The following is a 280,995-nucleotide window of genomic DNA, read 5'->3' on the forward strand; positions in this document are numbered from 1 at the left end:
CTTTCTAAGAGAAAGACCCCTAAAACTTTAGCACATTTCTCTCCATGAGTTGAAATAGAAGGAGAAATAGGTCGGGGTAATAAATATAAATAGTGCAGTAGTCAGAAATGCCAATTGGAGAATTATGATGCATCGACAAGGAGTGGGTCCGTTTGGATAAGTTCAGTATCAGTGATTCACATTGCTTTAGTTCAGAGTCAGGGACCAAGCTTGGAGAAAAGCAGCCCGATGGGGGAAAAGGTCTCTGAAAGATTGAGGGATGGACATTAAATGTCGGTCACAGTTTCAACCATCAGCTACATTCCAGTCTAGATTTCCAGACAAAATAACTTCCATATGACGTTTTTAGTCCTGCTTGTGTCCTCAATCACAAATGTTGTGTCTGCTGCAATATCGAGATAGTTAAGACTTTGGTATTTCTATAAAAAAAAATACATTTTAAACCGTAGTAAGTGTCATCAGATGAACCTTACCATTTTTTACACATCACTGGGAGACATTAGAGAAGCAAATGGTTACCACTGTGACTTGATGAAGCATGAACTGTGGCTTAAGAAATTCCAGACAAGCTCAGAGGAAGGCAGTGCATGAGCAGGGAAGTTGTCGTCATGGCACCCAGCACATGGCAGAGCTTAGAGGCTAACACCTGTGAAGGTGGTGCAGCTACCAACAGGTCATCTGTTCGTTTGGTATGACTTGTTAGAAGAGGCAGGTTTTAAGACTGTGCCTATTGTGACTATGAAGCTATTGGGGAAAGATTGATCCATCTTCTAATCATTCTTTGGAGTGTGATCTGCATAATCCCAGCTGCAAATGAGCCACCTGAATGCAAAGAAAAAAGAAAACTAGTGGACCAAGTACAAAGCCATGTGGGACGCCATGCCTTACAGAGGGGAGAAATGACAGTGCTAGGTAGGGGATAGGCCTGTGGTTTAGACCCACCTGGCTTCCTTGATCCCCGCTCTGTACATAGAAACTACCAAAAACTTGTATTCGACTGTTGATTTTTGCTTGTGTTTTCACAGCACCACAGAGCTTCCCTCAGTCTACCAAAAGTATTAAATGTGTCGGACAAGTCTGATTTTTACCAATTAGGACAGCTGTGCAGTACTGTGTATGCCGTAAGGCTTGACGAAATGATAATGATGAGCCTTTACCAGGAGACAAAAGGGACAAAACTAAATGTTTATGCAAAGCTCATGTCTGGTGTCGTAACTGTGTTCGCACAAGGCCTGCATGATGAAGCGATTTCGTCAGGTTTTCCTCAAAGAGCTACAGGGCTATTTTAACGCTGTCGTCCGTGTGGAGTTCGGCTATTCTGCGTGTCCGTTTGACGGAGCGCCGTCAACAAGCTGGAGCAAACAGCAACACATAACCACGATCATCTCATTCTTTCTGGTGTCATTTGCAAATTGTTTGACTACCTGTGTCCTCCCCCCCCCCCATTACCCCTCAAGTCTGCTTGGCAAAACTGAAATAAACTAGATTAAAAAATGCAACTGTGTTGGTATCTGTTACACTTCGCTGGTTCCTTCTCTTAAGAGTTATAGGATTTTTTTTTTTTTCAACTCACAAATTTCAGACAGAAAGCGTGCTTTACAAACACATGGTGTTCACTTTGTTTTTCCAACTTGGGCACACCTTTAAACCACTGCAAATTACAGAATACATGATTGTATGTTTCTCTTTTTCGACCACCTGCCAGCTCTCATCTTCTTCAAACCTGACTCGCACAGTTAGAAAGCTATCTGGCTCTTAAACGTACTGGCAATCACAGCCACTGAATCGATCATAATGCAGTCACGTGGCACACATTTTCTTTAAAGTGCAATGATAGGCGTGGGCTATATCAATTATGCTGCTGAAAAACTTCTTAAACTTCTTAACAGTAAACACGAGATATCTGATGGTCTGAATGTGTCCCACAAGGATGAGGAAGCTCTGAGGAGTCGACACGTTTGATGTTCGCTGAGGAGCAGCTACTCATAAGCGGCGTTCTCAGCCAGTAAAGGAGTCTGGTGGTTGTTCAGATTGTTCATCTGGTTGTGTAGCTGCACATCCTGGAACAGATTCAGTTAAGTCTGTTAGGTATTTCACACAGAGAGCTGGGTTCTTTCTGTCTTGAGCAGAAATACCACTGATGGGGGACAGAGTGGCTCACCTCTCTGGGCCTGTAGACTCCGAGTTTCAAGCGACAGCAGATGACATCAAAGCAGAAGCCGACAAGGCTGTGAAGCATGCCTTTAAAGAAGAAAACGCTGAATGAACACGCTTTGTTTGGAGAAAAAGTGCACCTAAAGTCAAACAAAATTACAACACGTTGTTTTTCCTCATGGAACATGGAAAAGCGTGTCATGAAAAAAAGTGACATGAAGCATGTTTAAACCCCTGACATCCAAACACATCAAGAGTTTTGTGATTGAGGTGAGTGTCGTATCATCATCCCAAGATCTAAAGACATTTAGGAGACAACTGGTAGTAGTCTTTGATTATACCACCTTTATCTGCAGGCAACATTATGAAGAGGGCAGTTTAACAGTATTTAGCTGTAAAGGCCCTGTTGATAGAAAAGAATACTTAAGATTGCAGGTTAAGGTGGACTCGCCTGTTGTGGAAAATATGCCTCCGACGATGCCGCAGAGTCGCACCAGGAACTGCCACAGCGGCATGTGCTGCTCGATGACCGTCACCATCAGAGAGCTGGTGTCGTACTTGACAAAGATGCCGGAAACGCCGTGACTGCCTGCTGTGTGGTTTATGACCCGCTCCTTTATAACACGCAGAACAGAAGATAGTATCATCTCAGGCTTTGCCGACATCCTCCACCCATCCTTCAATGTGCTCCTTGGTTCTTAAAGTCTTTCTTTTTTTCATTGAATACTCACTCGCTCGGTCACAGAGAACTGGTGCGTGTCGGCAGATATCTTGTATGTGCTCAGTCTGGTGGGCACCACTGTAATGAAGTACTGGAACATCTGGTTATCTGCGGTGTATTAATGTGGAAAAAACAAAGACTCAGCAGTGACCACGCAAGACCATCCAAAATGCTCACTGGTCGGAAATGTTTTTACCGCTGGGTTGCAGTAACTTACTGTTAAAAGTGATTTTCTCTGTGCTGTCCAGAGGATTGATGATGCCTGGGATCACCTCACCGAAAGATAAATGGTCTATTCGGTGGGAAAAGTTGTACGCTGCAAAGCGAAAATGGGAGGAAAGCTCTCTTCATCAGCTTGATTTCATATATCTAGAAATAATTTCCTCAACTCTTATATATATATATATATATTCTAATTGAGTAAAAATACAAGCACTTTAGTGCAACCATAACATGACAATATCTTTGGATTTGTGTTTTTTCCTTCCTAAAAGATGGCAGCAAAGATTTATCCCCAAATAACACTGAAGCTCTACATGCAGAGTATGAAACAGCACAGTATATAAGAACCATTACGAAAGCAAACTTTAACTCACACTCATGGCTCACAAATGCTGCAATGTGTGCATGGCCTTGAGGATGGTGAATAGGCCTGAAAAAGACAAAGTATTAGCATTAGAAAATGAGTGTCTCTGCTCTATGATACGATGGCATTTCACACAGTCTGACGCTGGATCTCGAGAGGGAACTCTACAACCTCTTGCTGTATCTGTTTGCTTCTTTTTAACTGCTCAAATCGTGTCTTACTTTCCCACAGTGATGTGTAGGTTTCCTGCCACTTTATTGACATAGACATGTCCGTGAATCCTGCAAGCACTGAGCGGCTCCGTAAGCGCATCCTCCCTGCGAAAAGCCATCAGCATTGCATATTAGAGGCTACCCAACATGCGCGAGCATGGCTTAATTCTTCACCTGTCGTTTTATCACTGACCGTGGTGGCAGAGCGGTGGGAGCTCCTTTCAGTAGAGTTTTATACAGGACTTCCTGTAGAGCATGTTCCTCTCTCAGCCTGCCCTGTATGAGATGCAAAGTCCTGTAGGAGAAAGAGCAGATGGTCAAATTAGCACTTCGGGAATGTAGTTGTGCAGGAATTTGTCACTGCAACCACCTGTCGTGTGTCGCCACATGGTTTTAAAAACCAAGGGGCCAACTTTCCATGGTCACAGACTTTTTTTTATTGGCTTACCTTTGCCAAACTCTCTGTTGTGGGGTCAGCTCAAAAATAACCTGATCAAGCACAAGCGGAGATGAGATGCAGAAAACATGAGCAACACCTTAGTAAACTGGCTTTTTAACAGCTCAGCCCAGATCTCGTGTTTGTAGACGTGCTTCACTCACAGGCTCGTACTGCAAGCCACTGGATGTGATCATAGTCTCAGCCAGGTCCAGTATATCTGCTCCCACATCTGCAGTTAGAGAAATGAAATCCACGCGTTAACCGACTCCTTTCTGCATAAAAGATGCACATTAATGAGTGACAGAGCAGGTGGGATACTCACGCTGGCATTTCATGGCGACCGTGATGTCGACATTTATTCTTAGTTTGCTAAAATCAAAGATAAAGGACCATTCTTTTTACTTTACACTGTAACTATAAGCAATGCAAGCATGTGTGATGAATTCAAATTGAATCACTGAACAACGAGAACTCACCTTGAGAAATCCTTGTCAACCGCATACTCATACTTCATCCACGTGTCTTGATAAACAAAGAACTCAAAGACAGCCAGAAGTGCCATGGCACTGAAAGCTATGAGTGACACTGTGGATGAGACAGATGATCAGAGCCGGTTAGTCCTCTGTCGTGTTGCTGTTGTCCCGTCGTTTGTTTTTCAGCGGGATGTCCCACCTGTTCCTCCGGATGCCGACGTCTCCACGTAGCTCTCCGACACTTTGGGGAAGGCGTCCAGCTCCTTCACCAGGCTCAGTGCTTTCTTCCTGGACAGGCGCCTCATCTTTAGGTTGATGACTGCTCTCCACCGCCTCCAAAGCGAATAAAACACAGGTTATAGGCGTTGCTTGCAGGGATAATATCTATATTACTTGGCTCTATACTAGTCTTACCAAGGATACAAATATAACCAAAGGAGCACACACTATAGTAAGATGATTATCACGTCGAGAGGATTTTTGTGCTTTGCATAGTGCTGTGTAAACATCTTAAACCACTCTTTGTTTATGCTTCGGATTGTGTTATCTTTGGCATTTTTTGTGGATGCAGCTAAAATAATGGGAACATATGACGTCCCTGTGACAGACTGCTGATGATAAAGTGTCTTTCAAGCAGGTTCTTTGCTTTGTTGTCTGCCAGTGTCCAAAGAAAAACTTTAAAAACCTTTAAAGGAACAATGTGAGAGATCTCCGTTCGTCTAGAGGGCCGAGCTTGAGAAGGCGACGACTCATAGGAAGGACAAGTGTGCAGTTTGTGTTAAAATATATAAACACATTATATAAGACTTAAAACGTCACTGTTTCCAAGGGCAACTTCTCAAAGGTGCTTAAAACATGCCCTATCTATTTTTTTGACATGATCATTCCAAGTATTTTCATTTGTTGTATGAATCAAATTTATCTTTTGGTTCAAACATCTCACAGAAATATTTTGAAATTGTTATTATTGACTTATAACTTAAGTTTATTTTACATTTTTCTGGACGAGTGAACGTTTATACAAATCACTGCATATGAAATACCTAAAAGAAAAAAAGGACTGTACTGTACTAATATATCACATTAATAATTTCTATAATGATCCTTATTTTGTGTTAACGATGCGTGATCATATATGTGCAATCCGTGTTCACCAAATATCACAAATATTCACTTGTATGCAAATATAAAAACACACCAGCTGACACTTTCTCATCTCTAGACACCACTAAAACGGAGATACGACGGGGAATAGAAATAGAAATAAATAAGAAGAACAACTACTGGTACCCAGTCCTTGTTGAGCGAGACAGATGCACCACAAACTGCAGATGAGTATTAACGAGACGTTTTCAATAAATATCAAGAATTTTCCCTCCACAGACAATTAACCGTCTGCCTAAAGATGAATAGCTTTCACAGGTTTAACACCAACATTTATTATTCATCTCACCTTTATTTGTCACCTGGTTGGACGTTAAACTGAGCTACAGCGTTGTCTGAAGCCTTGTTGAAGCCATTCTTAAGCAGCTGGCCGCTGTTTGAATGACATCTGGATTTTGACAGAACATCATCAGTGGTACTGACGCGCAGGAGACGGGGCGCTTCCTTCTCCTTTGGTTACGTCATCGCGTCCACGTGTGCGTAGTCTGTATGGGCTTAAATTTGTCTAAAAAATAACTGCAAACGCACAGAGGGTCATCTACAAATATGCCTTGAGTTGAACACGTGTTTTGCTATCCACAAATACAAATTTCCAATTTAAAACTGTGTGTGGATTTTTTGTTTTTTTTTTACAAATATATGTGTATTTGTAAATATCCCATTTTCCATTTGTAAAACTGGAAATTCTGTTTGTGAATTGTGACTCAGCATTTGTGAGACATTTTTGAGACATTCTTTCCGCAAATCCGCACAGATCCACAAACAAATAGCTCGTGGTCCACAAAGCACCCAGCAGATGGCGCTGTTGTTCACTGTATGTATCTATGGCTCCGATTAAGAAAGAAAGAATATGTTGATTAGCAGTAACCATAACCATAACGACATGGAGGCGTCATTTGGATGGGTATGTATGTGATAACATTTATGGATGGTGTTTGTTGCTTGTCTGTAGTTTTAAAGTTTTAGTTTAATTTCAGCCACCTTTGAGTTGTTTTCATTCAGTCAGCCTAAAAGGTGCAACTTACCTCTGCACATCAGAGAGATGGAGCCAAAAGGAGGAACAAGGACTGGGCTGAGAGGGAAGGCTAGCACCCTGCCCTGTGGTTTTTCCAGGGACAACTTGCCCTTTCTACATGGGAATACATAAGTTGTGGTCATTTGTGTGTGGTCACCCAAATGGTTTCCACAGACTCTGTTTAAAGCCTGTGTGATCGCCTCTCATGGGACACTTTAACCCCGAGGAACAGAAAGATAAAGCCGAGTCAGCTAAGGAGAAGAACTGGGATTTGGAATAAATAAAGTCTCTCAGAATCAGACGCCTTTTGTGTCTTGTATGAATGTAACAATGTACATCCTTACATTGTTACTCCTTTAGTGACGCCACCTTCATGAAAGACAGATGCTGGGGTGGCTGAGTGCGCCTCAACATCACATTTCTCTCAGAGTCCCAAGAGTAACTGCTTAGATGTTGTCCATGAGCTGAACCGTCAGATTGAAAAAATGTCTTCTGGAAGGCGAGCTGTCTTTGTGGATCTGAGCGTGTCTGGAGTGTGGGACATGAGCTGAGGCAGCAAAAGGAAAACTAGATTCAAGATTCATGTCTTCTAAATGATAACAAAACAGCCAGCATAGAATATGTGAACTGGGAATATCTTATATACAAAAAATAATAAATTTCTTAAGAAAAGTATGTTATAATATACATTAAAATAAATATTGCAATATCTAATCTTTATAAAATTAGGTTTTATAATGGAAGAGAGCAGTCATATTAATATTTTAACAACACTGTCCTATTTAGTTAAGATTATGAATAGATAGATAGATAGATAGATAGATAGATAGATAGATAGATAGATCGATCGATCGATAGATAGATAGATAGATAGATAGATAGATAGATAGATAGATAGATAGATAGATAGATAGATAGATAGATAGATAGATAGATAGATAGATAGATAGATAGATAGATAGATAGATAGATAGATAGATAGATAGATAGATAGATAGATAGATAGATAGATAGATAGATAGATAGATAGATAGATAGATAGATAGATAGATAGGTAGATAGATAGATAGATGTGCTTTCTGTCAGAGAGGGAACAGAGCTTACTACAATGAAACTCACTGCGTGAACGTGTGATTAGTGATCCACAAATGCTGAGTCACGATTTACAAGCAGAATTTTCAGTTTTACAAATGGAAAATGACATATGTACAAATACACATGTATTTGTAAAAAAACAACAGACAAGTTACAAATAGGAAATTTGTATTTGTGGATAGCAAAACACGTGTGCAACTCAAGGCATATTTGTAGATCGCTCTCTGTGCATTTGTAGTTATTTTTGAGATAAATTTAAGCCCATAAATCTGCGGGTAGGACGCGCAGAGAACGCCCAGCCTGCAATTTTGCTTTTCTGTCAGGAGATGGCGCCTTTACACTAAATTGTTCTCCAATTTGGATTCAGGATAATGCTTAAATGAACAATTATTCGTGGGTATTGATTTAAAACGTGACACATCTTTGATAAATGTTCCAACTTTATTTGATCAAATAAAAACACTACTCAAAACTACCCATACATACTTTATGGCCAATTTAATTGCAAAAAAAAAATTAGCCATGTATATGCAGAAATAAGTAATTAAGCATGGATACGTTGTTTCAGTGTTGTTAAAACTTTATGTATTCCTTTTTAACATTGTGAGGCTTTTTTTTCTTTTAATTTAATTAAGAATACAGCAAACAACGTGAGGAACTGTAAGCTTTTCAGTTTGCTGATTTTCGACTATTTACGTTTTAAATTTAAATCACTGACCCGGAAGTTTACATTTCATCAACAGGTGTGAGATGAGATCAGTCTGAACCAGAGTAACTGGAGGAAACATCTCTGGAGCACGCTGAAAGTGGCGCATGATCTGAGGCACGCAACAGCGTGATGGCAAGAGCATGCGTGGCTGCCAATGGCACCGGGTTGCAAGCATTTATTGATGATGTTTTAAAAGAGAGAGGCAGGTGGGTGAGCTCTGAAGAGTGCAGTGATATGCTGTCAGATTCAGCCAAATGCAGCAAAGCTGATTGATCCCTGCTCATAATACTCACAATGCAGAGGGAGGATGATCCAGAACGTAATGAGAAAGCAAGCATGGAATTTTTGAAGGTAAATAAGTGGAATACTCTACAATTAACAAATTAGTCAGCTGGCCTCAGCCTTATCAAGCTTAATTTCATTTGCTATGGACAAAACTAAAGGCTGTATCATAAAGGAGGAATTGTATTCGCTGGTGCCATCTAAGAGAAATCATTACCAGCGAGGAAATCTACACAAAGTGTCCACAAATGAGCATTTTATTCATGGCCATGTGAATTTATCCAATTACATCTGAGCCACTGAAAAGAATATTTGCTGGTTTAAAGAGCTGCAATCAATAAATTCTTGGCTCAATTTCAATGCGAGTATCTTCAGACTAAAGCTGAGACGTGCCATTTCAAGCCTAAATTCCTAGTCTAACTTTGGTATGTTCTGATAAACAGCTATTAAAAAAACACCAATTTTCAAAGTTTGTGACGTTTGTAATGTTTGTTTTCATCTTTTCATCTGAAAGTTGTGCATCTTTCCTTGAAACTTTTGCAAGGTAAACCTAGACACGTTGTTCTCTACAGAGGTTGACTGCGGCCGTCCATCAGCTGTCACATTAACTCATCCTGAGAGGCACTAACCTTCAGTCACAAGTGATAATTGACTTCCAGGAGGAGTGTTTATAGAGTGCTTTGGAACTGTGCAGCACACATGAAGTTGCACTGCTCACACTGGGCCGATGACAGAAAACCTAATGTGAAGATGATATAATGAGCCACTACATCCAAGTTGTGCAGGCTGCTATTATCATCCCAAGGACAAAGGACATATTTACATTTAATTGCAGGCTAAAAATGCAGCAATATGTAAGAAAGAGGCGGTGAAACCTAGATCTGCAGATGAATCACATGTGTCTTCTGTGCAGAGAGCGCTCAGGAGTCTCTGCATGCACCAAAGCTGCTTGTCTATGCAGAGCAGCACAGATGGGCGTGCGGGGGGATGGGTGCTGTCAGCTCACAGATCAAGCCGTGGGTCGTTGGTCCCATTGCTATTCACCACGATGGCACGTAGGGCATGTCAGACATCCTCCGTGGAGACATACATTGATATTGCATTTTGCTTTTTATGCTTCTCTGAGCTACTCAGGTTGAAAGTGGTTGACAATAATTGTGCAACTGTGGCAGTACGCTGTGTTGTGCATGTCTTTTTTCATTTTTTTTTCATTTCATCATTTAGGTTACTTTTAAGTTAGTGCTGATGCTGTACAAATTGATGCAGGCATCTAATGCAATGTGCAATTAGCCAAAACACTTTGCAAATAATTTGAGAAAATGCTGTTATTTTCTGCATTTTAGCTACTTAATTGAATCTGCAACCCAATAATTTTCCCCATAATTTTTGCCAAAAAATATCTTTACATGCCATTTCAGTGCCCGTGGGTTTCAGACGCATGCATTGATTTGAGTAAAATTTGGATATTCTGTGAAGATTTAGCAATCAATGGCTAGAAATTGAAGTATCTTTAAGACATTATGACAATGAATGATGTCCTTCTCTTAAATCACATAATGGTGGCTGAAACATGTGCTCGAGGATAGAAAACTGAATGGGCCAAATGGGCACAGGCCCAAGGACCAAGGGTGAGCCATGAAGAGATGGAAAATGACCACAACGTGACGATAATCCAAAATGTCACCAATATTTGGCTAATACAAAATACAGATGGAAAACTACCAAAATGTGACACAAAGCAACCACTAAGACACTTCAGAGAGATGAAAAATTATACAAAGAAAAAAACGTGCAAAACTGTCAAAATGAGGGGTAAAATCAAAAACCAAAAACCTACGTAAGCAAATGTGAAACAAAACAACCACAAAGATGAGGATACTGATTCAACATACCTGTAAAAACAAATTATAATAATACGCCAACAACAGAAAAATATCTGGATGTTGTGTCCTCAGTGTGTATCTTGGCTTTGATAAGATGAATGTGAGGCCTTTTACTTGCTTAAGTGTTCATTGTATTTTCAGCCCATCTTTAAATGTACAAATACACAATGTACAGTATAATATTGTTTAGTTCTTAGAGCCCAAGATTTCCTTTTATTTATTCTACAAATCATCAGTTTCTTGAATATAACTCCAAGATTGCAATATTGACAAAATTACATAAACAGTACCATTATGTAATTTGCTTTTCGAAAAAAAAAAGTTGTGTCTATTGTTGGTGCCCCCACACAACCAGATGGAAATGAATCATTTGGAAACTGACGTCAGAGGTGGGATTGCCTAGAATGGCGGAACTCGTGAGCGCTCGGCTGCCCCCTCGGGTATTTCCGTATGGTGGGTTAAATCCCCGCCTGCTTCATTCCTGCGTTGTTTGGGGACAGTAGGAAGATGGCGGCGGCCCCGCTGTACTGTGTCTGCCGGCAGCCCTACGATGTGAGCCGGTTTATGATCGAGTGCGACATCTGTAAAGACTGGTTTCATGGCAGGTATGTAGGTTAGAATGTCCTAAACAGATGTACTGAAGGGAAGGCGATGAACACCGGTTGTTTATAATAGAAAAGCGACGATTCTGTGAGCGTTGGTGACTGGTAGCTAAGTTAGCCTGCTAACGCTAGCGGTGGGAGACGGGGGTTTTAAACCGTCTATTGACACGACTTAACGGGCGAAAGTGGGGTTTCTATTTCTTATAATTCGTCTGAAATTTAGTACATTGCTCCGCCGGTTAGCTTAAAATACAGAACTTATAGTTGGTCTTTTGAAATGAGCTGGTAGTTGCCGGTACTGACTCAAATAGTAAATAGTTTTATAGAGCTACTCATATGCGGATCTCTTAGGGAGGCAGAGCTGTGTCAGTCAGCCCGAGAGATCAAAAGCTTAGTTGGGTCTTCGCGATATAGAAAGCTCGCATGTTTACCCGTCCTAATAATGATCTATTGGATTAAGAGCCAGGTATAAAAGTCGCCTGTTTGTCAGTGTGAGTCCAAGCTTGCAATCTATTTCACCAGGTCAGGTTATTCAAGGTAAGAGTTAACGCAACTTACGTTTGCGTTGTTCTTTGAACTCAATTACATAAGCTGCATTTCATATATAACTGGTGCATTTGGCCACAATCCGTGTTTTGTTTTGTTTTTTCCTTTTCTTCTTTTTTTGGGATAGTTGTCTCTTTAGTTTATTTGAATTCAATAAGATTCATTGTTGCGTTTGTAACTTTTGTTGCTTTTTTAAAAATCGATATTATTTCAACTTTTGTTACTTTATTGGAACGCGAGTGGTGGAGAACTTGTGCTTGTCATGGTGAGGCTTTTGATTGACAGCTTGAGAAATTTAAATCCCTCTTTCAAGCAAAGGAGGCACATGGCAATGGGACCCCTAGTGGTTGACAGGAGGACTATTTAAAGGTACCAGGCAGCCACATGTCCAGAGATCACTTGAGGACTTTTTGTCCTACTTTCTCTTTTGTTGATTTCACATCCTCATAACTGATTTCTTAGTTGGCTGTTGTTGACAGATATGCTTTTATGATTCATTATAGGTGTGGGCCTTGGCTGTTGAAACCATAACTGGAATTTATTGTGTAACGTAACCATGTGGCGTGTCTTCACACTTACTTCCCGAAATGTCTCACTCTAGTCATATGTGCACGTCTGTCATTGTGACGAACACCGGGAACTTTTAAATCAAGGCCATCCTGTAAAGATTTAGCGTGGCCGGGTGACCTAGTTAACTGTGCTGTGTACTTTGAATAAGAAGATCAGGTTAACTCTCTTAGACAGTCTTCAGAAGTAGCTCTGGAGGCTGTGTAGCTAGATAATTTTGCCCATGGGGATCGTGAAAATGCATTATACATAGCGTGAGACATTTGACTTTGTTAAATGATCACTTTTTATCTTTCTGGCCCCAAAGCTGACCTTGACAATCCATTGATTCAACCTGCGTGGGTGTATCTCCCCGGCAACTGTTTATGAATACAATAATCTGTTTCTGCTCATGTCGAAATGACGGAAGCCATTGCGTAACCACATTAAGCCTACTGCCAAAAATCTTGGCAGCCAGGATTTGTGGCGTATCGGAGCCAGAAAAGACTAGCTGCGTGTCATGTGCCAGCAAGAAAACGAACGAACGAGCGGACGAACGTTGGAGCTTCTCTCACTGATGACTAATAAGCAGAAACACACAGTGAACCCCCCAAAACAGCCACATTTTCAGTCTCTTTCCCACGAGGCTGGCCAGAAGGAAAGGGATATTCTCTGGCTGTGAGTGATGGCACGCAGATGGAGTGGAAAGGAGAGGAACTCAACCTCCTGATGCCTGTTTGTCAGTGCACTGGCTGAGTTTGTGTTTGTGTGGGAGACTTTTGTCTTGCTGCCTCACTTTCTGGAGAGTGTCCTGTTTTCCATCACTTTGTATCTCTCAGAATCTCAGAGCACAATACAGCCCAGGACTGTGAGGTGGTGACTATCAGAACTCTGTGGTTTATCAGTGTTCACCAGTGAACAGTGAGGTAATTGTGGAGCAGAAAGTGTGTATTTGACTCGATAGGCTCTTCTTGTTTCTACCCCCCCTCCTATTTTAATCACTGTACCAACAATACTCTTCCTCTCAGGGACCAAAATGGTTTTACAGACACTGATCTGAAACGCAGTCTGGGGGTTGCAACATTTGTAATTCTTGTTGTAAAATATATATATATATATATTGGATATTAATAAGCAGTGTATTGACAAGCCTCATTTGTCATTGTTTTGTCTCCAATTGATTGGGGGGGTAAAACACTAGACAAGTCACAGAGAAACGGAAATAATTTTTTGTAGAAGAAATGTTTTTCACTCTCTGCTATCCAGTTACTCACCTTTTGACCCCTTTGGTTTATTTTGTTCTCCCGTTTGGGGTGTTCTGGCTGTCAGGTTTTGTAACATTGCCCTGAAGGGCTCCACGAAGCAGTAAAACCCACCATTAGACCGCATGGTTAAGACTGCGAATGTTAATTTGAACTCTGTTTACCATCTAGACCCTCAACTAACTGCAATGCCTGCCTGCCTGTCTGTCTGAATGGATTATTTCCAGTGTTTCTTGGATGCCAAGTTACATCCACACTGGGGCCGTGCAAGCGCTGCAAATCCTCAGTAGGTCAAGTCGGATCACAGTGATGATGTCAGGCACTCCAGTCTGTCCCATTGTCTGATTTAGGTATGGACAGTGGGGGTGATGATAGACCAGTGGTGCATGATGGGACATGAGAAGTGATTGATGGGAGCTCCAGCAAGCCAAGTTCAATGCGTGATCCGTCACTGTCGCACAGAGTGTGAGCACACTAAAGAGAGATTGATGGCCTCTACAAAATGCTTTCTTAGTGTTTACGTTAAGTCGATGGATGGATGATCCTTTTTTTTTTTTTCTTGTGCCGGTGTTGTCCATGATAGAGATGTTTTAGATCACAGACGTCTGATAAGTTAATTGACCAAACTAAAGAGCAGTCTCAGAGTTCTTGTTAAGAGTTGTGTTTACATTCATTAGCAAGGCTGTCTCCCGGGGGCAGGGAAACAGTTACCTCTGCCTTGATCAATGCTGATTAGGGGTCGAGAGCCCATGTATTGATTAACAGTCAGTTTGAATTGTGAGACTGATGACTTAACTCTGTAGAAGAATTTAAAGTTGGTTTAGATATAATGCTCCATGTTCTATAAAATCCATCTTAATGGCAAACTAGCTAGATTATTAAACAGACTGTTGAGAATCACTGAGAGATTTTACAGTTAACTTCTTTGGCTATTTTATGTTCAGTAAAATAATCCCCTTGTAAATTGACAATTCTCTATAAATCACACATCGGCACACACAGAGAGAGGATTTTATGCACAAGCCGCTCAGTCTTTAGGTGAGTTCAGTCTGAGTTTGTGGGCTGATATATTTCAGAGCAGACAGTCACAAGACTGATGACTTTGTGGGTTTTACTGGGGCACTGGGGGACAGCCATGTTGAAGACATGTGTGAAAACAGAGCTGCTGCACTCGAAGCCTCAAGGCAGCTAAACCCGCTCCAGAAACAATTAAGTTGTTAAAACTCCCCACGGCTCCCTGACGCCCTATAAACAACAAAGTGATCCTCTTTTGTTGTTCACCAGCTGACTACAGAGAGGCCCACTGTCTCTGTCAAGCTGTAACCACTGCAGGGAGGTTATGTTGCTTTCATGGCTAGCTAGCGAAAATTATTCAACCAGTCAGGCCAAATTGACAGATCCTTATCTATCTTTCAGGCCTTAGTGGCTCTTATTGTTCTATTTATGTAAGCATGCTCTGAGTGCAAGAGGACTGGAGGAGTCAGGTGCTCCTCTGGGGTAGATAAAGATAGCCAGGTGTGTTTAACTGCCCTCATATCCCCTCTATCTCTACCTCTGCCACCCATCCATTAGGGATCTGCCAGTTCCCTAATGTAGGCGTGTCACCGCCCCATGCAGAGCGGTTATTTAGAGCTTAAAATAATGGTGACGCCCGCCTCCAGCCTTTGTGTTTCTGCACTGATCACTGAGGACAATGAACCTCTCACAGTGCATGAACTAATGAATAAGCCCTCTCAGTCACACAGGAAGGAGGCCCTTGATGAGAGGAAGTGGAGGGAGAGGGGCTGTTGATGGCCAGGGGTTTAGCCAAGTACACACATCTCGTCTGATTCAGGAAGGGATGTTTGGCTTGGTAATCTGCTGTGCTGCCATCAGAGAGCAAAACAGCAGTCGGGATAAGACATGGTGTGGTTTTGTATCTATATTGGACACACTGGCTGTACATTGTGCAAATTTGTCTCGAACACACGATAACTCGACTTCATTTAGTGTTTCAATGATTTATAGCTAGTTGTGTCATTTAATCCTGGCACTGATAGCCGTCCATGTAAACAAGGCTCTTACAGGTTGAAGATCTGCTTCCACACTCACCAACAGGAAATACTTGGCTGTCTGTCTTGTAGCTGAGTGGACACCCCCCCCCAACAACACACAGACACACACTCTCTTTGTCCCAGCTCAACTTAGTTCTAAAGCTTGGGTGTCTTGCTGGATAAGAGTCATTACAGGTGACACAAACGCTGAGTCAGGCCGACATTTGTGGCACAGTGGCCTTATTTCCCACTGTGGTATTGCATAAAGGAAAGTACCAAATGAGATGAGGACAAGAGGGTGACCTCGGCTGAGCACTCGCTTCCATCGCACTTCTCAGCAAACCAGGTGGCAGAGAGCTGTGAGTCATGCTTTCCCCCTGCAAACAGCCACATGTTTGAACAAAGATTCCTTACACATGAGCAAGGCCTGGTATTACAGCCAAGCACTGCACAGTGTTATTGTTTGTCATCCGCTCACTCACGTGCAGGAGGGCTTCTTTTGGCCTTTCCTTTTCTATGAATGTTTGGGGGCAAAAAAAGTAGCTTGTGAAATGGATACGTCTGACATAAACTGGACTTCTTTATGGCCAAACAATTACTCTGTAAATCTGCTAATTACATGTTTTGTTTAGTTGGCCTCTCGGAATTGTCATTGCAGCTAAATACATGATATGGCCCTTTCACCCGATCTCAGTACAAAACAATGGCAGGTGTCTTCGTGCAGGTCTACTTTACGTTGCCACTTTGCGGTGCAGCTAACAGCATAACAGCTTTTATGTGAAGGGGAGCTACTGTTGATGCAGTTGATGCATCCTGTTAGTGCAGCAAAGTGAGTTGGCCCAGCATTCACACAAGCCCACCACTTCCTGATGAGTTAATGGCCCTTGGTTTTTATTTCCTTCACTGTTTCCTGTAATTCCTTGCAGATCAAAGCTGATGGCAAGCTGCGGTCAGCTTCACTCCTGCAGGCATTGGCCTTTTTAAAAATGGAGGTCATACCAGCAAAAACACCACTTTTTATTATCCTGTTGCCAGCAGCTGACTTTAACCCAATCACCACTAGTACTACTAGTAAGGAATGCAAGTGATTTTAGCTTGGAAAGGGTAAGGTTTAAAATATCTGTGCTTACAGTTATATTATGGATTCTTTGTGTAATAACTGGGCTGGCCCCACGATGCTGTGGTGCTTTGTGGTTTGTTTCTTAATTAGTTGAATTGGCTGCAGTTGTGTGAGAAGCAGTGGCGTCCTCACATGTTGCCTAAGTTGTCCACAATCCAAACTCAGTTGCTGTTCAGCCCATGCTGCTCTGGAATGGGTCTCTGGTATGCAACAGAGGAATGCTTGTGCATGTGGTTTTGGCTGCTGCAGGACAATCAGGGATAGCTTTGTGGGTGGCACGATTGCTGATTCATCAGTAGTATTAGTGTTAATCTGCCTGATTTGTTTTCTCTGGTTGTGGTTCTGAGTCGATCGCACGTTTTGGTTTTTTTTGTGTGTGCTTGCGAACATGTTCTTAATTATATAAAGAGAATGAACCATTGGTGTGCTTTAGATTCCTAAATATACGTAGACTGCTTGTTGAACATCTGTTTAAAAAAGTGGAAAAGATCATTTTCTTCACATTGTTCATTTCTTTTTATTTTAAACCTGCAACACACAACATTTGACAATATTTCAGCTGTGATTATTTTATTTTAACCAGATTATCTTAGTTTATTTTTACTTTTTATTTTCTCATTTGCAAACTTTGTTCCAGTTAGAACAGAAATATGGTTCACTCCCATTTTATCAGGACTTCTGCCCAGGATGTTTTCACTAAAAAGCTTTGGTGCAGCTGATAATGTTATGTGAATGCACTCACAATGCAGTAATTGGATTTGATGTAAATAACTGCTGTTATTCCGGGTTCTCTGCATCTCTTACTGGTATCGCACATCCCCTTGGTGTTGGTGTTTAACTGCTGGCCAGCTGTTCTAACTCTGTCCCTCTTCAGCTGTGTACAGGTAGAGGAGCATCATGCTGTGGATATTGATGTTTACCACTGTCCCAACTGTGATGTCAAACACGGACCCTCCCTGAGTGAGTAATGCTCCTAATGATTGCAGGTTTCCTTTGCTATTGTCTCCTATCAGTCTCCTTTCCTCAGTCCTGATGTTACTTACAGCTGTATTTGGTCTGTCTTTACTGGCTACCACCTCAGTGTCTATATGTTGGACTGCTCCAGAGGGAGAAAACTGCCCTGTTTTTTTTCGAAGAGGTTTGGGGGGTGGTTTAACCTTCAAGAGCCCCCAGGGCAGACATTAACAGGCTAATTGAATGGTGTTGTAAACCCTCCAATTTGATTGGACAAGCCCCCCTGTCTCCTGGCACAGGGGTTAAGTAGTGAATTATGGTCCTTGTGAAAAGTGACCGTAATCTGCATAATTGACCACTTTTTTTTTTTTTCTCTGGGAAAGTGTGCTTCAAGTGTGCAGTGACCATATGAAATTTGAAACATCTCTGTTTTGTGTTTCAGTGAAAAAGCGCAACAATTGGCACAGGCATGATTACACAGAGTCAGACGACGGATCGAAACCGGTGCAAGCGGGCACCACAGTGTTTGTCAAGGAGCTCCAGAACAGGACCTTCGCCAGGTAGACCCGCAGTGGTAAAGTATATAAAACTAAACCCGAGATGCAGATGGCTTAACGTATTTCCCAATTTTGCTATGTGGTTTGCAGTGCAGAGGAGATTATCATACGGATGAAAGGTGAGCAGGTGACCACCAGGTTCTTGGAGAGACATGGCTTCAACTACCCATTAGCAATCACCGAGATGGAGGGCCTGGGCTTGAAACTACCCCCTCCTACTTTCTCCGTCAAAGACGTGGTGCAGTATGTGGGTAAGGATGCTTGATGATAAACAGACTTGAATCGGGGGTGAAAAACAGTTGTCGTCATCTGTATCAAGTTTACAACAATACATTAGTGTTTATCCTCTGGGAATAATGTGGACGCTGAGTGCACAGTAGTCTTAGTCTGCTTAAAAGCTAATGAAACAACCCAACACCAGCCAGCTAAGTGGTCATTGCTGAGCAGGCACCATCTGTGTGTCAATATGAACATATTCCAGGTTCATGGGGTTTTAACCTACTTATCAGGCATTGGGCGATGGCTGAATGAGTTCTAAATGAGTGAGGGCTAAGTTTTCACTGCCCTTTCTATGACCACTATGCTCTCTTTACTGAAACAGCCTGCAACTTCCCAGCTCCTGTTACAAGCCCATTACCGAGCCCACTGGTGTTTTTTATCATTAAATTCAGATTACAGACTCCCTTCCTCATTTTTATCTCTTACTCCCATGCCCTACTGAGCATTAATCCAAGGCACAGGTGTTATGACCAGGGACTGAGTGTCTGGTTGCATTTCTTACAGTAATGACAATGGGACAACTGGAGTTAATGCTATCTTCTGCTGCTAGCAAGGGTATCTAAGTATTGGTGCAGGAGACTTGGTGTGTGGTCAAAGAGTGATCCCAGTGTTGTGAAAGTCCCATGAAGGAGGTTCTGTAAAGGCATCGCTGAACATTGCTTTAAGTCATGGCAATCGTGACACTTCAGTACAGCATTGTGTAATTGCAGTATTGATATGTATGATAAGTGATGCTTTATTGCCTGCACTGCAGAGGGGATTTGCATCTTTTAAAGTTAATTTTACAAACTGCCGGGTGGCTTCTTTTTGCTTGGGACTGGTCAAATGTTTGTACAATGCAAAACCAACACTTAAATCCAATGTGTCCTCTGTTTGCTAATCTCTGAATTTGCCTGCAGCACGCTTAACATATGACTGATATATGCATCTCACCTGTGGAAATGTTGGATTTTCTCTGGGCACAGATCGTAATATTAGACAAGTGTAGATTTTTATTGCACAGTAACTGTCTGTTGCTAATATTCACCTTAATAAATGGGCTCGGTACGGTCATCTATCACTGGGCTTATGATAGGACGCCATGAAGCTGGAGAGCTTTTGAGTTGGCTTAGTCAGGCAGCAGATTGTGGACATTTCTAAAAGGTTTTTGTTTTGGTGTCGGGGTTGTGGAGCTGGTGTTTGAGCTTTGCGTTTTGGAGTGTCCCGGCAGCTTTGTCTCACTGTGCGACAGACTGCTTTTACTCCAGCTGTTCTCTGTCATCAGACCCTGTCCAGCTGGGCCTTCAGATGTGTGTTTGTGTGTGCACGTGTATGTTTGTGTGTGAGAAATGCAGAGGGGTAATAAAAAAAAAATTGAAAAAAAAAGGTGTGTGGGAGGGGTGTGGGGAAAATACAACAACCAGCTGTCTTGTTATACACACACACACACACACACACACACTGCACCTCGGTCTTGCTTCCGGCCCCATGTGTCACTCGAGTGTGATTTGTGGCGTCCCAACTGTTTTAAATAAGCCTCTGTTTCGGTTTCTTTTTTTCTTTTTTTCTGTCTCATATGGGTAAACATACATGCAGCCACTGTTCACTGTTTTTCTCACATCTATACGGCTATTTCTCTATATGCTGGAGATCTCCCACGCGCGTATTGGCAGTAAATGCAGCAGCCGCCTCACCTCCGCCCACTCCCTCCGCAGAGACTGGTGGTCTGGACAGATTGACAGATTGTCTCACTTGCATCCCCTGTAACCCCTCCCCACATTGCCATATTGATGCCAGTTTCCCTCAGGGCTTGATCTCTAAAAGCACAGGGAGATGCCAGCAAGCTGCTGACCCCTTTGAACCCCTCGCCCACTCAGCAGCCAATTAATGGGTTGTTTTTTTGTTTTGTTTTTTTCATTCAAGACACAGTCGATGCAGAACTTCTCTTTGAATGTTGCACAAACTAAAGAGTACTTCACTTCTAGGTGGTGACAAAGTTATCGACGTGATAGATGTGGCGCGGCAGGCGGACAGCAAGATGAAGCTCAGCGAGTTTATCAAGTATTTCACCAAGCCACATCGACCCAAGGTCCTCAACCTCATCAGCCTGGAGTTCTCTGACACCAAGTAAGAAATGCTGCAGTTTATCCACTCTGTTGGCAAATCAATAAGCTAATTCAGACTAATTTCACATCATTTTCAGTTTTTAATGCAGTGGGGAAGAATTGCAAGTGGATTTGAGGGGTCGATACATTTCAGATGTCAAGCTGACGCTTGTGTATCTTGGAGAGACTTGTTGTGTGATTTGCACGCTTGTGTGGAATCTAAATGTGGGATGCTGAAGTGGTTTTTCAAAATGTGACAACAATGCTGTTGGTAATTACTGTGCACTGTAACCTCATAAGCTCTGTGAAGCTTCACTTGACTCTGACTCACTCTGACTCCGCCTCACTGACTCTGCCACCCGTAGGATGGCGGAACTGGTAGAGGTTCCTGACGTGGCTCGGAAGATGTCCTGGGTAGAAAACTACTGGCCGGACGACTCATTCTTCCCCAAGCCCTTTGTCCAAAAGTACTGCCTTATGGGGGTTAAAGACAGCTACACAGATTTCCACATAGACTTCGGAGGCACTTCTGTCTGGTATCATGTTCTCTGGGTAAGTTTGTGCGTTTAAAAAGAAATGAAACCAGGAAAATGTCTCACAAAACCTGACAAGGATTTGATTAACTGTTTTATACACGATTACGCTCGCCTGACACTTGATCACAATCAAGCGCAGTGAGTTTCTGGCTCATTGGCTAACACTTCCTGAAAGGTCACCCTGTATCTCACGTCACATTTCATCACCAGCATCTCTCAGGGCAGCACTGCAGCGTTATAGTGATAATCTCACCCTCTCACATTTCCAAACTGTACCTGACATTAATATCCGATTGGAGGCAGGGTCGGCGGCTCTTTATGTGAGCAGCATCATCACAACTGCCACACTTAGAAGTGGAGCAACACTCACCTTCAACACCTTTTTGTCTGGTTTACAGGGTGAGAAGATCTTCTACTTGATCAAGCCCACTCCCACCAACCTTGCACTATATGAGGCATGGAGCTCCTCGCCCAATCAGAGTGAAGTGTTCTTTGGGGAGAAAGTGGATAAGTGCTACAAGTGTGTTGTACCCCAAGGAACCACCCTGCTCATCCCTACAGGTCTGTTTTCTCCGAATATTGAACGTCAGATGTGTACTTTGAAGTGGCCGCTCCTTTTTTTTGTGTACAAAAGGCATGCTATGATGTAAAACTATGTAGCCTCAGAAGGGTGCTAGTGATGGGAATAAAATGCTGTTTTTGCACTGATATCAATGCTAGATATTTCTGTTCAATGACAGAGTGGAAAGTAACATTCAGGCAAACAAAAAACATGATGAAGCCAACTTTTATCAGCATGCACACGGCCTCAAAGTGACATCTCCGGACATTACCTGCTCCGTTTACACATGGACTCATTCAGACAGTTTCTGGACTATATACAGAAGCTGACAGGATAAACTGAAGGAAGTTTGGTCCATCTGATACCGATGTTGATCTGATGTAGCCCCTCTTGTTAACATCCTTAAAGCATGTGTGAAAACAGTTTGAGGGCACAAGCTGTTGGATCACTGTCATGCCCTTTTTATTGATTAAGGTAACAAAGTGCACATAATATGACAAGCATGCAAAATGAACTGACCTGCTGCAGAACATCTTGAAAGTTTTCATATCTGTTTCAGACTTTCTTCAGCTAACAGGTCAACTCCCCTCTTGCACATGTCTGAACTGTTTTTAACGACTCATGAAATTATCGGCCGATGCAGATGATCTCAGAATGGTGTTAATGTTAAAATCCCACAGGCTATCCTTAGACTTGTTCTTTTCTCTTCAGCAGCTAACTAGGGAAAACTCATACAGAGCTAATTACAACCAAACCAAACAAATTGAGTGTAGTAGCTCCCAATGAGCTCTGGATGATGGGTTGTGGTGTCCGAGCACAATAAATTCCACATGCGCAGACATGCAGCTACTTGTGTTGCTAATGTTATGTAACTGTAGCTGGTGTCTGACTAACTGTTTTGCACGAACTTTGCTGACGTGTTTTTGTTTTTTTTAAGATGCCTTCAGAAGTTAAAATAATCATGCTTCCAGTAGCTGCTGCTAGGAAAATACAGGCTTCTTGGAGGTCCTCTATTATTACCAGAGAAAAATAAGAGGGAATTCCTTCCTGAAAAACAACTCGAACGCATTGTAATGAACATAATTAGAATGGGGGGGGGAAATGAGGAGAAACACAGCTCTCATGTAACTTGAAGTCTTTTCCTAATTACAACTTTACGTTTGTTTAAAGGTCAACAGTATTGTAGTTGACGAGAAGTTGTGTTAAAATGGTAAAAAGATGTTTCTGCGTCACATCGCTAACCGAATATTACATGCTCCTCGTTCAGTCAAGTGTAGCTAATGTGTCCAGTCTTGGGATTCTTCATCCATCAGTTTCTCAATGGACTTCTTAAGCTGATAGAATTCCTTTGCCTCCAACCACTCCCAGACAGACAAAGCTCATTTCAGCCCGTCAACCGCTGGACATCTTCAATCAGTCTCCCAGCCATGCTTTCTCAGCAGGCTCAAGCAGCATTGTGAAAGGGTGCTTTCTGGCAGAAAGGGTGTAGAGAGGTGGGAATTAAGTGGGGGTCAGAGAGCACAGCAGGTCAGTCATCCAGAGCATATCAGGCTTGTCCATCAGCCTTACCCCCCACCCCCCAAAACTCTGCTTTCTCTCACTATGTCTTCTATCAGGAGTCTTGTTTTTCTGTGCTGGGTTCCATTATTTTAAAAGACAGCCTTATCTCCCCTAAGACCAACAGTGGGAGGATAACAAGTTTGTTTTTGTAAGAAAATGTTAATCTTTTGTGTATGTCGATTTTTACATTTCCCTATAAATGTACAAAGTCTAAAATCTACTCATGCAGAGCAGTTTTACTTGAAGGTATTTTTTTTAGTTGGGACTTTGCTGTACTGCTTTAGAGATTTTACTGTTGTAGGTTAGTGAACCAGGTTGAGTAAACCTCTGTGCTCTGCTGCCCTCTGCAGGCTGGATCCATGCCGTTCTCACCTCTCAGGATTGCATGGCATTTGGAGGGAATTTCCTTCACAACCTCAATATTGGCATGCAGCTCAGGTAAACGGCTCAGTCGTATGTCTCTGATTCTATCCAACAGAATTGATTTCAGGATTTCTTTTCTGTTTTCGAATCATCAAACCATTTCGTATTTCATGCTTTTGGTTTTTCACTGAAGGTGTTACGAAATGGAGCGCCGTCTGAAAACCCCAGATCTCTTTAAGTTTCCCTATTTTGAGGCCATCTGCTGGTATGTGGCCAAGAACCTCCTGGAAATGCTAAAAGGTGAGAATGTAACAGATATAAGAACTCCCAACACTGAATATGATGAAATAATGGGATAAGAGGGCACAATTAAATGCTTTTTTTAAAATGTTTTGTAGCATTTCCCTGTTTTTCATTGACTGGCTTCAACCATGGCTAACTATTGTTTATTCTTTTCTTCTCTCAGAGCTACGTGAAGACAGCTGTCCACCACCAACCTACATAGTTGATGGAGTCAAGGCTTTAATCGGCGCTCTAAGGACGTGGTTGAAAAGAGAGGTGAGAGTTGTTCCCAGTAGACTTCGTCACCATTTGTCCTCATCCGGTGGAGATAGGTCAGCAGCAGATAGAGCTCTCGTTCACCTTTGCTCTGTTGTGGCTTTGCAGGTGACTGAGCCCACCAGTGAGGTACCAGACCATATCAGACCCAACCATCTTATTAAAGAGCTGACCAAGGAAATCCGCTGCCTGGAGGTAAGGAGTGACTTGGAGTAAAGGAAGGAATCTGTAGCGAGCCATTTTTAGTTTAAACTTTATTCAACTGTGGGAAAAGTTGACAGCTTGTGCAGGTACTGGCTTTAACTACAAGTGACTGCAGCTGGTTTGTCAAGAAATAGTTTTCATTTTTTATTTGCAATATTAGACACAACTCTTCCCTCATATTCAAACGAACTACAGCTTCACATGTTATGTCATGAGACCCAGCTGTTGGTTTCTGTCTTTAGCTTCATATCTTGATCCTTACATTTTCTGTACAGGAGGAACCGGGGAGTGGTAGCAAGCCAGTGAAATCTCAGGGATGTGGAATACCATCTGGAATTAATAGCTGCCCGGCCACTCGCTCCGCATTGGAGAGGCTGTGCCAGGCGCGGCGGGCGAGACGGGCCGCCAGGCGGCTGAGGGAGCAGCAGCGGCAGGAACCCAAGCTGCCCTCCAACCTGGACATCTTGGAGCAGCACACCAGGGAGGTGCTGAAGAGGCTGGAGGTGGGACCTCTGGAGGAGGTGAGCATCAAGGAGCAAACAAGAAGTATATGTTTAAATGGAGATACTGTTTAGTCAGCATTTACTGGCTTACTGTCGACTGGAAGTGCAGCGTTTATAGACTTATCATTCCAGCGGTGTAGCTGCTGTCTTTGTATGTGCATGTGGACGAAAACTTTGATTTAATGACTGACTCTGATCCTGTACCACCAGGATCCGGCGTTTTGTGCCAAGGTTCATGGGAAGCTCAACAAAGTGTCAACAGCATCTGCAGCAGCTGCAGCAGCTGCAGCAGAGTCCTTGGAGGACAACCACCTACGACTCATGCTGGTCAATGGAAGAATAATTAGGTGAGTTGAGCCTCTTTTTACGTAAAGCACAGCAGTGTTTTACCACAGGAAAATAACATGAAAAGTGATCAAACTAAAGCATTTATCTACATAAGATATGACCTTAGTTTAGTTAGACTTCTGTTCACACTTTTTTAAGAGATGCAGTATGATGGTGATGCAAATCTTTTTCTTACGCCTTTTATATTTTCCTGTGTAGAGATTTGAGGCGGCTGGGCAGCAGCCCGGTAAAGACGGAGGGGGAACGGTCACCTGTTGGCCACAGCCCACCAAAGAGTTATGTGGACATAAAGTCGGAGAGGACGGAGGACAGTGAAGAGCAGCACAGCACGGTTGAGAAATCAACGCTCCTCAGTAAGTCTGAAGTGACTTGGGTTATAATGACGCCCCCGATTATTGGAAAGGTCTTTAGTTGATGATGTGTTCCTCTGTGTTGAAGGGGGTCTGGAGAGGGTGAAGATTGAACTCAGGGAAGAAGTCTCAGGAAACTCCAGTGCGTCGGACATGGAGTCAGACAGCGATTCTTCCACAGAGGTAAATGATGAGCAGGATTTCCATATGATTTAAATAGAACGCCATCAGTTATCACTGGGTTGAATGAAACCATACTCTAAAGTTGTGATTACAACTCCTTAAAGATGGGCCTGTGAGTCAGTGCTGCTACTGAAGTTGAATGCAAGTTAAATAATTTGTTCATCGCGAGTTTGATTATGCCTTTCACTCATTCAAATATTGATTTATTCTATTAATACTTTCTCCAACTGTGTGAAGTTGAGACAGAATAATAATCACATTTAAACAGTATAGGACCAAGCCGAGCTGTAATATTTGGAGAAAGGATGATTTATTATTTGTGCTGCGTGTACTGATGCATTCGTTTTGAATATTTCTGTCAATCTAGAGTAAAGCATCATCTTCGTCATCCTCTTCTGACGAGGACTCGGAGAGTTCGGAGGAGGAAGAGGAGGAGAGGGGCTCATCTCAGCAGACAGGCTCAGGGCACACCATAGAGCTGGACCAGTCTGGTCAAAAACTCAGGCACAAACACAAACCACTCAAACGGTAAGAGATGCATGCAAAGATGATGAAAGTGGTCCCATCAGGGCAGCTTTATAAAATATGTATTAAGGGGGTGAGTGGTTGTCTTTTCTGGCTCTTGCAGAGAACGTCCTACCTCACCCAGCACAGAAGAGGCCATTCAGGGGATGCTGACGATGGCTGGTCTGCTGTGCCCCTCCAAGCCAGAGAAGGCAGCGTCGCCCCAGGAGCCCTGGTGGTCCAACCAGTGCTCGCCACAGGAAGCGGCGCAGCACCAGCACCGACTGCAGGGGGGCAAGAGCCCGATCGACAGCCAGGGCAACAGCAGCAGCGAGGCATGGGACAATCAGGGGCTCCCCAGCCCAGAGACAGAGTACCAGTACTGTGACCCATCAATGTCCCCACCGCTGCACCCTTCCAAGAGACACGCTCCCAACCCCCCACCTATCAGCAATCAGGCCACAAAAGGTTTGGAAATCAGAATACTGCTGCAGTGTCTTCAGTTTAACACATAGATGTAAGAGGTTTTGTGATTAAGATGGACGTGGTTAATTTCATTAGAGCTTTTGAAGGACTTTTGAAAGGAAGCATATTTGCATACTCGCAGATTTTGGATTTTTCCAAAAAATGCCATATTTTTAGGCTTGTCTGATAGGTATCTTAAGAGATTAGGCTGCTAATAGGAAGACTGGCAGCTGTAGTGGATGTGACCTTTAAAATATTCATAATGTGTTGTGTTTTTAAATTCTTAAAGTCATGATTGACTTTCATCTATATCTACATATTTGTTTTTTCTACTTAGGCAAGCGGCCCAAAAAAGGAATGGCCACAGCCAAGCAAAGACTGGGGAAGATCCTGAAACTCAACAGACACAATCGTGTCTTTGTGTAACACTCTCCAAACATTACAGGAGAAGTGAGGATTTGGGGTGTTTACTTGAAGAAGTTTGGGGGGGAAACATTTGTGTATTTGGACGCTTTTGCTGAAAAGTGTTTTATCGGACACTGTTGTGCTGTAAAGATGGGGAAGGGGCTGGGGGGGGGCGGGCACACTGCCCGGAGACGACCGTAAGTGAACAAATTCCGTCAAACGCACTCACTGTGCATGCTTAGGAGACAGGGTATTGGATTTGAAATAAGCAAGTGCACGACTTCACCACAAGCACACTAAGAGCAAATTAGAAAAGGAGCCACAGGGTGCGGCGGGAATGAGCCTGTTGCCAGTCGAATGTGGGCGGAGCTCCTGCGGGCATTCAAATGGACAAAGGCGAGACGAGAGATTGGCAAGCTGTCAGCTGCTCCTGATTCCAGGATCATCTGCATCACACATGCTAATATTTCTTCTGCTGAACGCACCCCTTCCTGCAACCTCCACTTCTTTCATCTGCAAACTAAACGGGGCGGAGGAGCGGCGAAACCGAGCTGCATCTCCAGCAGGGGTCTTGCTTCTGTGGCCCTGGGGGCTTAGAGGGGAAACGCGGTGCTAAAAAACAAAAAAAAAAAGGAAGCGTTGAACTGATATTTCAAATGGTGCTTATTGTTTTGTGTTTTTCTCCACTCATGCTTCTCCCTCCCTGACTTCCCCCATTCTTTTTTTTTTTTTCTTTTCTTTTTTTTTTTTTTATCTCAATCACACCAGCAATAATGACTTGGAGGAGAAAGGAAAGAGTGAGAGGCAGCACTTGGGTGCATCCTTCAGTTGTGAATGGGTGCACCGCAGAATCTGCTCTCACGTCTGCGCTGTGTTGCGTTTTTAGCTAAAAGGAAGTCGCTCAAAGTGCTGCCTCTTTGTGAATTTTTCAATAGGAAATGTGAGTCGTTGACTCTGAAATGACTCGCATCCTGTTTAATTTATTTCTCATATTATCTGTTTTTTTTTTTCTTTTTAAATGTTTTTTTTATGGATTCTGAATGATGTATTTATTAATTGAAAGAGGTGATGATTTTATTATATTTTGACCATAAAACCTCGGCTATTCTGGGAGTTTTTTCCTTTTATAGGGGGTTTCTTTTTTTGTTTTTATCTTTTGACACATACTTTTTTTTTTTGTAAATGTGGATGTTTTAGAGTTCATGTGATCCTCTGTTGAGTAGCAGTTTACCTACAAACCTTTTTATTACCTTCTATTGTCACAAATCTTTTACCCCTTCCAGGTTGAGTAGAGCCTGTGTTAATTCTCGTCTGTTCTGGTTTCCTCTTCTTGCTGTAGCCAGAGATATTGGGCTATGTTTGAGTAGAGACTAGGTTAGGTTTAAAAAAAAGGAAGAAAAAAAAAATCGACACCTGAGCGTTCTCAACTCGTGCCGCTTATCATTTAGCAAAAAAAAAACAACAAAACCCACAAGTATTCTGAGCCACTGTGGTTGATCCAAAGTAGTTAATTTGTTCACGAGTCAGTGATGAGGAACTTCAATGGGATGAGTGAGTTTTCTTCTTTTTTTTTTTTTCTGTTTTAATATATATTCCAGTGCTGATGTGAAATGTGTTTAACTCCGGACGCGCAGTTCTTCACTCTCAGGGAATGATGCCATGGACAAAACCTCCGATCAACCACCAGCCGCCACATGGATGCAGACAGGATGCTCTCAGCACTCACTCAAGACTTTTAAGAATCTCCTCCTGCTTTGGAGATGCTGAGGCTTGTTTTCATAGGTTTAACAAAAAACAAAAAAAACAACACATTTTGTGATTATTTTTCCAAGTTGTATGGATGTGCTCTGCTTTAGCTTCTATCGGTCAGTCATTGTATCTTTAGGCTAAAGGGTATCATCCCCTTCCCAAATCAACATCAGTGTTACTCATGAAACGCCCATTAAGTTGACTCTAACCATGTAAATGACACCCAGATAAGCTGCTTGCCATGTAGCTTTAAGACCACTTCTTGAACAGCGTGAGACTTTTGGAAAGCTTTGCTCAGGTTGACCTGCAAGTAACTGTGCGATTATCGAGGTGGTGAGAATAATGCTAACAAAGAACCGACCTGAAAAAAATTGTTAATCACAGACTTATTTCCCTCTTCTTCTTACACTACACTTTAACCTTTGAACTCTGCATGTCAAGTTATGAAAAGAGAAGAAATGAAAAAAAAAAAAAACACGAGCTGGCCCGCAGGCAGGGTTTGTTATAAGCTGTAGTTTTCACCGCACAGGATTTATCCCCCTTTTTGCTTTCATAAGCAGCTCTCTTGGCGTTTGTGTTGTGTGTTGGTTCCTGCAATGTTTTCCCCAGTTTTAAATGGCTTATGATTTGAAATATACAAACACTGGCTAACTGTGACACTGTTAATGCATTGCATTTTTGTTTCTGCATTTCAAAGAATTGCGTGTAAATAAAACTAATGTAATAATAAACCTGCCTTGTCGATCTCGAATCTTCACAATCGGAACAGTAATAATAACAGACTCCTGTTAATGAGACCGTTTTGCAGCTTGCATGAATACATTTTGAATACATTTAAGGTGAGAGAGAATTTTAAAGGAAGACGTGGGTTTAACTTAAAGATAATTTTATTAGTCTATGTACAACAATGACTTTCTGAAAAATCGTGAGGATCTTCACAAAGACTTGCCAAACAGTTGGAATCTCTCATGGTGATCTGCGAAAAGAAAAACAGATTTTCAACAGTGGATTAAAGAAAACATGTAATGCTCTGTCACTTTTTCAAACTGTGAATCAAAAACATCTGCTGTGACAGGACTATTTCTCAAATTAACTCTGTAAAGCTACAATGGAAATGTTTTGAAATAATTAAATGTATTGGAGGCACTTTTATAATTTGCACAAAATCTACTTCTCTAAAATTGTTTTTTCTTCAGATGAGATTAAACAATAATGCATCAAAATTTGAAGAAAAAAAAAAGAACATGCTTAACACTTTAATCACATGTAACATGAGTAAAACTGCTTGTAAATGTACCAGGATTAATTTATGCAAAGCAAATTTAAGAGATCACCTTATTCTTCATCATCTGGAGGGATGCCAAGCTCCTCATCTGTCCATTGAGAGGCATCTGGCCAGGGGAAATGACCCTACAGAAGAGGTATGAATAAAGTCAGTCAAATAATATCTTAAGTTTAGTTCTTCTATCCACACACAGAAAAAACTCCATATAGACTCTGTAATAATCTTCCTGCCCAAGATTCAACACATTGGAAACATTCCTTCGATACTGTTCTCTGTGCTATGATTCCGTTGTTGTTTTGATGAAATTCTGCAGGCTTAGAACCACAAACAGCTTACATCAGTGTAGTATTGTTGTTGCTGGTTGGACATGTTGTGCAGATGTTTTTGTTGTCTTTTTCTGGTTCGCCACAGTTGCAAAGAGTGAAGCTCCTAACCTACTTGCCCTGTATAAAGGGTTAGTATCAAGACCAAAGACATGCGGGTATGTGATTGAATGTATAAAGTTAGTCTGGAGCCATCTGGACATGGACAGAACTGTTATTTTAGTTATACAAAATAAAAATAAAAATAAAAAAATAAAAATTCTATGCTCTCAAACATATAGAATTTTATTTTTCAGGAGCTCAAGTGTTATTTAAAAAGTGTATGGGTTTTCAAAGTGAAAAACAAGAAAAATCAGACGACTGCTCGACCACTGCTGAACATTCCACCTTTTCACTGTTAAAAAAAATCTCACGGTTGCTTTCTTTGGGTCATTATCAACACACAGTAAAGCTCTTTCCAATCAGATTTGCTGCATGTGGGTCAATCTTAGGAGAAAATATACCCACGAGCTCTTCAAAATACATCTGACTCCCTCATACTGCCTACACTTGTTTCATAGTTTGAGTTTTCCATGCGTCTGAACAATGGAGAGTCTAATTATAAAACAGAGAATCTCCACTTAAAACCCATACTCTCCCAAAACATTTTCAAGTAGCATTAACAGATTCTATGACGTAACTGATAGTTATTGTCTCGCGCAACTGCCGGTGGAACAGACTCAACACTACGTTTACTTACCAACACTGCATCTGGATCATGCCAGCAGTGCCAAAGGATCCAAAACCACATAGCACCACTGATTAACTCGGACTCGAAATTCTGTTTCTTCGTCAGCTGCGGGTATTGTCTGTACTGCGGCTCAATGTGCGGTCCGCCGCTAGCCCTAAAACATTAAGGCGTGTTGAAGTTAGACTAAATCAATCCATATAAAATTCATAGCAAGTGTACATTTGATAATGTAATTTAAGTTCCAACACTCCATAGCTTTTCGTTTTCTCATGTGCTTAAGTATAATTGCTAAAGCTAGTGTAGCAGCTAAGATACTAGCCGACTTACTTTCTGCTAGTTATCCTTCCTGGACGGGTCCTAAGCAGCTGTGACCCCGCCCGAAAGACTCCTAACACCCTTCCAAAGGAAGACATGGTGGCTTGTTTTTGGAAAAAAGTAAATTCTGAGATGTTACAGTGAAAAATCTGTACGTAGTTCTACTCCCCTACTCGAGAAGTCACCTTCTCTCCTTGTCAATAAACGACCTCCAAACAACGTTGGCTGTGATTGGACAGGATGCCACGGCTTCGTTTATTCCGCTTTATTAATTGGTTGAACGGAAAATGCACGCATCTGTTAGAGCGCCCCCTCTCTTCTCTTGGGGGAATTACTTCTAGAGATGGACAGAGAAACACTGCTTGATGATTTTCATTTAGTATTTTTCTTTGTGGTTTCAGGGAAACTGTGGTTAAACCCACTGCCAAGCTGGACAATCTATATATTGCATGTTACACATGTCCAGTTTTTATTACTAGGTCATTTAGGTCAAAATGAATACTACAGTATGTATATGTATATTTATGAACTTCATATATATATATATATATATATAGCTGTTTAAAGTTACCATACATTAAGAATAGCACAATACGAAAGAAAAATGTGGAACTAAAAATTTTCAATTTCTTCATCATAAGTTCTACAAAGTTTACAGGGTTGGATAAGTTCTGTTATGTTGTGCTACCCATTGTTTTAATATCACTGTCAGTGTTTTGGAACCTGTCAGGCCTATTGTTACCACTTATGAAGCAAAACGTTTTAACGTTTTTCACTGTCTTGCTTGATACAGAATTTAGGTTCCTTAACCACTTTGGTCTTTATGCAGACATGTCTGAGTTCCTCTGGAGCCACGCTGTTGTAATATTCACAGAAAGTGGTTTGATATTGCCTCTCTGTGGTAAGATTACAAATAAATACACTCATTCAGATAAATGCTTATGTTGCTCTACATGTTGATGTAACTCTGCGTCAGTGTAGCCTTTTCAGCTGCAAGTCTAACGCACTTCCACACTGTCACTGATGCTGGCTTTAAAATTGCAAGCTGATAAAAATCCAGATGATCCCTGTCCTTTGTAGCCTTGAGAATTCATAATTTTTTTGTGGGTAGACCACAGAATGGGTTTCTACTTGAGCTTGTGTCCGAAGAGGTTGGCAGTGTTTCAGAATCTTGTTTGGTCTGCTGTGTTCATTAATGATGATTTTTCAGAAGTATTTCTGAGACCAAGCAGTGATCTCCCATACAGAACACCTTGTGTTTAAAGCAGTAATTCAAGTATTCAACGATAATCATATTTACACTTTTTTTTTGTCAAGTTGTCCGTTCTTTAGAGGTTGCATTGCAAATCATTTACCTTAATTTAGATAAATGCTTTAAATCATTTCAAAAGTACTGCATTGCTCTCATTAACATTTCACACTGCCCCCAGTTTTTTAGTCTTTTAAGGTAGTTACCTTCCTGGCCCACTAGATGGTGTCAAAACTAAAGGTACCTATGTTCAAACCAGTGATCTTTTTGTGATGTACATGTACTCTTCTAAACGTTGATCATTAGTGTGAAACGTGGACATGGGGTGCTTGTGTAACATTAAATTACACCGTTTTTTAAGAATGCTAAAGTAAATAGTTATTGTTTCGCGTCAGTTTGTGTCATATTTCAATGGGAAAATTTGCTTTTGACGTCTTTCACTACCATAGATTCAATTAAAATTAGCAATGCACGGGTCACCTTTCGGTTTGTGGTAGTGGTTGAGTCAAAGCAGAACCATCCAGGATGCGAAAACAGGAAATAATAACAATGTGGCGAGAACGCGCACGGCGCCGCCGCCCAGTGAGAGAAAAAAAAAAAAACCTCGACGCCATCTTGTTCTCAGTCGTCGACCAATTTCACTCAGTCAAAATAAGCTGCTTTTTAAGAGTTTGCAAACACCATTCGCATTCCGCAAAATGCACAAAGCATACTCAGTCGCTACAGTCAAGTTAACTTTTAACCGTTTGTATGCTTCCTAACATAACACGCACACTAATTTTACATTGTTAGCTAATGGCGCCTGACCGTTGCTTCTCTCCGGTTGCGCCCCTCTCCCCTCATAGCTCAGAGCCCGCCCACAAATACTAACTACATGATGTCATCATAAAACGGCCATTTCTCAAAAATGACCATTTTCACAAACTGAGTTTGGACAACCACTAAGCCCCCCACAGTAACTGTGTGCCACAGTCTTAATATAAAGGAGATCAGTTCATCTTCAGACCGAAATCACGATGGGCTCAACGGTCATGGATAAATCATTTCCTTTCCCAAAATTCGACAGTGATCGCAGCATCCTCCACAGCCGTGCATTTCCGTTTTTATAGCAGATATAGTAGATATAGTGTCTCGATCGACCAAACTGTTACATCTCCGTCGTTCCTCAAGTTAAAAGCAAACACCTTGGCTGCTCGTGCACCAGCAGTTGCAGCGGTCTTGCAAGAGTGCGCATGCGCGAGAGGATGCGGTTTAGGGTGGGGGAGGGTCAATACATGGAAACGATGAGAACATCCTCCCTCAACATATGATGTCAAAGGGATTTCTACGGACATATTTCTAGAGACGTGATTTACCTCAATTACCATGTTAGAAAAAGGCTCAAATGAAATGATTAATAAATTGGGGTGAAAATCGCAACCACACAAGTTCCTGACAGTATGGGCTGACACCTCCATCCAATACGAAACAGAACAGTTTACAGATTTTTAAAAAAACTTTGACGGTTATACGTGCACTTCATCCGAACTTGAGTTCAGTTAATTTATTGGTCCCTCGTTATTTTGACTCTTATTACTAAAATTAAGTCGCCTTTAAGCCCAAAATTATGCATCTTTAGCAACAGGTACATCTGGTTTTACTCATTGTTTTCCTGAGTTATCAATACTTTCTGTCCACGATTTATACACGTTGATCAGTGTTTTATATACTATTCCTTCTCATATCGCCTCAATATGTAAAATGCTATGCTTGTGTAAGGGGTTACATAACAGCTACTACATATGAACTGGCTGATTTGGATGATCTCTTACAGCCATGCCAGTGCCAGTAAAGGGTTTTAATGAACGTGTAAATCATTCCTGTGGCAGTGTAATTATGATTTGGCATACATGTTTCTGAGTGTAAAATTGTTGTTTGGTGTGTTTATGGATAAATCTCAAGTATTGTCCATGCTGTGGTTAAATTCCCACGTATTGACTGAGATTAAATCCTGCTCCTTTTCACCCTGACAGGAAGAGGGGGAAACAGGAGGGGAAACGGTAATTGATTTAAACAAAACCTCCTGATAAAGACATGCCCACAGCTGACTTCACTTTCAGGAGATGATCGCTCAGATAACTTGACTGTTGCAGTAACCCGCAGAAAATATTTTGCAGGCAGCGAAATGCACAAAGTTTGACAAGCAATGCTAAACATCCTGGGCTTACTTACCACTGTAAATATGTGTTTGTTTATTTGGATATATCTTGGATTTTACTGCGACTCGTGAACATAAATCTCGAAAATAATATTCTACAAACACAAAATAAAAAATGAATGAAAAATATGCGCTCGAAAAACCCGAGTTTTCGCTGAGTAGTTTGCAATTAAAAAATGAATTAAATAAAGGCATCCTCCTGGTTGGTAATTCCAGCTTTTCTGTTTTTGTGTTGAAGCTCATGGTTGATTCCAAAAAGCAGGAACCTAAAACTTGTGCGGACATCCACGTTAATTTTGCACTTACTGTAACAGAAATGCCCCGTTTGTTACAGTGGACACGTAGTTGATGTACAGGTTTAGTGATTGAGCAATATCTTTGATAAACAGCGTTTAAAATAATATTGTTAGTTATTGTCATTTTAATGTAATTTTTTCTATTATCGTTTGACAGGCAATGAGTCGATGGCGTCAAAACCTGTGCGTTACAGACAGAAATAGCAAGCCCGTCGAGGGCTGGTGTAGACGTGCGCGCGGAACACGGCCACACCGCCCCTGTCAAACGGGGAATGTAGCCCCGCAGTATGTGGAGGCGGAGCTCGGGTTTGGAGATGGTGCGGGAGGGGGGCTCGTGGGGGAGGCGGAGTCTCGGCAGTCCTGGCAGGGCCGCCATTTTTGCAAAGGGAAAAGAGACTGGTTTGAGGGGATCTAATTTCTAAAAGTCGCCGTTGACTGGGGCTCAGTTTTAACGGTTTCGAATTGATTTCTTGCCACATTCCGGTCCCAGCGTATAACAAGGGGCAAGGGATTTTTCACAAGAAAGTAGACTTTAGAGGACAAGTTTAAATACAAACATTTTAAACCTTGGCTAGGAATCCGCAGTGTGTGGACTGAAGTATTGTTTTGGTTGTGGAAGCTGCGACAGGGGTCTTACCCAGGTCCCCTTTTTTGCCATTCAGATCCTCCAGAGTGGACTTAAAACGGTAAGTAAGCTGCATTAAGTGGTAGTCAAAGAGTGAGCACAAATCCGACCTAGAAGGGTATTGTTGGCTTTAGTTTAGCTGGCTAGGCACATCATGCTGATGCTTGCTAACGTAGTATCAGCTGAGTTTAGCTTGCTAACTTGCTGATGAACGCCGTTAGATCAGGGTATGAATGTGCCAAGTCCTTTTCGTTCTCATTTGTGTTATTCACAATTTGAAACCGCTAACTGAACGACACACGTTCACAGTGTGAGTATCAACTTGGCAAGCCAATATACCACTTGCTAACTAGCGCATGCTACTAGCTCAAATTAGCTTGACACAAACCGAATAGGGCTCTGACTTTTCGTTGATACTGTAGCAAAACACGAAACGTCACGCAAAGTTAGGGTAGTATTATGTAGAAATCGTAATAATCAAAGTGAGTGTTAGCTACAAAGTTGAAGTAGCCTCCACAGCAGTTTCCCGTTATGGGTAGCGTAACAAAAAAACGTTACATTATATGGATCTGCCCTATAGCATAAGGTCTTCATTCAGACAACAACAGTTAACACTGAGCTAGAGATATGATTCTCTGAAAAGAAATACGAAATGTTATATTTTCTGTACGTCGACTACACATAAGCAGATGTAAAGGGGGAGTTATTTGATGTTTAGTTTGACACACTGACACTGCGGGCCATATTGCGCACAGTTTTATTCGCTTTTGTGTACATAACGTTAAATATTGTCACAGTCTCCCTGTGCCTAACCCTATTTTAATGTTATTTGTTTGGGTCTTCACTACACTAGCATACAAACTTGGAAAACGTGCCATGAGTGCTAGTATATTCCGTATTTAGATTATAGATTGTATTTGTAAATAAAACCTCTCCCCTTGTTCTTCTCACCTCCATTCAATGTTTAATCTTCATCTATTTTTTCCTGCTGGAGTATCTGAACCTCACCACAAACATTTCTTTGTCCAGTTTTCACCGACTTTTTGTGCACATGACTAAGTTGAGACCATATTGCGATCTCCTACACTACAAACCGCTACTCCCTTTATTTCCAGACAGTTACATTACTGTAGATTAGATCAAATCTATCTAACAGTGGTTGTCATAAAAGGCGCCAGATAGCCTATGTTGCTCAGATGTTGTGTTTGCAGTACTTTCACCTTGCCTTACAGTATTATTAAGATCTGTAACGAACTTGAATCTGCCATACGGTCTTCTTAAGATTCTGCCTCACCTCACTGTATTATTTCCGTTCAGAGAAACGTTACACAATGCCACATTTCAACGCCAGAGAACAATGAGCTTCTTACATACATGTAAACAGATACGGGAATATGTTTAGTTTTATGTCCCAGGCAACTTGAGAGTTGTTTAAAAAAAAAAAAAGCTAAAATGCCTGGTTGCAGTGGTCTTAAAGACTCCTTATGGAATCACAACTATGACAAGATGAAGTCAAGATTAGGCCCAATGTCAAACAAGAAACGGATGACCGCTATTTTGCCACAACCCTGCTTGAAAGTACAATTTACAGTCTCTTAATTTAGTCAGTGTGTATTGGGATCAAATGCTGCAACCGTGGGGGAGGGGATGTTCCATTTGGGCATCTCGCCCCTCTCATACAGTTTGCAACTCCAGTGGCAATCATAGCCATATTGAACTATACTGTTTTACTCGGCCTGGCACAAATTACCGTAAGAGTGTGCAGTTGGCTTTGGTTTGCCCCGAGCTGCTAGCTCTCAACGCCGTTGTCGTCGCTCTTTCCTGTCTGTGACGACCCAAGCATTAATCCACTTCTGTCGTGTAACCATCTACGCATTATGCTGTTAGCTTCCGTTAGCTCGGTCGTAACATACCTGGGTTATTTTTGGCCTTTATCAACGACAGAAAATGACGATAATCTCAGCATAGAGAAGAAAAAGGCCAATTTTTAAGACAATGGGTGCTTCGGTTGTCTCACTCCTTCCGAATGCCATTACATGTAGCCCGCTAACATTACATTTTCAGGAGGCTAATGCTGGCCTTGCGTTTCGACGAATTCACACAACCCTAGTGGTAACAACACAGGAACTGTACCGACAGATTGATACTTGGAGTAGATTGTGTGAAAGAGTTGATTGAATGCATTCTTGGGGATTTTCTTCCCATGGCGAGGCTCCCTTGGCTACACGCCGTCCTGAGAAAAACGCTCTGAAAATGGCGACAGCACCAGGGTGTTGTGGTAACATAATAGCAGCGTTGTACCCTCCACACCCCTACCGGCAGGACTGACTGCAGCGCCGACACACTCGCCGAGAAGCAACTACACAACACATGATTTTTATTTTTGTGGAGGTTACAGCAACGTCAAACGATTTCTATCATTCAGTTGCACTCGCTTTTTTGGCTCGTTTTAATACGACTCTCTGGGGATGTAGCTGTTTTTACTCTTAAAATGCTATTTAAAAAGCACCTCTGAAACATGCGTCATGGTTTATGCTGCTGCTTGTGGCTTAATGGCAGAGCACTGGAGTATTTGTCATAGGAATTAGAAAGTGATGTTGTTAAGCTGCTTTAAGTTTTTTATTAAGATACACAAACACATCTGTTTATGTCACTGAATCCGTAGAGTTTTTGCTACATATTACCTGCCGAGAGTCATTTATACCAGTTGATTTTTTTTTCACAGTATTGAGTGTTTTGGGTCTTAATCTCGTGTAGAATAATCATACTCAATGTTTTAGTTAAATGCTGAAGTTAGTAGGTTTATTACTTTTGATGGGTAATGATTACTTAGACGAATTTGAATATCAAAGCATGGATTGCTGGAGGCTTTTAATGAGTTTGTAGAGTCCATTCAAAACTCCAGTCCAAGAGATATGAGATATGTTTTTTTTTTCTCTTTGAGTTGATGCCAAGTCAGTTTTATAGGTTGCAATATAATGCTAAGTATGACCCAGTCACTGACAGGTATGTTACGATCTATTGTTTATGTTTATCTTCACCTTGAAAGTAGTAATTCGTCTGGATCATATAAGATGGTGGTCTTGCAGAAAAAGGATTGTTTGATCAAAAGATACAAATCGGTTTGTTTGACTAAAGCTGATCATGATATGTGTGTGATGACATAAAACTTCCAAACCCTTTGAACCAAGCAGTGTAAAATAAGCAGGCTAAGCATTTTATGTTTGAAGTAACCGTATATGTACTCATTATAAAGATATCATAAAGCATTTGGCTTAGATATATTCTGCCCATTACCACCATCACATAAAGTTAAGTTGTTACTACTGGATTAGTACGAAAGCCCTATTGTGTCTTGTTTCTGCCTCTTAATACACAAAATCCCAAGCCATCTCTTATCCTTGTAAAAGAGCAGGGGCCTCTGTTTGAATCCTCATTAATTTTTTTTTCTCTGTCCGTATGATACCAGAGCAGGCAGTGTTACATACCCTATTGGCTTAATATGTGCCTGATGGCCGTGTGCAGGAAAGTGAGTGTTTTGTTTGCTGTGTTAACACAGATGGGGTGAAGGTGTGGTGCCTGTCTTCCTCTGCCACAGGGACAGAGCCCTCTGGCTGGGAGCATAGATTCATGGCATCCTCAGACGAGAAAAGTCCTCCAACCTTCACTCCAAAGCACACTTTTAGACGCACATAGAATCAAATAGCTGCAACCTGAGTTCAAAACTGTTTCTTCTTCAAATAAAAAGCCACATCAGGAAGCCAGAGGACATGAAAACTACAGTCTCTTCAGCTTTCTCATTGACCCTCTTTCTTTACTCCTTGTTTTTTGTGCTCTCCTGACAATAAACTCTCATCCTGAAACGGTGGCAGTTCTGTGCAGCGGAAGTCTCATCTTGTATAGATACATCTCACCGTGTGGGACTGAGCTGTGTAGCTGTGGCCTGGTCTCTAGTGATCTCACATGTGTGGTGCCCATACCCCGAGAGACCCACAGACAAAGCTGAATGGCTAAGGAGCCCAACTTGGTCACATGGCATCCCAGCTGGGAAGAGAAGCAAGGGCTCAGGTGACCTGTTTTTGTGCTGCTAGCTGGGCCGTAACAGATCCCTCTTTAAACTAGCAAGCTGTCTTCCTGGCAGGTGGCTTTAGTGCTGTAGCTGCAGCCTCACTACACCTCCATAGCTTTCCTGTTGCTCCACCTATGTTACAATAGCGTCCGTGCATTGTAGCACAAGGCTGGATGGTCTGAATAAAGCAGGGGATGTGCTATTGATGTTGGTGATGTAACAACACTGCAGTCCAGGCGTGAAATTGATAATCAAACACTGTTTGAATGTTGTCTGAGTGGCTATTAAAGTTCTTTTTGCTCTAGATGCTGAGTAGCCTCTCCCTATGTTCTCTGCACACACATGGACACATAGCTCACATTTTAATTTAGCTGGACTGCGCATTCTCCAAATGCTGTAATTAGTTACCAGCTCCATATGTTCCTGCTTGTCAGCGTCTGATCACAATGGCCCTCCTAGTCCAGTGAACCGAATTACATCGGACCTCAAATGTGCATTCATGCTGATAAAGCCTCAGTTAGAGATTTGATGTAATGTATGACAGTCTACATTTCAAATGTTAAAAGGAATTCACCTATGACCAAATATAGCTCGATTGTGACTCTTGAAGCAGCGGGGAGAATGAAAGATAGTCTCCTGAGTATTCCCTAACAGGCAGAGCACAGAAGGCTGCCCTAGCTTTACCCTGTGCAGAGAGAACATTGTTATGATTCCAATATTTATAGTATTTTGTAGCATTGTTCATCTTAGACCTGTTCCTTGCATGTTGGTTTAAAGCTCAAAGCAGCGAGGCAAGTGACCGACGCAGACAGTGTCGTGAGTGTGTGACCACTTGTTTGTTTTTCTGTCAGCCTGCAGTTCTGCGACCCTTACACCTGATTTATGCTATTATTCAAATCCCTTGTTGTTTGTCATTAGGCAGGCTGGTCTTTGGAGTCTGATATAACAACAAAACATCTCCTACTGTGGCATCAAAAAATTGCTTGCATCCGTATCCTCTGCTGTATTCATGTATGACTTCACCTTCACTGCTTTAGTACAGGGGGAGTACTGGCAGCCATGGGCACACTGATTGATGAAGGGTAAGGCAAACGCAGTGTCCCACGGTGGGCACATAACTGAACAAAAGGGCCAAGGATGCGTTCCATCTGGGTCAGGCTTCCTGTGTATATGACTGTATTGGTATGATTGTGCTAACAGTTTAGAAGCTGACTCATTGCAGCCAGCTATGGTGATAGTGTGATGTTGCGTTAGCTTGGCAGGGGGGCTGTGGGATTCATTTGGAATTCCTCATTTTGCCTTGATCCTCCTACTAATCTAAAATCATAAACTGCTCAGACTTGGCTGTGAAAACAAGAATGAAAACGCTGTTACACCTCAAGCCGTGGTAATAAACTGAGGAGAGAAAGAAACAGTTTACTGTCGTGATTTGAATTTGATGGCTTGGGTTTTCCCTCTGACTTCAGTGCAGTTCTGTCTTTAAAGGATAGCTACCCCACACACAATGACGTGACTGTGTCCCCTCAGTAAGGGAGGGAGGGAGGGAAGAAAGGAGAGACTGGGCTATGCTATGCGCTCCACTCTGCCACCCAGAGTCCATCCAGGTCTCGGCTGTGTAGCATCACTGTCAGACGGTCCCCGTGTACACCTCCCCCACCCCATTGCCCTCTCAAATGGAGGAGCTTGGGTGATTTGTAAAGCTCCCTGTAGCGCAAGGAAATCTATTTAGTGAGCAAATGAAAGGTAAACCGATTCACTGAAACCGTCAGAGAAAATCTAAACCACTTCCATCTTGTGGCTTGTTTTACAATTACCCAATCTTGCTTTATTTCTTTTCACATGTGATTCTCTGCTCTACTCACCCTCCCCTGTGCATGTTCCCTATTTTCATCACCACTCACTCCTCTCACGTGTTTCCATAACAGCAGTGGATTTAGCCAAAGGTGGCTTTAAATGGTCTCTCATGGCCCCCTCGTAATTAGGAACTGCGTCTGCGACACTCCCCTTCCTCTCGGCTCTGCCTTACTGTCTCAGGTTTATTTAGGAAGTGCACAGAGGAGGGAGAGAAATCCGCTTGGGCGGGGTGACTGGGCACAAGAAGGAGGGGGGGGGGGGTTCTTTTTTCACCCCTTTCTCTGGCTGCGTTTCTCCAGAGTGATGGGCAGCCCTCCTGGAGGAAGTAGGAGGAGCAGGCCGAGGCAGTCACGGCACAGCTCAGATTTAGTCAGGAATGTTGCTGTTCTGTACTTGTTTTTCTTTTTTCTGCCTGACTTTTGTCAGTCTTGCCTGTGTCTGCTGCAGCGCATGTTTACACACTGCTCTGAAAGCTTCACTTAGTGAAGAATGTTTGAAAGGACAGGGCGAGGGGTTATCTGTCCTTTTTTTATGCATGGAGGGTGGGTTGTATGTGTGAACTTGAACTTGTGTGTGTTTCTTACTGGTGAAAACTAACACAGTGGACAAGAAGAAAACATCTGGCAGCTTTAGAGGAAAGTAGTTTTTTTTTTTTTTTTTTTAATCGGTGCATAAATATACTAGGCCGCTCAGACAATCAAAAGAGGAGTGGTCTCTCATTTCACTGTTTTTTGGCAAACTTCCCTGCTCATGTTGAAATAAAGTGTTCTGGTTACATCAGCTTCCATCATAAGATGCCCCTATTGCCACCATGTTCTTTAACACAGCCCCTGCACTCAGAATTAGAGGGGATGTTGGAAAGGTGATCCTATCAGTAGCCATGGCTCACATACGGAGTCACCAGGGTCTTCTTTCTCCTTATTAATTAGGCCTGTAACTGACAGCTGTCATGCCTGTGGGTCTCACTAGTCTTGCTCGCACAAAGAGAGCATTTTGGTGAACTAGTACCTGTAATTAACTCGTCACTGCTGAACTTGTTGAAGAAGTCTCCCATAGTTTGTTTTCCTCTCTGCGTGAGCTGTGGATTTTCTTGACAGAAGCTTTGCAGTCAGTATTTGGAGCGAACCTGGCCATGAATTACAGCTTTCCTTGAAAGACACGCCGCATATTTGTTAACATGTATTTTATGTGAGTCTTTCAGGGGGCGTGTTTGGCTGCATTCCTTCCTCACAGATCCCCTATGGGCATGCATAGACAAGTTTTACTGGGAGTCGTGCTCTTGTTTGCAGCGTGTGCCCCTACTCAATACATGACATATTACTGCTTTGTAACACTTCTTCCCTCTACACCCTGAGCCATGATCTGAGCTTTTGTTTGACCATAGTTTGTATGAGCAGGCGGAGGTGTGACCTCCAGCCTATTTTGTCTCAGCATCTGTCCCTCCCACTAATCCCGCTTATCAACAGAGCTCTCTGTATCAGGGGCAGCCACAACGACACATATGCTCCCGTCTGGATTCACATCGGATACAAAGTACATGGCTTAATATTGCCATACATTCAGCTTTAAGAGTTTGATTTATTACTCATGCTATACAGAGACCTAATTTACATTATATATGTTTCCTCACACCGAAAGTAATCAATTATTAATGTCTTGGCTTCACAGCTGTTTTTTTCCATGTGCAGTGCTGGAGATGCTAACATCAGTCATGAAAAAAACACAAGCTTTCCGATTGAATATACACATAGACATGCAAATACAATACAGTTACTAGATTGTGTGTGTCTCTCATGTGTTTAAGTGCCTCGAACAGAGCAGACCTCTTCAGTTAAAGGTGGAAAAAATGGCCTCTGCGTTGCATTTTTCTCCCTCCTTTCATGGAGGATGTCTGTCGTGTGTTCTCTTGCGCCCCTTTGTGGGAGTTCTCTCGCAGTGCAGCCTTATGCATTCCTGGCAGATAGTGTGTAGAGGTCGCCTTAGCGCAGTTTACAGCCGCAGCTCAGACCTCACCTTGCTACATCGTATCCTCCCGCTTTTCGTCACTCAATAACCTCAGTTTGGTAGCTTAGTCGGGAGGGGAATTCCTGGCAAACACTTCTCTGTCAAAAACTGTGTGTGATCTGAAAATGTGAATCATTCATTTGCATGTGCTGGAAAAACCCCATTTTCACAATGAGTAGTAATTCCAGGCTTGAGAGAACCTGTAGCCTAGTTTTATTTGTTCATAATATGAAAGAAATAACGTTAACGCAAACATCTTTATGATCTTGTGTTATTAAAATTGTGCTATCAGACAGTATTAACAGCCTTTCTTTGTTTCCTTTCTTTTGTCTACCCTTTCCTCCCATCTTCTCTGTATTTTCAGGCCTTGTGGATGCACTTAGATGTCTGCAATGAGTGCTGTGGCTGGTATGCCTCAGTGTTTTGGACTCCCTTTCTCTGGACTCAGTTGGACAAGAACTGATCAGCAGAGAACGTCATGAACATAGTCATCCCAGTAGGGGTGGACACATCAGACACCTCATACCTGGAAATGGCTGCAGGCTCAGAGTGAGTAATGTCAGGTCTTCACTGTTCACATCCTTTTAAGCCCCCTCACTTCCTCCTATATACCATCTATAATCTTTGCCCCCATCTCAACGTCACTCTCAATTTTACTCCTTTCCCCACCTTTCACCTGTTTGCCTCTGTTCTCATATTCCACCTCTCTTTGGTGTCATTCACATGTGTGAGACACCATTCGTGTAATATAAGTTTTCTTTTCTTTCCTCCACTGTCCTCTTCTGTCTTCGTATGCCTCAACATACCCTCTATAATGACTGTAGCAACTGTGTTTTTTATCGGTTTTGAGTCTCTTCTGTATTTCAAGTCAGATCTCTTCTCGTGTGTTTAATAAGTTCTTACGTTTACTGTTAATGAAGCAAGGACCTTATACTGTTGGTCTAATGATCTGTTCAGTTTTGGCATTAGACCTGCCCTCTGCCATTGTCCATGATGTAGACCTTGAGCGTTTAGCTATTATCTAAATCTGCTGATTTGTATATTGGCCCAAAATGTGTTCTGTATACTAAAACTTGGTGTGTGAATTATACAGAATTACCAAACATCTCTTTCATTGATCCTTGTCTGAGGCTATAGCTTGATGTTTGCACATGTATCCACTGCATTCAGCCAGTGGAGCAGAAATGGTGCATGGAGCCATGGCAACAAGCTTCCTGTTGCCCCTCCTCTTAGTTTCCTATAGTCTTGTCAAGGACGTTGCCGTGGCGTTATCTGGTCAAATAAATGAAGCAAGACGTTCGTGTATGACTAAAGAATAACTCACGTCATCTACTTACAGAGAGGGTCCTGTCTCTTTAAAAGAGGGATAGCCCTCCCCTTTGCCTTCATCGAAGCTTTTGCTGTGACAGCTTGAGTTGCCATGGTATCTGCCCCTCACCCCCCTCCCTCTTCTCTGCACTGCGCAGGGCTTGTTGCCATAGTTACTGGCCTGAGTGACAGGTGGTCCTCATACAGATATGGCGTCCTAAACAGTCCCTACGCGTCCCCCTACCCCCCTCTTCATCTCGACAGAGCTCTGCTGCCACTGGGGGTAGGAGTAAGCCCCTTCCTTGACTCCCTTGACGGTCTTTGTCCGTCTACACTCTTTTTGATGGCCTGCTGCAGATTTATTCAAAAGCAGATAACAAGCTGTAAAGGGGCTTCTACCTGCTGCTGCGCAGGTCCGTTCCAGATCGGCGAGAAAGAGCCTTTCTGGACACGCAAAAGCATATACAGCTTCATGAGAATTTAGAGTGCCAGCTGAGTCTGGAACAGCGGAGCTGGCTACTCACCAGAGAAACAACCTTACGTCCTTTCTACGTCCCCCTGAAGTCTGCAGCAGTATGAACAGCTGTTGGCTAATGCAGTGTGTGTGTCCACAGTTAAAATCGGGAGCCTTGCGTGCGCGCACTCGTTGCCAGAATACGTAGTGTTTCCATAGCAGCAAGTAGGAGCTCTTCAGGAGTCAGAGCGTAGCCTCTGGCTGTTTTGGGGCTGCTCTTTCTCTACTGCTGTTGATCCCTCCATCCTTGTCCACTCTGTCTCTTCACCTTCTCTCAACAGCTGTTTGTCTTTTGAGAAGACATCTGTCACCTTTTAAATACTCTGGGAATTCACAAGCTCTAGATCGAGCGTGCCCAGCTGCCACCTTAAAATTAAATTTAAGTCTCAAAAATGTTTTTCTCACTTGGCTGCGTTTCTTTCACTCATGTTTTCATATACATGATACAGGAAGTAGCTGTTAGTAGTGGAGCCTGATTGTAACTGATCTTTTGTCCAACTCTTGTCCCTTTCTAATTCATGAGAGTGAAAACATGAAATGACACAAACCTTTCACCTACTATAATATGCACACATATATGAAAGCATCTTGGTTTCCTTTTTTTACTGAGCAAGTTGACTTAATGTGTGTCGTTATTTCTCTCCCCGTCTCCCCTGTCAATGATTCATGACACCTGAAGAGAGGAAAAAGTCCCAATTTCAACTAGTAATTTTCATAGTCAAGCTGCTGAATGATTAAAAAAAGCTGACCAGATTTTAAACTCCTGGTTCATAAACTGTAGAATTTGGTCCGATTAATTATTAAAAAGAAAAAGTTAGTGTTTTGTTCTGTAGACCTCGGCAGGACTTTTAATTCTCCCTCTGGTTAATAAACTTCTTTGTGCACACTTTGACAAATTAAGCTGTGTGACAGTTGTGTGTGCACACACCCCTTATCCTGGTACTGCCTCCAGACCTCATGCATGCAGTTACATTTTCAGTTTGACAGTGAAGAATCGAGTGGTAATACACACAGGAAGCGTTGCACAGTGCTCTTTCGGCGTGCAAGCAGAGCAGTAGGGTTGAGAAGGGCTCAAGAAGGTACTGTGGCACCAACTTACCTTGGAACTCAATTTAGATGGTTTAGTTTAGGAGGGAAAGAAGGAATGAAAAGACAGAACACATGTTGAAATGTTTTTTTACCTTCTATTTAAACTGTAACTTGTGATTTATACTTATTTATACTTATTTTCTGTTCCTTGAATGGCTTGGTTTTTTTTAAGAGTACCTCTTTCCTAAATGTGAACTACAAAATGTTTCAGTCATCGAGTCACAGCCTCACAAAGGCATGCGTGGCCTGTTCAGAGCCAAATCCTATTCGATATACATGAGAGGAGGGCTTTTTTCCTTGGATTTTGCCTTGTTTTTTTTAGAAAACCTGCTGACAGTGGCTCTCATATAGTTGGTATATCTTTTAGAGGCATGAGACAGAGCAGAGAAGATAATATGCACATCAGTTGATGCACATACCCATAATCTGTGGTAGTTTTTGCATATCTCTGACCGTGGAGCAATTTTCTGCACCACACTCTTAAAAACACTTCTAAATTGTGTTTTTACATGATTGGACAATCTACTGTGTGGATGTCCTTACATTAAGTGGGAGGCGCTCCTCTTGTTGCCTTCTCTTCTTCTTCCCACTTTTTACCTGATCATCATGTCTCACATTGTCTGTTTAGTCAGTTCCACTTCCCTCTTTCGCTAGAACCACCCCATTCAGCAACTGAAAACGAGTTTAATCGTATCAAAATGCGGGAGCGTTTGTCTCAGACAGCTAAACAGGTTCTGCACTGTGATCCCGCGGAAAGTGGATCTACTGGTTTGGTGTGAACAGGCTTTTAGAAAAGCCATTGCTCGTTTGTTTTTTGTGTGAATGAGAGGCAGCACATGTTTCTGATAATTATCTGAGTAGTAGATGTGGGTTGAGGGATGAAAATGTCGGTAATCTTGCCGTTATTTGGCTGGCTGTCAAGTTGTGCTAAGGTAACGTGACAGAGGACAATGTTGCTGGATTTGCTGTGGTGCGCTTATAATTGCCATCAAGCCCACCCCTGCATTCCTTCTCTGCCTGCTCTACCTCTGTATCACAACCAGTAGTTAAACAGCATCCCTGCTAAGCATTCTTCATGCCTGTACGTCCTCTTGGAACTGTTGGAGGAACAAGATGCATGAGTAACTCTGAGTAATCTTGTTATCTGTGTTTTTCAGTCAACAGTAATGTGTTTTTCTTTTGTGTGTGTGTGTTGCTGCCAAACAGACCAGAATCGGTGGAGGCCAGCCCTGTGGTGGTGGAGAAGTCCAGCTACCCGCACCAGATTTACAGCAGCAGTTCTCATCATTCCCACAGTTACATTGGCCTCCCTTACGCTGTGAGTACAAATAATCTCGCCTGACTAGAAATACTTGCCTACCTCGAGCTGGAGCTTCATATTACATTGAATTACATTGTTTCTTTTTTTCCTGCACAGTGTGGACAATTTAAATATATGCTTTATTAACCTCCATTTAAAAAAACAAAACACTATTGTTTGACTAATTTCAAACAGAAGCAAAAGCTGGTGCTGTTTGCTGTTGCTGGAGTTTTGCTCGTCTCCAACTCAACGACTAGCACCAATTAAATTAGACCCAGGAAAGTTTTCATAATACTAATATGATATATAAACGGTTCCATCAACCAAAGTGCCTAAACGATCCGTTCGATTTAAAAGCGGCAGCCCAAGAAATCTGTGTCTGCACCCCAGACTAAAGCGTGCTCTGGAGTGGGAGCCATGTGTGTCCCAGTATGCCAGTTCCTATTCTGTTTTTGAAGAGCAGTCTAAAAGGCAGTTTATATATTATAATAATATAATAATCCTGTCCTCTGATGCAGTGTCACCTGCATGACCAGACGAAAAGGCCGACATAGAATATTGACCTGTCCTGCATAGACTTTTTCAATCTTATTTTGTTATAAAAAGTTGACTCAGTCATTGCTTTGTGTTTATGGCTGCAAATAGTAAGTGTGTAGAGTCGCTCACAATACACTGTGATTTATGCCTGACCAGCGTAATTTACATCCATAACATAACCTCTACACCTTCCATGTCTCCATCAGGACCATAATTATGGGGCGCGGCCCCCACCTACGCCGCCAGCCTCCCCTCCACCCTCCATGTTGATCCGACAAGGAGAGGGGGGGCTGTTTGTTCCAGGTGGGCAGGACGAGGCATCCAGGGGCACCACACTCAGCACGTCGGAAGATGGCAGCTACGGGGCTGACATCACCCGTTGCATCTGTGGCTTCACCCACGACGACGGATACATGATCTGTTGTGACAAGTGCAGGTAAGATACAAGTGTTGACTTGTGTTGGTTTTTTGTGTGGCGCAAATGGCCGATGACTCAGACCACCGTGTTACAGATTTATGGTTCCCGACTTCAAACGGTGAGCTAAAAGTTTCTAAAAAACCTTGTCATTGGTTTTCTTAGTGCCTGGCAGCACATCGACTGCATGGGCATTGACAGGCAGAACATTCCTGAGACCTACCTGTGCGAACGCTGCCAACCACGACATCTAGATAGAGAGAGGGCCATCCTGCTGCAGACCAGGAAAAGAGAATGCTTATCTGGTAAGCAAGGCAACACATGTGCATATATATATATATATATATATATATACGCTTTTGAGTTTATTGTTAGAATGATCAACAGCATTGCAATACAATGACACAAAGCTGGGTAGAATGCAGACATGTTACAGAGTTGTAACGTTGAGAACTGCATTCCTCGTAGTAGTTATGAGGAGGTACATGTTTCCTTTGAGAACCCACAGATGAATTCTCAGTTCTGCTTTCTTGGCTTCCTTGCTGCAGTAAATGGCCATCTTGTTGGTATATACTGCAGGTTGTAGGCCGTGTCAGGGTGCAGCTTCCTCCTCTTGCTACATTTTCTATCAGTCTGAGCTGGGGTGACAGTGCCACCTGCTGGACAAGTAGCAAACTAAAGTTTCCTCATTTGTGCTGTAACATTCCTCATGTTTCATTGTTATAATTTGGCTTCTTTGTGTTTTGCCAGCAGCTGCTGGAGCTTTTAATAGCTTGGTATGCCGATGTCTTTGTTCAGTACTCTCTCCTAATAAATTAGTTGCTTGTTCAGATGGGGACACCAGTGCTACAGAGAGTGGAGATGAGGTTCCGCTAGAGCTCTACTCCACCTTCCAACACACGCCTACCACCATCACCCTGACAACTGGGCGCCTTGGCAATAAGCAGGCTGATAAAAAGCGTAAAAAGAGTGGTGATAAAGAGCCTCCAGCATCTTCTGCCCGAGCTAAGAAGGTCAACTTTGAATCTCTCAATTATAAAAACGCAAAATTTCCATCATTATGCTTGAACTGCCTTTTTTAATGTTATTTTCAATTTCATTGTGTCTCCTGCAGGCCTTCAGAGAGGGATCCAGGAAGTCCTCGAGAGTAAAGGTAAATTCACAGAAGCAACAAACCTCTACCTCACAGAGCTCCTTTAAAAATGTTGTTGAGCCATACGTTACAACTGTACTGTGTTTCCCAGGGTGCCGCTCCAGAGCAGGAGCCAACAGAGCACCCGTCTCTGTGGGAGAGTAAGATCAAGACGTGGATGGAGCGTTACGAGGAGGCCAGCAGCAATCAGTATAGCGAGGACGTTCAGGTCCTGTTGCGTGTTAAAGAGCAAGGCGACGGAAAGAGCCTGGCGTACAACACGCATCCAGCCTCTTTCAAACCCCCAGTGGAGGTATAAACCACAAACTCAAATGTAAACTCATCCAAAAAGATATAACGCAAACATCCCCAAAGTCTTTTCTCATCCACTAGTATACAGCTATAGTCTTCCTTCAGGGGTTTTGGTGTAATTTAATAAGTTCCTGTCCAGTGTTTTTTTGCTTATGTCAGGCTGTTTCTGTTGTCCAGAGTCAAGTTCAGAAAAACAAGAAAATCCTCAAGGCGGTGCGAGACTTGGCCCCAGACTCCCTCATCATCGAGTACAGGGGAAAGTTCATGCTTCGACAGCAGTTTGAGGCCAACGGATACTTCTTTAAGAGGTCAGGATGCTTATCAGAAGGACTTCTCCTTGGATTTGAATTGATTACCTTTGCCCTTATTTATTTATTTTGTGTTGATTTTTAACCCAGGTAGATTACAGGCATGCAGTGTGCATTATGGTGTTTTGTGAGTTATTGAACTTCTTTTCCTTTTCAGGCCATACCCCTTTGTGTTATTTTATTCTAAATTTGATGGAGTGGAGATGTGTGTGGACGCCCGCAGCTTTGGTAATGAAGCGCGTTTCATTCGCCGTTCCTGCACCCCCAATTCGGAAGTATGTCGACATCAGTTTTATTTCAGCTTCCTCGTTTTTTTAATTCAGCTCTATAAAGTTCCCGTCTGTTGGTTTTTACGAATTGTTTGCTGAACCTCTGTCAGGTGCGACACGTTATTGAGGATGGAATGCTGCATTTATACATCTACTCTTTGAGGCCAATCTCCAAGGGCACAGAAATCACCATTGGTTTTGATTTCGACTATGGCAGCTGGTGAGTTACTTAGCTGTAAACATTGGAAGCAATATGTACAAGAAGAGCAAGGTAACGTTGTTTCACTTCTCCCGTCACTCTTCTCTCACTATGTAGTAAATACAAGGTGGACTGTGCCTGTGTGAAGGGGAACCAGGAGTGTCCGGTGCTGAAGCACAACCAAGAGCCAACTGAGAACTCGGGTTCTGGAGGCAGGCGCAGAGGGAGCCGAAAGGACAAGGAGACGGCCCGAGATGACCAAGGCCAGAACCAGAATATGGCTTTAGATGGCGAGGGGAAGGGCAAAAACATTGGTGACGGCAAACAGAGGAAACTCTCTCCTCTCCGCCTCTCCATCTCAAATAACCAGGCAAGTTTGAATAGTTCTGAACATTGCACAACATGCACCCAGTCTACACTTTTCTTTGACACTTGACTCATGGTATAAATTTCTTTTTTTTTTTTAATCAATGTAAGATTACCTTTGCATGTGTTTTCCATTGTTTTTCACTTTGTCGATACACATCCTGTCTAGTTCTCTCTTATCCCCATCCTCCCTTTATGCATTCACATCCATTACTCCCAAATACTAATTCTGACCAGTTTAAGTTTACATTGCACAAGACATCGTCTTATGTGTGGTAGCGTAGAACCTAAAGCGTACAGTTGGAGCTCAGTATGTCTTTTGATATGTCAACTGCAACACAAGTTTTATCTGTAATCTATTCCAGAACAACCATTTGAACTTGCCTCAGACAGATTATTAGAAATGGGATTAATTTAGCTGGTTGAATTCACTTCAGTTGTAAGAGGAACAACTGGTTGATAATCAGGGAATCCCCGGTCACTGTGTCACAGTTGTTGGGAAGAAGAAAGCACATAGAAGACAGCATTATAACCCCGTAGAAATACTCTATTAGAGAACGCAATAAATCAGTTTCAACAACAGGCCCCAAAATCGGAGCAGGTGTGTTTTGTGCACAGACTGACCAATAAAGATGAATTTATGCCCCCTTGAATCTTTGAAGAATTCTCCTCCAGCCTCTCCCCTCCCCACCTCCCCTCTCCTCAGTTCTTCCCTGTCTCCCTCTAGTCTGTAGTCAGACTGAATGATCAGCCATGATAAAAGCGCCATACCCCACTCTTCCCTCCTCTTACAGGATCCTGAGTTATTTGAGGATCTAGAAGACAAAACCTCCGTTAGCAATGAAGTAGAGATGGAGTCAGAGGAGCAGATTGCAGAGAGGAGGAGGAAGATGGTAAGTGTGCCAAGCTAGGGGCTAAAGCTTTTTATTTGCTATGCTGCCATCCAGCAGAAAGAGCAAAAATGAATAATAAATATTAAAAAAAAACTTATCCCCTGTTGCTCTGGGTGTGGACTTAACTATGTGTCTGCTGAGGGCTTTGGGTAGGAGCAGCTGTCCTCTGTCTCTCTTCCAACAAACTATCCTCCTCTTCATCATTTACCACTGCTAGCAATCCCAGCACTGTCAATGCCCCTGTTGCTGCTTTGTTTATTTGCACGGTTTCATTTTTTTCTACCTCCCTCAGCTTTAATTCCTTTCATCTCACAGAGCACCAATGCATCGTGCTTGTCTGTCATTAAACCGTGACATTTACTTTCCTTATTTGTGCCCTTTTTCCTTTACCAATGACAAAAAGAACTGCAGTATAACATGCTCGTAAACAACACCTCCTCCTTTCAGTGGGAATAAAACTCATTTATTGTCTCAATGCAAGCTGAAACCATCCCCCAGTCTGCATTCTAGTTGGAGTACAGCTCTTCCCTAACCTTCATTGCAGCCATGAGTTTGAAATGGCCTATCATGGTATCAACCGCTCTCCTCTCCCACTGCTAAATGGCCTCATGTCCCTGAGAGGCGATCACGGTACACTGACACACACACACACACACACTCTCTCTGGAAATTACCCTGCAGTCAGCTTCATTTCACATGGTGGACCCAAGGTGTAAACTGCTGACTCATCTTTTGGCAAAGGACAGTTCTGCTAAACAGTTAGAGAGATGGATAGTTAAAGGGAGAGAGTAGGAAGCGAAGAGGGAGAGGCAGGAGGGGTTGCAGAGGGTAGAGCCTGGTCGCCAGGGCCATGTCGACTTTGGGCCTTTTATCAAGTGTGGCTCAGGAGAGAGCTCTGGTACCAGAATACAGAAGATTGCATGCACACACTGACCATAACTAGCATAGCAGATGCTTGTAGATGTTGTAAATCCAAGGTGCAGGGCAGCTAACAGGGGTATGTGTTGGTTTAGTATCTTGTCCACTTAAGTTCTTAAAAACATTCCTATTGGTTAAAAAAATCATTCTTTCTTCCCTTTCTGTGTTTGGTCCTCCTTCTGCAACATTTGGACACGTAGTCTAAATTTGAGTTTATTCGTGGCGTAGTACTTAAGATTGACTTCATGAGAATATATCTTGACTTATCAAGTAAGTGCACCTCACATTGCTTCATGTCAGTTAATTTTTGGTTGTCGACACCGGAGGCAGCATCATTCTCAGAGGGAAAAATGTGGGCTATTTAGACATTGTCATGCTGTCTTTGTCAATTTCAAAAGTGGCTATCAATTAAAAAAGAAGACAAAAAATGTTACTATGTTTTACTATCTACTGATAACTTTGGTCTGAAGCAAACACAGTAAAAGGGCCTTTAAGGGTTGTTGTATTGATTGACATTTAGCCATTATCAGGCTTATGTAGTTGGACATCACAGCCAACTCTGCCAAATACCTGCAGTGTCTGAATTTAGTATTTTTCCGCCACCAGAAGGTTGGTCTTTAGTGCAGACCTCACCAGTGTCTGTGAAGCCTTGTTTAGGGGGGACATGTCTCTTCTAAACTGGGCTGTCTCTTTATTAAACATTCAGGCCAACCCAGCAGAGCAGTCCCATCTTCCTGTCGGGGCGGCTTCAAGCTGGAGGGGACTGAAACTCAAGGAGGTAAACTTGACCCATACATAGCCAACCTCACCCATATACCAGCTCAACAACCACCAAATCTGATAGTGGTGACTGGCTTGTAAGCATACTAACTGTCCTGAAAAAAATGTCTCAGTATGTTTGGTGGTATGAGTCTGTTTTTAAAGGGGTGTTATGACTGATGGTGGAGGTAGCCATGGTTTTCATGTAAGAAATACAGGAAATTCTGTGGCCCAGAGTCCTGCAGGAACACATTAGACTAAATTAAAACCTCCTGGTGACCTGGTCACTCTTTGAATCATCCTTACTATGTTTTCCTGTTGCTCCTATCTCTTTTCAGTTGCTCTATTGTGAAAGCGAGGGGGGTCACTGTTTTCTACCTGTCTCTGTGTTAACATCTTTGCACTACATTAGAGTTGCTTTTGCTGTGTAGCCCCCCGTTAACCCATTGCACTGCCACCCCCAGAACTCTGTGGGAATTAATGATTTTTCTCTTCTCCTCACCCCTCCTCTCAACCCCTCATTATAACCCTCTGCAGACTCGAGAGGAGAGGAAGATGGAGGCCATCCTGCAAGCCTTTGCTCGAATGGAGAAGAGAGAGAAACGCAGGGAGCAGGCTCTGGAAAGAATTGGTAGCATAAAGACAGAGGTTGGGGGCCGCAGTGACATTAAGGAGGAGCCTCCTGCCACACCAGAAATGGTAGATTCTCCAGCTGTAATCCAGGTGAGACCACAGCAGCTCAAAATTATTCTTCTACCTTTCTGCTATGCAAGTTCATGTTAAATAGTGAAAGGAACACTGACTGAATATCTAAATGTTGCCCTCCAGCACTTTACATACTCTACTTTCTTTTTTATAGCCCCTTCTGGAGGTAAAGGAGGAGCCAGGGTTAAAACCAGCCAGGGTGAAACCCTCAAGAAACAGGAAAAGTTTCTCAAGGAACCGTACTCACATTGGCCAGCAGCGTCGGCGAGCTCGCACCATCAGCACCTGTTCGGACCTGCCTCCTGGCTCTCCTGTGGAGACCGTGGAGCCTCTGACCAATGAAGCCCCGGAAGGAGAGACACCCACTGTACCAGAGCCAGAGGCTGTCGCTATTCAACCCCCAGACAGCAGCCCTCCACAGAGCAGCTCACCTGCACCTGACAGAAACCGCACGGGGAGCAAAAACTTCAAAACTAAAAAGGTTCAAGCACATTTCTAATTCTATGTCGGCAACAGGCTCCTGCACTTCTCCTCTTTTGCTTTATCATCTGAAAATGTGGTTTGAAAGAAATTTAGCTACTTGGAAACAAAAAAAAAAAATCAATAGTTAATTTATTTTGACATATATATAGACTGTCAGATGATTTACTCTGTCTTTTGAAACTCCTTTCCACAGCACTTTGTGAGTGAGTGGGTGGGAGAAAAACAGCAGGACCGCGGTGCAGTACGAACACCAGAGCCAGCCCCAGAGAGGCCACTGAGAATAAGCAGTGACCCCGAAGTGCTTGCCACACAGCTCAATGCCTTACCAGGCATGACCTGCTCTCCCCAGGTCTACAGCACGCCCAAACACTACGTCCGCTTCTCATCCCCATTCCTGGCAAACCGCAGCCCCACCACTCCTGGAGTCCCCACTGGAAGACGGCGCTCCCGAGAACTGCCAGAAACGCCGCCAACCACGGGCTCCTGCAAGAAGGTACACATTCCCTTGAAGCTAGGTTTACAAAGTCCTTTGGGAAGTTACCACTTTGACAAAGGAAATTTGAATTGTCATCAGTATTTTAACAGCTTTGGTACGTCTCTTGCAGCGATGGTTGAAGCAGGCTCTAGAGGAGGAGGGTTCAACCAGCCCAGGCAGACGTCCAAGCCTTCTCATGGCTGGTGACGGCCCCCTCAGCCCCTCCATTAATGGGGACTCTGACAGCCCTCTACCCTACAATGGCACCTGCTCACTGCCAGGTAGGTCTTTGAGTGAGGAGCCATGTCGGATGCCCAACTGATCTGTCTGAAAACTGAAAATACAAATATGAGACACAAAGACACTTAGTAGATATAGTTCAGAAGTGCAGAATCTGGAGTGGCTCAGCTGGTTGAGTTGGGAGTCCCATGTACAGAGGCTGACTTTCCTCAATGCATCTGCCCCAGGTTCTGATCAAAGATGGGGTGTATTTAACTTTTACAAAAGTTACAAAAAGACCCCTTTAAAGTAATCCCTTCAACACATATTAAGCTACAACACGCTCTTTTTTTTTTTTCCCTTTCAGAGTTGCCCACTCCTTTGAAAAAGCGCCGATTGAGCCCTTTAGATGCCTGTATGTCTGAGAGCTCAACACCCTACGGTTCACCTTGTGCCACACCCACCCGAGCAGACCAATCGGAGACACCCATGACACCCATCTTACTGACGACTCCACCCCGCCCCCGAACAGAGGAGCCAAGTACGGAGCCTGTGCCCAGTACCCCAACACACACACTTAATGCCCCTCACGAGGTAAGGTCGTCTGCATTGAAAACACTTCCGAAAGTGTTGATGTGTGAAAAGGGAATGATTAAGTGTGCGTGTCTGCCATCACACAGAGTGAATCTTCAATGGAGAACTCACCAGAGGTCAGCCGGAAATCCTGTGTGCAAGAGGTAAGATAGTCACTAGTGAATACCTCCTCGTAGATTTCAATTTCAATATTGTTAAAGTATGATTTCTACGTTAAACCTAAATTAATCATTATAGTATGCACAAAAGTTAGCTTTAAAGCTTGGTTTTTGGAACATATAAAGGGCCAGTTCTATATTTGGAGGTGATGATAACTGAACTGTGTGTTTAAGACATACAGTAACCTGACGTTGATCCTTTTCCTTCTTTCATAGGCTGAGCGTCCTCCTTCGTTGGTGTCTTCTCCCTGCATCAGAGCTCCCAGTTCAGATGTCGTTGTAACAGAAGTGAAGTTGCTAGTTCCAGAGAGTCCGCAGCCTCCAGCTGTTGAGTCAGTGGACTGTGGAGAGGACCGGACAGATAGTGGCATCATAGAAGGCACAAGTGAGGCTTCCTCATCTGCAGAGACATGCGCTTCCTCTTATTCTGGCTGGATAAAAAGCCCAGAGAGAGGCCCGACTGGACCAGCTGGCCTGAACTTCTCCCCAGTCAACTCTAATTTAAGGGACCTCACCCCTTCTCATACTCTGGAGCCACTTGCAGCTCCCTTTAGGCCTGAGACTGCAGCTGGGGCTGCAGCAGGGACTGGGTCACTGGCTGGCTCTCAGCCCCCCTTTAGTGAAGCCCAGGGACAGCTCTTTTACCCCGGCTCTGAAGAGGGAGGTTCACTCGGCTTCTCACGCTCACTGAATGGGGATGGAACCAACGAAGGAGGAGGGTCGGCACAGAACCCTCCACAGAAGAAAAAGGTGAGGTTGCAGCTGCTTTCAAGCTGTGTCATTCTGTATATGAGTGAATAAAAAATGTGTGGGCAAAGAAAAAGGATTATAAAACAAAGCTAAGATTAGCCTCACAGATGCAGGAAATTTTGGGTTAGCATCTTGGTTAGCGTTGCTCTTTTGTCTCATTTGATTATTTTTTTTTCAGTTTGAAGTAATATTATTTAAGCATACATTTATTTTACATACCCATAATGTGGATGCCATTGAATAGAAAGGATAACTGTCCTAATGCTGCCCTCCACTGGTATGACATAAGACTGACTTACATTGCGGCTGCGCGTCTTGGCAGGTTTCTCTGCTTGAATACCGGAAGCGTCAGCGCGAAGCTCGACGCAGTGGCTCCAAGACCGAGTGCAGCTCCCCCGTTTCCACCTTGCCACCTTTGACTGTGGATGCCTTCCCCGTGGCTCTGGAGCCCACCAGCGAGCCTCCTCTACCTCCTGCTCCCACAGCTTCCTGTAACACCACCATCACTGTAAAGGAGTCTCAGACGAGTGAGGAGCCAGAGGTCGTTGGAGATAAAGGAGAGAAGGAAGGAGGAGAGGGACAATGGTATGGGATCTGACCAAAAACTCATTTTCAGTATCATCTGTTTGGGGAAAGATTCAAACAAGCTCTGCAATTGTTGTATTTTTAATTGTTTATCTAGTGTAAATAAAGTGTATTCAGCAAATAGATTACTTAAATCTTCCTGTCCACGTTTCTCTTTAGGACTTCATCGACTTCTGTTGAGCAGGCCAGAGAGCGCAGCTACCACAGAGCACTGCTGCTCAGCAAAGATAAAGACACGGGTGAGGGGGCAAAAAGACCTGAAAGAGGGGACGTTTTTACCTGGTAATCATTTGTACTCGCTTCTAATATTGTTCCGTTGTTTTAGATGGTGAGACAGAAGGTGGAGACACGCCTTCACTGAGAGAGTGTGCATCTCCAAGTCTTCAAAAAACCCCAACCCACACCGTAAGTCTGCTTCTAAAAGTCCTGTTGCCATTTTATTTATTTGACATTAAATATGTCCAATGCAGTTTCACTGAAACCCAAGTTGCTTTTCTTTGTCCGTACTACACTGAACAAAAAAATGAAGATATTAGTTTACTATTGTAGGACTAATAAAAACATTGCAATTTTTTTCATTTTACGACTGAAAAGGCTGTAAATGGATGAAACGGTTGTTGAAGAGGAACTGATTCTAACTGATTCTATGATCTTTGTTTCCTGTACAGCCCTGCTCTCCTGGCTCTCTTGCTCAGCCTTCCAGTCGGCCATCGAAGGAAGAAGATGGTGATGGTCAGCCTTGGACGCCAAATCCGACCAACCAGCTGCCAAGCAAGCCCGCAGGCCCCAAGCAGGCCCCGCTGACCCCCACAAAGCTGCATCCCACCCCGTTGCCCTCGTCTCCTGTGCACTACCCCGGATCTTCTCTCCTCCATTCTCCCAAGCCTCAGCCTCAGGGCTCACCGTACCGCAGTCAGAGGGCACTGTTCTCTGGCCAACCACAAAACCAACCACAGCCTCAGACTGGCCCTGCGCCTTTCCCCCAGTATAACACACAGAGTGCTCCACCCCCACCTCCCCCTCCACCACCAGCACCACCTGTTTCCTCAGCTTATTTTCCCAGTCAGAGCCCCTCACCTGCTGGACCTTTCCCTGGGTTTAAGCCCTCCGTTACACCACCCTATCCCCCCGGTTCTCAGCCCCTGATGCAAACTATTCCCCACAGTGTGCACTATCAAAGCTCAGCTGCTCCACCCCCACCTCCGCCTCCTCCTCCACACCCAATATCTGGTCCTACCCTCCTGCATGTCAACCTGCAGCCTTCTCCCATTCAACAGCTGATGCTGACCACAGCCCCTCCTCCACCACCTCCACCGCAGGGCCAGACCTCCCAGCAGCAGCAGCAGACTCCCTCTAGCAGCACTCTCCTGTCACTCACCCCTCCACCTCCACCTCCTCCACCTCCCCCTGCCCCTTCTTCCAATGCCCCAATGCAGCCGCATCACTATCAGAACTTGGGAGGCTTTCAGCCAGCGTTGATGCACCCTGGTGCTGGGGCAAACCCTTCAGTACCCCCATCCACGTACCCCCCACCTCTCCAGCAGACAGGACTGCCCCCACCTCCCCCTCCTCCTCTCCAACAGACTCAACAAGGCCAGGCCCAGGCCACTGCCTCCCAGATGCCTTCTGGGACTCGTGGAGCTCCTGCGTCCTCGACCCCTTTCCACAGCTCGGGGTACCTGAGCACAGGGTGGCACTGACCACCTTCCATGCTGTTGGCACGCAACAGCCCCTGAGAACTCAGCCTGAGAGGGGCGTGTACCATAAGCTGTAGATACATTTTCTATGTACCTGAACACATGGCCAGTGGAAAAACAGCTGATTGTGGGAGAAAAGGGTACTTTAAAGAAAACATGAAAAATAAAAACAAGGACAGAAAATTTTAGGAAAAAGGACATTGAAATAATCTTCAAGACAAACTGTATGGAAATGAAGATGGACTATCGCCCTGGTGCTCAAAGCCCCCTCTCTGGCTTCTATTTGTTTGTTTTTTATAATATCCTTTCTGACAGAGAGGAAAGCTCTGTTCTGTCTTGTTTGGAATCCCGTTGTAAGACCCTGCACTTTGTTTATCAATGGACATTCCAGCCTATACCCTCCTCCTCCCCTTTATCCTCCCCTGTCAGTTATTCCTTATATTTCCTCTTCTCTCTCGTCTGTTGTCGGCTCCGTTTATCGTTTAATGTTTTAATCTAGTGGCTCATTATAGCAAAGAGAAAGCTTTTGTATAGAGAAAAAAAAACACACAATTATTTTTTTTATTCCTCTGTCTAACAACAAATATCTGTTCACCGCTGCAGATTCAGGAACGACCCATTTTGGGGAGCCTGCCTCACTGCCACAGAAGGCTGCACTCATGTGTCTGTGTGTGTGTGTGTGTGTGTGTGCGCGCGTTACAGTGTGTATGGCTGCTTTGAGGAGCAAAGTGTGTGTGAGATTTTGTCTAAGGAGTGCATGTAGTCTTCTGAGGTAGGCAGAGTGGTCTCACCTACAAGTAGGATGTTAGCGGTTTATTTTTGAATATCAATGGTTATTTGTAGAAAGTGTAATTTAATGTATAGGTGGTTACTTCAGCTTTCACCAGAAACAGGTTGTAAATATTCGCTTCTTTTCTTTTCTATGCTTGTACAATTCGCTCCCATCCCATTTGAAATATGGTTGTAAATATGAACGCTCTTCTTGGCTAAGCTGAATGTTTCTGTGACTGTAGCATTATTTTCATTTATTTTATTTTTTTCCCCCTTATCGACTCTTCAACTTTGTCCTTTTTTTTTTTTTCTTTTCTTTTTTTTATTTGTGTGTGTGAGTGTATGTTTGTGTAGAGGGGAGAGACTCACAGACACTGCACTGGTTGGCTATTTTCATGGTTCATTATAATAAATCACTGTAATGACAGTTTTATACCACTTGTCATGACATTTGTCCCTTTGGGGGGGGGTGCTGCTGAGACTTACCTATGAGAGAAAAGGTTATGGTTCCTACCACATGTCAGTAGATCACAAGCTGAATTTAAAAACAAAGTAACGATGTGCAGAGTTTTTCAGAACTGTTAGAATCACCCCTGGAGAGGTGTTGGATTCTATAGAAAGGCCAAAGCAGGAAAAACACTTCCCAAAACATGGTCACGTTTGTTGTCAGTTGCTGATGAGACAGAAGACATTTTACTAGAGTAAGGTTATCTTTGTTTATCTAATTCATATTGGCTTTATATCTTCTGTCTTGTTCAATCTTATCTGCTAATAATGGCTTCATCTGCCAAAAAGACGACACGGTTATCCCCTCCTAACAGGTGTGCAGCCCTCATTAAGGTTGTAAAGATTCATGTGAGCAGATGGTCCTCCTCATGTCTTGTATTTTAACACATTAAGACCTTGTGTAACATAGAGGGTGCCATGACGACGTGTCAGCCTTTGACAGCAGTGGCGAGTCCTCTCCATTATGATGCCGTTACTAACCTCCATAGTGTTAAAAGTCAGTTTGATGTCAATGTCAGCTTTCCTTATGCTTTATTGATGAGTGACAGTTGATGAGAAAGTAGAAAGCAGGGGTGATGTGCATTTAAGGAGCCAGTCTGGAGTCAATTCCAGGTTAATGAAGGTAAGGACTCAGCCTCTGGCGCAATTGGGCATGTGTTTAACCTGGTGAGCTGCAGGATGTCCCGCATATTATCCTCAATAATTCACTGTGTGGAGCAGAAATGTCAAAAGCACTGAAACAAATTATTATTTTTTTAAAGCCAAGTGCTTTTTGTGTTTCCTTTTTAGCTCTCTGACAGAAAGTCTGATAAGATTGACATCACTTTATCACGTTCCAGTTCATATTGCTGCATGCTTTCGTTTGATAGCTGTGACTAAATTCATACTAACGTCAGCATTTTAGTATTTAGCTCAACATCGGATGGCTTTGAGGACAAGTTAATATAAGGTGTCAAAGCTCTCTATGAATAAGGTACCAATGATGATATCAAAGTACATAAGTATAGGTATTTTTGTGAGTACTGGGCAACTTTGAGGCACAGTAATGGGTGAACTGGTGTCCTTTAACGTTTTTTTTTTTTTTTTAGGTGTGTACAAACAAAAATACATTTTTGTTGCAACAATTTTGGGGAAGTCCTTACTCACAGGTAAATCTAGCTAATATTTATGTTTACTGATGATCTAAATCATCATTCTGATGACTTGGTACTACTTGAAAGTCCTCACCAATTCATTCTGTTACATGTTCACTACCCTATAAAAGGCTGGTTTTAACCAAAAGTGGGTACCACGAGCTATGTTAGCTGTTGATGTCCATGTGAAGTAAAGTAGTGACAGGAGAGATGTTGGTGGTTAATAGCCATTACAATGAAAGAAAATAGGGGAATTTTACAGGGATTTACTCCATTCCGATTCACCAAACCCTCACGTTCATGTCATGGAGTTTATGACTTTACAAAAAAACTAAAGCTCAATTCCAAATCTGTTATTCTGTTACAATTTGAAATAATTTGATACTTTAATAAACTCCTCTCACTGAACTGGGTTGAAGTTTGCACTAAAGAACCACAAAACCCTGCAAATAAACACCTTTCTCTAAATGTTTTATACTAATCAATTTTCTAATGAGAACTCATTTTCCACCAGAATAAAGGTTCATGAATTCTCAGCAGTTTATATCCCTGTAGTGTTAAAATAATCCCATCATATCTAAAAGTGATTTACATTTAAAATATTACTGCTGTAAAGTATCTTTAGCTGAATATTATCATTGTAAGTTAATTGGTGACATGGGAATGTTGAAGGATGTTTTACAAATCACTTTTTTTTTTTTTTAAATATTCGTACTTTCATTAACCTGTCACTTAATTGGGCACACCTGTGAAATGGCACGGAATTATTCTCAGGTAATATTAACCCGGTTCAGGGCCCATGGGTAAAAGACAACTGTGAAACAACAGCTTACGGAAGCCGAGAAAGGCCTTGAATCTTTTTTCATTTTATTTTATGCACTGTTATCTCGTGATAACAACTTATTTTTACGTTATCTCGAGGTAACAAAGATCGTTTTCTCGTGATAACGAAACCATTTATAATGTGTTCGTCATGATTTCAACCTACAAGAGCTGCCACGAACGGCTTCCGCAGCCACTGGCTGTAGCTGTCATGGACACATAAAGATGTCATATGAAGATTATCTCTTTATATGTCTAAATAGCTGTCGATAAATTACACTTCTCGTTAATTTGTTTACTTGAGTAGGTTTGTTTGGGGGCAACCGGTTAATAGATGAGAGGCTGACAAACTCCTATCTAACAATTAATTCGTTATCACGAGAAAACGATCTATGTTTTAGCGAGATAACGAGATAATAAGTCGTTATCACGAGATAACAGTGCATAAAAATAATATTAATCCACAGCCGTCTCGGCTTCCGTAACAGCTGACTTAATTCAGGGTAAAAAAAAAAATAAAATAAAAAATTTAAAAATAGGTACTCCCCATCGTTTCTAAATTTACAGCATTAACTCACCAAAATGTTTTAGTAGATTAGAAATTGGTTGCCTGGCAACGCAGTACGACCTAAACATACCAACTGAATCTATTAACTTTTTACGATTAAAAGTATTTAAAAAAAATTTTTTTAACTGTTCTATTGTTGTGCAATTGAACCAAAATAGTTATGGTGAGCTTTTACATGCTAGCAGTTAGATATATATTTTTTAAATATATATATTTATTATATATATATTCTTATTTATTTCTTACCAAGACTACGCTTGCAGTTCCCACGTCTTTAAGACACAGTGCTAGCTTTAGCTAAGCTTACAAACTACTCTCACTCGCCAATCTTAATTCAATTCAATTAAATGTTTATCAGAAAAGCAAAGAAACCTATTTTCCAAAGTGCCTCACCCTCTAATTTATCAACACTTTAAATGCTCGAATCAGATCCTAGTGTGTGGTGTGTTTTTAGTTTTTCAATGACTATGATGGTGAAGAATCACAGCATTAAAGGATGAGTCAAACTTAATCATAGTTCTTTTCTTGCACCCTTTTAGTGTTCCACAATATTACTCCCAGATCACAAGATACTCTGTGGTACAGACTAATAATCAACCAGTAGCTTGACATTTCATAGTATACCTTTTAAAGTCAAGACAGAGACACGATCAACATGTAGCTTTACACACATTATAGATCCTATTTAGTGCACTTTTATTTTTACTTGTTTCTGCAGTCCACACATAGAAAAAAACAACTCTCTACCACTTTATTCAGTCACAACAAAGATTTAGATATAACAAAGCTGTTTGATTGGTTGTTTCAACCTGGGGATTTCTTCAGTCCTCCCATCCTTGCACTCGCCACTCTTTTGTAAACAGGAGGGAGTTTGTTGACTTGATTGAAGAGAAGACCTGACAGCTTTGACCTGAAGTCTTTTAAATCCTTATTTGTGTCTGTCAAAGTCTGGTTAATTTGTTCTGATTTAATTCGATTTGAGCTGTTGCCACTCTGCAATGCTTGTCTGGTCAGTGTCCTGAAGTCTCCTTTTTTTCTTTTTTCTTTTTTTTTTAAAGATGGACCTTTGTACGGCAGCATTCCTTACATTTTAGTATGAACAGCACAAGTAAGATGATACATTAACAAAACAGTACAACTCTTGAAAAAGCCTTTAAAGAGAACCAATCCCGCAAAAACGAGCAGTTTGATGTGAATATGAACACTATTTTACAAAGGGAGCTTTCAGAGAGGACTTGAAGGATCCTGGTTTCCAACACGAGGTTCTGTGACCTCTTCCAGACTTCCTCTTCCTTTTTTTCTACTCCAATCTGATAATTCTCAACACATCAGCTCTGCATCACAGCAACCGACTGAGCAAGAGGCTGTATCCTGAAGTTACATTACATCTGGGCTGTAAGACCTGCAGACATTAAGAAAAATAGCAAAAATGAATGAGCACAGATCAGTTATTAAGTTTTTTTGATCAAGCATGACAAATTGCAGAAAACTTCCTTACTTTACTTGACTATGACTTTATTTGACAGACTTAAACTTAAACAGAATTAAACAGACTCAGAAATATGGAGACGGTTTCATAGTAAAATATGAGATAATTGTGTAGAACAAAGATAAATGCATGAATGTGAAAACAACCTAAAGATAATAGGTAAGAAAAGAAAGAATGATCAGATTTAGTTTCCAAGTTAAGAAGAAAACAGGGTTTCCCCTTATGGTCATTTGACATTAGAATTAGCAGCATGCATGGATGATTTCTTGATAACCTAAGCAGCTGATTTAAGCTGAAAATGTCAAATAGAAAACATGAATGACCTGGTGTCTTTAGCAGCTACATTGGCCATCGGGTTCATTTGAGCAGCTGCTGATGAAGCAGAAAAGTGGTTTGTCCTAATTCTTGCCCTACTATAAGAGAGCATTGTCTGCTCTAATAACTTTAATGTAACAAACAAAGCTACATATTTATGTCTTAATTAATTCATCTAATTTTAAAGAAAACAAAAGGGAAGAATTCTTGAATAATCTCAAAATGGCAAAGCTCATTTTCTTATAACATTGGGTTAATTCTTCTCATGATGAAAAAAAGAAAAGATATGAGCGGGTAGATTTTGGACTGATAATTTGTGTATTTTTAAAAATTCTGGCTGTGGGCCTTTTTGGAACAAAGTAATACAGAATATACAGTATATTTGGCACATAAAATCCCACTGTGTAATAAGATGTCTTTTTCTTCTTTAAAGCCTTCTTCAAAGAGATATAAAAGTCCAAAAACAGCATGTTGAAGGGCTGTAGTGGGGGGAAAAATGGCTATAAAATGATGATACATTTGATTGTTGTAATAGCAGCAAAAGCCAGACATTTTTGTGATTTTACCTTTAAATGAAGGTCAGAAAATGTCGCCTATAATGATGGTAAAATTGTGTAACTTGAATATTACTACAATTAATTTCCTCTACCTGAACCTACAGGGTGCACGTAGTTGTCTGTGAACATAAGTAATTCAACTGAGCAAGAATATGATAGTGCCTCTTTTTTTAGATTGCATAGTCTTGTGTTTTATATATTTATTTTTTTATTCAATCACCAAATGTGTTTTTTAGTTCCATTGCTTATTTTGTCCTGCACATCTAATCTTATGTGGGAAGACTGTGTCATAATTGTATCTTCATTAACAGTATACCTACCCATGCGTGTGACTGCTTTACCATTTCCTGGGGTTATATCGCATTATTTCCAGTCTCTGAAGGGGGGAAAAAACACAGAAGTCAGGTCAGGATGGAGAGAAAGAATAAATGTATAACCAGCAGGTGGCAGTATTGCATAGAATTTCAGCGCTGATGCACAGAAATGAACCCCAGCCCCCCCACCCATCCTCATATTCAAGGCTTCGACCTTGGACAGGTATCACTCTCACTCCTGAATGACAAGTTAAGAAAAACAGTCAACTTAAACTTCATCTACTGTTGAATGAAGCCCCCATTTTAACTTTTTAGCGTACATCTGCCTCTCTTTTCTGGCTCATCCTCTTCCATGGCTCATTATCCCTCTCTCTTCCCCTCTGTCCTCTCCCTCTGCAGTCTTTTGGTTGATAATGGGTTTTTCCTCTCAGTCACTTTGGTCATACAAGCTAACAGGCAGATGTGTCCTGGCTGATAGGGTAGCTGTGATTCATTTAGACAGGCTGGCAGCAAGCTGTGTAAACAGCCATTAGTAATTCATGACTCTGTCCAGCATCCTCAGGCTTCAATTAACCCTTGCTATTCATGCGTTTTCCTCATGGACACTCGTCTTTCTCTCTCTTCTTCTCCTTCATCTGCATTCTACTCTTCATCCTCCCTCCACGTTGTTTTCAATCATTCTCTTTGGGTGCGAGTGCGGTTGTCATCTCGCCCCAATCAAAAAAAGACAAATCTCATTGGCAACAGAAGCAAACAAAGGCAGGAGAGCGGGTGATGTTTAACAGACGGTCTAATCTATGCAAATAAAAACCATTTGCATGTGGAATCATGCAAGGAAATAAAATATTTTAATTACAAAGCTGCTGGTTGGATGTGAGGTACGGAAGGAGGAAAAACTCAATGTCTTTGATGTGCAGTGTCTCATAGATATATTGAGTTTAAATGAAAAAGCTAGCTGAATTTAAACTATATCAGAGGTGTGTTGTCAAGTCATATGGTTAACGTCTTTAGGATTAAGCCTCATGACTTTGAATTCTTACACATCCTCAGATACGGCAGACTTGTCGCTGAGACCTCTAATTGGATTTACTTGTAAGTTCAGTTCTCCTATAAAAATACACTGGAACCCTTTTCAGGTGTGTTGCGACTTGTCTTTATATGTTAATATTATGCAAATTACAGTGTGCAAGTGCCAAGCTCCGATTGGCTAACACTTCAAGAGCTCGTAGAGGATTGGCTACCGGGGAGTGGACTTCTTAATAAAGACCTGGGATGATGACAGCAGGTGGACTCATGGCCCTCTCCGACCAAACAGGCCTCTTTAGGTGTAAACAAAATTGTATTTTGGAGTTTGTCGGGGTGGGCTGCCATATTATTTTCTTGAGTTTCTCCTGTTTTATTAATCTAGGGAGGTAAGTGGTTGTCTTTTGTTTTGAAGTAGCTTTGTGTAGGTCAGCTTCCCTCTTGATGACAGGCTTGGCATCCTGAAGCCTATTAATTTATCTCCAAGTGGATATTATATTTCTTATATGAATTATGAATAAACTGTTAAATTCTAAATATCTCCGTGGCTGGTTGAGGGAAATGGGTCACATTTATGTTGTGCTTTGGTTACCCCTAGATGGGGCATGACAGGTAAAAATGTAGTGCATACCATTGGAAATGGGTTTGGAAAAGTCATACACAAGTTTAGTGTTTCTCTGTATCAGGAACTCATCTGGAGAAGAATGTGTCATGCAGGACTTGGTGTGTACAGAAGCGAACAAGAGTACAATTGATTAGTTGCTAACCTTTTAACTTGCAACTCTCTAAAGAAAAGGAGTGTTGAACCATTTCGGCAATGGCTGCATAGCAAGCATTTATTTTAGTTTGATCTTTTATTCATTTGTTCATCTCAAATGCAGTACATGCGGTTGTTTTCTTTCTTTTTTTTTGCATGGACACATTTACATGAGGCTTTGGCCCACATTATCAACATGGGGTGCACACTAATTTTAAGAAATGCCATTGTGTGATCCGGCTGTATATTTCTGTTATTCTATTTGTTTTCTTACTGTCTCCCAGCAGCTCCTCAGACATCAGACTGTCCTGACGGTTGCCCAGGACGAAGGCCAGGAAGGAGAGGATGAGGGCGTCCATGATGCCCATGATGGCCAGGATGTAGGCCCAGCGCACCGAGCAGGCACCCAGTGTGTACTTATCTGTCTTTTCACCACACATCCGCTTCACCTCGTCACTATCCCAGCCATCAGGGAAGATCATGCAGCCCAGAATCAGACATGTACCTGGAACAGGAGGAAAGACGGGTTGGTGAGTGCTCTTAATAAACTGGTTGTTTATAGAAATGCAGAAGGTTTAGAGGGTACACTTTACTAAGTGTGGTTTTATTTCTATTTCAGGCATGAAGTGTGATTAATATCAAACTATTAAGTAAATGTTTTGATTTCTAAACTCAAACTCTTGAGAAACTATTCAGATTGTTTGTCACGATGTATATGCAGTTCACTCAGCCTCCAGATGTGCTCAGATTGTCACAGAGGTGTGTGTGTAGGGTGTAACAAGATGTAAAATGATAGTTCAAATAATTAACTGTACATAGGTCAAGATATACTGAGGAGAAAAATAAAAATTGGAGAAAAAAATTGTCATATGCTGCAGCGCCACATAGTGAGTCAGCCCACCACCATTATCCTTCGGTCACTTGACTGACATTAAGGGACCGAACGGCTAAGAAGCACAGTCATCTAATAACATTCCTGCTGTCAGTCGGAAGCTGTTCTCACACTCGCTGACAGTCAGTTAGACAAGTCATTAGTATGTGAGCACTATAAAGTTGTTTTTTTGCCATTGCTGTCAAAAGCTGCTTCAAAGTCAGAGGCTTTGTGTGTGTGTGTGTGTTCTTGTCTTTAGTTTTACACTAAGTCAGGATATCTTTGGAAAAGAACAGTGTATTGGGTGTTAAGAATTTAAGTTAAAACTTTAGGGTTAATATGTGATAACACTAGCACATCATAGATTTTACAAATAGTTAAGTGGCTTTTTAGGAACATATTTGTTGCTATAAATAACCTGATCTGATTTGAGAGTTAAGTGGAAAAATTTAGAATCTGTCATTTTTAGGGAAATGGAGTCATGTTTGGAAATAAGAGAATTTTCGCAGAAGATTCACTAAAGTGTGTTGTGTTTTAGTGCTGACTAATTTTTTTATCTTGGAGAAATAAAACGTTCTTCAGACCCACATTCGTTTGAATTCTGAACGTTTGAGGAAATTCAATTCAATTCAATTTTATTTATATAGCGCCAGATTACAACAATTGTCATCTCAAGGCACTTAAGTAATATAGTCCAATTCAAGCCAATTGGAATTCAATTCATTGTAATCATGATCCAATTCATTCTTATAGAGCCAATTCAAAAAATTTATATCCTAGCTAAGGAAACCAACAGATTGCACCGAAACGTGTCTTCAGTCCAATCTCCCGTCCTGAGCGTGCCTGTATAAAAAGAATTCCGCTATTTATTTTGAATAGTGCTAGAGCAAGAAAAACATGAAGACTTTAAACTTGAAGGGAAAAATTGGAGCTTGCAGAACAAGCGGATAGATTCTGTGTCACAATTTTAGGAATGTTAATGACAAAAACGGATGCAACTGACGATGTTACAAAAACCTCCATCTAACGCAACAGAGACATGAGAAGTCAGAAATCCAGTATTTGATGATTTCACATGACACCATGAAGGGAACTGCTTGACAGGAGCCCAAAAACACGACAGTGAGCCCGAGCAGTCGCTGAAGAGGGCTGCTCTCAAAGGTGTTGTAATGTAAAGGTAAGCTGATGTGCTGGCTTTTTATAAAAAGTGGAATTGAACAGTGATCCTTCATATTAGGCTGTGTCTAAAACAGGTGAAAAGAACTGAATAATTCAGATTAAATGTCCTGGCAGCACTTTTATGTGGGGGCTCAAGTTGTTCAAGTCATTTCATTACTGCAGCATACTTTGACTAAAGGCTTTATCCACCATATTGCTCACCTTTAGAAGTTAGGTCATAACCTTTTATATTTAATATCATGAACAAGACCTGGCAAAATATTGGATCGCCACCCACACCTGGAGGATGTTTGTTTAGCTGTTCTTACTTTAGAGGGAAAGAAAAACAAGTCGGGTATGATACAGAACTCTCATTTAACAGCTGAACATTCGGGCTTTGTACACCATACATCAAAATTGGATCCAGTTCTTAAAATGAATGCCTGTTTTTCTCCCCAGATGAAGTAGAGCGAAAAAAGGCGGAATTATGAACCGAAGAACAAAAAAATCGCAGTGCTTTGTTTCTGCTCCTCTAGCTTCTGTGACTGCTTGCACTCTTCACTTCCTAATGGGAAAACAATATTCTTCATCCATCAGGTTACAACTTTCTTGTGTAGCGGTTGACAGATCAGCTTCACAGCATTAAGTCTTATCATATTTACTTCCAACATACATTTTCAGACCAGGACTGCTGGCCATGTAACTGTCTTTCCTAAATAAAGGTTTTAATGCTCTCTGCTCTGTGGCAACATACATTATCATCCTGACAAATGACCTCGGCATCACCAAACCTCATTTTGATTGATAGAACAAGAGAAGTGTCCAAAATTTAAAAGCTCACCTGTACTGTAGAAGTAATGACAACCACCCAACAACACCTTTTGTCATATTCTTTTTCCACCCCCTGTAGATCTGCAAAATGTGTGATTTCAGGCTGGGTTTTTTGTGCTGCTATCAATGACGTTAATTCATGTTCAGCTATTATATAGATGTGTGTTTATGTTGGGTTAGGATCCTAATGTGAGCTGCAAGTGGTTTAAGGTGATTGATAATCTCCGGAAATGTCTGAGGCTCACGCCCGCCCAACCCCCCACCCCCCCCCGCTCTCCATCCAGACACCATTGTCACAAAAGGAAGCAGTGAGAGAAAGACTGACTCACAGTCTACAGTGGAGACAAAGGCTGAGCAAAGACTGCTGTTCCTGGCCTCAACCCATCGTCTTTTATTCAGGAGCTAAACTATAACTAGCCGTTTCTCTCAAATTTATAACAGCAGCTGCAAGCTACTGCAATAACCACCATTTATGTAAAAACACTCCTCTATATCTTGTGCCTACGTTTCCCAGGAGATATTGAGAGTACTGACTTCCAATCTGCTTTTGAGTTCTTAGATCAATTTTCTCAATGGGGAAAAAAACATTTACAGCAGAAGTGTGTGATTTTTGTTACATATACAAAATGGAGAGTGCTTATTAGATGTTTTGTTTTTTTTCTTCTCCATTTTCATGTCGTGTCAGCGTATCCTCGTTCTAGTACAACTTTCAGCGCATCATCAAAACAATGAGTGAAAGCAAATAAGGATGTATTATGTGGAATTCATAACAAAGTGTGAAAACTTTTTTTTTTTTTCAACATGAGAACTTACAGATATAACTGATTTCTACCATGTGGATGATGCATTATATATTATAGGCTTTGGTACGGTACACAAACGACTCTCCTGAGTAAACAACCCGTTCCTGCTGTCTTTCACCTGTAATATTAATAGAATGAGTTGAAGTGAATGCTGTGTCGATGGCACAACTTCTATCTCCCGCAGCCTCCGAGTCGAGAATACAGAGAATCAAAGAGACAACACGTTTGTCTTTCTCTCATCTGAATGCCTCGAGATGCACCGTGATGGTTCAAGCTTCAGCTTCCCGTAGTTTTTAGTTTGATGCTACAAAAACCTCTAAAGCCAAACATGATGGGACAAAAGAAGTGCATTGTAAATCCCACTTCTTTTCACTGACTGATTCCACCATTATCCCTTTTCTCTGAACAATTGTGACAAAAATACTTAATGTTTCCCTTTTTTTTTCCCAGAAATGTTGGGAATCTTGTCTTTTAGCTTTAGTATATGTGCCTTCCTATCCCCCCTGTTATCTGCAAAGGCTCAAACTAAAATGGTTTCCATCACCAAAACTGTCTCTAAAGTGGGCTGAGAGCAGTCTTTTATCTTTAGCAAAACTGCTCTATTCTTAGGCTTGCACAGAAATCTTTAGTGGTTACAATTGTCATGCAGCAATAGTATATCATGCGCTCGCAACAGGGTCAGCACTTTGTCTCCTGACGGATAAATTCGCCTCTTCTCAGCCATCTGCAGCCTTCCTCACCACAGAGGAAGAGCAGCTGCACACGATCCCCATCATAAATAATGAAAGATAATATGAAATCCAATTGCACAAACTCAAAGCTGAAGGTAATATTTGTATTAGGAGAAACCAGCTGAGTGGTCTGAGTTGTAATACTTCAGAGGCTTGAGGTTGACTGAACAATGTAGGACATGAGCTATTCAGACATGTTCTTAATGGGCTTCTCAACTGAAGGCTTCACTCAGTATGGTGGTACTCTTAACACTGCAGGAGATGAGTAGTAATGAGCTAAATTTCACACTGAAGTCCTGAGAACGGCTGTCTGCCAAAAAGGGACGCGAAGGTCACTTACTGTGCAGCACTACATCTTAATATTTCATCTCTGGTTGACATGGAGACTGAGTCAGGCACTTTTTGGATAAGTTGGAACCGATAATGGGAATATTTTGGATTCCGAGAAATGTACATTTTTGTAGCTCTTACATATTTCTTATCTGTGACTTTGGTTGTTGTGTTGTCTCTGCAGAGATAAGCTGAATTCAAGGGGGAAAGAATGTTGGAATGGTTAATGGATTAAGTTTATGCCCTTTTCCAAATAATTTTTCCTTGTCAGTGTCATTTACACTGGATTTGTTCTTTATTCACATCTTTAACGTAAAGCTTTTTGTGCCTTTGAGAGCATCTACACAAACAAACCTGACTTTCCTGAATTAAGATATTACTTTAAGAGACCCTGCCAGGTTGTATTTGCCTGTCTGTCTGCTTAGCTTTTCATGCAAGATGTGTCTGAGTTGAAAGCTGCAGGGGGACCATATCCAAAGATTTCATGTCACCTGCGGGTGCTTGCTCTTTGTGACGCTCCTGACTCTAAACGTCTTCAGTGGAGGTCAGGGATTGTGAGGAAATATCTTAAACATCCCTTTTCATGAGAACAAATGCCCTTGAATTCTTGCAAACGCATACATCCTCCGATCTTGACATCTTTGTAGCTGGCAGCTGTTGGAAGCAATACTGGGACAGTCGAAGATATGTTACAATCTAGACCTGTGTGAATTTGCCACATGTCTTTACACACACACATGCATATAAGCGCATGTCAAGCCACTAATTCTGGTGCATTTCACAGGCTCAGCTGTAACTGAGATTCGTGTTCCTTTTAACGTAATGGATATTCAGGGGCTGTATGTGCCAGGATGCGTTTTTTTGTGCTGGACGTGTGTGATGCTCATGTTGTATGTAGTGTGCATCCACTTCAAGGTGGAGCTTGACAAATGAAATTATTGGGAGTTAATTGGGGCAGAAACTGCAGATGCAGTAAGGTTTGAGGACAAAACACCGCCCCACTCTTTCTCTCCCCCCGGCCTGAACCCAGAGCAGCTACAGAGCAGCGTGTGCGTTTGTGTGTGAGAAAGAGCTGCGAGATAAGGCAGCGGGAAAAGATACATAGTTTGCAGGATGAATCCCGCTGCATACCCCGTTCTCATTAATACCTCATGCATCAGGTCCACTAATTCAGTTTGTCTGTGCTTTCGATCGCTGGCATTCCACGTTAACGGGCTGCTCTGAAGTCTATGCACTTCCAGCCTTTGTGTTATAGTATTGCATGTGTTGTGATATGTTACTCGAGAGAATATGGGGAAGCTGATGTGAGGACATATGATTATCAGCTACGGCAAAAAAAACTGCAGTTTGCTCCTATATCTTTTCATAGGGGGAACTTACCCCTGTAACAGTTGATGTAGCACAAAGACAGAATATATACTAGAATAATTGATCACCTCAAGGAGGGTGATTTTGCAACTGATTTATTAATGATTAAGTAATTGTACATGTAAGTATAACGTACTTCACTGCATATTTTAACAGAAAAAAAAGATGGCAACTTGGAGGACATACAGAGCGCTGAGGCCCATTTGTGTTTGGTTCAGCGTATACATCCAAAGTGATTTGATTTGACTCTGAGTGCTTGATTTTTAAACAATTTCTGTCAGTTAGATGTGGTCGTGCTAACACTATTGGTTTGTTATACCTGTGTTAAAGAAATGTGCCTACAGTCATGAAATTGTTGACTCAACTAAGTCCCTTAACTGTAAATTGAAGCTGAAAAAGTTTGCAGAATTTAATAAAGAATTAAAATAATCCAGGATAAGCTGCTGAAAGCACAACAAAACATATTGAATGACATTAAACAACTATTGAGTTTTGGGAAAAAGTAAAACTGCTGCAATCCTCACTGGGAGCTGTCCATTTCCTCTGGTGCTGAAATCTCATGTGACGGCTGTTTTCAGCTACTCTGTTATGCACTACACAGCCTCAACAATTCTCTGTGATTCAGATACTGAGTGGGGTCATTGAGCAGATCCGCATGCACTCCAGCATTCAGCCTGAGACAAAAAAGCATTTGCATACCCTCATTTTCTCCTTCTCCACCTCCTACAATGCTGTTGTCACTGTCAGGTGATAAGAAAGGAGGAGAGATGAGGAAGAAATTGCAGAAAGAGAAACAAGTCAGTGAAAGACTGACAGAAGGCAAGACATAATGGAAAAAGTGGTTGGATGCAGCTCAGACTTTGAGTAACAGATGTTTTAGATGCTGTTAGATGTTTGCAGAGATCACAGTTTAAGATTAGTGATGAAGGAAGGAAAACACGGGAATTACATTATCGGGATTATAAGGTATCAGGACAGGACAGTAAAATATTAATGCCATATGTGTATATTTGTGTAAATCTTAGGTGTTGACTAAAATGACAAGGCAGAGCGAGGAGGAAGGTAAAGCTGGAGGGATAAAGTATGAACAAGGGTTACGAGAGCGGAATCCCAATGCACTTCATTTGGGACATGACGAGAATAAAAGAATTGTTTAACAATGCAACACAAGTACAGCAGCCCTCCTTCATCAGAGAATGGCACAGAAACAGAGAAACTGCACTTCAAAGAAAGACTTAAGTAAGTTAAGTAAGCAACTACAGGATGACCTCAGGCTTTTGACAGCCCTCATTCAATTTATCAAAAGCAGAATAAAAATTGTACTCCGTGCCAAAGAGGAGGTAGTTCAGAGATGGTTCCCCTGTGAGGAATGGGCCATGAAATTGACGGTGGATCAGATTTACAATCTAATCATCTCTGAGCAGAGAGAGGCACGAGCAGCTCACGTCCAGACAGGAATCTTAGTTACGAGTGATTTATGATTAATCAAAGGTAAGACGGTTGATGCACATCTGTATTTAAGCTCAACAGATGTTTGCCATTTCTTGTCAGTTACTCTCCAGGGAGGACAGGACCAAAATTGAAAAAAAGTGGAAAAAATAATTGTCAGATCATTTAGGTGAAGTTTTGCTTAAAAAAAAAAAAAAAAGAGTGGCTAACTAAGTTCTCCAGTTGACATTAGGCCAAGAGAACACAATTCAATCCACTCCTGAAACTTTACTTCAAGTTGTAAAAAAACAAACTTTCAGTTGTTCCACTTGATCATTTGAATAAGTTAAACAATAAATATTGTTTAGCCGTTTAATGCAAAAGTCATTAAAGCAAAAAAAAAAACCAAAGTTGCTTTTTGATTTCGTAACAATCTGCATAGAAGTTATGATGGTCCGCCTGGGTGGAGGAATCGTTTCCCTGTTTCAGATCCTTGTGCAAATGAATGCGGCCACCTGCTGTGAGAGCTCATTGGAGACAACTTCAGAAGTTGAGTCCAAACCCTGGTGCAGCCTCAGATTGTGTTACCCCTCTTGTTTGAAGTCAGCCCTAGTTAGAACAGTCGTTGAGATTCAGATAATCTTTAATCAAAGCTTCCTCTCATTTCTTTGGGGGCGCAGAACATGTTTTGGGAGTGAGAGGTCGCTCCCTGCATCGAGCATCCAGTCGGCACTTGGATGAAGGAGATGCTGCATCGCCATGGAGACGGGCTGCCTGCTGTTCTAAGTGATATGTGAATTTTAGATGGATGGGGTAGGAGTGTCAGGACTGCATCAACACCCCAGTACTGTGGTGAGAATGTGACACAAAGAGCTCCTCTTGTTTTTCTCCCTCCATCTTTTCCTCTTTCTCTCGTCAGATAACTAAAGCTGTGCCATATGTCCCAACCCTCTAGAGCTGTCAGCACGCTCATATGAGCATCATATCTTTTCACTTGAACATAAGGGAGGAGCTCTCATTCCCTACAACTACAGCAGGATCCCATTTTCCTAATTGTGTGTGTGTGTGTGTGGTGGGGGGAGAGGGGGTGATTTATAACAGGTGTTCTTATTAATTAGCAGCTCCCCCCGTGGAACATAAGGTGTAAATCTGCAGAACAACATCCACACTACATCCCAGACAGAGGAAAAACATTTATTGAGCCTTGTATGTTTGCAGTCAGCAAAGTTAAAATTTCCCACGGTGATGGTTTTTGTGCAGCTCGGTGTTGCCGCGGCTCAGCGGTGAGCACTTGACGACACTTAAATTATTTATTATGTCAGCAAAGCGGAATGATGAGATTTTATTTACATCACTCAATCCAGAGAATGTTTTTTATTCCTAATAAGCCCAGGTACAGTATGTTACGTTGCGTGGTTAACAGCTGCCTTGTCTTTTCTCGCCTTGCCTCCTCAGATGTAGTGACAGACTTTCTTGAAGTGACAGACAACTTTGGCAGCTGTGAATCTTTAACGGTTTTTCTTATTTTCTCCCCAAATCATCTGCCTTTGAAGTCAGACCGAGGGGATTGCTCCACTCAATTTCAATAACTTCTGAGTGTCTCTGATCTGTGGTGTTGGCAGAGGGTATATGTTCTCTTTTTTCTTTTCTTTCTTTCTTTCAACCCTCCTCTTCCTCACTTTCTCTCCATCTGCAATACTGAACACCAGTGACTGAAGATGTGAAGAGACAAAAGACAGCAGGTAACTGTCTTGTCGAGGAAAATCCACCTGGCTTAAAAGAGCAATGCATCCTGGCAAGAATGAAGACAATGGACAGCACAGTCACATTTACAAAATGATCCCAAAACAACTGATGTTTGTTTAGTGGTGCTTTTGAGTTTGTTCCAGGTTTTGTTGGACTGATGGAGTGGCTGAATGCCATGGAGCACTTTTAAGGCTTCTCGTCCACACAAGCTTCAAAAACAAGATTAAAAGTTACTTCTTAACTTTGGAAACTCCAGCTCACAAACTCAGTCAATACACGTGCCTTCCTTCCTCATACAAGGTTCATTTAGTAACTGCTCGGGCTATACAATCACACAGTTCTTAAAATGTTAAGGTCTAGTTAAAATCCAAAATAGTCACTTTGTCTGCATCAGATATCTCAGCTCTTCTTCTCTTAATTGCTTGGCAGTAGTCATCAGTCAAAACGGTTCAGTGTAAATGTGACGGTCTGCACATTAATGCATCATTGTGTTTCCATATATGGCAACGTGCAAGCAGTATTTTTTTTTTATTTATTTGACTTTTACATAACAGTCAGTTAGGCTTTGTGTGCTTCAACTCTGTAACATCATCTAATGCTTTTCACTCACTTTTCCACCATTCTCTTCGCTTACAACTCGTCTCAAAGTTTTTCAGATCGTGACTTCTGTCACAGATGAGTCGCACATCTTTCTTTGTGTAAATCTTACAGACCGTCGTTAGTGCTGTCACACACTAAAAAACTGAACCCGTCAGTTGTGAAACCAAGCACTTCTTATTTTGAGGCAGACAGTTACCCTGTGGATTCCATCAAACACATTTTGCGCTTGCCAGATATAACCTGCTTTATTTTAATGTTTATCATTTAGACCACAAAACATGCCAGAATACAGCTCAGGTTAAAATTAAATACATTATAAAATACATTATTACATATAATACTCAAACTGCTTAAACAAATGTTTGACATGGTTTACTTGTTGGTGAATAATTGCATCCACATCCAGTAGATAATTAGGGAATTTTTTACTAATTGATGAATTTAAAGCCAATATTCACTGAGTTTTTTTTTTTAAAAAAACTCTCTCCTTGACCTCTACAAACTAGTGAATAACATGCATGGTTCTCTAGATGTTGAATGCTTCTATTTTGCTCAACAGCTTATCTGTAACGTCGACGAACTGCCATGTTTGGTCATTAGAAATGATGAAATAGAAGTCGTTCTTCATCTGTGCAAGAAGACGACTGATCAGTGACTTCTTAAGCAGCTGTGAGACTTCACTGCTCCACGGACGCTCTCCTGACCTGCCTCATGTGACCCAAGGCAATAAAGTTGGCTTTAGGGACTGATCAAAATTTAATCCATGCATGTTGTCATGGAGATACCTTGAATTTGACCTGGTTACATTAACTCACAGAGTGCATCCCCTGCAGCTCCTGTTGGGCCCTGCTGGTCTCAAGCAGCTCGTCTTGGCGATTTCTTGTTGAGTGATAGGATGCCGCCAGCAGCAGTAGCAGCACAAAGAACTGTTTCCTTGGCAACCAGCAAGCTCGAAGGGAGGAAGAGCATTAATGGGAGGCTGAGGTGACTGCAAACATTACTGAAACAACACACGTCCCCTCTGCCTTGCTCGCCTTCTTTGTCAAGTATCTCCACAAAAATCTTAAAGCCTGTGCTCTTTGATCTGTGACCTCCTGCAAAATGGTGGCTGTAGACGATGCTGCAGAGCAGAAGCAATTGTGAGCCCACAAACACACTCGAATACAGGAAACCACTTAATTCAGAACTAAAAAAGCCGCCTGAGTATAATGGAGTGCTGTTCCTCTGCCATTTCCCCGCTGTATTCATAAGTACGTCCACTGGGACTCAAACACTCCCACAGCTCACACTTCTTAACTCCCCCTGCTAAGTTTATGAAATAAGTCTCTGTGCTGCTACACAAGCTCCAGAGCCTTTTGATGTTCTCTAAAGCACAAACCTCATTTGTATTCCACTTATGGCTCCAGGTTTCACAAGGCCTGTTTGATTCAGTCCCCCCACCAACACGTTTCCCAGTGTTAACAATGTTAGTCATGTTTTCCACACAGCATGGTGCACCTTCTCATTTCCAGCTCAATGCCACTGTTATAATTGCAGATGGATGATATGTATAATTAGGCTCTACATTGGAGGGAAACCAGCAGAGCAGATGCCTTATGACTTGGAAAACTGATTCTCAAATGGATTTGGATTTAATATGCCTTGTTTGGTCTTTTCAGCAGGACATCATGAGGGAGACGTTTTAATTACAAAGCAACAGGTGTCATGCTTCCCTTCAAACATCTCAAGGCAGCTCTTAAATCTTCCACAGAGGTCACACAGTCAAAGTGACAAATGTATTCTGGATGTCAAGTCTACTGAATCACCAAGAGGGTGCGTTTGTCAAAAATCGTCCCCATTCTCAGGATAGGATTGTGGAAATGGTACATCCTGATGGAAAAAAACCTGTTTGTGTAGAGGTGGATCTCATGGATTTGGGGAGGAAATGTGTCTGCATTTAGCTGAGCAGAGCAAGGAGTCTAACCTTGGAAATGGATACTGAGAAGTTGCAGAAAGCAGAGACGATCTACTGTCACAGGCTGAATAAACATCCAAGGAAGTAGGCCCAAGTGCAAAGTTTCATCTATCAGCTCTGGAGGAAATTTGCAGTGCTGGTGAGAGAGGAGGGGGTGTAGAGTTATATCACTAAGATTCGGCACATGCCAATGAGAGGTGGTATATAAAAGTGAAAGGACATCATTCGTCAGCACTATAAACCAGTGAAATAGCAGCAACATGAATTGACACATGCCAGCAGAGCAACAGTGAGCAGATTTTTGATCCTGGTGTATTCAGTTAAAATGTGAATGTCGCTTACTCTGTTGACTGGTTATGTTTAAAGACAAGAGTTTACGGCTGATTTCAGACTTTCAATTTTGTCAGGGTGGAGTGGCCTTCAGCAAAGCATCTGCTATAAATCAACGAGCATCTGAACATCATTAAGACTCAAACAATGACAACCAGGTGTCAAAACAGGGCTCTGAGAGAGGGTGAGGTCTGAGGAAGGCCTGAGCTCCTGCATCAGTCTCCTTGGCACCGACAGACACCAGCATCACTCATCAGCTTAAACGCTCATGCTGAAACGAGCATCACTCAAATGCACACGCACGGACACAAGCGGGTTTATCTGAGGCAGAGTTTAAGATCGGTCACTATGTCCTTGTCCTGCTGCCTCGCTCAGGAGGAGGAGAATAAATCATGCGGCTGTCGTCTCCATCCCGGCCCTCTGATCAAGAAGATAAACCCCCAATGGGAAATCTATAAAGCATGCCCCTCCTCAGTGCTCGCAGACATGTATAAGCTTGTAGCAGTGGAAGAGATGTGTTGACAAGTGAGTGCACAGGACACAACAGCTGCTATAAAGACTAATGGACCAAACAGAAGTTTGATGTAGTTGCTGTTCGCTGGTCAGTCATGCGTTTATGAAAAGATACTTTTTTTTTGGCATTAAAAGTTGTATGGTCCTTCTTCTTTACTTCATAAAAAAGATAGATACAAGCTGACCTGACCTTTCTCAAATGTAACAACTTTATTACCACACACACACACACACATACACACATATATATATATATATATATATATATATAAAAATATTTTTTCAGATGGAGATAAACTAAAAGTATCCGTCTTGCAACTATTGTGCGTGTCAGCTTTCAAATTTCAAACTAGAGTTTAGTTGTTACTGCCAACATGGAAATAGCTGAGAACACCCACCGATATACTGGCAAGTTCGGATGCAGTCAACAAATACATGAATAATTTGAATAGGTTACGTATTCATGGGGTGTTTGCATGCAGAAACATCTCCTCTGATGGATTAACTGGATTACCTGATCAGACACTGTACAGGCAAACGCCTCAAACCGATTTGAGGCGTTTTGGCACAAATCAGTTAAAAATAACTTTTCTTACTCACCTTTTAAAAGCAACCAAATCAAACTGATTTTTTTGTGTAGTCACAACGCTGGTTCATCCCTTGAGTTAGGTGCCTTTTTTCATTGATTCATAGGTCAGTGTTAAATGGCTTAAAAACTAAAAATATACTCCTCTGACGATGGTCAGGTAGAAGGAGTGGACTTAAAATGAACCAAAAAGCAGCCAAGGCCCAAGACTTTTACTCAGTGCTGGATGTAATATATGTAGTACATGGTAAAACACTGTGTGGCCTATAAAAGGATAGAGACATTTTGCAGACTCAGACAGGAGGAAAACATGACAAACAACTGGTGATACATCAGAGAAAGTTAATAATTTCATCACCAGTCAGTTCTTTATGATATTTTCATATTCGCAGTGCACCAATAAATCCACTGTGGAAAGGCTTGCTCATGCTGTGGATATGAGCTCGTCATAATATAAACTGCACCTTATACCTGACTTGCCTTTAGCTTTACAACCAACAAGTCCAAGGGGCTTAAATGCTTTTGTGGGCTGCTAGTGTTGTCTTTTTCTCAGCATACTGAAAATGTTCACACAAATAAGATGATCTCCTTGTAAATTAAACCCCATCTGTCTTTTTCAAAACACTCTACCCTCACGCTGCCTTCGTGGGCTGAGATTAATTGTGTGAAGTAACTTTCTCTGCTTTTGCCCTCAGGTCCTAATTAAGCGGAATTCCACTTGCTTCATCTTGTAATATGAACCTGGGGGAGAACAGCTGGCTTTGGACAAAGTGTAAATATAAACAAGTGGGGAAGAAAAGGAAAGAGAAGACTGTGGAACTGTGGGTCTGGGCAGGATGGATGTTTTCTCCGGAAAGGACACAGATTCATTTGCCTTCTTGAGCCAAAGAGAATTAGAACAGTTAATGCTGCCATCTGCAGATTAAAAGAGGATATTTACTTTGTTCAATATTTTGTGACTAGATATCTCAAACTGCACCACAGGAGAGACCCAGCGCACTAGAAGGCTCTGTAAAACTGTAATGATTAATTCACCAAAAAAAGCGGTTACGTTTGCATGCATATTTCATGTTGAAATGACTCAACGGCCACGGTTGAAAGTGAACTGAAAACAAAAGCGACATTTAATCTGAAAGGTCATTCAAATTGGCTGCAGTGTCCAGAATATCTCAGCTGTGACCTGTGAGCTCGGATAGAAAGGCTCGGGGGGGATCAAGACACGTAAAGTCATGTGACAGTAGATGCGGCACTGATTCTGTGTCTCGTTCCTCGTGTTCAGTCTATCGCAACCGCTCAGACCGAGCTCTGGTTTTTTTTTGGCACTAAAGGGAATTTCATGCAGAAGTTTCCGGTCCTCTGTGGTTGTGACGAGTAGTTGGCAGACAGTGAAAAGGTGACGGCTGACTCAGGATTAAGTTGGTGACTCAGTATGTAGGTCTCTAAGCTTGTAGGAGATGAGCTGTTGAGGCTGGGGCAGCCTCTCTGCTCCACCCCTCCTCCACCCCGGTTACACTAATTACATTACTCCTGGGGAGATGGGATAATCATATCTTAATGAGGTATGGAAGTCTTCAGTGCTATGCTTGACAGGAGTTGCCACCAACAGAGGGGCTGTGCTTTTGCTGATTCCCATAACACTGTTGGATTTACACACATTGTGGTTAGAAAAACTAATTTACACCAGATCTGTTGGACAGAAAAACTCACGGTCATGGGTGATATTTTTGGAGCTTTAAACATATTTTAAGATTTGCCTTTTAATGCAGCTTGAATTTGACAAAAAACTTGGACATGCAAAGCTATATTAATTTATTACGGTTGTACATTTAGATATTCAGAACTCTTTCCATGTCGTGTTGGCAGCTCTGAAGAAAGGAGAGTTTTCTGTATCCATTTATCAAACTGGTCTGACTGGAAAGGATTTTTCAATCACTTAATGAAAATAATAAAGCGGTGAGAAGTCCAGCTGTGATTGACGGAGTGGAGTTAGTCAAAACTGCCAGCTTGACTGGATCGATACATTTTAGAAAACACTAATTGCTGTTTGTGAATGGAGCATGATTAAAAATCTCCGTAATCACTTAAGTCTTTAAATGAAGAACAGAAAAATGTTCTTTTTTTTTTGGTCAAAGTTATTCTGGAGTGAGACTTTAAAAGCAGCAGGGGAAAAAAAGTTGCCGAGCATTTTCATCTCCTGTGGGACAACTTCCTGCTCCTCAAGATTATCATTTTCCTCTTCTGGGGGATTTGTCACTGATCCCTCCTGCTGTGGGAAGCAGGCAAGCTATTTAGTGACGCTCTCTCAGGGATACGTTGTACAATAGGATAGTACAACAGCAGATTGAGAACATTTTCTTTAGAAACACTTTGGCTGTTACATGCACTTGGCTGGTCAGGAGCACACCCACGTGCTCTCTTTTGCCACACACACACACACGCATGCTGCCGTGCCGCAACGTTCACCAGCAACACTCTAAAGCCATCATTCCTTTTCCTCTCCTCATGCCATTCGGCACTATCATTTCCCTCCTGATCCCTTGCTGTTAGCTCTCCTGCTGGTCCACAACTAGCACCTGATTAGGAGTAATATGAAGCCATAAAACATCAACACATCCCCACATCCTTCGGAGAATCCCGGAAAGACCTAATTATCGCCCCATCAGCTCTGCTAGCGGTTCCTCCTGTCTGGCAATCGGTCACTATCCCATCATCGTCCTACCAATTTGTAGGACAAATCAGCTCAAGAAAATGCATGCCGACCTCAAAAACTTCTCAATGGCTTCTTGTTCCAGCCTCAGCAAAAGATAGTTTGTAAAGAAGAGTTTGGATATCATGAAACATATTAAGAGAGACAAACTGCTTTTTATAAATTGGAAATGGCAATAAAAATTCCTCCAGAAAGAAATAGAAGGGTGCAGGGAGCCATCGTTATTACTATTTGTTCAAGAGTTAAGGCAGTTTATGTCAAATATGCCAGAGGTATTTGGCCAATTATTGGAGAACAATGTTATGTAAAAAAAACAAACTTTTCCTCAGGCTCATCCAAATATTCAAACAGCAAATTTAAGTGGAGACGGAATGAAATGTGTCAGAAAAGTGACAGTCGGAAAGCATCCGTCAGTACAGTGTGTGCACAATTGCAAGCTAAATTGTACCAAATTAATTCTATTGTTGAACAAATGCAGTACTCCAAGTAATTCCAGTAATACTCCAGTGTTTATCCTCGGGGGAATATATTAGCGTACACAGTTAATGGGAGATTGCCAAAGGAGTTTTGTTCCAGCTGGTATTGGTTAAACAACACTATTGTTATTATTGTTGTTGCTAATATCCAGCGGCCACTGCAGCCCCCATTTAATTTCTGTGAGCCTTCCATCTATAGAGAGAGATTCTAGATCAACCCATCTTCAAACTGAAAATGTCTAAGTGGATCAGGTCACGAAAGCACTCCTTCTCCATGATGCTGACTGAAAGTGATGCTCTGTTAGTCATCCAGCAACAGGTCCATCCATTTGCTTCAAATCCCTTTCAGCTGTCCACAAAACATTTGATAAAAGATTTTGTATATAAGATAGTACTAGAACTGATGGCAGGATATTTCCATGTAAAATTATTTCATTTGATTCTAATCTTAGGAATAGTAAGTAATGTTCCAGGAATTGTTTTGTCTTGCACTGCAAATGTCCATATGAGGGGTATTACTAATTTAAATCTGCACTAAGAACTTGATGCCTTGTCAGTGGTCTGCCTTGACACTAAAAATCAAAATCTGGAAAAATATCTTTGAGCTATTTAAGCAAATAATGCCAAGAAAATTTATTTCCACAAGTCAAACAAAACTGTGTTTACATGCCTAAATCAAAGTGGCCTTAAGCTATTAAAGTGGGTTTATATTTTCCCAACATAAAGAGTCCTATCATTGCCGTTCATTTCTTTCCAATTCAACCTGAACAGAGGTTTTGTGATACACAATTACAGTCCCGCAGTCGTTTGGAGAGCAGGGTCTTTGGATGTCACTTTCATCTGGCTGGTAGCTGCGACAGTGTCTTCTACCTCTCCCCAGTCCAATTTAATCTCTGTTTCCCTGCTCATTCCACGTCCTAACTACTCTGCAATCAAAACCGTCAGTCACACTTATGGCTCTAAATACCTCATGGTTTCCCAATCAGACACACCACACTGGCTTCACCTCACGCAGGCTCCAGTTGCTCCTGCGGCTTAATCTGTCCATCACACCCCTGCTAATTTTTAATGACAAACTCCTCGTCGCCTCCGGATGAAGGGTTATTTGTCTAACTGTAAAAGTCTCAAAAATAACGTGACCTTCACAGTGCCGATGCCATGTTTTCTGTTTATTTTAGCATGTCGCATCTTATCCTCTAGATTTGTCCTAAAGCTAATGCATGCAGTGGCTTTAGGGATGGCAGCTTAGGTTCGTCAGTCAGTCTGAACTGTATCTGCAGTTATTCTATATATTTTCCTTACATTTTGTCGATCTCTCAGTTTTACCTGTAGCCCCACCAGCAGGTCAGGGTTTCACTTAATCAAACTGTAATCCTTTGTTTATTTGGTTGGTTAATTTTAGTTCATTTAAGGTAATATTTAAATATCGGCAACAGCTCAAAGGTGCTGTAAAAAAACAAAAAACTTCAGAAAGTGAGAGTCAAATATAGCTCCTGACAAAATAGAAGAGACTTTATAATCCCTGCCAGACGGGGTACTCTGTATTTCACAGTTAGCTCTGAAGTTAGTGCACTTTAAAGTCTGCGTCTGTTGATGTTTGCAAGCTGCTGTCCGGCAAAGATGACAAAGTTCCTCTGGATGACACGCCCCTCAGCTGATTGCAGCTGCCTAGCTTTCTCAAACTTGCACAGGTTTTCACTTCATTCTGACCCCTCTGCTTTAAGAATATGTTTAAAAATCAGAAATGAAAGTTTATCCTTGACCTTTGAATCAGCAGTTTAGTTTTAGTTGAGGACAACATGGAAGTGAAGACCTTAAAGAGCTTGAAAAAGTGTGTATTTGCATGTCGACAAACTATCTTCTGAGGGCAAAAGTAGAGAGCTAAACTGTTTATGATGGGGGAATAGATTTCCTGACTCCTGTCTGCATGTCAGAGTTTGTTAGACAACCTTTGATACAACAGCTGAGTTTGTCAAACTTCTTGATCAGAGCCCCATAGTAAGCGAATATTTGCCAACTGGTGTTGTTATTTCATCTACATTTATTACAACATAAGAACAAAAATGAAGTGGCGTAGAAAAATTACATACGTGGCTGAGCCATCATAAAATCTGCTTTTTAAGGCCAGGCATATTTTTCTAAAACAAACTGTGGAGACGATGCATCCCAAGTTTGTTTGGGACTGGATGCTGCTTTCCTGCTCTGTATGCAAAAAAAAAAGAGTTTACTAATGTTTCTGTTTGTCCAAAAGTGCATTCACTGACCTGAACGAAAAGAGTAGAGATTCAGACGTTAACATACTTCAGATCTGCTCGAGTCACATTTCTGTCACATTTATGACATCGACCTGATCTGAACAAACACTTTTAAAGGGTGTTGTTATCTAATAAATGCAGTGTGACATAGAAGTACTGGAGGCACAACAAGCTGCATAAATGGTAGATGTGTGATGCTGCAAAGTGCAATGTCGGCGCACATGTGCTGAATAAAAAGCATTCAAAGTGAAGCTTTTAACCGCAGAAGTTTTTTATTGTGAGCCAGTCTCTGTGTAGCAATTTGAAAAAAATGGAAACTTCTCAGCTCGCTATAAATGTAACTTTACTGTCTTTAAAATGTGCTAAAGACATTCTTCTGATGCGCACCAGGTGAGAAGACGGTCTCTTGGTGTGCCACATGACACATGCATTTACGCTATTTTAAGAATGTGAACACATACGTATCGTATTGCCTCCAGTTATGGTTTTAGTGATTCATATCTTTCAAGGCTTTAAGGGTTAGCTTGAACAGAAAAACAGAGTTCTGAGCTGATTCTGGTTCTCAGTTACTCGGAGAACTGATTTTAATGCCGTATAGGGCATGAGACGGTTTAACCCCATTGCACAGTATATTAGAGCTATTAAAGCCTCATATCTCAGCTGGAGCTCTCATCCTTTCAGTACCTCTCACTGCTCTCACTGGGAGAAAGGTGGGGATCACTGATGCAGCACAATCTTAAACACTTTACAGCTAGCACCTTGAAAAGCCAAGTAAAATACGCTGATTGAACTTTGTCTTAACAGTTATTCATTTTAATGTATGGCTGCCATATTACCTTTGGAAATAGAAATGCTTTCTCACTGCTTGCTGTATTCATTGTTAGTTTATTGAAGCTTGCGTTGCAACAGCTCTAGAAAAAGTGTGAAAAAGCTACAGATCAATTCAGACTTTTAAGATTGTTTACAGATTAGTGTTGTAATGTTGCTACTAATAAACAGAGGTTCCACATTTGTTACTGTCCCTTTAAGATCCTCATCAGCTAAAGGAAGTGATCCACTTTCTTAATCCACTGGCTCAGAATGAATCTGAACTTGACATCCTCTATTGCTGTGATTTTCTGCTGACTTGGCTGGATTTTAATGTGAATGATTCACACAGTGGCACTTTGTCTTTCAGTTTATGCTTTTGTTGCTTTTTTGGGGGGGGTGGGGACTCAGTTTAAAGTCACTGTGTAACTGCTATGACCTCTGAGCTTAAAATAAAATCTATATTTTCCCTTCCAGGTGTAAGCTGTGGGGCACGCCAGAGGAAGCAGCAGAGCAAAGGATGAGAGGACAGAGGGGAGGGTTTCATCTAAAACACTCTCAGGTGAAGACCTCATTCTCTAATGGTTTCGTCTCTGTGTGTTTGTGTGTCTTTCTCATGTTACATCACTGTAAAGCTTCTCAGACTTTTCCTGTACCTCATTACATGTGTGAGAGGATAAAGATTGTGCTGATGTCATTAGCTCTCGGCTTCGATTTTGGACTCTAGACTGCACAGCAATTCCCCAACTAATGAGGGGAAAAAAATAATTAAGAAATTCTTTGATGAACCACCAATTATAGCCAGCAAAGAAAAAAAAAAAGCATTGACCACATACTACCTCATTAGCCTATTTTAAAGCGTTGTGTGTATTTTTCCAGTGAATAAAAAACTGGCCAAACTGTAAAGCAAAATGTTGAATCTAATTTTCATTTTGCATATTTTCACAGACATTTCACAGAATTTGTGAAATGTTTTTTTCTGGAAAATGAAGCCCGCAGTCCTGTTTCCTGCAATGTCTCCAAAAAAAACTGAATCCACTTCTGCTGTAGTTAAAGATCTTCGGCTAAACATAAAGGCCTACAGAACTTGATTTCATGCTATCGCAGTCATAAACGGAGCATGTCACATCTGCTATTTGGGCAACCAGACGGAAACATACCCACTTGCTTCTTCACCTTGCTTGACCCAGCTTTTCCTACAGCTGGCGAGGGCCCCACCCTGCAAGTAGTGAGGATTGGTGGGTGCTGGTTTCTCCCAACAGAATACATGGAACATTAGTATGACCTCATATTTCTGAGGCTAATGGTGATGCATATAAACATGTTAACAAGATGAAAAAGTAGCTATTTAGCAGAGGGGGACTTTGAAATGCCTATTTATTACATAATTTTCCAAACAGGAAAAAATATTAGCAGTATTTTGATGTGAGGTTTTCATTTTTTAAACTCAATTATCCAGCCTTCTCATCGGCAGACGCAGCTTGACGGTGTCTCTTCCTATCTGTCCCTCTCCTTCCTCAGACAGAATGTAACAGTGATAAGCAGCACAGCCAAGTTCCACTTGACATGCCGATGAAGCGGTGTACATCTGAATACCAAACAGCACACTGAGCTTTTGCATGATAGTATCAGTCAGTCGTGTTTCAAAAGGTGTTATCATGCATCAAACATAAAGCAGCCAGAGCAGCGGTGCCACGCGCTGCGTCTCTCTGTCACTCACAGATGAACACTTACGCATGACTGAACAGGTCATGCCATCAAGAGGCCACGCAGTGGCAGCCAGGTTCTCTTACAGCTCAGCTTCCTGTTATTCTGGAACTACAATATTTGTATCGATAAATGTCCAGCTACCAAATGGACCTTTTATTGCAAGCTTAGAGTGCCAGCTCCCCTCTCTGGAGCACCACTTAGTGGGCAGAGAGTGCCATGAAGAGAGCTCTTTCCGCTGCATGGCGAGCTGCTGGTCAGGCAACCAGGAAATGGGCGCTGTGTTTGAGACGCTTCAGCGGCACTTTCAGCAACCCACCCCTGATTCTATGAATTTTTATGGGCTTACAGTCATTGAAAAAGAGACAGCTGTTCATTTTTTCATGCGCTCATGTCTGCGGCTCTGTGAGATCCAGATGGCCATCAGGACTCAGGAGGCCATCCAGATTATTGCGCATCAATGTGCTGCGTCACGTCAGCGTTGTCTGCCTGCTGTGTCAAACTGACCATCCTATTGTCAGTATCAGTGCCATTGTCTAACTTGTCAGTTAATAAGTTGTAGCTAATGGATTTAGTCATGCCAGTTAAAAAACTAAACATACTTATTGAGACATTAATAACCTTAGAAGTCATTAGGTTGTGCAAAATCCATTGGGCTTTTGTGTATCCTCCTCCAGAATGTTTCATTTTTATGAGCTCTTTAATCCCTCTGGAAAACAAACCTACAGATCGGTGACAAATTAAGAGGAAAAGCAAATGATCTTGATGGGACAGCACAACAGCCTCGATACAACATAACATTGATTAATTTGTCTCTTGGGAGATAAAACTTTTTTTAAATTGGTAGTGAAACAAAATCAACTCTGTGATTCGGATGGTATTTGTGCTCTCTTACGCTTTCTGCCAAGACTGTATTATGAGATGAGTTTTCAAACAATAACGAGACAGCTTGCAAAAATAAGGTTTCATCCCCATCGGACTGACAGGCTGCAAATACAGTGTTGCGCATTTCCACAGTTTCCAAAGTAGTGGAGGACTTTTATAAGAGCAACAGTGGCCATTTACCTCTCATAAAAGGTACAGAAATACTGTGGTCGCTCCTATACTTTGACTTAACAATTCACTCTTCTTCAAAGCAATAACACTTCACTTCAGAGCTCAACAGGATGTGAGTGCACAAATTCATGTGCGCTGCCTTAAATCACCAGCCCGCAACTGCAATCCACAGCAACAAAATACAATACAGGAGCCTCTTCTCACCCCACTAGTGTTAGAGCCACAGATCCATCTGCATTACGTAATTCAAATTCAAATTGCCACTATTACCATTTGTTTTTTCCATGTGACTATAGGGGATTTTGTGAAGCTGAAAGCCCTGAATTTTATATCTAGTTTGCCACCCATCTTTGTCGTGATGGTCAATTTTAATGCTCACTTTCTGACAAAGAGTTAGTTTAAAGGAAAGTCTGTGAGGCCATCCTGCTTAAACAAATTGGGTTATGTATTTTAATAAGACTCCAAACTGATGATGATGTTACATAAACTACTTTGAATTTTTTTTCTAAATTACCAACTGAAATAGCAAACTTATCTGTTACTTGCAAGCTGATAACTGTATATATATATATATAAATATACATACAGATTGTGTGATAATCTCAGATGGGCAACTTAATCCAGGATGTCAGATTATTTGTTAGCTCTTGGAAAGCTAGAAATGTCCCTTATTAATAACTTCAATGATAAAATGATTTAGTATTTCCCACTTGTTATAGTGTACAAACACTATAGATTACACCTTTAAGAAACAGGTAAGTCTATATTTCTGTACCGCTTTTTCTTGACCTTTAAGTGGTAGCAGAGAGTTCAAAGTGATTTCATACCAACACAAGACAGAGGAGGGGGTGTAAAAGATGTGTCTCTGTTTGGGCAGGATGCTATATTTCATGTCTAATGAACCTTGTGCCTTCTGGCTACTTTGCTGCAAATAAGAAAGACTGGCAAACGAGGATGTATTACCATAGAGATTCTCTTTATTTGTAGCTAAATCTCAAGTGCCCAAAAAGACAGTGGAACATCATCAAACATTTGGAACAGCTTCCATCTCTGGAGCCGTATGTGCGGCCTCCTCAGGACTATCTCAGATGAGTTCTAACAGAGGATTTCATTTTTTACAGTCATGATAGGATTTCAGACTTCTTTCACAGAGAAAGTACCTGAATACTGTCTGTTTTAGTTGTCATGAGATCTTTTTTAACCACTCGTGGTCTCAACAAGGCTTCTTTTAGCAAATGACACACAGGAGGAAAGGCAATTAGAGATGCAGAGAGACTATTAAAATACAGCTTAAAGATGTGCTGTGGTGGCATGAAGAAAGTCTACAAGACACCATTTGAGCAAGAAATATGTCAATCAAAGAAGTACTCCATGACATTTTAAATAAAGGAATCACTACCTTTAAAGATAATTACATTGTGGGTAAATAATTCCACTTTTTGGTTTCCATTAGGTCCTGAGACTAACATACTTCACGTCTGTTTAGCTGCTAAATGCTCCACGGTGTTCCCCGGTTACTGGCTAACTTTGTTTGTCTGATGTTAAGCACTCAGCACTTTACATTGAGGTTATTTTAAAGCTTTTCTTCTGATAATGGCCACCTGCCGTGTTCGGAAAAAATGATTCTGAGAACAGCAAGAGCGAACTAAAACAGGAAAGTTATGAGTCAGACAGTTAAACAAAGAGATTGAGCTACACAGAACACCTTGCAAATCCAGGTGAGACAGCAGACTCAGGTGATATTTGGCTGCAAGGGTTCATCACCCCACTCAATACTGTAATCAATTCTTCGTTTTTATTAACTTCTTTCTGTGTAGGTCAGCAGTTTTGACCAGCGTTTTCTTGCCAGAGGCTCAGGCTCCCACCTTAGGGTCAGAAGATAAAGATTGAAAAGATACAATCTGATTTCATCTTGTGGCATCTGACGCATAACAAGGCCAGAAAGTATATCTTTTGATTGAGGGGCCAAAGCCAGAGAAGTTGGAAATGCAGAGCTTCTGATCTGACAACCTGCTGATTATTTAAATGGTTCTCTATGTTTTTATATAGACCACGCGATTAGTCAGTTGTGAAAATAACCATTAGCTGGAGCCCTCCGCTTGTTTTTTTCCCTGTAAAATCTGAGAAACTCCTCCCCTGTGGTGAGAAGACTGAGGAGAGCCAACATGTGACTCAGAGGAATAAGAAGCAGCTTTGATCTGTGACTAAAATACTGCAACAATACAAACTGCTACTCATTAGGATTGGATGGCGATGGAGCTCATCATTGGGTCTAAGACAGTTACTTTTGTTATAAGAGTTTTTCTGTTTTAGATGAAAGGGAACGGTGTATATAAGAGGCAAACCTCTGCTAACCTCTTTCTCTAATCACCCATCCATTTTCTATACTTGTTTCATCCTGTTTAGAGTCACAGGGGTTAGGAGTCGATCAAAGCTGGTATTGGGCGAGCTGCACTCTGGACAATTCACCAGTCAATCACAGTGGTTTGTTATTTATTGTGCTGCCTGATGATCAGCAGACTTCTCAGGCTTATCCTCCACCCTGAAAGCGAACTTCTGCACACAAAAGCAGAGGTGCATTCTCTCTGCTAATGTGATTGTTATTAAATATGACATTTAATTCCCATTTGAGGACAACCTGTGTTTGGCTGTAGGCATCTATGAAGGTGCACAGTGTAATGCCGGGGTATTATTTATATACAGAAATTATTCTGAGCCAGAGATTGTGCTCGAAATCTTTATCTGTGGGGGTGTACATTTGTGTTACACAAACAAAATGAAATCGAATCTCTTGTCTGAGGATTAAAATGAAAGCTCCTTCATTTACATAGCTGTTAGTTTGTTTCTATTAATACTCAATCTTGCTTTTACCATTCCCACTTACTTTGCACCACTGTTTATAAATTATACGGATGATCTTTCCTGACTCTTAGCTCATTCAAATGCATTAGTGTGCCTCTGACAATCGCTGCTATTACAGATCCGCTGGTTCAAAAACATCAAACGACTTTAAAGGGAAACTCTTGATTTTACACATCAAAGTGTGTTTACAGGTCTGTGGGAGCGTGTCTGCCTATGTGGAAAAAGTTGGATCTTTTGTGGTTCCATGGGGAGTGGCGTGACATCGTATAAATTAAAGTTTAATTTAAAACTGTCATCTGGGGGTGTAAGCTGCAAGTTTGTTTTTTTTTTCTAAAGTTTTACAACTGTTAACTGTGTGAGATAGAAATGAACTTAATATAAAAAATGAATCAAAATAGCTTATATATTTAAAAAAAAATAAAAACATCATTTACAGGACAGTTGAGCTGTGTGGACTGAGAGCTTTAGGCCACAAATGTTTTACCATTCTCAGTAGCTGTGCATTAGTGTAAGTACTGGACAAGCAGTGTTGGAGAGTAACACAGTTACGTTATTGATTTACATCAGAAATGTCATTATAATGGATAAAATTACTGAAAGAAAAATATATAACTCTTCCAATAAGCCGTTGAAACGTCTCCCATCAGGAAAATGATACAAGTACACACTACAAGACGAATGAAGTTTTGACCGCAAAGCCATTATCACACTGAAATTTATACTCTACAATACTGTGCAACTCGAAATACATGCATTATATGATTTATTAATCCATTTATTAATACTTGTAAGTTTTTGTATTTCAAAATCTTATATATACATATATATGGAATTCTGTTTCAGGGAGTGCACCTAATTTGTGTATAATTTACTTTAAAGCTTACATAGTTTGTATAATTGTACATCTGTTGTGTTGCTTTGCATCTTTTTGCTGTGCAGAAGTGCCGTCTTTGGGTTGCCAGACGATGCAACTTAGTGACAAACTTGAGTGCAACACCAGCAAGGTCAGGATGGGCTAATAATAAGACGTATCTACTTGTAGGCAGACTTCTTCCTTTGGGAAGTGTACGCTCAAATGTAGTTTTTTTTTTATTAGTTTTTTTATGAGATTGCAGCACCTTTCCAATGCATTTTGCATCATCTGTGTAAACAACTTTAGTCTGTGGTGTCTGTGACTGACCGACCAATCAACTGGCCACACTGCTGGACAAGAACACCTTTGAAAGATATAGGAGAAAAACATTAATTTACAGCTTCTTGCTGTAGATTGAAACGCTTTTTTAGCAGCAGTTTTCTTTTAGCTTTAATGCCTAATTAACACTAACAACCAAATTAAGTGAGTTAAATTAGTTTGATAAAGAAAATAAAATACTTGTCATATTTTAACATAGTAACTAGTTCCCCCATTACATTTCAAAGTAACCTTCTCAATAAAATGGGCATGTCTTGGCAATTGTATGCACCCTATATATGATGTGCCCGTATGTGTGTTAGCGTGTACAATATTCTGAAGATGTTAGTGGTATTGGATATGGACTTTCTGAAGACAGAGTTGAGTAAAGTAGATGTAAATAAAATAAAATAAGCAAATGTAATATTAAATAAAAGCAAAACTGAGGAGGAAACAGAATCCTGCCCGGGGTTGTGCCGGTGAGGATTTACCCTCATGTTCTTCTAACATGTACTGAATTAGCTGAGTGAGATATGGAGCTGAGCTGCCTGGAACATTTACATGTTGTCTTCTTTTTGTTTAAGATGTATGGACTGTGTTGAAATATGCTGGAGAAAAAGCTACTCTTCCTATATTTCCAATTTAAAGACTAATAATAACTACAGAAAACGCAGATCACAGTTCCTCTGTGTCTGTTACCATCTGTTTCTATTGACAGATGAGATTTTGCTGACGTTTTGTTAGCTGATAAGTAGAATTAATGGGACTGAACCCAAAAGCTTATGAGTTTTTAATATTTAAACTAGTTTTGCTTTGACAGAAAAGCTGAAAATGATCCCATCCTGCAGGATTTTCATATTCTATGTATCTAAAATTACTGAAGGTTTCTGACAACAGCTTCTGCTCTTCAAATTCAAGGAATTTTGAGTGCCATATACTGTCAGCAATGTATCCACAAAAGCAAAGATATTTAACTCTTAGAACACAGTTTGGATCTGAGGTTTCACACTTCTCTGTTGTGCCGCTCCACCTACACAACAGTCAGTTGCATAATGGACTTCACTAGCTGGCAAAAAAAGGGTTTCACAAGTCAAAAACTACTAAAATTAAGCTCTTTATCGAAATGAGCGTCCATGAGAGTCGGAATCAAGTCTGTACCTTTGGAGCCTCCTCAGCAACCAAACTTTACAAACCTTGAGCATCTGAGAAAGGATATGAAACAGTGTGACTTTTCATTACTTTATATTTCTCATTAAAATTTCATTTCCAGTCATATTCATGTTACCGCGCAGTTTACTAATGTTTCTGAAAAGAAAAGCAGCAGATCTCAGTGTCGAGGCACATAGGGAAGCACATTGAGCTTTTTAGGCGGTATTCATAATAAACACCCACAATGTGACTGAGAGAGGACATCGACCGATTAAATTTTGGACCATTTCCAATTAATCATAGAACGTAACGGTCATTTGAACTCTATAGGCTAATACAGTCCCTGAAGCTCGCAACTTCCACCTCTAGTCAGTTTCCTACCTGCAGCCAGCTGCATCCAGCCGCAGATCTTGTACACGGTGCCGGTGCTGCAGAAGAAGAAGAGCGCAAAGCAGGCGATGCAGGTAAGGACCAGCACCATGGACATGCCGATGAAAAAGGAGGCAGCCTTGAACGCACCGGAGGGGATGCTGCTGAACTCGGTGAAGCTGCCCTGACAGGTCAATTCCTGGGACAGCCCGTTCCCGATACAGTAATGGAACAGACCGAAGTAGCCAATCTGCGGGGTGTTCATGCCGTCTCCGATCCAGTAGGGCTGGATGAAGCACACCACGTTTACGATGGCGAAGAGGATGGTGAAGATGGCCCACAGGACGCCGATAGCACGGGAGTTACGCACGTAGTTGGTCTGGTAGATTTTGGCAGCCTCGGAGGCGGGGAGCATGGTGGTGGTCGTGCTGGGGGCCCCGGGGACCATCCTCCGGTCTGTGTGAGGTGGGTCTGCTCGGTCCGTAGGATCTGTACTCAGATCTGCGCTCAGCAAACCAACACCTGCCTCATCTGGCCGCGATATTCAGCAGAACTTCTGACTGTCGTTGTTTTCTGTTCTCAGCCTCTCCAGTCACAGTTTCCCCCACAGCATCACCGCGGCGAAGTCGGGTTTTGATTTCTTCTTGCGTTTGTTACCGATTTTCATTCATCAGTCTTGAGAAAACGAGATGCGCGGAGGGGAAAAGAAGCAAGCTTCAGAAATCACTCAATACAGAGGATTTACTCACAATTTGCCCTTATAGTTCCCCCATCTATGTGGTCTCAACCCGGGTCTGTTGTTCCGACAAACCGCTCCACCTCTCGGGGTTGAGTGTGTGAGATCTCGCTGAAATGCTCTGTCTGTTTTCGACACCGATATAGCAGCAGCCGCAGCTGGGATCCTATTGAATTAGAGTTGGAGGATAGCCGTGGTTACTACAGGGCCAGCCCACATCCCTTAATCCCATTCTGACGTATTGTTCCAGTAACGCGCGAAACCTTAACTAGACTCATTGATTTGAAATAAAATACAGACGCTAATGGTTTTTAATTTAATTGCCATATAAATCCATCTGATGCCCTGCTTGACGCATAGCCTCGGTGAGCAGGGACAAATTCTCCTTCAACAATAAGTTACAACAGTAGTCTGTGTCTTTATAGATTTACTCTATTGTGTTTTACGCTCGATCCATCCAGGAAAACTTCTAAACTAAACTGGACTATTTGTATTTTTCTGTCATAGACGAGGGCCCACATTGTATGAATATACTGCATTCATTCTCTGTGCAAAACCAAATTGATTAATTTAAACAGCTAATTTATTTGCTGTCCTTACATTTAATTTATGATTGCACAACACTGATCATTAGTTTCAAGAGATCTATTGAATATTCTAAATTCAGGATAAACTATGCACGTGTCTCAAATAAAAGAGACAACCAATTGTGTTCCCACAATCGCACGGCCAACGTGCAGATCAGGTTGAAGGAAAACATGCCTCATAAGCACATTATTTTATCGTCTTGAGGCAAATATTGTGTGAAAATGCCTTGTGCTTCAATTGTGATGCTGAACTAATAATGCCAGAGACTGCATTTTACAGGCATTACTTATTAGCTTTCCCAGCAGGCCTGACACAAACCACCTAGTAAAGAGTGTGTTCATAAAGTATGTTAATGGAGTTGGTAGTAGTATTTAGAATCATAGATGGAAATATTTCATTTGAATTCAAAGGGTTATAAAACACTTAATTTATCTTAATCCATGACAAAGTCATATTTAATCACTTCGATAGTTTTGGCTTCTAAACTACATTACCCAGGAACCCCGGGTCGCTTATGATTGGCTAATAGGAATGACAGCTTGTGACGCAAACTGAGGGCGCGCGAAAAACTATTAAACGCAGTTGGATGGTTTCTAACTTTAACCAGCGTTTCCATCGTAATTTAAGTATGTTTCTCATTTTGTTTTCAGTTACAAGGTTTCCCAAACCTCTTTGTCGGGTTTATAGTAGATAGTTTTTTTTACATAATAGCTCGCTTGTTTTATTTTTTTGACTGAACTTCGGTGTCCGCCGCCTTAGCCTCGTGAAGTTGAATGCGCAGTTACTGAAAGCTAAGCTAGTGTTGATTTGAGAAGACAGCGTCGTTTCGATTCTGTCCACATTGGTCTCAGTTTAAATGATAGTGTTGTAATTTTGGGGGACAAAGAGCAGAATGACAGGCCTGCTACAGCATTCGGGATACGAGAAAGAGAAGCTGCAGAGAGTCGCGGTGCAGCTTCCCTGCAGAGAGGTCCAGGCTGGGATGCTGTTGTCTCTTATGGGACAGGTAGGTTGGCCGATGTGACCACCTGTGTCCCCGTGAGAGGGACAAGAGGAGATATATGAAAAGATACACGGGATTTGAAAAAAAGGTAGCAAAGCAGGGTAGAATCATAGAAAACAAAATCAATGAAAAACGTGCTCTAAGAGCCAATAAACAACTCTTTGTCGTGTTCTTATCGAGCACATTGTCATACTCGTGCTTTTAGTGTTGACTAACAACCTTAAAGATTCAAGATGAGCAAACATGCTGTCACAGCCATACCAGAAAATTCTTACAGAATACAGTTGCTGGGGAAAAAAGCATCAATGGAGATACTTTATGCAGAGCACGTGTCATTTGACAATAAATACAGGATCGTGAAGAAAAATGATATTTCTGTTTGCCTTTTGGGCTTGCAAACAGAAAGCTTGACATGTCAGATATGCCACGTATACAACAGAGAGAGAGAGAGATACAACAGGATGACATATTTTAAATCAGTCAATCGATTATCTAAAGAAAATTCGTGTCTTTTATTCCACTATTTCCATTATGACTTAAGGCAACTGTGGATTTTGTGATTTACGAACACAGCTGGTGATAAAAGCCAGTGCAGTGCGGACGTCTTTATATAAGCTGTTACAGGCCATGATTAAAAGTTGTTGTTCGTGATTATGTTCCTTCAGCCGCAGCAACACTGCTACCCTTCAGTCTTCATCTATGGTCATCGAGCCTCGGGGAAGAGCCATGTGATAAACGTTTTGATGAAGGAACTGGAGGTGAGAGAAAAACGTTCACTGTCCAGTAAACAAAAGTGCTCATTAATAATGTACTCGTGTGTGTTTTGGTTACAAAGTCTAGTATTTATCAGCAATATTAGGAATAATTTCTCCCGCTACTCCACAGGCTATATGACAGCAACAAGTGGCTGATCACTTGTGTTTGTGTGTTTAATTTCAAAGAGTTTTGGCTCTTTTAAGCTAAGATAACCCACATATTTACACATTTAATTTTTTTACAGAACAGTCCACTGACAGAGTACTTAGTCCTTGGAAATATTGGATTTGAACAAAAACTGCCCAATTCTGGCAGCACACAAACTTTAGTTTATACTTTGATACTGATTTTAAACAGTATGCATAAATGTAGCAGTTTAGAGGTAATGAAACTGTTACAACAGATAGTTTTGTTTGGATTAATTGTAAAGAGCAACATATCCAAAATACACTCTGACTTTGTTTTCTTCTCAGAGAGAGCCTTTAAATGAATAGTGGAAAAAATGCGTACAGCAAAACTTTCTTTCCAAAAAGAAGATGATCAATTCAATTATAGCTGAACAAGGATTTTGCATGTCATCCAACCTTTTCCCCAAATATTTGTAATTTGTCCTTTTAAAAAGTACCAGAAACAAGTTTTGAATGGAATTTGATGATTTGGTTAATTTCTAAGTAAATTGAATAATTTATTCATCAGCTAATAATTGCCAAACTTTAACCGACATCAGACTACAGCAGACATCTGCAGCTGAGACAGTCGTGTTCAGCTTGCAACAAAAGCAGAAGATTGGCTCAGCACAATATGAATATTATGTGTTGCCTCTACAGGCGTCACTCTTTGATCGTCTGTCATTATTCCTCCTCTTCTTTCTCTGTGCAGCTGCCTCATGCCACAGTCAGCTGTGTCGAATGTGTTTCTGTTGCCTTGCTGTTTGAACAAGTGCTGCTGTCCTTATTTGGCTGCGAAGCCGCCTCGCTGCTCCCCCGCAGTCCCTGCCTGTCTGACTTTGTACGAGTCTATAGACAACAGTCCTCCCAGTCTCCTGCCAAGCAGACTCGATACATTGTGAGTCCTGTGCACTTCACACCAAAACAACCCGAAAGCTGCTCCTCACTTGAAACATCAGAATATCCTAATCCTTGACATGTCAACTGATTTAATCTTTCTATTTGTCCCTTAGTGATTGCATGACAGTGTGATTAGTCGTACATACGAAACAGTTTGAGATGTGTTAGCTTGCAGAAAGTAAACATGATTTTTAATCTGGTTTTGAGCTGAAAAAGTTTGCTGCATAAAACACCGTAATGCTCCACGAAACACGCTTCCACAGCCCCTACTTTACAGAGCTTTGGTGTTGGAAAGCAAGCAGAAACATGCAAGTGTATTTTTCAGGTAATGGAAAAAGCTGAACTTCTGAGAGATGCCGATGCCAATCTCCTCCCTGCTCTCCTTCGCCTTCAGGAACTGGTGAGTCAGGGCGCCGTGTTATCTATGCGTTATCCATCAAGTGACACACTTTGTTGTTGTTTCAGTATGAGGATGATTGAGGGGGCCTGTCATCAAGGTCATCCATTACAAAGCTTCATTTGTAATGGATGACCTTGATCTGAGTGTGAGGAGATCTACTTTCACAGTGATGTTTGAAAGGAAGGATGACAGCCACTCGCTGCATTTTAATCAAAGACATCGAGAGTAAAAATATTAGATAGGTTGGGTTTTATTCTTTGAAAGATTGCAACTTAATGGTGGATTGTGAGTGATAAGAATCTATCTATTTAATACTATGCCACTTCAGTGCTGTCACATGCTATTTTGAAGTGGTAATTAGGATGTGGATTTATGTGTTTGTGAAGTTTCTGCCCCTCAAATGCATATTATTGTTTTTGCAGGGAAGCTAAGATGAAGGGAATAATATATGTTTGCAACATGCATAGATGATACCCACACTCCTTTCTGATTTGAGTTGATACAATCCTTAATGATACCATACAGCTGTGTTGCTATGAACTGCTTCTGTCTTGATCACAGGTTTTCTGTCTATCAGTCATTTTTCTAACACACATTTTGGCTTGTAGTAGGGAAAGCAGAGGTGTAATTTATTACATAGCATCTGCGTTTTGTTGATGTGAGTTAGTGGAAGCATCCTTGTTTTGTGCAGTTCCGCTGACTATCATTTCTGCCTGACACTGAGCACATCAATTTCAAATGTAACTCTGTCCGTGCTTTTATTTACTGTGTTGGCATAAAAAGCTTTGATTAAAGCTACCACGTTTTCCCTCCTTGCAGTAACCTGTAGCTGCTTGCTTGTTTGATTGATAGTTTTTTAATTTGTTATAGGTTTTCCTTTTCTATTTTTTAAATTAAAATACTTATATCAAACTTAATTGTTATTCAGCAAATGTTTAAAAAAATATGCTTGCTTGTCTTTTAAAAACTCCCCTGAACATAATGTGATGTTGTCAAATTAGTTTATTAAAAGTCTTATTCGAGAGAAAGAAACACACAGTTTTGATTGTTTAAAAAAAAAAGAAGAAGCTGAAACTTGAGAATGTTTGCCCCTTTTCTGTGAAAATACATCAAATCAAGGAGGAGAGAAAGCTATAGCCAGGGATGCATTCTCTCTCTGAACTGTGGTTGGAACAGAGCCACAAAGCTGTGACGTATTTGTTCCTCTGTTCATCGGTTTGTTAGGTAGAGGACAACGTCACCGTCATCCTGCTCAGTGAGATCGTTTGGGACAAGTTCAGACCAAACACTGGCTGCTTTGAGCCACTTCTGCTCCATTTCCCAGACTACAGTAAAGGTATTTTATTGCCTACACCTCGCTGCATAATGATGAGGCACACACCACAAGATGAGGTGTGAAATGCGGGATTTTGTACCTGTGATTTTGTTCTAACGCCACATTAAGCGACTATGGAGAAAATCTTTCATTATGAAGCATCGGTGTAAAAGATGTAGCACTCGGTGGGAGGCATTGTGACATTCTGTGGCTGGTGTTTTTGCTTTTTAAGAGATTTTGGCTTGTGTTTGTGTTTCGAGGTCGGTCATTTTGTGCCGGTTCATCTGTTTGTAGGTGAGCTGCTGCAGATTTTGTCCCAGGACAGACATCCTTCATACTCAGCAGAGTTTTACTCGTCCTACATCAACATCCTGCTGGGAGTCTTTTACTCAGTCTGTCGAGACCTCAGAGAGCTGCGACACCTGGTCAGAAATATGCTCTTTTATAAGTCACAGCCGATTCTTTGTTATTTTCCACCTGTCAGTTATTTCTCTCTCACTTTTCTTTTTTATTTAATTAGGCTGCCCTCAACTTTTCAAAGTTCTGTGAGCCTGTGACAGCAGGAAAAGGTAAAGAGATGGTTTTTGTTTTGGGTTTTCTTTGCTCGTATAGGAACTGAATTGAGTTACTTTGTACTGATGAACTCTGTGTTCACTCATGAGCAAAGAAAAAGCTCCAAAACACATTTGCCCCATCCGTAATGCAACAAGCACGTATCCTTTATATGCTTATATGCTTATAATGCACCCTGCATTTGTTTAGAGCGTGATTAGCAGTGTTAGCATGTACCATTTTAATCAGGTTAGTAGTCCCAATCAAAGTGAAAATGCCTCATGTATCCATTACATCCAGCTCAATCAGAACAGATTTAAGTGGATTGAGAGCTGTGGTTCAAACCTTTTAATATTCTGATCAACAGAAATGTAACCATGTATACTCTTAATCTTATTGTTTTTCTCTGAATGAATACAGAGGTGCACGTCCTCAGAAATTACCTCCACACAATACACAGGATGCATTATTAAGATGGCCAATGGGGGGGAAATGTGATAAAAAAATTCAAGGTCCTTAATTTAGGGACCTCTAATAGCATCTACAATAACACGGCTGTCACTTTTTATTTATTTATCTGAAAAGTTTCTCCTTAACCACCAGGTAACCATCATGCACAGACTTGCTGTAGATACATCTCACTGACTGATGACATAGCTTTGTCTAAAGTCTACATCCTGTATTCCCTTGGCTCAGAGTTGGTCCTTAATGATAATTTACAAGCTGAAAAACAAAAGACAGACCTTTGATGTTAAACTTTCATTTGCAGATAGTTTATCATTTTGTGGTGATGGTAATACTAAAGTATTATTTGTGTACCACCTCTCTTAAAATGCTTTAATATAAGGGATAAGGTACAGTGTGTCTTGATTAAGGGAAGATTTTGTAGTTTTTACATGTAAAAAATCAGGCAAAAGATCAGCTGAGTGTTTCCATTTTTAATATGTATATCTTTTTCTGCTATTTTTCTTTGAATTCCTCTTAACTGCTCTTCTCATGTATTGAAAATATAAACAAAATATTATTTGTTTCATCATGTGTAGTGACAGAAACTGACACACACAAGTTGTGGAAGAACATCGAGCCTCATCTGAAGAAAGCCATGCAGACGGTTTACCTTCGAGAGGTGTCCAGGTGGGAGCTTAAGGATTGATTTACTCAAATCATTTCAAACCTGTTGTTTTTTTTTAATTGATTACGATAGGTTGTGTTTTTTTGTTGCCCCTGTTTAGTCTTCAGTGGGAGCAGATGCAGCAAATGGAGGAAAATGAGGCTGGAGCCTTGAGAGGTGCTGTGCTGCGCTCAATGAAAATACACCAAACTCTGCATGTTCATGCAGAAGTTAAATGTTTTCCACTCAGTAAACAGTTTATTACTAGTCCATGAAGGTGTGTAAGAATGCTGGTTTATCGCATTTATTTCCTCCCTTCAAAGGTTTATCAGCTCACACTCATGTTGAACTGCCTTATTACTCAAAGTTCCTGCTGATTGCTGCCTATCTGGCTTCCTACAACCCCGCCCGCACAGATAAACGCTTCTTTCTAAAGGTAGGACAGTTTCATCTCAAAACATTTTATATATCTGAAAGTCTGCCATTCATATGAAGCTTCCGTATGTTTCTTGTTGCTATTTATTCTCATCTGACGGAATAATCCTGCTGCGTTCTCTTGACTTGCTTTAATTTTCGAATTTGACTTCCCTCTGTTCTCGCCCCGCAGCACCACGGCAAAATAAAAAAAACTAACTTCTTGAAGAAAAATGAAAAGGTGATTCTCCTCACATAACCCCAGTTATTGAAAGCTTTTATGTGTAAAGCGTCACAAAAAGCTCACACGATCTGTCTCTCCTCTAGACCAGTAACCACCTTCTCGGGCCGAAGCCCTTCCATCTGGACCGCCTGCTCGCCATATTCTACAGTGTGGTGGACAGTAGAGTCGCCCCGACAGCCAGCATCTTCTCCCAGGTCAGAGTCCAGCAGATTACGGCTCAGAAACATCTTCTTGAGCTCTATTCGGTGAAACAAAGAGGCTGATATAAAGCACGTGTGAATAATTGAGGGAATAAAAGATGATCTGTTTTTTCAAAATACATAAAGACAACAAAATTGACTGTTGGTCATCGCTAAGCCTTCAGCTTGTGTGTCTTGAGTCATTCACTGTATATGTTGGGTTGTTTGCCTTTTTCTTCTTCTGGAGCTGGTGTTGAGTTGAGTTGAGCTGACTCTTCCCTCTTCAAGTGAAACGTTCGCACCATCTCTGGCTGCAACACAAGCCGAGAGCATAATCGATCCTTCCCCAGATTCTTTTAATGAAATTCATTTTTTTCCAGTGTGCAGCCAAAAAGTCAGTCCACAGGATTAGTTTCCAAAATGCAAGAGGCCTGTGTGTTAAAGTGCTAACTTTTTTATTTATTTGATAGTTTCTGCTTTTTGCCAGATAAGCCAATGAAATAAGCAGCTAAACGGGTTTTAAAACTGTCTCAGATGTTCTTCTACGCTTCTTGGTTGAATTATTGCATGTTAAATTAGAGTTTATTAAACATGTTGTCTGAGATGAGAGAATTTCCAGCCCACACAGTCATGAGCTTTGGGATCTCGGGACAAATACAGATCAATTTAGGAATCTGAGCATGAAATGTTTTTTTATCTAATTAGACTCGGCACACATCTATGTCGTTTACTGTTTAGCGCCTATGCATTTAAATAGAAAAGCTGTGTGTTAAAGAGGTACTTTAGGGAGTCATTGTGTTTTTATTTATAAATTTTTTGCCTCCTGTCACAATTTAGATCTCCTCTCTGGTGACCTTACAGCTGCTTGCTCAGGTCAGTCACGACGACCAGCTTGATGCCCCAAAGTACAAATGTGCCGTTTCTCTGGACTTCATCTCAGCCATATCCAGGTAAGAGCGCGCTTGCGTGCTCGCCCGTTATCGCACGCGACTGAGAGTGACTGAATTATTCAAGGGAACTGACCTTTTGCAGCATTTCACAGTGAGCGCGCTCGGTTTGATTTGTTTTCCAGGACGGTGAACTTCGATATTGTGAAGTATCTGTACGACTTCCTGTGAGCTCGCAGGGCGTGAAGGAGAGATGACACGGCGACAGTAAGATAAAGAGAGATTTCTTTCCGCGAGACCACACGTAAGGACAAACATTCGGCAGAATAAGTCGCTCAGACCACTGTCATGTGGAGGGAAATGAATTTGATTATATCCGCTGCCCTCTTGTGGCTGATGAATGAGCTTATTGTTACTCCTGAAGAGTCTGTGCCTGAGACTGTGTTAAATATTAGCATTTGTACAAAATAAATGCCATGTTGGCGACTTCTCTTTATCTCGCCTTAGTTTTGTTAAAGGATGGTGTCAGAGTTTCTGTCTATTTTTGATAAAATGTCTAAAAAGGTTCTTTTAGTACATGAAATGTTTAGTTCCATCATAACAGCATCCTCAGCATGGTGTAATATAGCAGATATATGGATGCAAACACTAACTAACTAACAGAAACTGGGTGTCGTAGCACTGTGGCAGTTTTTCTCTGACATATAGGAATCCTGGAACCATGCAGGTGAATCAGTTTCCTTGCTCAGAGGCAGGAATAGATGTTTTTACTCTGTTATACTTCAGGACTGAAGTCAGAGGACACTGCTATGAACATCTGAATAACAGTGTTTTCCAATATTTTTTAGTTGTCTATTTATCTACAGAGGTTGGGTTTTTTTCCCCTTAATTTTTAGATATCTTAGCTCAAAATGCCTAAATGAAACCAGAACGTTTGGAGGAAATATTGACAAAATGAGTTGTTTTTCTCCCTCTGTTGGGAAGCACTGAACTGAAACATTCCATCCTCTGGTCTCAACCCTGGATTGGTTGTGTTTTAGCAGCTGATCAACCTTAAATTTGGATTAAGCCAATAGGATTTGAAGTTTTGGATGTGAAAATGAAGAGTGGTCTTTGAGTCTTTTATGGGGTCACAAGATAAATTTGTGGGGTGGAAACAATCTTTTGCTCTGTAAAAATCTATATATTTTGTATACATTTATCTCTGTAAGACTGACACCTTTAATGTGAGTGACTTGGGTTCAAATCCCCTGCATGAAAGGTACTGCCTCCAGTCGGGGGTCCTCAGGCAAGACCCCCTTATCCTACCTGCCTACCAATGTAAGTCGCTTTGGAGAAAAGCGTCTGCCAAATGCATAAACATAAATCGGTTATGTGTATTCATGTGTATGCAGAGTAACATCAGCCTTCTGCCATCATTTCTCTCCAGTTTTGTGCCGTTTCAAAGCTACAAAATGTGAAACACACGTAGTAACATGTAGAATCCAGTAAATTTGGATGAAATTTGCACACTCTGGTGTTTGAAAGAGTTTTTAATAGAGTTTCACTGTACAAATAAGCATTAGCTAATATCACATGTCAATATCACAGACCTGTTCTGCAGTCTTCCAACAGAAGGCACCAGATGAGCGTAACCAACAAACAACATAAAGGTCATCTAGATTCGTATTAATGCTGAAGAAGAAGCAAGTCATTCAGCCAAAAAAGGTAAAAATTTGAGAATCGTATATACAAACTTCACTAAATCTCCACAGAAGCTTTCACCTGTTCCTGTTTTACAGCCACTGACTTAATCAAATTGGCGTGGGTGTTAAACACACTGCCGAGTCATAGCTTCTTCCTGTAAACCCCACAGGGAAGGAGGAGGTTAACGGAGATTTGAGTAATTTGATGCAGAGGGACTCCGACCTAGAAAATAAAAAGGATCTGGAAAGTGCAGTTGAGTGCATGTAATTGCCACTCAGCTCTACTATCTCCCCTCCTTATCCCTCAGGGTGTCTGAGGCTGAGTGGACTGTCTGAGAGATCATCCTTCATGCCAGGGTGGCCTTGAGAGGGCTCACCATCATTTAACAAGGACAATGACCAGTCTGCCAGGGCTGACTGAGTCGACCCATTTAAAGTGCATATGTGTAAATTCAAAACACAAATGAGGATGAGGTAGTCGGGACAGAAATGCCCTAAACGCTGTGCCGTCTGTTGTGGATCATGGCCACAATGTGGCGCAGGTCCAGACTCTTCATCATCACCTCCATGAAGTCTTCGTCACTCCGAGCGCCGGCCACAAACTCGTCCAGAGAAAGCTCACCTGTTTGGAGAGTCAAATTGTGTTGAGGCATGTTAAAAGTTTGCACACGGCTCCAAAACAGGGCCACTCTGCTGATTCATCGTTGCCCCCCACAGACGGCGACTTTATTAATGTTTTAGCTTTTATTTTTACAGCTGCAGGTTAAACAGCAGTGCCATAGAACACTACTTTAAAAACGGATTTAAAGAATATTTGGATGAGAATCCATGTAGCACATTTCTTTAGATGTGTTATTATAGTTCTATAACACCGTCCACCCACCCCACACGGTGCCAGCGCACACTCACCATCTCCATTTACATCAATCCTGTCAAATACACGGTTTGTGAATTCCTCTGCAGTTGTTTCTTGATTTTCATTCCCGTTGATTGCACGGATAGCCTGGGGGGAGAAGAAAATAATCAGCTGCTGCGCGGTGGACAAGACTTGATTGAAGAAGCGGCGCGACAGGGACGTTGTGCACTCTACCTTGATGATGTTCAGGAGCTCGTGCCGGTCGATGCAGCCGTTTCCATCCACGTCATACAGTTTGAAATACCAGCGCAGCTTGTGCTCCATCTTCCCCCGCATCACCAGACTCAGAGCGGCCACGTACTCCATGAAATCTATGGAGCCGTCCTGCACAAACGAGCAGTGAGATCCGTATTAAAACAGTGTCAGACATCTGATTTTCCATCTGTTTTTCAACCATTCGGAGTTAGATTGGGTAAATGAATACTGCGTCCCACAGCTGCCCACTGATTCGGTGCTCAGGTTTTAGGCTTATCTCTGGGGACAATCTTTGTGTCCTGCAAAGCATCGTCTCAGAGATAATCTCGCCGCTCAAATGCAGCACAGAGATTACTGCAGCCTTTTGTTGACGTAATATAGCTTCAGAGGAAGGCGCCCTGCAATGAGCCCCTTCTTGCCCGCTCGGAAAGTCTCTCAATTAAACTAATGAGGGTCAAAGTGGGGTGAGAGCTTGTAGCTGTGAGGTTAAAGTTTCTTTCATCGCTTGAACAGGCAGAAGTAAAGCCAATTGGAGGCCAATTTCAAACTTTAGGCTCCAGATTCAATGGATCAAAGACCCTTTAGCCCATCAAATATTGTATCTTCAGCCTTTGGGCTGTTAAGTGACTCCTTGTGTTGGGATGGATCATGTTGCTGCTACAGTTAGTGGAGTAAATAATGATGACATCATCAGGAGTCATCAGTTTTTCCCTGCTGTACGGCTGCTTTTTTTTTTTCCTCCAAAATATTGCTTCTGATTTGGCTGCACGTTCACTCTTAAAGAGTTTAGATCGAACTGTAATACAGTTTAACTGCGCTTACCTTGTTCATGTCAAATGTTCGGAACATCTGTTCTATGTAGGCGTTGGCTTCTGGGTCCAGACCTCTCAGCCCGAAGAACTGCTTGAACTCGTGCAGGGTGAGCTGACCCGAGGGGCATTCCGTCATGAACTTTTTGTACCAGAGGTGCATCTCCACCGCCTGCAAGTCGTCCACGGTGCATCCCGTTGAGTTACCCATTTTTCCTGATGGCGCCTTCTGCTATCTGTTGCACAAACCTCTCTGCCCAATCGGTCTACTGTGAAGCGGAGCTTATCCCTGTTCACAGTCACACAACACTGGGACCTTTAGGGTGAGAGTGTCTGCTGGTCGGGGCCTTTTGTAGTTTACTGTGATTCCAACCCCACCCTCCCTTCTCCGATGTTCTCCTTGGGTTTAATCACTGGCTATAATCCAGGCAAACATACAGATGATCAGCTTAATCGCTCCATTAAAAGGGCAGATCGACTGTTCCGTGTTTACCCTGAGATGTGCTGACATGCACGACGCAGCTTTGGTCCATCACGTGCAGCACAGGACACCCGTCATACCTGATGAGACACATTTTGTTCTGCTCGTGGGGTCCAGCTACTTTTACTGCGCTCCTCCCACCTGTACAGTACGCAATGCTCCTCCTGAACATTGTTCAGGCTTAAGAGGGCACATTGATGTCATCAGCCAGTGGAGGCTTTAAAATAACTGGCATATTGCGCATCTATTTGAAAATGTTTCATAGAAATGTTTTACATGAAAGCTGAAGTAGAGTTTTGCCCAGAATTTTAGAACAATCTCCACCTTCCTGTGAGCCATCCACTAAATTGGAGAGTTTGTGCTCAAAAGCTTGAATTGATGTAGTTTTATTTAATATTTTAAACCCTCTGCCTGTACAGTACACACAGGACGGGTCCTATCAGGCCTATAAGTCAAAACGAAGCCAACTAAAACTGATGCTTCTAGCATTTGCTGAAAAGTGCTTTTGTCAACCAGTTGGATGATTATAAATTGGACCTCCTGAAGTTTTGGTTCTTTTGAATTAAGTCTGTGCTCTTCTCTCTTGTTTAAAGTGACTGGGTAATGTCTACCAATCTGCAGCAAACTGATGATTCGATTAAAAAAAAAACAAGTGTTCTTGAAATAGTGTCTCATATTTAATACATTTTTTGTCCTCTGTTGATTGGCTGTTAAACGATTCAATAATTTCTCACATTTCATATTGAAAACCCAAAAGTTAAAAGGAACAAATTAGGTTACTTACAGCTTTACAAGATTATTAAAGATCCGTGAAGAAGTTAGAGACCATAGACTAAACCCATGAGAGCTTAACAGTTGGAGTTAGTGAAAATACGATCAAAACATCTCAGGAATCCATTTATATCTCAGTATATGTAGCAGGAAATAATACAACATTCATTTCTAAGTGCTTCAGGGTGACATTAAATGTCTGTTGCAACAATCCCGGAATCATACTCAAAAGCATAATCGGCAGCTATGAGTGCAGGTGTAGATCAAGTTAAAAGCACGTTCTTACCATTTGCTAACATCATGAAATGCCCTCGAAATCTGATGAGCAATTAAAATATGCATATGAATACAAAAGTTGATATAAAAACAAAACGAATAACTTTTTGACCAAAGATTGATATATGAGGAGTGATCCTACTGAGATATCAATTGCCTTTGGAATACAGTCAGCGTTACTGTTGACGTTTGTTTCTGGCCTGATACAGAAATATTATTTTCAGACACGGGGGGGGGGGGGGGGCAAATGAGGAGCAACTCCACAGATAAGTGGTAAATAAGTTGGAAAGTCCCCTTGTAGCTTTTAGTGGACACATTTCCTCTGCTGCAGTGCAATAATGTCATTAAGTAGTTTGCTTTACCCTGTGACCCATTTCCATTAACAGTCACATCAGCGGGTAGGAAAATGATTGGCAGCGACACGTTATCAAGGAGCTTTCTCCTGAACACGGATACACACATGATGTAACCACACATACAAATACAACAACAGCGGGACCTTAACAAATAGCTATGTTTTAAGGTAAGCATAAAAATGTTCTGACTTCATTAAGGCCTCGTTGTCTTTCCTCATTCATTCAATATCATATTCAGTTTCACCTCAGCTTCAGTTTGCAGCTTTTTTTTTTTTTAGTAGCATCTTTTCAGTTTGGCACAGTTAGAAAAAGTCTCAGAAGACATGAAGTCACTGTGGCGCCGGGTCAGAGTTTGGGCAGCTCTCCCTGGTCCCAGCAGCAACGCTTCTCCTCTTCCCCTTGTGCAGATGTCTGTAGATGAAGTCAAAAGCAGATGCTGTGTAGCGTCCAACCAGGCCGGTCCACTTCACTGCGTCCACCATCCACTGCACGAAGCGACTCACAAACACAGCAAACACTGTGGTGTAGTGGGCCAGCAGGAGCAGACTTCTCCCCAGCTGCTTGCCATGGTTGATGATCAGGTTGACTCTTTGGTCATGACCTACCATCGTTAAAAAAAATGGTTCCAGATGTAAAAGAGCCAAGTGGTGTTTATTTACGAATCAAGGGCTCATTTTTCGTTGTTGTTTTTTAAAAGTGTATATTTATACAGACGCTCCCTAAGAAAAAGGAACGGACGGCGTTACATTTGCAGACGATCCCTTACAGATCCCTGTTATCCAATCAGAGCAGAGGAAGTTTTGTTTCCGGGAGTGTTTTGGTGATGTGGCTATGCTCTGAAATCCATCCCAGGAAATAAAGAAAATAAAACACAGACGCATTTACCTGGGAAGCACTCGCACTGGTGAGTCAAAGGTCGTCCTTTTTTTGAAAAAAAAAATAAAAAAAATAAACAACTGTCATGCACGGAGGAGGCAGACAAAGCGAGTCGGGGTTTAAAGACGCTGCACTTATTTACCTGTTAGCAGCGTTAGCTAATTGAGCAACCCAGGCTAACTTACTGTATGGTGGAAACTACAGTCACGCTATTCGACGGGTATTTTTCCTGGAGCATCCTGTTCAGGACACCGTCTCTCTGTCATACGTTTACTGCTTATTTCAGGCAGCAGCGTCCAGCGGTTCGGGTAGTTTGACGACCGTTTTCGCTTTAGCTAGCTATAATCTTTGCTGTTCACTAAAAGAGTGACGCAGCCGCAGTGGAGTGTCGAGCTGGTTCGGAAGGAGTCGGTTCCGTCCGGTCCAGCCCGGAACACACCAGAGAGGGGGTGTCTGCCTATTTGTTGCCTTTGCTTTAAAGGCCAAAAGCACAGTGCTTTGTGTTGGTTTGTTTGTTTTTATGTTGTTGAACAGCCATTATATGATCAATGGCTGTAAAAATCCATGAGCCACAAATTTCATAAATTCTGACATGCAGAGTTCCTTCTATTCATATCAAGACAATAGATTTCTGGGCAGAGATGCTGTTTTGTAGATTTTATTCAGCTATGTTATGCGTTTTGAAATGCCTTTAAAGATCTGTGGCACACAGTCACTGCAAACAGTGTATTTGCAGAGACTGTTTTGTCAACTCCTCTTTCCAAGGCCAGGAGTGAACTCTTATCTCCAGTCAATAAAACTCCTCCACACCTTCCCTCTGTTGTCCATGCACAGAAAAATAAATATGCATTGGACTGTGTTTGTAGTTCAAACTTCAGAGCACCGTCTTTGAGTTTTATGCGGTGTTAAAAAATACTACCAATAACATATGTTATACGTTATGTAATATATTATAGACTGTTGTTGCATTCACTCCACAGTTTTTTTTTTAGTTTTTTTAACCCCTCTCTCATACACACACAGTGCCATCTTTATGCTCAGCCGTTTGGCCACAGTCCTCCAGGAGCTCTCTGGAGAGGAGGGCCAAGATGGAGATCAGCAGGTGAGAATACAAACGCCATGAGTTATATACTGTAATATACGTGTGGTTTTACTTGCTGTAATTTACCATGGCAAGTAAACTGAGCTCCACAGTTAGAGCCACAGTATTTGGATATATAAATGCCCTAAAAGTCTTCACTTTAAGTGCAAATATATAGTCACTATCCAAATATTTCTGGATTTAAGCACATTTTTGTTGTTGTTGTGCAGGGTGTGTTAGCGCCTCAGCTTCCTGCTGGTGAAGGCCAGGCTCCAATGGAGTCTGAAGTACCTGAAGACGCCATGGAGAGGCTGGCCCACCTCGAACAACTGGTGGTCCAGCTGAAGGAGCTCATCCGAGACAAGGATGCACAGCTTTTGCAGAAGGACACCGAGTTGACCAGTAAAGATGCACAGCACAAGGTGAGTAACCGTGCATGTTTGTGTCTGCTGTGCACCCACAGGTCATTTCTGTGCTTTTCAGCATGTGGATTGGGTTTTCTGTGTGTTTTACCCTCACAGAATGAAAGGGAGGAAGCGGAAGCCCGCTTCACCAAACTCAAGCTTCAGGCCAAAGCCAAGATGGCTTCACTCAGCAAACAGATAACTGAACTGAAAGGACAAGGAGGAGCAACGGTGAATTTGACTTTACTCCATTTGAATTAATACAGAAGATCTTGAGCTGCAATAAAAGTGTGGGCTATTATTCTGTAGACTGAGGAAAGCCAATGGTTCACCACAGAGCAGCTGTTAAGCTTTTACTCTGCTTTTCTCCAGCAGAGTCCTGACAGTTCTTTTACTGGAGCTGGTGCTGCACTTGAGGGGGAGCTTCAGGACCTGAAGAACAAGCTGAGTGAGGAGGAGGCCAACAGCAGAGAACTTAAAGAGCAACTTCAGGCCACCAAGCAGCTGCTTCAAGACCAGGAATCTACCCATGCTGAGCAGGTGACACCGCTGTGTCTTTAACTACTTCAAGTCCTCATCTGTGATTGTGAAAGACCTTCAAAATTTGTCAAGGATGCACTGTCTGAGTGATTTGTGTTTGTTTTCAGCTGCGGGTGCTGCAGGCTGTGGTGTGTGACAAGGATGTGCGTTTTCAGGAACAGATTCAGAAACACGAAGAGGAGCTGCTGAAGGTCTCAGAAACTCATTCTCAGAATGACAGCGAGCCGCTGCAGGTCCGGTATTTCTTATAAGTGCTTAACTTGCTTTGCATTTAAAAACTCATTCATATTAGACTAGTTCAACCCTATTGTCTGTATTTTGTTTTTTCTTGATTTATTACCATGAATAATCTACCATCCTTTTTTTTTTCTTTGTGAGTTTTTAAGCAAATTTTATGAACATTATAAATCTGATTCTATTTACTGTTCAATGTTGAGCAAAATCTCATCAGTTGTTCAGATATTTTTTATATTTTGTGTAGCCCAGCATCACAAATATTCCCACAGTGGCTGCATACTCTTCAGACCTTTGATTTGTACAAAAACACACAAGAAAAAAGTGAGATTGTTAGTCCTGATATAGCCAATTAACAAAAACTACATTTTTCTATCAGAGGAATGAAAGAAAACCCTTTGATTAAGGTTTAATAAATGGCATATAACTGGAACTGGACTCTTTTCTTTGGTATTTAATCTTTCTCAGGCCCTACAGTTAGCCCAACAGCGGTGTGAAGAGCTTGAAATGGCATTAAGGTCTCGCTCACAAGAGCTGGAAATGCTGCAGCAGGAAGTGAGCAGCGCCGATCAGCAAAAGCAGGTACAGATCCTGTTGGACTAGATACCTGTTCAGCAGCTACTTGCAATATGTTTGAGGTTGCTCCACTGTGTGGCGAGTATTTAAAAGCACCACTGCTGAAAAGAAAACTGTACAAACTAGACACACCCTTCTTCTAGGTGGTAGGTCCTGCCTTGTTTGGCAGGGCTGCATAATGCACACCCACACTCATCGTCCTTGTCTCATTCACTTTCTGCTCAGATCCTGACGGCTCAGTTCAGGCAGATGGAGCAGGAGCTGACCGAGGCCGTCAAGCTGAGGGAGGAGGACAGACAGCAGTGGGCCGAGCAGGCAAGCAGAGCGGAGGCAGAGCTTGCAGCCCTCAGAGCCAGCCTGGAGGCCCTGGAAACGGAGAGAACCGAGGTGGCAAACCTCGAAAGCGAGCTGGTGTCCCTGAGAGAGGCAGATGTTGTTCGTAAGGAGGCTTTGGAGAAGGAGAAGGTGGAAGTCGCCAGATTGGAAGCGGAACTGGCTCTGGTGAAAGAGGCGGAGCTCGCAGCCGTCCAAGCACGCAATGACACATCAGAAAGAGATGGGGCAGAAATCGCTCGGCTTGAAAGCAAACTTGCATCGGTGAGAGAAGCTGAGTCTAAAGCTGCCCAGGCCGAGCAGGAAGTCTTAGAAAGAGAAAAGTCAGAAGTTAATGAACTACAGAAAGAACTTGCAACCCTCAGAGCGGAGCAAGAAGGCATGCAGAAGAAAGATGAGATTCTCAACGCAATCTGGGGACATCTACGTTCTCATGCTTCAGAAAGTGTATCAGAGGTCATTCCTGCTGACCTGTCCCTGCTCCTTGACACCGTGCAGAGTGTTGAGACACAACTGACGAGGCTAAGAGACGAATGCAGTGAAAGAAACGTACAGTGTGCCCAGCTCACCCAAACAATGGAAACCCTTCAAGGTTTGAGCTTTTATCTGAGATTCTGTGAGTAAAGGTCAAACTTTACGCTCCTGTGTGGTGACGCTGATTAATGTCTGATTTTCAGAAAATCTGGACAAGAAAACTGCGGAACAGGAGGAGGCAACGGTCAAGATACAGCAGTTGGAGCAGGAGATTGTAGTGGTCAGTCCTAGGGCTACATTTACACTTTGTAACCGTATCTGCATACATTATCTTTATCTGTATGTCTTACTTTTCTGCTGTTTTATTGCACTTTGTTGCCACAGCAGGAAGCCAATTAGGAATCAGTTTTCAGATCCAGTCAGCTGCTGTTTTTCATAGCTCCTCTGACATCCAAACAACAGGCCTTCACATATGCAGTCCACCCCCTTTACGCCTGAATTGTGTTCAGATGTCAGTATGCAAAATAATTTGGCAGAGTTGGCAGTCAAAAAACAAAATGTTCACGCCAGATGAAAAGGAAGAACAGCATACACGACTGTCTTTTAGTTTTACTTTTGGTAGGAGTTTTGTGACAAATGCCTTCATGTTATGGTCAGTCTGACCTGAACTGCTTTTAGTTAATTTTGGTTTTGAATAGTTTTTCCTTCACTTGATATAACATTAACAAGAGATCTAAGCAGCTTTCAATTGGGCAAAACTTTATAAAGCAGTCTGAGAGAAACCCCATGTTAACTTGTAATCTAAATGAGTCTTTTACCATTTTTCTGTTTATGTGATTTTAGAAAAAAGCTGTTAAAGCACTAGAGGTTCAGGTTTAAGAAACACTTATTAAAAGTTGGACAACCATTTGTACTTTTTCCCCCTTCTTTTAAAACACAGTTTGCAAAGTTGCCCTTTATTTTGAGGGCAGAGCAGAGCAGTCATTCTCCATAACTGGTCCATGGTCATAACTTCAGTCTGGACAGGTGATCTCCACCCGTCTCAGACAGCGCAGACGTGACATTGTCTGGCTGCTGTATGACAACATCCAGACAACGTATCACTCATCATGAGGAAGTATGTCTAATCCCTTCGGCTCTGAGCTGACCTTCACCTCACACTGCAGACACATGCAACGTGCTGCTGATTGGAGATTTAAACTGAGAGAGCAATCAAGGGCCATTTTAAATCGCTCGTTATCTCTTGTTTTACTTTATGTATATCTCTTGTATCTTAATGTGTTCTTGAGATTTTTTTCTGATTCATTCTCTGATTGGGTTTGATTATAAGGCTGAAATGCTGTATTTAAGATGGTCTTTGTGAAACACGTGCTGTCTGGATAAAACGTATTATCGTGACATTTTTATTCATGCCCAGCAGCACTTCTGTATTAACTATAAAACACAGGAACCATGATATTTCCAGCCTGCCTGTCGTCACACCTTTGTCTTATTTTTTCCCCTCTTAGATGTCAGACAGAAACGATGTGCCTGAACCTTCCCAAGATTCATCTGAAACTGTAAAAGGTAGGATTCAAGAGTCAAAGTCAAAGACATTGGCGTGTTTGCTCCAGTGAAATAACAAGACAATATTACACTGTTGTTGACATAAAATTGTGATTTACAATATTTAGTTTTATCTCTTTTGACTTTCACAGCGCTCATACAGGTGTTAGAGCAGCAGCTGTTGGAAAAAGACAATGAGCTGGATGCATTACGGCAGTCCCTCACATTGGCCACGAAGCACAACTCTGGTGAGGCTGCATCAGCTGAAAGCTGTGATCAGACCCCGGATCAGGATGCCGGTACAGCTCCTGCTGATGGCTCTGCCGCCCTCCCTGACTTCATGGAAGATGCACAAGAAGAAGACACCACCTTAGTTGCTGAGGACACCTCTGTCCTCTCCATTTCTGCTGGTACTGAGAGTAGCCCAGAGCTAATCGGAAACCAGTCTGAGTCCCCGGAGGAATCCAAAGGGACCTCTTCAGATGAGATGGTCGCCAGCAGCGATTCAGAGGTGGCTCACAGCAGCTGGACCCTCCTGGAAGCTGTGAATCAAGATGGAGGTCAGGAGTGGCCCTCTGTTCTGCAGGAATTTGGCCAATCATGGGTGGCAACAAGCATGGAGCAGGAAGCCTCAACAGTCAAAGTTGAGTCGTCCTCTGGCATCATCAGAGAGACAGTTCAGATTCATCTAACTCATCAGAGTTCCTCCTCCTCCTCAGATGCCAACGTGTCCGCTGGCCTATTTGCGCAGGCTTTAGCTGAAGAGCTGCAAAGGAGGTACAGTGAGCTTCTAGCTGAGCTTCAGAGGCTCAGAGAGGAGGCTGCAGAGTCACAGCAGAGAATTAAGAGTCTTGAAGAGGAAGCAACGTCCCTCACTGCTGTCAAAGAAGAGGCTGAGGCTCAAGCCAGTCATTTTGCAAAGGAGCTTGAGTCGGCCAGAGAGGAGTTAAACAGCCACTCCCAGCAAAACAGCTCTGTGATGGAGAAGCACGTTGTTGAAATACAGCTTCTAGAAGAACAGATCAATATTTTAAGCGGTGAAAATGAAATCAAGGAGCAGAAGATCGAAGCTTTGCAGGGAGATCTTGAAAGGGCCTGCCAGGGTCTATCTGAACAGGAGGGCCAGGCCAGGATGCTGAGTGCTCAGCTTGAGGACAGAGAGCTCCATACCTCTGAGCTGGAGAGGAGGCTCCATGACATGGAAAACAGCCTGCTGGAACACTCCTACACCTCAGATCTTAATGAGTCTTTGTCAAAGAAGGACTCTGAGATCAATGAGTTGCAACTTCGTCTCAGCCAGATAGAGAAGGAGGCGACGGAGCTTAACGACAGTATGTCTGCTAAACTCCTTCAAGCAGAAGAAGAGAAGTTCCAGGCTGACAGTGAAGTGAGTAAACTGAAGGGGCGGATAGCAGACCTGGAAAAAGCCACAGACGAGAATCAGAAAGCGACTTGTGAAGACTTGACTGCTCACGAAGACAATGAGCTCACTAGTTTACGAAAGGAGAAAGGACAGTTGGAAACCCAGCTGATGAACACAAAGAAGAAGTTGCAGGCAGCGCTTGTTCAGCGCAAAGAGCTCATGAAGAAGGTTGCTGATTTTGAGGAGGAGGCAAATAAATGGAAAGAGAAAGATGGAGCTGGTGTGGAAGGAATTCCTGAACAGGAGGAAAAATCGAAAGGACATGAGATTCAGGAAATGGAGACCAAACTCGTGGAGCTCAGAGAAGCTTTAAGATTGAAAGAAGAGTCGGTTGAGACTCTTGAGCAGAAAATTTGCCAACAGGATCAAGTTCTGGCTGAGACACTTGCTCTGAATAGAAAGCTAAGTGAAGAAGCAGAAACCTCTCAGCAGGCTGACATTTCTTCTGTAGCAACAGCTTTACAGTCTCAAGTGGCCACTCTTGAAACAGAGTGTGAAACGCTTCAGAAGAAAGTTCTCGAGGCCCAAGACTCTCGCAGAGAAACTATCCGCAAAGCCAAAGAAAAAGACCGACACCACCGTGAACAGCTGAAGCAGCAAAAAGAGGAGTACAGTGAGTTGATGGGACGTTTTGAGGTGCAGAGCAGCGAACGAGAGGATCTTCTTACAAAACTTGAACAACTAGAAGAAAAAGTTGCGACTCAAAAAGAAGACTCACCTCCAGAAGAGCCAAAGAGAGTAGCTGAAAAGCCTGCAAATGACTGGGTCCAGGAGGACTGGGTGGATTTTGCTACATCTGAGACCACTTCATCTCAAACACAATCCAGTGACCCACATCCTGCAGAGCCAGTAAATGTCTTCTCCGAACAACTGGAAGAGTCTCTCAAAGCCCTCAGAGAGGAGATCCAGACTGTGCGGACGGCAAACGCAGAGCTCGAAAAACAGCTGCAAGAAACGCATGCCAGCCTGTCGCTGAAGGAGTCCGAATTACTGGAAGTGGGCAAAGAGCTGGAAGCTCTAAGAGAAAAGGAAAAACTGATTGATGCACTTTCCGAGGAAATGAATGAGCTCAGAGAAAAGCATCACCAAGCTGAGTCTCACGCAGAGACCTTAAAAGCAGAGATAGAAGCTGCAGCCAAAGTATCTGCAGAATCCTCCATTGCAGCTCTTCAGGCTGAAGTGGAGGACTTCAAGCAGTTTCTGGACAATAAAAACCATGAAATCATGGAGCTCAGTCAGCAGCTTAGCGAACAGAACTCCCTGATACACTCAATGCAGGACACAGTGTCTCAGAAGGATCAACTTATAGTTTCTTTACAGGAAGAATTGAAGGCTGAGCAAGAAAAAACACAGAAGTCCGAGGCTGAGCTTCCACAAAAAGAAGAGGAAGACAGTGAAGCAAAGATCCAGCAGCTTCAGCGAAAGCTCCAGGCTGCCCTGATCTCGCGCAAAGAGGCACTCAAACAAAACAAAACCCAGAAGGAGCAGCTTGCTTCAACCGAGAAGATCATAGCTGAGCTGCAGCAGAAAATTGACTCCGCTGAAGATGAGCTGGAGAAGCTAAGAACTGAAAGAGTTAAACTGATTAATGAAGTTGATCGAACATTAGTGGAGAACCAAAGTCTGGGATCCTCCTGCGAGAGCCTCAAGCTGGCAATGGAAGGCATACTCAATGAGAAAGACGCCTGTAAGAGAGAAGTGGAGCTGGCAAAGGAAGAGGCCACGAAAATGTGCAGAGAGTGGGAGGAAAAGGTTCAAGGGATGAAGGATGAGTACGAAATTCTGCTCAAGTCTTATGAAAACGTGAGCGATGAGGCAGAGCGCGTAAGAAGGGTCCTGGAAGCTGCCAGGCAGGAGAGACAGGAACTGGCGGGAAAGGTGAGAACTCACGAGGCTGCGAGACAGGAAGCTGAAAGGCAAGCAGAGGAGTCGCAGAAAGAGGTGGATACAGTGAAAGACAAAATGAGAAAGTTCGCTAAAACGAAGCAGCAGAAAATATTAGATTTGGAGGAAGAGAACGAAAGACTCAGAGAGATGCAGGAAATGCCTGTAACAAGACGAGAGGGCAGAGCTTTCAAAGCTGAAGTTGAACAGCTGCAAGAGGAGGTGGGAGCCTTGAAAGCCCAGCTGGATGCTACAGTGGCAGAGAGGGACTCTCTAGGGCAGCAGATTGAAGAGTTAAGGCAACAACTTTCCCAAATGGGAGAAAGAGACAATGAAATTTCTGTAAATCCGCTCAGTTCTGCAGCTGTTGTCGAGGAAGTTGTCACAGTCATCACAACAAAAGAGCCTGATAAAAGTCTGAAGGATGAAGACAAAGAAAAACCCTTAACCCCAGAAGAAACTGAAGATGAACAAATAGCTGCTGTGTCTGCACCTGAGATGCATTTAGAGCCTGCAGAGGAAAAAGAAAACGCTGAAATGAATGAAAGGGCTCAAAGTTCACTAGAAAATAAAATGAGGGAGATGGAGGCTGCGGTCAGTGCAGAGAAAGAACTGTGGAAGGAGCATGAGGCTGAACTCAAAGCTGAATTAATGTCTCTTCAACGTGATCTTCAAGACAGTAAAGAGAAGGAGAGCCTTACAGCCTCTTTAGAGAAGTGCCTTCAAGAGAGCAAAGAGAGAGAAAAGAGGCTAATTGAAGAGGCTTCGAAAAGAGAAACCCAGTTCAAAGAACTCCTCAAAAGCCTTGAAACTGAAAAAGATAACTTGGAGGAGCGCCTCATGAACCAGCTGGCTCAGCTCAATGGAAGCATCGCTGGCTACCAGCAAGAGGCAGCGGATAACCGGGAACACTTTACCGAACTGCAGCGGGAGGTGGAGAAGTTGGAAAGGGAGCGAGCCGAACTGGAAGCCGAGGCTCGCACCGAGAGAGACCGAGCTGCTAGGCTAGAAGAGGACATGAGGCAAGCCCAGCGAGAAAGAGCTGAAGCCGAAGCAGAGTCTGGGAAACAAAGGGAGCTGGAGCAACAGCTGAGGTCTGCCCAGAGGGTCAGGGAAGGCAGCCAGAGCAGAGCACGTCAGCTGGAGGAGCTACTGAGGGAGAAGCAGCTTGAAGTGCGTCAGCTGCAGAAGGACTCCATCCAGTATCAGGAGAGGATCAGTGAACTGGGGAGAGAAGCTAAAGCACTGCAGCTAAGCTACGATGAGCTCCGCTGCCAACTAGAAAAATCCCAGCTGGAGGGTTCTAAAACTCTAGAGGACTTGAGAAGGACTGAAGCAGAGATGGAGAGTTTAAAATCTCAATTAATTGAGGCCCAGAACCAGGCAAGCGAGGCCTTAGCTGCAAAAACAGCCACTGAACAGAGCGTCCAGCAGAGAGAGGCCATGTTGAAAGCTGAGGCTGAAAAAACTCTGGACTCGGTGAGATTCAGGCTGGGAGCTGAACTAAAGGAGACGGAACTGAGACTGGAGGAGGCATACACAGAAAGGGAGAAGGAGGAGGAAGCTACTCAGGAGGCCAGAGAGATGGCAGAAGGTGCAGAGAGGCGAGCCCAGGAGATGCAGGCCCGTCTCGATGAGTCTCTGGCCAGATTAGCCGCCTTCTCACGTTGCATGTCCTCCCTGCAAGACGACAGGGACAGAGTGTTGGACGAGGCCCGGCAGTGGGAGACTCGTTTTAACAGTGCTCTGCAGGGTAAGGAGGCTGAAATTCGTGAAGCTGAAACACGGGCCAAGGAACTCGCAGATCAGCTTCAAAAAGAGACTGCAGTGAAAGAGGAACTTGAACTTTCAGTCAGCAGGTAAAACCCTTTTCCTCTGAGTTTGCCTAGTTCCTTCTTGAGCTAAATATGTTGTTTTGTTTAGCTTTTTTAGTCATAAACTACAAATGTTTTACGTTTCAGATTAGAGAAAGCAGAGAAAGATTGGCAGCTGAGATCAGAAGAAGAGGAGAGGAAAGTCTCAGAGAGCCAAGCAGCACTCGAGGAGGAGAGGATGAAGCTTGAGCAAACCACAGCTGAGTTGCAGTCGGCACAAAATGAAGCCCTTGCCCTGAAAAATGAGGCTGAGAGCCTGCACCAGAGAGCACGTGCTTTGGAGGAGGCTGTAGGTAGACTTCAGGGTGAAGTCAACCAGGCTGGGACTGAGCTGAGGGAGAGGGAGGCAGAAGAGAGGCGACTGTGTCTGAATGTGGAGCAACTGGAGACAGACCTGCGGTCATCCAAGGCTTTGACAGAGAACCTGCAGACAGAGTTACACGAGAAGGAAAGGAGGGAAGTGGAAATGCTTGGGGAGAAGGAGCAAGCTGTTGCTCAGGTATACAGATGTTTCCTTTTACTGAGATATTCTCCACAGCCGTTTAGATATTCTCAACAAATATGTCATTTGTTCCCAAGGCTGCAGAGGAGGCCAGAAAGGAGGCCGACAACAGGGCACAAGAAGCTGAGGGGGAGCTGGAGCGGAGAAGAGGAGAAGTACGGGATCTGGAAGAAAAACTGCGGAAAGCCGAGGAAGAGAGCAACAACAGAAAAACCAGACTGGATTCTTTTATGAAGGCCATGGGCTCGTTGCAGGATGACAGGGACAGAGTCCTCAGCATGTATAAGCAGCTGGAGGAGAAGCACCTGCAGGTAATACACAAAACTCGACCATATGAGTATGCGTTGAGTATGTTCTAGCTTCCATTGAAACGTTTATTGTTATTCCAGGTGATGATGGAGAAGGATGGTTTGATCCAAGAGGCTGCAGGGGAGAACAACAGCCTGAAAGAAGAGCTGCGCTCTCTGCTGGTCCAGAGAGATGACCTATATGCTGAAAAGGCCAAGCTATCTGCTCAGCTTCATGGCTACCGTGATGAACTTAACCAAGTTTTAAGTATGAAGGACTCGCAACATAAACAGCTTCTGGCAGTCCAGAGGGAGCGTATTGCGTCTTTAGAAAAGGAGCGTGAGGAGTTGGAAAGTCATTTAAAGAGCCTCAGCAAAGCCAGAGAGGCAGAGGGAGAGACGATAGTACAAAGAGTCGAGAGCGAGACTCTCAGTCAGGCTGTCAACAGTAGGCCAGCCTCACAGGTGATAGATGCTCCCGGAGCAGAAGTTGAAAAACTGAGGGAGCAGCTGCAAGTGGCAAGAGCGCAAGTGGAGGCTTTGGAGGAGCGTTTGCTCAAGGAGAGTCAAGAGCAGGACAGCAAGAGCAAAGAGCTGGCTGAGCTGCGATGGGAGGGAGGTGTGATGCGCACAGAGTCGGAGAGCGCTCAGGAGAGAGTTGCAGAACTGGCCCGAGACCTGCTGGTTGTTGAACAGAGGCTGCTGGAGGAGACGGAGACGACAAAGCAGCTGAGAGCTGAGAAGCAGGAATTTGCTAAAACTATGGCCTCCCTTCAGGACAGCAGGGATCAGGCAGTATTCAAGGCTCAGGAACTGAGCCTGAAACTGGAGGAGATGAGCAAGGCAGGGGGCCAAACAGCACACAGCAGCCCTGGAGGCTCCACTGGGGAGGTTTGGAGCCTTAAGAATGCATTACAGGCCCTGCAGAATGACAGGGAGAGACTGGTGAGTGAACTGTTGAAAAGTAAATATTACAACCTTTCTAATGACAGCTGTTAACAGTGTTAAGTGATATGTTCTTCTCTCATCCTCTGCAGCTGGAGCAGCTTAAAACACAGACAGTTGAGCTTCAGAAGCAGAGGTCAGAGCTGGCTCGGCTCGGAGCAGGAGAGCTGATTAAAGTCAGTCAGGAGCTGTTTGAGGAGAAGAACAAGAATGAAGACATGCTGGGCATTCTAACGCAGCTGGAGAATATGGTGGAAATGGGCAAGCAGGAAATGGAGACACTCAGGTGAAGCAGCACCACAGAACTAGCTTTTAGAATTATTTTAGAACTGGCCTTTTAATCTATTATTTGTGTCTCTAGGCTGGAGCGTATTGATTGGATGGCTCAAGTAGAGCAGCTGAAGCAGCAGACTCTCACCACACTCTCAGAGAGAGACCAACAACTGCGGCAACTTACCGCCATGCTGGAAGATGCTCGGGCCCAGAAGCCCAAACTCCAGCAGGAACACTATCAGAGAGAGGTAGAGCTCGAGACACCTGCTTATACTTCAGACTCTTAAAGAAAATAACACATTCTGTAGATAACGCTGTTTAGATTCCTCTCTAGTCCCACAGTTTTATTTTTGCTGATGTGTCATGCAAACTGTAAGATATACAAGCCGCAGAACACATGCTACATTTAACGTGAATTGCTCCGTTAACATCGCAATCATCCCACAGGGCACAGAGGAAGTGGATAGTGCCCCTGGAGCCCCACAGGAGCGAAGCAGCCATGCCTACACGGCTGAGGTCAAAGAGATGCAGAGAAGGTACTGTAGGGGTTAAAACCTCACCAGAAAACATTTCAGTGAGATGAAATGAGACACAGACACTGATTTTAACTTCTGTTAATCAGACTGGATGAAGAGACTCAGCAGAGGATCGCTGCTGAGGAACAGTTGATGGCCACGCAGGATCGTCTGAAACGGTATGAACTGCAAGACAAGAAAATCCCACGCTGGGACATGATGTAACCATAGAAGAAGCTTCTTACTGTGTTTCACTTGAGATTTACGATACATTAAGTGGGATGTAAGTTAGAGAAGTGCTCATCGGCATGTTTAAGCTTGTTGGACAGCCAGTGTTATACTTGGGAAGGTTTAATGCACTGATGTAACAGTGTAGTTGTTATCAACTTGAGAAAAAATGGCTGTCCTGCCACCGTAGCTGCTTTTTGTCGGATGAGAAGCTGCACCACCTTCTATAGTTACAGTTTTCTAATAACATGACATAAAATGTCTTGTTCTGTTGCTGATTGAATTAATGAATGACCAGATTAATGAAGAGCAGTGTATGTCTGGGTCCTTGCTTCTTGCGTGCTCATAAACGACGACAACTTTGCAAATTTCAATGTAAAAGTTGACATGCAAGTGTTTTTTAGTTTTTTTACCTTTAAATCTTGCAGAACTAATCCAGTACTCGTGCATTGTTAATCGGAGAGGTCTTGGAATTCAGCTCATCCTCTACACACTTGTAACAGAAATTTCACCCAAAACTTTTCAGCTCACTGTAGCGCTGGTGCTAAAGATAGATAAATGGTGCTTTCATGTGCACATTTTCCTGCATCTGAGCGATCAATCTGGTTTTTTGGGGGGGTTTTTTGTAATAAATTTGTCCCAATGATAAAATATAACATCTGACATCCATTTTTATTATTTCTTATCAGTTACAACCAGGCTCCATGGCATTCTGAACAAGAGGGGGATCACTCGGAGACTGCCCTTTTTATCGAGCCGCCTGAAGGAGCTGTGATCCGAGTAAGACTGCGTTAATGTTCTGTAGCACCTCATCCTTCACCTTGATAACAGCAATAATAAAGACTTGTGATCTGAATGCGTCTGGTAACCCTTTGTTTCTATTCTCGCAGACTCGGAGAGGTGGTCCGGGTTTGGCGCGGATGTTCCGAGTGGCCTTCTGCTCTCGCCAGCGCACACCTCTGCTGCTTAGTCTTTATTTGCTTACTGTGCACGTTGTGCTGCTCCTGTGCCTGGGTGGATACCTCTAAAACCAGCTCTCTTTAACAAACCTGACAGATAAGAGAGATGAAAGAGGCAGGCTGAGAAAATGGAAACGTGACACAGGCCTAACCCAAGCCATCAATATGATTTATATTGTTACATGTTATAAATGAAAGGATGGAGGAGATGTTCTGCATACAAACATTGCACTTTACAGGACTTAATCTTTCAGCCAACGTATATAGATTTATATAGAAAGATGTTTTTTTTTTTTTTTTTTTTTTTTTAATCTTTGGCCTTGAAAGACTAATTGTGGATGATACAGTTTCAAAACCCAAGCTAAGAAGGACATAAAGGGACTATATTTTGGCTTTTTAATGAAATGGTAAATGGAGAAATGGAGATTTATAATCAGTTGTTTTGGCAGATCATGTTCTTCATGTATCTTGAGGTTTTTGACTGAGCCTGAAAGAGTCACTTCACGTTAAAGCAAATGTTGGACATTTTGGAAAACATGCTTAATAGCTTTGTGATACAGATTATACCACGTATGCACATTCTTTTCCAGCAGTTAAAGTCCACAAATGGTAACTAAATGTCACCAAATAACACTTTATTTCATATCAGTCTTTGTTGTCCCCCTTGTCCACCGTTTTTCGCTATCGATGTTAACGCAGATTTATGTGACCGGGTTTTTTTCTTAGCCGTTGCTAGGCATCCAGGAAAGTTTCCGGAAAGTTAATGACCGCAAAATAATGAAAATTTAACACAGATTTTTTTTAACCACAAAAATGCAACATATAACGTGTTAATTAGTGAGCATATTAATGTGGCTGTTGGGTGTTATAGTTATCTTGAGAGGGTGCTAGGTTAGCTTTTTCCGTCCATTCTGCTAAGCTAACCGGTTGCTAACTGGGACATAAACGGTTGTTTTAAAGACGCCAGAAAGCCTGTGAAATCTGTCTTATGCTGAACGTTTACTCATAAGATGGCTTGGTGTTCAGGCTGTGCGTAATAGTTAAATCTCTTCATCTGCTTTCATGCCCAAAAACGGAGCACAGTGCAATTTCTGGGTTAACATAGTACTTTATTTTCCTTTTGCTTTCCTCTTAATTTTTTTTTCTTTTTAAAGGGAGCATTATACAAATCTTGTACATGTACAAAGTCTGTCAGCCGGATGTGGACCTAATTCTCCCTTAACCCACAAGATGCAGTGTACAAGTTTCTGCAGGGCAGATTTAAATTTTACAATTTGCCTATTTTTTATGGCAAATGCAGTTGCCTTGAGGTGCAATATGAATACATTGCGGATTCATTCCATGGGAGTAAGACTGCTGTGTTTTCTAATGAAATCCATCCCATTAAACCTGATGTAGCCTATTGTATTGTCCAAAAGAAAGTTAGTGTTTCCCATTATTCTTTGTTTAATTACTGTGTTGGTTAAAACTTCTCTTTTAATTCACTTTCTTTGGATTCCTGGTGCGTGTACTGTAAATAATTGTCAAAAGGGCTGTATGGGAAAATAAAATGCAAAAGTGTTAGTGATTTGGATCAGGGACCAGACTTTTCAACCACCGTCTCTTCATAGTGCATCAGTGGGAGAAAAACATCAACCACTGTCAATGTTTCTAAATTTACAGTAGAAGTTAATTTGCTCTTGGATTAGGCTGTTGATTATGAATTCAGAAATTCTCACCTTTCAAACACCTTTTTTCTTTTTTGTTGTTGCTGCTGTTGTTGTTGTTGAATTGGTAAGTGTAATTGTTTTACTATTGCACAGAAAATGTTGACTTGACCAAGCTCGGAAAGGCAAAATGAAGCTCCAGTTCAGACCAAGTGAGACACAATGAAACACACGGCGACATTCTGAAATGCACATATTGACATATTGGTTTTGAAACACTATACTTTCGTCATGAGATGGGGAAACATGTAAACACACTGTTACTGCTGTCATATGTCACACATGTTTTCAAAGCTTTTAATAAAGGATGTTTGTAAGTGGAAGGGATTCCTGGGTAAAAGCTGTTTGTCAAATTATCCAGAGTGTCAAAGAGTTTCTTGGGCTTTTCAGTGTTTGATTAGCGCTTGATTAAGTGATTTGGTGTTACATGGAAATAACGACTGATTTAGTGATCATAGCCAAAGGTTAAAACCAGTATAACAAAAAATGCTTTGAATATAATTGAGTTGTATATCATAAATATGTGATACTTTTTCTTTCACTCAACACTTGAATGGATATGGGGTGAAAAAAATATGAAATGCTTGCAAGAAAGAAAATGAAACCTATTAAAACTAATTTATGACAATATTTTTTTCTTTTTTTTTTTGCATGGACACTAAGCACCGTCTCCGGTGCAAGTCTGCCCCCATGTGTTGTAATCACACTACAACAGACTAAACCAAAGCCTTTCTGCATTCAGCTTCTGGGCGTACACGGTGTCAAAAGTAATCAATTGTAAAGAACAGTGAGAGCTCACGATTAAATTACAGATTCTAATTTTTTTCTGAAACCACGTGGTCCACTCGTTTCTGCTTAGATTTCCGAGGGCACGTGAATGCGACATCTTTTTTCTTTTCTTTTCATTTAAAAAAAAAACATGTAAATGCATGTACATATTTTGTATGCGTCTATACCAAATCAACAGCAAAGCCATTGTCTTCTATTACTCATTAGATCATATTCTCATGTACGCCAACGCGCGTCCACGTGTACGGAATGCGCGTTCACGCGGCGCTCATCAGGCTGTCACAACTTGTGAGGCGTTTCAAAGACACTTTTGCTGTGATATCCTCTAACATACAGATATTCTACGCATCAGTTGAAAGGTAATATGATGGGTTTTCCATCTAAACTTACTTACAAACGGGGCTGCGTTTGTTTTCACTTTATTAATCTTTATATTCAATTAAGGAAGTATCTGTAGTCAGAGGAAGTATACATTACTATGCATTAACTCTTAAGTATGAATGCTTGTTGACTGACTATTTTGACACAAGATAAGCATTATCTATTAATCTATTAAAATGAGATAAAGCAATGCAACAAGCTGGTTAACGCAAGGGATATTTAACCATTGATTAGAGTATGTCTGGTATTATTGCTTCTGTAATTAAAAGCCCACAACTACCACTTGAGACAAAGATGATGTAAACGTTGTTAAGATGAATTATCGACACTTAAACTGGCATTAATTCTATAGAAGATTTATTTCAGGGAAGGCCTGAACCTCAGCTTGATGTTATCAGCTTTAGAAGTTAATTTCCTCGTATAAAATGTTAAGATACTCTGTCATGTTTTCTAAAGCGAGGCCTGAAACTGTGTTTAGCTGTGGGGAAATAAAGTTTCATGCTGACAACAACTTCCTTTTTGGGACTTCAGCAAAAGCTGGTCATAGCGAGCTATTGTAGAGGTTTATTTTAGTCTTGGGAGGTAAAAAAAAAAAAAGAAGATCCTTTGTGCACAAGGATCTCTTTGTGACCACACAATGATATCAATAATCAAAGTGTTTATTCCATCCTAGCTCAGTGTGTTTTATCTCCCTAGATGTGGAAGTCAGTGGTGGGCCACAATGTGAGCATGAAGGTGGCGGGAGAGGGGGACGACTGGGAGACAGACCCTGACTTTGAGGTACTGAATACTTCCTGGTGCGTGTACGACTTTATTTGTGTTTGGAGGGGTGCTCCTCAGTCAACCCTGCCTGGTTCTTGTGTTTCAGAATGACGTTTCAGAGCAGGAGCAGAGGTGGGGGGCCAAAACCATCGAGGGCTCCGGACGCAAAGAGCACATCAGGTAAAGAGATGTTTTTGCAAATAATGACTGTTTAGACAAGGAGGACAAACGCAGGTTATAGTGGGTGCTGTGTAGCAACAGGAAGAGGAAGTGAGAGCAGAACACAGGCTGTCAAGCAGCAAGTGTCGCCAAATATGGGTAATGTAAGATGATGACAGTGACAATGAGATTTAAACCACTGCTGACCTGGTAAGATGTACATTTAGACATCCAGACAGTTGAAATAGAACTAGATTGCTCACAGATTTTGAAATCTCTATCTGGCACCACTGGTCGTGGTTCTCAACAATGCTTATTAATGAACATTTTGTAACTTTCTAGGTTATTGCTGATGTTTCTCCTGATGTTTTTTAGAAGTCATTTAGTTTGTGTAATGCATCAGTCAACCACCATCAGAGTATCTGTACCCAAATCAATTTATCAAGAGCTTCTTAACAATTGTAATTGTAACTTATCCCTGAAGAATAGGTAAGTTGTTAAACTTTTCATAGCATTAATTAAAAAGCGTTATTCTGATATCTGATTTATACCAAGTATGAACGCTAACTTTGAGAGCCCATTCACAACTGTGTTTACTGTGTAGAAGAGCGTGGTCATTCCCTGAAACACACGTGACACATTTAAAATAGTGAATTAGTATACTTCTTACCAAAGATATATTTCTTTCAGAAATAAATCTATTTAAAAGTAAAAACACAGGTTAATAAATGCATGTTAACATGTTATTCTACGGAAATGTTCGCGCACAGGTTAAGACGTCACATTATTAAAATGGATCAATTAGAGAGAGACACAGGAAGCAACAGTTTGGTATCTCACGATGTTCAAGGAACTGATCAGCAACATGATTTAATGAGTTCTACGTTTGTTCAGGCTCTGCCTCTCCAGCAAGTTTCACAAAGTTGGACCAGGTAGTTTTTAATTTAATCTTGCTGACAGACGGCTAACCCGCTAAACCTTTGATTCGCCCTCGCCGGCTTCACTTTGACCATTTTTATGGGGCAAAATACTGTTTGTTGGTCCAGTTCTCCCTGATTTGACAATTTGATGCTTTTGATTATGTGCCAGATGTTAGTTTGGTTTGGCTTAGGAAACAGCTAGAATGTCTGACCTTTATTCTGTTTATTTGTGACATCTTCCAATCATCACTATTGTTTCAATGATTTAGCACGGTATTAGCAGGTACTTTCTGCTGCATCCTGTTTACGACCCCTTTTATCCTTTAAATGTCTTTTTTAACTGTGTGAATAAAATGGCCTTTCCTTAACCTGGGTTACTACATGCATCTTAGGTGTTGCTGGTTTTATTTTAGCCTATATTACTCACCTGTGTGTGTCCAGGTGCACATTGAGCGCAGCCTTTTCAGTGTCCATGTGTTTGATGGCTGCAGTGTTGCTGAGCTCAGAAACAAGGTGGCTGTGGAGCACGAGCAGGTTAAGCAGAAGGAGCAGACTCCCAAAGCATCGTACGGTTATGGAGGGAAGTTTGGAGTGGAGAAGGACCGGATGGACAAGGTTAGACACGATGATAAGCTCTTCTTATTTACTTTTCTGTATTTTATCTTCTGCATTGTATCTCCTGCTTAAACAATTGATCTGTATCTGCTGTCCAGGTGGCTGTGGGTCACGACTATGTGGCACAAGTTAAGCAGCACTCTTCCCAGACAGACGTGGCAAAGGGATTTGGTGGGAAGTTTGGCGTTCAAAAAGACCGTGTTGATAAGGTGAGAGCTCAAAGGAAGTGCCTTTCAGTTAAAGCAGCATTCATTAGAAAAATAAAAGAAAGGACATTAAAGACATTTTGCCTTGATTGGTGAATATTAGTTGTTCGCAGAGCTGTGAATTGATTTATATTTCATCTTGTCAAATCAGTATCTAACTATATAATTACAGAGCCATTAAATCAAATTAAGGAGATGCAGACAAGTGTCTCTTAATATGAAGCAAAACTGGAGAACAAACGTAAAAATGAAAAAAATCTGCATTGGATGAAAGTGTCATAAAGGTAACATTTGATGTCTATGAGTATGGTTAAATAAAACCTCCATGTTGTTTGTGCAGTCCGCCATGGGCTTTGAATACAAAGGAGAAGTGCAGCAACATACCTCTCAGAAAGGTTGGTCCAATGTTCAGTTATTAACGGGCTTTTTTAAATTTTTTTAAGAGGTTGCTACCTAGCAGAGGCTCTCATTAAAGTTTTTCCCCACCGTTTTAGACTACTCAAAGGGATTCGGAGGAAAGTATGGTGTTGAAAAGGAAAAAGTCGACAAGGCGGCTTTAGGTTACGACTATAAAGGCGAAACAGAGAAGCATCAGTCGCAAAAAGGTGAGTGAAAGTTGTAGAAATGGACAGTTTTGACGCTGGTATGTGCTTTATTTTGCATTTGGCTTTATTTTCAGACTATGCCAAGGGTTTTGGAGGGAAGTACGGGGTGGAAAAGGAGAAGGTGGACAAAGCTGCTGTAGGCTACGACTATAAAGGAGAAACAGAGAAGCACCAGTCACAGAAAGGTGAGTTGATCTTGAAGCTTTTATTAGCTCTGAATAACTTCCTGACAGCCAGTTGTTTTATTCCTTTCTGTTTCATCGGTCACATTCAGATTACTCAAAAGGATTTGGAGGGAAGTTTGGCGTTGAGAAGGAGAAGGTGGATAAAGCGGCTCTGGGGTACGATTATAAAGGCGAGACAGAGAAACATCAGTCACAAAAAGGTGAGCAAAAGCCTCACATACTGCATGTAGAACCTGAAACATCAGAGGACTTCATCATTCTGATCAAATGTACCGCTGTTCAGATTATTCAGCAGGTTTCGGTGGTCGTTACGGAGTACAGAAAGACCGAATGGATAAGGTGAGCATGAAGGAGGAAACTGTTTCATTATTTTCATGTGAATAATTGTTTAATCTGCAATTAAAAAAATGCAAAAAATCAAATACGATGCACAGAAGAAAGGAGATTAAATGGAAAAACTGGATAAAGCTGTCTTAGGGAATAGACGCACATTAACATGCAGTATGTTATTGTTTAATGGGTTGAAAGTATGCAAATGAATGAACATCAGTACAAAAACACATGCCAGATTTTAGTGGGAGTGCTAATTTACATCTGTTATATAAAATTATGCATTCAAATTTGAAATTGACATCACCTGGTTTTTCCTTAAATGTTACCTGAGAGCTTTTCCTTTTTCCCCACGTTCAAAACAACAATAACGCGCTCATTTTGGTTAAGTGCAAACATTTGTGTGCCGCTCATTTGACTAAACCTCTGCATAGCGCAGTATGTGGTTTGGCTGAGGCTCGGGTCAAGCTTACAGCATATCTGGCACCAGTGACAGATGTGCTTAATTATAGCTGTATTATGGCCATTACATTTTCCATCTCCGGCACCCAGAGAGCAGTAAATTCCTGCAGCACCAACATTCAGTTGTAAATTTAGATTCATCTTCTGCCATTCAGTTAATCTAATATATTTAGGAATTCTTTTGAGCCCAAATCACTATTGAAAATTGTCATGTGTTTTGGCTTTTTCAAATACTGTGAATAAATCTCCCTCAACCTTATTGATCCCTAGAGTGCGGCAGGCTTCTCAGACATGGACTCCCCAACCTCTGCTTATGAAAAGACACAACCGCTGGAAGCCTGTAAGTTCATTTCATCCCTCAACACACTCAAGAACTCTGTCATCTGTCTGCCGAACATTTAAACCCACAGCTATTTTAATCATTCTTCATAGGAAAACATCAGATGTCATTGCGAGTGTGCTTGCATTTTCATTTTTGTCCATTTTCTGCAGCAAGCTCAGGTGCCGGGAAACTCAAGGCCCGTTTTGAGAGCATAGCCAAGGCTTCAGATGAAGAGAACAGGAAGAAAGTAGAAGAAGAGAGAGCAAGAAGACAGGCCAGAGAGAGCAGAGAGCGGGAGGAGGCCAAACGCAGACAGGAGGTAACGCCCATTACATAGTAAATCTGTAGGAAGAGATGAGTTGTTCCCAGCACACAAATGGGTGGTGATGGTGCATTTTTGTTGCTTACTTAAGGAGCAGAACAGCAGACAAGAGGAACTTCATACTCCACCAGTTGAGGAAGATGAGGGTCCATTGTATGACATGCCAGCACTTGAAACCCACCACCACATGCCAGAGATACAAGAGACGCCAGAGCCAGAGCCAGAGCCAGAGCCAGAGCCAGAGCTAGAGCCAGAGCCAGAGCCAGAGGTGAGACAGAACCATCACTTAACTTCAGATGTACCAAATAATGGCATAATCCATTCATGTGTTGGGAAGATGTTTGAGAATGCCAAAACCAATATCCCTTTCCACTGCATTCAACTCCAAGTAAAGTATCTTTACAAAACTCTTAAGATACTAACATCATTTCTGAAAATATATATATATTTCTGATCTTGAAAATAATAATTGGATATCAATTTCAGGGGGAACCAGAATACGAGCAACCCCCAGCTTTGCCTCCACGCTCAGATGAACTCTTTGAGCCGGATACCCCGCCTTTGCCTGACAGGTCGGCAGAGGTGGATGAGGTTGAGGGAGATTACCAGGATGTCGCCGAACCTCCTCCTGTGTCAACAGGTAACGAGTGAAGCCACCAGTTAACTTGGAAGCCTTTCACCTTTTTATACTTTAATCTTTCTTTTTCTTTTGCAGAAAATGATAATGATTATGAGGACCTTTCACGTGGTCAGTGCGCAATTGCAATTTACGACTATCAGGGAGGTAAGACCCTTCTGTACTGTGAGAATGTGTTCTTCGTGGGAAATACACCGGGACACGAATTGTTTTTAAATTATGTCATCTCATTCATCTTGTATCTTTTCACACAGAGGCGGATGATGAGATCTCCTTCAATCCGGATGATATCATCGTGAACATACAGATGATTGACGAAGGCTGGTGGAAGGGACAATGTAACGGACGCACTGGTCTTTTCCCAGCCGCTTACGTCAAGCTGATGTAGAGAGCAACAACTCATTTTGAGCGCGCTTCATTTAAGCAACCTCAGGTTTCTTAGTTAAACATAAGGAAGCTATTCAGCTCTGTATTTATAGAACAAATCACAGCTAAATTTAAGCTCATTTGAATCTTGCACCATGTATGTTTATGAGGATACGAAGATGCAAAAAGCAACAACCTTTAACTGCAGCGAACTGATTACAGACAATAAAACATTTGAACAAATATTGTTTGTACGACTTATTTTTAATCACCCTTATCATTTGACAAAATTCTGATATCTTAATGAACGATTCCAAGCAAACTGTATCTACTATATGTTGTGATACAGTCTTCTCAAAGAAGATTAGTTGGATATTTGCTCTGTGGAAATGTTGTAAAACATGTAATCACACACAACTTGAAAGGTAAGAAAAGAGATAAAGACAACATCCCATAACAGAAAATCATCGGAACAAAATTGCCATTTCCGACACGCCTTACACAAGTCTTATGTTCATAAGACCTGCTCTGAATAGGAAGAAACTATTTTCCTCAGTGAACTTTTAAAAAATGTCCGGCTCCGTGGATCAACCTTGAATCTTACAATCCACTGAAAAAGGTTCAGCAGCAGAGAGTTGACACTTAATGCAGTATTTCTGCATATAAAGTCTTTGAGACAAAGCATAAATGCTTGGTTTCTCCGATTTACCACGCAATACCCTTCTTCTTCTTGCCCTTGCCACTTTTCTTTGTCATCCGTTTGCCTTTCAACTTCTTGGCCTGTCGTTGTCCCATCCATGCAGGATACTGTCCGTGCTCATCCAAAAGGGTTTTCTTGTTGCGCATCTTATCCAAGTCCATCTTTCCATCTAAAACACAGGAGCGTTGGATTAACCCATTGAGAAAGACTAAAATAACACACACATTTTGTCCCACATTAAAAAGGAAAGCTTGTTAGACTCCGATGCCACTTTCACACAAACCAATCACTGAGCTACGAGCATGCAACTTCAATGTTGGGGCTTTAAAGATGTTGCAGCACTCAGTAGCTCCAGGTGTGATTTAAACATTGTGACTTGTAATTACTTGCCCCTTATTCATTAAAATCCAGAGGAACTTGTGAAAAATAACCATTAATCTCTCTCTCACCATCACCCTCTGCTTCTGCCATTTGGACATCTGTCTGCTTCTTCATCTTGTCAGCTGGCACAACTGTGGCGATCTCCTGCAGGTCGGTCATGTCAGCCTCTCCCTTCTTGTCCAGACTCAGAGCTTGTTTGAGTCGAGCCAGCTCCTTGGGGGCATTTTTCTTCCTCTTCTCCGCCCGCATCTTTCGCTTCCATTTGCTCCTGAGGCTTTTAGCCATTTTGAGGATGCTCTGTAAAAACAAACAAAAAAAAACTCCAGAGCTATTTTTTTTTAATTTTATTTTTAGGAACCTTACCATGTTGTGATTAAGAGGATTTATGTAAGAATGGTTCGGTCACAACTGGCCTTGAAAATAGTGCCCTGATTGTAAGTGCACCTTTTTCTCGTGCCAGGCTTTTGACAAATGGTCTTTGCTAAGCTAAATAACAAGTCTGGTGAAACATAAGTAACATGTTTAAATAATCAGTTATAGCACGCACATCAACAGAATAAGAGTTAAAAAATGTCCATACTCGTTTAACTTAAAAAATGAGACATTTTCTTGTTAAACCCATTAAAGAAGGTATCACAGCGAGCTAACCGCTAACTGTTAAGCTATCAAACCGCGACAGTTGCAAAACTACATCACAGCTCGCACCCCTTGCAGGATAAACTAATAGAGTTGTGAAAGATATTTCACACCATAAAAGAAAAATGTAGTTTAACGTCAACTAGCTTATGTTACCTGCTTCGATGTTCTAGGTTGCGACAGAAACACACACCGACAGCTCCGTACACGTGTTTACAAGATGGGAAAAAAAATTATGACGCAGTTGCAAGATGGTGTAACTGGATTGGGTGCTTTGGGTAAACTGAAGAGGATAACATCTGATTGGTCAGTGAGCTGAATCCAGGAAGCGCCATGGATTTCAGACTATAAACAAAATGTGGAGAGTGCTGTACCTTTATTAAGCTATTTTACACACTTATTTAGCCGAGGGCTGTCATTTAATTAGATCAGAGTGAATCAGGTCGTAAGTTTTTTTTTTTCTTTTGAGTGGGGTCTTAAATTTGTCATGAGCATCAGCTCAACCAGCCAGACTCCCTCAGCTCGCAGCCTCGGTTCGGTCTGCAGCTCCCCGCCGTCCTTAACGTCTTCACAGACACGCAACATGTTGGACTTGGCCGCAGAGCAGATGATGGTCCACAGAGATTTCCAGGCGGCTTTTGATACCTGCGACAGAGGTCTGCAGAGTTTCTCGAGCATGGAGCCAGAAGACAACAGGTGAGGTCTGCACTTTTTAAAAAAAATTTTTATCGTCACGCGTTGAGGATGTTGAGTTTCTGTGTTTTGTTCGTGCAGACACGGAGAGGTAAAGGCTGGTTTCTGCATCTTGGGGATTCAGGCACTGGCGGAGCTGAATCGGTGGCATGGCGTCCTCTCCTGGGTGCTGCAGCATTATGAGCGCCTGGAAAACATACCAGCTAAAATAATGCAGCTGTGGTGAGGAGAGCTCAGACTGTGAATGCTTTCATTTATTCATTTAAGTCACTTAATTTTTATAGAATACGTTAAGACTGTGGACAGTTTGTGGGCAAGACAACCCCAAAATTGTAGTTATGACAACCTGCAGGAGTTTCCAGATAACATAAACCCCACATTTAATTGAAAAGAGTCCATAAACAACACATTGAATGTTCAGAATTAGACCTTTTAATTTAATGCCTGCAACACATCGTTTGTGATATGAGGGACATATTTTATATTTCAGCTGCTTAACAGTTCAGATTCTTTTTTTGTTGCTAAACAGATCTGGATTGCAGGCAGACCAGTTTAGCACCTATGGAGCCATGCTGCTGTAATACATGCATAATGTGTTTGGTATTGTCTTGCTGAAATAAGTACGGTCATAACAAGGATTATGACAAATTTCTTGTTTTAATGTGATTATCAATTCAAATCCATGATGATTAACTTGCTGTCATCCATGAGAAAAGCAGGAAACCTGCAAATATGACATGCTAAAATGAGACTGTGCCGAGCATTTTTGCTTGGAAAAAAACATGAAATACTGTGTGAATTGATTTTATTTATTTTTTCGGCAGCATACTTCTTTACTCCAAGGTGGGTGAACCCGCTGTGATGCAGGAGGCAGCCAGGGTTTGGTTACACTGCCCTTCAAACTGCAGAACGGCTGGTTTCCGGACAGTCGCAGAGCTGTATCTGCTCCACGTACTCGTGCCTCTTGGACAGGCCGATGAGGCGCGGGAGCTGATTGCAGGTGAGATCGGCAGCACTGCGTTCACGGAAGATCAGAGACAAACGGCGCTGGGTGTCGTGGAAGACAAAGAACGAGAAAATCAAGAACCGGCTTTAAACTCCGAGATCAGTCCAGGCTCTGAGATCGCTGTGTGTCCCGCTTCGGCTCAAGGTCTTAATTTCAGCTCAGCCCTCCTTAATAAAAGCATTATACACAGTTGCGTAAGTAGAAATTTTAACGGCAAAATGTTTTTTGATTGTGTTCAGCAGGTTCTATAAGCCATAAACTTCAAGCCATGCTCAGATTTTTATACAGAAAATTCTTGAGGACCGGCTCCGGCTCATTCCCTCTCCGGAGAGTCTTTCTGGCGGCCGTCCTCCTCTACATGCTTTTTGTCCGATTGGATCCAGGTTGGAAGAAATGCTCTAGTCATACCAGTATCATCACCTGTCTTTTAGAAACCTGTTTGATTGGAAGCAAATTGAGGCCTTTCTAACCGGCGTTTTGTCCGCAGCTCAACCATCTTCATTCATGTGGATTTCCAAACTTCTTCAGCTACTCAAGCAGATGTGGAGAGCCATGTTTGCGCCGTATTATCAGGCTCTTGCTGACAGCAAAGGACTATAAAAGACCGGGAAACACAGCGTGCTTAATCATTTGATTTTATGGTCACATGTCTGCGATTTGTAAAATAAGTTGTCTTTAACCTCCAAAAGCCCATAAAACATCAGTCCAATGAACAACTTACTCCAAATGAGTATTTTCTTTCTTTTTAGGCAAAATTTAAATGCAGATTTTTGATGTTGCTGAGATTCTCTGCAGTCTATTAATTTGTTGTCAACAGACAAACCATAAATTGCCATAAATTCACATCTTTTGGGGTTGTAAATCCAGGCAACACCCATGTCACCAGGATTACAACTTTGTTTAATCAGGAGCCCCAGTCAGCATTGCATTCGTACATAAACTATGAGCTTTGGAAGAGTCCCAGTGAACGTATCCTCGTGGGAAGACAGCGAGGGTTACGTGCAAAGTCTGTGACTGTTTTAATTCGATTTTTTGAGATTTATGGAAAAGGAATTAAATAGTTTGAGAGCTTAGTCTTGCAGGATGAAACGCTGTCTTTGATTCACCCAAAAACAGACTCGCCAGTTTGTTACTTTTCCTCTGTCGCCAGGATGAATTTAAACAAAGTAACCATGGAAGGCCTGCGAGGGGTTTTGGGTTTTTATGTGTCTGTGTTTTATAGATGTAAAAAAAACACGTCACTGTGAAATTTGAGATTATCTCAGTAACTATAGAAAGAAAACCCCTCAAAAAGGCTGATAAGAGTATAATTTAACCACAGAAATGATGATTTGACACCATATTGTTGTTTAGCTTTTCATTGAGACAGTTTTTACAGTAGAGTTGTCAGACTTGATCATGTAAAGTGATGGAAGAAGTACCTAGATCTTTTACTAAAATAGAAGTAACTCCACTCAGAAACCCGTCAAGAAGTTTCATCAATAAACTGCTTTTCATGTGTCAAAGTTAAAGTACCTCTGAGGTTGTCCTTATCTGTTGTGTCATTTGTTTTATGCTGATCAAGCAATGCTTCAGCAACATTAACTCTTTCTTTCAAAACTAGGTAGCTCGCCCCTCTGAAGCATCACCAGGAAAATGTAAGAGGTAGCTGAATACCAATCGGAGAGAAAATAAGAGAACTTGCTTTTAGTTTTTTTTCGGAGTCCAATCTTTTTGAGCTCAGAGGAACTTTGCAGATTAATGACCACCGATCATTTAGAATGTGTCACATGTGAGAATGGTTGGAAATCTTATCTAACCTAAGCGCTGAAAGATTAACCTGAAAAGTCACTTAAAGAAAGGAAAGAGAAAGGCAGCATTTTCTAGATTGAATGAAAAAGCATTCAGCAAAGTAAATTCAAAATCTTTTACTCAGGGTGTGCTGTTTTTGGATTAATGTTACTACTGTATTCATGTATATGTTGCATACAACTAATGTAGATGTTACACTTGAGATCATCTACTTTTTTCTTTTTACACTGAGTGTAGTTTGATTTATAATGGAGGGTCATTGCATTTGCTCATCTTTGCAGAGAAACAGTCTTGTGAGACCCACATATCTCTAACTTTCACGAGCTCACAAAAACAGCCCTTTTTTTTCCATTTTTATTGCTTGTTGATGATGCATCTGCTAATACAATACATTTTTTTGTGATAGTTTATAAGCTACAGATGGGAGCAGAATTGTTCAAACCCCATTGCATATTAGATTCATAGCCAGAATATGATTTTAAAAACAGCCCTGCTTTGGTTTTTATCACTTCACAGAATGGCATCCCAAATCCACTGTGGCCTTCCCAGATGGTTTTGCACATAGTCCCGACAGTTTTCTTTGTACTTTTTGGTCAGTTCTGATTTACGTCTTGGAATTCCAGCATGCAACTCTTCAGTGTTGCCAGGATCGATGGAGGAGCTCGGACACAGATGCAGTTCTTCGAATTCAAAAAAAGGTTTATTCACACAAACAGGAACCAGAACAAAAGGCGCAGCAGAGCCGGATCTCAAAAAATACTTAACTTTGAAAAGACAAAACAATACTATGGCTATGCGGCAGGAACCCAGCCTTAACTTTTGTGAGCAAGACATCAAGGGTAGGTGAGAATTCTGCAATGAATGAAATGAAACCAGGAGACTAAATACTGTGGAGTGATTAGTGAATGACGTGCAGCTGATGGTAATGAAACAGGTGACATGAGTGAAGCTGATGGCAGGGGAGAAAAATGACAAGAACAGAATCTAAAAACATGACAAAGAACCTGAAAACATAATTATCAAAACATAAACTCTCTATATGAATTAATTGGATTATGATTACAATGAATTGAATTCCAATTGGCTTGAATTGGACTATATTACTTAAGTGCCTGAGATGACAATTGTTGTAATCTGACGCTATATAAATAAAATTGAATTGAATTGAATTGAAACTGTGACAAAGCCTGAACATAGCAGCAATCAAAACATAAACTGTGAGAGAAAAACATAAACTGTGATAAGTGTGAAGTGTGAGCCTTACTGTGTCCAAATAAACTTTCATTAGTTCTTTTTTTTCCCAAGGCTTTTCCAGTCTCTTGGGGGTTTACCCCCCACAGTTTTCTTGGGAATCTGGCAGCAGTTGTTGGTAACTTTCTTTTTCGGTCACACCCAGGTAGCTTAGTAACTGTACCTTTAACTTTAAACGTATGATCCAGTGCAGACTGGATCTGTAAAGTTTCCAGGCACCTTCTAAAGGGTGAACATTTTGCTGCTATTTGTTTTTCAGAACAATCGGAAACAGGTTTTCAACCTGAAAAGAACAAATAATTTAAATTGACATTTGGAGACATGTTTTCAATAGGGCAGTCATAGCTGCAAGTAGTATTAGGTGACAAAATAAAATTAAAAAAGGCCTCATTATATACCTGGAATGTGCATCCCACTCATTTTTATCCAACTACTGACACAAGAACAGTTTGGGAAATGACTGTGTTTTTACGTTGTTTTGTTGTGGACTAACTTGTCCAATGACAGGCTGGATTTTAGTCTGCGCATGTCAGCTGTTAAGTTTCTATTCCGGCAAAGCAAACAGAAACCTCGTGAGATAAAAGTGAAACTGAAGCTCAGCTGATTCGAACATCCCTTATTAACAGAATCAGGTTCAGTAAACAGGAGGACGAGTCTCCCACCAGACTGCGGACCCACAGGTGTCTAAATTAACCGGAGAGGAGGAGAAGAAGAAGAAGGAGTCTGCACAGTATTCTGGGTTCTGTAGGGTGTTTCATATGCGGTTCGGTAAGTGTTGGAGCGTTTGCTCCTTATGCTGTTTGTCTGTTCACACATAAACTGAAGTATCGGCATATTGAAGAATACGCCTTTCTGGAGTAATCTGATAACTGGGTCACTTTCATTAAAAAATAAAATAAAGCATTGGTCGAGGATGCGCTGGTGTTGAGGATTTTTTAATCTTGGAAAATATAACTTGTTGTATGATCAGTGGAGTACTTAACTTCCCTCTTTACATGTACAGCAATGTATTCAAAATGTGGTATTAGAACTTTTACCCAACGTTCTGAATACCCCTTCTAGCTCTGAGCCCTGTTAAGTAAGATATGGTGCCCTGTTGTAATAAAATGTAAAATAAAATAAAAAATATATTCAATATTTCTTATTGCAGTCTTTGATAAACCACCAACAGAAGCTCAAGCACAAAAGGCCCCATGTAAATTATATTTTCCAGCCCAGCATTTAACACAAGACCATTTTTTTCTTGTCTCTCAAAGTTATTATACAGAGAAGTTTGCTAGAGGACAAAAATGATCTCTCACAAACCTTTAAGAATTACAATATCCGTGCAATTCCTTTAATTTAGTCCCTGTTGTTTGGGGAAAATCCACAAGGATGAGGGCACAAATTCCCCCAAGATCTAGAAGAATAATAGAGATCTGGGGGTTAGTCATCTAATGCAACTTTTACAGCATGAGGGCTGAATTAAGATCTGAATTAATTTTGACATGTTGTGACATGTAACAACCCAGTTTATCCCAACACACTGCTCTGTTTTTTCTTAGCAAACTTTTTTTTTACTGTTTGGTTTTGCATTTAACAACGTTTTTCTCAGGACAGACAGAAAATCTGCTCTACATGTGGTAGCCCTTTGCATTCTGTGTCCTATGGCAGTTTTGTGATGTCACCCTGGCTGTTGTTACATAATCCAAAAGCATCACAGATTGTGCTATTTAACACTTCTGGTGGTCTTTCTCAGGAATGAGAGGCCTTCGCAACGACCATCTGTCCTGCTGTGTGAACACTTTGTTGCAGACCTTCTCTGCTACATGGGAACTAGCTGACCTACTAGTAAAGTAAGCAAATTGAGTACTTAAAACCCCTTATAAAGTACTAATACCGTAACAACGTGGTGGAAATCACAATAATTTTGATAACATTTCCCACGTGTTGGGTTCTGCGAGCCTTTGACCTCATAAAACCTCTTTCAAATATTTGAAAAGTGCAGCTCTGTCTGTCTGGAAACAAGTCTGTGTCTCTCAGGTGCTAAAAGAATACGATTAATGAGTGTTTGGGAATTTCACAAGGTGGGAAGCTGCAGCTGGCATGGACAGTTTTAACGTTCCCCTGCAGCTAAAGAAAGTTCTCGTGGCCATGCGGGGCGACTCCTCTCATCCTGCACCGCATCGTGACTTCCTCCACTGCCTGGACAGAAACTGCATTAGACGTAAGAGACACAACCTCACGCTGCAAATTTCTTATGTTGATCACAACTTCTAACAGTGCTGTTTTACAGTTAGTTTTCAGCACGATGCTGACGAGGTGTTCCTCTCCATTCTGAACTTGATGCAGCAGCAGATGGATGACAAAGTTCTGGTTGGTCATTAATCACAAATACTTTTTTTTTTTTTTTTTTTTTTTTTTTTAAATTAATCTTTACATCTGTGCATAATTTGCTGTCTCTGCCAGGCTGTTGAAATCCAGAATCTGTATAAGATTTCAGTGGAGACATACCTTCAGTGTTTGGAGTGCAACTGTGTCCAAACTCACAACAGCTACCTGCTCAGCCTGCCTCTACACATAAAGGAAGATCACAACTCTCTGGTGCAGTTTGTTTTTACTTCAGATGGGTGTTCTTCTGTAGGAATTTCAAAAATTGGGGGATATTCACTCAAGACAAGATCAGACTTAGACATATCCATGTTCTAAGAGTCCCATGCTTCCCTTGCTCATGGGTTTCTGCTCTAACTCTGAACCATTTCAGGAAGATTGCATGACCTCCTTCTTTGAGCACCAAGAGTTGACGGGTATAAACCGCTGCTTTTGTCCTCATTGTGAAACCAAGATGCCGTCCAGACAGGTGAAGCTCAATTTAAATGCTGCTCAGAAATATTTGCTAACGTTTGTCATCAATTTGATTGTGTAATTTGTTTTGCAGGGTGTCAGACTCAGCACCCTGCCTCGTATCTTGTGCATCCACCTGAAACGATTTCGGAACATCCAAGGTTTCACCCGAAAACTTGACTGCGGCGTTACTTTCCCTGAAACCTTTGACTTCTCTGAAATTTCGAAGGAGGCATTCTCTGCTGACTTAAAACAGGTACCTCTGTTTCCTATCTAGTGTCTGGATATTTGATCTTTTGTGTAAAACTTTGTCTCCTTCCAGAGTGGCGGCAGGTACACTTTGTATGCAGTAGTAGTGCACTCTGGCAGCTCAATGTGTGGACACTACACTGCCTACATCCGTGACAGGGTGAACGAGCACTGGCACTATGCAGATGACAGCCACGTACGACAGGTATGTCCAGTCAGACAAAAACCATCACAGTCATTTCTGCCATCTTAGACTCCACTTTAGCCATTAGAGGAACACAGCTCTTGCGCTGCGAGGGATACTTGTTACAACTCTGTCCCAAGAATATTCTTGTGGTTTGAAAATGATTTCAAATTGAAAACAGTACAAGAAAGAGCACATCAAATGTTGAAACAATTAGGCAAACTGGCAACAGTTTAGTAACATAATCGGATATAAAAAGAGGATCCCAGAGAGGTTTTTAGAAGGAAAAGTGGGAAAGACATTCATCACTTTTTTAAAGATTGCACAAGCAACTACATAAACAATTTAGGAATAACATTTCTTGACTTAACATTGCAAAAATTTGAAGGATTTCATATTTTACAATAGATAATAGCACAAAGAACCAGATAATTCAGACAAATCTATGTTTGGAAGGACGAGGTATAAAACCAATACTTAAAGGTGGCACTGCTTTAAAACAGAAACAGATCTGTAGGGAAATTACAAGAAGGGGTCAGGAATGTTCGGCACCCATTAATGCAAGTTAAAACTCTGCTATACAAAGAAAAACTACATAAAAAAATCTACAAACTACAAATGTACAGTATACAAATAGGATCCATTAACCCTGCTGCCTTTCCCTGGCTCAAGCTCATTTAAAGATGCATTTCGACCAGCAGCACCCAGAACTTAAACAGCCCGGGGATGACTTTTTTCCATTCAGTAAAATATCTTTTAAGCCCTTAATCTGTTGTTCATTTCTGTGGGGTTTGGGTGTTATAGTTGTCTTAGAGCATAGCCACTGTGAAAAGACCAGACAGTATGTTCTGCTTGCTCAGCCAACGCTGGTTGCACTGTGTGCTGTGTCCTCTCAGCTGTCACTCCATGGTAGAAACACAAGGAGATGCTCCACAACTCAATTTAGTTGGGTATAACCAGTAACAACTAGTTTTGGTGGTACAACTTAACGTTAACAGGTTTTATGAGCTATATCTCAGCAAAACAATGCCAGAATTACAACAGGATGGATCTATAGTAAAAGAGCAGAGTACAGACCTGTTCCTTACTGAGGATGTCTTGCATATTACGAAATGAAAAATATGACGAATGACGCCCTAGTCTGTTAAGCAGCAAAAAATGTCAAATGACTAAGAATACATCAGTGTTAAAGGTAAAGCTGTCCGTCTCCTCAGTTCCTAAACACTTACAGAATGTTGTTAAAAGAAAATGTGGCGAAACACACTGGTGCAGATTTACTGTCCCTTTGAATGTAAGTCAAAAATGTGTATAGTTTTCAAAATAAATGACATCTGACATAATTGTTGTTTCTATATTCATAAGCACACAGGGTTTATCATATCTGCATACCAGTGCATGGATTTTATTTTGCCCAGATTCTCGGGTTTTTTTTGTGAAAAAGGGTTGCACTTTACCAAAGTTGCATGGAAATTCAAGTAATGATTGATTTAATCTCTGATTTGGTTTGAAACACACAGGCCTCCTGGGAAGAAGTGCAGAAAACATACGGAGGAGATTGCAGGTATTTAGCATCAGTTGTCATATCTGTCTTGTTTTGCGTTGAGGGTTATAAAATCCTTCAAAGGAAAATTTTAGGCACGATGATTGTTGGCTTTTTTACTTGGAGATGAGAATATTGCCAACACTTTTAAATCCTTATCCTGAACATATACATACTGCAATACCTGCAGCTGTCTTATAATAAAGGCTCAAAATAAGGTAAACCTTAACTGTAGTTTTTCCAAACTGGAAAAAAATGCATGTAGTAGTGGCTCTGATGAATATGTTGATGTTGGGATGTGACCAGCCAGCTATTCCCGCTCTTTTTTATGCTAAGCTAACTACATCCTGATCGCAGCTGCACATTCCTATCTAAGTGTGTCTGAAAATGTCAAGTTGTTCCTTTAATTTTGGGAGGGACATTTGGAAAAACACGCTCTGAAATGAAAGACGTTCTGAGTTTAATACAGAGAGCTGTTCAAATTGTATCTCTTCTCAAATTCTTTGTGTTCAGCCTCATTTGTAAAACTGTCTTTCACCATCAGAAGCATTTGAAACAAAAGTCTCAACAAAAACCACGTGACTTCCATTTTATTCTGTTTAGAACAGATATTATTAATAACATTCAAAGCCCTGAAATCTCGACTCCCACTGACATCAGCTTTTATCCTCCTACTTGGAGAAACAGTTTTTAGATCTTTTAGACAAAGCGTTATTGTTTGCTCCTTGGCCAAGATGAAAGACTAAAGGTGACTGTACTTTTGAACTCCTAAACAGAGGAAATCCGCCTCATCTGTCATGTCGCCTCGTCTTTTAACGGACTGCTTTTTGGAACAGCGGGGCATTATTGTTTCAATTTATATTCCTGTTTAGTGTATTGAAATAGTCTTTTCACCTTCCCCAAACTTTGAGAGGCCCAACTTTCTTTTCTTTTCTTTTTTTTTTTTTTGCAGGCACACAGCATACATGTTGATGTACAGAAGAAATACTAAAGAGCAGGGACGACAGCCTGAATTCTCCGGCTGACTGGAAAAATCTGAAAACGGCAGGGGAGATGGTGCAACATAGGAAAATCAAAGCTTTTCTGTTCTTGAAAATATTTATTCCAATTCTTTTATCTAAACTGTACATGCTGAAAGGTTGTATATTGAATAATTTTCCTGATTTCATGGAGCTCAGTGGGAATGTGAACTATCACAGTGATTTGTGCCAGTGACCAGTAGGTGGTGTTCAATACTCAACGACTGATAGGTTTTCCCTCTCAGACCACACAGGCTGTGAACACACTCAGTGACACTGGGGGTGGGTTTCAGGAGAATGCTTAGCTTAGACATTTGGGGGAAATACCTGCAATATGACTAATGCTGAGCACAAGTCATTCATGAAGAACATGAAGTATTTTCTTTTCAAGTTTTTCTGGGAGAAGAATCAATAACAAACATACCGGCTTTGATTTGATTCATTTTCTTACAACCTGCTTTGTCACCCCAAATAAATAACTGATCTGAAATAACACACCTTGATTTTTTTATTTTATTTTTTTAAAGGTTTTGTTGGCTCTTGTGGCCTTTATTTAAAAGTCGCTTGACAGGAAACAGTGCAGAGAGAGAGAGAGAGAGAGAGAGAGACATTCAGCAAAGGGCCACAGGCCGGAATCAAACCCAGGACGACTGCAATGGGGCAAAAAGCCTCCATACATGGGCCGCCCACTCATCTCATTGAGTTAAACGGCGTGTTTTCTGTTGCAACATGTCCTTCACGTATGTACGTCATCAAATGAAAAGAGGTGAAACATTGCAGTTGCAGACAAAGAGCGTAAATGCTCGCTGCAACCAGTCAGCGGAGCCACTAAAGTTCCCACTCATTAAGCCAAGAGACAGAGGACGTGTGAAATGGTTCCTATATGCTGCAGAGCTCTGACAGAATGGAACATGTCTGCACAGTGCCAGAGGCAGTGGGCCTCATGCTTAGTCATCTTCATGCTGTCGCACACATGCAGCCTTTTCTGTCTTAGGAGGTATCTTCTTCTCGCGTTCTGTGCTCAGAGCACTGATTGATGTTTGCCTTGATCTAAGTCAGGGTCACCGAGATGGTCGGTGCTTGTCACTTGAGATCATAACTTGCCCCCTGACTAAAACAACGCCAACATTTAAAACAGTCCCTACTCCACAGATGATTGATATGTACTTCAAAACCTTAAATATTTTGGATTTACATGCAGTGTTTTATTTGTTAAATCAGGAAAAAAGACCTCAAATAATTTAATTCAAATCGATGTTAATGATGGAGAAATCGCGTAACATGAAAGAGATGTGAAAGAATGGCGAGAAATATTGCAAATGATGCTAATGAACAATTGAATATGTAAAAAGGCAGCGGTTTGCTCACATTTTCACCACAGTTTGCTTTGCAATTATAAGTGTAAAAGTAAGAAAAATAACTGAAACAGTATTTTCTCATAATGATAATAAAGTAGATTTACTACTGGTGTTTTATTCTAAGACACATTCAACATGTGCTTTAAGACATATCAGATGGAAATCTTGTGCTTTGTATTTCACTACACATTCTTGGCAGAGGCTAACTTTTAGATTAAGATGATCAAAACAAATTTCAGCGTATGCACTCAGCTATAGTTAATCTTTGAAACAGCTCAACTTTAGCTGCCTACAGCTCAACACATCAGAACTTGCGTCTCCATTGACGTAATATGTAGAACGTAAGCATACAATTCGCAAAAATAGGCTTTTCTGTTAAGAATTTTCACTTTCACCACATGAAATACCTAAGTATTTGATATACTGTTGGTTAGCTTGATTTAAAAGAAGTTACCATATTTTATTTATCAGTCATCCATACTGACAAAACAACCTATTCAGCTCAGCTGCCAGTAACTTGTAGTACAGTAAAAAGTCTATTTATCTCTGAAATGTAGCAGAGTTGGAGTGTAGAGTATGAGAGCGTTGGAAAAGCATGTTAAAAGCACCTCAGCATTATAAATGCAGCTTTCAGTAACTTTTCACCGCGATCGTGGTACTCTGCTTGTGTAAAAGTCACATTTGGTATATGTGCTCCATCAGGAAGATTGTCCTGATTGTGAAGAAGGTCAAGTGAAATTTGATCACAATCTGAATATAATACACTGACCCTCTAATTTCCAAAGAGCTGATTCTTTCTTGTCTAGGGTTTTAATCAATTATGCATGTTCTCAGGACACGTGCGAAGTACATGTTCGTTGGGCACCTGTCTAGCACCAGCATGACACCGGCCACATCACAGATGCTAACAGTGCAACCGTAGCACATAGACGGCTCACCCTGAGGCTGTGCATTTAAAGTCTGACTGAACGTCTGGACATCATGTCACAAATGGGTGAGGTCTTTAAATCTATTGTATGGTTAAGCCCAGGCCCCTGGATGTGGTCACTCAAAACTTTTTGAGAAATCATAATATTTGCAGTTGTGCTGATTATCTTAGTCAGATGTTATCCTGTCAGCCAAGGACACCTTATGTTGTATTGTCTTGGCATATTGTCTCTCCAGTCGTGACAGTGATTGACACTAAATCTGTAAAACCACAACTGACACACATATGTGGTATGAGCACAGTCCCAGCGGGCATGTCGACTATGGCAGCAGCACTGATGTCCCTCTGGATTTACAGTATAAGGGCACACAATATATTGACATTTGTTGATGCTTTTTAGTCATTGTTGATGTGTGTTTACCAGTTACTAGGTGAGCACACCACTGTGATGCGTGGACTTTTGGCTGTTTGAGAACGCTCTTAAATTTTCCCTTTTTTTGTGAGCAGCTGATTTCACAGGCTTAGATAAACACATGTGTCTGACCTAATTTATTTTCAAATGCACCGGTTAAGGAATATTCCAGCCTCGCTGTCTGACAATGATCCCCACGTCATATCACTTGTCAATAGTAGCCCACATGCTTTCCTATCATGGAACTAAGGAAGCACTGGAGTTAAACTGTGACCTGTTGGGTAACCTTTTACAAACACAGAGGGCAAATCCTTTTGTCCTTCTGTATATACTTTTGGCCATGCAAGTGGCATGACTCTGTGGCAGTCTTGTCTTATTATTTTTAAATATTTGGCCATGACATTTGGTACAAAAATGTCTTTTCAAAGAGCACTGCAATCATTTTGACACATTCCTGAGTTTTCTGCTTTTACTTAAAATTAAGTTTCAACCTGTCTTATACTTTGGGTTGTGACCAAGCACCTGCTGAACTAATGACATTCCGGCCACAAATTAATTTTCTTAGGTGAACAGTTAATATCTTATATCTACGATAATTTAGCCCATCGCATGATTTTTAATTGTAACATCTAAAAACCCATAAATGTTTAATAATTTGAGCTAATTTACAATGCACTGAGGCAAACAGGAAACTTATCTTGTAGTCTGATGAACCACGTGGCACCATAGATATTGAGCAATATATATGTATATATGGAGAAACATGTGCTGCCATCCAGATGAAGTGCTTTCCAGTAAAGGCCTTGCTTATTTATGCACAACAATACTAAATCATGTTATGCATGCATTACAGCAGCACGGCTCCATATTAAAAGTCCAAAAGCTAAACTGGCATGCGTAAAGTCCAGACCAGTCATTCACTCAAACCTCTTGGAGCATTTGAAACATAAAGTACGACAAAGAAGGCCCTGAACTGCTGAGCATCTGAAATCCAGCATCAAACATTTCACTTTCAAAATAACAGCAACTGATCTTCTCAGTTCCTGAATGCTTGCAGAGTATTGTTAAAAGAAGAAGTCATGGAAAAAAATTGATAAACAAGCTGCTATCCCAGCTTGAAAATGTGCATGCATTTAAAAAAATGTATCAGCTTCAAAATGTGATTCTTTCACAATTTTCAGTTAAATACAAGGTTGATATGATTAGCTAATTATTGCATTGTATTTTCATCAACATTTTAGTTTGATTTTAAGTGAATACCACTTTAGTAATTCTCAAAAGGTAAGTACATTCTTGCAGTATAGATGATTGACAATAAATTGATAAATGAATAGATAAATTCAAAGAAAGTGTTGGAAAGTTGGAAATATAGCAGAGAGGAACATGGTTTAATGGTTAAATCTCCAAATGTTACCATCAATGCACTGAGGGTGTTGTGTTTGCAACTTGCCAACAACTGAGCTGACTATGTCGCTTGCAGCATCGGTAGGTAACATGAATGAACTTTCTCTGTCGACAACATAGGATGGAAACTCACAGGCAGTTCAATATCCAGGGTACAGAGACATGTAAAAAATGATACTATCTATTATCAACCAGCACTGCAGTGCCTCCTCCTTTCAAGTTATTACTCTGTCTGTAGTCTCTGTCTGCCCATATGGCCTAAAAGCTGTGTGGTTGAAGCTTTAGAGTCCAGAATATCTTCCACCAACCGTGTCTTGATGAAACACGAAACACAGCATTTTTGTCATCAGGGCTCCAAGCTTGCTCGTTGTATCTGCCAGCAATGTCACATTGCCCTTGATGATTGAATGATGAATTGCTTTAAACTTCCTCATATTTATTCTGTGTTTTGCTCCTTCTGTGGCCAGTGTCAGATGTACCAGCAGAAACCACTCCAGAGGCACAGCATCCAAGCCTGCAATAGAAAAATGTTTTATGGAAAGAAAAGCACAGTAAAAAGACTAAAAAAGATACAAAGAAAGACCAGAGCAACTGCAACAGGCAGAACAATAGCATTATTACTAATTGAAATAATGAGAATGTGAAGTCATTATTTAACATGTCATCCCTAGATTGTCAGTGGAAAAATGACAAAGATGTAAATTAATCCTAACTATTAAAAAATAATTCAGTTAACAGTTAGGTGAGGAAATCTGTTAAAGTCTGATTTAATTAAGACCATCTCCATAGCTCACTTTCAGCCAGGGTTCATTTACATGTTACGTGATAATCTACCTGTATATCATAGCATTCGCTCAACTTAAATAGTGATTATACATTTGCTATGACACAGTATTTTTGGTTTGATAAAAATTGATCTCAAAATGCTTCCTGCTTTGGAAATTCTTTGGCTAAAAGAGCTTGCTGTGATTTGGTTTTTGCAGCAGCTTTGGAGTAACCTCTTTCATTCAAAATTTACATGTCTCATTTTTAGATTTTTATAGCCTTTAAAAGGAACTATTTCTTCACTGTCTATTCTCAGTTCTCTTTTATTGGCTGGACTTACAGAAATACCTTGGAGATTAACATTTTGCCAATAATGTCAAAACCGAGACCCTTTAACAAGCCCCATCATGACTGCTCTGATCCTATATAACCTATCTTAACAGCAAATCTCTGGATGCTTCAGGGGTGGCAGGCCAGCTCACACAGCTATTCTTTGGTTACATAATGAGGTTTCAAATAGGAAATGGTTCCTTTTTGCTTAACATGCAGGCCTGGTGACCATGGTGAAGTCTGCTTTTGTAAATAGCAAACAAGAACTGAAGGGAAATGTCTGCTGCATGACTTAAATTTTTCCTCTCATATAAAAAAATTGGTAAATCAGATAAAGCAGACGGAGGATTGAACTGAAAATGTATTCTCCATAAAAAGAAAATCCTGCTTAATAAAAATGTCCAGTATTTAAGCCAAACTATAGCTATTTTTTGACATTTAACACATACACTGTTCTATAAATATTGCAGCGATTGCTATTGTATGAACAGTCATATGGAGGAAGAAGTCTTATCTTTCCCCAGTGAGTTCATAAAATGTCTCCTCAGAGGGTGAAGGGGAGTCTAGTTAGCACGTTTTCCTCTCTCTTCCCATGTTCAGTTGTCCTCCCAGAGATTCTTGGCAGTCTGACTGTAATAAACAGAACATCTGCTGAGTTTTCTAGGAACCAGTCAGAGTAGTTCAGACTTGGTTTGGAGCAGATCTGAGGTCGAGGAAGATCTGCTTTCATCTAACTCAAAATGCCAAGTGACATTGCTGTTTAGCAGCTAATGATACATATTCCATCTCAGTTATTTCTTAGATTATTACTTCCAGCATTGAGGATTTGGTGGCAGACTGCAGATGTTGGTCCTCACTTGAGACCCCTTAGCAACTGTGTTCATGACATGTTGGGATATATGACCTGACGCCCCACCCTTGTCTTCATAAGTCTGTCATTACCCTTCAGCTAGCACCTTATCTCATCTCCTTATCACCAGGCTCAGGATGCAGGGAAGATCAGCCATCGTCACAGAAGCAGAGCCGCTCAGGTTGCATTAGAAATAGCTCGATGGGCGAAGGTCTCTTCAAAACAAGCCCCTGCTTTCACTGCAGGCGTATTCTTTAAAAATGTGATATTTTTTCATTTTCATTATGCATTCTTTTGCAAGACAAGAAAATCATCAACTTGAGACTTGTTCAGGCACAAATAAACCAGTATCTGGTAGGATTTTAACGAATCCTCATCTTAAAATCCTTCAAATAAAATCCTGCCTGTCTGTCTTTCAGTTGTCAAGAATGAATGGAATTGCACCTTGAGGCTAACCAATGCCACACCATTCCAGCTCTCAGCTAGTGATAAGCTCACAGCAACCTGTTAACTGCTGCAAATTTCAGCTTACGTATGCATGCCAATCAGTTTCTAAATCAGTGTTCTGGTTAATAATTTCTACAGTAGTAGAGAAGTCAGACTGGCCGAGATGCCAACAGTATCTTATTTTCAACTTCTCCTTGGTGCACCTTGCCATGCTTACTTGACCTCAGCCGTGCCGTTCACCCACTGTGTAATATGGGCTGGGCACCTTGAGAAGTGAGCTATCCATTGTCAAACCTCTTTGACCTGCTCTCTCCTTCAGCCTCTCCTATTTCCGCACAAAGACTCTCTAATGCCAGGTAGCTGGTGCTGGCATTCCTGTTGCATTCCACCATGGGGAAGTTGCTGGGATCAGGATGAAAAATGCCTGAAACAAAGAACTACTCTCATTCAATGGGTTTAGGGTTCTGTGGGAAAGTCCAGGCTGGACAGAGGTTGGATGGCAGAGGAATGCAAAGCGGGGCATAGCTCACACAGTCTCTATGACACAGACCTAAAGACACATTGACAAGGAAGAGGTCCTCTTACATGGAGGAGTCAGAAGTCTTGAAAGAGGATGATCAGACTCAGGATAACTGCACTACGCTCTTTGTTTCTCATGTTTGCACATGACTGTTAAGTTGTCCATTAGCGTAGTTATGAGTAGAGCTTGGATTAAATGTGTGGGTGGAAAGTTTGGTCCAAACCTGCACAGCTTTGATATTACTGGCCTTTATTCATAGCAACGGTAAAGAAGCAAATGACACGCATTAAAGCTGTGGTTGCTAGGTTTTATGGTTTGCTGTGCGGACCTGTAAACCAAAATTTGACATTTAGGGAAATGCGCTTATTTGCTCACTGGCTGAAACATGCTCATGATGACTTTTAAATATTAAGCTGTGTTCAAGGTGCTTTGAAAGTGGGAAGATTAAATCACATTACACAAATCACGGATTTCCATGCATGTCCAGCGTTTCATAGCTCAAATAACTGTTGAAACAGATGAGTAAAAACTAAACTAATGGTATTTTTCTGACATTTTATTTAGTCAAGAAAAACAAAATAAAAATTTGCATTTATTGTGCAAACTGCCTTTGGGGAATGAACAAGGAACACAAGAAACTAAGGGTTAAGAAATCTCTCCTAACATGGAAATGCAACTTCTTGTGTATTCTTTGATTTCACTCATATTGACTTAGTTTGTCCAAATCAAACAGTAAATCAGTAAAGAGGTTTTTTTTCAGGGGTAATTTGTCTATTTCTCAGCATTAAATTCTTGGGACGTCCACTTAAATCTGGGCAAAACCTGGCTTTGTACATTCCAAAATTGAAAGGTAGTTGTGATTTCAACATTGGTGTTTATTCAGACAAAACGTTAGACATGTGAACCAGTGACAACTGTGTTACCTGCCAACAAATGTATTTTCATATGCCAAAAAGACACATACAGCAATGAAAAGCTAAATCAGCACCTCAGTATTTTTTTTTTAATAAACTCTCAAAACTCAGTTTTACTTTCAAACTTTTTTTTTTACTATTTGTAAAGCTATTGAGTTTATTTATTTACAGACACATGAAAAGGTTAAATTCCTCCTACTCTCCTCGAAGACATATCTGAACTGCAGCTTAGGAAGATTTGGAGAGGAATTTACTGTCAAAGCATTTTCACTCTCCCACAACAACTATCGACTGATATTCTTGATAATCCATCTTCAGCTATGGGAAAGGCAGGAAAATTTGTGTGTTTTATGGCTCTTTTGAATGACAGTTGAAACTTTTGGGCAATATGTCTTTCATTTTTTAGTGGGCTTTCATGACGAAGGGCAATAGGTTTTCAGCCCTGCCCAAGGCTTGGCTCAAGGTATGACACACTTAGTAACCCTTTACTGCCATTTAAAAACACAAATGGTACTAATCTACATCTGCATGTCTTCAGACACCAAATGAAGGGCATCATATGAAGAGAACAAACTGTTAACAAGATGGCAGACAGCGTCAGAGATAGAAGACTTCATCTGGGATTTAAAGTTGTTTTAAGGGATTTTGCTCTGTTGAAACGGCTACAATGCAGTTGCGACATTATATAGTGTCACAAAACAGTTATTCAGTCATTCAGATAATTTGTCTAGCTGTAGACTGAAAAAGTTGTTTTTACAAAACCACTTTGTTACTACTTGGTGAACTGAGCTTCACACAAAGCATTTAGTGTTTCACATAAAACATCATGAATATAGACATCATGATCAGACAACCTAGTCTCACAGCAAAACTGTGAAAACCACAAATGTGCTCGTTGCTGTTTTCTTACGCTATTCAACGATAAAATACGTAGAAGAATACAGTGTTGAATACATTTTGTTGAATAGTCATGAAACGTCTGTTGCATCACATTTAAGACAAGGCATAGCTCATATTTGAAGGCCAAAATAGTTTGAAGATGGAGAAACACACACAACTGCCAAACCAAACAATAAGAGAACTCATCCTCTATACAATCACAAAGTTCTTTGCTACGAGACTATTTCACACTGTCCTGTGAGACTGGACTGGATTGGAGCAGTTGTGTACCTTAATCTAACAAATCGCACTAACGAATGTAACGCTAGTTTGCAAGTATTTGACTCTCCTGGAGACCATCTGGAAACTGTAGATGCAGATTTCTGCACAGAGTTTACACTATGGAGAGAATAAGCTCTCTGCACGGTTTTATTTATTTAGTGGTGATTGGTGTTTCATTGACCATAAGTTACCGGTATTTGTTCTTTTTCAATGACTTAGGGATAATGTTCACAAATTTGAGCTGCTGATAGCCACAGATATTCTGTATCCGATAACAATTACATTCTTTCTTTATGCCTTTTCTTTTTTAAATAAAAAAAAAAATCAACTTTGTCAAACTTCAGCATCTTTTCTTCTTTATATTTGCTTAAAATATATGGGACTATGTGAAAGCTAAAATGTCCTTGGATGGTGATACATCTCCGATAAAGGAGATTACATGGACAGCTTAAAGTAAGCTAACTTGAAAATGAAGAAAAATCATCTTGATTGAAAACTTCAACTTTAGAGGATTTAGTTACAGGAATTCCTGGTGATATGAATTGTTTACTAAATTAATCTTTTCCTATTGATCTACACTGTCAAACATGTTACAGGTGGATACGAGTTGAAATGCCAAGTAGCCATATAAATGAGAAAGGGTTGGCTTAAGTTTAGGCACCAAAAAGTTTTTTTTAGCAACAAGATTTGTCACACAATATTTATCCTGCACCTATATCCAGGATTTATAGAGCAATCGTATGTGATACGTTGAGAGTGAAACCGGGCATGATAACACTAATCAGTTAAAAATGGAAGACTTCCTGTTGACATGAATAGCATCATTGATTAATCTTGAACTTTTGCAATTTCCACTTTAAACAATACCTATCTCAACACATGAATGGCTGCTGACAGTTCTCAATAAACCTTTCTCCTGAAAGGTTTTGTTTGACTGGATTCCTTTTCAGATGAAGATTAAATCACTACCTAAACAATCAAAGCTGCCACTTGTTTATACTCTGAACTGCGGCCTGCCAACAGCTCAGGCTATATATCATCCTCAGAGTCTATATGTAGTGTGTGGTTGTGGGGCGTAGGAGACGGAGTATGTGGGGAAATGAGAGGAGATCTGTTGCAGCCTACAGGCCCCTTCTCATTCTCTGATGTGGCTTCAAGACTTCCCAGGAAATGCAAAGCCTTCTGGGATAGTACTTTAGTAGTCTCCAGAGTTTTGCAAGCGTGTGTGAATGAGTACATGTGCCTGCATCTTTGTGTATCTGAGTATTCTCTGCAGCTCTCAGTTTTATTGTTCAGCGCTTTCCTTTGATGTGTGACAATAAAGTTGACTTAATACAGCCTTTCAGGGAATGAGGGAGTGTTGCAGCAAACGAAAGGACAAACTGTATTACTCAGGTGATTTTTCTTGTGGGTGTGGCCCGCTGATATGAAAGGTTCTGCCCCCTTCCGCCTCACATCTGTGAGCTGTGCAGGCCTTAAAACACAATGACTTTCCCACTGCTTTCTCATGAGCTGTTATCAGTGTTATTCAAACAAGGTGCTGGCTCATGACATAAACGATGAACTATTATCTTTGTCATCTCCAGTCAGATGGGCTCCTGTGATACATTCATAGCTGCTTTGGTGGCTCACAGGGAGTTTAGATGAAGAAAAATGTACGTGGATATTCAAGATTATTACATTTTTTAAAGCTCTCCTGCTTTTTGTTAAGTGAATAAGGCTGCTGAGAGGCCCAGCCCCACTCATCTGCAGCCTGTTATGGCGTAGCGGGAGGATGACATCATATTGGTCTCGGAGCGGCGGCTGGTAATTGGCTCGCTCTACTCCTCCAGTGGCACGGGCCAAACAGAACACACAAGTGGAGCCAGGCAATGCAAGTCAGATGCACTGGGTTTTTCCAGAATGGCTGATGGGGCCTCAGTGCAGAGTTAGAGCCAAGAGGCCTCAAAGAGGGGTACACCGATCCAACTGTAAATGTCAGAAATGAATGAAGGGCCTCAACTCGAAATGAAATCTGATATAATGTGCTGCAGGCCAGCCTGTTTGATCTGCAGCACAATCCACTGTTCAAGTCGTCTGGATAACTGTGCCTATTCTCCATGATATGACATTGCAAAAGCATTTTCATGTGGAAGGTCTGTGAGAGCCAACTTCAATGAGTTCTCAGCCCACACAATGTTCCATTACAGTGAAGCTGAACGGCTACACCTCTGGGCTGCAGAGGAGCCACAGCCAGCGACTGTTTGTAATACTGAAATCCATGCACAATTTCTCAGCTCTGAAGAAATTCATATGAATCGTAGATGCTATACCGATGCTCAACATATAAAGCTCCACAAGGCATTATGATAAAATTGTGACGTGTAAATACACATGTGAATAATGGCCAGGGGATGAAACATCTGGAAAGAAGCTGAAATCTCTTCAGGTTCATGTGGTTGTCCTGTAGATAGAAATCATCATGACATGATCGAGCAAACTCAGCTAATCCTCTTAGTATTTAATGAAGTATCTAATGAAGTATTTTGTAAGTAAATTGGTTGCAGTGGATCTGTAAAGGAGTTCTGCTTCTACCCTGTGGTCAGTGTCACACATGGCATATGAGCCAAGCAGAGTTGTTGGTTACCCCTTATCCAATAAAGCTCATTCGTAATCTTTTATAGAGGCTGTTCAGTCATGCCACCCTGTTTCCTGCTATGTGGTGGTTGTACACAAAAACAGAGGATGCTGATCTTCTGATTGCGCACTTAGAACATTTTTGTTCTCTACAGCCAGTGTGGGAAAACATGCGCTCTGCGTGTTGGCACGTGCCCGTCTGCCTGTTGCACATTGTTGTTTACCCACTTCAGCGGCAGAGAGATGGGTGTCAGTTGTGAAAGGTCACACATTGTCAAACATTGAGCCTGTAAGTGGTGAGAACATCAGAGTTCCTGTCAGGGCCGAGATGCAACTCAGCATCTGTGGGTAAAAACAACTGACTGAGCAAAAAATGCAAGACATACTGCTGCTGTCACTGGAAGGAGACTTGAATGCTTTCACTCTCAGTGCTCTGTCAGGTCCTGCACTGAGCTATGAAGCTGTGCACTGCAGTAACTCTGTGTAGGTGTTGTTACAGTTACGAAAAGAATGGTGTTTGTGTACACTTACTGGGTTTCTGTAGAATATTTTTGTAATCTGTGAGATAACATACAGACAGGTGATCTGGATGAGGGGTCAGCCTGATTTTACAGTGAAGCAACTTTTTTAACTCAGAGAAAATCAAGTTATGTTTAAAGGACATATTTGCATATGTTGAACTTTTATACAGTAGCGAATAACAATTTGCCATGCGAAGACAGAGCATTGTAATGGTATTATTACCTGCAAAAGAAGTCACTCTTCCTCTGTGTGTGCTGAAATCCGAGCTCCTCTATTCTTTCTTGAACAAGTTGGGCCAGTCCCATGTGCATGTTGAGGTTCTGCCATGTTTCTTTGTTCACTGAGCTTTAGTGCAACATACAGATTCTGAACAGGGCCATGCAGACAGCTTTAGAAGGGCAGGTACTCAAAAAAAAAGGGCCATCTGGAACAAAATTCTGGCAGGATACATCAGTATATTTTATAGAATAAACTGTAGAAATATATCATACTCTACCATTATGTCTCAGCTAATAGGAAGCGTTTGGGGGTGTTAAGATTGCCTCGCATGTGCATCTGTCTTCTGTGGGAACTTATTAAATGTCAAGGAGTAGCATTAATCTTACCAGTAAGAGGACATGACTGCAGTGCACCTTTCCTGGTGTCAGGTGCAGGCCACATCTGCAGGCACAGAGAAACTGGGCAGAGTTAGATGTGACAACTTGGTTGTGTTCATAACTGCAACTTTCTCTTTGCCAAGTCCAGAAAAATTTCTATAACATCAATATGGCTGATGAGAACATCCTTGCGAGACATCTTTGCACTGCAGCATGAAATGTCCTGAAGCATCTGTTTCATGAAAAATATTATTTCATTTTGAATTTGATGGCAACAATTTTACTTTGCCTTTAAAAAGCGGCACTGTGGATATCAAGGGACACAGGGGCGGCCACCTGCACATGCCTTGTTTTAAAAGTGTGCATCAGCCTGTTGTAGCTTTCTAATGCCACTTTTGGTGTCAGAAAAATCTCTTAAAACAATGGGGACTTCCCATAATCCCTCACTCTGCACGCTGTGAGAATTGAGTAAAGGGTTATGAAGATGTAACAAATTACTAAATGTGAGTCCCTGCTGGGCAGTTAAGAGTGGCCAAACAGCCAGAATTTCCTCAACAGAATAAGCTTTTTTCTTGGGTTAAAATGCCTTTTTTCAAGAGAGGGAAAAGAACAGAGTCGGTTTTGATCTGGTTTCCCCAGACAGTTTGGCCGTCGGTTAATACTTTTTATGAAGAGATGTGAGACTTGGGGAGGATTTCAGGTACCAAGCATTTATTTGCACCACTTTTTGGATAACAACACCAATTTTACTGAGGGCAACTAAGTGCTTTTATACCCTCCTGCTGTGGCTCATCAACTGGAATAGCACATTGAGGTGATATTGGACCACCAGAGAATTAGAATATTTACATAAACACCACAATAAAAAAATAAAAAAAAATATTTACATATACATATTCCTGTAAATGATTCAATTACTTTAGTATTTTTACACAGACAAGGATGACCAGTCTCCCTCTGCAAATATCATGACATTTCACCTACTTCACACATTTCAAAGACAAATCAGCATATTTGTGCACTCATTTAGTTAAACAGCTCTCTGCCAGTCACTCATCCACATCAATCCATGCATCTGTACCAACAGTTTTTCACAGTGAAGGTGATGGAACTGCAGGTCTCCATTACAACAAGAGATCTGAGAGCTGCTTGAAGGGCTCCAATTTATTTAGTTTTTTACCCTATTTGTTTCTGCTGCTTAAAATTGACATACAAAAGAAGGCCATTTATGATGGTATTTTAGAATTTGGAATTCTGCATATATCAATTTTGCTTCTAATAAAACACAACATGTAACCTGTAGGTGATATCACATTCTTAGATGCAGTCTACGGGGAAAATATGTAAATATGAGGGAACAAATAGTTTTCAGCTGTTTGTTTAACTGGAACTTTAAACCAACCTGGTTGGTTTTTTCTAGAGTTTGCTGTAGTGGGAGCGTGTGACATGGTTTCAGTGGACTTTACACCACACAGCTCACTTCCATAGATGAGGCATGTCAATGAATTAGCTACTAAGACTGACAAATAATGGCTAACAGACAAAGAAAATAGGGGAATTTGTTGAAAAGAACCTAATAACCCTTTTATTTTTGGATAAAACGAAACAGTTACACAGATGTGTTTTTTTTTTTTTTTTACAGTCTGAACTGTAATGCTGATAAGCCTCTCATCTGTGGAAACAAGTGTTTGGTGAGAAATTCATGTTGTAACTCTGGTTTTGTCGATGTGAAACCATTTACTATGATTAAAATGACTTTGCTCTTTCACTTCCTATCATAGGCCATATGTGAACGGTGAGCACGTTTTGAATGGACTAGCTGTGTTCAGTCCCCTCAAATTCTACTCAAAGCTGCATCTTACTGTAAAAGAAAAAAAATCCCCTGTAGCTTGCAGTTCATATTTTTTGTTGCTACTGATGCACATTTCGCAGGACATGCTCTCTGCCTCTCAGCTGGTGAACTAGCTGTCGAGGCAGAAACCGTGCCGGAGGGAGGAAATGATTATAGCATAAGGGAATGTGTTATCATTTTCTCCTTCTTGTGTATTCTCCCTCAACCAGCTGAAGGTCATATATTTGTGTTTCTTATCTGTAAGACGTGAAACGAGCACATTTCACAACTTGGACTAAAACAGCTTGTGTCTCCTACGTGTTTTAGATTTGGACACTTCCGTGTGTCATGTCAAGACGATTAACCCAGACTGGGTATGTGCACTAAAATATTAAATGTCATGTAGGATGTTGTGTGGCTGCACAGTGGACGATATCATGTTCCCCACCCATCAAATGCTGCGCTCTGAACGAAGTAGACCCAGCTGTTGCTGGCCATTGATACCTTTGTTGTTCTTCTCTGTTGAACTGCAATAGTCTGCTGTCTTGGCTCTCAGCTGCTACCTCTTCACTGCCTTGTTAGTTCACTTTTACATTCTGTCTGTATGCCCTAATAATTCATGCCTTGATTTTTCTCTAACAGAAAGCTGCACTTGCTGGTTTCCAATTATCAGCCTTAGTTGTGTTCATTCTTTTTGGCTTTGCAGGGCTGATTGCGTTATTGTAAAGGCAAGTTGAGATGCAGGAAGCATGTCCACTATCACTTTATTTGCATAAGGAACTAACTGAACTCATGAAGCTCTGCACAATGCAAACACACACAGTTCCCCTCACATCTGAGAGCACATATCAGTTTGACAGCCGCGATTGCAAAGGGCGGAGAGAGGAGCCGCACCTTGAAAGCCCTGGCAGCTTTTCATGCCTAGCAAACAGCCACATGTGTCTTCTCCTCCCACGCTGCACATTTCACACATTCCTCTAAAATGTTAGCTTTTTTTTTTTTTTACCTGGTCAAGAAAATGCATCCAGTGTTGCATCACGTGTCTCACCGACTTTGTGCAGCTTTGGGAGATCAGTTTATACGATCTTTTCATCTTGTGTAATTCGTTCTTTGCCCTGTCATCAGTTTTTATGCAGTCCAATTGGAGGTCTTGCCGCTCACTTTTAGTATTTATGTCATCATGGGCAAACCATAAAGATAGCCTCCCTTTGCTTTCATTTCCTCACTGACAAGTGGGAATTCTGACCAAGGGCTTAAGCTCTGACCATAACTCCAACCATAACATATGCCTTAGTGCTTCCTGTTATCAATGATTGCATAAGGTTTAGAAACAAAGACGCCCTGGTTGTTAGGGAAGCAGCCCACACTCCATTTCATAGTGTCACTTATGAGAACAATTATAAGATTCTTGAAGTTATTGGAGGATATGCAGTTAGTTTTGATGGCATTCTTGCTCAAGGTAGAGCTACAACCACATATATAAATCACATGTCAACAATGGCTCAGTTCCATGGAATCCCTGGCAGGATGCACATTATCATTATTTTTTAAACAACATTTTTTTTTTATTTACTGTGGTTACCAGTTACACACAACCTATACCTGCTATAACTTGCAAAAATGTCTGTGAATGTGCTGTGAAAAGAAGTCTAACTTCATGGTGGCACTTGAAAAAAAGTGAGGGGATCACCAAAGTCAATAATACATAATCTAGGGATCATATTTTTTTGGCAAATTCATCCAATAGACAAGAAGTTACATGCACAGGATTCTAGTGCATTACTGAGTAATGTAATGTCTTGTGCATATTTTAGTGTGAATACAGTTTATAGGTCACTACAGTGAGATTATGCTTTGTGCTGAGGTTGCAGAGTGATACCCCTTCGGAAGCGCTCCCCAGGGACAAGGCCTCGGTCCTGGGAAGCAGTGGCCCAAGATCAAGAGGAGCATCACAGCTTCAGGCCGCAGCAGCACTGGGAACCTCCTTCTTTCCCAGCATGGTCTGTCGGCTGACATATGAACAACCACTTGGATTAAGTCTGTTCCTCCCAGACTTTCGGTGGGAAGAACTGAAGAGTTTCTCTTAAGGAAAAGATTTTCTTCTGGGCGGTAACTATTATTAACTGGTCTGATCGACTGCTAAACAAGGCAGGCCTTGTGGGAATGTTTAGTTGGATCAAATATCCTGTTTCCAGTGGTGTGAAATGATTTTGTCTCTCTGTTATAGCATGTTGTATCATGATCAGTCTGATCCACCTCTCATAGCTTGGGGGTGCTCTTTGGTAACAAAGCCCTGGTATCTGGTTCTGTAAGCTTGCTATTTGATTGAGTCTAATCTCTGGGTTTTGTTTTCAGCTGGTTTTGTCTGGGTTTGAAGTACACATTGCTCTCTTTCTGTGTCTAAATTAACGTTCAGCCTGTTCAACTGGATTTTGAGATCTCTGACTTGAAAAGGGCTGCACCCAATGTAATGTTTGGGAGGAAAGAGACGTGAGAAAATGGTTAACAAACAGCTTTATTATGACAAAGTATTGTAAAAAGAATCTTCAGATGTAGAGGTTATAATTGGCCTTCATTCAGGATCAAATGACAATGGAGTGTCCTTTATACCCAACAATTAGCACATGCAGTTTTTTTCTATTTTATCTCAGTACACCTGCTTAAAACATTCTTCAATGACAGTTGAAGTTGAAATAACAATGCAGTTAATCTAAGTGCGTAAAATTTCATTTTTGCTTTTGGGAACATACTTGTTGACAATTACAACAGGAAGAGAAGACTTTTAATTATCTGTCTTGTGGTGGACTGCTTTTTGTTTGAAAAAGGTTTTAACCTATAACAGTAGGACTGAGAGTGAACTGCCAGCCACTTATCAAACTTGTAAATTGGATCAGTTGTGTCCTTTTAGCAGTGGGATGATGCTCCTGTCAGTTTCTTGCCTCCACTTTCGAGGCTTTGATGTGTAAATATGAACTTATCTTGCAGCTGGGCTAATTTCTGCAGTCCTTACAGCAGCCCACTTGGTGGAAAGTAGTGTGTCCAGCCAGGTGTAATGTTTCTGTTATTGCCAGTCAGAGCTGGAGCTGATGCTGCATTACTACAGAAGCATTCTATCTTGGACTGAGTAGCGACTTTACCCTTCCCCTCTCATGACATGTTTTCTTGTTTATTCATTATCTTCCGCTCAGAGCAACATTGATGGAAACATGACACTGAGGTAGATATGGACATTTTTGCCCTTTTGCTGCTTTTAATGTAACTGTAAACAATGGCCCTCAGGCAATCTGTAATTTCAGATAAAAGTCTGCTAAGCTAAGCTAACCTGCTGCTGAGTGATATTGTACAGACAGATATGGATGTGATCTCAATCTTCTCACATTGCGCTCAGCAATAGAGAAAAAACAAAATTTAGTGTTCAGTGTTTCCAAAATTCAGTATTAACATGGGAACATTGTGAGGTTACCGTGTTGTGTCTTCCAGTCTCTTGTATCAGAGATTAAATGATTTCAGAAACACTACCAAGTATGTGAAATCGCTTGGCATGATCAGAGGCAGGAACGCCCTGGTGAATGCAAACTCACACTAATAGACTGGGTGCCGTCAGGCAGGTTGGCTCCTCTGCTCCACTGGAACTCTGCTAGACCTCTGCTGGACCTCCGCTGGACCCCCCACCCACTGCAGGATCAAAGCCCTGCTGGATGTCAGGGGACCGCAGGAGAATGATGTTGTCATCCACCCCTGACCACACCATCACCATGTTAATTCATATCATGGCATTTCCTGCAGATAGGCCTGGTATGCCCCTGTTTGTCTTGTTTCTTTTATTCTTGGGCTCTCTGGAATGCCAAATTACACAATATGCAAGAGGAAATGTTGGATTTCGCCATCACCCAAAGTGTTTATTTGTTGTGTTTGTATTGCTAGCTGCGGTGGTGAGCTGAATGCAGGCTTGAGATGGACCAAACAATTGCTTTGTGGTTGAAATAAAGTGGTCCTTTAGAAATAATATCATACAGGCTTTCGTTAGCACATCTCACACACTCTTCCCTTTGTCCTCTGTTTGCATAAATGTGTCTGTTCTTCCAGACCATATTCGGCCAAGGCAGCCAGAATGGTTTCAATTGTAAGACAAAATCGCTGCAAGAAGCGTTACCTCATTGAAACAATATTTTCCTCCCCCTCTTAGATCTATTAAACTGCCAATACTTTTCAGCATATATTGATGAGTCTGCAGTGTGGCTGCAGTTTATGGCCTGTTTCTCCATCTGAAGGACCACTAATCTGTTATAGTGACAACAGGTTTGTTTAAATTCTTTTGTTTGAATGCAAGAGACATTTTGGGGGAGATATGAATCTTCTGAGTACCCTGGCTGAATTCAATCAAGCTATGAGATCAATGAGGTGAATTAAGACTGGAGCTGAGTCAGTCTTACAGAGGTTTCTTTATGTCACTGTCAAAGTCGAGGGGGCCCAGCCATAGCATGCATCACACACAGAAAAACACCAGGCACTCCCCAGACAGTCCAGACCACAGCAGTCTGCCCCTAAATCCCTCCCCACTCCCCATTTATAAGGAGCATATCGCCTCACTAGAACCACTTTCAAAGGGCTTTCCTTCAAGTTGCTAGGCCCCCCATTTCCTCCCCTTTCTCAGGAGGGAAATGTAAGCGTGTAAGAGTGGAAATGTTGCAGAGTGGAGGGGAAGTGAACAGACGAAGAAAGCAATGTTATTTGTGGAACTGTGAGGCCCATAGGCTTAAAATAAACTTACACAAAATGACTTACTGGAAACTGCTCAGTCTGCTGCTGATTAATGTCTCATTTTTTTTTGTGGGCACAGAAAGTGTTTGAGAGCAGCACAGAGAAAGAGAGACTTAACTTTTGTTTCATCCAAGGTCATTGAGTGGCCAGCTGCAAGGCCCTCAATCTACCCCTGGGATCGGTCTTCCTATTGGATATCCTGTCTCTGATGAATTGTCACTCTTCTCATTTAAGATTGCACAGAGGAAGCAGAACACTGCCAGGACACACCCACGTGTCCCCAATGGCCAATGGGATCGTTCCAGTTGTCCAGCATCCTTCGCACTCAGAGCGCCACAGCTGCCACAGGAGCTCCTCAGCTGGAATTTTTTGTTTGTGTCCTTCCTTCCCTAATCTCTGACCACACACACTTGTTCAGTTGTGACAGGCGGCCGCTGCCTCTTGGCCCGGGCCCAGCCCTCCCCCTGGTCTTCTGCACCGCCCTGAGACATCTGTGTGTTGTAAGGCAAACGAGCAGGAAAACTGGGGGAACTTCAGAGTCAAATGTTGAAACAGAACAAGTGGGCCCCCTCAGCAGAGTTATATAACAGAAATCTATCTGTTTGCTCACATGAAGAACATCATTCTCTCTTTTGCAGAAGCATGCTGTGCTGTCATACCATGGACATGGACTCTATTTAACAGCATGCTCTGCTTTTTTACAGTCTGGTACACAGGGAGAGACGACACATGCAAATATCATCTTTTTCAAATATCTAAGTGACTTCCTAGTTGTTTCACTGTGAACTGGAGAGGATGTGACCTCACCCACTTGATATCTATCCAATGTGACTGGTCGCTTTTTGCGTATATATATGTATATATCTATATATATATATATACATAGACAATTTAAAGACCAACTCAGTAAGATAGGTTGCTCGTAATAATGAATAATAATAATAATGATGAAGTTATAGGATATTATCTGATTCTGCACCTCACCACTCTTTCTTTGTGACTTTCAACTAATTTTTCAGCTTTTGTTACTCATTTAAATGTATAAGTAATACTGACTGAAAATAGACTACGTGTTAAGTCGTGGGCTCCGACATCAGAAGTACTTCAGACACTCCCTTCCCCTCTCGTGTATGTGCAATGGGACAAGGACTGTGGTCCAATTAAACGGCCCAGTCAACTGTATGTGTCTCTATTTTGACTCAGCTGTGCATAACTAACTATAACTATGCTGACTGATTATATTCTGCTGCTGGATCTATGACGGTGCCGGTTGTAACACAGATGGGTGTGTGTAAATTGGTTCTGTGCATTCAAGGTGAGTTAATAACAGACAAAATTGACTTAAGGTAAACTTACCTTCCGCAACACCAGCCAGGTTTCCACTGTTGTTTTTGATGCACATTTAGCAGATGTGAATAAACTAAGATGAAAAAAAAGTTTAAATGCTTGCTGGAGCTTGTACTGTTTTGAGAGAGACTTAATGCACATTACTGAAGATGGAAATGACTCATCATCTGTTTCCTGTCTGAGCTCGCAAACAATGAACTTGCTTCACTGACTGGAATCTTCCTAGATAGAATATCCTAGATATTCTCAGATGAAAATAATTCCCAAAAAGAGCTATCTCAATTTTTGTCTTGTGGATGTCCACAACAGCAGTTGTTTTCATTTTACTCCAGGAAGGTGTGTCCTGTTCAGACAGCTACTTCTTCTACTGAATTACAACCATCAGTAATGTAGCCTGTGCCGCCATCAGCTGAAGACATTACACAGCTGGGTTTATTAACTTCATGCTGTGTAGCATCCCCTCTGCTTTCAACAACAGTTTGTAAAATTCTGGGAAATGAGACCAGTTGCGGGACCTTTGGGAGATCAATGTTTTCCCACTCTTTGTCTGAAAAGATTCGAGCTGCACAACAGCCCTGAGTCTCCTTTACTTACGTTGTTTTGAATTAGAAGGATATGTTTTGAATTGGTTCTAGGCTCTGGACTACAGGCAAGCCAGTCCAGAGTCGTCTATTACGAAGTCATGCTTTTTTAAAAGATGGAGTATATGGTTTAGCATTGTTTTGCTGAAATGTGCAAGCCGGCAGTTCTAGCACTAATGCACCTCAATTCATAAGAGAAGCAGGCTCTTGAATTGAGCACTGATAACCAGCTGGACGGTCCCTCTTGTCTTCCGTCTGGAGGACACGGTGTCCATGATTTCCCAAAAAGATTTTGCACTTCAATTCATCTGACCACAGAACATTTTTTTCCACTTTGCCTCGGTCCATTCTAAACGAGTTTTGGCCCGCAGAAGACAGCTGAATTTCTGGATTGTGTTCACATATAGATTCTTCTTTGTACGAGAGAGCTTTAACCTGCATTTTGTGGATGACACGGTGAACTGTGTTCTCAGACAGTGATTTCTGGAAGGGTTCCTGAGCCCGTGCGGTGATTTTCAAAACAGAATAATGCCTGGTTTTAACACAGTGCGGCTTGAGGGCCCGAAGATCTGGATCAACCAAAATTAGATTTCAGCTGTGTCCTTTGTGCGCAGACATATTTCCAGATCCTCTAATCTTTTGATAATATCATATGCTGTAGATGATGGAATATTCAAAGTCTTTGCAATTTTACATTGAGGATCATTTCGCTGACATTTCTCCACAATTTGTAGATGGAGTCTTTTGCAGATTGATGAGCCTCTGATCATCTTTACTTCTCAGAGACTCTGCCTGTCTATGGTGCTCTTTTTATACCCAAACATGTTACTGACCTGTTGCTTGCAGATTCATATTCAAAGGTCCATGACTGTGCATGAAAGACATGGTGGCACAAATTGCTAATTGCAACCAAGTGAGTGCTTCCCACCAACCTCCAAACTTCTGAGGTTTGTCCCCTCTGGTTTATATGACTGAACAGCAGGGAGGTGGGGTGTTCATGATGACTAGCAAATATCTTTGAATAGACATTTCCCATTTCGATATCCTGAAAACAAAGCAATTCCTCATGTAAATATACATTAACCAAATCAGCTTTGATTATGTCATTACATACTGAAACTTGCCCTGTGATGCACTGGTGACCCAGGTTGTACCCCGCCTCACGCCCAATAACAGCTGGGATAGGCTCCAGCACCCTCGTGACTCTGAGTTGGATTAAGCGGGTATTGAAAATGGATGAATGGATGGATACTGAAAATCTAACAGATTCAATATGAGACTGATTTCAGTGCTGTCACTTAATTTTTTCCCTCAGCATTAGAAAGCATTGAAATTATGACTGTCCCCTTAAGGTACTATTTATGGTAGAGTTAAACATCTTGCTGTGCAAGTCTCTTCTTCTGCACTTTATAGACCCTCTTTTGTTTAAAGTGTTCTCTCTGCCTCTCCCCCCATCTGTCTGCTATTTCTCTTGAGTTCATTGTGGAGAATGGGGTAATGTTCTCAGAGGCTCTGGTAGGAGTGAGGGAAGCAAGCTGCCGGACGTCAGACTTGTATACGAACGTAATAAAGGAGGGGGAGATTCAGCAGTGACCGAGGCCCAAACTGTAGAATAGAAACCCTCTTGTGCTAACGACTCAAACCAGGCCCGGATGTTGCTATCTGTCTCGTCATTGTCTTCTCAAATGTTGGCATTTGAGTTTGAATGATGGCTTTCAGTTTAGCCAAAACATTCCAAAGACACAGTGGGGGAAAACACCCTCCTCTTCCTGCACTGAATTAACGACCTTCCATTTGTTTTCTAATCTTGCTGCGTAGTTGAGTGCAAATTAGCTGGTTGCACCACATTTTCCTATCACATCTGAAGGATTGATGGTGGGAGTTACTCAGGCATTAGGGAAACAGGATTTATGCATTCAGAAAATATAATTATAAGATGCTGGGTGAAGAAAACCATAGCAATTGTCGGAACCAGCTTCAAACAGTTATTTCTCTGACATGCTTTGCTGGAGTTCTCCTGGAAAGCACCTTCTTTCCCGCTTATCCACACTGCAGAAAGTGTCAATGATAAGACAGCTTTGATGTGTGACATGCCTGATAGAAACATGCCCTAATCTGCTGATAGCATGACCAGAATAGCATATGAAAGAGCAAGAACATTTAAGTCAACATTTATGTTGCCTACTTTTTATACTTTGGATCTGGTGTTTGGCCTACTTCCAGTGTGGTGAAATCATTTGATGTTAAAGCATATAGTATGCAACCATGTGACAGACAAAGACCACTCTATCTCCGCTCCTGGCTGAGCAACACCAGCTATCAGTCAGCACTGGGAGGAGTGTTCACCACTGTTCACACCACAGCATTCCAGCCATAGCATCCTCTTCTCTACTGTCAGTAAACCTAAACAGCCGGCTTGACTCTGAGCACATGGGCAACCTGTAATCAAGTTTGGCTCTGAGAGTGGCATGTAAAAGTAAATCCTGTGTTTATATCTGAAAGAGGCCTCCCTCATGGAGCGACTTACTTGACAGGAAATGCAGACGATGATTTTAAACCTCAAACCAAACTCCGGGATTAAAGATTTTGACAATCACCGTCCACCTTTTCTCTCTTCCTTTGTCTCTTTCTCTTGATCTGTGGCAGTCTGCCCATCTGCGGGCCCCTGTGCTCTGGTGGGTTCAGTGGACTGGTATGCAGCAGGAATCTTTGGATCAAGGTGATTTCACGCTCCTCCACGTTTTCCCAGGGCTTTGGCCACTCTCTGTTACCTCTGTGCAGCCTGCACTGTGTGATAGTGCCTGACATCTGTTATCATAGAACACATGCACAAACAGCAGCAACAGAGTAAGGCTGCTTTATCTGTCTAACACCTCTGTTTCCCTCAAGTGTCAGAGGTTTGACTGGCTGGTATGGTGGGCTTCTTTGGCTTCTTGCAGAGTGACCCCACTACCCCTCCTTTGGACAGAAACTTTGACCCAGGGATTTGTCAGCCTCTTCACGCACAGATAACTGGATAACTCAACATGAAATCTCAATTCTAAGATGAATCCTCTCAAACAAACACCACTTCCTTTGAAGCAGAACTAATCTTGCTAACCTTGACATTCCCTCAGACACAGTTCCCACTCTCACTTCACAGTCTGCTCTCATAATAGCTCCACAGTGCTCTTTTTTTTCCTCAATGAAACTCCATATCTCATTCAGCTATTTGGTGGTGACTGTGAAAGGGGGAAGTTTGTGAAGTGACTAAGTTAGGCTCCTGTCATTTAGCTTGATTTAAAGTTTGCTCTCACAGCAAAAATACCTCAGAAACAGCAAGTTTACATTCTGTAAAATATCTTTTATTCATCCTCTGATGTCTTGAATGATGATTATGCTCTTGCAAACATAGTTACAAACATACAGAAATGAAATGGCCTTCACATATCAAAAGTGATAGGAAGTTGAAAACCTCATGACTTCCTTCTCTATTATAATCACATCATCTTACAGATTAGATCCTGCCATAGAAGAACAAAAAAACAAACACTTTTAGGAGTCTCCATAGATTTGCATGCCCATTCCTAAGCATGCCACCATGCCAGAGGACTTCCTTTATGGAAAACTTTTCACTGAAAAGAGATCAACATACCATCCACACCCATTGCCATAAGGATGTGAGCACCAGCACACTGCGTCCCATGCCGGCTGCTCATGGGGAAGCACTGTGACCGGACTGGATTCTGGGAGGCTTTGGACTATAAATTTGTGGTCAAAGAGGAAATGCAAACAAGCAACAGATGCACAATATAACAAGTCGAAGAGTTCTCAGATATGTTAGCTGTGAGGCTGCGCTTAAGGACAGCAGTGTGTTGACTTTCATGTTAGCTTGCTCATGTGCTCGTATGGAGCAGCCATGGCTCAGCAGGCAGAGTGGTCACCTTCAGACTGGAAGGCTGGCAGTCCCCAGTGAATCCGTGTTTCAAAGTACTGTATGAAGGAATGGGTGAATGACATACAAGTAAAAAGAAAATGTGCAAATTAGAACAAAACATACAAAATAAATGTAATGGTGTGAGTCATATTTTTATTACGAATAAAAAAACAGTAGCAGACAATGTGCATGAATATGTCTCATTGTATTCTAAAAACAGAGAAATTAAATACTTTTCTGACTTTATGTACGATGCTTTGCGGGCCATTTAGGCTCAGTTTGTCAGCTTTTGAGGAGGAATGTTTAATAAAGAGGTTGTCTCATTTCTTTTTACAGCCAGTTCGCTGATTTATTGCTGTATCGTCAAATATGTTGGGCCAGCTGGGTTGAAGATTTATGTGTGTAATAGCAGACAGTGCAAACTTCTGATTTATACCATAAACTGCATATCATGATGTAAACAGTCTAAGATATGTGCTCTAGGGATGTGCCATTTTTCTATACTGAAGGAATCTTGTCGATATTAACGCCAATGTTGCCTTCAGCCAAGATAACATGATGGTGCTGATTTTTCCCCCGATAACATCCTATATATTAGTCTTGCTGTTTCTGTTGCAGGTGTGTGTGTGGTGAATGAACCCTTTTTGAAATTAAAACTTTTTTTGTTTTATAGATTAACTTCCATTCTTGAAGATCCAGCTAAAGGGCAGTTTCTTATTTATTGTTGAAGACGTCCTTTTTAAAATATCACTTGTTCTATTTCCACACTGGAAATCGAGGGTTGTTCTGTTTGTGTAGCTTGTCTACATTACAAATCGTTCGTTGAATTTTTTGTGAATGATTTTATACGTTTGGGTTGATAAACACTCTGAACTTTATTGTGAAGGGTCGACCGGAAGTTTCGTCTCCCTGCCGGTGCTTTGTCAGCAGCCTGCCTGGAGGAAGAAGCAAACCAAGCGGCAGCAGGACCGGAGCAAACGTTGTTGTCTCAGCCTCATGCTTCGTCTTGGGGACTTTTGCTCCTCCTGTCCGCTTTCGAATCCATTGTGACAATATTTATTTTCTTATTTTTATTATTTAGTAACAAAAATAATAGATAAGGTGGGGAAGTAGGGGCCCGAGCCATGGAGCTTTATTGCCTGGAGTCGGACATAGTCGTGAAAGCCCAGCTTGACCCAAACATCCTCTATGATGAAAGAGTTTTGGAGAGTTTATTAACAATTGAGGACAGGTTTTTACCTCAATGTTCATATTTCCAACGGGTCCAGAAGGATATTCAGCCTTATATGAGACGAATGGTTGCAGGTTGGATGCACGAGGTTTGTGGAGACTTTATGCATTGAAGGGCTAACTTAACTGCTTTAGCTAGTGTCTTTTTTTTTCTTTTTCTGTTGCATGTTTACATCCATTTTCTAGCTAATTTTGGCTCGTAAATGGGCATTTTAGTTCATGGAGAGTTGTCAGAGATGTTAAACTTGCTGACAATTGAATGAGAATGACTCACCAAAGGCGTGGGGGTGTCGGAAATTCCACCACGAAGAAAATACAGCTTCAAAGAAATAGCCTAGCTAGTTATTTACATAGGTTTACAGTTAGAGTGCTGGTACTCTTTGCTAATGAGCTGGCTCAGGTGATAGTGCGCGAGCTATTCTTAATTTACATGATCGAAAACCCAACATTTTCCCTTTACAATAATTATTATTAATTTTTTAAAGTGACTTAAGCTCAAGGCACAGGCGGAGTGAGAACCGCTTTCGTTTTTGATACTTAAAAAATCATTTAATGCTGGTAGACCTTTCTTTTGTCCAACTGTCGGAAACCGTTTAAACGAAACATGTGAACAAAAAGGCGTTTAAAGAATTTACATGTTGTGGGGTTTTTTTGTTTTTTTAAGGGGCAAACCCCAACGAGGAAGAGGGTTTGAAATGCGAGGGGGGTTGCTGTACGACTTCCTAACTGATTTGGTTCTGCCTTGGCTTGAATTTTTAGTCTTTTCATGTAGGAAAGGGACATTTAAAGGGATATCTAAAAATAACCATTTAACCTATATCAACAGGCGTCAACTTTAAAGCACTCAAAACTAGCAGCTCTATGTAAAGTCTCATCTTCATCATATCTTGTTCTGCATTAAAGTCTATGTAGCTTTCTTTTTCCATTTTCCCTTTTATATGTTCTAATAAGCCCCTCTCCTGTTAAATCCTCGTGTCGTTCCAGGTGTGTGAAGAAGAGAAGAGTAATGAAGATGTCTTCCCTTTAGCCATTAATTATTTGGACAGATTTTTAGCTGTGGTGCCCACAAGAAAGAGTTTTTTGCAGCTTCTGGGAGCTGTGTGCATATTCCTGGCCTCTAAGTTAAAGGACTGCAGGCCGCTATCAGCGGAGAAACTCTGCATGTACACAGACAACTCCATCACACCACGGGAACTGCTGGTAAGAAGTGGGATTTCAAAAGTCCCATTCATTCATTCACTCACTCGTGGGAGCATAAAAATGTCATGTCACATTTTTGGATGATTTTATAAGGCTAATAGCTGAATTAGTCTCACAGGAAGTATCCCATTTTCTTTATAAATGGAGCTGTGCGCTACATAGCCACATCCATGCTTTGGATCCATGTGGACGGCAGAGACGTGCAATGCCACCTAGTGTCAGTAATGCAGTATGGGATATGGTTTCCTCTTAAGGATTTTTGTTGCACATAGATTTGTAAAGAACCATAATAAAATGTCAAAAGGGCTTGAGTTTTACTTCCTTACATATATTAGTCTTAAGCAAGAGTGTCATCTCTCCTGGTTCACATTTATTTGTGGGGAACAACATTGAAGCCTCAGTACAGTAGGAAAGGAAGGAAACGTGAAGCACTAGATCTACGTAAAGGATGGTATCCAAGTACATATTGTAACGTTGTCACATGAATCACAATAGCTACTTAATTGGGGCCTACTACTACTAATTGTCAGTCGCAGTTTGTTTTCTTGCAAAAATCTCCCAAAGCCAAAGATACCATAACAGATTCCAATGTGATTAGCCGACCAATCGCAGCCGTCGACACAAAAACTTACTCTTCAGTTTTTGATCGTGTCAAGTAGTCCTAATTCGAAAAACTAGGTTTGTGGAGTTGCCCTGAATGAGTTGATGTTTATGATCCTATGTTCATGAGCAATGAGTTATCACGGAGAAGAAGTTTCTTTTTTGAGATAAAAATGACAAAAACACTCTTGGCTTGCAAGTTTTTAATAATTTTCTAATAGTTTGTTGCAACATAATAGTTACTTGCAGCCAGGGGAAAAAAATAGTAAATGCCCAAAGATATGGTATCATGGTATCCTTAAATAGGCAGTAATTTCATTCCAGATCAATTTTGCATGTTGCAATTAAACCTGTTTCTTATTTAGTGCTCCACATGCTCTCTATATATGCTGCTGTGTCGCCTGCAGCTGTTGAGGGAAATGACATTCATCCCATTTGATATTCTGTATTGTCCTAAGCCTCCATATTGCTGGATATCCTCACAGGATGCACAGAGCAGGCAGCAAGAGTCGGTGAAAGATGTTGCAGCTCTTCCTTGTTATGAGTGCACTTCGGCTGACGCTTCAGCTGGAGGAAAAGTGTTTAACTGGGGGCGAATGTTCAGGAAGTGAGCACACCGACAGCAAAGCTGCGCCCTGCTCATCGCACAGTCACTGATTTCCACTTGGGCTTACACACGTTGTAACACAAGCGTGTTGGGGGCAGGTTATGCACTGGAAACCCACACAAATGTGAACGATGGCTGATATGCATTTGGTGACAGGGGACTCTCCCTGCCTAGTGTCAGGGTTTCAGGGTTTACCATGTTTGCTGCTAAGCTTACACCTTGCCATAGAGGAAATGATAGGTTCGGTTTTTAATGGTAACGATATTTAAATGTTGAAAAGTTTCATCTCAGTATAGGTGTGTAGTTGTAGTTCCCCTAAACATGAACTTTGACTTGTAACAACTAATTTTTATATAGGATCTGTTTTCGATTGGTATACAAGTCTTGTATTGATTACTTCTAAACCAGGATTGGCTAATCAATGTCAAAACGTAGTTTTGTAGGTGTTCCTGAAGGGATTACTTTTCTTTTCTTTTTCCTGAAGCAGGGTTGTGTAAACTACTTATGAGTCATTACTATCGACGGGGATCAGAGCGCTCTTAGTTTGGATAACCTGAAGCTCTCCTTATGAGCGCGCTGAAGCTAAAAGCTACTTAGCATTTATATAGCGGATGTTTACACCCTCTTTTTCCTGCACTGGACGCTGAGTGGTCCTCCTAACACGGCCCATATCCTTGGATTATTCCTGAAGGCAGCCCCAGACAGTGATGCTACAACAAGGACGTCTTGCGAAAGTGCGAAACTACTTTATGATGCCGAGGTGATGTAAATATTCACAAAACAGCTCTTGCTCAGACTGCTGTGAACTTTTTGGGTTTGAGTCTTTTTAGGTGGCAAAAAATTCACTCTCCCGGTGGTCCTCGTCTGTGTAACATTCCGCCCACCTGTTGGGAAAGCTTCTGATTCTCCAAACTGAGAGCGCTCTGATTACTGTGTATTGCAAGTAAGACCATGACTAAATATAAATAAGTGCATACAACCCTACTTAAATAAATGAATGAAATATTCCTTTAATACTAAATTTTTTAAATTTTTTTTAGTCATCTTGTATTCGGTGGCCTACGTTTTATTTTGCATTCACGAACAAGATTTTTGAAAACCTTGAATTTCAGTAGAGCTGATGCAGAATAATGGGCAGTAGGGATGTTGAACTGTACAGCGCAGATGGTCGTGTGCGCTTGCATGCATGCTTGCGATAGCTCGATTTTATTGAAACATATTGGTGTCTTCCTTGGTGGAGCCCTAATGTTAGCTTGTGGTGCAGAGCTACGAATCTTTTTCACAACACAGAAGGAATGGACTGTGGTTTTTCTGATAAAGGTTGAATAATCTAATGGGAAATTCATGTAGCAATTAAAAAAAAAACTGTTGATTTTAGTAGTTACTCAATTCTATGAATTAAGCCATCTTAGATGTCAAAATGTCCTACATGTGCCACAATGTTTACATTGTTTTTTTTCTTCATAATTCAGTGTGCATGTACTGAATGTTTATAAATGCTCAATTAAAACAAAGGACATCAAGAGGCGTAGATTTCTTGTTAGACCCTGGATATGTCTGGATATATATCATGACGAAGATTTCTTCTGGCCCAATCCTTCACCAGAGGTTTGTGAAGGTTGTGAACGATCATTGAGCTCCTGGCTCCATCTGCCCAGCCTCTGTTGCTCAGCCTGAGGTTTCAGTGGGGAGTTTCTCAAGACATACACGTGTCCACCGCCGCCTGGGCCTCTCATCATGTGAGATCCATCGCAGCAGACCTTTCCCTGTCATCAGGTGGAATGAAACAGCTGCCATTGACAGACTGGGTCTCTGCTCTCAAACCATCTTTCCAAGGTTTGGTATCCATAGGATGAACGCAGTGAAGAACTGAAGTTGGGGTGCATGTTGAGGACTGCTATGGGGTCCCTTGTCTCCTTCTCCACTTCTGAACCTTCATTTAAATGCAGTGCCTCTGCTTTGCTTTGGCTATTTTGTTGTTGTTAGTACATTTCCCTCCCTAACAAAGATGCCCACCTTCAGATGGCATTTGTTGACATTTTTGTCAAGAACGCCACCATTTTCCACCCGCTTGGCATTACCAGTCACCAATGGCAGCCCTGGGTTCGCCAGCGCAGTGACGCCCACAGCTTTGGGCTGGGCTCTTGCTGCGTCCGTCTTCTACAAGCTTTGTCAGGGTACGCAAATAATGTAAATGGAATGTTTCACCTAAGGAAGTCACCATTGTTGTTTGCATCTAGTCACAAGCCTCCTCCCCATATAAAGTGACTTCAGCAGGATTGACTCATTTTAATTTGACATTTTCACCATCTATTTAAGTTGAGTTCAGTGAACTCATTTGGGCAGAAGGGCAGTCTACGCTCTCACATGCGCTGCGTGTGAGCAGACCGACATGTCTGTCAATGTTAACACAACCATTTGCATCCGTTGAATGAGATTTGGAAGGATGCTTCCTCCCAAAGTTTGTTTTTGTCTAATTAAACTGGCGAAACTAAAGTATTCCAAAGACTGCAGCAATCTTTAGTTTGGCAGAGAGTTTGAAAACAGCTGCCAATGATATTGACAGCTGTTTTTATTCCCATATACATCTTAAATGTCGAATAGATATATATATAGACACCTTAACTTTACATCGGTTACTTCAGAATACTGAAAAAGTAGAATATTAAAACAACCAAGTTTGTGTTTTTCCTCAACAATTGGAATGAAACCATGAGCTCTGACACACCTTTTTTGCTGGTGCAAAGACTGTATGAAGACTCATCTCTGTGCTGCTGCCTGTGCAGTGCAAACTCACTGTAGCTGTTTGAGGCTTGTGACAGGAAGGAAGGGGCTTGCTGTCTCATTGGCTCTGAGCAGAGCAAGGCTTGTCACATGCCGGCGATATGAACACAAAGGATGCGAGGAATGAGAAAGGCACGCAGATAATAAGATACAGCGAGGAAAGATAAAATGAAGAAATGTTACTCTTCTTACAGAGCTATTTCCTCTGGGAATAGGGACAGGCTGATCTTTTTCACGGTCAATGAAGGCATGGCAGCACGCCATTTTAACCCCCTTACAGAGCGGATTTAGCTAAGAATCATAGTTTGAACTGACTGACACTGTTTCTTTTCATCATCCTCTCTGTGCTTTAGGACTGGGAACTGATCGTGCTGGGGAAGTTGAAGTGGAACATGGCCTCAGTCATCCCCAATGATTTTATAGAGCACATCATGCGCAGGGTGCCCCTTCCCAAAGAAAAGCTGCCGATGGTCCGCAAACACACGCAGACATTCATCGCCCTTTGTGCCACAGGTAACTCAGCCGCACATCTTGTTATTTGTTTGCTCTCTCGCACGCTCAGTTTATGCCTTCTTTTATTTCTCCATCCACTTTTTCCCACACACACAAACATTCTCTCATCGTGAGTCATCTGTGACCTCTTTCTTTTCTCTACAGGCTGTTTTTATCCACTTTCTTGTCTTTCTGAAGCCTGTAATGTTTTTTTTTCTTCTTCTTCATTCCAGCTGCTAAAAGCTGCTTCAAGTGCCCATCGATGTTCCCCAGCTGAGTGCCTGGGAAAACTCCTATCAGCGCTATGTTTAGATTAACTGCATACACTTGTAATAATTGTATGAGACTTTTAGTTGTGCTCCAGTAGACCCACACTGAGCTAAACAACTCAGGTGCAGCTGAGCTCTTGCACTACTTGCTCTGATTTGTTTGTTGACAGGGAAGCTTCCAGGTTTAAAAAGTCAGGGCAGTGATCCAGTGATCTTCCTTCCTCCTCCCATCCTGGCCTCATGTCCAAAATAAACTCTGGAGCCTCTGGAAAACACTCGCGTCCCCTTAGGCCTCTCTCTTTGGTGAATTTTTTTATGGCATTCCTTTGCATATACCAGGAATCCCTCTAATATTTTCATATCCTGGACAGAAATACTACTGCAGGATCACCTAAGACGTGTAATATACAGGACTCTGTCACGAGGCTGCCTTTTATCTCCTAACTCTTTCAGCTAATTCAATGAAGCAAATAAAGCAAATGAGGTCTCTTTGGTGCGATGAAATTCCTCACAAACGTCACTTGGGTCAGATCTGGCCAATCAGTACTTGTTTGCTAGAGCTAGTTATTGAAACCATAGGCTCCTTCAATGGGTTTTATGCCCCATTTAACAAAATTTTAGCGTCACTTTTATATATATATATATATTTGGGTGTGTTTCAGTGGTTGCTTGTGCTATTCATAAACAGCTGCTTATATCCAAGCACAAAGCAGCCGCAGAGGAGGAAAAAAAGGAAGCCTGCTGCGGTTTAGCAGTAATGTAAATGTTTGGAGTTTTATATGGAGTTGAGATGTTATTCTTATAATGAAGGAGAGCTCCTCCTATGGACAGCTGGTCCCTCGAGGAGACGATGGGTGTTGTTAAGCAGGCTCTTCTCCGGCGCTTAATCAGAGCTGTGAGGCCACCAGGATTGGCTTGCATTTTGTTTGGAAAACAATTGAGCTTTTATCGAGTATGTGGCAATACTTTGTCAGATGTGCTGAGATCCTGGAAAGACCAGTATACTTTAATTGCTGCAGGAAATAAAGTATATTTGTTCAAAGATGTGGAAATCTAATTAATGTTTAGTAGATGCCAGAATACATGCCAAAAAACTGGAAACGGATCAAAAGGGAGAAAGAAATCAAGTTTTGTGCTGCCAAAGATTCACAATATTAATAGCAGTGCACATTTGTGTCTCCTGGAAGACGTTCGTAGCCTTGCACTTGTTCGTATTTACAAAGTGACAGAAATGGTTGTCAAGAATAGAAAAACGAGAGTCTTGGAACAAGCAGCTTACCTCCGCACAGCCGGCCAATCATAGCAAGAAGCGGGTGTGAAGGTCGAATTGTCAGTTTGAGGAAGTTACAGAAATGGTCAGAGACACCTCCCTCCTCTCAAAAATCATAAATGTGTTCAAGGAGGGCTTTCGGAAGCTATTAAACGATCTGACAAGCAATTCTGAAGAAGCGTACTAGCAGTTTTATTCTCACTGAAAGACCCTTCTAGTGGTCAGACAAGAAACTTTATTGAATAGCAGAAAACTATGATTACTTATGGCTTAAATCGGGTGAGGACTTCCGCTGGGTTCTCCTTTTTTCAGCTCTTCATGACTGCCTCCTCTTTCGCCTCCTCCATTCTGGCCTGCAGTCGCTTAAGTCATTTTGACTTGGATGTGGACTCACGGGAATCGTGCCCGGAGCTCACTGCTCAGTGAGTAGGAGGATTCCTACTCTGCTTTTGTAATCGGAGCTGACGTTTCTAAGAAGGAAACCACACAGGTTCCACCATGCAACTATGTCTGTTGAAATCCAGACTGTGGGAAAAAATCGGGTTTAGCTGTGGAGTAGGATTCAGACAGTTTAACTTGTCATGCATCTTGCATGCTTCCTCAGGGCTGATACTCTTCATGTCATAGTTAATAATGGGATTTCAATGTGTTAGTGTGGCCTGAAACTGCTGCTTGACTAATGTGCATTAATTGTCGTTTCTCACCAGATGACCGCCTTGCCATGAACCCTCCATCTATGATTGCCACTGGCAGCATGGGAGCTGCTATCTGTGGTCTGCAGCTGGACCACAGTGACCAGAGGCTGAGTGGAGACAACCTGACAGACCTGCTGGCCAAGATCACCAACACTGAGGTGGTGAGTGTCACACTTGCTTGAAGGAATTACTCAATAGTTTTAGGGCTACGACAATGCATTGTTATTAGCTATCATTGCAACATCTCACGCCAGCAGCACAAAGGCTCTTTAATAAACAACAGTGATGACTTCAGTAGTGGCAGACTGAAGCAATTTACTTTTCAAGGAGTGAGGGAGAGCAAGCTTTTGGCTCTTGGCTGGAGAGCCAGACTGCTGCTATAAAGAGCAGCGGCAGAGGGAATGTCTTCTTAAAACTCAGAGCCCACATTCTTGTGGTAGGACACATGCAATTTCTTTGCATGGCTTTCACTTTAGCTGTGTGCCCCTCCTGGTGGAGGAATATGTTTGCAGTCAAGGCAAGAGGCCTCTTTTCCAGCCAAGACAGAAACGAAGAGACAGAAAGTTGTCCAATAATACTAAATAAATACTACAGAGTGCAACACAAACTTCAAAGTTGTCCTCACGCTTGTAGTTTGGTTTTCTGAAAGCATTAATTATTCCCTGTTTGCTTTGTCGTTTGCACTGGACTTTTTTTCAAATTAAAACGAAAGATTCCTGACAAAAGACCTACAGATAAGTTAACACAATGATTGAACAGCATCTATGACATATATTTTGTTAATAGATCTTGTGAAAATCCAAAATGCTACAGTTTGTGTGAATAAATGCACTCGTTGGATTTGACTGATGTCACCTGGAACCTTTAAAATTTATATGACCGTCAAAATAGTATCCAAAGTTCCTGTGTTGCATGCACAAATGATCATGTGCTGCAAGGAAATGGTCGTTCCTATGCCTGTACCTGAAATCATGGACTGAGACTCATTCATCAACACTTGTATATGTATTTATGTTGCTACTACATACACTGGTCCAGATAAGAAAACATTGAATGTCTGTAGGGGTCTGGTTTAGGTATTTATAACTCATAAAATTTGGTCTAAAAAAAAAAAAGTTGTCAAAGCTGCAAAGAATGGCATGTGACTGTATCTTAAGCATGTGATCAGTTTTTCTTCCCAAAAAACCCCCAGAATTCCTCATATACCATATGTCCTTTTGTTCTAACAATATCCTGTGATGGACATTAACAGTTGAGTGTAGAAATCCAATCACTGTTGCCTCTGAGCTTGTGGTTACGTTGCTATAGTGACGTGGGCCCGCAACCCTGCCGTCACAACAGGCGCACCAACTGAAGTCCATCGGGTTCCAATTATTCGTACATTTTAAAGGAATGTTGGCCTCTTTGCGAGCTTCGACTCATTCATTAAGCGTCCTGCCGACGTCTCAGGGAGGCAGACCTCCCACATTTTCAACACAGACCTGCAGGGGGGACAAAGACGGGAAAGACGATCCCCTTTCATGAGAGAAGTTGTACAAAAACATCCGGTCCCACTGTCCTGCATTCTGTTTTACACCCAAACTCAGAGGGTCAGGGTGCAGTAGGTCAAAGCCATTTCCTCTAGACCTCCACTTGGGATTGACCGTGCTGTAAACCCAAGTGGGGGATGGAGGAAGGGAGTCCAGAGTTTTGGATCTGCTTATCTGTTGCTTGATAGACACCAGAGCTCTTTTAGGAACCCTCTCCCCCTTTGATGCTTCACCTGTACCTCAGACATGAATATGTCTTGTGTCCGAGAGGATTTCTCTCCCCACAATGTCGCTTTCTCCTCTGTGGTGTTGGCATCGGAGTGCGCTGGTACTCATTGTTCTGATCATGATGCAGACAGGACCACCTACCTCAAGACACATAATTCCCTGCTGGTATTCCAAGCATGTGACCAAAGCTGTTAAACCACCTGCATGTAAAAATGCAATAGAAATACCAGCATTTTGCACGCTATTGTCCGAGTACAGGTGTACAGATCGAACCCTGTGGAGTCTGTCAGTTAATCTTTGAAGTTACCGAGCAGTGTTTATTTATAGCAACGCAACTTTTTACATGTTAGGTTTGTAACCATTTAAATGTCACTGTAAAAGGCTCAATGAGTTTGAATACAAACTCTTGGAATGTGAACACAATGTAATGTTGTTTTTCATATTTGTGTGAATTTGTAGTGGTTTTGAGTGTTAATGTCAAGGATTTGTCCATTTCTTTTCAGCACTTACAGAAAAAAAAAGCTAAATTATGTCTTTTAAAATTAAGAAAAGGAATCTGGTCAGGAGAGGGCTATGCTTCTTAGGATGTACATACTTTTGATGGAAGTGTGTATGTTTAACCACTGCTGACCCTTTTTGTTCTAGGATTGTTTGAGGGCGTGCCAGGAGCAAATAGAGCGTGTGCTGGCCTCCAGCCTGCAGCAGGGCCAGCAGTACCGGCAGGAGACCGGCATCAGAGCCGGCAACAAGGCAAGGGAGCAGCAAGACCAGTCCAGCACCCCCACAGATGTGCGTGATGTCAACTTATGAACTCCCATCGCCACCTGACTCACACAACACTCGTGCCTGCCTACCAATGAACTGAAGCGAGCAAGAGGAGGGGGCATAAGCTGCCAGCAGCTATGTCAAGTCGCCCCTTGAGTGATTGTGTGGCAATCTATGAACTTTTAGAAACTAAGAAATTTGTAGTCACCCCCCCCCACCCCATTTATGCCTGGATGGGTGTATTTCCACCCTTTGCACAGGCCACATGTAATCGAACGAGCTATTTAAAAATAACAAAAAAAACCAACAGTTAATTCTTGAAAACTTGATATAGTGCCTTAGGTTCCCACTGTGGAAACCTGAAAATATGTTCATACTTGAAGAGAAAATTGCATAATTATATAAAATATACATTTTTCTTTTGATACAATTTAGCAAACTTATTAAATGATGTATATTTAGTTAGCATTTACTTACTCTTTAACCATCTTTAGTGAGCAATTATCAATTTATGCGTTTAATGGGATTTTCTTTATTAGGAAATCTGTATAGCAGTGATTGAAATGCTAATTATACAGTACATGGCATTTAAACCGAACTGATATACAGCCGGAGGAGCGCTACTGTAGCTAGCAGCTCTATCTATAATACTGTGTACCGGTAGCACAGCTTTACTATTTATGCAGAAGTGCTGGCTCAGAGTGGGCTGGGCCTGCTCGCAGAGGAAGGACATGAAGCAGGTCAGAGGTGCGAAGCAGGGGGCTACTGTCTAAGAAGTTCTTGATTCCACTGCCAACTCCAAACTGGAGTATTAAAAGGACCACGTGGCGATGTGTTTGAATTCAGCGTATGTTTTCCGTGCTGTTTTTGTGTCGTTTGTACACGTCAAAGCACATTTTGAAAGTTGAGTGTTCATTTGTTTGTTCGAAAGGAACTTTACGCTCGGCCAGGTTTGGGCAAGTTTTTACCAAGTTTCAGAGGCAACGGAAGCAAGTGGGAGGATTTCTTGAGAGGTTTTTTGGGAAAAAGAAAGCATGTGGAAAGTGATTGAGAAATGCAAACGTCTGTGTTGATGAATGATGGCTTACAACAGTTAACTTTAAGCTTTTTGATGTTTCTGCAGTCGCACAATAGTAGAGTGACACGATCCCTGATGGTGGTCAGGATGGGCTTTAAGTGTGCTGCAGTTTCTCCTGTTATCAATTATACCTTTTTTATCTTTTTTGTAGAGAGGGCGACATGAAACAATGTTGATGCACTTTTAAAACACACACTCCTTAAGATTGGTAAGGGGATGGTGGTCGAGGAGAGTTCAGATTTTTATTTTTTGGGGGGGGGGGTGGCATTTCTTTTTTTTTTTCTTAGCTTTTCTTTAAGTTATTTGTTTTAGTTTTTCTTTTTTTTTTTTCTTTTTTAAATTTTCATTTCTTTTTTTTTTTTTTTTTTCTGGGCTGGATTCCCAAGGGGTGACGCATGTTGTCTTGAAAGCTTTGCCTCGACCAGTGACTAGATATAGGATATTCAGTGTGATAGTTTATCCACTAAAGCAAGAAGGCAAGCCAGGCCACATGTAGACTTCTATGCGTTGATTTGACCCTAAACTTGAATTTTTTTTATTTTATTTAGATTTATAGTGACCCCTTCCAATAGTCCTTTCATGCTCCCCTGAATATGCTTGTTCGTATTTTGTTCCTTGTCTTTGTATCGTTATCTGAACTGTAGTTTTAAAGCTTTTGTGGGAGTTTTACACGTGTGTATATAACCAATTTCTCATTGAACAAAAATGCTTGAAATCCACACTACATTTGAGAACACAAATGTAGTTTCTAAATTGTATTCATGCATGTTCCATTGTGCAAGAAAGCCAAATGTTTTTTTTTTCCAAAAAAAAAAAAGAAAAGTGCTTTAAACTGAAAAATAATGCTTCTAAATGTTCTGCTTGTAATTGAAAGAGATTTCCAAAGTAAGACAGATGGGTTATATTCACCAATCTCTTGCTGCTATTAAGCTTTTCTTTCCTAGTCTTACACAAAAATGCCTTATTGTCATTCACTTGTGTGCTGCTATATTATGAAATTTTTAATATGTAACAAGTCTGCTTTTCTCTCGTCTATGTATCGGAGGAAAAGTAACAGTTTGGTGTGGGACTGGAAGTACTTGTGTTTGCAGAACTCTTTGATTAGCATGTTTAATTCTTTTATTGTTTTAGTTGTACCTTTGTTCCTCTTCTATCATATTCTTGCTGCTTCTTCGTGTACCTCAGGATAATTAAATTGGATGAATAGAGCGAGAGCCCATCTCACCGTTACCTCATCACACTTCACATCACACACATTGTTTTCACTCCTGATTTGTTGGACGGGTTTCACTTTCATTTTTTTCTGTCTGGATGTCAAACGTCAGCTGCCAGATTCCACTGATAAGTTAAAAGTGCCTGCAGCCTACTTTAAAATAGGTTATTTCTTATATCTGGTGCTATGTTAAAACATCCTATACTGTATGCTATACATTTAATAGAAAGGCAAAAAAAAAAGGAGAAAAAAAAGTTTCCTATTTGGACATGTTTGGATCAGTTCATTTAAGTAAAATGGAGTGTTTATTTTTTTGAGGTACCCATTTACTCAAGAGTTTTACAATTGTTTAGTGTGGTTGTTACTCCAAACTTCACTGCCCAAATGCAGCCACACAGTGTACCTCAACTATTTGTCAATAAATTGGCTAAAATCACGTGTCTGCGTTATTTTGTCATTTCATGCGCTGTTTGCTCTTTCACATGTTCTGCATCAGAAGACACTTAAGTCCACTAGCAACTCTGACAAGTCAATATGGAACATTTGGAACTGTTTCCATGATAATTGAAAGAGAAATATCCCTATTAGGAATTGAGATATGACTAAATGTGCTGTATATTAATATACTGCTTACTAAAGTTTCACAAAGAAAGTGAAATATTCAAATTTGAAAGTCTGACTACACTAAAACTCCAGAAAAATACATGCAGTATCTCAAAAAAAGTTTCTCAAATTTACTAGACAAAGTACAAATATTGATGGAAAGGGGGAAAGAAATACATCCGCACTGCATACGTCATGATGCAGACGCTGCGTCACGTGACTGCAGATGACGCGACCCAGCGCTGTTTAAAGAGACAATCCAGAAGTTGTAAGAGAGGTGCGGCGGAAAATGTTTACGTTCAGTTTAACGCTTGTACGACAGTAAGTGACAAGTTAACAGGTTATTTTTCCTTTAAAATGTCTATTATTTGATGGCGTCCCTATATTCTAAAGAAACATGGCGTCCTGTCAGTTGTTTGTAAAGTGTGCGGACTGAATATCTGTCTATGCGGCTAACTTAGCAAGGGTAAAATGAAACCGGTCCTCACTAACTTAATAGTCATCTTCACAGCTATTTATTTCTGGGCAGAATAGTTGCATTATTGTTATAGTCAAAACAGACGCATGTGATTAGTCATTGTCTTTTGTTATGTTTCCACACAGTGGGGAGACGCAATACAACAGAGAAAAGCTACTGCAAGGTAACTTCAATGATGACAAACTTTATTTATAAAATGGCCAAACAGTGCTACAGAGTGTTTGAGATAAGAAACCGTTTTACAATCGAGGAAGGTCAAGCATTTATAGATGCACATACAGAAGGTTGAAATACTAAATAATAAAGCATTTGGTAATGTACCACTCTGATACATTTTTCCTATGTTACACTTGACAGGGTTCACTGGTTCGCAAAATGTGTTTTCTTAGTTAAAACTGAAAATGTCTGTATTTTAAGGGCAGGGAGTGGACACACTTCTGTCAGAGACAGGTGTGCAGCAGGGTGAAGCAGTGGGACAGTACCTCAAGGACATCACATTCAACAAAGTGTTTGTCAGTAACCTTCGACGGGCTGTGCAGGTAAGACAGACGCATACATATTATTTATTTATTTTTCAAATGCTGGATGGGGCATTACTATTCTTAACATGACTAAGCAAATGACAGGTGCCATCTCAGACAGATTAGTTGAAGCTGTAAGAAAAATCTTCCCTCACGTCATCATGTTTGTCCCTGCAAATGAAGAGGTGAAACTGTAAATATATGCTTGTGTTACTGTTTACAACTGGCACGAAAAGATAAAAAACACTGATTAAATGATCCCTTTAGCATGTGTTGTCTTTGTCAAGCCCGTCATATTTATTATGGCACATTGCCCAGAGATGCACTGTTTAGTACTATTAGAGTGATGTTTGATTTAAAAACTACAATGGATCTTTTTTCCAAGTCTTCTCCAGCAGAAAGATTGTCAATGGGGTTAAGGTCAGGACTCTGTGGTGGCCAATCGATGAGTGAAAAGGATGTCAGGTGCTGCTTGAACCACTCTGTCACAGTCTGAGCATAATGAATGCTGTCATTGTTATCTTTTGGGGGGGGTGTCTATTGATTTGGTCATTCAGTAAATTCAGTTTGTCAGCTGACCTAAAGCAGAGCAGTTTGACTTTAAATTTTTTTTTTGGTTATTAAAAGCTTATTGTGTTTGCTGATGAAATTTCCTTCATCTGAGAAAATTGTTGAACAACGTTCATCGTTAACCTTTTAATTAAATGTTAAAGTCTTCAAGCTGATGTCCTTGTGTTTATCTCAAAATGCATTATTTCTTTTACTTCCGTCAGTCTTCACGCAGTTGTCCAAAACTCCAAAGACTGAATTATTCCATGATAATCCTGCTATCATTGGTGGTGCCTCTGATGTGAAGACCAAGCCACGATGTTGAGAGAATTGTCCCTAAACACACAACACAAGTCATTTTCTGCAGCACTGAAAGTGTCTAAGCGCACAGCAGCCTCCAGTGATTTAAAATTGAAGTTTGGAACCACCAAAGGACTTTATAGGCCTCTGAAATTGTTCCTTTGTGAAAGTGGACAGAATCTTACAGACGGACAACCTCTTCTGCAGCACCCCACTCAGAGCTTCAGGCCTTTATGATAAAGTGGCCAGATAGAAGCCATACCTTATTAAAAGGCACATGACAGCCTGCTGGGGAAAACAAACAAAAAGACCTAAATGAGTCAAATTATCAAAAGATAAATAATCTTATCTGATGGAACAAAGGTGGGACTGTCTGACTGCAATTCTGATCAGTTTATAGAAGAAAGTGGGAACTAAGCCTCTCTTCACAAATACCGTCCCTGCAGTTAAACATTGAGATGGCAACATCATTCAGTGTGTATGCCTCTCTGTGAAAGGAACTGGATGCCGAAACTTACTGAGTAGTCTGGAAAATATTTTCCAGAACGCTCCAGATCCCGGGTTGGACTGCTAACCAATAACTAACCAATAAGCACCAATCAAACTGAAGGGATCGTCTCTTTTGGCACTTTGTTTTGTTGATATTTGTACACTTATACTTCTGAGGTGATGTAGATTAGAACACTACCCAAACTTATTCTTCATGTTCTGCTTCAGAGCTTCAGACCTTTTCTGTGACCCTATGAATGGAACATTTCTTGGGAAATGAACAAGCTACTCATACTCGCGTCTCATCATGAGCAAACATTCTCTCGACTCTGTGAGATATCACCTCTTTCAGAAGGAGAAAATGAAAACGGGATGCATAAGGTGAATCATTTTCACATGTACAATAGTTTTGGGAGCATTCATGTCTCTGGGGTCGTTGACTCAGTCGTGCTCATAATGTATTTCTGCGTCTTATGCTCGTCCATGACTTACTCTTTTGGCAATCGCAAATATATTGAGGCAGTAATTTCCAGATTACATTTCCCCACCAGACAGCTGAGTTAATCCTGAGGAGCAACACTCACTGCTCTGGCATGGAGATGATTTTGGAGCCATTACTCAGAGAACGGGTAAGATGTTTTTTGCCTTCTGCTGCTTTCAAATGTTAAAGCGTTACATGCAGCATCGCTGCAGTGTGTTTTCTGAGCTCTGAGATGCGGATTTGTTGACGCAGGGTTTTGGCATTGCCGAAGGGCGTCACAAAGAGGATCTGAAGAACATGGCCAATGCTGCCGGTCAGTCGTGTCGTGACTACACACCACCAGGAGGAGAGACACTGGACCAGGTGAGTCGGATGGAGTCAGGATTCATTACTTAGTTAATCACGTGTGCTTTTAGAAATTGGGAAATGGCCCCTTTTTTTTCTTTTGAGATCAAGAGAAAGTATTTCTTATAAAACAGTGCTACATAGTGGCCATTTTTAGGCATTGCAATATAAAAAATCACTTTTGCAAAACCACTTGCTTAATGTTGAAAAATCTGAACCAGTAGACATATTCATATATCCCACAGGGGCAATCAAGCGTTTCCCATAATTTGTCACATTAAATGGAGTAATTTAACAGTTTAATGCAAAGATCTAACTCGGCAGTTTTTGATGACTTCTTTGGTTTATTGTTATTCATAAAGAGTAACTGGCGTTAAGTGCAATTAAATGGCCAATAGATGATAAAGTACATTAATTAGATTACCTTCGAATGGGGCTTCTGGTTGAAGAGTGCAGTGTTCTCTGTCACCAGACTTTCCACCATGTAAAATCCCTCAAATGATCTTTTTTATATGAAGTTTAACTCACACACACTGTATATCCTGCTGTGCTGTCGGTTTATACAGTGAACTTTGCTGTATGTTGTCATAGTGGCCTAACTTGAAGTTTCTTCTGGTGAAAAGCCACCAGATATGAGAGATTTCCCCAGACTACTTCTTTAGCATTTGATGTTTTCTGTTTCTATGAAATGTCAGAAAACGGAGGGGAAAATCTCATTTTCTGACATTTCAGCTGTCCAAAGATGTTCATTGGGCTGGTTTCACAAAGACGTTTTAATCTAAGCTTCTTGATTTCAGGGCTTGCTTTGAACTATATTTCCATTGAAACACTCAGTGACACCTGCTGGCAGGAAGATGAGAAACCTGGCTCATAATTTGTGGTTTGCTGGCGTAATTAGAGGGGCAGAAGTTGTTTGAAGCCACAAACACCTGTTATGGTTTGACAATGGTCTCATTTTTTTTGTCTTTTCCACCGTTGCTTTTTTGTTGCATACCTTTTACAGAATTTTCTCAGTAAGACATGCTTTTCAATAACTGACACGGTTACACCTTTGTAAATGATAACAATTAAGTCCGGTATACGGTAGTTAAAGAGCTTCGTTCACCTTGTCTCGCTAAACAACTTTTTCAAGAGCTAAATGACTTTTTCAGAGAGATATCTGCATCGGAGAACTTCAGGGATTTTTGTGCAAGAATCATAATAATCCGTTAGCTTCACTGTCGCCTTGCTTTCAGGTGAAGCTGAGGTTCAAAAAGTTTCTCAAAGTCCTTTTCAAACAAATGCTGGATGAGCACAGCTCATCCGAACCCGAAGCCTCCTCAGCGGAACCGGCCGCCGGTGGGGCCGCCGCGCCAGATGTCCCCCCCGGCTGCTCGGCCAGCGGCGGTCTTTGGGGTGTGCCGGTCCACGCTCTCGTGGTGAGCCACGGCGCTTACATTCGGGTGGCCATCCAACACCTTGTGGAGGACTTCAATTGTGCTCTACCTGCCGGAGTGAAGATATCACAGCTGTTTTCACGCTGTCCCAACACGGGCGTCAGCCGCTTTATTCTCACTCTGAGCCAGGCCGAGTCGGGGCCGGTGCTTTCTGCTGCTCGCTGTGTTTTCACCAACAGAAAGGACCATTTAGAAAACCTCATAGCTGCTGAATAAAGTGAAGGAAAAGCTAGGAATTAATGCTTGATGTATGTGTACAGGATGTGAAGATGGAACTACAGTAATAACGAAAGTCAAAGACCTCAGCGGTGACACATGTAACTGACCGCAGAGAAAAAGGAGTTTTCTTGATAATCAGCATGTTTTACTGTGGATCAGTAGTCAAACAGTTGTGCAGCACTGTATTATTATGAAATCGGTGTCCTTCCAACTATTGGCCAGTATGGTCACATTAATTTTTTTAAAATTGGTAATTTAATTACGTTTTCTATCATGTCATACCAAAGTTGGAACTATTTAATGTGTGCTCTGTTGTCGTTTGGTTGGTGCTCATTTTACTTGTGCAATATAACGTCAAACACTGCTATGTGTATGCATATAAAAATGATATAATTTTATTAAAAAATCTGATCCAAGATTATTTTTATACTTTATAAATTTAAAAAAATGGTGAAAATGGTGTTGCTAAAACCCACAAGAATCTTTCTGAGTGTAATCCATACAAAATAATACTAAAAATTATATTTAGCTGTCATTTTAGTCCTCTCCCATTGGCAACAGTGACCAAGCATATTTCCCTTTTATTTTTTTTGTTGTCAAGTGGTCAACCAGCTTTTTAAAGTAAAATTGCCCTTTAGATTGACACGACACGGTGCCTGTTTGCTAATCATGCAGAGGTGGTAGAAAGTAGGCAGCTATGTTGTCTATTTTGAACCCGCTTACTCACTCAGAATTACTTTCACACAGTTTACGTGATCCAACATTGGGGAAATATGCAAAAAGTAACACAAAAGCACTGATCAGGTTTCCTTTATTTGTTTATTTTGTCTCAAATTCAAGCAACACTCCCTCCACAACAACTCCAGCTCATACATTCAAAGTAAACCCAAGTCATGTTTTCGTGTATGTACATTTGAGCTGTAAAGCATCCTCATAAATACCATAAATAACAATAAAGGAATGGATTTAAATAAATAAATATTTGTGGGGACTGGCTTTTGTGTTTGCTGGTGGTGCCCAGCACCTGATCGTCACATAATAAGAGATTTAATAGCAAGATGACTGATCTGAAAAGTTTTTTTTACCCTGTAGTCCTAATCCTTCAAGTCATGAACTAGATGGTGTTACTGGTGGAAAAACACTTGTACCACAATGGATTTAGCAGTGAAAAGTTTTCTTTTGGAATCATTGTTTAAGCTTTTACAAACTTTAACTGTTAAAATTGTAAGACTATAAAATAAAACTTAACCCTAACTCTATTATTTAATTTAAACTCCTTATTATATTCATGTTTATGTGTACACACACATGCAGATGACCTGTCTCCTAGTGTAATATATATATATATTACACTAGGAGACAGGTCCTTAAGTCCTCCAGAGCTGGGCTAATTTAAGCATCTGTCTTAAGAAAACATCAATGAACCAGACCAGCTGTAAAACTAGTGTAAAACACAACAAAAGAAAGTGTACACTTGCTAAATGGGGGTTATTAATGTTTGGAGGCTTTGTAATATCCTTGCAAATTGTGAAGCAAATGCAGGCTAACTTCTGGAAAGCCCACATTATTTTCATTAATAATTCCGCTAATAATCAGAAGATGGCATCTAAATTGGCAACTAAGCAACTAAGTGAGATTTTCTTCGAAAGTAATACAAATAACAATGATCTGAAGTTGACATATAAAAGTTAAAGGTGGCTTCTAGCTTTTAAGACAATAAAAACTGTGCAAAGGGAGTTGCAGGTCAAGTCATATACTGTACATTTAGTATACAGACGCGCTGCTTTTCTTAATGCTCATGGCTAAAAGTTATAGGCCATATTTAAGGTGAGTGTGAAAACGAAGCAACAACTTCATTGCACTACTACCAGTTTTTCACAACGAAGTCTGGTCTAAGCTAAAAAGTTAATCTGGACTCATGCAGAATAGGCGACGTGAAGGATCCACCATTTTGCAGTCAACCAATGGTCCCGGTGCTGCGGAGGCTGGATAAGTGTACGTTCCAGGGGTCGTGGGCGGAAGGAGCTATCTGAGTCTCCCGGGACACGTTGCGCCCATCGTCCCCGGCCTCTACCTCCACCTCCACCTCCACCTCAACCTCCAGATCCGCGTCATCCTCCTGCACGGCCCGGGAGTCGGAGCCTTCTTCTGCTTGCCACAGGAGGACGTTGTGTGGGTCTGAGGGGTCCACAACCCGGTTCCTCTTCTCCCTGTGCAGTAGGAGACGTTCCAGTGGCACCGTGTTCTTCTTAGGCAGGAAGAGGGAGGTCTGCGGCAGGTTCTGACCCGCTGCGTACACCTGCCGGGAACCCTCCAGGTTGAACAGGATGCCGGTCCGAGTGGAGTAGTACACGTCCCGGTTATTCTCCAGAAGCTTGTGGTTGAACAGACAGTCGTCCCTGAGGCAGATGGGCTAAAAGAGAGAGATTAAGCACCAGTTTGGTCAGCTTGAGCAAATTGAGTCGTGATAATCAAGATTTATTAATTTACGCATGGACAAATCGGACCAGAATCTGTTCTCATGGATATACAGAAGAATAATTAACTAAAGAAAAAAGGATAAGAAGGCTTATAGGGTTTAATGTAATTTCCCCATAATTTTTTTCAGCATTTGAGCGCAGAAGATGACGTTAAGAGTTCTGCGTAAAACTGCGCAGGGGTGCCACAAATCGATACAAAATGTGAACTGAATCAATTAAAACTGAAAGTGACAATAATTTGGGCTGATGGTTGAAAAATAAAACGAAGTATTGTTGTTAAGACATCCGATACAACAGTGCGTTTGTGCGTAAAAGTCATCGTGAAACTGCGTAACACCGTAGTGTGCCAAAACAAACACAAAACTAAGGTTTAGACGGGGATAGTCGGCGCCTATAAAAAAATAAATCAATTGCCTACCGAGCTGAACGGGTTGCCCTCCAAATCCATACACAGGTAACGGTTGCTTTTGACCCCGAAGATGGCGACGCGCTCCCTTGTTTCAGCTTTCAATAAAATAACACCTGCAGGGGAGAAGGATTTACCTTTAGCACCAGATAGCAAACGACAGGCTTCATAACGCAAACTTAGAAAATCTATAGTGACATGTCAGAATATAAACGCATCTTACTATAAGACGTTCTGGCTGTACTTTTGCGCACAGTGCCATCTAATCTGATCTCCAAGTAGAAGTTGTTGAGGTCTGTGGATGTCTGCAGGTGGACGTATCTTCTTGGGTTCCCCCAGTTGGATCCAACCAGCGGTGATGGGTTCGGGGCCGTTTCCCCGATATGCAGCCCCTGCAGGACAGCGAGTAAGAGCGCCAGCACGGTGTCTCTCATCCCCAGTCGCCTGTTGACGTCCATCCTGAATCAAACCGTTTCCAAATGCAGAGCTGCTGGAAGTTTTCAGATGCTCTGTTGTGCTAAAGTTTGGTGACAGTTCCTATTTAAAGCCCCTCGAGTGCCACATCCTTCGGGTAAAAAAAAGAAACTCGCCCCCAAAGCAGATGTGCGGGTAGCTGCAGCGGAAGGGCCAATTCCACCTCTGACTGTTTATGCTGATGCTGTTGGTCAGACAACAGGAGTCTTATTTTTGGTTCCACCTTAAACTCTTTCCTAATAATCCGCTGGTTTAGGAGTAATAACCACAATAATGTCACATGTACATAATGTCATTTGAGAAATTAAACAGAGCAATGTGAGGAAAATATCGCTTAAATATGAGCCCATACACGTTTTGAAATCATGAGTATTATGTAATCTTATTTTAATATGGTTTAAACTGCAGTTCCTGGTTAAATATTTGACATATTTTTAAACATGCCAACCCCGAACGGATTGGATGGTACATTCATAAGCTGCTTGCAATTGGCTGCCTTTACGCACCTGCAAAAGTCAACATTTTCACTATTTCACCAGCAGATGGAGACGAGTGAATATGAATTCAGAGTGGTTCATCAGACAGACTGAGAAGTTACATTTAACCTTAAAAAACTGTTCCAGGATGCTGGAGGATTAGCAATACATTTTAATGCTGTATTACACACTCTCGAGTTATAGAAATCAGGTTATTAATAGTAGTTTGTTCTTTAAAAATATGCATCAATTCAATTAAAACTAAACTACAGTGAAGTGAAAGTGAAAACACATTTAATCAAGTACCATAAGTACGATTTCGTGGTACGTTTGAAATTCAAGCCACTTAAATCTTTTTATACAGTCTATTTTTTTTTTCAGAAAATGAGCACCTGGTTATCAAAACAGATTATAACAATAAAAAATCCAAAAGAAAACATTTCACTGCTAAATACATTGTGGTTGTATATCCATTGTCCATTTTACAAGTGTTTTTCCACCAGTAACACCATCTAGTTCATGACTTGAAAGATTAGGACTACAGGGTAAAAAAATAAAAAATAAAATAAACCAGTGGTTCCCAATTATTTGACTTATTTTTTTGTGTTTGAGGCCCAAAATAGGTCAATATCTTTAGTTTACAGCTAATGATAAAAAACCATCCAAAACTGAACATAGTTTTTCAGAAGCAGAACTTTTAATCTTTGCCAGAAATTGTTGATGTGACCTACAGAGGAGGCTTAACCCTCATGTTTGAAGCCACAATCAGGCCATATATGGAATGATCAAACTATCCAAGTAAATCAGTTTCTTTAAAAAAAATAAAAAAAACTTGCCTCAGTTGAACTGGATGCCTCTTCCATCAATGCTAAAGCTAGAGTCAAAGCGCTGTCATGCAGAAAACAAGATATCAGCCGGAGCCATTTAAAAAAAAAAAAAAAAAAAACTTTTATTGGTATCTCAGGAATACAATAGAATGCTGTGCACAGCACATACGTACAAAAATAAAAGGAAAAACTTTAATCAGCATTGTCTGTTTTCAGAAACAAATAAATTAAGCTTGTTTCTTTGTTTCATCAGCAAACCAAAACTAAGGCAGAAGGTGAGGTATATAAGAACAGAGGAGAGGAATAGAGAGGAGACTCACTCCCAAAAAAGACAAAAAAACCAAAAAAACAACAACAAATGAAGCACACACCCCGAGTACAACTCAGGGCGCAGCATGCTAATATACATTCAACTCATAGAGATAAAAGAGATATTCCTCACCTTGACTTAATTAAATTTGACCTATTATAAGCTGTGAAATGAAAGAAGAGACAGCAGATAAATCAGATATTTTTTTTTTTTTAAACTTTTGGTCAAAGCTGAAAGGTGAGCATTTTGTTTTCGAGTCAAACTTTTCCTCTTCCTCTGTTATGCGTCCAGCTCATTGACTTACTCTTAACTTAGACTCACAACATCCTCATTAAGGTGCTACTAGAAACGTCGGACATCGTGATGGTGAGGTGAGTGAGAGAAGAGTTCGTCGCTGAGCGTGCGCAATGTTAACTTCCTCAGCTGAACTTCCTGAAAATGTAGATTGTGAACTGATAACTCCCAAGAAGAAATGTTTCTTAGTTGTACTATGTGCAGCATTTTTGTGTAGGTAAGAATACTGTCATGAACCAACCAGCGTGTGTGTTGCAGACAGGTAGATAGCAGCAGGTGATATCGTGTCAGTGTGTGGCGATCGGGGGTTTGGGATCGGGACAGAATCTGACAGAGGCAGATGAGTGTCCCGTAGAAGCCTTGGGAGCTGTGCAGCAGCAGAGGTGAAGTGAGGATCTGCTCCTCACACACTGCATCAGCTCTGCAGATGTCCCCTCCCCTAAAAAAATCCCAACAAAAAAAAAAAGGAGTGGATAGCATTTGTGGTGCTGCATTCCCAAGAGATGGAGCTCGAAATTCATGGAAGGAATAGGCCTGTTTATAAAGAAAAAATAATCCAATTCTATTGTGTTTGAGTATAAAATGAAGATGTAATGTGTCGAAAAGATACTTTTAACTCCTGTCTCAAACAATAGACCACCCTGGCCACAAAGGTTGAGGCAAAGGCTGGTCAATGGCTCTGACCTTGAACTAAAAAAGGCTGAAATGAGAGGAGGAAGCTCCTGGGTTACAGCTGGAATCCCAAGGTCCCTGCCTACATTGGGTGAGTTGTGGGGGTGAAGGTGGGGGGTTACGGACTTGCAGAGGTGGGTAGTGGTGGGTGATAGAGTTCAGGTATGTTGGAAGCTGCCTGGCATCCTGGCAGATCCACATTCCTGCCGGGAGTCTGACGGACAACAAAGACAGAGTGTCGGCCCTCTCGCATACTACTTTCCTGGATTTAAATAGTCCTGCTTCCTCACACATAGGAACGGATGGAGGTTGATGGTGAAGAGAGCTGCAGGTTTTTTTAAGTTAACAGCTGCAGAAACTACATGAGGAGATGCACTCTAAAGAACTCTCTGGAATTCGAATAATGAGGCAAGAAAAACATCTTTGGAATACGTAACAAGATATTTGTACTGTGAGCCTGCAAAGCATGCTACACCTTCAGCCTTGTGAACAAACAGTGTTTTTGTATACTTTGCTGAGATTTTCCCATCCAGATGTATTAAGTTTAAGATCAACAAAGATATAGACTCAAAACAGTACTTAACTTCCAATCTACCAACTGCACTGTCCACGAGTCCTTCGAGATGCATGATTGACCCATTCATAATTGCATTTAAAACCTTTTGCTTCCAGCTCCAAATACCTCACTGCCACTGCAGTGCAGCTGCAGAAAAGACAGGAAGCCAGGCAAAAAGGCTTAGGGCACCCACACCCCCCACCAAACACTCCAACCAAAAGATAAACTGAAGGAAGACATATATGGGGAACAGTTTAGACCAAAACATTTAGGCACCATCACTGTGCAGCCCCAACATTTTTTCTTTTTCTTGCACTGAAAATATCCTGAACTCTTTTAAAATTGCAGCTATTTACATAGTTTTCCATTGGTTTCATCATTTTAGTACACAGCAGCTAAAGCTTTGCATTTCAAAAACAGCAACCCACTTTTACTGTTGGGGCCCCTTCAAAGACAGTATACAGGAGCATATCTATTGTGCGCTCTATCCGCTCAGTCGCCGCTTTTGCAGAAGCAAGTCAGGTCCGAACATAAAGTTTTTCCATGCTGGGATAGTAAGTATTCTACCCTGTTTGTTCGCTGGTTATTCAACACAGTCAAATGTATGGCCTTATGTCATTCTCTATGGCTAACCGCTCTCTGGTCTCAACCACAGACTTTTTATTACTTAATCGATCTAATTACAGGAAAGAAAATAAACCAGAGATCGTCACCCCCTTCCCCCCTCTTCTGAGGCCCTCTCTGGAGTGTCAGCCCTATTTCTGACTCCTCCTGGTGTCTCTTACATGCAAGTTTAAGGGGGCCACAAGTGGGAACACCAAGGCACCTTTAAATCATGCAGCAAAGGTAGTGCATTTAAGTTTACCACACTGCAGGACATCAATAATCAAGCACGGAACCACCAAGTGTTCAAAGGTTTGAACAAAACGATAAACTTAGCAGATATTTCAGCAGAAGTCCATGCATCCCTTAATCTAGTGAAGTGGTTCTTTGAGGTAATAAAAAGTATTCATTTCACTCTTTAAAAGCCCAGAATATAGCTCATCCTCCATCTCAGAAAAGTAAGTGACATGTTGTTCAGTTAAAGCAAGCACCAAGGTAAAGTGAGACAGGCAAAGGCTTCAATTCTCCCTGTCCATTAAAACAATAAGCAGCACAAAATTGGCATACATATACAAATACAGCTATCCAAATATACATATATCTAGATATATATATATCTATCCATCCATTTTCTATACCCGCTTAATCCGTCGGTCGGGTCTCGGGGAGCTGGAGCCTATCCCAGCGGTCATTGGACGAGAGGCGGGCTGATATATATATATCTATATATATCTATATATATATTTATATATAACAGAATAAATATTTGTGTATTCTTTTGCAGTCCATGGGTGTGCATTTTATGACTATGCATTTCTCTATTACCTGGAAGAACATCCAACATGTGCAAATTACTGAGTAATTGTCAGTTTCTCTCATAGTCGTGGGAGGAAATGTGTGACAGTCATGGCGGTGGTCGCCTTGTTGCCTCTCTTTACGCGGCCATGCTTGCTGAGGGCGATGTAGAAGCCCTTGTAAACAAAAGACTCGTAGGCGTTGTAGTTGTTGGGCAGCAAACTCTCTTTAAACTTGCACTCGTCCCTGAAGACTCGCTAGAGAAGCCAAGGAAAGAGAGAAAGACGGGGTCAGTAAATCTCAAGGCAGACGCAGGAAGAACATCACAATGAATGCGTCATTTCAGCGTGACCTTTACTTTGGCAAACGGCCTGACTAGACAGTGTGCTTTGAAGGAAACGGGAGAAGGTGTGTTGTAGCTAAAAAAATTTAGACACCAGCCTAATGCTTTTACATGTGAACTCAGAAAATCTCAGGTTCCACTGACTGGGCAACCAAATTAGCTGCAAACTAAAGGAAAGGTGAACGAGTTTTGACCAAAAGCTAAAGGTGACATTCACTTTAAAGCAGTATGGTTATATTAAAGTAAACAATTGAACATAATTGTGCATAACATAATTATACAACATAATTATTTATGGCTAACCACACTGATCAGACTTCCAGTCGCTGCTTATGTAATACTGGTTCTGATCACTTATGTGTTCATTAAGATAGAAAGTTTGTTCACGCAGATTTGTTCAATAATGTAATTCAAGAAATATGCGACAGTGAGGATTCATAAAAGAAACTTCATGTGAAGGGTAAAAATGGCATCCGTCATGTTGTACAAAGACTGTTTTTAAGCCTAAACATGATTGTTTTTGAGCCCTACTGAAGTATTGTCTAAACCCAACCAGGGAGGGACAAAAGTGTTCCATTAAAGCGTTGTTATGTTAATAGCGGAACATATGTCGGTTTGAGTCCCGTAACCATGGGCCTGGTTAAGCAGTGGTGTACTGCTCCATCCATTCACCTTCCTTCTACCTCATGAAGGCTTTTTGGCTTCTTAAACGAAAGACCTAAAAATGATGCCAGCTCTAAAGTGGAAACACCTGAATGAGTCTTGTTTCCCATCTACTGGGTGTAGGACAGTAATTTCCATGATGCAAGATAAGACCTCATATATAAGACTGTTATATATGAGGGGCATGAACAAATGACTTAAGGGAAGAACATAGTTCTCTATACACTTTTTGCTGCCACTTGGAGGCATTCCCTGAGTTGTGGGCTCCTCTTGTGTCATTGTTGGTCCTTTAGCTTTGCTCTGCTGTGGCAAAGACAGAAGTCACAGTGGACGAGTTCTGCTCTGCGATTGAGTGAAACTTAGTGTTAAATAAGGAAAATTGTTCTGTTCAGCTGGAGTCATTGTTTTTCCCCCTGTGCTTTTTTTTTGTTTTTTATGGTTTTTGGTATTTAATTCTCTTTGTTGTGAGATCAGTTGTGTTCAGCCCCTCCTAGCTTTAGCCGGCTCTAGCTAACTTTTAAACAGTTATTATTCAATATATGCACAGTGTCACAGCTGAAGCCTATGAGTTGTTAGCTTTTTGGAGGACTATATGTCTGTCTGTCAGCTTAAAGAAAAATGTCCGTCTGGATGGACTCAGAGTGCTGCAGACAGATACCTTTGTGAAGGTATGAGTAAAATGGGCCTTGGGGCCTGGATATGATTCTGCGTACGCTCTGTGGTTATGATCGCACAGTGCCTGCAAACATACTTCTGCTCTTTGTAACCATCTCTTCCACACGGGGACATCATACAAAATATGTGTTACTAGCCTTGAGAGGACATTTGATGATGACCTCTGATGATGCCTTTTTCATTTCTACTTTAATCAACTTTCAACCAGTCAGCTTTCAACCAATGCATCAACAGGGAATCTGCATTGTTAGTTTTTTTGAGAACTACATGCAAGTCCATCTGTGTTGGTTGACCCCCAGTCCTTCCCACTGTGGGGGCTGACATCGACACAGACGACTATCTCTGTGTGACCGTGAAGCAGGACTATAACCGTTTCAGTTGGGTGACTCATTGGATTACCCAGCTGTAGAATCTTGTGCTTATAAACATTTTCCATTTAAGTTTTTTTACGTAATAGATCTATATTGATCTATTTTTAATGACGCTAAATAAAACCAACCAAGAAGGCTAATTACCAAATGAAAATTATTAATCAATACCATGCAAGTTTAACACTAAATAAAATGTCACATCTAAAGCAGATTAAGTTTCAGCAGGATCAGATTTAGTTTGTTGAAATTCCCCATTTCTGTATTTTATATGTCAATAAAACCAGACATAAGTCACTTTGCTGCTAAACACGCATTTAAAATAAAAATGTTCATGATAGTTATAACTGCTAGTCCACAACTTTTTCTTTAAATCGTCACTTTTATATTTCACTTGATCAGATCTGGATATTTCCTACACAGATTATGACACAGCAGAAGATTTAGGCATTGAATCTTTCTCCAAAGTTGCCCCTTGGACCCCGCTGTGAAACCGCTCCTATCATCAAGGCATATTAATAACACAACAACGCTCATAAACTCGTGGATGCAGCAGCTCTATGAACTCGTCTTACACTCAGCATGATGTGTGACAGAGCGTGCCTTTGGCGTTGCGCACCAACGTACCGTTCCGTATAACCTTCCTCTGCTGTTCATTGCGACAAACAGCTCACTCCTCACTCCGAACAAGCTGATCACTCCTCGGTCCACGGTGGAGATCTCTATTAGACCTGAACAAGACATAATGATAGGGAAGCAAAGACAGTGTCACACTGCACCTCAGGAAAAAGTCGAGTAACTGGCGTATGCTGCAGTGATGGGTGTAACCTTGCAGGTGCATTGCGACTTAGATGATGCTCAATTAGCCCTTTGCAATAATCACCTATTTGCATGTCAGACATTGTGAGTAAAGTTTACAGCCTGCTGAGAGGGATATGACTGTGTCCTGCTGTAGGGGACGCGGGGTAAAAATAAGTGAGCGTCAAGCATTCATGTCGTGTTTTTGGCATGGGAGGATTCCTCGCACTGCACGGATGCAAGGCTCAGTACACTGTTTTTGCTTTCGGAAACTTTCAACCATGCCGACATCGCTTATTAAATATCATGCAAGACAAGTGAGCGACTCTAACTTTTACACAGCCTGCGCATATAGAGTTACACTCTCTCTGCGTCCAGTGCTTTGCTGGATGCAACTCACTGTATGGGTTCTCACTGTGCACACCGCTTATCCTGCCATCCGGGAGCACCTGCAGGTGAAACCCAATGCCCACGTTGCAGTACAGTCGCCGCACTCTTTTGATGCCCTGCAAATAGTCACTCTCCCAGTTCATCTCCGATTTTCCCCCATTTATCCCCAGATAGGAGCGTGAGAAGAGGGTCTCCCACTTCTTTTCCAACAAAGTCGCATTAGTCCTGCTTGGAATCGAATAAGACGAGACGATTCCCCATAGAGTAGTCCACAGTACAAAAACTGCTGGCAACGTCCAGTGCGTCCCGGCCCCGCTGGACATACTGTAGTGGCACCTTTGCGCAATGGCCATCCAGTTCACCTTTGGGGCACGTGGTTAAAGTTACCTGCCCTAAAAATGCAACTCTTCTTATTTTCTGTCCTTTGGCATGGCTGCGATAAAGGCTTATTTTGGGATCAAGGCAGATCAAGGCCCCATATGCCAAGATCTGAGCAGGAGGACAAGGACAGAGCGCGTCGGAGCTTGAATTGATGCCGGTGGCGATGACCATCTTTCGCCGCTCCGCGCCTCTGTGCAGGCAACGCTGGCAGTGGAGGGGGACACCACTCACCGAAAAACCAGCTCACCTTGCCCCGTCTCACATCCTAAAATGACATCACTGTGACTTCACCGCTGCATGCACCCCCCATCAAAAGTAGGAGATGGGAGGAGGAGAGAGTTCCAGCACCTCAGCAGCAGCAGCAGTTCTGATAGGAGTGATGGGGGGGCTGCACCTTCACACCAGCGTCAAAGATACAGGATAGAATGAGAAGAAAAGTTTCCTGTGGTGCATTTCAAAATAAAAAGCTTATCAGCATTAACATGTTGGAGATGGTTTCTAACACTCATGTGACTCCGCGCATTAGCTTGTGTACGAGATTACACAGACCCAGGTAAATACTCAATAAATTTAAGGAGAGGCCTGTTACCATATACTGAGAAGCACTTTTGGTGTCTAGAAGAGAACAATTTAGTATTTTCGTATTCTGTGGTGTTATTTTGAAGGTGCACTAACCTATTTTTCAGCCTTCCTCTGTTGACTTGACCCGGCTCTTCCTCACATGGGAGACCTGTGAGAGGGGAGGGGTGTGTGTCTGTGTGTTTGACTTTCATTGGCGTTGAGCAATCATGGGATGGATGGATGGATACTGTGTCCAGAGCCCAAATCGGGACGGTGGTCATATGTCCTGGCAGCCTGCGGCCTTATTTAGAAGGAAGGTGTAAAAACAGTCACAGGAGAGCAAATGGCAATCCTGTCTGACACTTCCTTAGCTGTTTGGCCAGGAAGTTTACACAACCAAATATTCTGCCTGGTCAGATTGCGCGTTATTATTGTAACTAGCACACCCTGCAACATAAATATATGACCTGCTGAATATTATTGATGGTATTGTTTTGTGTTCAGTTCCAGAAATAAAGAAGTAAAAGAAATTTAAAGAGAAAGCTGTGCAGTTAATGATTACAATTAGGCAAATAGAGATCGCTCTACTTTAGGATAATGACCAAAATTTGCTTTTTCAAGTCTACAAAAGGCCATATTTTTAAGTAAGTTCCTTTGATTGATATTCATGACCAGTATTGAGCATAAAGATTCAACAAATTGCTGAGAACTCACTGGGATCTGGTTGTAAGTAGAAGGGATTGTTACTAATGCATTTAAAAACAAGTGCAACTCCTTTTGTGGCCACTCATAAGCTTTTAAAGCAGAACATTACTTATTATTAGTTACTTTATGAAGTGAGCAATGATTAGTATTATTACTGTTGTTACTTAAATCATGAAAATGTCCCCATATCTGTGTACAACTACCTCACAGTGGTAAAAGCATACGTACCTGTAGCCTGCTAAATGAATTAAAATATGAGGAAAACATGGTGGAAAAGCTGAGAGCACCCCTCCTCCTCCTCCGCTCCCTCTTTACATCCATGCTTCTTGCATCCTGTCCTGCTGGGTGGTGTTAGTAGACGAAGGCTCCGGGGAATTCCCAGTGAGCTCTGAGGCCACTGAGGAGCTCTGTGCTGCCAGGAAGCCTCAGGCCCACCTTAGCAACTGAAAAGGACTTGTTGATTATAAACAGCACAAGCAAGACGAGCAGTGATGGGTCACAAGAAAAAAAAAAAAAAAGTCCAGAGATGTTATTGTCATAATAAGTTTGAGTCCTTTTGTGCTGAGCAGGTGACATGTACAGGATTCTTAGAGCATTTATTCAGATTTATTTAGACACACTCATTTATTGACTTGATGTTTCATCACATTTCAAATATATAATAATTACTTTAATCACTGAATTAATCAGAGAGATGGGAAGCAATTCGTAGATTTGGAACAATGGTTAAATTCCAAGAATTAAGTCCTTTTAGGTTATTTAGTCCCCAGTGGGCCAGGCTACCTGGACCACACTGATTAGCTAATTAATGAGACAGGGCTTTGATTTGCTGTATAAGCACATGTGTATGCAAACCAATAGCCTGAATAGACAAAACTACTGGGTTATTGACAAAGTGGAACATTAATCAATAGAGAGTGGGCACCGTTAATGAGACAGTGCTGAGTTCTTTAGATTAACTCAGCTAATACTGTTACTATGGTGCTGAGGCTGCTCTTCAGTGGTGACAACTTTTGAAAATTTAAAAAGAAATGAAAATCAGAGGTAAATTCACTTTTTGGTTGAACTTCACAGCATTATATTGCATACTTATTTAGATATTGTATACAATGTGATTTGTATTTTATGATAAAGACAAACAACCACAAATGAACTGCTTTACTGAATGATAATATAATAATAATACAGTATGATTTAAAAAAAGGGAAAACAATGAAAAAAAGCAAAATACTAGAGTCATCATCAAATATCTTGTTATATGACCAATATACATATAGAAGTTTACATTGATTTAAGATAAAGGAAAACGTAAGATTTTTATCATTTGATGCTGCCAAATAGTTATTTTTTTCTTCATCAATAACATAAAGATATATTAAAGTAATTGCGTGTAGAACTTTAACAAAGTTAACATCTGGCCAGAAATCGGGTTTCCTGATGTTTATATGTGTACCTCATTGGTATGTCGGTAAAATTCAAGAAGCAATACCTGAGCATGCCTGGTTGTACCTCAAAGAGGGATTTGTCAGTAAAACTAAGGTCAGGAAGACCCCAATAAACATTAAGATTCTATACGATCAGGTTCAAACTAATGTTTTTTTATTTTATTCAACTTTTGTAATGAAAACTGTAAGCACGAATGAAATTGTAGTTTAGAATCCACGGTGCAGCCCATGTTATATTTGAGCACAGACTCGCGAGACAGTTAATAAGCTCTTTCCTGTTAACCTCCTTTACTGGAAACATTGGAGAACATTTGACTTGTGAACCACGGGATCAGACTTACAGAGTCAGGTAACAAATCCGAATTAACCATCCATTAAAATGACAATAATTTCACTTTCAGAATGCATCTTTTAATGTTACTCTAAATTTGTTGTGTTTAATTACCATCTAACATCTATAGCTTAAAATAAAATGGAGCGCTGTTACCCAAGTTTTTCTATCAAATGCAACATTGCAGTTAAACAGATGGTGAATGGGAGATGTTTAGTAGCCTATAAAAGGCTTGTCAAAATATTGTACAATAATGATTTTTATTAGAAACCCAACATATCAGCAAGTCACGCGGCTCCTGGCTAGAAACCTTGGGTTCTATCTCAGTCCACTGATGAAGTCAGTTGTACAACAGCTCCCATTTAAGACTTGTTTTCTGCATTTTCGAGCCAGTTAAAAAGCATTCCTTAGGACAGCTGTCTTTTTGCCACTCCACTGGACATGTCTCCAACATGTCTGATGAATATTACATGAATTTCCATCCATCCCTCCCTTCCTCCATCCATTTTCCTCTGCTTATTTGAGGTCAAATTTCGGAGAAAACAGATGCAGTAGGGAACCCCAACGCATTCCCAGGCCGGAGGAGATATAAAATCCCTCCAGTTAGATCTGGGTTTGTCCCAGGCCTCCTCTCAGGGCTTTTTGACATGCTCGAAAGACTTCCAAAGGGAAATGACCAGGCAGTTTGGGCATCTGCTGAGCTACCTGGTCATTTCCCTTTGGAAATCAGCTGATTCCTTTTGTTGTGGACAAGCAGCGCCTTTGATTTATAATCTCCTAACCTTATCTCTAAGGCTGAACCCAGCCATCCTCCGAAGGAAACTCTTTTCAGCTGCTTGTATCTATGACCAGAAGAAGAAGGCAGTAACAACCAAGAATTACTACAAGGAACAACAAACAAATTTCTGTAAAAACAATGAAGTGTAAATGCGTATTAATACAGCTGCACTCCCAATAAAGCTGCCCTCATTCACATATTTATCTTTTTTCTTTTGTCAGACAGCTTGCAGCATCAGACGCTGTTACTGGAAAGCAGCTTGTTGCAACTATATGTCAACTTGAGGTCATTTAAAGCATTTCCAGTCTGTTGCATCTAACAAAATCCCCATTCAAGACATCACTTGTGCAGTGAATGTGGCGAGACTTGTATGTATGATGATCTCCGACAGAGAAAGTCAGAAGAGGTGTAACTTGTTAGTCTTTCTAACTCAGTTCACAGCATAGCAGTGTCTGACATACTTTGATCAGTAACTCCAATCCACTCCCATGCATGTATACTTGGACAAGGACAGTGGGTCAATAAAATGGCCAGGGAGCTCCAGCCATGACGCAACTCGACTTTCTTGCTCCACCCTCTTGTCCAAATATTTCAACTTCCGGCTTTAAAAAAGACCAACATGGTGAAAGCCAAAATCAGGGCTTTGTGACAGTCATTTTGCATGCTGGAATGGAAGTACTATCTTGTAAGGACTGCTCTCTGTTTAGCACTGTTGTTACTTGGTTAGCTTTTGTTTTGTTCGGCTAAAAATGGTCAAATCTAATGTAGAAGGAAAGAGGAAAAGGAGAGTAAAGATGAACTGTTGTTTGTACAATTGGGACATATGAAGTGGCTTTTATGAGCTTCGATACTGATTTTTTTTAAAAAAGGATTTCTTTAGTTTTGAAACTGATTAAAACATTTTATTTTGTAATATGCAGTGACTAGACGTGTTTAGTAGTTGTTAAATGAGGAGTAGAAATTATTTTAGAGGCTGATCCTACAGTTTGTCTACAAAAGGAGGAATTCAAGGTCTGTGCATAAAAATATACACTGTCAGTGCAAGCTGGAATTCTATATATATATATATATATATAAATAAACCGAAACTTAATTTTCTCTTTTGTTTTTAAAAGCTATGGAAAAATGTCTCAATTAATAAACTAATAATTTAAGTTCTGGTCTTGAAAAAAAAATGTTGCAGTCTGATTAAACCTCAACATCTACTGAGTCACACCATTGGAACAAGACGACAGTAGTTAGTTGGACAGCTTCCCACGTAACACAGCAAATTGATCTCTCTTATAGACTTGCTTTGACTGAATATATTTGAGCTGAAGTGCACAAAACACAAAAACTGGAGTCTGACGCAAGAAAAAAAAGTCTGCAGAATACTACTGTCAGGTCAGCTTTCTTTTCTGCAATTGTAGGATCTATCTAGACCACACACAAGTGCACACACATCAATAAAAAAATCTAGAACAGGCGGGATAGCTATACAGGCAGCTTTTGTGCATATTACCAAAGTGTAAGTAAGATGATACAGGAGGATGCAAAGCTCTTTCAATCACTGTTTTATTAGCGTGGGGTTTAAATGACAATATTGAAACAACAGCTGGGGAGACCCGCAGATGGGGAGGGGGATTTCTCTGGCATGACATAGGAATCACTGGCATACATGGGCAATAATAATCAGTCCAACTGTGTACAGACTCCAAAGCTGCACAGGCGTTCACATAGAGATACAGGCTTATAATTTTATGATGCAGCAGTCAATGTCAGTTAATATCATCAACATAGATAACATCAGGTCATAAACCTAGGTATTAAACCAATGAAAATTCTGACCCAATGACGGAGCTCGATAAAAATCAAGAACATCATCACTGAGAGGAGTCTGGATATTGCTAACAAATTTCATAAGAACCAATCCAATAAATGTGGAGACATTTTTACACAAAAACTTCTGATGGTACAAGAAGAAAAGACTTTAGGACAGAGGAATGTATTTAAAACTTGTGGTGATCTGTCCTGTAAATGATGAGACCATTCGCAAGTGTAAATAATTACTAGCATCCCAACCAGGCTTTCTTTTTGTGGAGAAATTGATCTCAAATTTTAATCAAGACATCGTTTTTCATTAAACTCCAACCCTAGTAACCCATTAAAAAAAGTTGTTGGTTCCTTCACTCAAGTATGAAAACTTTAAATGGTCATGTAAGGATGTGGTGATCGATCAAGGAAGCAAGGGCTTGTAAAACAGGAATGGTACCACCCTGGAAAAAGCTTGCTGAATCAGCTAATGTATAATTCAACAGCCAAAAACTGCACTGGGGTTTTCCCCTTGCTGTTGTATATTTGTGACTCTGGAAGAAGCAGCAAACCCTGTAGGAGTCTAAAACCAACTAGCATTCAAAGGTAGTAAGCCATATGCAATAGTCTTAACTTCTATATATAAGAAATCTGCTTCTGTCATTATCATTTTCTCAAACTTTGAGCTGCAAAGACAAGACAAAGAGCAGCCTGTCACAGGGGAGTGTTCCCAGTAAAAATACCGTTTCAAGGGTACAGCTTGTGCACCTTGCAGAGAAAGATGTGCCTGCTGCTATATTGGGTGGAGAGTGACTAAGGGGAAAAGAAGCTAGGCAGAGGTGACTTTGCTGGCAGTTACAAATCCCAGCCTGTGACACAGCGATTTTTATGCTCAAGTCATTAAAGCATACAGAGTATTTTAAAACAAAAAAAGACCTGTCATCAAATTGTTTGGATGACTTCCACCCAAGCATTGAGCAACAGGCAGAGAGACAAAACAGTTACTGCACCTTTGTAAACTCACAAACTAATGCAGTGACCCCACCTTGTTCAAAAATTATAAACCAAATATTCAAATTTCACCACCCTCTCAAATGTGAAGAGTTGTTGTCCGTTTGCTAATTTCTTCCTGGTCAAAATTATTGGCCGTTGTTATTAGACTTTTAAGCACATTATTTTGAAAATTCAATTTGGTATGATATTTTGAATGTCCACCTTTACTGTATAGCTACCAAACAAAAATACACTTTCATTTGCATTTTATAGCACTTTACAGCCACTTGGAGGCTGTCCTGGTAATATCTGAGCTGTGAACTGCTCTTGGTTGTGTTGAAGCTGTTTTTGGCCATTTTGCTTTCTCTTGCTTTGGAAAAGACTGAATTCAAAGTGGACAAAGATCTGCTTTGTAATGGAATGAAACTAGTGGAGTTCTGAACTTTTCCCCTGTGCTTCCTGGAAATGTATTCTTTTGGTGTGTTGTCCTCTGTTGTTTTCTGCATTTTCGAGCCAGTTAAAAAGGCAGCATTCCTTAAGACAGTTGTCTTTTTGCCACTCTGTGGGACATAGCCAAGTGTAACTTGTTTGTAGTCACATGTCTGATGACATTACATGCATTTTCTCTATAATTGTCAACTTTTCTTAACTAAGTCAATGAATGTTGTCCATAAGTCATGATTTATGACTTCTAAAAATAATCCCATTATTTAGATATTACTCCTTAAAGGCGCATCTTTTTGCCCCAGCAGGTTTTAGTTTTAAGTATCACTTAACAGCCTACCTACAGTAAAACATGTGAAGGTTATGGCATGATGTGGCACTGTTTTGCCATGTCTGATATCGGAGGCGGTAAATGTATGAAAGAAATTATGAAATCACATTACTATTATAGTCTTTTTAGAGCAAAATGTGTTACGCAGTGCCAAAAAACAAGGGTTGAGGTGAGTCAACAACCTGAAGTGTACATCCAAAATCAAATAAGAATGGTTGAAAAGGAAAAGATGGTTTTTTGATGATGATATTTAAACTGGTCAGCAGTAAGCTCTCACTTACTGAGGGCTCACAATTCACCTATTGAAGTACAAGAAGTAGAACCTAACTTGGAGCCCAAAAATATCTGATTATTCCCTTTATTTAGGTAAAAACAGACCTTTGCCAACTTAAGATTGCATCCTCTAAGCACAAAATACAAGGGGCCAGGAGGGAGAGAGGCTGCACAACCTGGTAAGAGCATTGATACATTATCATATTTCTACATAGCAAGACGTCTTTTGCTGTTGCAAAAGCAATGGAAGAGTAGCAGTTACCAACAGAAGCTAGCAAGCGGCTTTAGCATGGCTACAAGTGTTTGAAAGCTGTAGTTATTTTGCAAACTAATATCAACAAAATGATCATTCTTATGTATGAAGTTACTATAAATAAGGTAAAAAAATACTTGCACATTGAGTAATGTGCTTCAAATCGTTACCATTGATCTTTTTTAAGCTCAGTAATCACGCTGTCATCCCACGAGAGCTGAAAGATGTGAAAAGTCTGTTAAACAAGCTGTGATCAAACAGTTTTGCAAGCTTTACACTGGAGCCATGTTACCCTAAAGAGTGCGAGCACAGCATGATTCATGAACCCCTGAGCATGAGGTACTAAGAACTGGCATTAGAGAACTGGGGGGTATTATGTGTTACAGATAAGTTTATATTGCATCTATCTGTCATTCAATGCCCAAGGAATGGACTTTCAGTTCATTGCTCCATGAAGACTATCAGTGTTAAGAAAAAAAACAATGAGTAGAGGTAATAATTTGACTAATCAGTGTGGTTTAAGTATTAAACTTACTACAGAAACAGTCTATCTGAAAGCTTTTATGTTGTAGTTTTCTTTCATCGGTGCATTTGCCTGGCTTTCCCCACCACACTGTACAATAAACCAGACTGGGTACCTTCAGAGTTTAGTCACTGCTACATTCCCACCACAACAAACTGCTCCTTCAAGGCAAAAGCTGGAAGACCAAATTGAGGCCACGAGGAAAGCTATGTTTATATGCCTGCCATGCTGAAAAGTCAGACAGTTTGGTTTATGGCTGTAGGAAGAGATAGAGATCAGAGAAGGTGTCAGCTGCTGAGTCGGCTGCCTATTCCCCGGCTCCTCTTCCCTCTCTCCCAGGAACCCAACACCAAACCAGGCCACCAGGACCGAGCAGAAGAATGTGAGGAATTCTCTCAGCACATTTGCTCACTGCTTTGCACGTTCTCACCCCTGTGGGATGAAAACCATGCCGCCGGCACTGAGGATGCATCCACCTTGCTCCACCGTGACTGTGCGCAAGGGTGGGCGAGAGGCAGCAATGAGCAGAGGATCAAGGCAATTTGGCTGACGGGTGGAAGAGAGCGTCAGGAATGGCAGACTGCTGAGAGAGTGAGTCATCTTGGACAGAGCTGCTGTCATCTTGCCAGTACAACAAAGATCAGATCGTTTATTTTTGTCACGGCCCCTGCTGGATGAAATCTAAACCCACAAGGAGTTGATCAAAGGTTCTGGCACGCTGCCTGTCTTGGAGAGCAACTAATAACAAATGACATTCAAGAAAGATCCAGAAGAATCGGTGGTTTGTTTCATAAACAAAGTGATTAAACATAGTCTAAAATACTTGGAAACAGGAGTGCTTTTCCTGCACTGGCATCCAGTTGAGTGCTTGGCCTGAAAACAGAGAGCTCGTTTCAGATCTGAGCAAGAACAGGATAAAGGCTGAAACATGGAAGCAGTGAGGTACCGCAGATGACCTGGCAGAGAGTGACTGGTTGGTGATTGAGAAAAAGGAGCAGCTGTGTGAGGGAGTAGCGTCTTACTGCGACCTGCAGGAAAGTGGAATTGGACCATCCAACGATGCCTACATCCAAGTCATTTATCATGTTACTCTGGAAGCCATGTCTCCTAACCCCTAACCCTGCCCCCTAACCTCAACCAGTTGAATTGGATGTGGGAGGAGTTGGATTTGAGCAAAGTTGAATGATCCAGCCGCAAGTAGCCGCCACACGTACTTGGTGTGAGCAGATGAATGGGTTCAGTGATTACCCGAGTTGGCAAACTCAGTAGTGGCAACTAGTGGGCAGGTGTGGAATAAGAAGAGAAAGAAGGATGGATGAAGCACTGTGTGGAAAAGATAGTTCTGTTTTTATACTCATTCCCATAACTCTTGGACGTTTTCATATCCTCCAAAAGCAGATATTTAACTTTTCACATGAGCTGTGATTTGGAAACAAAACTATAAATCAATAGATAAAGAAGAACAGAAGTAATCCCAACTTGAGCTAAGATGTACGGTTAATAAATCAAATAGCAGTTTGAAGTAAAGTTGTGCAACCTGCATCAACTTTCCTCTCTCAATGTGGAAATTTCAACCCACCACTCTGACATGTGGACATCGCCCTCTGGTGTCAAACAGTTGTTAGGACATGCTGTTCGCTGTCTGGAGGGGGGATAATAACTCACTGCATTGCAGCACTGAGACACTGGCAAATGGTTTGAATGAGATCAATGACACTTTTAGAGTAAAACTACTATGAATAAAACTTTCAAGAAATGTTTTATTTTCCCTCTTAAAAATATATCATTTGTTTGCATAGCATATGAGGTAAATCTTTGAGTGAGTGAGTGTTAGTAAAGGCATAATGGCTTCACAAGATGCTTTATATTCTGTCCAGATGCTCTGCTAAACATAGTAAAAAAAAAACTGTGTCACCCTCTGCATTGCAGGTGGTGAATCTCAGCAGAATATCAAAATTAGGAAGAATATTATAAAGATATCAGCTAGACTTTACACTGAGTTTCTCCACTTAATTGTGCCTTCATTATTCCACAGTTGAAAGTAATTCATATTTTCGATATACTGGAAAATATTACATGTTTCATCAGCAGTATAAATCATTTGTGAAAAGTAGAGTCACAATCATTACTAAGTGCTCAGAGAGCCTGCTGCTAACTGAAGTAGTTGGGCACTTAGTTAGCTTTAAAAGATGGTTGTGTGGCTTGTTGGACGCAGGGGAGCAGGGTACTTTGCTGGAAGTGCACAGCAGAGAGTCTGAGATAGCTGATCTATCAACAAATGGGGAGCAGTGATATCACAGCATCCCAGGCACGATGACATATTAGTCACAGAAGCCTCGTGTGCTTGTATCCTTTTGCCTGTGACCTGCCTATTAAAAGGTCACCCTAATGAGATTGCTCCTGAGGTGGCCTTCAAGTGCCACACTGGAGTGCAGGAAACAATGCTGTGTTACAGATGCTATTTTGAATGGTGTCACAGTGCTGCACTGGCAGCGTTGAATTTTTGCCGGCCCTTTGATGCTGTTTATAGCTTTATCATCTTGTCAGCACATATAATCATCCTGAAAATGTCTCATGTCTCAAACATTTTTGTCTCTGCGCTATTCTTAAGCACAAATCTGCTTAGAAGTAGCCCATTGCAAATTTTTGTCAAACTGCTAACTTCTCACAGTGGTTCTACCTCAACAACCTGCGATTTCAATTTACTTTGTTTTCCATTTTCAAACTTGTTCTTAGCCTCAATTGGTACTGGATCTAGTTATCTGTACCTGGTTAAAGGTTTTGGTTATGTCTAAGAGGGTCGGGGGGTCATCCCCGACATTACCAAGCTGCCACTTGAACAAGGTCGATGACCCTTTCTGCTACTGGGACAAAGTACCATGGATGACCTTGTGCTCTGACCGCAGCTTCCTAAAAAACTTATGCAGATATGATATGATATGCAGGAAAAGAATTTCACTGTGCAGCATTGTAACATTAAGGGCCGCTTCTTCTTCAGGATATTTCAATGACTAAAACTAATGTTTTGCTTTAAACGTGTCAAAGTGAAAAAGTGTTAGAATTATTTTCTTTTTACCTTTTTTTTTCTTGAGGATGCCTAGATAATTTTTTCGGGGCATTAAAAGTTGTTCAAATGAGACGAGTTCAAATAGGCCACAATATGTGGGTTCATATCTTATTGGAATTGGAATAACAAGTTCCCAACTTGTAAACACAGTTACTGTCGCCATCAAGGGCATAATTACAACTATGATTATTTTTCTTTTTTAGTTTGTTATAAGCTCAGCTTGGTATGTAGAAAGGCTTCAAAACAAAACAAACCAAGATGCTTCACTTAGTAATTAAACCCAAATTGTATCTAGAGAACATTTTAATTCTCAGATGACCATCTCTAAAGTCATAAAACAACTTGACATGAAGTTGTTCACACTGCAACTTTTTCTATGTCTCCCATCCATCTTGTATGATGTATAATCATGTGGACTTGGTTTCATTTAAGGGGGTCACAATGCAAAAGAGATGCTCTTAGATGCTTTAATAAACTCCAAACCTGACTGAACAACACTCCCTATGCCTTCAGGTCACCCGCAGTCCCTTGACTGTAACAATAAATAAGATTTAGAATAAAGTAAATCAATTACTCTGGGATATGCCATATCAATGTGCGCAAGCCCACACTTACTAAAATCTCTTCGTGATTGTCCCATCCTTACAATTAGCTTCATGGCTACTGAGTGTGTACTCCAAAAACAGAAGAAAAATCTTCGAAAGCATGTACTTAAGAAGACGAGGTCTTAAACAACAAACTCCGGAAGCCACTGATTGACAGATTTGTCTGCCCACTCTGGTCCACCGGCTGCAGCCGTGGCTATGCTGCGGTTGCCAAAGCTCCACGCCTGAGGACATCTGACGCAGGGCCATTTCTAGGTTACAACAACAACACCACGCTGGAACAACTGCAACGCCGGATATCCGAAACACTAAAAGCTCATCAGAACATATTTAGTTTGAGGTTTGTAAATAACTTTTGGCCCCTACAAATGACTTTACTCTTTTTGTCTGCATGAACAACTAAAAATAAATCCAACTTGTAGCACAATAACACAGTTTATGTATAGCAACAGTAGGAGGAAAAAAACAAATCACCTCTTTTATTACATTAATAGCAGCTTTGCATGTTATTCATGCAAGACATGACAAATCTTATGCATATTTCCCAAAATATCTCTGTAGTAAAGAAGCTGTCTGTTTATTCCTTCAACGTGTGTGGAATGTAAATAACAACATTGCAGTCTCCCGTCTGCGGAACAACCATACAGGGACATCTGCACTGGACTTAAAGAGCCCCACACAAACTACCACTCTGAGATGCTATACGCTACATAATGATGGCATTCACATAAGTGGTTTAAGGGGGGAAAATGGCCTCCTGACCACTTCCAACTTACAAGTTCAAATTAAGACCACTGATGACCTCACCACTACCAACTGGGCCACTAAGTTAAGCTGCATCTCTTTACAATATGGTCTGGTGATACTGCTTGTTTGCAAATTTGTAGAAAATAGCAATTAAATCTGACAAGTGAAAAAAAAAAACATGATTGATTGATTTTCTCTGATACTTGCAGATATCTACTTTATATACAGTGTGCAGCGCCTTTTCTCTACAATGACACGCTGATAAACTTATATGGGGAAATGTGGGGGTTTGTGTCTTGCCCAAGGTCACTTTTACATGTGGAGCACAGGGAATCAAATATCGAGTCCTCTGGCTGGAGGGCAAACACCAGCTGAGCCATGACCACCAAATTAATCATAACATCTGGATAAAATTTGATTGGATTGTTTTCAGGATGACAAACTACAAACTACAGAAGGTTTATACTCAGGTGTATCACCAGTAACTATTGAAACAGGACAGTTTATTGGTTTGGCTTATGAGAAAATGAGTTTCTTTCTGTTCTTTTTTCTGTCATTGTTGTCTGTTTGTTCATTTACTATTTCCTGAATTTGATTTGGAGGAGTTTAGAAAATGATTTCTGTTTATTTATTAAAAAACAATTAACTTCTAATAAATTCCTCTAGCTTGATCACTATAAAGAAGACTATGAGTTCACAACAATGTTAGAAGATAAAACCTGTGTGATCTTTGTCATCTCACTTTAGTCTTTTTGCCTGATGACATTTGATAATTAGAAATAAAAATTGAGAGGAAATATCATTACCCCGTTACCCTGAGCTGGATGAAGTGGGCATAGAAAATGGATGGATGGTTATGCCATTACTTTAGCTTGTGTTTAGTCATAAAGCAACGTGTTCGGCAAACCAGATAAAATTTAGGGCATCAAGACATTCATCCATGAAACTGAATGACAGCCCATGTAATTGTTGTTGGTAAGGGTAAATAAAAGTGACTATTCCTCAAATAGGGTAAAAATTAAATGAAAAAAACTATTCCAGTACTCTAAGAGAGAAGAAACAGATGGATGCACACCAAAAATGTACAATATTCCAATGCCTAATTCGATATTTGGATGTATTTAGTGTCACATGTCGAAGTGTTTTAAATTCACAGAGTACATAGCATTTACTGGCCACATTTTAAGATGTATTTCTACTTTTAGTTTAGTGAACAATGTATGTTTTACATTTGACTTTCTTTAGGAACGTAGAATGCAGGGGTGTAGGCGTAACCATTTTCACCATAGAAACATAAATCTAAATAACTTATCTGCATTTAGAAATAAATGTATATATTAAGAAGTGCTAGATAGTGGAAACGGTCATCTCACGATTACTTTAAGGAAAAGATAATGTAGCGTTTTGATTAATCAGGCAGTCAACATGTCATCTATCCTTACTGCAGCTGTTGTGACATTGTCACAAACAAAATGTAAACATCTATATGTGTGAATGGAAGCGTGACGTTGTGACCGCAGTGTTTGCATGACTCGAGGGGATATTTTGGTCACAGCTGTAGGCAGTGCTGGAGGAGTTTAGGAATGTGTGACCACAGGACCTTTTGGCCCCACGGCTGCTTGTCTTCCTTCCTTTTCTGGGTCCAAAGACATGGACCATCACATCCCTGAGCGTCTCCTCCAGGTCCACAGTGTGACAAACCGCAGCTGACAGCCACCCACACACAAACTGGAAAATGACAACCCTTGGTACAGCGGCTGCTCTCTTAGAAGGGCAGTAAAAATGGAGAGATTTCAGTTTAACTGCACTTCAGAAGGAGCTGTGATTGCTTCCGCCCTGGGTGTGGGCGACTGGGCAGCTGGGGACGTGTCAGGTTCATGTCAATCATCCGGTCAGACTCTGGACCTCTGATCGGAAGCCCTGCAGCATCAGGTTTATGCTGCCATCTGCTGGACTGCTTCTTTGAGCTCGCTAAGTGACAAAAATGCTGCCATGTCCAGCAAGTAAAATGGAGATGTTGTTTCTTGGGCAACACTACAGTGATATCTTCATATCATATCACAAAGAACATCAGATAAGATCAGATAAGTCGATGGGTGAAATATGATATGCAATCCAGTTATCAACACTGTCCAGTAAGATGTTTGTAAAAGTACATAAATCCATCAATCCATTCATCCTCTAAAGCTGCTTAATCCTGTTCAGGGTCACAGTAGGGTTGGAGCCTATCCTGGCTGTCATTGGGTGAGAGGCAGGATACACCCCGGACAGCTCATGTATATACATTTTATTTTGAATATATGAATCATTAGTCATGGTCTATAGACACTATTTCTAGTACTCTGTATCTTAAATATATATTTGTGGGGTTTTTTCAAGATGCCTCTAAACATATTTTAAGTCAGTGATGTTTATTGCTTTAAGTCTCGCCCCTACCTCCACCCACATGTGAAATTGTGCAAACTTAGGTTTGGCAGCCTGGTAATGTTGATGTGGAATGACTAACTGATATACTTTATTAGGCATGCAGCATTTCAAAATGTCCAAAGGAAATGTTTACTCCCCATAACAGGAAGCATATGTTGTTGTCACCTTATGTTTACTGAGACGATCAGCGAAGTCTCAAAGGGTGATGTCATTTTGGTATAAATAATCACAGCTAAGCATAGACGTAAATCCTACTGATACTTGATTTAATAGGTCCTAAAGTCAGTTTATCAGTGAGGCTGAAGATGATGTTTTCATCAAGTATATTGTTTAACATATCTCAGGGAATTTTTGGACAACAGGGTACCCGGCAAGATGTTGAGTCAGGTTACTAATCGTGGTCAATTTAAGGTTAACGTATAAAGAAATGCATCAATACTTAGAGAACTGCTGTGTGCCATGCAGTAATTAGTAGGAATGATGATATCATTTTTTTTTTTATAAACAGGGGTCAGGAGTGATCACTCTGAAGTGTCGTTAGTTCCTGAGCACAAATTACAGAGCACTTTTTGTATTGACATAAATCCATTGAATTACAAGAAAATGTATAATCCAAGGACTTGGGTTACTTCAAAATCAAATATTGTAAATATAGCACTGCATACTACGATATAGTCACAAAAAATTTGCACAGTACTGCTGTAAACATCTAAAAGCGCTTTCAGAATATATAAAATCTGTTTATCATATTCAATTCACTTTCAGGTGGTCAAATCAATTGATATTCATGAAATAACATAGAGGCACAAGCTGCAGGTATACTGTGTGTATTCTAAAACTCACTCACAATCATTCCTATTTTGTGTATTCGTTGCTGTCGTCTTTGCTCTTGTCAGACAATTAGCACAATGTTTTAAGTATAAATAAAAAGTGGCTTAGTTTGCATTACAAACAAAAAAAAAACACTTGGCATTCAGAACTGGTGAAATAAAATGTATCCAGTAAAAACATGCTGACACTTATAAATCTACAGGAATTATTCTTTTTTTCCCTCCTAATTTGTTGAAAGAGGTCATTTTAATGTTAATCGCGCATTCTTTAAATGCATTATTATGGGTTGAATTTAGTTACTTACTGTAAGTAATCTGTTTTGCATACTCTTGATTATGTGTTTGCCATTACTACCACCATGTGAAATTCCCACTGCAAACGTCAAACTCCATATGATAAATACGTATACAGGACTGCATAACTGACTCTAATACACGTAAACTATACACATTGCAAACCATGTTTTTTAACCAAGTGGATACATTTAGCATGAATTTGAAAAAGATCTCTAACAGTTTTGCAGTGATTGTGTGTTCTTTCGTGGAGTTGTTGTGAGAATTTTGTTACAATCTTGATACTTGTTAAAACATGTTTTGTGTTCTAATGTACAAATATGTCTGTATGTATTGAACATGATTTTGGAGGTTAGTCTTACAGTCTGTGTATAAGGACATTATCCTGAAGGTCAGTATGCAGGGTCGCTGCATACATAAAGACAGTTTTGGTGTAAGCATGTTCTTACAATATAAACAAATACCCAAAATGAAATGTGATGTGGTATCAACTTCACATAATTTATTATTTACCCTTTTATCAGTATGACTTTAAATTACAGTTTCCGGAAACAATACAAATATCTGGTTCCCCTAAGATTGTAACGTTACACAAAAACGTATTGTACGGCCCTGGCAGACTTCCTATGGTTACAACACGACGGTCAGTACAAGCAGATTCAACACTTTTTTGTGCCTATTTTAAGGGGAAAAAACCCACCATTTATTGAATGCCATTTTGAATTACAAAGTGAGTCTATGTTTGTGTTTCTTTTTTGTAGAAGAAAGATATTTGCTGTTTTGGTTTAATCAACTAATATGGACGAATCTGCTTCCGGCGTTCGTCAGCTTGGTCAACCGAACGTCACTTCTCGTCAGTTCAGGCGGGCTGGTTGAAAACAGAGGACGAGCTTTGCTTCGCTGTTGGATAACTAAAGTGTCGTGAGTCGGTTAGTTGTTTCGTTAATCAGTTATAACAGACACACTTCACTTAACCGCATGTAAAGCTTTAAGCTATTAACGAGTAAAGCTCCGTTAGCATCTTGTCATAGCAAGTGTTAGCGCGTGCCTTTTAGCTTTACAGCAGACATTAGAGCAGATGTAGCGGCTAACAAGTCGTTATCTGTGGCTGAATAAAAAGCGGTATCAACTTTTTTTTTTTTTTTTTCAAGCTATGGACCGAACATCGAGGTGAGCAGGCACTTTCATCTGAGCCAGTTTGTGTCCACTTAGCTCAGATTATTGTTTAAACCCGTTGATGTTGACCCGTTATTTGTTGTTCACACACAGGAGGACAAAGCCTGTGAATTACTGTGAAGCCAAGGACTTTGAAGATGGTGAGTTGGCACAAATCTTGGAGCTCACCCACAAATGTCATCGAAGTTTGCCAAATTGTCAAGCACCACAACTTATCATTGGCAGGAGTTTGCGCACGTCGACCTCTTGTTGTCATCCCTTTGAAATATTTGAAGCATCAAAACGAGCACTAATCTGTCATAGAAATTGGTTTGATCAGTATTCTTTATTGGTTTTAGAATAATATGACTCTTTCTGTACAAAACTGACATACGATCAAGGCAAGAAAATAAAGTTTGCAGAAAATTGCACCTATAATCGAGACAATATATTCATTTAAAAGTTTAAACCTGTTACATTTGGTCAGTTTTGTTGTTTGAAAATAGTCGCTGTTATATGAGCATTGCATTGATGCAGAATCAGGACAGTCTGAGTGAAGAGGCATTTTGTTGCTATAGTGACATAGCCAGGTCAAAGGCGAGCCACTTTTATGACTGAAAACTCTATGGTGAACATGTCCTGCTAAGCCATTAACCCTTTTTTTTGTGAGTGGTCAACATGACTATAAAACACTCTATACATACAGTGTATTTACCATTTGTATTGGCTTCCTATGGGCAGAATTAACACAACTAAAAAACATTCATTGAGTAAGAAAAACCAACAGTGCTGCCAGGCATTGCTCTTCTGCCAAAAAGCCCAAGAATCTTTTAATACACAATGTGTTGCATAATAATGAAAAGCCAGCTCCCTCTCTCAACAAAGATGCCTCCATATTCTGCCCTTTCGATGACAGATGACGACTTTGCCTGTGTGAAAGCTCCACCAAGCAAAAAGGCCAGGGAGGACGTGAGGCAGGAACAGAAGAAATCTTCAAGCAAGTCCTCCAGTGAGGAGACCAACTCCCAATCCACGCAGAGCGAGAAGAGCAGGTGGGTGGCACCAGTTTGTTCAGGTAAAGGTGAAGCCTCATGTCAGCTCAGACTGAGCCATAACAGAGAAAAAACTCCAAATGACTTTTGCATGAATTACAAAATGAGTCTGTTTTTGTAGGTTTAATGTATGAAATGTGCAAATGGCCAGTCAACAAAGTAGAGATGGGTGGCTAATTTAACTAAACTAGCAGTAACAAGCTAATTTTTGGATTGAATTACAAGATCTGTGGATTCACACAAATTTACTTGCACAAAAAGATGTTTTTTTTTAGTGCAGCGTCTGTAGTTTTGCTTTCATACCTATTTTTAGAATGCTGTCCTACTCTGTTCAGTATGATAAAGACACAAGAGTAACTCTGTAGAGATGCCTGGTGTTGGCTTTTACATTGCAACAAATTCTCACATAGGCTCATATGATGCAATGAGCTCACTGGGGGCAGTGCAGAAATAGATGTCCTGTAATACGAGTTGGGTGATAGTCAGCATGCTGTAACAGAAGTCGGCTCCAGTTAAGTGTGGCCATGCAACAGACATGATTTACTGTATTCTACGGAAAGTTTTTATTCACAAATACATATGCCAAATTGATATTTTAGGCCACTTGTGTACACTCTGAGGTAGAAACACATGGGGCGTGTGATTGTTTGTTTCCAAGCGTCACTAAACAAGTGCATAACTGTTGAAAAGATTATTTCTGAAACATTTTGCCTGTAGAGTATTTTGAATTGATGCTGATCACTAACTTAAGGCCACAGAAAGACTTAAAGTCTGTATTATCTTTTTACTTACCGTATGTTTATGGATCAGCTCCTAAAGAAACCCAATAGCTGTTTACTGAGAAGTAAAAACAAAAAAAAAAGTTGGAACAACTTCAACCTCGTGAACATTTGATTTTTCACAGAAAGCCGCTGGATGAGAAGTTGCTTGATAGAGATCTTGAGGCAGCCATCACACTTTCCTTGCTCAATGGCGCAGATGGATTAAAGGAGGAGTCTCCCGCCAGTAAAGGTGTGCCACGCCCCTTTAAAATGAAGATTGCGCCCGTGTTTTCAAAGAATTCTAACTTATTATGACTCACATTTATCCAGCAGATGTCAAAGCTGAAATCCCCATTGATGAAAACACAGATCCGACCTCTTTGCATCTGTCCAACTGTAGTGTGGATGGTGCAGTTATGGGTAAATCTTCTATTTTCATTCATATTAATATGTTTGCCACCATTTAATCCTTCAATTTAAATTTTCTTATTATTATTTTTAAATCTATTTTTTTATCAGGCTTGGACGAAATCACACCAGAAAAACAGTCACCTGCCTCTGCAAGACAGAGGAAGTCTTCCTCTAAAGCTGCTGAGGTGAAAAGAAAAAGTGATGATGACGATGAGGACTATCGGCCCAAACTGGCACCAGGTTTGAAATGTTTCATGGCTTCATTAGGAGTGTGGTAACTGCTTTTTCTTGTCTTTTGTGCCCTAACGGTAATGCATTTACAGATTCCGAAAGCGATGAAGATTTCAGTGAGCCAGCTGACAGTGAAGATGAGGAATTTACTGTAAAGAAAGCCAGCAAGGCTAAAAAGAATGAGAAAGGAACCAAGAAAAACCAAACCAAACCAGCGCCTGCTTCTAAAAAAGAAAAGCACCCATCGAAGCCATTAAAGTCTAAATCACAGACAGCAGGTATGTTGCTGAGGTTTGTCAAAGATGTTTCTGCTGTGGTTGTAGAGTCACTTGGCCATTGTTATGAGAACCTCTTTGTTCTCCTGTACAGCAGTTTCCACGCCAACGAGAAGCCCTCCACCAGCTAAACTGACCCCAAGACCTGGTTCATCCTGCTCAGTTTCCACATCAAAGTCTGCAGTCTCTCTGAGCCCAGCAGGGGGCAGAATACCCAAGTGGAACCCACCAGGTACATATGTGAATAACAGCTCTGCCACATTACTCCTGGGGAGTTAGTTGAAGTATGCTGCCATAGAATTGGAAGCTGATTGTGTAACTGTGTTGCTCCTCAGCTCAAATTGGTAAAAGTCCGATGTCGTCCCAGAGTTCAGCAGCGAAGTCTCCGGGTCAGGGTCTGCGACTGGGACTGTCCCGCCGTGTTCGAGTCAAACCTCTTCACCCCAGCGTTGCAAGTCACTGAACTGATAACCTGTCAGTGTTTCAGAGTGTCAGGGAACACCAGTTCTTACTGTCTGTTTTTGTTCGTTTGTCATTTTTAAGCACATGCTCGGATATACTGATTTCTGTCTTTTATAGATGATTTCAGCACTAGATGTCACCTCTTTTGTTCTCCTGATTTAAGAATAACATGAGGGAGCAGCAGTCGGTGGTCACGTGTTGACTCATAACCACAGCTCAAGGTTGTCTCTATCATCATTTTGCGTCCTCCTTGTGCGACTGAAAGGATAAAACTGCTGTTGGTTTGTGTGGTAGATAGAGAGGAGTGAACTGTCTCTTTTTTATCCCCTTTATGTCTTATTATTTCAGTTTTCCACCATTTTTTTTACACTTCTGTGCAAACCTTGTATATTGTGTACATACAAAATTAAAAACTTACAACAACTTAAATGGGGAGGTTATGTTTGCATCTATAGCCCCAAATATTACGTTAGCTAAAGCATTTCAGCAAATTAGAAAGAATGCATCATATACCATCGTTATGCATGTGAAAGGTGTTTCCAATAGAAACCAATGCTGTCAAGTAATTGTAGAGTTAAAAAAACAACACACTATTCCCTCTAAAATGTAGTTTAGTGGAAGCACATGGCATGAGGTGATAAAGTACAAGTAACTGGAACTCTTATTGTCAATCATTTATTATCTGCATTTCTTTATGAGAAGCAGTAAAAATTAAATGTTTCAGGTTGCTCTCATCTCTCTGTCCCAGAGAACCATGAAATCACATTATTTAGATCATTCCTTTCACCTGTCTAAATTCAATATGACCAAATATCTTAAGAACGCTTTGAGAGAGAAAGAGGAAAAAGAACCGTCAGTGGAGTTCATTTAAAGTCACTGAGTAAGTATTTTGGTCACTATTAGACGCCTAAAGCAGTGTCAGCTTTCCAACATAGGCAAAATAATAAGAAACTGGCTTTTCAATTGCGTGAAAGAAATCCTCGTGACCTGCATCGATAAAAAGTAAGACTGTCACGTGTCTCCACAAAAAAAGAACGATATAAAACTAGTACATTTGAGTAGAAAGAAGAGCGACCTGACCCGGGCTGTACAACAGTACAAATCATATGAATCAAAACAACTGACAGAACCAAGTTAAACAGTTGATGTATTCCCCATTTCAGGGCCCTAAAATGACGACAAAACAATAACAGCAAAGATTCTTGTGTTTCTCCATTATTAAATGAGTAGATATCCATATTAGAAATGCTAATTAGATTGATCCGTTTATTAGATCCAAGCCTCTTGTCATTTATCTAAACTTGTGCTTCCTCTTCTTCTCTCCACTACTTTCTCAGGAAAAAATCCGAGACTTTTGGTATGTGTTGTCTTTCTTATGCTACTGTGTGCAGCTTTTTATGAAAATGTTCACATACACATAAATTATGTTTCGAATTATATGCATAAAATGTCGTAAAAGCATGTTGCAGGTTGTATACTTCTCGTGTGCGATCATACGAAAAACGAATCCCAACGAAATATTTGCGTTTGTTTTTTGCTCTTCCTGACATTCTGCAGCTGGAAGCTACAAATGAAATTGGATATAAGGAAAATCTGATATGGATCCTTCCTAAAATGTTCTTTTTTATGAGATGTGGCATAAAAATGTGGTTCAGAGTCTGATCAAACCTAAAGGATACTGTTAGCGGAAACGCTTAATATTACTGTTGTGAAAGCAAAAACAGCCTCGTGCCCGACTTGTCCTTCAGTCCTGTTCCCAATACCTGAGACCACTGCTGGTTTTCTCTGCCTCTAACTGCACTTAATGGACTACACCTTGCATCCCAGGTGTGATGCAATGAGAAGACAGCAGAGTAAAAACTCTGAATATGATGGGATCTTCGGGATAATGCATAACTATGGTGCGTCAAAGCCTGTGTGGCGTGTGCACCTGGATTAAATGAAAAACTTTCTCCATTTCTCTTTCAGCGCGAGACGAAGCATCAGAAACACGGTAGCTCCACGATGAGGTCTGGCTGGTTTAAAGGATTATTGATAATCTTCATCATCACTTCGGCCCTGTTTTACCTCGGTTCCATAAAGAGAGAAGTGCGCATCCATTCAGAGGGACTCCACAGGGCCCACCACAACAACTGCATCAGGGGCCAGGGAATGCTTAACAGGATGGAAAATATGGAGGCAGACATCGCCAATCTGCGTGAGTCACCGTCTGAGCCTGACAACTGCTTCTGTAGAAAATCTATAGTGAGTTTTAAAGTCGCCGAATTTACGAAGATGCATCGAACCTGGAGCTAAATTTGATTCGTTTAGATTTTAAAACGGTTTTCTTCAGCTGGATTTAAACAGTAGCTACTGTAGCTGTTAAATACATTTTAAAAAATGACATTGGATCTATAGGTTCTTTTTAATTTTTTTTAAATCACACCAACAATTAAAAAAAAAAAACTGCGAATGAATAAAATGCAACCGCATATTTTTTGACATTTCTGATGTTGAATTAAGCCGGTTGTCTTTTTCAGTTTAAATTACGCTCACTTGCCTCTTACCACATAAATTCTTATAAAAGTTTGGCTCAAGATTGTGAAACGCATGACTGCACTTTGGATAGTTTGCTGCTTGCTGCTTAGACTGATGGCTGAATATATATATATATATATATATATATATATATATATATATATATATATATATATATATATATCTTAGGGAGTGTTATTTGTTGATTCTGCTTCATTTGCATTGAAAGCAAACTAATGCAAAGGACAAAAAAAATCTTTATCCACAGTCAATCTGTTGAAAAAATATGAAAAGAAGGAACAGGAGACCGAGATGAGGGTGGAAATCAAGAAGGAGAGGAAAGTGGTGAGGAAACTGTACCCGAATTCTTATCTGTTCAGAAAGTGGGGTGATGATCTGTCAGAGGAGGAGCAGAAAGAGGCCGAGAGCTTATTTCAGAGTTATGGCTACAATGCCTTCCTCAGTGACCGGCTGCCACTCAATAGAGAGATCCCTGACACCAGGCCCACCAGGTGAGCTTCCCATCCTAGAGCTTTTGGAACTGCTATTGACCGTCACATCTTCTTCACACAGAGGTATCATCACAGTCATTTTATCTTTGCTTTGCGGCCAAAGTCTGGTTTGGGGATGTGAGCTGGGAAGAAAATTTAAACAAAGCTTCTTTTTTTTTAATCAGACTTTTTAACTATTTTTGATCTATTAAGCAAATATTCAACAATTCAAACACAATGACACATAACCGCTCATTGCACTGCTTTGCAAATTTCTTTGTTTACGCTTCAAAATAATGGTAGTAGTAATAATTTTATATTAGTACCTACATAAAGATGCAGTCTGAATGCTCATTTACTCAGTGTGCTTCATTTGGTTGTTCACAGATGTGCTGAGAAAAAGTATCCAGAGGATCTGCCGTCCCTCAGTGTTGTGTTAATCTATCTGGATGAAGCTCTTTCTGTCATCAAAAGGGCCGTTCGCAGCATAATTGACAAGACACCTGCTCGACTGCTACGGGAAATCATTCTGGTGGACGATCACAGCTCCAACGGTGAGTTGAGTTAGATACTCTGGCTCTAAAATGATTGTCACACTGTGATAGATGATTATGAGAGTTGCATACTAAACTGATCACACAAGATAGTGTCTCTCTTTTTGATGCAGTAAGATGCTTCAATCCATCTTTAAGTTTTGAGTAATTTTGGTCAAAGCATGTAGCTGCAAAGGTAGGAATCTCAAGAGTGTGCAGTGGTTTATTTGCCATTCAGATGGTACCAGAAGCAAGCACAGCTGGATGCATCTGAAAGGAAAAGCCTGAATAATCTGGAACGCTGTTATAGTTAAAACAGAGGGCAACATTTTGCACTTCAATGAAACGTTTCTATTCAGTTGAATTGAAAATGGTATAAAGACAAAGTACCAAATGATTTGTTTTTGAAAAATATTGTTATTTTGAATTTAATGCCAGCAAAATTATTCATAAAGGTTGGGGTTGAGAAAATCTGTGAAAACTCTTCACTGCAAAGAAAACACATGCAACACAAACAAGGCTGAGACGTTGCACTGCCTTTTCAGTCCTAAAGCCCTTAAATCTGAGTGTTTGACTACACTGAATCCACTGCTTGGGTTCTTTAAATGGTTTGTGTCTTGCTGTCTTTCTTTTCTGCAGAGGATCTAATGGAGAAACTGGATGAATACATCAACTCCATCCATGAGGAGCGTCCAGGCCTGTTGAAGAAAGTGCGACACTCTGAGCAGCTCGGCCTCACACAGGCCAGACTGTCAGGATGGAAGACGGCAGTAGGAGACGTGGTGGCCATCTTGGATGCTCACATAGAAGTCCATATGCAATGGTTGGTTGAAATGCAGAGAGGTCCGAGTTATTGTAGCATGGTGTTGAATATTGATTTGGTATTAAACCTGTTATCCTACCTGTTAAAATATCACTGTGTGCAGGGCAGAGCCGCTGTTAGCTCGGATTAAGGAGAACCGCACAGTCATATTGACACCAGTTTTTGACAAAGTCAACTATGATGACTTGACACTAACTCCCTATGGACCCAGTGCTGATGGCTTTGACTGGGCTCTGTGGTGCATGTACGAATCCTTCAGACCCGAGTGGTACGCCTTAGAGGACGACTCGCAGCCCGGCAGGTAAGAGTCACCCAGATGCACATCAAGAAATGGTTTGACATGTTGTGAAACGTGCTTAAATCCTTCCGAACTTCTTGTTTGCATTGTAACATTACATTAGAATAATCTACTTGATGCATCTACTCCCCTTTGGTAAATTAAAAGAAAAACAGCAGTAATACAAGAGATCACTTGTTCGCTTTATCCTGTGCCACAAAAGTGACTTAAGTTACAGTGTTTTGCGCCAACTCTTCTCCAGGCAAAAAGCTTAAACAACGAAAAATGCACCCAAATTGTCAAATCATGCAACCCAGTAGGTTAACTATCTCCAGGCAGGGTGCGCTGAGCGACTTCTCACTTTGTAGACGCAGAATCCTTGTTAATGTTTTATGTGTTGCAATGAGATTATTGTGACAGATGATCTCTTATGGGAAGAATCCTCACACCTTGTTCTGAAAAATGTTCAGGTCAAAATTGTGTCATTTTCTCTGCAGCTGGGACAATGAGCGCAGTGTGTATCTCATTTGCTACTAAATGTTGTTACTATGTACAAGGTTGTGTTTTGGTGTTGGACAAAATCAGCATGGAGAGAAGGGCCTTTCTGCAAGTGTTCTGTACAATATACAAATGAAGTCGAGGACTGCATAAAAAAATCAACGTGTGCCACACCACCAAACAGTAACCAATCACACTCTTTTTGTTAAAGAATCATCACTTTGTGTAAATCATCACTTCTTTCAAATAAAACTGGGTCACAGCTTCTGTTATCAGATGCATGTGACTGATTCACAATTTAGGAAGCTGTGGAAACTGTACACATTGTGTTGTCAAAACAAGCACTAAGGACATTTACTCAGACAAAACAACTGATGTCGATTATAGAACCGAATGTCCTTATTTTTAAGGTTTTAATGTTTTCGAGCACATTTACAATCATATTGTGAATTGCTATAGCACTTTTTTTTTTTAAAACTTTGTCCAAAACACTTTTAGCTGCTGTCTCTTTAGGACCCCCTCATAAATTCCTAACTAAGAGGAGTGACACGGAGGTATTTAAGTTGCAGAAATTAGGAGAGGAGCTTCAGGGCTGTCTTCTTCAGAGTAGGAAACACTTGCCCATAGAAGATACTTTCTGTCCCTCATATTTGTCTAGATTAATCACAACAAAGTGTAAGCATCACAGATGAGTAGCCTGTGACAATATCTTTCACATTTGTAACTTTTACATTCCTTTTTATGGATTGCCAACCTTAATAAGAACATTTTTTATTTAATTAATTAATTTTTTTAAAATAGGCTCTGTGAAACAGTTTCATAAGAATCATTGGAGGAAGTTGCTGACTTCTCCAGTCATATTTTCTTTTTACTAATTGACTACAACCCTAAGTATAATCTGGAACTATATAAGCTGTGTCCCCTTGGAAAGGAAGAAGAATAACTTACTTAAGAGTGAAGCTAAGCAAAAAAGATAAATGGAACACTTAAAAGGTAGAAAACTCAAAAGCATATTTCCCCTTTTAAATGTGTTTTTGTTTCTTTGTTCTTTCTGAATCTTTAAAAACTTTAAAAGGTGCAATGTGTAACATTCAGGGCAATCTATTGGCCGAAATGCATTATAGTATCAATAAGTATGTTTTCATTATCTTAAAATGAGCAGAATCCCAAACCAATGCAGGTAACTCTCTTCATCAGTCTGCCAGCTTACTACAGTGGCTCAGAAGGGACCAACTAAATGCTGATTCTAGAGCCAGCAGATGCCACTATATCCTACACACCTACACCTTCCACTTATTTTTAAAATGGTGTTACCAGGAGCCCCTCCATCATGGGGATACTTGCTGCTGATCGGAAGTTCTTTGGGGAGATTGGAAGCCTCGACAGTGGAATGAAAATATACGGTGGTGAAAATGTGGAGCTCGGCATCCGGGTAAGATATTCCAGTGACTTCAAATTCACAGAAAAACTTGTTTTGTTTTGTTTTTTTGTCATCAGACTCTTGTATTTTGGCAGGTGTGGCTTTGTGGAGGCACTATAGAAGTCATTCCTTGCTCAAAAATTGCCCACATTGAACGAATTAAAAAACCTTACGTCTTAGACCTGAGCGCCACGGTGCGGCGTAACGCACTGAGGGTGGCAGAGGTTTGGATGGATGAATATAAACACAACGTCAACATTGCTTGGAACCTTCCCATAGAGGTATGATCTGACATCTCTACATTACCCACATGGGTTTCAGTTTTTATCATCCGAATAATCTGCTGTTTTATGACTGTAAACACTGTAGTTCCTCTTAATTCTTAAAAAAAAAAAAAAAAGGTGTCATATGTTCTTATTTTCCAACAGAACCATGGGATAGACATTGGAGATGTGTCAGAGAGAAAGAAGTTAAGAAAGAGTCTGAAGTGTAAGCCCTTTCAGTGGTATATTGATAATGTTTACTCCTTACTGGAACCCCTGCATAACCTGCTTGGCTATGGAGCTGTAAGTAAAAAATGATGTACCATAAATCATGTGTTTTAAAGGCTTTCTCTTGGTTTTACTATCAAATATATTCAATTTGAGCACTCCCATATGATTCTGATATTTAGGTTAATTTGATTGAGCTTAAGTGGTGCAAACATATCAAGTGAAAGTGGTGCATTATTCCACTGTGCAACCACACCTGCATTAAAATTACTTCTTTGTCTCTTTAAACGGGTAAGGGGGGGTGGGTCAATCAGCATGTTTACATGGTAACTATATCAGCTATATTTGGTATTGCAACACTGTGGAATGTGTGAGAACTTTCAAGACTTTCTGCTGCGTCTAACTTTCTCTGTGGGAGATAATCATACATGTAAGTTATAGATAGATGTTTTTAGTTAATGGAATAGTGATTTTTGTCAGATGAGTAACGGTTTGGAAATGCTTTAAGTAACCACACATAGAAAAGAAATTGGAATATGGATGTATTACTATACACTTACAATAGACTGTATTAAAATAAAATTTAAAAAAATTACCCTTTGAAGCATGCACAAAGTCCCTTGGCCCATTTGCATCTAGTTGATCATATACATGCAGGAGTTATATGTTATGACTCCGCTATGATGGGTGGTAAAATGCCACCATTTTCAGGTTTATATATTAGATCTAAGACATAAACCATTGACAAATAATTTAGCAGATACTGTTACCATGCAGCAGAGTGAATTTGACAGCTGTCTCTTGTGGGTATTCTGGTGTTACAGTCTTGTTCAGTTTTTTCCAGGTCAAAGCCCAGAACAGGAACTGTAGAGCTTGCACAGAGCACCTAGTCCATTTGAAGTCCAATTGAATGTATACATGCAGGAGAAATTTTACTCTCAACTGCATTATCAATTATTTCATCACTTAATTTCCACTTCACCACAAATCGGTCCTCTTCAACTTTCTCCTTTCAACCACAGACCAAGTCTATCCGACCAACACTAACTAAAGCAAGAGAAGCCTACACCTCAGATTGGGCCACATTCAAACCCATAGGCAATTAAATTTAGTAAGATTTCAGTTGGACTTATGTCTGTTAAAACTGTAAATGGTGCACATTCTAGTTTGGCTGACACAATAAGTCTTTTTTTATCTCCTGCTAATCTCATGCACATTTACTGACTGTCAAAAGGGACAATCGATTAAACTGAATACCAGCAAATTTTGTGCTGTTTAAAAAAAACAGCACAAACTTAACAATTCTGTAAACATATCCTAGAAGGGTAGTGGCTGCAAGAGGACTCAGATCTCTCACAACCCAAGCATTTGACAGGAAAAATGTAGTTAAAGTATATGTAGTTACACTTTGCAAAGAGGGCAAGTGCTAATCTTGCATGATGCCAAAACTTTTATTTTGGAACTGAAAAATGTGGAGTTAGGTTAATCTTATTGAAATATTAAGGAAAAGTCCCATATAAAACCACTTGCCTTTTTATAAATAATTTTTACAACCTTTTTAGACATTTGCATGTCACTGTATATCCCTTAATGTGTTGTAGGTTATGTGATATATATCTGCATCTGTTGGCAGCTTATTAATAATCTGAAGCCAGATCTATGTGTTGACCAAGGCCCCATGCCTGGGTACACACCCATCATGTACATATGCCATTTCCTCTCATCTCAGGTATGCTCCGGTTGATTCACTGCATGTTAACAGACATTGATTTTACTTCTTTTTATTTGTGTCTGAGTAATCTTCTGTTTGACAGCACTGTTATTATCGCACTGATGGACAACTCTATATCGGCGGAATCAAATCTCATAAATACAACAGCAACAGCTGTCTGGTGGACACTGGCTCTGGAGTCTTCCCGGGACTGTTCGAGTGCAAAATAGCCCAGCAGAAGAAATTCCACATGTTATGGGATTTTAAACAGGTAAATACTGTAGTTTTTAAACATGAATATGCACCAGAGAGGGTTGTTTATCTGTAGAGAAGTGATCAATAAAGAATTTTATTCGCAGGGAGGACCGATTCAGAACAGACGGACAAAAAGATGTCTGGAGGTTGCGATGGACGAAAACGGCTATGTCAGACTTTTTGTTAAGCAGTGCAGTGGTCAGAGCTGGAAGATACAACATGTCATCTCAGACAATAATGCCCAAAACTGAACTTTGTGTAAGAGGAAACTCTATAGTGACAGCTCATCTTTAAGAACACATGGTGCTGGTGCACCGTGGTTTGTGAAATAGATTGAGGCTATTTTTATTTTGTCTATATATTTTTTAATTTACATATTTTTTGACAAATGTGACTTGTGAATTACATTTGAGATTTAAAAAAAAAAAATAAATAAACATTAAGTAGCATTGAGTCATTACTTCTTTATTGGTTTGGGCTATCAAAATGTACATGTGAACAGTTTCCATTTACAGTTTTGATAATGGTATGATCAACTTTGAAGACTCTTCCACTAAACAAAACTCCCTAGAGGACACTGAATGGGATTCTCTAGGTTTTCTGTAAAGCTTCTTTTTTGTTTCTTCCAGGGGAAAGAAAAATGCGGAAAATTAATTGAGTTTAAAAATACTTCCCAAAAAACCTACCTTCCCATTTCAGACCATCCTCCCAAAACAAAAAAACACAGTATATTAAACTCCTCGAGGTATGGAAACTCCAGTGTCCATCAGTTTTTAAAATGGAAAAAGACTGCTGATGGCCTTAGGTATTTGGTTTAGTTTAATGGTAATAAAAACATCATTCAAGTCAAACAGGATCCATTGGGTTGGGCTGTCATGAATTACTGGAGATGAAGGCGTCCCATTTGTTCTGCCACATAGCAATACCAGCGTCCTTGAGATGAGCTGGCAGTGAACTGTACCTGCAGGAAGAGGGAAAAACTTAATGAGAATGGACTCATGAAACTGCAACAATGTTGGAAAAGCTGGGATTATTGTCGGATATGTTCTCTGTTTTTAAAATGGGCTGAGAAATATTAGTAGGTTATACAGAAAAGAATTATGTGCTACGGTCAAAGGTTTGTAGGTTTATCAGTGCTGAGTTATGTCACAAAAATACATTTTTATTTACTCAGGTCAACAAAGTTGTGCTGCCACAGCTTCAGTTTGGGGGAACCCTTTGAATGTTTCTTTTTAATGGTGTATTCAAGGATAATTTGTCATCGAAATTTAGGAGAGACAGCAAATGAATGAATTTTTGTGTAAAAAGTAGGAATTTGAAAGCTTCTATTAAACATGCTGCTGTTTAAGGCTAAATTTACATGCTAAATGTTTTGCTCGAAACGCATATTGATATCAGCTGGATGTTAATAGCTATTTTACAAATGATTTTTAAACTTTTGTGTTTTCATCAATTTATGTTGTCTATCTTAGAAAATGGTTTGGAAGAAATGTGCAAAACTGATCAAACTTCTATAGACCAAGTACGTATCTGTTCATATAAAACAAAATCATTCAAGTTCAACGTTTTAATTCTAAATTAAACCGAAGAATAAGTCTGATTTGCTCCAAACGGGTCTTTACGTGTGTGCAAATGAGTAGTTCTGTGATGTGCGTTGAATTACACAATGCTTAGAACATCTAAGCAATGTGTATGCTTAGTAAAGTTTGTGCTTTGTTTGTTAAAGACTAACTAAATGCAGACATAAAGATTTTAAATCTACTGATCTGGACCTGATTGAGTTTAGCGCCAGCTCTTTCAGAGTGCCCAGGTTTGCCTTCAGTCCTCCGATGCCCACAAAGGCTTCATAAAAGTCATAGGAGAGGCCTGTGTTGCCAAACAAAGAAGGGTCGTCAGAGCTGATCACCATCGGGTGGCCTTCAGACATCAGCACAGCTGCAGGGTGGTTCCTCAGATCTGACACCAGCTTCAGCACCTGCAGGTCAGAGATTACACAATCCCAGCTACTTTCAATATGCTACTTTTCAGTATGTATTGTTTTTTCCACTGAGCCAACATTAATAGGTTACCTGGTTTGAGATGGGACATATTTCCACAGCTATGTTTCTTTTCCTGGAGAGCTCTTTGGCAAGTGGATGGCGTGCCAAAGCATAACCGTGCCCAATTCGAGTGGTGTTGAACAGAAGAGCATCGAGAATATTTTGATCTATGTCAGTGCCTTCATCATCTGTACACAAAAAGGAGACAGTACAGTGTAATCCTTTTTTTCTCAAAACTATTGAATGCTCATTTGTCATGGATTTTAGGATACCGGTCCACCCACCTGTCTCCCCTGCATGAAAGAAGTATGGAAGCGTTGCACCCAGTTCAGCTGGTAGCGAAAGTGCTTCTTTGAAGTACCAAAGAGTACTCCCACTATTCTCCCTGCCAACCTGGAAACCATAATGTTAAATCAAACTATAATCTGCTTTTGCTAACCGATAGAGACAAACAATTCAGACTCAGATTTATGGACAAGTCATTAATTAAGCTGCACATCTACTGTATGTAGTCAATATTTCCCAGAGAAAGAAGTCCAGTTTCCCTTATTTAAACTATTTGGTTTAAACGACCTGGTGACTACTTACTGTCATACAAAAGGTAGAAGTACATAGAATTTCTTACCATGTCAAATCCTGCAACTACATCTGGGAAGTCCTTTTTCAGTTGGATGGCCTCTTTTACAGCTGCTTTGACCTCGGATACACCCAGAGCTCTGAAGAACAGACACAGAAGGCAAAACTCTGAGACTCTCACCCAATGCTGTTCAGTTTTGACAGGAAGCTGCCAATCTAAGAAAAACCCATTCAATTATTTCAAAGAGTCATCGGGACAACATTTTATTTGTTCTTTCCTTGTCCGTGCTTAACCTTTTGATCAGTTGTAGTGAAAATGAGCTAGGTAGTTTTGATTCACAAAACTATTAGTGATTACATGTAGACTAAGGTGACCAGATTTGTGAAATGAAAATCGGGGACATTTTCAATGCGGAGGTGAAAAATCTGCCAATAAAGACCAAAAAACGCTGCCAAAAATAAATAAGTCAATGAACAACATACCATTTTTGGGACATTTTCAGGGACAGCTTTGACCGGGGACAGGTCACCTAAAACGGGGACGTCTGGTCACCTTACTCAGGAGTCATAATGGGTCAGAATTCGTACTTGTAACTTTAGTTTTGTAAACTTGTAACTTCAGGGTAGCAAGTGAAGGTGGGAATTTGTGTGTCTGTCAGGTTTAAGTTTTACACATGCACATTCTGAACATCAAAGCGCTTAAAATAATAAACTCTGCAGTTCAGCATCCGAACAGAAGAATGGAAACAGCTCAGAAAGGAGGCTGAAGCTGTGATTTGGTGGTAAAGGCAGATACAGAGCAGCTTCTGGAAGCAGAGGGAGGGGGTTCAACTCCTGTTGATGCTGATGGCTTTTATAAAAGGAAGGGCAGGTTGTTCAGCTCAGAGTCAGCTAGGCTTTTTGAAGCCAAAATAAAAAGAGAAACTGCAGGATTCAATATTTCATTCAGCTCAGGCTGTTGGGTGAAATCTTTGAGCCTCTGAGAACATGGAAACTATGATCACAGGACTTTTAAAGTTCAACAATGACACTCAGAAAGAGTAGCTCAGGATGATGGGATGCTGCCTAGGGTTGGTCTGCTCATAGGTTCAATTCCCTCAAATGGTCTGTAGACTTTCATTCTTTATGGAATCAAATCATCATTTCTTTCAGGGATAGAGACCAACAATCAAAGTAAGGTTTGTGTGACACTGTTGAAGGGGTGGGCAGATAGCTCAGACTGATAAAACAGTGAGCTGCTGGTTGGGACACTTGGGGATCAAAGCCCATAGCTGCAAAGGCACCAGGTGTGGGGGCTGTTAGGTGAATGATTTCAACTTTGGAAGCTCTGAATTTTACAGTCCAACACCTAGAATGAAGACTTGAAATATCACCTAAAACATCATCAAATGCCAAGAGGGCTCGGTGGCGTGATGGAGTTGTTGGAGACTGTGAGCTACCTGTGGAGAAGACCCTGGTTCGAGTCCTGCCTGATGTCAGCAAGGAGCAGGGAATAGAACAGCATAGATTAGAAGAAAAGCACAAAACATATAAAATAATGAAAAATCATCATTTTGATGATAACAATTTTATTATGATAAAATAATATAACTAACCTATTCTACCCTGCTCTACTCTTCCTGTCCCTTGCCGGCTGTAATTTCTGTCCCTCACCTGCTCTACTCTAACTCCTGTCCCTCCCTCACCTTCTCTACTCTAATTCCTGTCCCTTGCCGGCTCTAAATCCTGTCCCTCCCTCACCTTCTCTACTCTAACTCCTGTCCCTCCCTACTCTGCTCTGCTCTAACTCCTGTCCCTCCCTACTCTGCTCTGCTCTAACTCCTGTCCCTCCCTACTCTGCTCTACTCTAACTCCTGTCCCTCCCTACTCTGCTCTAACTCCTGTCCCTCCCTCACCTGCTCTACTCTACTCTATTCTAGTTCCTATCCCTCGCCTAGTCTATCCTACGTCTACGCTCTTCTTCAAAACCTGAACTTTTTCTGCTCCTCTTGCTCTGCTACACTCAACTATTCTACTCTACGAAGCTCCTCTTCTGGTCATCTGACAACAGGGGGGACGCGAACCAGGGTCTCCACGGTCTCCGACAGCCTCCATCATGGTCTCCGACAAATCCACTTCACCGAGTCCTCTCGGCATTTGGAGGTGTTCTCGGAGAGCTTTTAAGTCTTCATCCACAGTTAAAACCACCCGCACCTGGTGCCTTTGCAGCTGTGGGCTTTGATCCCAGGCTGTCCCAACCAGCAGTGCATTGTTTTATCATTCTGAGCTATCTGCCCATCCCTTTAACCCTTTGTTTTAAAGGGATTGTTGATGCTGATGGCTTTTATAAAAGGAAGGGCAGGTTGTTCAGCTGGGCTTGAAGCCAAAATAAAACTTTAGGATTCAACCTTTCAGTGTGTCGTTGAACTGCTCAGGCTGTTGGGTGAAATCTTTGAGCCGCTGAGAACGTGGAAACTATGATCAAAGGACTTTTAAAGTTCAACAAAGATGCCCAGAAACAGTAGCTCAGGATGATGGGATGCTACCTGGGGTTGGACTGATCATGGGTTCAGTTCCATGGTCTGTGGACTTCTAGCTTTGATTCTTTACTGAATCAAATCATCATTTCATTCAGGGATAGAGACCAACAATCCCTTTAAAACAAAGGGTTAAACAGATGGGCAGATAGCTCAGAATGATAAAACATTGCGCTGCTGGTTGGGACAGCTGGGGATCAAAGCCCACAGCTGCAAAGGCACCAGGTGCGGGTGGTTTTAACTGTGGAATCTCTGAGACTGAATAAGTTTTACAGTCTGACACCTAGGATGAAGACTTAAAAGCACTCCGAGAACACCTCCAAATGCCGAGAGGACTCGGTGAAGTGGATTTGTCGGAGACCATGATGGAGGCTGTCGGAGACTGTGGAGACCCTGGTTCGCGTCCCCCCTGATGTCAGATGACCAGAAGAGGAGCTTCGTAGAGTAGAATAGTTGAGTGTAGCAGAGCAAGAGGAGCAGAAAAAGTTCAGGTTTTGAAGAAGAGCGTAGACGTAGGATAGACTAGGCGAGGGATAGGAACTAGAATAGAGTAGAGTAGAGCAGGTGAGGGAGGGACAGGAGTTAGAGCAGAGTAGGGAGGGACAGGAGTTAGAGCCGGCAAGGGACAGGAATTAGAGTAGAGAAGGTGAGGGAGGGACAGGAGTTAGAGTAGAGCAGGTGAGGGACAGAAATTACAGCCGGCAAGGGACAGGAAGAGTAGAGCAGGGTAGAATAGGTTAGTTATATTATTTTATCATAATAAAATTGTTATCATCAAAATGATGATTTTTCATTATTTTATATGTTTTGTGCTTTTCTTCTAATCTATGCTGTTCTATTCCCTGCTCCTTGCTGACATCAGGCAGGACTCGAACCAGGGTCTTCTCCACAGGTAGCTCACAGTCTCCAACAACTCCATCACGCCACCGAGCCCTCTTGGCATTTGATGATGTTTTAGGTGATATTTCAAGTCTTCATTCTAGGTGTTGGACTGTAAAATTCAGAGCTTCCAAAGTTGAAATCATTCACCTAACAGCCCCCACACCTGGTGCCTTTGCAGCTATGGGCTTTGATCCCCAAGTGTCCCAACCAGCAGCTCACTGTTTTATCAGTCTGAGCTATCTGCCCACCCCTTCAACAGTGTCACACAAACCTTACTTTGATTGTTGGTCTCTATCCCTGAAAGAAATGATGATTTGATTCCATAAAGAATGAAAGTCTACAGACCATTTGAGGGAATTGAACCTATGAGCAGACCAACCCTAGGCAGCATCCCATCATCCTGAGCTACTCTTTCTGAGTGTCATTGTTGAACTTTAAAAGTCCTGTGATCATATTTCCATGTTCTCAGAGGCTCAAAGATTTCACCCAACAGCCTGAGCTGTTCAACTCCACACTGAAAGATTGAATCCTGCAGTTTCTCTTTTCATTCTTTGTTGTTGTTGACGCTGCTGGATCTGTGCGTCATATGACGTCTTGTCTGGCGATGTGTTAAATGGCTACCGTAATAACTGGTGTTCCTTTGAGTCTGCGCACATTTTCCCCCATTCAGTGTCAAAATCTGGGACATTTTCAGGGACAGCTTTGACCAGGTCACCAAAAACGGGGACTGTCCCCGGAAATTAATGTAGACACTCAACAACACATGTACTCGTGTTTGCCCAACAAAACTCTTAATTGATAGAGTTGATTGAGAGCTGGATGGAAATGGAGAATTGAGAAAACGCGATTAGTTAATAGTCCACTCCAGTAATTCAGCACTCTAAATGAGATGAGGAAACATGGTAGAGGAGACTATATTTAGTCACGTAGCTGCTAGTTATGGTGCTGCTTTCAGTCAAATGTTTCCTTAAATTCAGTACATGTAAGAAGAAACAAATCAACTATTTTTTTAAGCCTTTTTGTCCGTTGAAAACCACAGTGGAGAATATTATTTGTGTTGGAGGAAATGAGGATAATCAAAGTCATCAGGCTTCTTCATTTTACTAACATGAATGTCTGTATAGAATTTCACAGAAATATCTTAGTCTAGACTCCTAGTCTGTGGATCTGCTGACAGTACGTCTGGGAAACTTCCCATCAAAAACCTCAAAGTATTAAAGCCCTAATTTCTTAAACTCTGCACACCCTCTCTGTAATGCTTTTTTATTTTTTTCTTTGCCATGACCTCATGATGAAATCATTGGGGGATTGGGGGAAACATCATTTCGTTTTGTACCTTTTGATACCAAATTCCTGCTCTGCCCCTTTTCATAACTAACTTTACAGCTATTTCTTTTGCAAGGAAACAGTCTACATTAAGAGCTAATAAAGTCAATTTAGCTGAAGGGTCATTTTTCAAAACTGGAACATAATGACAGTTAAAATGGAACATGGAGATCAAGGCGTATCGTCCCCACTTTATTTTACAGTAACGATATTGATTCATGTCTGGATATGTAGACCTATGAGTTGCTCTAAGCAACTAATCCATCCATCCATCAGTCACATGGATTTATAATGCATAGTGAATTATACTTTAACTATATTTAGAAGATAAATCTATTACATTTTTGAGTGAGGTCTGAATTTTCATGTATGTCTTGAATTCAGCAGCTAATATGTAATAGTACATTTTACTCACTGAAATCTCTTTCCATCAACCCAAATGCTGTATATATTCATATTTTACCTGTGGACAGAAATAATGATCCGGGCCCCGAGAAAGTCTGGATGGTTACTCTTAAACTTCTTTGTAACGTCTTGGAACATTTTCAAATTCCACATCCTATTGTGAATGGTTCCATCAAGCTCATAGGTCTGTAACACAGAAAACTTTTATTTAGACTTGAAAGTAAAGCACAGTCCAGAAATGCTGAAATATGAGGTTGTTGCTACTTCTGGTGCCTCCTACTGTGGTTCTTTAAGAGAGGCTAGAGTTGGAGGGATCAGATATGAAGAAACAAGCAAACAAACCCTTGACAGACCACTGCGGAGTTCCAGATACATGATGTTGTCATGATAAATCTCCTCGAGGCCCTGACAGAAGTAGTCCCTTAGCACAGGGGCATGGGTGATTAGACCTGCGGCTGCGATGAAGGCTTTCTCAAACTTCTCCCACACAACATCCTGGTTCGGATATTCACCATCTGGATCCTCGGTAAACAGTGTGAGGTGCTGCATTAAACTGAGAGACACCCAAAAATATATGCTCTACATTATATTCTTCCATTCAATTTTGCTGTGACATGTTAAAAATACGGTTTCAAGTTAATTAACCTGTTATCAAATCCTGTATTGTCTCCTATTTTGGCTCGTAAGGTTTCCAGCAGCTGCCAATAGAAGCAGTCCCACCGTGGGAAGGGCTGGCGATCTGAGAACAGGAAGCGCACCGAGTTGTCCCACGTGAAGCAGATATAACAGTGAGGTCTGTAGGTGACATTTTTTACAAGCCATTCAACGCTGACCAGAGATGATCCATGGACGTGGAGAGCTGCTCCTGTCACCAAAACAGCAGGATATAACCTCAAGTCAGGCAAATGCTAACTAACTCAAATAAAAACAAAAAGATCATTCATTCATAATATACATTGTAAATATCACACACGGTACATAAGATGCATGCATACATATATACATGCATTCATACAATTAATACAAATCATCATGCATACTTGCATTCTTAGTAATCACATATTTAATAACTTTCAGACATAATATGTAAATTCTTACATGTTATGTATATATATATATATATATATATATATATATATACATTCACACATTATACATACATACATTCACACAAACATATATATCATATATATTACATATTTACCATCCATACTTTTATCCATAAAAACATAGATTTACTGCCAATAAGTTCTATATATCATACACACATGCCATATAATTTTTGAGAAATGCTGCTGCCATAAAATTCAAGTTAAAAATGTTGATCAAATAGTAAAATGTCTCTCTGGATATGTTATCTATCATCAGTTAAGAATAGGATATTGGTCAATCAGGTTTTCAAATCATCACTTTCTATATTTATTTATGGCTCTTTCTATATTTATTTATTTATGAATCCCAAATTTTTTGGAGATGGAGTTGCACATATGATACAAACATACATGCATCCATACATCTTAAATTCATACATACACACCACATATTCATACATATCATAAAAGCATCACAAATTTATACATATTATACATTCATACATACATATAATTTAAACATCATAAATGCATACAAACATATACAGAACACACGTAACGTATCTTGTATATCATACATACGTATATACATACATGTACATATTAACCCCTCATACATATAAACATAAAAACGTACATATCATTCCAATAAATTCTCCATATCATACAAACATACATACAGACATACACACAAATAAAAACATGAATATAATATATACATATTGTGCACACCTACATACGTACATGTCATACGTACATACAAATACGTCCAAATGTCTTTTTCAATCTATTAATTCTGTTCTCAACCCTGACAAATGTATGACGATACATACATACAAACATTACCTAGATTACATACATGCATACATAACCTAGATTACATACATATATTCTAAATGAAATACATACATTATACCTATATTACACACATACATATATACATACATACATACATACATACACACATACATACATACAGCACCTAGATTCCATACATACACACATACATACATAACCTAGATTCCATACATACATAACCTAGATTCCATACATACACACATACACACATATATACATACATACATACATACATACATCACCTAGATTCCATACATACACACATACATCACCTAGATTCCATACATACACACATACATACATACATACGTACATCACCTAGATTCCATACATACACATATACATACATACATACATACATACATACATACATACATACGTACATCACCTAGATTCCATACATACACACATACATACATACATCACCTAGATTCCATACATATACACATACATACATAACCTAGATTCCATACATACACACATACATACATCACCTAGATTCCATACATACACACATACATACATACATAACCTAGATTCCATACATACACATATACATACATACAATACATACATACACACATACATACATACATACATACATCACCTAGATTCCATACATACACACATACATACATACGTACATCACCTAGATTCCATACATATACACATACATACATACATACATACATACATCACCTAGATTCCATACATATACACATACATACATACATCACCTAGATTCCATACATACACACATACATACATCACCTAGATTCCATACATACACACATACATACATACATCACCTAGACTCCATACATACACACATACATACATAACCTAGATTCCATATATATACACATACATACATACATCACCTAGATTCCACACATACACACATACATACATACATCACCTAGATTCCATATATACACACATACATACATACATACATACATCACCTAGATTCAATACATATACACATACATACATACATACATACATCACCTAGATTCCATACATATACACATACATACATACATCACCTAGATTACATACATACACACATACATACATCACCTAGATTCCATACATACACACATACATACATACATACATCACCTAGACTCCATACATACATACATACATACATACATACATACATCACCTAGATTCCATACATATACACATACATACATACATCACCTAGATTCCATACATACACACATACATACATACAATACATACATACACACATACATACATACATACATCACCTAGATTCCATACATACACAATTACATACATACATACATACATACATATATCACCTAGATTCCATATATACACACATACATACATACATACACACATACATACATCACCTAGATTCCATACATATACACATAGATACATACATACATCACCTAGATTCCATACATATACACATATATACATACATACATACATACATACATACATCACCTAGATTCCATACATACACACATACATCACCTAGATTCCATACATACACACATACATACATACATACATACATACATATATACATACATCACCTAGATTTTATACATACACACATACATACATACATACATACATACGTACATCACCTAGATTCCATACATACATACATACATACATACATACGTACATACATACATCATCTAGATTCCATACATACACACATACATCACCTAGATTCCATACATACACACATACATACATACATACGTACATCACCTAGATTCCATACATACACATATACATACATACATACATACATACATACGTACATCACCTAGATTCCATACATACACACATACATACATACATCACCTAGATTCCATACATATACACATACATACATAACCTAGATTCCATACATACACACATACATACATCACCTAGATTCCATACATACACACATACATACATACATAACCTAGATTCCATACATACACATATACATACATACAATACATACATACACACATACATACATACATACATACATCACCTAGATTCCATACATACACACATACATACATACGTACATCACCTAGATTCCATACATATACACATACATACATACATACATACATCACCTAGATTCCATACATATACACATACATACATACATACATCACCTAGATTCCATACATATACACATACATACATACATACATACATACATCACCTAGATTCCATACATATACACATACATACATACATCACCTAGATTCCATACATACACACATACATACATCACCTAGATTCCATACATACACACATACATACATACATCACCTAGACTCCATACATACACACATACATACATAACCTAGATTCCATATATATACACATACATACATACATCACCTAGATTCCACACATACACACATACATACATACATCACCTAGATTCCATATATACACAATTACATACATACATACATACATACATATATCACCTAGATTCCATATATACACACATACATACATACATACGTACATCACCTAGATTCCATACATATACACATACATACATACACACATACATACATCACCTAGATTCCATACATATACACATAGATACATACATACATCACCTAGATTCCATACATATACACATACATACATAACCTAGATTCCATACATACACACATACATACATCACCTAGATTCCATACATACACACATACATACATACATAACCTAGATTCCATACATACACATATACATACATACAATACATACATACACACATACATACATACATACATACATCACCTAGATTCCATACATACACACATACATACATACGTACATCACCTAGATTCCATACATATACACATACATACATACATACATACATCACCTAGATTCCATACATATACACATACATACATACATACATCACCTAGATTCCATACATATACACATACATACATACATACATACATACATCACCTAGATTCCATACATATACACATACATACATACATCACCTAGATTCCATACATACACACATACATACATCACCTAGATTCCATACATACACACATACATACATACATCACCTAGACTCCATACATACACACATACATACATAACCTAGATTCCATATATATACACATACATACATACATCACCTAGATTCCACACATACACACATACATACATACATCACCTAGATTCCATATATACACACATACATACATACATACATACATACATCACCTAGATTCAATACATATACACATACATACATACATACATACATCACCTAGATTCCATACATATACACATACATACATACATCACCTAGATTCCATACATACACACATACATACATCACCTAGATTCCATACATACACACATACATACATACATACATCACCTAGACTCCATACATACATACATACATACATACATCACCTAGATTCCATACATATACACATACATACATACATCACCTAGATTCCATACATATACACATACATACATACATCACCTAGATTCCATACATACACACATACATACATACAATACATACATACACACATACATACATACATACATCACCTAGATTCCATACATACACAATTACATACATACATACATACATACATATATCACCTAGATTCCATATATACACACATACATACATACATACGTACATCACCTAGATTCCATACATATACACATACATACATACACACATACATACATCACCTAGATTCCATACATATACACATACATACATACATACATCACCTAGATTCCATACATATACACATATATACATACATACATACATACATACATCACCTAGATTCCATACATACACACATACATCACCTAGATTCCATACATACACACATACATACATACATACATACATACATACATACATACATATATACATACATCACCTAGATTTTATACATACACACATACATACATACATACATACATACATACATACATACATACATACGTACATCACCTAGATTCCATACATACATACATACATACATACATACATACGTACATACATACATCATCTAGATTCCATACTTACACATATACATACATACATACACACATACATACATCACCTAGATTCCATACATACACACATACATACATAACCTAGATTCCATATATACACACATACATACATACATCACCTAGATTCCATACATACACACATACATACGTACATCACCTAGATTCCATACATACATACATACATACATACGTACGTACATCACCTAGATTCCATACATATACACATACATACATACATCACCTAGATTCCATACATATACACATACATACATCACCTAGATTCCATACATATACACATACATGTACACATACATACATACCACCTGAACGCTGAGCACCGGCTCCTTTCAGGGCTGTGTGCTGAACCCTCTGTTGAACTGTCTCTACACCTACCCACAAAAATAACCAAATCGTCAAGTTTGCTGACGACACCACAATGTTTGCACTCATCTCGAAGAAAGATGAGAGGACGTCCTGAAGTTGGCAGCCTGTTGTTTAGAGCATATCCTGGCTTTGAACACCAAGGAGCTCATCGTAGACTTATGTTTATCAAGCGATTTGCACTGGTAGGATAAGGGGGTCTTGCCTAAGGATCCCTAATGGAGGTAATATCGTTCATGCAGGGAATTAGAAGGCTCAGCAGCAGCTACGCTTCCTGAGAGTCCTCTACCGCTCATCCATTGAGAGCCTGCTGCCGTACTGTATCACAGTATGGTACAGCAGCTGCACCAAGGCAGACAGGGAGAGGTTTCAGAGAGTAGTGAAGACAGAGCAGAGAATCATTGGCTGCCCTCTCCCCTCCCTGATGGACATTTACACCTCCCATTGCAACAGCAGAGCAAAGACCATCACCAAAGGACAGCTCCCGCCCCTGCTTTGATCTGTTTCACCTCTTGTCCTCAGGCAGGTGCTACAGGTGCATCAGAACAAAGACCAACAGACTCAAGAACAGCTTCTTCCCAAAACCCATAACCACTCTGAACTCACACATGAACTGATTTCTAAGCCCCGGACTTCTTCTACGCACGTACGGTGCAATATTTAATTGTTTGATATTTAATAACATTGAAAACATACACACATACATACATACATACATCACATATCTGTATACCGTGGAATTCCACAATACCTCACACTGCATATTAAAAAAAAAAATTTCATATGCTGCACCTTTCTCTGCACTAGCAGTTTTTATGTTGTAAATATCTTTGCATTACTTGTATTTGTTGTTATACATTTTTTGCCTACATGTTTGCACTAAATGAGTTGTTTTTAATCTCATTGTATTTGTGTATAGTGACAAAGGCATTCTGTCTATTCTATACATACATTAGTTAGATTACGAACATGAATGCATACATACAAATGTACTTACATACATTACCTATATTATGTGCATTACCTGGATCACGGATGTACATAACTTTCTAAGAACTGACCACCTCGAAGTTCGTTATAAGAACTGCTCTTCCCCAGGGGAACCGTTTCATTTTGCATTCACATATGAGTCAGGGACCTTGACAGGGACTGATACGACGCAACTGTCTGCGACAGACGTGTTGCTTTAACGCCACACACAACAAAACCCGCGAAAAGTAAGGATAGAATAAAGCAACAACACCATGAAGCTAAGATGGTGAGCGAGGAGGCCACCGTGTTCATGGTGTGCAAGATGCTAATATTAATCATGGACGATCACATCAGGCGTCTAAGATTGAGGCTGGAAGACCACACAGCAAGAGTCAGGAGACGAAGAATAGAGCTGCAGGCGATACGTCTTTGTTTCATGAAGGAAAGAAGGAGAGCAGAGCACCGCAGACAAAGGAGACCACGTGTAAGTTTAACTTATTAAACATGCTCCGGTTGTGTCTGTGTCGTATGAGTAAACATTTCAGACAAGGGGCGTAGCTACCAACCACCAAACACCTACGTCATATGTGTTCCTATGGAACCCAGAAAAGACCCTGCCTCAGAGAAGGAGCTAAAATGGTTATAGGAACTGAGGGCCGTGGTCCCTAGTTCTTGTATGTCCAAATGTGCGAAAAAACGGCCCTATTCCTGAAAAGGTTATAGGAACTGTAAAAGGTTCCTACAGTGGGAATGCGCCTATACATACATACATAACCTACATTACATGCATACATGCATGCATGTACATACACACACACACACACACATACACACACACACACACACACACACATACATAGATTCTCTAGATACATTACCTAGATTACGTACATAAATATATAAATACATTACCTAGGTTACGTACATACATACATTACCTAGGTTACCTACATAAATATATACATACATAACCTATATTACCTACCTACATACAAACATTACCTTGATTACATACATATATACATAACCTAGGTTACGTACATACATACATATATTCCCTAGATTACATACATACAGATCTTACATACATTACCTAGAGTATATACATACATACATAATGTAGATTACATATATACAAATCTTACATACACACATACATACATATAGATCTTACATACATACTTACAGATCTTACATAAATACAAACATACATACATACATACATACATACAGGGTGCTATTTGCCAGTGGAGATGGTGGGGATTTTCTGGTTTACACGTCCTGTCCTCTGCTGAATTATTTTTATCCTCGTTGGGGATAAAATTTACCCCCCCCACCTAAAGTATTTTCACCATTACATCGCAATTATTAACAACCAAAATACAAAGGGTCCGTGTTAATTTTGATTTTGCTGTGATTTTGATCTACCGGGAGTGAGTCAGAGGCGTTGCGCTTGCAGAAAGCAGTTTTATTTTGAAAACCAACCCGATTTTGTTGTGTTTCACAAGTCCAACTTCCTGTCTGTGTCATCCGCGCCAAAACAAAAGCTTAAATCAAATGGAGAAAAAATTAAAAGAATCCAGAGCAGCATATTGTCATATTTTACAGGACCACAACAAAAATTCATAGAAAAAATTTAACAGAAGGTGAAACAAGATCTGACATTGCTGATCGGATGGTGGACAGCAGCATCTCCCTGGCTGAGGAGAGCTCCCAGGCCAAGGTGTATTTCATGTTTTCTGTTGAACTGATATCGGGAAAGAATTTATGGAATTTATTTTTATTTGGCAAACTTAAAAACAATATTTTGAGAAAATATTTCTGCAAATGCGGTGGTTAGCTTCACGTTCAAAATAGGCCTACCGCCTATGTTATGTAGCCTAAGTGTAAGGTTTATCTACACAAGAACCAACAGTTTGTTTTCACACTGTTGTGTGGTAATTTTTCTGAATAAAATGTTTCTCAAAATTATCCCCCTCCTCTGGTTTTTTCACAAATCACACCCTGCATGCATACATACATACATACAGACCTTCTATACATACATAGCAAATCTTATGATCTCAAACCAGTTGTTAAAACAGGACCACAGGACTTAAGAGGACAAATAGCAGCCAAGCTAACACCTGATAAACTGAACATCAACAAGTGTGAGCAACTCTATCAAAGAAGATGTTTTGGCAGTTTTCAACGTATTAACACAAAACCAAAGAGAGAAGACATCAGCGTTTTCAAACAATTTAGATTCCATCATCAGCCAAGAGTGCAGAAAACCCAAGGACCACATTTCAAACTGTACAGACCTCTGTTAGTGTGTTAAATGTTAAAGATCATGACAGTACAATTAGAAAAAGTATGGTTTGTTTGGAATGTTTGCAGGAGAAAGCCTCTTCTCTCTAAAAAGGAAATGGCATCACGGCTTAGGTTTGTAAAGTTGCATTTAAACAAGTCACAAGACTTATGGAACAATGTCCTTTAGATAGACAAAACCAGTGTGTATATGTTTAGCCAAAATGCAGAGAATTACATTTGGTGAATACTAAACACAGCACAAATGCCTCATACTGACTGTCAAGCACAAATGTGGGGGGTTGATGATTTGGGCTCGTTTTGAAACCATAGGACCTAAACACTTTGCAGTCATTGATGATGAACTACTCTGAATGCCAAAATATTCTAGAGTCAAATATGTGGCTGTTTGTCTGACTGACCCTAAAAAAAAGCTGTGCATAACAAATGCCTGGAAATCTCAATGAACTGAAGCACCGTTGTTAAGAATAGAGGGACAAAAATTCCTCCATAGTGACGTGGGAGACCGATGGCATCATATTGCTGCCAATGGTGGTTCTACAAGCTATGGAATCATGGGGTTTACTTGAAACTGTAATTTTTCACTCATGTGTTGTTGTTCATCTGATGTTGTTCTTTTCACATTTAAGATCTAGTAAGCACCGGTTATTTTATTTCCCCAGATATATTGGAATTGCGGGTGTGTAAATCCACAACATCGTCCACATATTCATAGGCAAACATTTCAGAAAGCCTCAATGAGACAATAATTGCCTCCGTACAGCTACAATGAAAAAAAAAAAGTCCGTCCACACTAGATCTATTCAGTAAACCAATCAATGTGTAAGGCAATTTCCTTACCTTTAGGCATTTTCTGCAGCAGTTTGAAAACGGAGCTCTTCTGAATGAGAGGCTTTGCCTTGAAGAAATGCACAGCAGGGAGAAAGTGGCCCGCAGATATTTCCTGCTCTTTTAATCGACGGAGGTAAGCATCCAACTTCTGCTCAGCAGCTGTCAGCGTCAACAAGCCTCCCGTCTGTCTCGATGCCTCCTGACGCATCAGCAGGTCCCTTTGAGCAGGGTCAGGCATCCCAGCAGTCTCCCTTACAAACCACACAAGGGGTACAAAAGTGACCACAGCCAGGTAGAGTGAGATCACCATGTCCTTGTATCCCACAGTAAAGTGCTATATTCCTACTAGAACATGCTGCTCTTGGCCTTCGCAAGAGCAAGAGCTTTATTCAGAGCTGAAAAGAAAGAAAATCCAAGTCAGACATGAACCAATTACGCTAAAGAGCCTCAGACAAAAGGTGTGGCTATTTTCTGTGGTGTGGTTGGTAAATAGATTTGACAAACTTGTTTGCTGGTAATCAACATCCTGACAAATTTAATTCACTAAACTGACCACAAATGCTTAGCTAACAAACTTAAAAGAGAGAGGAATAGTGGAGGGTAACACGGAGTTCACAGATTTCATTAGCAGATTTCACAAATCTACCTACTTTAAAATCGTACTTACAAGTAAGAAGCAGCTCCAAGTGTTCCGTGTCTGAGCTTTGCAGTTTCCCTAAGTGCTCAGCTTGTTTTCAACAAGAAACTGCGGCAGCAGAGCATGTCAGCAAAATACTCAGAGCAACTGGATAATTGGGACATTTTTGTCTGACTAATACCATGTGATAAACTAATGAATGAAGCATGAATGGGCAGTGCGAGTCGAAAAGAGCACAGAGAAGAGACTTATCATTTATAGTTTTATGTTGTTTTTACATTTATTCAGTAGAACATTTTCAGCGAGACACAATCAAAAACAAAACAAAAACAACCACACATACATATAATTCTGGAAACTTCATATACATACAGTGCACCTTCTGGAATGATATCATCCACTCTTTTAGGTCATGACAGAAGAATATTGTGCACTCGATGTAACATCAATAAATTAACTCTGTAAGGTCATGTATGGCCTTCAGTTTTGTTTCTAGGATACCATTTATTTGCCTGTGATTGGTTGGAGCAGACATCCATTAGCTACACAATGCCCCATGCAACTTATGTGCTCCAAAGGTTAATGAAACTGGGAAAACTGACACAGGAGCTGTGTTTGTCATGAAGACTGATCCAATTAGAGGACAACCTGTTAAACATCAAGCCAAATAACCAATTCTTGATTAATCACTGTAAACTAAGACCATGGAAAAGGAGCAGAAAGGGAATACACCAGTCCTTACAGCTGAGCATCATCCTCCATGCACATCTGTAATGTAAAGTTGCAGCTTCAGTAATGTCCCTTAATGAACAGATAAATACAGCAATACATTACACAACAACAATGCGTCTCTTCTGCATCAGAAATTTCATTTCACACATAAAGGAATGACGTCTTTCATATGACAAAATAGAAAATAAAAAGGAGTGTTTGTCTCAAATACAGTGGAGGTTCTCAGTCCAAAAACTTGCGGTTTGGGTTGGCACCGAAGAGAGCCACTCGGATTTCAGGCATCATCTGCAAATGAAGCAACAGTCTTATGACACCGAACGATCATCAATTGTTCATGATATTGAAGAAAATAAAGAAACTAGGTCAGGTTATTGCAGGTTATTACATATTGCAGACCTTCAGGTCAAACATGGTTTAACATTTGACTGTTGAGCAGACAAATGAGCCACACAATGGGTCTGTTTAGGTTATTAAGTGCGACTATATCTGTTCATGCGGAAACCCTGCAAACTGAGCCAAAAGCCTGACAAAAGCCTACAAACTTTCAATTTCATATTTGAGAAATTCAAATTATTAAACTAATCGCTTGATCACCTAAAAAAATCCAATTATCATTTCATACAGAAGTCAGAGACTTCTTCAAAGCCATTTTAAACATTTTGAAAAATAATCACCATGCAAACACTTTATCACTGCTTTCATTTCGTTGATGGACTTTGTTCTCATTTGCCCAGGCAGCTGTTGCTCAGGAGTTAGGAGACCTAATGAAAGGTCTGTGATTCAAAGAGACTTAAACACATACACTAAAACATCCACCTCTCCATCTTGTGACAAGTAATGTTACTCCTGGTACCTAACGTGATAAACTTAAACTTCCAGCAATGTGATCTCATTTTGTCCAATGCTTTTAAAAGGTAATTCAGTTTCTGATAAAGACCAGAGAGGTAATCTACAAAAGCCTTTTATTCATCTAATTCATTGAACCAGGGGTCATAATTAGATTTTTTTTTAAATAGGTATTTTTAAAACAAGAACAGAGTTTAACACAAACTATAACGTCACAAAGAAGCTCAAAGACAAAAACCAGGCATCATTATAACTATAAATAAGCACAATCTAAAACATGGGTAGTATACAGTGTATACTTTTATATAAATGGCTGTTCTTTCTTTTTAGTGTATTTTTCCCCCCATTCATTTTGGTGTTGATTTCAAAAATAAAATGACAGTCTTTCAGTCAATATATTGTTATTAATTACATGTGTCTTCCAAAGTCCATGTGACGCTGTGTAGCTCTTTGTTCAATTCATACCATTCAAATGAAAATGGAAAAAAATGCAAAACCTTCATTATCCAGGTTTGTCCAGTACTTCACAAATGTATAACATGCATCTAAGTATAACCATTAATTGTTCACCTTTGGTTGTTAATTCAAAAGTTGTTTTTTTTTTAGAAAAAAATAATTAATTTTCCATTTCCCAGTTTTCCACTTTAAGTGTCTGACCACGGGAGACTACAGCCATCTGACCACAACTGGATTTCATTATTAGTCATTATGAAAGACAAGAGTAATGTTGTCTTCTCTTATCTATAAGCTTCTCAGACTTGACTTGCTGTATGCAGTTTATTTAATATTCTTGACATTATAACAGGGTTTAATGTCCCAATTAGTCATACAAAGGCCTCAGTTAAATGTAGAGTAAAGGGTAGTTGTCCATATTTCCCTCTAAAATGAATTAGAGTTAAATTATAAGCATAGAAATATATTCAAGTGAGGCTATTTTCAAACTGATCCAAAGTCAGACACCACAAAATACTACCCAGCAAAAGCAGGAAACTGAAATATAACAATGAATATGCACTTTCTCACATGGAAATATTATGTTTGGGAGATGAAAACTAGTGCAACCAGTTCCAGCTCATTGCATAGAAAGCCATTTAAAAAAAATTAAATCAAAACTTAAAGCATGAACAAAGACTTAACATAATGTGAGGGTATACATATAAAAAAAAACCAAAAAAAAAACCACACACACAGTGTTTCTTATGTTTGACTGAAACTAAAGCCTGGTTGCTAAAACCATGAAAAAATGCTTTAGATATATGAGGCTATCTGTATTTCCCACCTGCTGAGCCATGAGGTCCAGTCTGCTCTCCAGGGTGTTGGCCACTTTAATCTTCCCATTGCCATTATAGATCTCAATGCCTCCAGAACTGAAGGGTGAAACAGAATCAAGACAAGACAGATTAAATATGTATGATGCCTGACATTCATGGGACAGCTTGACTAGGAGAGGTCTTTAGAATAGGATGGAGCTTACATATCTGGGGAGAGGAAATTGTCCTGGTCAATGCGGACCTCCAGGTTGCTCTTCACAGCTGCTTTATATATGGGAATGTTTTTCTGGATGGATGCCTGAAAGAGGCATGGTAAAGTGCAATTAGAATTGAGATCTCTAGTGATTTTGACATATTGTATCAGTTCAGTGAGTAAAAAACCTCCAATGGCACAAAAAAAAATCAAAACTTAGAGATAAAAATGACTTACTGTGTGCACATGGGGCTATTTTTTTTCTATTGTGATGGATTTTAAAGCAGAGCTTTGGAATAACAGAGATGGTGCCTTGGATGGCACCACAGTTACAAGGTGTTTTGCACAATTTCCTCACCTGCACCAACTGAATGTCCTGTTTACGGCAGCGGATCGTCACTTTGGGCTCCAGCAGCTGGTAAAATCCCTGATATGAAACATGATAGAAAAAAAAAACTTGAATAATTGATCAGCATGAAGGTTACCTTGTTCGATTTTTATATGTGTGTGTGTGTGTTTATGTAGCAGACATCTTTCCATTAGACAGGACGCTAAATATTTAAACAGAAACACTTCTCTGTATAAAAAAGTATCCCACAGTACAAAATAAAATGGTAACTGTATAGTTGGCTAGTTGAAGCTGAGCTGTTAACAAAGGGACTATTTCTTGAGAAAAAAAAAACCCAACAACAATCTATTTCCTATAGAAAAGCTACACAATGCGCTTTGTGGCTTATTCGCAGGAACAATGGCACAGTTTACAGAAAACTAATTCTGCTGACACGCTTTATATTGTTGAGATGTCAGACACATTGTCACATATCAAAATGAATAAAAGAAGCCTAAATAAAATACCATACATAATAAAGGAGATGCAATCTGATTTTTATTTAATTGTATTTCAAGTAAGTTCAGTTAAGTGGCAATTTAAATGGTTTTGAAGGACATTAATACACTATACAGTCCTGTACCAATAAAAATCATCATCATTGAAGAAATTGGTTCTCTTTACATAGATACAACTACAACATCTCGAATAACTTATATTCTAAGTATAATGAATAAAAAAAAAATCAGGCCAACTACTTTATGCTTTACTTTTAATTTATTATGCTTATCAATGCCTTAATCTATGGTACTATTACTGGGTTTAAACAGCAAAAGGGAAAAACTTGCTGTAATGATCCACATCAAATGTCATTAGAAATATTATAATTTTATTGCAGTTGTTCTTTACCTACAAGAAAGCCTATTCAAAGAGGAAATAGGATGATGTTTTACTCTCATTGGTCAATGCAGGACTGTGTGTAAACTGACAGCAGCCTCCGAGCTGGAGCTCCAGCTGTGTGTGTTACAGAGGTGGAGCTCAGGAAGCTGAGAGTGTAAACAAACCTGTAAGATCAATCCCTCCATCAGAGCTGGATACCTGGCCGGATCTTTGGCAACGTTACCGAGCCGCTGGCGGGCCTCATTCAGCATTTCCTGGAAGTACAAACACAGAATAGCTTTATATCATTTCTACTAAAGGTTCTATCATCTGCACAAGTAATAATGATAAAATGATGCACAGGAGCTTACCGAGATCATATCATCACGGGCCTTCAGTACCTTCAGCCGAGCCTGGTTCATTAAGTTTGACATTTGACTGTGAAGCAGACAAATAACATACACATTGGAGCTGCTTAGAATTTTAAGGGGAACTATATTTATCTGTGTGGAAGACCTTCAGACTGTTACGAGGCTGGCAATAAAAGAGTTACTGCAGGTTGAAGCGGTTAAATAAATTAAGGAAACCTTGTCACGCATACAGTGGTTTCTTTGTTCCTAAAAAGGCTGAAGTGACAAAGAAAGAAAAGACTTTATGTGTCCTATGATGCGTTGCCATGACTCACATTTTCTTCTGTTGCTCAATCTGCTTCTCTTTCTTCTCATAGTACTCCATTATCTTCAGCCTCTGGGTTTGGACCAGACGACCCTTCTCAATGTTAAACTCTTCCTCGGCCTACAGGAGGAGAAAAAGTTCACTGTGAGGAAACAGGACTCCTCTAAAATAACGTCTGTTTGTATTTTTATTCATAATACTGACTCTATGCCAACTCTGAAAGGCACCTTTACCTTCTGAACTCCAGAGAAGTTGCAAAAAAATCCAACAAAATGGCATCTACTGCTAAGAAATCAATAAAAACCTGAGCAATCTTCATTTAATTAGATAGAGATGTCAGCAATTTTATATCAGCATCTTAGCACACCGTAATACAAGTGAAAACAGGGGAAACTGGACGTCTCTTGGCTGTTTTCAGGTGAAGATGTGGAGATAATGGCAGAAAGTTGAACTTCATGGTGTTACAGACACATTGTGCAGGAGTTAATTCCGAGTCCCAGAAAATACAGAATCAATATCAAATCACTCCTAAATATACAGAATCAAATCACTCCTAAAATGTGTTCAATTCGTTCATATTTACATCTGCACTGAAAATGCCCAGCTTTTATCGCCCCCTAGTGGTGAGTCTCACGAAGTTAAAGACAATCTGAATGGGAAAACGTTAATAAAGCACTATACTGTAGTACTTGGGAGTTCTACTTATACATTTTACTTGGTTTAAATACAATAGAGTGTGTTAACGGTTTGTTGTGAAGACAAGTTTCTCACTCAGAAATTCTACTTTTCAATCTCAATTACAATACAAACTGTGAATAAATAAATAATCTGTGAATGGCACTTTTAGATTACACAATCTGAAGGGGGCGCCACAGTTTCGAAAGATCATAACAGCTACACCAGAGGCTCAATTTGAACTAAACTGGGCATCTGTCTGCATGTCAACACTGGAGAACGAGTCCATTCTTGTTCTGGAGGTTGACAGCTTTTCATCTATTTATTCAACCACTTCGACTACACCGTTGACTCCCTAAGAAAACGGTATAAATATGTTCTAAGCCAACACTGATCAGTCACCAGGTCCAGTCTCTGCCTGCTGCACTGTGTAGCGATGAATACTTGTTTATATACCTTTGCATCAATCTCCTCTGCCTTTTCGTTGGCCTCCTGCTCAATGAAGGCCATCATATGCTTGATCTGTAAACGGGGACAAGAAACATGAATGAGAAATAAAGCCTGCGACCAAAATCTATATTGCACCACAACCTTTTTTCAACGTTTCTGTACACTTAGCATTGAGCCACTCGATGTGTTGTAACGCATTCAAGTCACAACACTGAAAATGTGATTTTACTCCTGATCTGAAAGTAATTTTTTTTTTTAAAGAAAGAGTATGTTTGACAGTGTATTCTGTCTCAGGCTGTAGCTGGATGTCCTAATACAGGAAACAGGAACTGTATTTTTGTTTTTTCAAAGATTTCGTTGTGTTTCTGTTTCAGTTTATGACTCAAATGTAATGAGAACACAGATAAGCCACAACCTAGGGATCACACATGAAGCCTTTCTAACACTAGGCCAAGGATATTGACAGATGTCAGCTTTCTCATAATTACTCCACCTATGCGGAGGTGTGTCAATGTCACTTGTTTGTCTGTTATTTAGAAAAATCATACAACGATATATGGAGTTAGAAGTGGAGCAAGACCGAAAGGCGTGGGCCTGTTAAAATGTAGTGTCTGCTCTTCTTTAAACAGCAAAATAATCCATTGCCCTTGGTGGAAGATGCACTATCTGAGCACCCATCTTGTCAAAGAGTCTTGTCATCTGGGTGTAAAAGAACTCTGGTGCTGGTTTCTTTCACTTTAGTGTGAAATGTTTCAGGGAATGATTTCCCAGATGAGTTCGCTGACACAGAGAAAAACTTGTTGTGAAGCTGAAACAAACACTTGTTTGCGCTACTAATACATCCAGCAATTCAGTTCTTTAATAATCAATTGACTGTTCAGTGTATAAGTTGCTATATAACTGCTTTAAATGTCAGGATTGCTATAAAAACCCTGAAGTTTGCTGAGAAAAACTATTTAAAACAGGAAAACTTGCAAAGATTTGGATATAAGAAGATGACGAGAAGAGACATGGCGCTTGAAAATGTCCCAAAAGTGCTGGTCAATTTTAACTGACTGATCAACAGATGATTTCAGCTCTACAGTGATCGCCAGTTTCTGGGTGCCAACCTCATGTACAGTGGGGGGCCCTGTGATATTTTCAATCCTGCCAGGAAGTTTATCCTCTTATGATCGATGAACAGTAGAGATCGCTTCTTTACACTGATGTTAGCGCTTCTGAATATTATTTTCCATACGTGCACTGGCTCATTCACTCAAAGTTCCTCATCAGGCCTTGGCATGTGTTCATCATGTGACCATATTAAAAAAAAATGACCCAGTATTTGTCAGGCATATCACCTGCACTGCACCAGCTGCAAAAAAAAAAAGACTTATAAAAGGTGGAAGTGGCTTTCTTAAGTACAAAAACACCATCCCCAAAACGCTTATAATAACCGTATGGGATTTTGTGTGCGTTTAATTCAGAGCTAGCCCACTGTAGCTACTCTCAATGTCATCGTCGACACACACACGACTGGCAGATATCTCCGTTGTTAGAAACATTTCTTTACATTTATTACAATTTCATTAGCGACACTGAAGGCCCTTCTTCAGACTCTGGTTCGATGGTGTCGTTTTTTAGGTTAGAACTGTTATTTACCTGCTTCTGTACGTCGGCATCGCTGAGCGCCATGGTTGCAGCTGTCAAAGATCCGCGGGGGCCTGCCGGAGAAAATAACAACAACAAAAAAAACACGGATCAAAACCTCAGACGACAAAACGAGTCGGTCGTTAACAAAGAGGAGATTCCGACCCCGCGGAATAAGCTTTAAAGTACCCGAGAATATCAGATGAGAAGGTATGAATTAATCGCCGCAGTCGTGACTCGTAAAGATGTCTACGGAGGATCAGCTGATCTGTGAAATCACATGATATTTACTTCCGGTAGTGGAACCAATCAGGTGCGAGGATATGAAAGCGAAAAATAAGAGATCTTTTATTTCATTTTATTTTTTAAAGTCTAATTTATCAATCAAATTGATTGTGAAGTTATAGCACATTTTACCAGTCCACGTCCAAGATAGTAAATATTTTCTTAAAATACCTTTTAGATTCAATATTAGAATGATTCCTAAAGAAATGTCAAAATAGGAGATGAATTAGATGAGAGTTATCGATGTCTTTAAGATAAAATTTGTCCAAAGTCAAAGCAGCGAAAGGCTATTTCAGATCTTACCATATATCAATATCTGTCTCTAGAATAAGAGCTTTATCAAACATCTGATCATCAATGTTCTTTACTTGTCACTGTCACTTTTTCTGTGTTTGACCACTTGTGTGTCTCCATTTCTCTGACTTTATGCATGGAAAATAAAAAAAAAAGATTATAATTCTCATTAGTTTCTTCCCAATTAATCTACTAATGGATTTAGATACTGATATGCTGTCTATCATCTTCATGCCATGTTTAATTAAACTAAATAACAACTATTTTTAATGTATCATTCACATACTATGTTTTCTGCATGAACTTGTTTCAAATTGTCAATGTCAAGACTTTTTGTTTTAAGTTTATTTTATTTCACAAACTTTATTTTATTTTCACACTTTATTTTATTTGCAAAATTGCAGCTGAAATTGTGAATAAACTTTCAACTTACAGAATTGACAAGAATCCAGCTGAAAACAACACAAAGGCAGCTGGAACAATTACTTCTATATGCCCTTCCCTTTATTCTTTAGGCATGAATATTTAACAAACTCGAATGAATTAGATTGATTCTGTCTGTTTAGTGGTTGGAACAGTGTATATCAAATCCTTGCCTTTTTGTCATGGTTAGCTTCCTCAAAATATCTCAATAAGAGTCACATTTGCTTCTTCATTTACAAATTTCTTGTTTTATCAGGTTATTTTTCTCATCTCTTATGTAAGGTAAAGAATCATTATTCACAAAGCTGTTTACATGCAATATTGCGTATACAAAGTATTATACAGTACTGACAGAAGACAGAACAAATGACAAGGGCACAGCAAATATTGTACACAGGAGATCATTACAAAGGGTTCGAGTGCATTTAAGGCCAGCTACTCAATTAAGAAAAGGTCCAAATGGGAAAAACATGACAAGAGGAAAGGAATTGCAGCTTTATGGAAGCTAAGGTTTACTTTATAAGATGCACAAAAGCCACATGACACAGAGGAATCCTATGACATGTCTCGCCAACAGAGGGAACTAGAGGCTGGAAAATTCAGATTTAGAAATAGCTCGTCTCCCTGGCTGACATATATTTTCCATTCGGTGTCACAAACTCCTGCTGTGCTCTCTGTGGACTCGCTGATAATCTGCTGTTTAGATAGTGAACACAAAACTCTGCAGTCTGTTTATCTAAATGAAACACCCACTGACATTGGCCGACCTTTCAAGAAACGGTGTACACACAGGCCAAAGTATGAATAAAGCTCCTGAGTCATCTTTCACTTGAAAACTCAATGTTTACTTAGGTTATTTGCAGTTTTTTTCCCAGCTTGGATGGACAGCAAAGTCACCACTGACTCCTCTCATGCCAACTCTCCTGTTATGTCATAGATTTTGGAGGTGGGGTGGGTCAGAGAGACTGAGAGAGTCTTCTGCACAACTTGTCCACCTTGTTATTCCTGTGCCAGCACCAGCATGCACGTCTGCCTATCTGTTGATTTGTGGCTTCGCCTCTGAATGCAAGTCACACTTTGATCTGCTCCTCATCCAGCAGCTCATTCAGCGCTAACCGGAGAGGACAAAGGTATGCTGGGATATTGATTTTCTTCTTTTAATTCACGTTGAAGATTGTTTTATCAGATTTTAATGTCCTCTGACAGAATAATTGTGCCCTGAGTCAAGACTAATGTTTGTTTTTGTGACCTTTCTTGTTAAAGAAAAGTGTAACATCAGTGTCTAATGTAGAGCAAAATAAAATCTTGTAATAGGCAAAAATTGGCAAGAGGGTTGTTTTGTCAACAAAATCTCCCACCCTGACACTGAAAGCTGACCTTCTGTAAAATGTAGTAGCCAACATCACTGTGGCCTCATTACATATTAGCACAGAAAGCGTGCCCTAAATCTTGCAGGAAATTTAATTCACCATGAGTCTGTTATTGCTGGGATAGGATCAGTGGGAAGCCAATTGCTCAAGTAGGACAGTAAGTAAAGGTGGATTAGAGAGCTGGAAAGGTTTATTTCCTAGCAGGCAGGGAAACAAATGAGACTTATTGTGGGTATGTGTGTATAATAAGGTTTTAAATGCTTGTGTGACAAACTTTTGTGTTCAATCAGGCCTGTTGCTGGGGCTGGAGTCTGCACAGGCCTGCAGGATACAAAACCTGGCAGGAGAGACAATGTGGCAACTAGTTGGTCATTAATTCAGTGACGTCTGAGAGGCGTCTGTTTCAGCTCGCTCACTCTGTTAGAGGTGGAGACACAACATCAAGAAAGAACGAATAAAGACACATAAGTTACAAAAAAAGTCAAGTGAAAAGCTCTGAAAATACAAAGAACAGACTTCACATTTTTTCATAAAGGCACGACTTTATAAAGCAAATGTTTATTCAAGGACTATAAGCTAGCATTCCTGCTCCTAGTCTCAGATTCTTATTGCACAAAATGTAAAAAGCTGTTGCACAGCAGGCAAGAAAGAGGTTGTTATCCCCCGTGAGGCCACACAAAAAGAATAATGTTTCATTTCTGGAATGTGTGTGTATGTGTGTTTAAAGCTATAAAGGTAAAATCTCTCTTTCTCTGAACACGTTTCCTTCCAAAGATCCTGTGTTTTAAAGAGACTGTAAATGTTACTTGTATGTATTCATGTAGTGCAGGAGGTACAATTAATAAAATATTACTAACATCAGTCTTGGACAAGTAATTTTAGTGTCACTGTGGATTCACATCAGAACTTTTGACTGCAGAACATTGGAGTTTCTCAATAAATAATCAAACACTGTGAATTTTTTACACCTGGGCAACAAATTTGTCATTTTTCTGTGTCTAACTTTACTTCTAAGTTCTAACATGCATGCATTTGCATTTTTTTAAACTGTCACACATGCTCAAACTAGTAAAATTACGATGTTTTCAGGGTTCCAAAAATGTTACATGCCTACACTTTCCTTTGCAAATTGCAACACGTTTACATTTGGCATTATATGAAGATCTCACATATGTGATTTTATTCGGCTGTTACGTGTAAAAAAAAAGGCTTACAGTAAGAGGATGTAAGATGGGATGGATGATGGTGTTACACTCTCATGCAAGACAACCAAGTTAAAGTCTCATCTGACCCAAAATTGTCCTTCAGCTTTTAATTTTGGACTTGGCTCTCAGTCACAGGTGGTTAGGGCTAGGCATTAAGAACACATGGCAAGATTTAGATATTAATGAAAATGTCATTATGTTTAGGGATTAAAAACACATTTGATATAAATATCAATAAGAAGCAGGCATCTTTCCACCTGGAGGCTTTCCTATGCAAAATAACAAGCATGAAAATGTGACCATCCCACAATTTCTGTGGCTTTATTGGGACATTTCAACATTTTGGATATGTGGAAAAAATGACCTATTACACATTTTCTTGTAAAACTGGACTGTTGAATTAAACCTGCAAACATTGATTAAACTAATGAAGAAACTATATGTTGTGCAGAATTTCAATGTCATGTAATTTATTGAACAGGATATTATTGTTTACTGGATTACAGTGTGTAACTGTTGAATAATTGTAGGATTTATAGAATTATACTAGTGTGTTACCATTTATTTACAAAGGTTAATAATATCTGTTTCGTCTCAAATATGAAAAATGCAGTGGTTTTGGGGGTAACACAATAAAAAAAGTTCTCAATCTTTCAATACGTTGACCAAAAAATAGCATCTTCAAGTTCAGCAAAAATATACTAAAATATGATTCTCACAATGCCGTTTTCACAGAGTAGCACTTGTCTTTATATCTGTCTTATGATGCCCCCACTGCATGCAGTGTGCCAGAGCTTTGCTCATCAAACACAAAGGTAAATATTCAACAGAGAATACTCCATGCTGATGGATTACACTTATTTATTGTGACTGGTTAACCAAGCCCATCAACTGTTAATTTACACAATATTCATATTTAATGAATATTTACTAATAATACGCTTCTGTAAATGTAAATTAGCAACACCTCTTTGATTCTAGATTCACAACTTAATATCAGGTTAAGTGCAAGTGTAATAGATATTACTGCCCAGGAGAGGCTGTCACAGGATTTGTCGTCATTAAGAGACACGTTCTGAAACCAGAGAAAACTCAGACATGCCACATGCTGTGAATGTGATACAACATTAGAGTGTGAAGAGTGAGCATTGGAGAAATCTATTCTGGGACTGGCATGAGGGTAAAGAGTTACTGCAGTCAAAGCTGTGACACACAGCACAAGAGGGTCACCTTGAGACCTGGCAGAACATTTGAGCAGAATTCATGAAAACAGACATGATTACAGTGATATTCATGAATCGAACAGTTTTTCCAGACGTTTAGAGTTCATGCTGTTGAAGATAAGCGTTATCACATGAGCAGAATGAAAAGTGGGTGGGCTGCTAGAACTTTAGGGATTTATGCATGATTTCTAATATGCTATTTCCATGTTATGTCCCTACGCTTTCATGTCATGTGAAGCCACTAAGCTTTCACTCTTGGCTGGCAGATGGAGATGTATACAGCTCCTAAACATAGTAAGATATGCAAGTCCAGGCTATAGATAGCCACAAGCGCTACAATACAGAGCATCCAGTGAGCATTTTTTCCAGTGGCAGGCATGCTGACGTCAGTGTGAACACAGACAAGCAAAATAATTTGGTAATGAAGAGGGTCTGTGCCCATGATGCACATACTTGTCTGCAAAGGTTGTCTTGAAAAATGGAATGGTTCAGCCAGAAATGTGCGTTTCCAAATTGAGAGAACAGTAGAACTAAGAAATATTTAAATACACTTAATCAATACTTTAGTACAGATCTTGAGTGAATATACTCATTTAATTTCCACCTCTGCATGTCTTTACAGTTTTTCTGATATTGGCTGTCTCAGCAGCAGACATTCATTCTGGAGGGAAAAGCCCCAGTCACTTCTAGCAGAGGGGATGGAGGAGCTTCAGAGGACAGATCCCTCAGCCCTGCTTCTCTGCCTCTGACCCAGGCTGAGAGCTCTGGGCCCTGGCACAGCGAGAGTCTGCTTGCAGAGTCCTGGTCCACAATGGGGGACGTGGACCGGGAGGACGCCAAGAGCGTCGACAGCAACGATGGGGCGGTTCTGGCAGGAGAGGAGAATCACTCCTCCAACTCCGACATGGTCCACCTGGAGCGAGAGGAAGCAGAGATGCTCGAGGAGGCAGAGGAGAGGAGGAAGAGAAAGGAGGAGGAGGAGGAGGAAGATGACGAGCTCCAGGCAAGTGTGTTGAGTGTGCTGGGTAAGGAGAGTGAGCTGCTGGAGCTCAGGGAGGAGGAGCAGGACCTTCAGCCACCACAAACCGCGGAGCTCCTGGTTTCAGCAGAGGACCCGTATGTGGAGAGAGAGCCAGTGGAGTTCAGGCACGTGGTTCCCCCAATGGCCTTGCCTCCTCTGCCAATTGTCAAGCTGGATCCCCCCTCCACAACATCCACACCAGTCCCTTCAGCCACAACCTCTGAAGCAGAGGAGCATTATTCCACTCTGGGCCTTCATCCTCCTTCTATCCTCGCACCCACCGCAGCAGAGCCTCCCGAAGAGAGTCTAAAACAACCACATTTCTCACAGATTCCCCTCTCGGATGTGGAGGAACAGTCAGTTAAACAGGCACCACCAGAGAAGCCAGAACCGCAACTGAGTGCTCCAAAGACCAAACCAATGAGCTCCACAGAGCTGCTGTTTGGAGGCGCTGCTTTAGTGGCTGTTGTCGGAGTAGTAGCTTATGGTGCCGTTGTCTACTGTAAAAAGTAGAAAACCTCCCTTTGAATCCCTAAACAATGTTTCAGTACAGCTTTTCTCTTTTTAAATTTATTCCCTGTTAATTATTCCACTCTGAATTTTGGATTTTAATTAGATTTTTTTGGATTCACTTTGTGCTACCTCAGCTCACAGCAGAGCTCTTGGCCTTTTGTTTTTCTGTTTGATCTCTAAAGAAACTTTGCCAGTAAAATGTAAACCTGGAATGTAAAAATCATGGTTTCTTCACACTCGACATTCTTTTGTGTGTGAATGTGTCTCTCGTTCCCTAAACAGAATCAATTTCTTTATATCAAGCTTCAGTTTTAACTCTTACAGAACAAAATTGGAAAAAAACTTTCCATCCATATAATGTCTTACAGATTTAAATGGGATTATTAGTATAGCTTTGGCAATTTTGAAAAATCACAATATGGTACTTTAACTTAATGCAAAAAAAAAAATCTGAAAAATGTGTTCGTTGAAAATCTAGCTTGATCTGCAGTTCCCAACTTTTTAAGGCAGACACAAGGCTTCATTAATTAATCTATTTTGTGGCCACTTGGTGGCAGCACTTTAACATGTTAACGCTTTCTCAGCTAATACGGACAATTAGCCTTTAACTTGGTGTAAGATTAAGATGAATTTGAAATCCGGTTTCTGAACACCTGAAGAATGTACATCAAATAGTACTGTTCACTTTAGCTCTTTTAATTAAAATGTTATTTTCCACCTTTTAAGCAAGTTTATTCAAATTTTTGTTTTATACGCCCTTAGAATGAAGGGAAATAACATAAAAGTTTATATTTGAGCTTTATGATAACTTTAGCAAAAAATCTCAGATCTTATTTATCTATTTTCTGCTGTGCTTTCTTGCAGACGTAGTGAGGACTGCTGAAAAATTCTAAGCTTTCTTAACCTGTCTTCCAATCAACAGCCTTGGAAAACACTAAGCAACTTTAGCTGACTCAGGAGTTGTAGTTTTTAACTGTTTTGCTGTGAACGAACAAAATGTTCTTGGAGGATTTATCAGAGGAGAGCATTTCTGGCGTCCTCACCTTTAATTCATTACAAGAGGTTTGGAAATTTATTTCATTGCCTCACCAGAAGCTGTCTGACCAAAACAGGTTGTTATTCAGACCCTCAGGTTGGAAACTGCTAAACCAGATGAACACATATGTTTCAATCTGTGCCTCAGCAGGACACTAAACACCCTTTCAGTGTGAGCGGTATGAACTTTATGTGTCTGGAGAGTAAGAGATTTGAATGCAAACTACAGATGGGGAATGTCATAACAATCTGAATGATAAACTATAGAGGGTAAGTTTTATCTTTTGTCATAGGGCTTACATTGAGCTTGAATTATTAGTGAATTAAAAAGAACTGGCAGGAATTTGGGGGATGTTTTTCTGGTTTACAGCTCCATCCTGTCATCTGCTGGACAGTGATACCATTACATTTATGAAACACACCATGAAGTAATACCAGCCACAGGACAAGAGGGAGCCACAATTCTTCAACCCAAGAATTTAATGGACAGAAATTGTAATACCTTGGAAGTAGTCCATAGTAATAAGAAGCTATATTTTCACGAAATTTCTGTTGCAGTTTATGTCCAAAGCAAAACTAAATTTCTTAAAAGTAAATTGCTGGAAAACCTGGGCATTCTAAAAATATATATAAAATAAAAAACTCTGTCTCTAATTAAATTCTTACTGCTAACAAGAATAAAACGATGAAAAACATTGCATTTTTTTTGTGATATTCTTACCCAGAACATCATGATCTCATAGATAACAATTATATATCTGCGGTCATGCCAGCTTTCAGACTAATAAACTGTTTATACATGAGTGGCTTTGACACTTCTTGATTTTCATCGAGTGCCAGTAAATAAAGAAGAACAATGGGGCTAACTGTGCTGTGGTTAGCATGCCGCTCCCATACCGCATCCAACATGCACGCAGCTATTGAAATGAGAAGGGGAAGGGAAGTGCTTCTTTGTTTGGAGACATACAGCTGCAGCTCGTCAGCTCAGCCAGAAAATATACTGCACCACCTTCACAGATAAACGTGAATCTACCCGTCATTGTATTTTTCCCTACAAACTCCCAGGTCACCAGGAAACACACCTAATCATATATAATAAGTGTCTTAACTGGTACCCTCAAAATTACAATGGTAATGTAATAATTACAAAAGTACTTTCAAGTTTTGAGTTTAACCAAAAAAAATGCCTTTGTGTATGCATTATAAATCATTAATGTTATCTGTCAGGGGCTGCACGGTGGTGTGCTCCACAAAGAAAGTCGTGTGGAGTTTACATGTTTTCCCCGTGAATGCTTGGGTTCTCTCTGGGTACTCTGGCTTCCTCCCATTGTCCAAAAACATGCATGTTAGGTTAACTGGTGTCTCTAAAATTGTCCTTAGGAGTGAGTGTGTAGTTGTGTGTCTCTGTGTGGCCCTGTGATGGACTGGTGACCTGTCCAGGGTGTACAGCTGGGATAGGCTCCAGGCTCCCATGACCTGACTGACGGATTAAGCAAGTATAGAAAATGGATGGATATCTGTCAGCATTTTAAGAAAAGCCACAAAATTAAATGAAATTCAATTCAAAATTCAATGAAAAAAATCTAGATAGATTAGATATATTAGATATATTAGATATATTAGATAGATAGATAGATAGATAGATAGATAGATAGATAGATAGATAGATAGATAGATAGATAGATAGATAGATAGATAGATAGATAGATAGATAGATAGATAGATAGATAGATAGATAGATAGATAGATAGATAGATAGATAGATAGATAGATAGATAGATAGATAGATAGATAGATAGATAGATAGATAGATAGATAGATAGATAGATAGATAGATAGATAGATAGATAGATAGATAAAAGACTACTGATTTGTATATCAACAAATTAAGTGATAAAACACTAGCCGAATGGAGCTCACACCTCATCAGCATGCAGCTGTCAGGCTTCAGCTGCGGCCCGACAGCTTGTGGTCTCTAATTTATGGAGCTTCACCCTGAATGGAAACAGGGAAAGAAGGAGTAGGAGAGGGGACAAGGTTTGTGGTTTTTTGTTTTTATCAGCCTGCTGCACAGGCAGGAAGCACACACACACACACGTGTGTACACACATATTTGCATGCTTACACGCACACACACAATATGATAATTTCCTGTGAAAAGGTGTTTTTCTTTCCTGGTGATAAAACAAAACAACATTTTAGTGAGTGAAGCTGATTATGTCATTTCTTTTTATTTCTGCTATAATCTGTGCACCATTTCTTTGTTTCCATGTTTCCAGCTCTGCGCTCAGACCTGCTTGCCATCAAACTATTACCAAACTGAAAGGGGAACTTCAGGATCGAGTCAGTTGATATTTAAAACTGAGACAAATTAACTTCTCAAAAAGCCTGTGTCTATTTGAACACGAGGGCTGGCTTTGTGGCGAAAGAGAGATGCAGGCTGAGTTTAACATTCGCCACCACAGTATTAAAAATTAACCTTTACAATCACATTTATCTGAAGTTGTGTTTATAGCATTCAGGTCAATTAGATTTTAAAATGGTCATGTCTTTTATTTGTTATATTTGGCTTCGGCTCTGCAGTGAGCTCTTGAAAGCTGGTGGGGTGCAGACTGTTGGGGACTGTTGTCTTTTTTTTGCAAAAACTTATTCATCCTTTATGTGCAATGTAATGGTAAAAGAATATTTTCACAAGTATAATATATGGATAAATAAATCAATTTAAATATGATATAAATTCTCAGAAAAGAACATAACTGCAAGGCCCTGAAGTGTTCTATCTATCTCGTGGCCAGTATGCAAATTATTGGGTCAGACTGAGAATTGATGATATTCTTGTCTTGAGTGCACAATAAAAAAGCTTTTTGTTGTTCATAGATTGTGATCTTCACAACATGAGAGAGACAACTGATCCCCAGGTCTGATTTGTGCTTCCAGAAAAGAAGAAGTGCATGACGCCAACACATTTAAATTGACCAACCTCTCAGTCAATTCATGTGGTTTAGCCTTGGACAGGTATTGCAGGTCTACGTCACCATATAGATATCTATATATCTATATATATACCTGAGATAAATGAGCACCTGCACCAGTGTGGCAGTGCTCACCTAGAAATGGCTTCCACTGAGGGAAACACTCAGACATATAAGATGGTGAGTTGTATGGATATGTTGGAAATTGTTTGAAATTTTCTGTCTTTTTTTCTTTTTGATTTTCTTTAATAATTCAAGAGAAAATTACACTGTAAAATGCAATATGTTGCAGATTTATTATGTGCAAAATTGAAGAATTTTATTTTTTTTGGTCATATCTATCCCAGACTTTAGACCACGACATCAACCAACACTTTCAGGACGCAATCGATGTGATTCAGCAGCATTCGCATAATACATATTGTGATTCAGGTACATATTCAGTGTCTGTTGCATTTATTTAATTATATCAACTTCTTTGCTTTCCAAGAGATTAAAATGGTTAAATTAATATTTCAAGAATTTTTGTTGTTGTTGTTGCTGTTTTAATTGATCACCTTCTTCTTTCAGATTACATGTATTATGAGACTCTGGGTAGCCAGCAGCCATCTCTGCAGTGTCAGATCTCCTGCTGCCTCGTCACACACCAGTCTGACGTTACGGGTGCAGTGTGTGACTGGGGTGACACAACTGTAAGTATTTAAAAAATTCAGCAATTGTATTGTATGTTTGAATCAAAGGGTAAAACATTTTTGGAAGAGAGAAAGTTTACTTTGAAGGCTTGTCTTTCAGCATCAGCCCTGGCCTCAGGTCATACCCGATGTCTCCCTGAGCCACTCTGGACAGAATGAAACCCCACATTTCTACCCCATCCTACCAACACAGAGGATCAGCAAAGGTAATCGTATTCAAATTTTCAGAACAATTAAAATCAACTAACTTTTGTTCAGCCAGTCCTTAAGATTAATCTCCATGCCCTCAGGCCGTAAGAAGCTCAGACTTTATGAATATCTCCATGAAGCTCTGAATGACCCCAGCATGGGCGACTCAATCCAGTGGACGGACAGCGTCAGCGGAACTTTCCACTTTGTCTCAAAAAACAAGGAGAAGCTGGCTGAGTGTTGGGGCCAGCGCAAGGGCAACCGCAAGACCATGACCTATCAAAAGCTGGCAAGAGCCCTGAGAAACTATAGTCGCACAGGTGAGATTGTTAAAGTGCGCCGCAAACTCACCTATCAGTTCAACCCAGACATACTGCACAGGCTCGGCTCTGCAAAGGCACACATGCACCTGCCCTGCCACCCTGCACAGGAGGAGGTCCACACCCATCACCAAAACCCAGCCGAGCAGAACTACTGCAGCTCTGCAGTGACGGACTGGCAGGGCTGGTACGAAAACTACCAGCTGCAGGAAGACTATGACCTGGCGTCAGGCTTCACCTCACACAGTTGCATCAAACTCTGAGCTGTGAGAGAGGACATTCCTTCCACTTTTGTAGTCAAGTTTGAAAAGATTCTGTATGACTCTCAGATGATCTGGATCCATATTTAACCTGCATGATGTGTCATGGTAAACTGTGAACCAGTCAGCAAAAAGTACCAGTCTTCAGAAATGAGATCCAATTATCTGTGTAAATAAACTGTTGATATGATTTTAAAAGAGGTCTAGACTTAAGTGAAAGCTTCATGTATCAAAATAAAAATGCAAATTACTGACATTAGAAATCTGTGGAAAACCACATCCTATTTTTTTCTGCTGTGATTGATAACACCTGCAAATTTGAACATATTGTACATCTTTCCATGTTGACCTATTGACTGTTTAATAGGGGTCCACATCTACTCAGCACATATTCTGTGGGCTGCCACTCAAAAAATGTTTGTTATTTTAGTGCCTCTGGTCTACATGAAGGAACATCTCTGTACATTTCTTGTACATACTCACAAACCTCGGAACACAAGTTTTAATCGCTCATTCTGATTCACAGGTAATTGACTTAATTAGAAGTCAAATTTGATCAAATTTATCAAATATGTTTGATAAACAACACATTTGCTGTAGAGAATATAAATTGACACTAATTGATAAAATACCCCGAATATATGCCTCTGCTTTGATATAATCTATTCCAATCTTTATATTATTTTTACCTCAATTTGTTATTAGAGCATTTCTGTTTTCAATCAACAACTTTATGTGAGATAGATACATAATGGTTGATACATAATATAATACATATTGGATATTAGTACTTAGTTACATACTGGATATTCTAAATATCTATCTTTATGACATACTCAAATGACAAAAGAGGACATAATTATAACTAGATTTGTTAGTAAAAAAAAAAAAATTGTCTCAGCCTTCAACCATTGATGAGCATTCTTTAAAATGACAGATATATGTTTTTTAACTACTGAGAAAATTAAATGTGTTCACTCTGTACATATAGTTGTTGTGTATTAATAAATGTTTCCTATCCATTTTCATGGTTGTTTTTTTAAGTCATCCAAAATACATGCGTTCGCTCAGCATTGCTTTGTTTTATTGACCTCAAAACATTGCAGCCCCACTTTCATCATCTCTCAAAAAAAGTAAAGATTGTGTTGAAAGATTTGGCAGCGTCTCCCCTGTAATGAAATATTACAACAGGCAGACATAATATGAAATTAAGACACATCCTGTGAGGAAAAATATGCCAGCAAGTGTGTTTTTCCTGAAAAGGGAGCAAGGCGCAGAGGCTGCCCCCAGGCCAGGTCTTATCTGCCTCAGCGAGGAGGATGTGGTCAGTGCTGGGTGGCTTTGTTGATGGGTTGACTGGTGGTGGCGTTGGGGCTTTGTGGGATGGGTGGTCATTGTTCTTGTTAGCCAAGGGTACAGAAAACGTTTGGTGATACGTTCCCATGGGGAGGTATAATAAGAGTCCCAAGACTTGAGTGTCTGAAAGTCAGTAGTGTGAAATTCTTCCAAACTGCAAGGACTGCACAGCATCTGATACTCACCAGTGATGGTAAAGTGCAGACTTTCAGATTTCTATATATTTCTAAACATATATCACCTAAACCATTTTCAAAGCTGGTTTTGAAATGATCTTTTCTCATCAGACTTCTTTCCAGGAAACTCAGTCTGATTTAGAGGTGATCTTAGAGTTTCTAGAGGAGTACTACAGACAAAACTCAGCAGAAAATGGTAAGGGAGAAGACTGGAAAACGTATTATTTTAGGACTTCATTTCAGCACTGTTTTTTTGAGACACTTGTCTTTTTCCAGTGGACAAGGTGCCCTGGAGCACAGGAATGCCTTTGGAAGAAAGACCAGTGCCTGTGGATGAAACAGATGAGCAACGCTGGACATGCTATGAGCAACCTGTAAGCACAAAGGTGTTTGTTTCCACATGAAGAAAGACTGCAAAGTTAAGAGTCCTCTAATCTGGCATTATTCTCTTTATATTCTTTTATTCTCTCCTCCATCAAAGAGCATCAAATCTGCACTTCAGTCCTTTCTGCCACACGATACCCAACCAGCCTTCAGCCAAAACAACACAACAGCAACATTGTCTGACCTTGTATCAACAAGGCAATCAGCCAAACACCCAGCCACAGCAGTGGGGAGTGGTGAGTTCTCCTTTTTATGGTCATCAGATACTGTTAATGTCACAGTTACTATTACCCTGAGGGAAACAATACCAAAAGAGTAAATAAGAGACCTTCCCTTTACTGTAAAAACAATGGAGCCGTGAATGGCTTACCTCAATAGCCGATTTTACATATCTATCAGATAACCACAGTGTTTACAGTTTTAATCTCTCCACTAAAAGACATCCCATCACTGAAGAGATTTTCTGGGAATAGCTGTAATTGAGGAAATGATTTACTGTAAGCAACATTAACAGTTTTAAATATCGCATTTAATCCCCCTTCATCGTACAAGCCTCTGACTGTTGGTTGCAGGCAAAAAGGTCCGACTCTTTCATTTCCTGTTTGAGATGTTGGAGGACCCAAGCATGGCCCACTGTTTGTCCTGGGTGCCAGCAGCTGCAGGCGTTTTCCGCTTTTCCTCCAGGAATAAGGACCAGGTGGCGGCACTTTGGGGGCAGAGAAAGGGCAATAAGAGGCCCATGACCTACCAGAAGATGTCCCGAGCACTCAGGAACTATGCTCGGTCTGGAGAGATATTTAAGGTGAAGAAAAAACTCACCTACCAGTTCAGCCGAGACACATTAATGTCACTGCAGAAGTGTCATCAAGTACATTTTTAGAATTTATGCATTTCATCATCTTTATACGTGCTCCTTTTTCTATTCTTTTTTTTTTTTCAACATCTGGAAGCCTCAACTTCTTCTTCAAACATCTTTTCTTTTAAGAGACACATCATATTCTTGAAAGCTTGTGGTGTAAATATTAAAAACAAAATAAAAATGTTTTACTCCTCCAGTGGAAAAATTTGTCTTTGAGGTTGATGGTAAAAGTCACGTTTATGGAATCACACTGTTGAGGTGTGAGTCTTACCACACAGAGAACGATGGGAGAATGATTCTTAGATGGTTAAGATGCATGATTTCCTTTTTGCTGAATATGCAATGGTGCCTTTACAAAAAGAAAGCAGAGACAAATCAAACAGTTCTTCATTAATGTTGCAACAAATTTGACAGACCTTTCCAGACAATTTCTAGACCAGGCTGAATTTTGTTGTTCTCTAATTTCTAGTTAGGGTTAAGGTCATTGGCAGAGGAAAAAATTTACATTTTCCAAATGCAAGTTTTTCAAATGTCCTCTACCCTTATGATAACACCAAGGACATTACTGTAAATCCAAAATTCTCTGAGTTTCTGAAACAGAAGTAAAATACATATTATAGGTGAGGTTTATCTGATTGAAGAATTTCAATCATTTAATTACTTTGAAACAATTATTAGACTACTGTATTAACACTGAAGATAGCAAATTAGTGAAATATAGCAAACAGTAGAGTGAGAGAAATGTGAATAACAATGAGCTGTCGTGACATAATGAACAGAACAGCTGTAGAGTCTGTAAACTGGGCTAAAGTCTGTAATCCTCACCCTTAAAGAAGTCAGTTTGCATTTTTTTAAATCATTTCCTGATGATATTTTCTTATTTTTGCTCATATATGAAAGATTATAATTTTGAATGTTTTTATTTGAACAGTATTTGATAGTTAAAAAAAACTGGTTTCCAGTATCTTCTTAAATCTATCACCAATATTCAATGTAACTCTCAAATACAGATTATTTTCTATCATTCCTGAAATTAGAACTCCTCTGAGACAAAAGTGTTTCACAGTGGCCTAATGAGCCTTTCAATCTGCTGATTAGCGACACAAGCCAGGAGGTGTCAGTGTAGTCCTTCTCAGTGCTTCAGGCTTCTTTTACATTTTGTCTGTGTGGCATGACCTCATGGTCAAACTCCTTCAGTGATGTGAACTCGCTTCTGTCCCAGGCAATACCAAATGGTTTTGTAGTCTTTGTAGCGGACCCACATGATACTGCCCTAAGCCTAGTATTTACTGCTGGAGCCCACTCCTGGTTATAAATGGGGGAACAGAGCTGTGGGTGTCTGTTACCATGAAAGGCCAGCAACTGATCTATATAAACAATGATTTAAGTCAGGCTGTTTTCTTTAATTTCCCATTTCTTTTTATTGAAAATCTCCGAATCACATTAATTTAAAGCATTTTGGCTTGTCTAATTCTATAGGGATAGTGACTCAGTTTAAAGATCTTCCTGTGGTCTTCAATTGTTTGAGCAGTGAAGGGAAATTTCTGACAGGATGATTTAAGTTGAATTGCTGCTCACAGACAATATCCAAATCGCAAAAGTAGGGCTGTGCGTTATCTTAACTGTCCTGCTGGATTATCAGAGGAATTAATGGTGCATGTTTTAAGCCCACTTTCATATCAACATCAACATGCTCTGGATCTTGGTTCTGTACATATCGAGAGAGCTCTCTGAGTTTGTTGTTGCTTGTAAATCCAATAGATTTCCACCTAATTGTTTAATCCTCTCAACTTCATTACCGACTACACCTGATTTATCACTTGAATTTGATGTGATAAAAACATTAATTAGGACCAAAACAACCACTTCAAATATATAATTAACAATAAAGCCTTCTTTTCAAGACAGATGCACGTGTTAAATGTCAAAGTTTATGACTACTTTCTAAGTATAGGCCATTCAGACACCCTCCTGGCATCTCCCAAGAATTTATTTGCCAGTTCGGAAAGCCCGCTGTTCTTGGATAGCATTCCCCCTGGATTAAACTGATATCTGGCATATGCATCAGGTCTCTGCTTGTCATCTCGAACTTTTCTTTTAAAATGAATCCACATATTCTCTGAATATGCTGTACATCATCTGAGTGTAACCCAGGATTGTCGGAGAGTATTACATCAGCCTTAGACCTGTGACAATGACGACACCTTTCCCTTTTATATCCCCCTCCCTCTTGATTTGCCATTCAACTACCAAGGGAGCAGTCTTAAAGTAATATTGCCAAAAACTCAAAAGTCTCCAGCCAATAATTTCACAGACAGCATTTAACTGTCACAATGCTAACAGAATTTTCAACCACTTGGAATCTCCTCAAATGAAAAAAAAAAATGCTCCAAACCCAACAGAAATATACTGTAAATTGCATTTAGTGACTTTTCTGTTTGTTGATTTATTTACAATGAATATGGATGGACAACTGTTATCACTTTTGAGTTATTCTGCAGCTTCAAATACTTAGTAGCACACATCAAAATATGAAAATAGTTTCAAACAAATCCAGCTTTTACTTCTGTTTAGTGACATTTCCTAAAAACTAAACTGCATTGCTATTTAAAGATGGTATTTAGGCATTTTTGAAAAAAATTAATCTGTATATTTGCTAGCTGGCACATTTTCAGGAGATAATGTGTTCCACATAAACTGAAAAAGTTTAACCTCCAGTTTGAATGACTGTATATTTCAGTGACACTCCAGTCACTTTATCTCTTTAGGTAGAAATACAACATGTAAAAACAAAACAAAATCATTACAACAATCAAGGAGTGAAAATAAAGTGCTGTAGTCCAAACATGGCTCATTCAAGGAATTTTTTTTAGAAAGGGACTATTGCTTGTAAGTAATACCGCTTTTAAATTATTACTGTGGCATGTGTGAACCACAAAAACATCACATTTATGTGCAGGAATTGATGCTGCATTAAGTGTCACACAGAGCTGCACCAAAGAGAGGAGGAGCATGTCACCTCACTATATAAGCCTTTAACACCAGTCCCTCCTGGATCTGCCAGTGGTCCTCCTCTCCTCCCCCACTGAGATTTCCAAACCTTGTGTCCTCCTCATCTTCCTCATCCTCCTCTGGTGTGAAGGGTTCCCAGAGAGTTTTCCTGCTACAGTTATTACTGTCCATCTGTCCTTCCTGGACTGAGAGAGCTCCCAGGCCTTACAGTTACACTTCTCTTGACAGCATCTACCTGCACCTTTTGACTCCTTGACAGTTTTCTTGGGACGTGGCTCAAGATGCCAGAGCCCGCAAAGAAAGGTAGGAGTCTTAATGGTTGTGTGTTGCTGGCTATCATGATATCAAAGTGTGCAATAGACATTAAAATTGATCCAAAATACACATGCTGCACTGCTTGTTTACAGTGATTTCTGGGCACAAAATACTTTCTTATTATGGTATGATGTGTTTGCAGAAGTAGTGTTTTATTTCTATTCATAAGTCCTTGAATGAGGAGCATAGTCAGTTGTTCCTCACTGCAGGGAGCTCCATCACTCTGTAGCTTGCCTGCCAGCTTGTTCATAGGAATCCTCAAAGTGACTTTGACAGTGGTATTGTATTACTGATGCATGTGTGTCTCTACCATCCTTTGTGAAAGAGTGGATATGAGGTTTATGTATGTATAGTATTGTTGTCTGGGGTCAGCTCGCCGGTTTGATCCGACTGGAGAAAGATAAGATGATGAAAAGCAGTGGAGGAATGTTGATGAGTGCTGAGTCTGACACAAGCAATTCCTCCCATTGTGAAGGATGATGCAATTTGGATGAAGTGAAGACATGTGAGGATAAATTGTAGATGTCTTTCTGATGACTAATGTATCCAAGTAGGAATGGCCAATTTCAGCCCTTGAGACCTGCCTCCTCCCCACCCATATTTCAAGTCCAAATTCAACCACTCAAAGCATCTGAATCCATCCGCTATCCCGCCCCAAGTTTTCTTCCACACCATAATGTCATGTCCATCTACGCTCTCCTTTAAACCACTTGTGTCTGTCATTACATCATGTTGTTATGCCTGGGCTCCTCATTAGTTCAGCTCTTTGGGGTCTGCCATCAACCCAGACATGTCCTTGTAGAGCAAATGAAACATACTGTTTGGCCTTTGGATAAAAGGATGCATGTCTGCCAAAAGACTTGGAATTGATCTGAGTAGCAGCTCTTGACACACCAAGCATGATACATTTCTATGATACCTGAGAAGTCTGTGTACTTTGGAGGGAAGGTTTTCTCCTCTTTATGAGTTTTTTTTTTTTAACCAAATCAAATCTCTAAGAATAGAAAAAGTATATGATTTGACACAGGACTCTTTTCAAAATCAAGGATAATGGATTCATTTGGAATCAGCATCTAATCCTTTGCCAGCTCTAAAACCCTGACAATGTAGTGTGTGAAGTGACATGACAGTCAGTACCAGTTCGTGCAAAGCACAGGTGTCCTTACGGTGTTCATCCACTGCCATAAACATCCCTGATCCCTTCAGAGACAAAGCTGCAGCAAAATAGAGGCAACAGATTCCTGTCTGCTACAAACACTACCCATAAATAGCTACCAGAGCAGCAGATAAATGAGTGGAAAAGCATTGTTCTTTAAATGACTATGAACAGCTGAAGAAGAGGGGGGCAGTGGTGTTGTTTTAGAAACCTCCAAGTCTAAAACCTCTCAAGCCTTTACAAAGTCCAAACTAAAAATGACGGACTCACTGAGTCGTTCACGAGTCTCTTGGGAATGAGATTCTTGTCCCTGGAATAGTTCAGAATGAGTACACTATTAATCCCCATCCTTTCTTCTCTGCCATCTCTCTGCACTGCTCCCCAGCCCTCCTCCTCCTTGCCTGTGCCACACGCCTAAACAAACACCTCCCTGCAGCTTTCTGTCTAGAGTGGATCGCTCAAAGGTCAGCCACTTCCCCATTAAATTTTTGCCCCTGTGACCACAGGTCCTCCAGGGCTGTCCTCGTTATTAACAACTTCTGAGTGTCGGTGGCAGTGAAACCCATGTCTTCACCTCATGATATTTAATGTCTCTACTGTCCATCACTCTCCCTGGACTCTGTCCTCTGACAGCGCTGATTTGTGATATGAAATAACAGATCATAAATCAAACCAATGGTAAAATACAACAGGAAGGGCTGTCAGCAGCTAATTGACACCCAACTACAGTCCCCATCTACCTTCAGATAACAAATGTCAAAAGAAGATACAATACAAATAAGGAATTGGCCAAAGAAAAATGAAGCCACAGAAAAAAAATCTGTACTGTTGATTCATTTTTTATCAACATCATAAAGGTCTATATAAGGACAAATGAAGCCTGCACTTTGGCTCCCGTTTGAGCCTATATGAGCCCTTCTGTCTGCACGCCAGCAGGAGTAGCAGCTGCAAATACCTGCTGTCCTGTCAGCCGCACTGGGAGTCCTCAGAGGTAAAACAAAACCTTTCTCTGCTCTCATTATCTCAACGGTGATGAGGCAGAGATTGGACGAGGCTGCATCTCGGGTGCATGATGTGATCCCGCAGGACTGTGGCCCAGAAGCCAGCAATTCATTTTTTTGAAGTGAGGTGGGAGTACAGCTAATTTTGACCAGGAATGCCTACAGGAAATCTTTACAAACAGATAGATACTTGAAGCTGATAAGCACTTGAAAGAAAATGACACTCAGTCAGTGTAAAATTGCAGAATGAGGGGTTGCTGTACAAACCGACTGCCATCAAACAATGCAAGTGAAAGACGGTGATGATGTGATGTAAAGAAGATTTTTTTAATAGCTTTAGACTTAAAAGAAATAGCTGATGAAGTCTGAGAGTCCTAGCTGAATTGCACGAAACAATGGTGTAAAATGAAGTACCTGAATTTCAAAAAGCTTTCCAAAAACACATAGGGATCTCCCTGGTGCAAAAAGAAGTTTATTTTTAAGCTCTAATTGAATATTGATGATGAGGGAGTTCACTCTCCAACTGTACCACATCTAAGTAGCTATCCAACAATAAAAAAACTCCATAATTATTTCCACAAGTCTAGTTTGCTTACAGTCATTGAGACATTTTCAGTGCAGATCCCTTCCAGAGGTACTTTGGTTTTAGTTTATTTCTGTTAACAGACAGTTGGGTCAGATTCCATTCATTAGTGTAGAGTGAGCACTTATTTAGGACTAACATTGCATAGTAATATCTTTAATAACTCATGTAACTAATTGGATTTTTAAAGCACAACCAGGAAAGAGTTGCCATGTTAATGACAGAATGAACGTAACTCAGGAGTGAAGAAACGGATGTCATATGCTGGGCTCGATCTCGAGTCATACGAATACATATGGTTCCAGGTTATGCGAGGAGCTGTGCTATCCTCCCCCCTGATGAAGATTTTGTGGGTTGTTAAACAAAATACTTCAGAATGCAGTCGGCTGTGTTGTGGAAACACTCATGAGTCGGATTTCAATTGTGCTGCTTGTAGGGGTGGTGCCTAACAGAACCAGGTTATGGGTCCTATTTAAAGGTTTTATACTGTTTCAGTTAAAGAACTTATTGTTACTTTGATCTACAGATTTATTGAATATTTCTTGATATTGTTATTATAATCTAATCACACTTTTTTAAGCGTGATTTTGCCCTATTTTAAATCTTAATTTGTGTTATCCAGATTATTTGTAATCTACCCAAGCCTAAATGCAGACAGAAACAATACTACTACTACTCTTGCAAACATTTGCTTCCTATTACTCAAGACCCACTTTCTTGAGATTGGCTTCCAATCAGAAATTACGGCACTGACCCTGAGGATACAAGTACTTTTACTGAATTGCACAAACGATGGTCCGGTCATTTGTGAAATGAACAACAACGGGATGGTTTACATTCTCGCATTACAGAGTACTTGTATTATTCATTCAGTGAACATTGAGTTGAGCAGAAGGCAGTAGAGACTACTTTTGTAGTGATTGTCACTGAAACAAGATCTGCTCCTGGAGCGTCCTCATAATTACTTTGTAGCCTCAACACAGCTAAATTTTTGAGGAGGTGCGAGTCAACCATAGCAGCTATGTGTGCAGAGAGTCAAAACCTGTGTTTGAAATAAATCTCCCTTCTTCGTGAACTAATAACAAAAGGGTCAATTCTTTTCT

General features: G+C 40.7%; 23 protein-coding genes across 30 annotated transcripts; 14 read left to right on the forward strand and 9 right to left on the reverse strand.

Moving 5' to 3' along the window:
* Positions 1-489: 489 nt before the first annotated feature.
* Positions 490-6,182, reverse strand: LOC140282649 (endoplasmic reticulum-Golgi intermediate compartment protein 2-like). The gene is made up of 14 exons (XM_072377163.1): positions 6,039-6,182; positions 4,785-4,918; positions 4,589-4,697; positions 4,435-4,481; positions 4,274-4,341; positions 4,122-4,162; positions 3,867-3,968; positions 3,683-3,778; positions 3,472-3,527; positions 3,093-3,191; positions 2,886-2,983; positions 2,606-2,768; positions 2,162-2,241; positions 490-2,060 (listed from the first exon to the last, which is right to left on the reverse strand). Exons 2-14 carry the CDS (start codon positions 4,888-4,890, stop codon positions 1,980-1,982), a joined length of 1,146 nt encoding a protein of 381 aa, XP_072233264.1. The 5' UTR covers positions 4,891-4,918; positions 6,039-6,182; the 3' UTR covers positions 490-1,979.
* Positions 6,183-11,216: 5,034 nt separating this feature from the next.
* Positions 11,217-29,737, forward strand: kdm7aa (lysine (K)-specific demethylase 7Aa). Its single transcript, XM_072377068.1, has 18 exons — positions 11,217-11,338; positions 17,717-17,802; positions 18,239-18,356; positions 18,444-18,604; positions 20,597-20,738; positions 21,082-21,268; positions 21,651-21,813; positions 23,725-23,812; positions 23,931-24,037; positions 24,204-24,295; positions 24,404-24,490; positions 24,775-25,020; positions 25,213-25,349; positions 25,549-25,703; positions 25,789-25,883; positions 26,251-26,411; positions 26,512-26,855; positions 27,190-29,737. The coding sequence occupies exons 1-18, from the start codon at positions 11,241-11,243 to the stop codon at positions 27,276-27,278; spliced, it is 2,556 nt and encodes an 851-aa protein (XP_072233169.1). The 5' UTR covers positions 11,217-11,240; the 3' UTR covers positions 27,279-29,737.
* A 138-nt stretch (positions 29,738-29,875) lies between these two features.
* ndufb2 (NADH:ubiquinone oxidoreductase subunit B2) lies at positions 29,876-31,880 on the reverse strand. The gene is made up of 4 exons (XM_072377069.1): positions 31,672-31,880; positions 31,354-31,498; positions 30,341-30,416; positions 29,876-29,982 (listed from the first exon to the last, which is right to left on the reverse strand). The coding sequence occupies exons 1-3, from the start codon at positions 31,755-31,757 to the stop codon at positions 30,342-30,344; spliced, it is 306 nt and encodes a 101-aa protein (XP_072233170.1). The 5' UTR covers positions 31,758-31,880; the 3' UTR covers positions 29,876-29,982; position 30,341.
* Positions 31,881-35,761: 3,881 nt separating this feature from the next.
* kmt2e (lysine (K)-specific methyltransferase 2E) lies at positions 35,762-61,142 on the forward strand. Of its 4 annotated transcripts, XM_072377522.1 has the most exons (25): positions 35,762-36,087; positions 44,318-44,502; positions 48,071-48,182; positions 48,908-49,137; positions 49,282-49,421; positions 49,948-50,129; positions 50,231-50,269; positions 50,361-50,561; positions 50,738-50,868; positions 51,026-51,143; positions 51,248-51,357; positions 51,454-51,706; positions 52,497-52,595; positions 54,220-54,291; positions 54,810-54,995; positions 55,132-55,458; positions 55,654-55,953; positions 56,066-56,216; positions 56,522-56,748; positions 56,835-56,891; positions 57,123-57,656; positions 57,979-58,241; positions 58,401-58,480; positions 58,567-58,646; positions 58,910-61,142. In XM_072377522.1, exons 2-25 carry the CDS (start codon positions 44,432-44,434, stop codon positions 59,939-59,941), a joined length of 4,995 nt encoding a protein of 1,664 aa, XP_072233623.1. In that variant the 5' UTR covers positions 35,762-36,087; positions 44,318-44,431; the 3' UTR covers positions 59,942-61,142. The 4 variants fall into 4 exon arrangements, with proteins under 4 accessions (XP_072233623.1, XP_072233624.1, XP_072233625.1 ...); XM_072377523.1 differs by lacking the exon at positions 54,220-54,291; XM_072377524.1 differs by lacking the exon at positions 52,497-52,595.
* A 3,099-nt stretch (positions 61,143-64,241) lies between these two features.
* On the reverse strand, positions 64,242-96,893 carry lhfpl3 (LHFPL tetraspan subfamily member 3). Its single transcript, XM_072377409.1, has 4 exons — positions 96,015-96,893; positions 68,469-68,699; positions 66,421-66,476; positions 64,242-65,141 (listed from the first exon to the last, which is right to left on the reverse strand). The coding sequence occupies exons 1-3, from the start codon at positions 96,448-96,450 to the stop codon at positions 66,454-66,456; spliced, it is 690 nt and encodes a 229-aa protein (XP_072233510.1). The 5' UTR covers positions 96,451-96,893; the 3' UTR covers positions 64,242-65,141; positions 66,421-66,453.
* A 960-nt stretch (positions 96,894-97,853) lies between these two features.
* Positions 97,854-105,750, forward strand: orc5 (origin recognition complex, subunit 5). Its single transcript, XM_072377231.1, has 14 exons — positions 97,854-98,332; positions 98,995-99,087; positions 99,965-100,150; positions 100,478-100,552; positions 101,777-101,888; positions 102,162-102,292; positions 102,388-102,436; positions 103,463-103,553; positions 103,652-103,707; positions 103,854-103,966; positions 104,138-104,185; positions 104,272-104,382; positions 105,205-105,317; positions 105,440-105,750. Exons 1-14 carry the CDS (start codon positions 98,219-98,221, stop codon positions 105,483-105,485), a joined length of 1,338 nt encoding a protein of 445 aa, XP_072233332.1. The 5' UTR covers positions 97,854-98,218; the 3' UTR covers positions 105,486-105,750.
* Positions 105,751-106,808: 1,058 nt separating this feature from the next.
* Positions 106,809-109,177, reverse strand: guca1aa (guanylate cyclase activator 1Aa). The gene is made up of 4 exons (XM_072377415.1): positions 108,873-109,177; positions 108,030-108,179; positions 107,849-107,942; positions 106,809-107,561 (listed from the first exon to the last, which is right to left on the reverse strand). The coding sequence occupies exons 1-4, from the start codon at positions 109,068-109,070 to the stop codon at positions 107,434-107,436; spliced, it is 570 nt and encodes a 189-aa protein (XP_072233516.1). The 5' UTR covers positions 109,071-109,177; the 3' UTR covers positions 106,809-107,433.
* A 2,351-nt stretch (positions 109,178-111,528) lies between these two features.
* On the forward strand, positions 111,529-127,725 carry golgb1 (golgin B1). Of its 2 annotated transcripts, none has more exons than XM_072377118.1 (20): positions 111,529-111,647; positions 112,643-112,721; positions 112,931-113,122; positions 113,222-113,335; positions 113,477-113,644; positions 113,752-113,877; positions 114,347-114,460; positions 114,680-115,379; positions 115,465-115,541; positions 116,770-116,827; positions 116,959-121,972; positions 122,075-122,486; positions 122,567-122,800; positions 122,879-123,721; positions 123,814-124,007; positions 124,083-124,242; positions 124,442-124,530; positions 124,617-124,688; positions 125,427-125,517; positions 125,628-127,725. In XM_072377118.1, the coding sequence occupies exons 2-20, from the start codon at positions 112,653-112,655 to the stop codon at positions 125,763-125,765; spliced, it is 8,865 nt and encodes a 2,954-aa protein (XP_072233219.1). In that variant the 5' UTR covers positions 111,529-111,647; positions 112,643-112,652; the 3' UTR covers positions 125,766-127,725. The 2 variants fall into 2 exon arrangements, with proteins under 2 accessions (XP_072233219.1, XP_072233220.1); XM_072377119.1 differs by having other exon boundaries at positions 113,480-113,644.
* Positions 127,726-128,439: 714 nt separating this feature from the next.
* hcls1 (hematopoietic cell-specific Lyn substrate 1) lies at positions 128,440-134,706 on the forward strand. Of its 2 annotated transcripts, XM_072377120.1 has the most exons (16): positions 128,440-128,550; positions 129,269-129,352; positions 129,441-129,514; positions 130,905-131,028; positions 131,127-131,237; positions 131,575-131,629; positions 131,729-131,839; positions 131,914-132,024; positions 132,114-132,224; positions 132,308-132,363; positions 133,087-133,156; positions 133,309-133,457; positions 133,552-133,728; positions 133,947-134,100; positions 134,176-134,244; positions 134,352-134,706. In XM_072377120.1, the coding sequence occupies exons 2-16, from the start codon at positions 129,269-129,271 to the stop codon at positions 134,483-134,485; spliced, it is 1,590 nt and encodes a 529-aa protein (XP_072233221.1). In that variant the 5' UTR covers positions 128,440-128,550; the 3' UTR covers positions 134,486-134,706. The 2 variants fall into 2 exon arrangements, with proteins under 2 accessions (XP_072233221.1, XP_072233222.1); XM_072377121.1 differs by lacking the exons at positions 131,729-131,839; positions 131,914-132,024.
* Positions 134,697-136,441, reverse strand: llph (LLP homolog, long-term synaptic facilitation factor). 2 transcript variants are annotated; one of them, XM_072377123.1, is made up of 3 exons: positions 136,337-136,441; positions 135,619-135,841; positions 134,697-135,332 (listed from the first exon to the last, which is right to left on the reverse strand). In XM_072377123.1, exons 2-3 carry the CDS (start codon positions 135,827-135,829, stop codon positions 135,169-135,171), a joined length of 375 nt encoding a protein of 124 aa, XP_072233224.1. In that variant the 5' UTR covers positions 135,830-135,841; positions 136,337-136,441; the 3' UTR covers positions 134,697-135,168. The 2 variants fall into 2 exon arrangements, with proteins under 2 accessions (XP_072233224.1, XP_072233223.1); XM_072377122.1 differs by having other exon boundaries at positions 135,613-135,841.
* Positions 136,442-136,516: 75 nt separating this feature from the next.
* On the forward strand, positions 136,517-139,446 carry pex26 (peroxisomal biogenesis factor 26). Of its 2 annotated transcripts, none has more exons than XM_072377761.1 (5): positions 136,517-136,876; positions 136,955-137,095; positions 137,698-138,023; positions 138,119-138,262; positions 138,367-139,446. In XM_072377761.1, the coding sequence occupies exons 1-5, from the start codon at positions 136,668-136,670 to the stop codon at positions 138,477-138,479; spliced, it is 933 nt and encodes a 310-aa protein (XP_072233862.1). In that variant the 5' UTR covers positions 136,517-136,667; the 3' UTR covers positions 138,480-139,446. The 2 variants fall into 2 exon arrangements, with proteins under 2 accessions (XP_072233862.1, XP_072233863.1); XM_072377762.1 differs by having other exon boundaries at positions 138,122-138,262; positions 138,367-139,444.
* A 1,927-nt stretch (positions 139,447-141,373) lies between these two features.
* Positions 141,374-147,231, forward strand: usp18 (ubiquitin specific peptidase 18). The gene is made up of 10 exons (XM_072377587.1): positions 141,374-141,689; positions 142,660-142,756; positions 142,988-143,127; positions 143,197-143,276; positions 143,370-143,504; positions 143,665-143,760; positions 143,839-144,000; positions 144,067-144,198; positions 145,695-145,738; positions 146,670-147,231. The coding sequence occupies exons 1-10, from the start codon at positions 141,680-141,682 to the stop codon at positions 146,740-146,742; spliced, it is 969 nt and encodes a 322-aa protein (XP_072233688.1). The 5' UTR covers positions 141,374-141,679; the 3' UTR covers positions 146,743-147,231.
* Positions 147,232-172,910: 25,679 nt separating this feature from the next.
* On the forward strand, positions 172,911-186,391 carry LOC140282598 (G1/S-specific cyclin-D2-like). The gene is made up of 5 exons (XM_072377084.1): positions 172,911-173,314; positions 174,210-174,425; positions 178,770-178,929; positions 181,155-181,303; positions 183,545-186,391. Exons 1-5 carry the CDS (start codon positions 173,120-173,122, stop codon positions 183,707-183,709), a joined length of 885 nt encoding a protein of 294 aa, XP_072233185.1. The 5' UTR covers positions 172,911-173,119; the 3' UTR covers positions 183,710-186,391.
* A 395-nt stretch (positions 186,392-186,786) lies between these two features.
* Positions 186,787-192,355, forward strand: tigarb (TP53 induced glycolysis regulatory phosphatase b). The gene is made up of 6 exons (XM_072377696.1): positions 186,787-186,879; positions 187,162-187,199; positions 187,454-187,575; positions 189,447-189,524; positions 189,629-189,739; positions 190,957-192,355. Exons 1-6 carry the CDS (start codon positions 186,848-186,850, stop codon positions 191,371-191,373), a joined length of 798 nt encoding a protein of 265 aa, XP_072233797.1. The 5' UTR covers positions 186,787-186,847; the 3' UTR covers positions 191,374-192,355.
* A 978-nt stretch (positions 192,356-193,333) lies between these two features.
* Positions 193,334-194,836, reverse strand: fgf23 (fibroblast growth factor 23). The gene is made up of 3 exons (XM_072377571.1): positions 194,486-194,836; positions 194,275-194,378; positions 193,334-193,789 (listed from the first exon to the last, which is right to left on the reverse strand). Exons 1-3 carry the CDS (start codon positions 194,718-194,720, stop codon positions 193,334-193,336), a joined length of 795 nt encoding a protein of 264 aa, XP_072233672.1. The 5' UTR covers positions 194,721-194,836.
* A 1,218-nt stretch (positions 194,837-196,054) lies between these two features.
* Positions 196,055-203,233, reverse strand: LOC140283176 (fibroblast growth factor 6-like). The gene is made up of 3 exons (XM_072377868.1): positions 202,517-203,233; positions 201,946-202,049; positions 196,055-199,526 (listed from the first exon to the last, which is right to left on the reverse strand). The coding sequence occupies exons 1-3, from the start codon at positions 202,857-202,859 to the stop codon at positions 199,350-199,352; spliced, it is 624 nt and encodes a 207-aa protein (XP_072233969.1). The 5' UTR covers positions 202,860-203,233; the 3' UTR covers positions 196,055-199,349.
* Positions 203,234-220,522: 17,289 nt separating this feature from the next.
* Positions 220,523-223,733, forward strand: rad51ap1 (RAD51 associated protein 1). Its single transcript, XM_072377339.1, has 8 exons — positions 220,523-220,601; positions 221,357-221,492; positions 222,397-222,503; positions 222,584-222,673; positions 222,773-222,904; positions 222,988-223,173; positions 223,265-223,402; positions 223,506-223,733. The coding sequence occupies exons 1-8, from the start codon at positions 220,523-220,525 to the stop codon at positions 223,631-223,633; spliced, it is 996 nt and encodes a 331-aa protein (XP_072233440.1). The 3' UTR covers positions 223,634-223,733.
* A 1,849-nt stretch (positions 223,734-225,582) lies between these two features.
* On the forward strand, positions 225,583-232,948 carry LOC140282832 (probable polypeptide N-acetylgalactosaminyltransferase 8). Its single transcript, XM_072377407.1, has 11 exons — positions 225,583-225,829; positions 226,418-226,661; positions 227,028-227,194; positions 227,813-227,996; positions 228,100-228,297; positions 230,089-230,203; positions 230,287-230,472; positions 230,620-230,757; positions 232,316-232,411; positions 232,497-232,664; positions 232,753-232,948. Exons 1-11 carry the CDS (start codon positions 225,637-225,639, stop codon positions 232,897-232,899), a joined length of 1,836 nt encoding a protein of 611 aa, XP_072233508.1. The 5' UTR covers positions 225,583-225,636; the 3' UTR covers positions 232,900-232,948.
* Positions 232,949-233,393: 445 nt separating this feature from the next.
* On the reverse strand, positions 233,394-251,257 carry ada2b (adenosine deaminase 2b). Its single transcript, XM_072377487.1, has 9 exons — positions 250,943-251,257; positions 241,038-241,257; positions 240,735-240,945; positions 240,451-240,578; positions 235,313-235,403; positions 234,972-235,080; positions 234,718-234,875; positions 234,421-234,623; positions 233,394-233,609 (listed from the first exon to the last, which is right to left on the reverse strand). Exons 1-9 carry the CDS (start codon positions 251,241-251,243, stop codon positions 233,522-233,524), a joined length of 1,509 nt encoding a protein of 502 aa, XP_072233588.1. The 5' UTR covers positions 251,244-251,257; the 3' UTR covers positions 233,394-233,521.
* Positions 251,258-251,824: 567 nt separating this feature from the next.
* On the reverse strand, positions 251,825-259,524 carry atp6v1e1b (ATPase H+ transporting V1 subunit E1b). The gene is made up of 10 exons (XM_072377410.1): positions 259,438-259,524; positions 259,261-259,322; positions 257,626-257,691; positions 256,505-256,614; positions 256,191-256,257; positions 256,005-256,094; positions 254,971-255,039; positions 254,623-254,717; positions 254,428-254,515; positions 251,825-252,587 (listed from the first exon to the last, which is right to left on the reverse strand). The coding sequence occupies exons 2-10, from the start codon at positions 259,291-259,293 to the stop codon at positions 252,525-252,527; spliced, it is 681 nt and encodes a 226-aa protein (XP_072233511.1). The 5' UTR covers positions 259,294-259,322; positions 259,438-259,524; the 3' UTR covers positions 251,825-252,524.
* A 1,677-nt stretch (positions 259,525-261,201) lies between these two features.
* LOC140282898 (uncharacterized) lies at positions 261,202-265,805 on the forward strand. Its single transcript, XM_072377482.1, has 2 exons — positions 261,202-261,380; positions 264,671-265,805. Exon 2 carries the CDS (start codon positions 264,860-264,862, stop codon positions 265,580-265,582), a length of 723 nt encoding a protein of 240 aa, XP_072233583.1. The 5' UTR covers positions 261,202-261,380; positions 264,671-264,859; the 3' UTR covers positions 265,583-265,805.
* A 3,866-nt stretch (positions 265,806-269,671) lies between these two features.
* On the forward strand, positions 269,672-271,291 carry spic (Spi-C transcription factor (Spi-1/PU.1 related)). Its single transcript, XM_072377211.1, has 5 exons — positions 269,672-269,769; positions 269,937-270,021; positions 270,160-270,281; positions 270,382-270,487; positions 270,572-271,291. The coding sequence occupies exons 1-5, from the start codon at positions 269,731-269,733 to the stop codon at positions 271,051-271,053; spliced, it is 834 nt and encodes a 277-aa protein (XP_072233312.1). The 5' UTR covers positions 269,672-269,730; the 3' UTR covers positions 271,054-271,291.
* Positions 271,292-272,191: 900 nt separating this feature from the next.
* On the forward strand, positions 272,192-273,893 carry spi2 (Spi-2 proto-oncogene). The gene is made up of 4 exons (XM_072377569.1): positions 272,192-272,778; positions 272,859-272,956; positions 273,064-273,202; positions 273,539-273,893. Exons 1-4 carry the CDS (start codon positions 272,676-272,678, stop codon positions 273,844-273,846), a joined length of 648 nt encoding a protein of 215 aa, XP_072233670.1. The 5' UTR covers positions 272,192-272,675; the 3' UTR covers positions 273,847-273,893.
* Positions 273,894-280,995: the final 7,102 nt, after the last annotated feature.

This window comes from Leuresthes tenuis, unplaced genomic scaffold (assembly GCF_036924035.1).
Source record: "Leuresthes tenuis unplaced genomic scaffold, fLeuTen1.0.hap1 SCAF_23, whole genome shotgun sequence".
NCBI classification, from domain to species: domain Eukaryota; kingdom Metazoa; phylum Chordata; class Actinopteri; order Atheriniformes; family Atherinopsidae; genus Leuresthes; species Leuresthes tenuis.

What these genes read in the sequence shown, in the direction of transcription:
- LOC140282649 (XM_072377163.1), bottom strand. Translation starts at nt 4,890, where the DNA reads ATGAGGCGCCTGTCCAGGAAGAAAGCACTGAGCCTGGTGAAGGAGCTG. An exon ending in GGTCGCCATGAAATGCCAGC is followed by an intron (nt 4,342 to 4,434) that starts GTGAGTATCCCA and finishes CTCTAACTGCAG; the next exon opens with ATGTGGGAGCAGATATACTG. An exon ending in GAGTCTACAGGCCCAGAGAG is followed by an intron (nt 2,061 to 2,161) that starts GTGAGCCACTCT and finishes AATCTGTTCCAG; the next exon opens with GATGTGCAGCTACACAACCA.
- kdm7aa (XM_072377068.1), top strand. Translation starts at nt 11,241, where the DNA reads ATGGCGGCGGCCCCGCTGTACTGTGTCTGCCGGCAGCCCTACGATGTG. An exon ending in AGGTGGGACCTCTGGAGGAG is followed by an intron (nt 25,021 to 25,212) that starts GTGAGCATCAAG and finishes CTGTACCACCAG; the next exon opens with GATCCGGCGTTTTGTGCCAA. An exon ending in CAGCAATCAGGCCACAAAAG is followed by an intron (nt 26,856 to 27,189) that starts GTTTGGAAATCA and finishes TTTTCTACTTAG; the next exon opens with GCAAGCGGCCCAAAAAAGGA.
- ndufb2 (XM_072377069.1), bottom strand. Translation starts at nt 31,757, where the DNA reads ATGTCTTCCTTTGGAAGGGTGTTAGGAGTCTTTCGGGCGGGGTCACAG. An exon ending in GGAAGGATAACTAGCAGAAA is followed by an intron (nt 31,499 to 31,671) that starts GTAAGTCGGCTA and finishes TTAATGTTTTAG; the next exon opens with GGCTAGCGGCGGACCGCACA. An exon ending in ATGATCCAGATGCAGTGTTG is followed by an intron (nt 30,417 to 31,353) that starts GTAAGTAAACGT and finishes CCTCTTCTGTAG; the next exon opens with GGTCATTTCCCCTGGCCAGA.
- kmt2e (XM_072377522.1), top strand. Translation starts at nt 44,432, where the DNA reads ATGAACATAGTCATCCCAGTAGGGGTGGACACATCAGACACCTCATAC. An exon ending in TCTCCATCTCAAATAACCAG is followed by an intron (nt 51,707 to 52,496) that starts GCAAGTTTGAAT and finishes CTCCTCTTACAG; the next exon opens with GATCCTGAGTTATTTGAGGA. An exon ending in CCACGGGCTCCTGCAAGAAG is followed by an intron (nt 55,954 to 56,065) that starts GTACACATTCCC and finishes CGTCTCTTGCAG; the next exon opens with CGATGGTTGAAGCAGGCTCT.
- lhfpl3 (XM_072377409.1), bottom strand. Translation starts at nt 96,450, where the DNA reads ATGGTCCCCGGGGCCCCCAGCACGACCACCACCATGCTCCCCGCCTCC. An exon ending in CTGGATGCAGCTGGCTGCAG is followed by an intron (nt 68,700 to 96,014) that starts GTAGGAAACTGA and finishes CTCCTGTTCCAG; the next exon opens with GTACATGTCTGATTCTGGGC. An exon ending in TGAGGAGCTGCTGGGAGACA is followed by an intron (nt 66,477 to 68,468) that starts GTAAGAAAACAA and finishes TCCCCCCTTCAG; the next exon opens with AGACTGGAAATAATGCGATA.
- orc5 (XM_072377231.1), top strand. Translation starts at nt 98,219, where the DNA reads ATGACAGGCCTGCTACAGCATTCGGGATACGAGAAAGAGAAGCTGCAG. An exon ending in TACCTTCGAGAGGTGTCCAG is followed by an intron (nt 103,554 to 103,651) that starts GTGGGAGCTTAA and finishes GCCCCTGTTTAG; the next exon opens with TCTTCAGTGGGAGCAGATGC. An exon ending in TGAGGCTGGAGCCTTGAGAG is followed by an intron (nt 103,708 to 103,853) that starts GTGCTGTGCTGC and finishes CTCCCTTCAAAG; the next exon opens with GTTTATCAGCTCACACTCAT.
- guca1aa (XM_072377415.1), bottom strand. Translation starts at nt 109,070, where the DNA reads ATGGGTAACTCAACGGGATGCACCGTGGACGACTTGCAGGCGGTGGAG. An exon ending in AGCTCCTGAACATCATCAAG is followed by an intron (nt 107,943 to 108,029) that starts GTAGAGTGCACA and finishes TTCTCCCCCCAG; the next exon opens with GCTATCCGTGCAATCAACGG. An exon ending in GATTGATGTAAATGGAGATG is followed by an intron (nt 107,562 to 107,848) that starts GTGAGTGTGCGC and finishes CTCTCCAAACAG; the next exon opens with GTGAGCTTTCTCTGGACGAG.
- golgb1 (XM_072377118.1), top strand. Translation starts at nt 112,653, where the DNA reads ATGCTCAGCCGTTTGGCCACAGTCCTCCAGGAGCTCTCTGGAGAGGAG. An exon ending in CTTGAACTTTCAGTCAGCAG is followed by an intron (nt 121,973 to 122,074) that starts GTAAAACCCTTT and finishes TTTACGTTTCAG; the next exon opens with ATTAGAGAAAGCAGAGAAAG. An exon ending in CAGGAAATGGAGACACTCAG is followed by an intron (nt 124,008 to 124,082) that starts GTGAAGCAGCAC and finishes TTGTGTCTCTAG; the next exon opens with GCTGGAGCGTATTGATTGGA.
- hcls1 (XM_072377120.1), top strand. Translation starts at nt 129,269, where the DNA reads ATGTGGAAGTCAGTGGTGGGCCACAATGTGAGCATGAAGGTGGCGGGA. An exon ending in GAAGCATCAGTCGCAAAAAG is followed by an intron (nt 131,840 to 131,913) that starts GTGAGTGAAAGT and finishes CTTTATTTTCAG; the next exon opens with ACTATGCCAAGGGTTTTGGA. An exon ending in ACCTCCTCCTGTGTCAACAG is followed by an intron (nt 134,101 to 134,175) that starts GTAACGAGTGAA and finishes TTTCTTTTGCAG; the next exon opens with AAAATGATAATGATTATGAG.
- llph (XM_072377122.1), bottom strand. Translation starts at nt 135,829, where the DNA reads ATGGCTAAAAGCCTCAGGAGCAAATGGAAGCGAAAGATGCGGGCGGAG. An exon ending in GGCAGAAGCAGAGGGTGATG is followed by an intron (nt 135,333 to 135,612) that starts GTGAGAGAGAGA and finishes CCTGTGTTTTAG; the next exon opens with ATGGAAAGATGGACTTGGAT.
- pex26 (XM_072377761.1), top strand. Translation starts at nt 136,668, where the DNA reads ATGAGCATCAGCTCAACCAGCCAGACTCCCTCAGCTCGCAGCCTCGGT. An exon ending in ATGGAGCCAGAAGACAACAG is followed by an intron (nt 136,877 to 136,954) that starts GTGAGGTCTGCA and finishes TTGTTCGTGCAG; the next exon opens with ACACGGAGAGGTAAAGGCTG. An exon ending in GTGTCCCGCTTCGGCTCAAG is followed by an intron (nt 138,024 to 138,118) that starts GTCTTAATTTCA and finishes GATTGTGTTCAG; the next exon opens with CAGGTTCTATAAGCCATAAA.
- usp18 (XM_072377587.1), top strand. An exon ending in GGACAGAAACTGCATTAGAC is followed by an intron (nt 143,128 to 143,196) that starts GTAAGAGACACA and finishes GCTGTTTTACAG; the next exon opens with TTAGTTTTCAGCACGATGCT. An exon ending in ATGACAGCCACGTACGACAG is followed by an intron (nt 144,199 to 145,694) that starts GTATGTCCAGTC and finishes TGAAACACACAG; the next exon opens with GCCTCCTGGGAAGAAGTGCA.
- LOC140282598 (XM_072377084.1), top strand. Translation starts at nt 173,120, where the DNA reads ATGGAGCTTTATTGCCTGGAGTCGGACATAGTCGTGAAAGCCCAGCTT. An exon ending in TCACACCACGGGAACTGCTG is followed by an intron (nt 174,426 to 178,769) that starts GTAAGAAGTGGG and finishes TCTGTGCTTTAG; the next exon opens with GACTGGGAACTGATCGTGCT. An exon ending in AGATCACCAACACTGAGGTG is followed by an intron (nt 181,304 to 183,544) that starts GTGAGTGTCACA and finishes TTTTTGTTCTAG; the next exon opens with GATTGTTTGAGGGCGTGCCA.
- tigarb (XM_072377696.1), top strand. Translation starts at nt 186,848, where the DNA reads ATGTTTACGTTCAGTTTAACGCTTGTACGACA. An exon ending in CAGAGAAAAGCTACTGCAAG is followed by an intron (nt 187,200 to 187,453) that starts GTAACTTCAATG and finishes CTGTATTTTAAG; the next exon opens with GGCAGGGAGTGGACACACTT. An exon ending in ACCTTCGACGGGCTGTGCAG is followed by an intron (nt 187,576 to 189,446) that starts GTAAGACAGACG and finishes TTTCCCCACCAG; the next exon opens with ACAGCTGAGTTAATCCTGAG.
- fgf23 (XM_072377571.1), bottom strand. Translation starts at nt 194,720, where the DNA reads ATGGACGTCAACAGGCGACTGGGGATGAGAGACACCGTGCTGGCGCTC. An exon ending in TACAGCCAGAACGTCTTATA is followed by an intron (nt 194,379 to 194,485) that starts GTAAGATGCGTT and finishes TCTCCCCTGCAG; the next exon opens with GTGTTATTTTATTGAAAGCT. An exon ending in AGGGCAACCCGTTCAGCTCG is followed by an intron (nt 193,790 to 194,274) that starts GTAGGCAATTGA and finishes TCTCTCTTTTAG; the next exon opens with CCCATCTGCCTCAGGGACGA.
- LOC140283176 (XM_072377868.1), bottom strand. Translation starts at nt 202,859, where the DNA reads ATGGCCATTGCGCAAAGGTGCCACTACAGTATGTCCAGCGGGGCCGGG. An exon ending in GCACAGTGAGAACCCATACA is followed by an intron (nt 202,050 to 202,516) that starts GTGAGTTGCATC and finishes TGTCTTGTTCAG; the next exon opens with GTCTAATAGAGATCTCCACC. An exon ending in GAGGAAGGTTATACGGAACG is followed by an intron (nt 199,527 to 201,945) that starts GTACGTTGGTGC and finishes TGGCTTCTCTAG; the next exon opens with CGAGTCTTCAGGGACGAGTG.
- rad51ap1 (XM_072377339.1), top strand. Translation starts at nt 220,523, where the DNA reads ATGTTGACCCGTTATTTGTTGTTCACACACAGGAGGACAAAGCCTGTG. An exon ending in ACGCAGAGCGAGAAGAGCAG is followed by an intron (nt 221,493 to 222,396) that starts GTGGGTGGCACC and finishes GATTTTTCACAG; the next exon opens with AAAGCCGCTGGATGAGAAGT. An exon ending in GTCTAAATCACAGACAGCAG is followed by an intron (nt 223,174 to 223,264) that starts GTATGTTGCTGA and finishes TCTCCTGTACAG; the next exon opens with CAGTTTCCACGCCAACGAGA.
- LOC140282832 (XM_072377407.1), top strand. Translation starts at nt 225,637, where the DNA reads ATGAGGTCTGGCTGGTTTAAAGGATTATTGATAATCTTCATCATCACT. An exon ending in CTTGGAACCTTCCCATAGAG is followed by an intron (nt 230,473 to 230,619) that starts GTATGATCTGAC and finishes ATTTTCCAACAG; the next exon opens with AACCATGGGATAGACATTGG. An exon ending in TGTTATGGGATTTTAAACAG is followed by an intron (nt 232,665 to 232,752) that starts GTAAATACTGTA and finishes TTTTATTCGCAG; the next exon opens with GGAGGACCGATTCAGAACAG.
- ada2b (XM_072377487.1), bottom strand. Translation starts at nt 251,243, where the DNA reads ATGGTGATCTCACTCTACCTGGCTGTGGTCACTTTTGTACCCCTTGTG. An exon ending in TCCGCAGTGGTCTGTCAAGG is followed by an intron (nt 240,579 to 240,734) that starts GTTTGTTTGCTT and finishes TCTGTGTTACAG; the next exon opens with ACCTATGAGCTTGATGGAAC. An exon ending in TAGTTGCAGGATTTGACATG is followed by an intron (nt 235,081 to 235,312) that starts GTAAGAAATTCT and finishes TATGGTTTCCAG; the next exon opens with GTTGGCAGGGAGAATAGTGG.
- atp6v1e1b (XM_072377410.1), bottom strand. Translation starts at nt 259,293, where the DNA reads ATGGCGCTCAGCGATGCCGACGTACAGAAGCAG. An exon ending in ATGCCGACGTACAGAAGCAG is followed by an intron (nt 257,692 to 259,260) that starts GTAAATAACAGT and finishes CCCCGTTTACAG; the next exon opens with ATCAAGCATATGATGGCCTT. An exon ending in ATTGAGCAACAGAAGAAAAT is followed by an intron (nt 256,258 to 256,504) that starts GTGAGTCATGGC and finishes TCTGCTTCACAG; the next exon opens with TCAAATGTCAAACTTAATGA.
- LOC140282898 (XM_072377482.1), top strand. Translation starts at nt 264,860, where the DNA reads ATGGGGGACGTGGACCGGGAGGACGCCAAGAGCGTCGACAGCAACGAT.
- spic (XM_072377211.1), top strand. Translation starts at nt 269,731, where the DNA reads ATGGCTTCCACTGAGGGAAACACTCAGACATATAAGATG. An exon ending in ACACTCAGACATATAAGATG is followed by an intron (nt 269,770 to 269,936) that starts GTGAGTTGTATG and finishes TATCTATCCCAG; the next exon opens with ACTTTAGACCACGACATCAA. An exon ending in AACACAGAGGATCAGCAAAG is followed by an intron (nt 270,488 to 270,571) that starts GTAATCGTATTC and finishes CCATGCCCTCAG; the next exon opens with GCCGTAAGAAGCTCAGACTT.
- spi2 (XM_072377569.1), top strand. Translation starts at nt 272,676, where the DNA reads ATGATCTTTTCTCATCAGACTTCTTTCCAGGAAACTCAGTCTGATTTA. An exon ending in ACAAAACTCAGCAGAAAATG is followed by an intron (nt 272,779 to 272,858) that starts GTAAGGGAGAAG and finishes GTCTTTTTCCAG; the next exon opens with TGGACAAGGTGCCCTGGAGC. An exon ending in GGACATGCTATGAGCAACCT is followed by an intron (nt 272,957 to 273,063) that starts GTAAGCACAAAG and finishes CCTCCATCAAAG; the next exon opens with AGCATCAAATCTGCACTTCA.